At 40.6% G+C, this 288,358-nt stretch overlaps 5 protein-coding genes across 18 annotated transcripts; all 5 read left to right on the top strand.

The window, feature by feature from the left end:
- The first annotated feature begins 79,083 nt into the window (after positions 1–79,083).
- SULT1C4 (sulfotransferase family 1C member 4) lies at positions 79,084–87,210 on the top strand. Of its 2 annotated transcripts, none has more exons than XM_075057699.1 (8): positions 79,084–79,137; positions 80,120–80,297; positions 82,542–82,679; positions 83,979–84,076; positions 84,394–84,520; positions 85,758–85,852; positions 86,062–86,242; positions 86,402–87,210. In XM_075057699.1, the coding sequence occupies exons 2-8, from the start codon at positions 80,126–80,128 to the stop codon at positions 86,512–86,514; spliced, it is 924 nt and encodes a 307-aa protein (XP_074913800.1). In that variant the 5' UTR covers positions 79,084–79,137; positions 80,120–80,125; the 3' UTR covers positions 86,515–87,210. The 2 variants fall into 2 exon arrangements, with proteins under 2 accessions (XP_074913800.1, XP_074913802.1); XM_075057701.1 differs by lacking the exon at positions 79,084–79,137 and adding an exon at positions 79,558–79,638.
- Positions 87,211–93,926: 6,716 nt separating this feature from the next.
- Positions 93,927–130,939, top strand: GCC2 (GRIP and coiled-coil domain containing 2). Of its 4 annotated transcripts, none has more exons than XR_012654423.1 (25): positions 93,927–94,047; positions 96,933–96,995; positions 97,658–97,742; positions 98,810–98,877; positions 99,676–99,780; positions 100,567–103,056; positions 103,749–103,818; positions 104,509–104,609; positions 104,690–104,788; positions 106,992–107,111; positions 108,532–108,696; positions 109,082–109,186; positions 109,793–109,955; positions 110,512–110,612; positions 110,740–110,817; positions 111,515–111,652; positions 114,252–114,373; positions 115,906–116,082; positions 117,555–117,772; positions 119,199–119,393; positions 120,194–120,333; positions 121,311–121,512; positions 122,635–122,806; positions 128,438–128,563; positions 129,736–130,939. XR_012654423.1 is itself a non-coding variant. In XM_075057612.1 (23 exons), exons 1-23 carry the CDS (start codon positions 93,949–93,951, stop codon positions 122,703–122,705), a joined length of 5,175 nt encoding a protein of 1,724 aa, XP_074913713.1. In that variant the 5' UTR covers positions 93,927–93,948; the 3' UTR covers positions 122,706–128,424. The 4 variants fall into 4 exon arrangements, 2 of the variants coding, with proteins under 2 accessions (XP_074913713.1, XP_074913714.1); XR_012654422.1 differs by having other exon boundaries at positions 129,644–130,939; XM_075057612.1 differs by lacking the exons at positions 128,438–128,563; positions 129,736–130,939 and having other exon boundaries at positions 122,635–128,424.
- Positions 130,940–133,441: 2,502 nt separating this feature from the next.
- On the top strand, positions 133,442–207,405 carry LIMS1 (LIM zinc finger domain containing 1). Of its 8 annotated transcripts, XM_075057207.1 has the most exons (12): positions 133,453–133,566; positions 135,779–135,885; positions 190,476–190,635; positions 196,087–196,153; positions 198,234–198,354; positions 199,207–199,356; positions 200,307–200,457; positions 201,282–201,374; positions 202,753–202,801; positions 205,028–205,103; positions 205,353–205,544; positions 205,937–207,405. In XM_075057207.1, exons 3-11 carry the CDS (start codon positions 190,480–190,482, stop codon positions 205,498–205,500), a joined length of 1,011 nt encoding a protein of 336 aa, XP_074913308.1. In that variant the 5' UTR covers positions 133,453–133,566; positions 135,779–135,885; positions 190,476–190,479; the 3' UTR covers positions 205,501–205,544; positions 205,937–207,405. The 8 variants fall into 8 exon arrangements, with proteins under 8 accessions (XP_074913307.1, XP_074913308.1, XP_074913309.1 ...); XM_075057206.1 differs by lacking the exon at positions 135,779–135,885 and having other exon boundaries at positions 133,442–133,566; XM_075057208.1 differs by lacking the exons at positions 133,453–133,566; positions 135,779–135,885 and adding an exon at positions 153,300–153,359.
- Positions 207,406–210,510: 3,105 nt separating this feature from the next.
- RGPD4 (RANBP2 like and GRIP domain containing 4) lies at positions 210,511–244,675 on the top strand. 3 transcript variants are annotated; one of them, XM_075057459.1, is made up of 30 exons: positions 210,511–210,706; positions 213,027–213,094; positions 213,582–213,693; positions 214,619–214,771; positions 215,594–215,824; positions 216,255–216,400; positions 217,906–218,098; positions 218,824–218,914; positions 219,784–219,993; positions 220,509–220,687; positions 220,777–220,952; positions 221,266–221,389; positions 222,347–222,508; positions 222,836–222,973; positions 223,064–223,210; positions 223,692–223,874; positions 223,956–224,039; positions 224,538–224,676; positions 224,851–224,948; positions 225,497–230,105; positions 231,138–231,215; positions 235,510–235,677; positions 237,101–237,193; positions 238,099–238,292; positions 238,802–239,036; positions 239,569–239,667; positions 239,833–239,975; positions 241,584–241,857; positions 242,002–242,336; positions 244,097–244,675. In XM_075057459.1, the coding sequence occupies exons 1-30, from the start codon at positions 210,632–210,634 to the stop codon at positions 244,400–244,402; spliced, it is 9,243 nt and encodes a 3,080-aa protein (XP_074913560.1). In that variant the 5' UTR covers positions 210,511–210,631; the 3' UTR covers positions 244,403–244,675. The 3 variants fall into 3 exon arrangements, with proteins under 3 accessions (XP_074913560.1, XP_074913559.1, XP_074913561.1); XM_075057458.1 differs by having other exon boundaries at positions 238,096–238,292; XM_075057460.1 differs by lacking the exon at positions 231,138–231,215 and having other exon boundaries at positions 238,096–238,292.
- A 1,230-nt stretch (positions 244,676–245,905) lies between these two features.
- On the top strand, positions 245,906–287,977 carry CCDC138 (coiled-coil domain containing 138). Its single transcript, XM_075057427.1, has 15 exons — positions 245,906–245,974; positions 248,061–248,121; positions 248,773–248,911; positions 249,655–249,770; positions 252,245–252,429; positions 253,416–253,574; positions 257,008–257,127; positions 258,573–258,650; positions 258,730–258,840; positions 260,964–261,128; positions 261,899–262,015; positions 263,061–263,253; positions 268,489–268,665; positions 284,614–284,752; positions 285,869–287,977. Exons 1-15 carry the CDS (start codon positions 245,906–245,908, stop codon positions 286,038–286,040), a joined length of 2,001 nt encoding a protein of 666 aa, XP_074913528.1. The 3' UTR covers positions 286,041–287,977.
- Positions 287,978–288,358: the final 381 nt, after the last annotated feature.

Raw genomic sequence — 288,358 nt, 5'->3', positions numbered from 1 at the left:
TAAGATGTTCCTGTTTGTCCTCTACTAATGGAGTCACTAGGACCAGTGAAATCTCACCAGAGGGAGCACGCGATACCTCAACCTCTATTACTGTTCGTTGTGGAAACAGGAATAAAACTATGGATTCACCCTCTTCCATCATGCTCTCCTTTTGGAAAGCTGCCATTTTAGGCACAGAGGCCAGGATCTGGGGGTATTTTCATGTCCCAGAAGAATGCTGAGCAGCCATTGAGCAAGACCACAGAAGGAGGAGGTCCCAGCAGTACTTACCCTAAAACATAAGTGATGGATTTGCTAGAGCTGGCTTTCACTAAGGAATCCAATGGGACACTAGCAGTGGAGAGATCTTTCACATTCCCAAGTGCTGGAAGATCAAGCAAGCAGTAAGACTTTGTCTTAATTGGTGATTGTGTCTGAGTAAAAGGAGTTAGGTGCTGTCTGCTTTGACCTTTGGCTAACACTAGAGCATGAAAGAGGGAAAGCAGAGATAAACTGGGTCTGCAAGACCTTAGATACCTCTCTGATCTGTGGAGACAGGAGATTACCTCCTGATACATTTACAGTGTTTTGTGGCAGTAAATCACTTGAGTTTTTCCTTGTGCTACTGAGTTAAATAAAGGAGTTCTGATCTTATGCTTCATGGTCGGGATGGTTTTTTTCCATGACAGCAAAAACATTATTTCAGCAGTAAATTGCATGGGAGACAGTAGTTTTGATGACTTGCTTACTTGGAATAAAAATGCAAAAGCTGGCACCTACATTTTTACTGGCTCTCAATGCTAAGGTCAGACTGAAAGAGCCAAAGGAACAGCACTGGCTTTATTTGCAATCTTTATTACTCAAAGCACTACAAATTGGGAGGGGAGACAAGTAATAATCTGTATTTTCATTGGTTTAGAGGTTCCCCTGGGATGAAAGTATGCATGTGTATTTTCAATAAAAATCCAGCACTGAACTCACTGCTGTGCTTAGGGAGACAGCATCTGGATAGCATTATTCCACCGTATTCATTCCTCTTACTCATTTTTTCCCCCCTCTAAATAGTATTCACCATAAAAGGTTGTATCTTGCATTTGTCCTTTTGTTCTATGTTTTACTATGTATAACTAATAGTTTAATAAGCCATTAAAGCATATTATTCTTATTATGTACGCTTCTGGTCCCATTGTCTGTGTCTCACCCGATGGGTTTGGGAACGCTTCCAAGCATCTGCTCTCTGCTGCCTGTGTCCTTATCAATGCCTGTGTATCTGTAAGAGCAAGACTCCAGCACACAGCCTTCTTCCCCTCCACCTTGCACAGTTTCCATAGACAGAAAAGCAAAATGCTCAGGGTAGGCAGGTGCCATGGCATACTCTTGTCCGAGTCCCATTCCAGACAGCTGAGGACCCCATACCCTGGGATGTAAATCAGCGCATAGCCACCACTCAGCTGTGGTGAGAAAAAGGATGTGCTCGTTGGTTTTAACTCAAACTGCACGTCCTTAAACAAAACGTCCTTGAAAGGCTGGGGAATTTGGTTTCTGTAAGAACCTGTAGCCATTTTACAGCTGCCCAAAGCTTTTGGAGAGCCAGCTGGTGATACGCCAGGCCTTCCATCTTCTTGGGATCATTTCTTCTTACTGAACTGAAAGTGCCAAGTATCTCCAGTAACTCTTAGTCTCTTAGGTCTTAGCAAAATCCCTCTCAGCAAACTAAAGGATAAATGAACATTGCACTTGTTTGGCTTGTCCCCCCGCCAGCCATGGTTCCTTGACCATCATAGCCATGAGTTTCACTCCATACCAGAACAACTCCATAGCTTTCCAACTACTCAGGCAGTGTGGTGAGCAGCAGAGCACTGGCATATTGCTGTCCAAAATAGTGTGATACAGCTGCTCGGCAGTTGGAATCCAAAGTTACCCATACAAAATCTGTCTTCTACCCCCCAAAAAAGAGTAAAATACATTTTACTGTGTGTTCATTACTTGGTTTAACAGTTTATCTGTGCATTTCACACATAAATATATAAAATCTCATGCATCCGCTGGAGCAAATATCCTGCAAGATATCTGGAACCCTGCCCACTCACAAGTATTTTCCTGGAAATTTGCAGGTGTGATTTGGCCCTAGTGATGCTGAACCAGGGGCTCTGGTTTCTGTTAGGCATGTCAAACCTGACAGGGACAGCATTTAACCATAGTACAGGACCTGTCAGTAGAAGCTGACAGTTTCTCTACAAGCTGTCATGTATAATTTTTGCAATTAAATAGGCAGAAGGCTGTTTTAGAAGGGTATAGGGCTCTTCAAAGGCCACAAGTCTCTTGTCCGCTTTGCCTGTCCCGCAGAAGAGAAGACACCTGAGGGGAAGAGAGTGGTCGGAGATTTGGGTCTCCATGGTACAGAGCTCCAGAGGTGCTCTGTATGCCTGAAGAGAGCAGCTTAGAAAAGCTGTTATTTTCCATTGTGAAGGGGAAACAGTTAAAGAGGCAAGCCAGAGGCTTTTTCAATGTGAGAGAAACCAGCGTAACTTCTGTACCGTTATGATCTAAATGCTGCTCTAGGAGTCTTAGGGTGAGTGTGAGATCATGTGGAAGCAGAAGCAGCACCAGCAGAGAGAAGCATCCCAATAATTCACCCTAGACAACCAGAAAAAGTGATGGATGCTGCACTGACCACAACAGGCTTCCAAAGAACAGCAGTGTCATTACAGCAGGCACATGTTTTGCCTCAGCTCCCAAGGAGTAACACAATTAGCTCTGAGGAAAGCAGGCACCCCTCGGTGCAACTCCATTAGGTGAGATACCTGAGAATAATAAGGTACAGAAGTGTTGCTCTCTCTTTTACTTGCATTTCTATGGCTGGATTTATGTTTGTCAGGTAGTCACAAGCTGAGAGAGCCTTAAAGCTTTTTAATGTCTGTCTCAAATAAACAAACAGAATGACATGCTTGAGCAAAATTTTTCCATTCATCTACTTTCCAAACTGTTGGTATCACTCCCTAGGGGAAGTCTAGACATAGGTCTGGCAATAGCTTTTCATTTGTACTGTATTGTTGGGAACATGAGATCATCTTCATGCATTCAGAACTCTAACAAAGCTTCACCCACACCTGTTGCTCTGAGTAAGCTTATTTTGAACAATGTGACGATATGTAGAGATATTTCAGATAACCTAAACAAATGGGTATGGTGACAGAAGCAATCTAGGTGTACCCACACAGTTCAGTGCCCAAGCTAATGAAACCTGTTGCTGGGGTAAGGTTGCTTTTAGCAGTTATGCTACCTCTAAATTAAATGTCCCTCTCTTATCCCCAGAGCTAAAGCAAGGGCTGTTACCCAAGAAGCAAGACTGTAGTTAGGCAGGGGACAAGGACCCATGGGAGAAATAGTGAGATGGAGCAGCCCAGATGGTTGAGTGGAAGAGTAGACATTGCACATGTCCAGCAGGCAAAAAAAACCTCATGAGAGCTCCAAGTGTCTCTCTGCAATATTGAGTTGTAAGATGGAGACATAACAGTGAGGTCACAGAATCATAGAATCATAGAATAGTTTGCAATGAGCAGGGACATCTTCAACTCCGTCAGGTTGCTCAGAGCCCCGTCCAGCCTGACCTTGAATGTTTCCAGGGATGGGGCATCTACCACCTCTCGGGGCAACCTGTGCCAGAGTTTCACCTCCCTCGTTGAAAAAAATTTCTTCCGTATATCTAGTTCCTTGGGTCTCTTTCAAATCCAGTTGAGGGAGAGGCTGTTCCGATAAGGTGAGGGTTAACCTGAACTCACAAAAGCTCATCTGCCAAAGGCTGGAACTCTGAATGTTATTCTCTCTCTGATTCATTCTGTTGGACACAATACATTACTCATTATATAGACACAGTGCAACCTCCTCAGGATCATCAGCTCAGAGTAAAACCCTTGGAGGATGGAAAAGTTAAAGTGAAAAATCAGTCCTTACAAAGAGAACATTGGGATAAAAATGAGTGTTGAAATTATGGCAAACATATTTAAGAACATAGAAAGGTTCAACTGTGACCAGTCAGTCAGTAGGAATATTTATCCTGGAACAAGTGCACTTAGTTTAATGCATTATGGCTACTACCACCTTCACATGTGGTATCTGCAGTTCATAACACTAAATTCATTTACAGACCTAATGGGTAACACTATCGCCATAGACACACACGGCTGACTGAAAGGAATATGGATCTGAGAGGGTCCAACGAGTGCTTCAAGCAGATACTGCTCTTAAATGCATTAAATAGGGCACAGCAAGAGTCGAAATAATCTTTGATTTGTTGCTTCTTGGACTGATTTCCTTTTGCTGGGTCCTCTCTTGAATATGTATCAGAGGATGAAGGCAAGGCAAGGAAAAGGAGTTAGTTTATAAAGGCCATGTGTTAGTAATTCTTTTCCAGACTCCTTAATATAATGAGGTGCCAACTACCAGGCTTTCACTTCATCTTATCTTGTTACCCCCTAGTCTTAAATCCCTGAAGCATTAAGTAACGTGCTTGTACCATTCTCTTCAAAACGAGGAGATATTTCACAATTCCTCTTAGCATGTGTGCTCCTCAGAATACTAGGATTAACTTCATTTTCAGTGTTCAAAAGTCAAATGCTTTCCAAAAGCCTATCCTATGAGCCACCTTTACTGAAATGGGGTTTGGATGCATCCCATAGCTCTGCCAGACTGAGCAGAAGGTATTAGATACACTGATTTGATAGTATCCATCCAGCCAATATAATAATGCCATTTATCATGCTGTAACACAAAGCTCCTGAATTACTTCAGAATACACAGTCACAACTCACAAGGAAAAAAATGCATAAGAGCATTTTACCTTTTGCAATCTGGTTTCTATTTGTTTTACACAAAGGCTTATACCCACTTTTTTAGAGAACTATGTACAACATACCTCTGTAATAAATAGTCTAATCCAACACACGACATCAACATACGACACCATCATATTAGGGAGAATCAAATATTTCTCAAGCTTATCGTGGTAAAATTCAGGTTGCTAGGCAGTCATAATGGTGAAATTATTTCCTAAACAAATATGTGTCTCCTAAATAGTCATGAGGCTATTCTTCTGCCTTAGTACCAAACATATCTGAGAGATCCAGCTGGGAGCGTTCCTTGAAAATAAAGATGTCTAAGATTTCTTGCATTCATCTTACAGGGGTTTTTTTCATATTTAGTGATTTACCCCATTTCCTACTAGGAATTTGTCTCTCACATAAGTTTATCTGAAGGTCAAACCTTAAAAATAAGACTAATCCTTCATCCTGATTACATTCAAATATTTGTAGATAGTTATCATATTTCTCCAGGTCCTATTATTTTCTAAGGTACTGATACTTAACTCTCTGGCTTTCCCTCAAATTCAGTACTTTTTGTCCCCAATAACAAACTTCATTTCCTCTAAAATATTACTCTCTGCATTTCAATCCAAAATGGCACTGCTAACATTAATATTATCACTAGTCATAGAAATAAGGAATTTCTTCACATTCCGTTCATAAACAAAACACAGTTCTATATTATATCCTATTCTCACTTGTCATAAACCAGTGGGGCTTCATTGATTCATACCCAGCAAGGACTGCTATAGCTGTTCTATTTTTTTGCTAAAATAAATGTGGCAACTATTGGACATTCTACACTGGAAAAGTACACTTCAGTTCCATTTTCTGTGTCCAGTACCATTAACATGAGTGAATCTGATCATATGCAGAAAGTAAACAATTAAAGTTTATTTCTTACCAGTAAAAAAAAAAAAAAGCAAGCAATTATGTGGTTTCGTATACAGTTATGTATATATGCACACACATATATGTATGCACACACATATATATATGTATGATCCTAGTCCTGCAATTTTCTTCTGTGTGAATAATTCACTCAACACTGATCAGCAGGCTTTTGTGCTCCACTAACAGCTCCTGTCATTAAGATTTAGGGTGCATGGGGCACTTGTAATTGAATTATAAAATCTGTTTCTAAAAGAATGATTGATTCAATTCATTACCAGCTTTCAGTATAAAATAAAAACTTTCCGAACCCTAGGAAAAAAAAAAAAGACATGAGGCAAATCCAAGTGATAATAAATCCCCTGTATAAATGTTAACAAAATGGACTCAAGATGCAAAATTGACTCTGCATTGCCACGTTGAATAGTCTATAAATAAAACATATTTTCTTTTTCACTAAGTAACAATCCAATGAGTTAAAATAATTCAATGTAGCTGAAAATGCTTAAAAGCTGGCTGTAGCAGAGTGCGCAGTAAAGGTCCTTATTGACTGATTAGCAATTTGTTTCTACAAACACTGCACAGCAGTTGCCCTACTTTGCAGCAGGCTATTAGAGCCTAATGAAAAATGTGCATTTTCATTAGACTTAATGGTCTTGAACAGAAGCCCTGTGCTTCTATGAGGCCTTATTCTGTACTTAAATTCGGGATTCGTGTCTGCGATTATAGCTGTTGTCTCCTGCTTGTATAATATACGCACATTGCAGAATTTTGTATTACCGTGTGACTCCGGTGAACATGAGGAACAAAATCTGTCGCTCTCAGATGGTGAAGGCACTGTCCTGTGAGACGAGGCAGCAAGTCTCTGTCAGCAGATGGGCTGAGGCCTGAACGGGAAAAAGCCGAAATGCTTTTTCCTTTAGCTGGGTGTTTTCTGCTTTTGACATTTCGGGCTTTAGCTGGACTTTAAAAACTTCAGCACAGGGAGCGGTCTGCTGCACATGACAGCTGAAGTTAAGAAGTGAGACGATAAGGAATCGCAGGGTGGATGAAGGTCAGGATTAATTAGAGACCACGGCGTGGGCTGGGTTTTGAGCTGCCTGGGACAGCAGAGAGCCGTGCATGGTGCAGCACCGGGAGGGGAGAGCGGGGCTGTGCCGCAGGGCAACCTCGCTGCTCTCACCAGGCACCGAGCACTGGATGCCAGCACAGTTAACAGCAGCCCCTGTTGTACAAATCCACGGCAACAAAAAGCTAAGGATAATCTACATAGGCAAGTAAAACAAAAGAGGTACTATTTTACTGTTTAACAGGTGGTAACAGAGACCGCAGCTAAGCCATCTTCCCAAGTCTTATCTGAGCCATCCATAATACTTTCTTCTTCTATCCTAACACTACTACCCTATCTTAATACTGTCCTCATTTTTGTAATACTATAGAGCATGGTTTGCACACTACATCCATTTAAAGCTTGCAAATCAGCTAATTATTTTCACAATACAGTCTCATTTGCACTAGCAGCAAGATGCTTCTCACCGTCTTCGGTGTCTACATTTTTTGCATTAGTCATTGCCTGTTTCCAGGTATACCTTAGTAAACATACATTGGGCTGATTTTTGGGTGGAGCTGCATGTTTTCCCTCATATGTTATTTCATACCTAATTTGGGGTTACGTGCATCCAGACTAGACAAGTAAATCTTTGTGTTTACATGAGTATGTAAACACATATACATGTCTGTGTACACACACGTTATATGGTTTGTGTATATGACCAGTTGTTTAACTGATTTGGCTTCATGTGCATTGGAGCCAGTTTTCACAGACATCTTTGGTCTACATACTCATAACTTATGTAACACATATATATGCCTGACTTTGAGACTTGCCTTAATTTTCCTTCTGCTTTTCTTACATACCTGAGAACTGCAATGCCTAGTCCTTATCCAGTTCTGGTTCATAGTTAAAGTGGAATTTCCCAGAACCTACTATCCTAAATAGTACCAGAACTCTCCATTTTCCTCCATTTCTCCTTTCTCATTCCTTAGGGATGATTTCTGGATTGTTCTTTATTTTCCTGTTTTCTGTTTATTCTTCATTTTTCTTTCCACTTGCTCATCTGAAACAAAGCTTGTGATGATAATGACGATAACAACAGCAGAATTGAACATGGTGATTTTTTTGTGCTCTTAAGATTTTGCTTCCTGTAAAAAATTGCTATTGATTGTTCATCAAGGTGTCTGCAGCAACCCATTATTTATATCCACTTCAGTTCAGACTTTTGGGAGGGAATTACGTGGCTGATGATGTGAACAAGTGTTCTGTATCTGGAGTATTATTTTTTGATTGCTAAGCTTCCTATAAGAAACCCTTTTATTAACTTCTTAATTCTTGTGCTTTTTGCTACGAATCAAAAACTTCTGATATCTCAGTGAAATAAAAATCTGTTTTCTTAAAATTAGAAACATATAAAAAGGAAGGGCACGTTCCCACCCTGTCTGAAAGCAGTGAGCACCTCAGTAACTCAGCCAGTTTCATGACTACCATCAGGTAGTTACAAGCCCATAAATACAGTCCCTATACTCTAAGTTTGCAAATTACAGAGCAAATATGTGTAGCTGTTGATATCACATCTCCTTTAGCCCTTGGGTGTGTGGAAACATCATTTAACCTAAAATTTTCTCAAGCCTCCAACTGAAAGTGATGAGTAGTGGTGGCTAAACTGTGGTCAGAGGATGGTAAGGTATAATGTAGCAACCTGTCAGTTCTCCATCAGTGAGCCACAGGTGTTTTGGAGGGTTTATAATGACCCGTTGGCCTTGGAATTGAAGCTTCAGGGCAAGCTCATTCATACTGAACACAAAAATACCTGGACCAAACCACTGCCTGCTGAAAACACAAGCTCCTCAGACCTCTCCATAGGCACTGTTCACTTGCAGTACAGGAGGCTACTGATTTATTTACCATTCTAATTAACTTTGCATAATAATCAAAATACAGCGAATCTTCCTCTGATGCTAGAATCCCCAAATGTCTCAAAGCTCCGGTCTTCTCATCCTGCCACTCGGCATGTTCCCACTGCTTCAGCTTCCACTCGCAGCTTTAATGGCTGGGCATCTTTTTACAGCAAGAGCCTATGCAAACGACTTGTCTTAAAAACATACTATAGGCAGTTCACAGGCAATCACATTAACTGAGAATATAAATTACACTGAGAGAACTGATTTACTTATTCTGATTGCCAAAGTATCACCTCACCCAGTGCTTCTCGATCTCTTTTAATTAGAAGGACAACTGATCTTCATGAACATTGCACAGGCCACCTTATGCTGTGCTGTCTCTGTAGCTTTTATTTACAACCAAAGGGAAATTAGATTTAATTTTGAAAGTTCATATGTTGCCTACATTTGCTTGCTTCCTTGCATGTAAGTTTCCATGTATGGAAACGTGTAAAGCTTTTCACTATTACTGCTTCAGTCATGTTGCACACAGACTGACAATGTCTTACACAGTTTAATAAACACTAACCTATGGCCTTCAAATATATGAATAAAGAATTAGTCACTGGTTCAAATGTCTGACACATGCCAAGAGGACTACCAAAAAGAAGTAAGACATGGTTGAAAGGTAAGGCATGTTTATAGACAGGAGCATGAGTCAACACCTTAATTAGGTGCAGGCAGGAATTAGGAGGTGACTAAGTTTTGTCCATTCTCCCCACTTTTTAACATGAGCTGGGGAGATTCCTGATCAAATGTACAGTCTTTTCTTGTCCACTCGCACCACATAAGTTTTAATCTAGTCCCACCCCTGCAAAACAGGATCCTTTGGGTTGGTTTGGGAAGTGGTTTGTTTTGGTTCCACTCTAAAAAAAAGTGAAAATTCTGATTTTTTTACATAGTCCCTTTTGGGTTAAAGGGAGTGCATATCTTTCACTTCCAGGTAATGCCATTCAGTGTTAAAAAATGTATCTAAAGTCTTAAAGGGAAATTGGGGGTAGTCACCTTTGCTAGCTCTCTAACGTCTGTTCAGAGTTACTTCTAAAGCCGAGTTCGCCAAAGCCACAAGGCTTAACCTTCTATGCCTAGGGAATTCTGTATTTCAATAAATTTTATAACTTAAAAAATAATAGTAAAGTCATTTTTCCTTTTCTGCCTAATAATTCCCTCAAGAGAACATTTAAAAACACAATTTTACATTATTTTGAACTCAGCGTGTTTCTTATGTTTCTTGGAGGAGAAGCTCTTCAGCTCTACAATACCTGTTCTCTCAGGGTCACATCATGCTCCACACTGACAGCACATTAAATTTATTGGAAGCCGCAAATCTCAGACAAAACTGACATGATAAATATGACTCTGCTGCTGCCCTCTCTGAGAATGTAGATTTTTTCTTTGCTTATAAGCTCTATTGTTGTATAAAAAGTGAGAAGGAGAAAAGGCTGTTACTAAATTTTAACCCATTACATTTCTAGAAGCTGAGATCTGGTTTCATGCTTTCCTGAAAGAATGAGAGTCACAGAATAATCTTTGCAATGGCTAATAGCTGGGCTGGCTTTCTGCAATGAACTCGGCTGACCTTAGAAGAAAAAGAAAATTGCATTATGCTAGACAGAGTCCAGATGACCTGCCTTTTTCCACAATAACTCTTGCTTATATAGGAGCTTAAGTATATGAGGCTGTTAAAGGAAATCCTAGGGAGATTACAGGAGATATGATCCTATGTAAAACCTTAAAATATAGAGGAGGAATGAACCCATTGTAATTTTTTTTTACAAGCGTATGTGCTGCTTGATTGATGTTGCTATAATCCGTCTTAAATTACTACTATTAATTTAGTGCATTAGTCATTAATTATTTACAGTTAGACACAGAAGCATTTGTCATAAACATTAGAAGAGAAGAAAAATCGCTCTTGCTAATATTATTGTGTGTTTAATTTTGCCATATAATGTGACCTAAGTCATTAGTCACTGATGTATTTCTTTCTGGAAAGGGCAAAAGAACAGTTCTACAGTTGCCCAACAGAATTATAAAACATACTTATTTTCTGCTGCGTAACACATGCTGACAGTCGCAACAGGAGAGGCTTTCTCACACTCTGAATCTGTAACTTTTATCAGAAGACCAGAAAACCCTCCTTCCTCTAATGTGGTCCTTTTCCCTCTCCTCTGCTTCCCAAAAAGCACGTAACAACAATCTGCAAGGAGGTGTATGTTAAAGGGACTGTCACGCTAGCCTGATCACCTCCCTCAAGCTGCTGGCCATGCTCATGGTGATTGGCTTTCTTTGCACCAAGGGCATATTATTGTCTCATGGTCAACTTCATTGCCCTCTGGGACTCCCAGGTCCTTTTCTGCAAAGCGTCTTTCATGCTATTTTAGCTAAATGTACATGGCTGTCTACTGTGCACCTTTTTTCTCCACACACCCATGCGAAGCAACACAAAAATGAGAAAAAAATTGCTATGGGAAGCATAGGATTCTTACAATACTCACAGACCTAGCAGGTGCTTTATGTCACATACAGTTTTTACTCCCTTCACAGTGGAAAAAAAAGAAAGCAAATAAATGCTTTCTCATGAACATATTTTGTTAGGACCCAAGCTCAGTGCCCACCCTCCCCTGCTCTCCCTGTGGGCACAGCCAGATGGGGGTCTTTCATCTCTCAGCAAGCAGGTTATGATGAGGCATGAGTGGTAATTTGCTATCTTAAATAAACAAATAGGTGAGTGACGACTGTGGAAACAGGGTATGCAAGTTACAGTTTGCCTGGAGGGATTTAATTTCTCCACTGAACATTCTCACACAGCATCTGAGCTTTGTAGCCCAGTGATTAATCTTCCTGAACACCAGGCTGCTTGTAACAGGTTCTGGAGGTTCCTATCTGGAGCGTGCAGCACTGCTAATTAGCGAAGCCACAGAACGTCTGACATGCGTGATTCCTTAATGAACCTGATTTATTAAGTATGTTTATTGATGCCTTTTGCACTTGGATATGCAGAAATATTATGGGTAAAGCCATCGGCTGTACCCAGGATGAATAATTAATCTTGTAAATAAGCCAGCAGAGAGTGGGATATAAATCAAGGCATCTGCTACATGTCACCTTAAGTCTAAAGTAAATGTTTGTTGTCTTTGGTTGAATACTATGTGGTCCTTAATAAAGCTCATCATCATGTTTGCAGCAATGTCCAAATACTGTATGACATAGAAGGAATTAATCAACTCCCATGTATATGATGAAGTAAAAGTTGCAGTGATCAGATGACCGATTTTTACAGACAGATACCAAGAGAAATAATGTTTTCTACAATAATCTAGTACTAAACTTCTGTCTAAGTGCATGATGGATGTTCTATCTGCAGAATCTAGTATCTGGCCATCAATGGATTGGATTTACCCGTGTTTTTAATGCAAAGGACTACATAAGGACTCATCTATGCTAAAAGGTATTGGCATAATGCCCCAACTGCAAAAAAACCACAGAAACAAATAAGAGCATGATTTGATGCAACAGACAATTAAAATATTGTAAGCAGATTAGGCAGATAAACAGAGTAATAAAAGTGCCCAGAAACTGAAAGAAACCCTGAGTGCCTTGCTGATCACACTGATGGAATTCAGGTAGGAACCGAGGAGACACTTTGGGATTCTTCCTATACAAGTTTCTTCTTACTAAAAGAGTTCACTTGTCACAACACCTGGCCACTGGTTCTGTAATTATCCAGAAATATGAAGAGAGAACTGTACAGGAGAAGTGACTTGCTAAAGATGTACTTCTAATGTAGTAGCTCCAGTCCTTTAAAATTGTCTAGCAGTACAAAGCAACTCACAGCATTAAATAAATATTTTTACAAAGACCACTTCAGAGGCCTCTTTGGACAGTAAAGCATGGTGGTAGCAGCCCAGCTCTGCCAGCATCAGATGGATGGGGATAAAAGTGTGTACGTCACAGGTATAAAATTAGAAAAATTGGAAGTTACTCTGGAGTACAGTTCAGCACACAAAAGCCACAGACCTGGACAACATGAAGTATTCCAGCTCACAGCTAAAGTTAATACCCCAGGATAAAGACTGGGGTAAAGACTCCAGAATCAGCCCAAATGGAGCTACCACTTGCTTTTCTTTTGTTTTGAGAAAAAGCAGCCATCACCTCCTGGCTATTTAAGGCTGTAAAGGACCGAGCTTCCTGTCGTCACTGCATGATGGCTGCCAATGACAGTAAAGGACAGTGCTGATATTAAAACTATATAAAAAACTGTACTGTGATGATTTTCACAAACACTCTAAAGAGTGCCTGAAACCTCGCTGTCTCTCAGTGCAACCGTGAGCTTTGCTTTAAACCACAAAGGGCATTTGCTGTCTGCTGAAATGTGAGGACACAGCTTTCCAGCATGGAGGCTGCCAGTGCCACTCCTGTCCCTCGCAAGGAGATCATGCAGCCCATTCCATTGATAAAAAAGTAGTTGTTTACCTCGGCCGCTTTAAACCAGTAAGCTTTTCTTGCGCCCTGTGGGGGGAGAGAGTCTGAGGAGACCGCATGCTGGCCTGTGCTTCTTCTCAGAGCAGCATAACTCATGCTGTGGTCTTAAGCAGCTCATATCATCAGTTTACGTGCTTCATTATTTTTGGCACAGAGACAGAAGAACAGGAAAATTTTCAGGACAAAACCAGAAAGATTAACTTTGAGAGGCACTGGATCCCTGCCACTCTTCTGGTAAAAATGAGGAACATAAGTCCTCTCTACCCCCAGTCAGATCCATTAAGAACAAATTGCACTAACCTCCAGGCTGGTTTTAAGTGGGGATGTGAATAATCTGAGACTAACTAGAATTTCAAGTATGATTTAGGTATTGCTTTCTGGAAACTTTCTATTCACTCTTACTTATCTGTCAGACCTCATATAGTTCATAGTTTTCTTTGAATATAGTCTGCTGAAATGGATGGGATGCATTCATATATAATTTTATCTAGAAAATAAGACAGTAAGTGTTTATTATTACAGTCATGACCTACACTAGAATAATTGAATAGCATATATGCAGTTATTTTAAATTTTTGAAACAATGCTCCACAGAGTTAAAGTATTCTAAGAACTATTAGAGTAAATATATATTAAGAATAAATAGTCCAAAGATCACTCTATGCAGGCTCTAGAAGAAAGCAATGATTTGTTACTCCAGCTCAGCAGATGATTTCTAGAACTTTACAGTGGCAGGACGTACGTTCTCCTTCACAGTCTGGGCTGCAGCTTCTTAGTGAAACCAATGACAATTCATCTCTACTCAGTCTTCCCACAGCACACTATTCATATTGTCCACTACATCTTCCATCTGCAATTAAACAGCATCTGCAGTACCAACTACAAATGCACAGATTGGTAAATACAAACTCTTTAGTGATCTTTCGATAGGAACGATGGCACGAAGCCACCCACCTTCTCTCTATTAGCGCACAAGAACTCCTTTGTAAAACACTGCTACGTGACAGAAACACTGGCCAGGACTGCGTTTTGAGTCGACTGCATTTCCTCTCCATTGTCCTGGAGCAACACCTTCAGCTCAGATACAAAGCCTTTCTCATCCAGACCCCCCCCTAGGTCCAACTCCATCAAGCCACGCTGTCACATCAGCACCTTTCTGCTCCTACCACCCACTGGAGCTTCCCAGCACAGATGAGGGGTCTCAGGGAACTTCAGTGTGCCAAGCTCCTCTCAGCAGGGACTGATGTTACAGAACTCTGAGAGGCAGCAAAGATCTTGTCCCAGTAGCACCATGTAATGAGAAGTTTCCAGGAGTGCCTCCTCTTCGGGAGGTGGATTGCAGTGTGTCTCCAGGCTTGACTTTGCTCTCTCTGAGCACTCTTAAGCTACTCTGCATGTGGTCGATGTGATGCTAATCTGAACAAGAATTTCTTGAAGCAAGGACATATCACACAAGGTTCACTGTGGGACTTTCCTTGAACTCAGCATTGTTGATGTTTGCTTTAAAAAGTTAGCTTTCTACTTGTTTAATGGACCCTGTGTTACAAGTTGGAGATTAGATCCACAGTACAAGTTTGAGCACTTCTAACTTGTGCAGTGCAACTCAGAAGAACAAGGTCAGACATCCTGGCATCCTTACACAAATAATGGAGAGAATTAGGCACAGTTCCAAAGGGCAATCCAAAAATATTCCATGCATTGCAGAGAAAGCCAAGAAATTACAGTTAATTAAAATTTCCACCTCCTCCCTAGAGTTCAGACACAGAACATTTGTGATATCGAGTGAGGTGCCCTTTCCTAGTGGAAAGTACCTTGAGATGTTTTCGGGAAGAGGAAGCCTTAGATCCTGAACCGTGTCAAAAATACTTGTTTCTGAGGAGCAGGTCCTCACCATATGTCTATACAATGCTCTGACTGAAACATTCATGAAGCTTCTGCAGCTCAGCAGCCAGGAAGATAAGAACCTTCAAGGCTGAGAAGAGAAATGTAAATATCTTACTTCGTAACCTACTGATTATGCTATTAACCTGGAGGATGAAGGCCTGGGCTCTGGTTTACAGGGTGAACAAGTCCCAGTGGTCTTGCCAAGTCATCTCAGAGTGTCTGGACTACAGTCATCTTGTAAGGCAGAGTAAATTAAAAAGAAATGTTCTGTGGCTCTTCACAGCACTGGTAGGAAAGTTGTCTGCTGCTCTAAACCACATCTGATGCTCTGAAAATACCTTCCATTTCAATGATGTCTCACTGTGGAAAAGGAAACTTGATCATTACAGTGCAAATACTATGGTGGGTTGCTAGGGCAGCATAAAAATATTACCTCTACATCTCCTTTCTAAAGCAGTGTTGCAATAGTCTTTACAAACTGAAATATTTGCTTGAATTATGACAGAAAAATAAAATATCTATAGTACTCTCATCCTTACCAGATGTCAGGAGAAAGATGGATACTTGGACAGGATCAGTTTATTTTATTGCCAGTAAGAAAACCTGAAATTAGAAAGCAATAACTGATTTTCACAGCAGCTCCAAAACTCTGAGTTAGACAGTCCTTGAATATGTCTGTTGCATTCTTTCAGTAAACAGGATCGTTCTGCTTAAAAAAGAAAATCCTTATTTTATAAACTTTCAGCCAAAGCTCTTAAAAAAAAAAAAAAAAGCACAACACTGCTGAAAGAGCTGATGTTCTCTTTGTTTGCAAGTGCAGTGAACAACTAGTTCATGGGTAGGCTGCAGAACATATTTTAAATTACCCCTATAGAGGCTTGTAAAGCAGCATTTTTCAGAATAAATAAGTTTATATGAATTCAAAACCACAAAAATACTGGTGTTTGTTCCTTTCCTTTTCTCTGCAACTATCATTGATTTTTGATCTGTATATTAGGCGTATGTAAAGCTGTATCATGTAGGAGACTTTTTTACGTTTTTCTGTCTGGCTTTGCAAAAGCATCTGCCTTCCTTAAATCTCCTCTTCATTCCAGCTGCACTCTTCTCTAAGGCAAGAAAATGGCCTCTAAAATGTTTTGAAAGTTAATTTTGAACCAGTACCAGAATGGCTCTTAAAAGCAAGCTTGTACTATAAAACCCTGCTTCCAGCTACAATTTGCTGATGTCTAATGGCCACCTGACAATTAGACAGTCTGTACCCACATATGAAAGAAAGTGGCTATACAAAGAACTCCCAATATTTCCATACCCCAGCTAGCAATAGCTCCAATTCAAAACCTAGCTCTCCAAACATATGGCAAAGAACGGAGAGGACAGGTCAGGGGGGCAGTTGTTTGCGTCACCATAGGTTTTGCTAGACAGAATGCATTAAGAATATTTATGAGTTGGAGGAGCAGAGTCGCCTGTAATGCAATTGCAGCTCATTTAATTGAGAAAAGGGAATGAAAAACGCTTACCTCAACATGTCTGCTTAAGCCGCCTTCTGATTTACTCCATTTGTATCAATACAGGAAGTCAAAAAGGCAAATTGAATTTATGGACCAGTGGAAGATAAACCAATTTTCTCTGGAGAAACCCAAGAAACATAGCTCATACCTAAGCTGCCTCTTCTGTTTTCACATCAGTCACCGAACACAGCATTTCACAAAGTAGTAGACCAATTTAAATGATCCATACGTGTCAGCTATTGTACTGCTCGCGCACCGTCCCTACGGTGCAACTTTGCTCTTTGGACGACCGCTGCAGCGACGCAACTCCCCATCTCAGCCCCCTGCCCGGGGTGAGGGTCCTGGCACTGGCATCTGCACTCACCTCAGGTCTTGGGGGCTTCAGTAAGGACCTGGGCCCTCCTGATCCCCTCTTTTCCTATAAGCCTGTTCACTTGTGAATTGGTGCCCGGCTATCAGGACTAACAAGTGCTCCCGGCCATCGCCTAGTTACCAATTTAATGACAGTCTTGCGCCACCATCACCCCAAGTCTTTCTCTTATGGTTAACATAAACAACGTGTGCCTCTCAGGGCTGCTTGTTCTAAGTGGCTTTTTCAATTATCTCAATTAATTCCAACTGAAAAGCAACAGTGTGTCAAAGAAAAAGCTTTAACGTAAACAGGCATGTATTCAAAAATACAGCTGACATGGCAGAAGTTTTTCTAGACTTGGCATTTTTCTGACAGAAAATGCCAGACTTATCAGAACTGAAATGTTCTAGGGAATATGTTGACAAAATGTCCAACGGACTCAAGGACAATTCCCATAGAAATCTGGTTTGTCGCTGGCCCATTTGCCCTCTCCTCTTTCCTCCCCTCCTCTCTCCAATGGCCAACACAGTGGGGAGTCGGAAAGCCAGGAATGAAGCAGTAAGCAGCTCCAGAGTCAGGGAGTTATATTCCTAGGGAACCTGTGAAGTGCATTCTGCTTTTGAAACAGTTTTTGAAAGAATTTCTTTCACAGTGAGCTGTGATGGGAATCTAACCCAGGACCTTCACACCCACAGCACCTTTCTCCCTTTTGAGCGAGATGCAGGGCACTTTGGGGAGCTTTACTGAGTTGTCCCATATAGGCCAATGTGTAGGGCAAGTGAGAGTTAATCTCTGCCACTGCAGAAAATCCTAGTCCCCTCCACGATTAGTCAACTACGAATGCATAAGAGAAACTGAGCTTAGGTAGTGCACAAAGTTTACTTTTAAACAGACTAGTGAAAATGTCACACATGTAAGACTGTGTGATACATGACTGTATGTCCTGATAAGACTGGCTACACAGGGAATCATTTTTAAAAAATACCAGGTCAGACTTTCAGTTGGTATAAATCACCCCTAAAGTAAACAGCTATGCCGATTTATGCCAGCGAAAGGTCTCAGTGTACCTGCCAATAAAAATTTTGATTTGTTTTTCAATTAAGTTTCAATGCAACTATCTTTGACAGAAATCTTTTTTTCGAAGCTGCTCCATATCCTGGATATACCTGCTGTTATCCAAACCATAAATACAGTCCTGTAATATTAACTGGTGATTACCACCTAAACTTCTGGTAACAAACACTAGATAACCATTATTTTATACAAGATCTGACTGTCTGTTTTAATCAATGGCAAATATTTTAAGATGGCTCTGGAGCCATCTTTTTAGCTGCTTGACTGATGTCTTATTCCTATCATTAGTGGCATCCTTAATGCATATTGATGGCATAGTTATGCTTTGTGCCTCATGTCAATTAATCATAGAATCATTTAGGTTGGAAAAGACCCTTAAGATCATCGAATCCAACCACTAACCCAACACTGCCAAGACCACCACTAAACCATGTCCCTAAGCACCACATCTACACACCTTTTAAATACTTGTAGGGATGGTGACTGAACCATCTCCCTGGGCAGCCTGTGTCAATGCTCGATAACCCTTTTGGTGAAGAAATTTTTCCTAATATCCAATCTAAACCTCCCCTGGTGCAACTTGAGGTCACTTCCTCTCGTCCTATCACTTTTTACTTGGGAGAGGAGACCAACCCCCACCTCACTACAACCTCCTTTCAGGTAGTTGCAGCGAGCAATACAGTTTCCCCTCAGCCTCCTTTTCTCCAGACTAAACAGCCCCAGATCCCTCAGCCGCTCCTCATAGGACTCATGCTCTAGACCCTTCACCAACTTGGTTGCCCTTCTCTGGACACACTCCAGCACCTCAATGTCTTTCCTGTAGTCAGGGGCCCAAAACTGAACACAGGACTCGAGGTGCAGCCTCACCAGTGCCGAGTACAGGGGGACGATCCCTTCCCTAAGTCCTGCTGGCCACACCATTTCTGATACAGGCCAGGATGCCGTTGGCCTATCCATCGCCTACCTCCACCAAGACGGCAGACTGAAGAACCTTGCTAGAACACCATCCCTCAAACATTGGTGTGCCATCCCCAGGCTTATCTCTAGCAAGCCTGGTTTTATCTGTTTCCCCACTTCAAAGAGCTTCCCCTTAAGAAGAGCTGCAATCAGTTTGCGACTTAAAAGAAGGCTGTATTAGAAAGATGTTCAAAAAGATAGTATCAATTCAGTATGTGCAGGACATTGTCATAATAACTTTCATAGCTTAGAAAGTCCAGTTAAAGGTAGGGGTAGTAAATAAAGTTGTCCTAAAAGTTGCTTTCTCGAACATGGCTATGGCAGAATAATGTATTGCTTAGTAGCACTAGTACACCAATAACATCATTATCATCTTATTTTAAATCATTTATTTCCCAGAGTTTTTATTTAAAAAAAAAAAGGTAAATAAATTTAGCCTTGATGCTGAGCTAACGTGAATGTGCAGTGTCTGGCTGGGTCAAGATATGGCAGAGCTCACTCTCTTCTCCTTGAAGAAGGCCACATAAAAACACCATATGGCAGATATACTCTCAGTTCCTTCCTCAGAAGACAAAAATCACATCCACAGTAGGAAAACGAAGGCTCTATATACATCAAAGTACAGACTATTGGGGAATCTGTCTGATTTATAAAACATAGGAGAATTAGAAACTCTTTGTTTGGACTTTTCCCTAGCTGTCAAGTGTGTTTTGGATGTTCAATTTTTACCACTTTTACTGAAAGCATGGCCTTCTCTGGTGCATCTTCCCACGCACTATAGTATAAATTGTCTCATAGTAGGCTCTTGGCTGAAATCCTGCACTATTTAAAAATTATGGGCTCAGCCAACAAGCTACTTCCTTTGAAGTAAGTATTTTGCTGGCAGGGAAGGTCATCTTGATGACAAGGTCATCTAACAGGCGTCTGTTGTAACCAAAACAAAAGTAATCATGAAGTCGCTTCAGGGACTGGAAAACTTACAAGGTCCAGGCTCTTTCCCCTTGTTTTGGCCTTTTTTCACTAGAAAGGGAAATGAGACAGGAATAACAAGCAGATGAGTGCACTGGAACTCAGACGTTAGTGGGACATCAGTGGATCTGGGCCAGCCCGTTGCATTTTCACACTTGGAAGGGGATGCTAAATCAGTGCGTGGGCCAAGTTCTCTAAGAGCCACCTGGTGAGTTAAAAAAGGCTATTTTGCCAAGGTCACCACTAAGCAGACTGACCTCAGCTGCTTTGCAGATGCGATGTAGACTTCCTAACTGGGATTCAGCTGACCTTTGGACGTCAGATGGCATCCTGGTTTAGGATGCAGATTCCCATGCTGTCTATGCCTGAAGTCAGGCAGAGTGCCTCCCGCCCATAGCTCCAAGCACTTCAGTATGCATTTTCAAACACATCAAAACCCGTTTTTTCCACATGAACACAAGGCCTTTCTGTCCTTGGTATATCCTGGAAGAGGTCCACCAAATCATTAGAGAGAGATGCATACATGAAATTCTCACTGTGCTCATTCTCTACTTTTTTCCTTAGTCAAGATCAAGCATGCAGGATGATTACTTCCCTACTTGTTAGTGCCTTCAGATCATTCTAGGGGGAGAGCTAAATGCCATCTTCTCGCCCTGATGAAATTGTGTCTGCCTTCCCCGCGCCATAATGATACACAGGAGTCTTGAGCAGCACAAGTCTGATCTACAATGGCTACAGATTAGAAAATGTGTATTTGTACAATAGTTTCTAGTCCTTTTAATAAAGGATAACAAATTGCAAAGGGCACACAATTATTTTTAGTGTTTGGGGCTTAGTTCCAGGATAAGAAATTACTAAAACACTGAGTTTTACCACCACCAAAACATAAGCTCTTGAATAGCAAAAAGTGCTAATACACATGGCTTTCTTGAGTTCATGATTAATGTTGAAGCAGAAGGGCTCCAGGCTGATTTAAATTGGCCCTCATCTTGAAACACATTAAGAAAGAAGGGGGTCGATGATTTTTTTTTTTTTGAGGGGGTGGTAGTATAGTTATATAAAGTTTTAATTCAATAACTAGAACTGCCAAACTCAGCAAGAGAAATAAGACGTGACTTGTAGAAGTTAAAGAAGAAGGATGCAAAAACCATTAAGGCTGTAGCTGTATCATTTATAAGGACAACATAGCCTGAAGGAAGACTGTGTATGTTTTAGGAGGGTGACTCCAGAAGCTAGACTTACATAGAATTAACAAACAAGCAAGTGTAATCTATTGTTTGTGACAGGTAACAAACTGACAGCTTCGACAACAGAGTTATTTATCCCTGGACCATGGACAGCATGGAAATCACCACCAGCAATAAACCATTCCCCACTTCACACAAAGCTGTCCACAACCCTAATGTGAAAGGATCACATCTGAAAACAGAGAATGTGACTCACTCGCCATGGTTCTTCCTTGCTAACTGGATAGTCATCAACTGACGATCGAGCTTACTAAAACAAAACTATAATCTCTCTACACATTCTCCATTGTCACTGAAGTCCAAATCTGGACTTTGATTTTCTTAATCTTCTTTCCTTAAAGCTCTCCAATAAATGTTTGGACTCACCATTTGGGAAATTCAAAACTGGCAGGGACAAATACCAACACAACTTCTTTATCGTAAGCAGAGATACATACATTCCTCTTCTTCCATGACATAGTCATTTTCTTTTTGTAGATCCTGTAGCTATCCCACCTTCGAGGTCTCCTTCTCTTAGATCTGCCTTTGCATTAAACCTGGCAACATTTTGTCCTTCCCACACCCTTCTTTTTGAAATTCTTCTAGAAACCAGTGTCTTGGGGTTTCTTCTTATGCTTTGGAGTTTTACTTGCTTTTTAACAGTTCCACATACAACTTTTCACACACGTCTTTGTAAGAAGTCCTGGCCATGGCCAGCTAAGAGCTGGGATGTTCTGTACCAGGAAAACAGAGTGACAGTAGCTCTGTAAAGAGATATTCTGTTCCATAAAACAGCCCCTGAGGAAGAAAAGGAAGCTGCTGCTCCTCTTCCCCCCCAACCCAATGTCTCTCAAACATGCCAAAATAAGTGAGAAAGACATGCCTGCCTCATTCTGCAAAGTAATTAAGGTAGGACTCCTGGGCCTCTGAGAGGACACAGTCACAGAGCAGATATACATAGAAATGTCCACATTTCTAACCAACTTAAACCAATTGCAGCAACTTCTCAGTTTCTCTTGTGCCTCCTTCAAAGTAGCTGGAGTTGCTACAGGAAACTTTTGTCATTAAACTGATAGATGGCAAATTAGATCAAAACGCCACAACCTTCCACAAATGCCACCCTGCACTTGGTACCATCATGAAGTCCTTCCACTGACAACAAATTCTGATTTGTTAAAAGCCTCTGGCTTTTGTTCTTTTTTTGGGTCATACTTACAAGCAGTCTCAAGATATCTGAACAACTGCCAGTCCAAAATTTTCTTTTCCCTTCTATTTTGGTTTTATAAGAGGACCTCATGTGTTTGGCTCATTAACTTTATGCTGTCTGGGAAGTGAAGGCAAAAGCTCTGCTTCTGGACATAATTTGCATGTAGCTGACAGCAGCAATTCATCAGGTTCTTGGATCTTAACATATAACAATCTGGGCCTCAGTTTAATTTCTAAATTAAGTAAATCTCCAAAGCTACAATCAGGCAGCATTTTCTAAAAAAAAAAATCTTATTGGTTAAGGTATTATAATTGTCATGGTATCATTGCATTATGTAAACTTTAAGCGGGGCTATGTGCATCTAAAATCATAAAAGACTCATTGCTGTAAGGTAACCTATGACAGAATAATATGTTTGGTCACATATACACGTATTCATCCTTACATACACACATATTCATCCTTTGATATCAGGCCTCAAAGATTACCTGGGGGAAAGTCTGGGATTTGTCATTTGTAGGATATTTTTAGGAAGACAATTAAAAAATTGTATACATTACGAACATTTAAAATTACATTTGTTGGTTTATCAGTCTTGTAATACTACTTTGTATTTTAAATAAGCAATCTGTCTCTACAAACAAGTTTGAAATCACCTCAAAGAGATTTCAACCTTCCAGCCAGAACATTAAGCATAGGGAAAAAAAAAAACCTGAATTCCTCTCTCAGGTGAAGTTAGTGGGGGGGGTTGCCCTTGATTTTGATTGAGGTACATTTTAACTACACAGATCAACTTCTATAGTCCTTTCTCAGCTGAAATGCTCACTTCCTTTTTTGTTTGTTTGTTTTTCTGAAGAAAAGTTATGTTTGGTCTAACTACCATGTATTTGACTGAATTGCATTCACTTTTGGAGACTAAAATGTTAACTAATGCCTTAAACTCAGTAGCTGGTTCTGTCCTATGTTATTTGGTCGGGCCGCTCGGAGCCAAACGCAGCCAAGAGTTCTGGCTCGGAGCTACTGGAACAGGAGGAATTTGGTCACCAGCATCTAGAAACGCAGTCCAGAAACCTCTGCTTGGCAGCATTAGAAACTGCTTAATGCACAGCAGCGTATGTGCTTTCCTCCTGCCCCACAGAGGCCTGCATTTCCAAACTCCCGGCTCAGGCGTGACGCCATTTTGGCAGACCGATTCGGGCCTCAGACTAGGCCCTGCCAAGGCCCAGCTCTGAAGCGTTCCCTTACCTTCCTCCTGTCAGCCCTCCAGTTCAAAACATGCCTAATGCGCACTGGCAGGCTCAGAATTTTCTGGAAGTCAAGGGAGTTGAGGCCGCTTTTTCTTCAAGAATGGTCCTGGTTTCTCCAAAAACCACAGGCCAGACTCTGGCTCTGCAGGGTTGCCCTGTTCAGAAAGAGGGAAATCCTGAGGACCAACCACACCTCAACAACCTCATCAAGATTTTATATTACATAGCCATCTGCTAAAATACACCAACAACATCTGGAGCGAGGCCTGGACTCCAGCTTTTCTAACCAACCTGCAGCGCTAGTCTCCATACTACAGAGTAATTTGTTCCTCCTAACCTCGCTCTGCCCTCGGCTGATTACTGAAGTACAGCAGGTCCATTTCCACCAAGAGAGCGGAGAACATCTCCCCTCACCAGAATAACCTCCTAGCTGTGGGCACGACACTTCTGGAAAGCAGTTTTTCACTTGCAACCATGCTCAGCTGTTTTTGTAGGCAAGGGCTTTGGTCCTGGCCCACCTCTTAGAGTTGCACCACGTCCCAGAACATTTCTGGTATTTCACCATAAACCGAGGACTGTCGTGGCAAATGTTACTTTTGTATTGGGATGCAAGTTAGCTGAGGTTCAGGCTTGTGGTCTGAGCTGCACAGTGTACGTGGCAATGTCTGGACTGATTATGCTAGGTTTTAAGAAATCTGTAATCTTTTTTTCAAGTGTCGCAGTTAATCACACTTTCCCTTTAAAAACGTCTGGGTAGGAAAACAATGCTGTGATCAATACTCATTGACAATATTGTGTTTTATTCATTATCTGCTCACTGACAGATGCTAAAACAAAAATTAGGCTGTGTCTAAGTTACTTCAATCCTTGACTAAGTCTTGGGGGTTCTTTTCCCCCTATGGGGACATAAGCATACGATTTGGAATGGCCAGTTACAAAACCTATTGTTAAAATCATTAATACTTTCATGTTTCACCTGTTGCTTTATTTTATTTAAAGAAAACTATATAAATAACAAATGTGTTACTAATAAATTCAAATTTGAAAGAAGCTGGAACTAATATATGTAGAATGTTTATTTATGTTCTGCAAAGCCTTTGTACTAAGCAATTAGGAAGTCTGAAGCCACTGATTTAGAGATTTTTTTTAATCAACCACATATTTAGAAAAAGTTTGCAGCAATTTCTTACATCATTTATTTATTTTATGAAAACTGGAATAGGAATTTATCTGATCTTGCAGTTTATTCTTTACTTCAGGCTATAATCTGGAATTACATTCATTTATCCTCTTTGGAAACTTACTTGAAAGGAAACTGAACTTTCAGGAAATGGTATGACAGTTCTTTGTGAGGGCAAAAGTAAAAAGAATCTATTTTGGAGACGCAGCTTAAGGCACCGTAATTAGTTACTGGAATGGAATTAATGGCTTGTCACTAAAAAGCCAATTCTCTGGCTGGAACATCTGGCTGGGATATGACAATTGGCTGCTACAGACATTATGTTGGTGTCACATTATGCGATAAGTAATAGGAGAAGGCAAAATCTCTAAGAGAATGAAGATCTATTTTTATGGTCCTGTTCCTACCAACCAGACATATGGGAAGAAAACCACACAATGTATCTGTTGTCCAGTTTATAATTGTTTCTATCTCGGATGATATCTACATTTTCTTCTTACTGTTTTTATGAGACAATATAAACTCTTAAAACCAAATGTATTCTGCAGTCATGTTTTTGTTTTCCTTACACTTTCCTATGCACTTCCAATAACATGAATGCAATTCAAGTTTTACTTGCTGCTCAAATGAGCAGTCATAGAATGTGTTTTCAGTGTTTTGAAGTCTATGGTCTCGATTTGAAATAAAGTTGTAAAATCCAGTAATTGTTTTACTCAGTATATGCAGTTGCCCCACATTTCAGCCATCTTTCCAAGAGTTTCCCAAATTAAGCAAACCCCTATATTGCTATATTGTACGCTGTGCTAATTACTAGAAATAAAGCTACTGTTGTTGCACAAACTTAATTTGTTTAATAAATGAATGCCATATTGTTTTCCATGTCTCACTCTTTTGTGTTTTATTTGTGCGTTATGTGTGGTAATCCTCCAAGTGAGACTTTCCCTGTTAGTTAATACATTAACCTTTCAGAGAGCCAGACTCAGCAATGAAAAACAAAAGAAAAGAAAGCAATCCTGATGAAAGGAAGCTGTTAATCACAGGAGTACACATTTTTCTTTTCTGTTTTACTGAGCCAAATCAGTCCTTAAAACTATCCAGATGCTATAGTTTCAGAGGAGCACTAAAGCAGAAAACACAAAATTACTCTAATTGTACCAGAGCGATTAAATTTAGAAGAGGTGGTGTATGCATCAGTTGAGCTAATTATTTTTTTTTAAAACACAAACAGGTCAAACTCTGAAGCATACCAAGCTGTGCTTGTGTATTCTTGTTTTTCCTTAAGTGACTGCAGCACAGTTATAAATTCACTCTAGTTAAGCTTTCTGCTTGGTAGCATGCCAAAAGGTCTCCTCTTCATCCACCCTGCCACATTCCCATTTCCTTTTGTTCTGCCCCAGTAACTTCAGAACCTGCCGTCTAGGTACACGTGCAACAGCGGATGCATATAACTACACCCTTTACAGAAAAACTTCTGTCTCCAAGGTAAAAATAGAACAGATTGATGGGGTCACTATTAAACTGGCTCCCTCTAATGAGTTAAAGACTCCCATCTGTTCCATATACTAATGTGGTTGAAGCCTGCAAGGAGGAAAAAAAAAAGATCAATACAAATTTATGGGCTCTTCATAAGCATTAAATTAACAGCAAGAGAAATGCAGGGTTGTGTGGAAGGGATGCTCATGATCCTCCTCTGAGGCTTATAAAGCTAACTGAGCACAAAATGATATAATTATGGTGTTAAATAAGACTTCTAGGGTAAAGTTCCTAGAGGACAAGAAGAGTTGCTTGCTACAGCCTTGACAATTAAAGAAGCCTTTCCAAAAGGAAGTCTGCACCATCAGCTACCCCCTCACTCTTTCCCTCTTTCTGTCTTTCCAGTTCCTCATATTAATCCTCAGCATTTCCAACTCCCCCATCTAATTCCCTTCCTCTGTATGTTTCCCCAGATCTTTACTTCATCAAGATTCAGTGCTCCATCTGAAAGCTATTCACTGGAGTTGGCCTCCATGCAGCACTGCTGCTTCTCTAAATTCACTGTGGTTAAACTTCTCTTGGTCATCCCTTCAGCATCAGCCATTTGTTCCCTAATGATTCCCCATCAACTGGCAGAGCCAGCTCCCTTTTTTCCTCTGCCCTTTTTCCCTCTTTATATACTTCCCCCCCCTTTTTTTTATTCATATACTGTGTCTGATGATCTTCACGTTTCATTACCCTCCATTCTCAAACTTTTTGTCCCATTCCTTCCCTGTTAAGCCTTACCCATAAACCCAACAAACGTGTCTCCAGCATCTGCTTGTACATTACACCTTCTTGTAGAAATCCCAGTCCCCTGTTGCAAATACAGTTCTGCAATCTTCATAGCTAAATGAATCTATGCCACTGGTTTTGTTGAAGCGGACCAACACTTTCAGTGGTACAGTTCTGTACCTTTGGACAGATCCTCAGGTCCTTTCTTCTTCTTCCTGCCATTTCCCTCTCTGTATAGACAAGGTCCCAAATTTCTCCCATCTGACCCCCCTTGAACACACCCCTGTCTTACTCCTTACTAGTCTCTCTGATTTCTCAGTCATCTCTGGCTTCTTCTACCTACAGTGTAAACATATCTCAGTCCAACCCCTCCATTAAGCTATCAGCTTGTCCCTTTCTCATTCTCTTTCCCTTTTTCTCTTTGATTGCTAGACTCAGTGGGGACACAGTCTATAATAACCATCTTGGTGTTCCTCTCCTCTCTCCAGCCTGATTCCCCAGTGTCTTTCCACTGAGCTGACTATGACCGGTGCCTCTGGCAGTTCCCCTCCTGGCTTAGGATCCACCTCCATCCTCCCTCATCCCTTTAGATGCCTGCAATACGGTCTGCGAAGTGCTTCCCAATACCATGTGCTCTGCTCTTTCTCTCTCTCTCTTCACTCTCTTCCTTCAATCACCTTTCAGCATGTTCTTTAGAAGATGTTCCTCTTCCCTCTTCATCTTTTTACGAGGATCCCATAACCGTTGGCCAGGCACTTTTTCTCCCCCTCCAACGTTTTGCTCAATAACTTCATCCTCAGACACAAAATGAACTGCAGATGACCATTTATGCACAATAGCTTGTTCTGCTAAAATTTCTATGCAGACTGTCACGTCACTGATTACTGGAACAACTTTTTCTTCTGATCTTGACTGTTGCCCAGTTCAGCATCTGTACCATCCTCTGCAAATTTCCCCTTTTCTGTCACATGAGATAATAATAACAGCAGCCTTTCAAAGGTCATTGAGGTTGATATCACCCAGCCTTCACTCAAACACTTTGTTTTAGAGAATAAGCGAACTTTACAGTGTAATTCCAGTATTGCTTTACCAGTTGGCCCCAGTGCAGCGAACAGCATCAGGCACATCCCATTTCTTAGTACAGAGATAGCTAAGTACTTTGAAGCTGGAGGCCTGAACTCTCCTCTACACAACTCAAATCATTAGTCGAGTAAATATCTATGCTTTTTCATAATTATTTTTCTCATCACCAGTCAGAAGGAGAACTTCTGTAAACTCCTATGCCTTTGCGCAGTTGTTGGTTGCAGTGATTATTGGTATGCAGACTCAAAGGTCTGCATTTTCTTCTTTGGCTCTTTTGCCTTCTTTTGCAAAGATACTTGTAAAGTTCTAAAGATTTATTCTCTCCGTTAGCTGTTAAGTGAGACAGTTCCTTCTGTAATGCAAAGTGCAAATGTTATGTATTGAATCTATTGACATGTAAAAAATTATCAAGCAAACAAACTAAAAAAAGGTTTGGTTCCTGATGAATCAAACCAAAATACAGGCAAGCAGTGACCCTGGCCCAGACCCCCCCAAATTCAAGTCCTCGCTCTTTCCCATTTTATCCAAGCCTGGGAACTAAGCATCCATCCAGTCTGGTGGCTGGCCTAGACACCAGCCACAGACCCTCTTTCTGTTCACCCAGTGGATCTCACAGAGGGTTTTCAGCAAAGTGGCCTGTTTCCAACAGGTGAAGAGTTGATGATGCCATGACCTAGCTTAATCTTATAATTATAGCTTTTCCTAAGAGATGATAGGACACACAGGTCTGAACCTTCTCAGGTTTGAAGAGGAATTGCTCAAAAGGCAGAAAACCTCCCATTTCTTGGCAAATGGTCCAATCACTAGCAAGTTAATTAAAATGGAACACCATACCTACTTCTTGTCTATTTTAAAAAAATACATGGTTGTCATGGCTGCATTTTACAAAAAGCCTGTGGGAACGTGCTGTGAGTTTAAGAAAAAGGCTTATCAGATCAAGCCCTTTGGAGGAATATAGGCAGAAAAATGAATCTTTTCCAGCTCCCAGCTGGTCTCCTGTGAAGTCTCTGTCCTGCTGAGCCCATGCAGTCATGCAGATGTGCAGAAGGAGAACTGCAGGCAGTACACAGCCGTAGCAGCTCACAACAGCCCCATGCTAGGTAGTGGAGCAGGATTTTCAGGACCTAAATGCCTTCTCACTCTCGCTCTACTCAGCAAACAAGTATGCTGCACTGCAATAGCCTTCCTTGGCAATGAGTCAGGAGTACTTTTATAGATATAGCTTCAAGTGTTGCTCCTAGCTGTCAGGGGCATGAATAGAATTTTAGATGTTAATACATATAATTAGAATTTTCAGGAGTCAGTATTTTCCTTGTTTAACAGAACTCTACTGACATAATCTCAACACAGAGGACTACATTCCACATGGACTACATTCCACGTAAAGTCACAGCAACAAAATCTTGAAAAACACCATTGCTTTTTGAAGATTATGTAAGTTTAGAGAGGGATTTTATTTTCTGTTTCTTAGTAGATTGCTGATAATTAGTGTCAGTCTTTACTGCAGTCTAATAACATTTGATGCTGAAGAACAACATACAGATTAAAATCAGCTGTCTGAAAAGTGAGCATCTTCTGATTTAAGAAACCGAGAATGGTGAAGTACAAAACTAGTATAGATTACTATAATTCAGTAATGGGAATTTATCATGTTACTGACAATATATGGATTTATATTTTTAACACAGATAACTAGACTCAACTACACCTTGAAATCTGGCAATAAAAATAGAAAGAAGTAATTTTTTTAACTGTGTGTCTGCCAACTTGGAAGTGAAGGAAGACAGCTTCTCTAAATTTGGAACAAAACAATGTTTAGTTGCCATTTGTTGCAGTTTCATCTATTTTTAAGTTGGTGCTGCCTACAGAGGTAGTAGAATGTCTTTGGCTGAATTTGTAACAGGACCTTTTTTAAAGGCAGTTCTTGGGCTTTTCAATGGAATCCATTTCTTTTCCCCTTACCTGCTTTGCAAGAAGGTACTAGGAAGAGTTATCCATTCTTCCAGGTTTTCAGATTGCAGTGAAGAAAATATATATACAGCTCCAATGAGAGCCCTAGAGTCATCTCCAGAACCAGTCTGCATTAACTGTGTAGAAGTCAGAGAGGGAATTCACAGAGCAGGTGGAATAAGTTACACAAAAACTCTAAGGACATGAGAAAACCACCCCTGGTAAGCCTTTACTGTTCAGAAGTTTTTCATGCTGTCAAATGCTCCACATGTATGAGGTTCAGCCTGACTAAAAATCACCATCACTTATGTGAAAGAAGCTTTTTCAACATTCCCCAGGTGTACACAAATATGTTATGGTTATATGCAGCCTAATGTTTTTATGCTGCTAAAAGATGAGTGAATGAGTCCTGGTGACTAGAGGCAGAAGGAAGAGTAGAAAGTTTTGTACTGCTTTCCATATGCTGTTATAAGCCATTACATGTGTCAGTATTTCCACTACAAATAATGACTCAGAGCCAAAGGAGGTAACTGCAGAACATAACATCAAAACCAAATTACAAGGAGAACATAATTTGTTTCTGGATATGGACATAATTGCTATGTTCTGCTTTACTGGGAAGCTCTTTGAATCAAAGCAACTGGGCTCTATATTGAGATATATTTACAAACTTGAGAGAGTTTTGATGTTCACAGATCTTTGACTAAGTTCAGAAAAGCTTGTCCATGTGTTTACTGGACTCTATAAAAATTAGAAAAGAGCCCTTACAGGGTAACTGTGTAGTATGGAGGCAACCCTCCCCACTCACAGGCAATGGACACTGGCTTTCACTCTGAGATGAAATCCAATGCCAGGAACAAGAAGTTCCTGTAACTCTGCTAGTAGGTGCAATCAGAATGGGACATTGTTTTCTGAGGACAAATGAGCTTGAGACTACTGTCAGTCTCCTTACAATCCTTCCACATTAGTTCTGGTAAAGCTATTCCCATAGCTCAAATCCTGGTCCCCGGTCCAGCCCTTGGCTGCCTGGTCCCCTTGTGTTTCCACCTGTGCCTCCTCCCTATTCCCTCTCCCCAGAGCTGGACTAAGCTCCCTGCACGGTCTTTTCACTACAGTTTGCCCCTTTACCCCTTCCCAGCCTCAGGTGGCAGCAATCGTCCTTCTGCACACCAAGCCGTCAGAGCAGAGCTGGTGAACAAACAGGGTTTTATGGGGAATGTGTGGGTGAGTGAGGGGGACAGCTATGCTGACGCAGCAAGTTATGTACTTCAGGCCACTGATGGAGATGGACAGAGTCCTGCTGTCATCCTGCTCCACCATGGGGAGAAGTTGCTGTCAGGAGATTCCTATGGCTCCTCTCGCCTTTCAAATTAGATAGAGGGGCAGCTGGGAGTGAAAAAGGGGAGAGGTTCCTGTCCCCAGTCATGCATCTGAAACTGTACAGCTTCCTTGGCTAAAAGGTCTAATAATACTGAAATACTAACCAGAGTTGTGATAATACCACTTTCAACACAGTCAATGATGCTGACAGTATCCCTCTTGACTAATACAGGACTTTCTCAAAAGCTCATCAATCTTTGAGCCAGAAGGAACCATTGATCTTTTAGTCTAAGCCCTGGAACTAGAACTTCACCTAATGTTTTCCATATCAGCTCTGAACTTTGGCTAAATCTCAATCAAGTGTTTCAGAAACACATCCAGACAGGTTTCTTAAAATTCTAGCAACGGGAATATACCACATCTACTTTGAATTGCTCCAGGAGATAGGCCATATTCACCATTTAAAATACCTGCATCTTGTTTAAAATCTTCATTTGCCTAGCAAAGATCCCAGTCTTGAGTTCTCCTTATACTTTCTGTTGTTGCATTAAAGAGCTGTTGGTTTTCCAAAACTTTTCCTACGTGTAGGCATCTGTAGGCAACAAAGAAATCACATCTGCAACTTGCATAATTTAATTGCTTTCAGGTTTCTACCTGTTTTCCAGACTACAGTTTAGACTCTTAAAACCTTTTCAATTTTTCAGCAGAGCTCTCAAAATGGGGACCCCAGAGCTGAAGTGTTCCAGTGCCAGCCTTGCTAGCAGTTACACAGACAGCCCTGCCTCTCCTCCTACCTGTGCCTTTGCTTATACCTCCACAGGTCACATTAGCTCTTCAGCTAACTATCTCAACGGAAATGCCTATCCCGATAGTTGTATACCTTTCTCTTAAGATCTTTTCGATGTCACAACATTACAGTATCCTACCTCAAAAGTGGGACCCACATTCTTTGTTTCAAAATCCACAGTCCTGAATTCAGCTGTCTTCAAAACCCCACAACTCGGATCAACCCACTTTACAAAATAATCCAACTCACTCTGTATGACTAGCCTGTCCCTGTCTTTATTTACTTATCTAGTAGCTTGAGGTCATCTGCAAATTTTGCAACCAATGATTTTCTTTCTCCCAGTTGATTGCTACAGTTACTAAGTAAGAATGGCTTTAATTTATTCACAAGGTACATGTAGTCTCCTGTGTGATAAAGGTGCTGGATCTTATTCAAAGGAAAAACATAGAAGTAACTCTGCTGGTGGTTTTTCTTTCCTCATTAAGAATGTCTTTTCCAGTTATTCTTGCCAGACCTTTTATCTTGAGCCCAAATTGCAATAGAACTAATCTGCAAAATTTGGTAGTTTGGGAACAGTGTCTAAAATAAGATGGATTAACAAGGCTGTTCACCTCGCAGGCTAGTCAGGATATTTTTCTATCACTGGTGAGTTTTCATTTGATAAGAAAAAGCACATTTACAGAGGTGATTTGCAGGAAGACAGACTGAAATCTACCTATAATCCAAACCAGCATTGTGATATTCAGTGTGCAAGAGAGAGGAGCAACACATGAGAATGCACACCCTTTTGCTTTTATTCTGCACAGACTGTCCCATTCAGACACTTCTGACAACAGAACTCTTTACCCTCCACCTGTGTGTACTTAATTTCAAAGTTGGTTGTTCAAGCAGGGTTATTTTAATGTCTGTGGTCCCAAGCAGAGGTCCTGATAAGACTTTCACAAGCCTAAAGAGGGAATATACAGGCAAATTCAAGGTCAGCTAATCTGTCTTTGTCATTTTTACTGCTGTACTCAGGTAGTAGACAGGGAGCTTGAGAACCAGCTGAGGAGATCAAATAGTTCAGCTCTAGAGGAGACAAGTGATTGCCACCTTTCAGTCCCAGACTCACACACCTAACCCTGCTGCCCATCGAAGGTCCCCAAAAGCGGTCAGCCCTTGGAAAACTACTCTTTCAGTCTACCACTCTGCACATTTGTCCATGGGGCAAGCCAGCCTCTATTGGGTTATCCTGGAAGTAAAACAGGAGCATCTACAACCAGCATGGCAATGATTCAGCCATGCTGATGCAGAAACACACGGTTCTTTCCTGAAGGGAGAAAACAGACTCCAAGCTTGTAAAGGAAGCAAGCTGCTTCTCCCATGGGCTTGCAAAAAAAGAAATAGGGGGCAACAAAAGATGTTCAGTGCCATTAAGGGATAAATCATGAGACCCTTTTTTTCTGCTGGAAGAATATACTCTGTACTGTACAGTAGAATTACAGTACACTACTATTAACCATGGAATTAAAACTGCCAGTCCATCAAAAACTGGCATGGTTCTGTGTTTTATTCCCCTTCCCTGAGCTGAAACTATTCAAAACATTTTCTTCCCCCCCCCTGCTCCAGTTTTGCATAAAGATTCACAAATGACCTAAGAAAAAATAAGAAAAGTTATAGGAATGTTTTAAGTAAATAAAATAGCGAAATGAATACTTGCAGTGAGTGGCAGGGAGGTTAGAATGAAGATGGAACACAGAAATTATTAGAATACTGGCACATAGAAGGAAATATTTATGATTAAACAGTAAAAAGGACTCCCAGTAGCACACATAGTAATAAAACCATTTATAGATTTTAAGAAAACATTCCCTGACCTTAATTTAAGGCATCTATCATTTTGTGGGTGCAAAATTTGGAATCTCTGCAGCGAAACCTTAAGGGGGCAGAGTTCAATCTCTCTCTAGTTGAATGAGGTGTCAAAGTACCACATATTCTTGTAATAAGCTGCTGGGAAAGCAGAAAACACATCACAAGCTTTCTCTTTTCCAAGAGAAAGAATGATTCATTCATGGTTGGTAGCTCTCTATTTTTAATTCCTATATTTAAAGTAAATCATTAATATACCTTTTCTTTGTCTTGTATTTCCGCCATCCTGGCATTTATTATAGATTTATATTTGGAGTGAAAAGGGGGGTTGCATATTTTTATGATTATTTTGTCATTTTACACAGTCTTGCCTCTCTGATACGTGATAGCTCTGGTCTTTAGTAGTCTTATGTTGCTATCCCACCTCCATCCAGACAGTGCTAGAAAATTGCCACTTTGTATGTGAGAAAGAGGGTTAAATCTACGCACCACCTTATAGAACAGGATATAAAATTTATCATTTGGAGCACAGTCCAGTTACTAGGACCACTAGCTGTTCTAAAGGTAAAGCATATAGCTTCACCCTTGGCACACATCCCTCCATTTCTTCGAGACATCATTTTTTTTACAAATCAGAGTGGGAATTGTGGGAACCCCATTTGTACATCAAGCATAGGATTCAGCCAACCAACCTCACCTTCCTTGCTTAACTTTGAGAAATAACCACTGGTTAAGAGTACACTGCCTCATTTTTGCACAGAGATACGGCAGTAGCTGTTTAAGATCTCCCTCCAAAACGACTCAGTTTCCAGCATGAGTTTCTTTCTCAAAGGTGGTGTAGTAATTTCAAGTGTCAAAGGGTTGAGCTGACACAGAAATAATTCATTAAGTAATTTTTCCATTTATTAATCTGTCATAGATGAGAACAGCAGTAACCCATTTGCTGCATACTCTAAAGCTGAGACATTCTTCTCTCAACTACTTTGCTACAAAAAGGTTGAAAGCAAGGTAAAGAAAGAAATCCATACTAACAGAGAACTGTTTTAACCAGAGATTGTAAAACAAAATAAAACGCCAGATAAACCAAGCCTTATTCTTCTATAAGGGCCATAGTTATGCCATTAGCTTTTCCTCAGTACAATTTGTTCTGGACAATGGGGAGTTCCACATAAAAAATCGATGGTTCAATCCGGCCCTATAAACACCAGGTAGCGCAGCTGTCTACAGCATTCTGGCAGATTCAGGACAAGATGGATGAGGTTCTCTCCTTGAAATTTGCTCTCTGAAAGTGGAAAAATAACTGAGGGGTGGCATACTAAAAAGAGCGTAGTCTTAGAAAAAATAAAAATTCTCTAGGATGATCAGAGAAGTCAAGTAAATTGTTTACTTTTCCCTAGTGCAAACTGATAGCCACTTCCCAGTGCAATTTGTATCATCCAAGCCAAAAGAATTATCAAGTAAAGCAGCAACTGTGACGAACATAACCTCCACAGCGCAGATGTGCTGCCTCATAATAACACACCACTAAGGCAGCTCTTTGCAAGCAAATGTCAACCCTCTGGCTTCCATGCTTGGGGAGGTAACAGCGGCTTTTCCAAAGAAACCGAGGCAGATCGTCGTATGAGCAGGTATAGACTGCAGGGTGGAAAAGAGAGATGACGGCACTGATTTGAGTGTTTAAGCACCGACTATCACCCTGCTCTTACTGAAAGGTGGAAAACCCTGAAGAAGTCACTGAGCGCTCTAGGGGCACTGTGAGAGCTCTGGACATTGCATTGTCTCATGAGTTCCCTGTGTGACATCCTTCGATTTGGTAAATGTCATTATATTAATAACAAGATGCAGGAAGCGTTCAGTCTCAGTCAAACTCACATTTAGGTGGAAGAGAAGGTGATGACCCTAGCTCTTGCCTTAGTCAAGCAGATAACAAAGTGGTCACTACTGTGATTGACTTATCAAACCTTCCCAGAGAGAAGTGCTTTTTAAACTGTGATCCTTCCCTTACAGCATATAGGTGATAGGTGGTCCTCTGCCTGTTACATCCTCATTGTCTGAGATGTTCTATACAATTGCTTCTGACTGACATATATACAGGCAATGGATTACAACTCTCTAGACACTCTCGCCCTTCTATTTCTGTTTAATGGTTAAGCATTTAATACAGTACTTTTCCAATTTAATTTAGAAAAACAAAAAAAAGAGAAAGAAAAAAGTTACTGTTGTTCAAACTGTATAGCATATTACTGCATAATTTATGTGCTCACAGCAAACTGCAGATTCATCTATAAATGACATGCACAATGGCATCTTTCAGATAATACAAAACTTCAAGATATGACTCACCATAGAGTCATGGCTGGTAGACATAAGAGAAATGCTTAAATGCCTTCTCTTGTGCTCAGAAACCTGCTACAGTCACGGTGCACAGTGCACCAGCAATGTCATACAGTTTGCAGCCAAAGAGGAGGGCTGTAGAGTGCCTGAAACAGCAGCTGTGCTCCCTTCTCACTCTGAGTAACAGAAGGGGAGTCATCCAAAATTTGACCCTTTATGGAGTAATGGAGTAGCAGAGATGAGTCACCCTGTAAGGAATGGATAAAACTCCGCATTCAAGGTTACCATAATGAAATTACAGTGTACAGTTGAAAAGTAATCAGAAGGCCACTCCAATGTTCATTTGGCACAAGACACTCTCTTATCAAAAGAATCAAACTTTGAGAGCCCTAAATGGACTTCTCACATTTCTGTGCAGTTCCAGTTTAATCCTCTAAATTGCTCATGCTTGTCCCACAATGGCAAATGTAATCAAATAAATTAAGTTTATTCTCTAATGTAATTTACCAGAAGCCAAGTTCCGTAAAGGTTTCTGCGCTACAGGAGTATCCAAGTACACGGAGTATCTTCAGAACCCGCATGTGACTTTGAGCTACTGTCTTGATGTTAAAAAGGGATAAAGGAAATTCATACTGACTTGTAAATTAAATAAGAAATGGCACAAAATGCTTAATGCCTGCCTATATACGGAAGCCTTTTACTAGACAGTATGAATACATATGTAGGTGTACAGAGGCAGAAAATACACAGGTGGCTGGGAATTTTTTTACAAGAGGCAATTCAGTATTAAGTAAACTCAACCTCCTAAAAGTCCTCATTTCTCATGGTGCAAACATAGGAATTGCACTACCACAAATAATTATTGACCCATTATCACACAGGTTTTAGATTCAGGCTAAGCTATTTAGATGTACTTTCCTACCACCTGCTGATAAGCTGTATGCTATTCAAGGCACTGTCCGCAGCAGAAGACTACACTTGCAGCGGTTGAACACATTGCTTACGCTTCACATCCAGCCTAAACAAGCCACAGTGAGTTTTCAAGTTATCTGAAGACAGTATTATGGAGAGCGTGATCCATCTGCATAGGACCCTGATGTGATAAAAAAGAAATGCTCTCTATACTGGGGGACTAAGAAACTGCTCTGGCTTCTACTCTGCTCCTCAGTACCACAAACATATGTATGGAGCATCAATATCTACATCTAAGCTCCTCTCCCTCCACAGCCGGTGGAAAGAAACAGAAGCTCAGGACTCATCTCATCTTAGAGACATGTCCTCAGGCTTTTCTCAGAGGTGAGCAGTGCTCAGCAAGAGGTTGGATTAGCTGACTTCCAGAAGTCCCTTCCAACCCAAATTTTTCTATGATTCCATCTAAAACCCAAATGCCTATTTCTCACCACCAAGCATTTTGCTCCAGAAATGCATAGTGAACTACTGCAGCTCCACAGCCAGCACTAATGAAAGATGTCATGTCCTGATAAGAAAATGAGACAAAATCTTTTTTTTCCTGCTACTAGGAGGTAATATATCAGAAGGCATTAAGTCTCTCACAGTGGTCAAGAGTTTAATTGCTCCATCTATTGTGGGACACCACACACAAAAACACCTAGTTCTGCAGAAGGCTTTCTATATTGTGGCGCTACAGTAAGTGCCTTCATTGTGAAGGCTATTACAAAAAAGGCAAATTCCCTCTGCAAGTGAATATGAATTTAGTAACGTTTGACTTCTGGTTTAGGTAGTAGTTCTGCATCCAGCTATGAAAAGAATAAGATTACTGTTACTTTAAAAAGCCATACAATTTCTTTTCACTAGTGACTAGTTATCTGCGTGTTTATGCCTCAGCTTAGCATTGGTTATCAAGTTGTTCCCCAAAACTTTTTTATATAAAGAAATGGATTTTTTTTCAGTAATGCTGCTTTGACTTTCCATGCTGGCATTTTATTCCAGCAAAGTAATACTTCATTTTCACTGGTGTCTGTTTGTAAGGATGGCAATGAAACAAACAAACAATTTGGTGTTGGACTTGAGTCACAAATGTGTATTATGTTTCAAATGCAAATGCATTTTCCCCCTGTGACTTTCTTGTCTGGAGAAGAGAAGTCTTGGGGGAAACGTAATAGCAATCTTTCAATAGCTAAGTGAAGACAACTGAGAAGACAGAGTCAGGCTCTTTAACGAGGTGCGTGGTGGGAGAGCAATGGACAGTAGTCACAAATAGAAACAGGGAGGATTCAACTGGATATAAGGAAAAAAATATTTCATTACAAGGACAACTAGCATTGGGACAGGATGCTCAGCGAGACCATGGATTTTCCAGCTTTGGCGGCCTCTGAGATCCAACCTTAGACAAAGTTCTGAGCAACCCCATCCAAATTTACTGTTGATCCTGTTTTGAGCAGGAGGTTGACCTGGAGACTTCCTGAGACCTCCTCCAACCAGAATGACTCTATGACTCTACAGTCACACAACTTAGATCACATTTCAAAAAAAAATCCTCATTTATATGAAATCGCAACCAACTACAACATTTCTAGCTTTTGGTCTCCACAGAATACAATCTAAGAATGCCCTGATGACTAATAGGTCTTGAAATTCCCACACAGGTAGAAGTGTTTTTTGGCTGACCAAGAGGTAAACCCTATGTATTCCCTTTCTCTGTCAGCAGAATTGCTCTTATAAAGGATATAAAATGAGTCACAGGAATTTATTATTACATGTATAAACGTGTTATGTCTTTTTTCTGCTAAGAGGAAGAAGAAAACTATTGCTTCCACAATGAAATTGCTCTTCCTTGAAAGGGAAAATCCCGTATAAAGACTGCTCTGGAACCCAGTTAACTTGATGATACAAATGCCTTCACTCCATGAGTAAATGCCTAAAGGAGAGCAGCAGACTTTCTGCTACTTTTATTGATTTTGGGCTCTGCCGTGCACTGTCTGGCTTGCACAGAGGCAGCTTTTCACTTTATCTTTTCTCTGTGCTAATCTAGTGGAAGCCATTGTACAAATTAGAACTGAGGTCTTTAAGATTAAGATTCATAGTTATGGGCTTTGTCAGTGTCTTTAAGTAATTTAATAAAGCAGCGTATCTGTCAGATTGAACAGACACTGTTCAGATAAGGAAAGTTCAGCTTTTGAAGAGGCACCAGACTAATTTCTCCAGCAAGACCACATGTTGCGTAGAAAAAAAGAAAGTAAAATTCATAAATGTTTCAGGAAGTCAAAATTACAGAAGAGCTATGAGAAGGCGTTACTGTGAGGGAAGTTTATTTTCTATTCCATTTCTTTAAAAAGGAATCAGTCCTGGTAATTGAAAGATATATTTCCTTTTTTTTTTTTCTTTTCTTTTTTTCTATCTCTTCCACTTACCTGCAAGCACACAGTGTTTTCTTTGTATTGCTTTACTGGCAGCAGAGTGGAAAGGAGAATAGATGGAGCAACTGCACCAGCACTCAGCATAGTTCACGGGAAGCTTTGCTACACCAAGCCTGGTCCAAGGAAAGAGTCATACCTTGGAGGCCCAGAATTCCAATAGTGGGATTTTGACCTTTCCCACCTTCCACCCCTTTGGTAAGGAGCAATACAGAAAATTTTGTCAAAGGCCTATGGAAAGATGCCTGCTCACATGCACAGCTGCCTCCTGGTGAATCAAGATTCTGGTTTCATTATGTCAACCCCATTGATTCAGAAAACTAAACATTTACTCTAAAAAATGTCCATATTAACACAGTTATTATGGGCCCTGCAAAGAAAGCGTTTAAGTCAAAATAGGGGTTGGAAACAAAAGTAACCATAGCTTGTGGGCAAAGGCATTGTAAATACATAAGTAATCACTTAAACCCCTCACTCGGCACAACCATTTCAGTGTGTTCAGATGGCTGCCGCATTTAAAGCAATCAAAAGTTTTGACTGATTAGGCTGCTTATCCACAGTTATCTAAAGTATTCTGTAGATTAATGAAGGGGAAAAACAAATGACACTGTGTTAGACAACTAACTCCTTGTATTTTCGGTGCCAGGTGGTGAAGTTTGCAAATATTTTATACTTGCCTTTTGTTTTACACACTCTTCTGAACAACCACGCCTGTGCCTCTCCTCCCAGGGAGCCAGGATAGCTCATGGCTCAGAGTCCAGGAATTATCAGTCTTTTCCCTTGGTACCTCTAGTTTTATTCTTTATAAATCAGAAATAAAAATGCCACAATTTTTTCTGAAACTTTTTGAATATTATGGGTCTTATCTACAGGCAAGTAATTCTACAGGCCACATACTCTACTCTGGCCCTACTGAAGTCAACAGCCTATTTATTTCAGAGAGAGCAGATTTTTCACTTACTGACTTGAACAACAGATCAGGACCTGCTGTTAAGCCAAAATTTAACAATTATTACTATTTTAAACTTGGTATTTACTTCAAACACAAAACTTCTTGTCATGTTGGTCCTATTTCAGCAATGGATAAGCACAGGCCTAACACCTAATTTCGTTGGCAGAGTCTATTATTTCAGCTGGGTCTGCTCACAAGCTGTAGGTGAGTGTCTGTTGGTGCAGCACATCCATCACACTTATATCCTAGAGCAGCTGTAATGGGCAGCAGCCAGTGTTTTATTGAACGGACATATTAAAGTTGCATGCATTCAGTTGTTGCTTATGTTAAACCCTAAGAAAACAGCTTTTCTAGAAGGTTTTGCCAAATACATAATATCTTTCTAGACTATGATGTAGTTTCAGCACCAGTGCACGGCAAAACTCTTTCAGCAATTAAAAGGAACTTGCATAATCACTGAATAGGTATTATTATATTCTTTTATATCCACCAAGGTTCCATAAAGTTCTGTGTCACGCCACACAACTTTGTTTTAGACAAATGAAAGTTCACCGTTCTGATTTTAACAATGTATGGCATTTAGTGACTTGCTGTAAATGAAGATGAGTTTGCTCTGTCAGGCGAGAACAAATATAAAGAATGAGAGGGCCCAGCATTTATCACCATGAGAAATTTTATACTCTATAGAAACTATTTTGATAATGATACATTGTGCTAATTTCATTATTAATTATTCCCTCTTCCTTTTACAAGGAGGAAATATCAGCTTTCTGGCAATCAGCAGAGAAATAATAAATTGTGGCAATAATTCTAACAGGAAGAACACACTTAAAATCTTGGCCAGCATTTCTAAGCCCGGATATCTACAACTGGACAGACAAAGTCATATCAGACACCTCTGCAGAGATAAAAGAAGAACCTGCACTTCCTTTTTATTCCATTGGCTTTTGGTAACAAATCAGCATGCTTGAAAATTAGGCCTTTTGTATGCAAGTATCACCTCAGGACAGTTATAAATGATTTTAGGATTTTAGGAATATGGTCATACCAAGCTTTATCAGGTTTTTTCTTCTCCTGTCACTGGAAGACAAGCTCCTGTCTAGACAATCCCAAGGCTTCTGCAACAGCTATAGGCTGCAGGTCTTCGGAGTCTTGGATGACACGTTGGTTGTTCACCCTTGGGAGATGGGCTAGATATGCTACAATTCTTCAGACCAGAACATGGATCCCTGGGAGGAGGGAGTCAGATGGGACAAAAAGCCATGAAAAGCATGGAAAAAAGAATACCAAACAGTTATTTCCTATTTCTTGCAACAAAAGAACTATAAAATACTCACTAAATGTTCAAACACGAGGTTTTAAACCAAGAGATTGGTTACCTTTTGGCACAGTACATAAATGTATTTTGAATACCATAGAAGCTTAAATTGGGATCAAAAATGGTTGAATCAATTCAGGGAAAATTAATCCACTGGGACATTTTAAATATAAACAGCCTTCAGGCAAAGAAGTCCCACTACTACCTATGCTCAGAATCTGGAAGAGCATACTACAAGAAAGCTTGCTATTTCCCATCATATTTTCCTAAGCATTAGTGACTGAATATGATGGCGGAGATTGAATAATGGGTATTTAGTCTGACCCAATTCTTTTACACAATCTTGAGATCAAGAGAGGAAAAAAAGGAAAAACAACTAAACTGATAAAACTGGCGGTGGTCTCAGCTTCCAAGGCTCAGTGACCTTCTCACTGCCCTGAACTTTGTCCTGAGTTGTATGCACTATTTTTTCATCTGAAATTTTGCAAAATGTTTCAGAATTAAATGCAATTACTTTAAAAGGATCGATAATGTTGTAAGACATCTCAGAGTGCAGAGTGTGCCTAAAATAAATTCTTAACTTCTTTTTTTGGAGGGAAAGAGGTTAGGAATAGGGTTGTGTGTATGTTCAGAAAATATTAAAGATGTCCCTGAATCAGATTAAGTGCTAACTCTTTGGGTCCTAATATCTTGGCATCCTGCCAGATAGCAATCTTAGTGATTGAGTCATTCTGTATAGGAAGACTTTTCTTCAGATAATGCCCAAGTGAGTCATGAGATCTAATTCCGATAAAAAGAGTCATGAGGCCCAAAATCTTAATTACATTTATGCTACCAAGCAGAGGAATGCTTAATGGAAGAGGACAAGAATAACTCATTTTGAGCCCCTTCCAATGGAACCAGAATAGAAATAGCGTTGCCCATGCCCGAATGTATGAATTTGTCTCTGTGCAGCCTTCCAGTTACAAGCTCTGTAAGCGCTAGAATGGTCACGATACCATTAGTGAGATTAGAAACGTGGGGTGAGGGGTATGGAAAATGCTAGAAGTGACGGTATGGTGCTTTCCAGAGATTGTAACCTCTGCCTATCTCACTCTGAGTGAATTCTCTTAGATAAGTTCACATGACAAGATAAAACAATTTAATGACTACTAAGTCTAGATAAATATAGACTCAGGCACCCCTTCCATTAGTCATACAGACAGAATCCACATTTTCCTGTACTAATCACAGAGTGTCCTTGTTTTTTGTATTAGCTGGTGTCCTGGTTTCGGCTGGGATAGAGATAATTTTCTTCCCAGTAGCTGGTATAGTGTTATGTTTTGGGTTCAGTATGAGAATGATGTTGATAACACACTGATGTTTTCAGTTGTTGCTCAGTAGGGTTTAGACCAAGTCAAGGATTTTTCGGCTTCTCCTGCCCAGCCAGCAAGAAGGCTGGAAGGGCACAAGGAGTTGGGAGGGGACACAGCCAGGACAGCGGACCCAAACTGGCCAAAGGGGTATTCCATACTGTGTGACGTCATGCCCAGTATAGAAACTGGGGGGAGTTGGCCTCAGAGGAATCGCTGCTCGGGAACTAACTGGGCATTGGTCAGCGAGTTATGAGCAATTGTATCATGCATCACTTGTTTTGTATATTCCAATCCTTTTATTATTATTATTGTCATTTTATTATTGTTATTATTATCGTTATTAGTTTATACATTTCTTTTAAATTTAATTTTCTATTAAATTGTTCTTATCTCAACCCACTAGGTTTTGGGTGGGTTTTTTTTCCAATTCTCTCCCCCATCCCACTGGGAACGGGGGAAGTGAGTGAGCGGCTGCATAGTGCTTAGTTACCAGCTGGGGTTAAACCATGGCAGCTGGATGTAACAGAGACAGGGTTTTACTCACCCAATGTAAGCAAGGAAAGAATTGTATTCTACGCCCTGTTAAAATGCAATTATTTGGAAGAACTGCCTCATATTTTCATGGTTTCTCAAAGACTTTGTCTAAACAGGTGTTCAGAGATTGGTATTTTTTGAAGTCAAAATAAAAATACCTTTCCAAAGACTTTTGCAAGCTTTTCTGCTATGGCCCATGAGCTGCCAGAGCTCACCGGGTATTCTCATGGAGCACAGCTTTCGGTGACATGCCAGCCAAACGACTGCAGCATTAGTAGTTCCCTTGGAAAGTAATGACATGGGGACAAAGGTTCAGTTAGCACTTCCATTAGTCATGAAGGGACTGTTTTAATCTCTAAACTCAACTACAATGTTTAACATAATTTCTTTGCTGCTTGTTTCTGCAACTAATTAAAAAATAGTCATCATTAAAATTGGATAAAACATATTTAATTGACTACTTCGCACCTTGTCTTGACTGAAAAGGCAGTTTAATGCCTTGACATAACTAAACTGGTTGTAAGTTCCAGACTGCTGAAGCAAGCCTCCTATAACAAGATGATCTGTCTTCAAGTCATTTTTGTCTTGACAGTTGCAGACAATTATTTCATCAAGTCTAGCATAAAAATGCCCTATTTTCTTCCCAAACAAATCCTAATCTTGTAATCCAGGGAAAAAAATGAAGCGTGAAAAGGTAACACTTCAAACAGTGAATTTAAAAAGGCTTCAACATAGAGTGTCTAATTTGTTTCAAAGCAATTAAATTGTAAGAAAACACAACAAATAATGAAATAGACATTGTTACTTAAGTCATTGATGTCATCTCAAAAATCATCTTTAGCAACTAATTATTTACCAAAACTTTCTTCAAACCAGGTTTAAGTTTTACATACCACTCTGGAAAGCATGCACAGATCCATATTTTATTTTCATTGTGCCTTCTGCTATCGAGAAGACAATCACACCGAGCCACAGGCATCCCAAGTTGAGACCACGAACAGAGAGGGGCAGGAGGAATGACAGTCTTCAACGTGTTTGGTGTCCCATGTGCCTAAAAGATATATCTTGCAAGAGTCATGCAGGACGATTTGCCCACCTTGCCAAAGACAGCCTGCAACAGAGCCAGGTATGGAGCCTGTTTCCCTCAGTCTTGCTCCAGTATTTTAATAGCATCCTTCTGATCCAGTTTTTGCACAATCACAGTTTACTATTTCTGAAAAAACAACGGCATGTGGATGCAAAAATCAAACCAAATCACAGGTTATACTGATGTCAACAGAGGTGTCTGCCTTCGTTCCAGCAACGTGTTATAACCTCCTTTTCACTTGTTATCCAAAAGCACGCTTCCTGCATGCTTATAGAAATGAGAGCAACATAAAAGCAAATAGTAATTCAAACTACTGATGTAAAGAGCTCTCTCCATTTATTGGTACTTGATCACTTGATACTTATTTGTATATCTGACTGTAACCTAACAAGGATAAAAATAAACAAAAGAATATATTTGCCTGATGATGCCTAAAAGCATCTGTTACCTCATGTGCTTAATTACAGTCATTTGAAAAAATACAGAAATACTTAAGAATATTTCCACACTATTGTACTTCTCAAATAGCTGGACTAGATGGTCAGTTCTGTCTTTTCAGATGGATATTTTAGTGGCACAGAAAGGTCAGAAAGCAGGATCATTAATCCCTTTTTACACAACAAAACGATAGTAAATACAATCTAAAAACCTTAAGAACAGCACACCAATTCTACCCTCACTTGGGTTATCCACTGTGCTCCTACCAAAATGGTGAGCTCTGTTGCACTCTTCTAGCATGACTTTTTCAGGACGGCAGAGCAGTGACAGAATACCTGCCACAAACACAGCCCCAACGTGCTTAAAAAGCAAGGTAGGGCCAGCAGCTGAACATTTGGGTAAGCATCCTACAGAAATACAGTACTAAAGCTCCAGTGCTATTTTGTTCTTTCCTCCAATACAGTACTCACGGAACAGTAAATCATCTTAATGAATTCATCAGATAAATGGGCATTAGTTAATCAAAGTACGACCCAATCCTTGCGGCAGTTGACAGAAAAAAAAGTAAGAAGAATGCAAAGGGCTTAAAGATTAACAATAAAAAACTGAATTAAAAGGCTTGTAAGAAAAATCTCTCTAAGCAATCTTCACTTTGGTCTGCTCCAGCAAATTCATTTTTTAAAACTAGCTATTAAAATATAAAACACCCTGTGAAATATTTTCATTGTCTCCTCACAGCCCCTTTCTGAATTTGTGCCAGCAGAGCTATTAGCAGTGATTGAAGGTGAGACAGCCAAGATGAAATTCTCCAGAGAACAAGACGAGAGACACCTTTCTGCCCTCAACCCATCAACTATAATGAATGATAGGCACAGTGCATGACAGGGACTGAAATAAGAGACTGTGACAAAGACAGGCTCAGGAGTGCTTCAGAATAATTCATTCAGTTGCATTTGGCAGCAGCAGGTCATAATATTTTTTGTGTAGCTATGCTGTCAGTGCAAAAAAAATAAAATACAGAAAGGCATTTGCATGCTGATCCCATTTCAGTCAGAAGGAAAGGCATAGTGAGTTAATCAAATGTTTAAGTTAAATTCTGCTTCCCGTTGCCCGTAAGCACACAGAGCAGTATGAGACGGCCGCGTGAGGCTGAACAGGGAGCAAGGCCTAATTAGCAATGTATTGATTACAGTTACTTCTTCTCCTCTCTCCCTCACGTGATGGTTCATGCTAGAAAAACCCAAGGCTTTATTCATCGGCTGTGTTTGGGGTCTTTAATTGTCTCCCAGCTGAAAGTAGAGTTGGAAACACGGCATCACCCTTCAAGAGAGGAAAGGGAACGGGGAGAAACTCAGAGAGACATCAAGTCCCGAGGTGGAAATCAGACTCCTAGAAGCAAAATTGCAACCCCAGCTGCCATCCCATGGCAGAAAGTATCAGCATGTTCAAAAGAAATTAGATCCAGAAACGGACCCTGAAAGCAGGGGTGGGCTCTAACATCCCTAACACGGCTGCTCTGGAAGCCTGAGGAGAGGGGACTGGGGAGGACCGGGCTCCCAGCCCAAGATCTGGGTCCCATGGCCCTTGCCAAATCTAGCAGGACTTTTCCGATGTTCTTTGGGTTCCTCTCCCTCTGTCTCTGATGGATTTGAGCTAACAGGAATGAATCAAAAATTCCCATTTCATGATGCTCGGTGCAGATGCTACACAAAGTCCCTGCAGTTTAACTGCAGTAACCAAAGCATTCATCTAGGATATGGGGGGAAAAAATATAATTTATTCAATGATGTAAACGGGTTTGAACTTTCATTCCTCGCTCCTCGCTCATCACTAACACAGAAACCATTCCAGAAGACTGACAACTTTACCTGCTCCTCCTTTGGAAACACCAGCACAGAGAAATGAAGCAAGCATCATGCTGGAGTTGAACAGAGCACTCGCCCTACGCTGAGGCTTGCTTAGGCACATTTTGATATTATAACAAACAGCCTTTATGCAAGAGGTATAAAATGTTTTTGCAGCGGGGACTGGTACAGCCGGTGGGCTCTGCGGGGACTTTCCTTAAAGATGGAAAATGCGGCTTTGAATTCCCACCAGACAAGAGAAGGGATTGAACTTCTGTCCATCACGTCACAGATGACTGCACCGAACACTGAGCTTACCGCTGGGGAGGAGGAAAGACGCTTCCTCTGGTGGCACTATACAACCATGACCCCTTGCTCTACTTTTAGAATAAAAATGAGCACGGGCACTTACTTTCAGGAGTTTTTTTTTCGAGAAGTCCCCAGAGGAGAAAGACACTTTTTTGAGGCAGAGGGCGGGCTGCCTCGGCAGGCTGTTTGCCATTCTCCTCTCTCTGGGGTTGCTCAGGATCGCCGTCCTCTGCACGGAGGTCGTCACCATTCAAACCGATTGCTGGTCACCACTTTAGGAGCTCAGCACCTAGTGCTCTCCCAGGACATGGTCCCCAGTCCAAGCTGTGACCTCCTCATAGTGACAGCTCACAGCAAATCCTTCCTTCAGCACAGTAACACACTGACTGGGACAACCTGCAACCTCCTTGCATTGTCCTAGGTAAAAAAATAAATTATGATGAACTACAACAGGCAATTTGTTAGCTTTTTTAGCATGTTCAATTCTGTCTAGGAATTTGAACTGTATTTCCTACGCAGTCTGCTACCAAAAAGCACTAATGAATTTGAGCTAACAGAACAAAATCACATAAATACGAAAATATGGTAAGTTTGGCTTCACAATGTATGCACACAAAAAGATTTGGATATTTGCCAGGCAAAAATGTCAAAAAAAAAAAAAGCTAGTAGTAAATATGCTTCAAGAAAACTAATTTCAATATTTTAAATGAAGTTATTCAAGCCTGAAAAAAACCCAGCATGCCAGTGAGATACTTACCTTTGGCTTTCAATGTGCCTACATGGGATGACACATAGACCTTCTAACAAATGCATATTTATCTGTAAATGCCAGTGTTTACCTGTCAACTACAATTGCCAGATCTCACCACTGCCTTTAGCGGGAGACACAGTATGAATGTCAGTAGGAGTTTGTACTGAAGTACATCTGTAGAAACAGGATAGCTCTCTTCTTTTATTATTTGTTTCATATAATCCGCTGAGGAAAACTGAAAAGGCACAACAAAAATGTTACTGCTGATGGCCAATTAGCTTGGAAATGGTGTACAGAGACAGCATTTCTCCTTTGACATGGGGATACAATGAGGGGTTTGACTCATGGTTTTGATCTGGATGGGGAAGGTTTGGAATGTGCTTTCCCCATACTGAAAGCAATGAATGAGAAATGAGCTGTCACCAGACATTATGTGATCATTATTTGAACTTTCCAAGGCTCCTGCAAACCACAAATTCCTTAGGTTCACTCCTTAGTAAGAAAAAGTATTTCTCAGGCTTGTGACTTACTAGAAATTTGACACTTTAGACAGACTTGAAAAGGGAATTTGAAACCTTCTTATAATTACGCTTCAAACTAAGCATTGTGTAGGATATACAGCCCCATACACAAGCAGGTCTGCCTTCTTTAGATTGATTTGAAGTAAACGTATCCAAAAACTGAATACTGAGAAACTAAACAGCAACAGCATATGTTTAGTTTGGGATCAATGCATTATTCCTCCCAGGTTGCTCAGGTACTTGTTGAGCCTCTATCTCTGCTCTGTCCAGGAAACGGTGAAGAGCTGCAATGGATAATTAGGACAGTGGAAAATATTCGTAGCTGACAATTTTGCATTCTTACGATGACTGACTAAGAGTCAGTTCAGAAATGCACAGGTGTCTGAGATAAAATAAGGTTGTTCTACACAGTAGGAAGACGTTCTCCTACCACTGTACTATCAATTCTCACAACTGATTCATAGTCATTCATATTAACCGTTGTTTTTCACAGTAGCCATGAAAGCTGAAGCCTTGTGTCAGCCTGTAAATAAAGAGTAAAGACCTGGCGCCACTGAAGTCAGTAGCAAAATCTGTGTTTCTTTTATAAGGTTTCCCAGTAAAGAAATAAAGGCATCAAAATGAGACTATCGGTTAACTGGAATACAAATATTCCTGTTGGAAAACTGATTTGGTAAGTCCAGTGAGGATGGATTACAAAGCCTGATTTAAAAATAAATGTGGTCATCATTTGGTGACAGGAGGAAGCAGCTGATTTTTTTTTAGGTAACATTTTGCATCCATAACAGAAACCCAGTTAAGTCTGAATAATGCCAGTGTTTAAGAATTAGAAATTTGCCTGCAGTACATCCTGGGAGAAGGTACTGGCTCAATTCCATTCCCCCAGCTGAGCCAGGGTTTGGCATCCCGTGCAGCTGTGTGCAAGAGACAGTGCACAAACTACTCCAGACTGAAAGAAACCTCTAGGGATGCTCTAATTCATAAGTCATGGAAACAATAACCACCTGATTTTCCTCTCGGAGACAGATATTTACTTTCCAAAAGACAGATAGCTACTTCCATTTTACAAGGGATTACTAATCCAGCTCTTCTATGTTAGTGATTCTAACTAAAGAGCAGAGTATATGGCAACTCAGTGCCTACCTCCTTTCAGAAGTGGATAAACTCCTTACTGCTACATGTCTGGAAGCAAATACAAGGCTCTTTCAGGAGAAGCTAACTTCCATACAGTCTAAAGCACACCCTGGTTCAGTAGATGTAAAACCAGAAAGCACCAGTACTACCCAGTAGGTTAGGCTTTCTCCTACTTTTAATGAAATTATTAACATAGGAAACAACAGAAATAAAATGGCTGCAACCTCAGGAAGGAAAAAAGAATGCTTAATAGTCTCAGACTATTTCATGCCAGATTATTATCACCCAGTAATCAAATAGGGCATGTGAAATATCACAACTGTATTTTATGAGGTTGGAATCCAATGCCTTTCAAACTAAGGTTACCTTTTAATCAAATCATAAGTTTTCAGCAAACCAATAAACCTACTAATTTTATGTCATTCTGTTCTTAAACTTCAGTTCGGTGTAGATTGCCTCAAAACAGGGATGAGGGCTTTACGTGAAAAGCTCATCCTGAATCTGCTTATCAAACTTGTTTGAACTCATGCATAAGCTCAAAACTAGAGGAGTCCCTGCCTTGGCTGGGAACACGTGGCACAGGCTGCCTGGGCTCACAGGGGCTCCTAAATCATCAGTGAAGGTTGGTAGAACATGAATATGTAGAAATGCTTGGTAAATATTTACCTTTCTGTAGCAATTACTGCTCTTTCCAAACTAGCCTAATTCCCTCATACGGATGGTATTTCCCATGAAGCAGGTAAGAAACTTCTCTGGACCTGGAGGGGTAATTCATCCTACAAGAAGTCTTACTGATTTCAGGGGGAATATTTGCAGAGCAGGGAGCTGCCTAACACTAGGAAGAAAGTCAGACGTGATCCTGAACCAAATGAAGACGCGTGTTTCCAAGCATGTGTGTGTATCACTGACTGTAATGAGATACAGCAGTCGCTATGACTGGTTACCCAAACAGCTCGGTCAGGTTGGCTCACCTTGAGCCAGACCATGGGTACGGTTCAGTTTAAGATGAAGCCACTTAAATTTAGGCATTTGCATGTAAATGTATTTATACGAGCAAGGGTTTGAAGCAGCCATTTGAGTCGGTGGAGACCTGGAGCTTGGTTCAGCTGCCCAAGCACCATCCCTTTTGCAAAGCCTTGCTGTTGAGTTCTCCTTGGGGGGGCTGGTAAATACAGCAGGTACGGGACCTGCCAGAGACCCCCCGCCCCGGGCAGCCACTGGAGGCCAGCAGGATAACTAGGGCATCTCAACTAGGCTTAGGCAACTGAACCGTGCCCTTAGGTCATGTATAAAAAGCCATGCCTGTACCTAAATGTAGGTGATTTAGTCTGGAGCTGATTAAGACCGATCCAGACCTACCCGTGGTACCTCTGCACTGGAGGTACGCTCCTGCCGTTCCTTCTACTCTGTGTATGTGAGCCCCAAGAAATGAAAAGCAAAATTGTTTCTGTGATCCCAGGTACTGACATCTGTGCATGGAGCATGACACATCTCTGTCACTGTTTTAGCATTCGCAGGAATACTAACTTTGGGCAGAAGAAAAAACAGTCTTAATTCAGGAAACCTTACAATAATGACAGGCTCTTCTATGTATACATCCCTTTTTTCTCCCAGAAGATACATTAACAGGTATCCACAATGTGTATGCAAGGTACTCATCTCCTGATAAACACATCCTTTTATTTTTCAACACCTAGCATTTTAAAAGGTTTGACCAGCCTAACAGCATTTCTACAGGCAGAAAAAATACAAAGCTTTTTAATATACAAAATGGAAATAATTATCTCATTTTGCATATTGATTCCTCTCAGAATGCTTTGAGGTCTGTAGGGAGCTTGCATAAGAAAGTCTGATGAATGTATTTTGTCATTCTCCTCTCAGAAACAAAATGGCATAAATAAAATAAATAGCAAAGTAGTCTCTCTCTACTGCATGACACACAGGCAAAAATGGCATAAATCGTCTTTAAGATGTCCATGGGGAAAGTGCTTTCAGAGCTCTGTTTGCCTATCAGTTTACAAATGAGAGTTTAATTTTTGCATGTCAAAGAAAACAAGTAGGACACAGGAAAGGTTTATTAAAAGTCACGATTAGTTTGCTTCAGATTTGAACAGTAACCTGCTTCTCGGAAACCTGTCGAATGAAGGCCCAGCTGTTTCATTTCAAGCCTAAACGGAGGGTACCTGAACACAGCGTTATTAACTCCGCCATTTACACTCAATGCATTTGCAGCTTGTCGTTGCAGCAGGGCAGAGCCGACATTCCCGGTCTTAGCATGCCCGGATGTCTTTTACTTATAAACTGAAATCTGAATTTTATCAGTGTCTAATACTTGGGTTAGAGACAATTACACCATCTAATGTCTTTTTTTTTTTTCTAAATTACTCCTATGTAGTTTCAACCTTAACTGCATGCTGATATGATTTGTATCTTGTAAACTGTCAGAGGACTGAATTTTTATTGCGGATGTGATGACTGCAATGAATGTGTGACTCATTACCGCATCTTTTATTGATGGGGCTGGGGGTTACACTGCAGGACATCAGCAGAGGAGGAAAGATGATTTGCAAATTAAACTCTGTGCAAAGAATAGCATCTTGTGGGAGGCTACGGCCATGAATTAGTTGCCTCTCAGGATGGTCGGTCTTTTGCAATCATGCTCTCACTAGTTTAGCATTTTTCAATCTTCAACCTGATTTTCTTTCTTAGTCACAGATAATTCTCTTTCTCTTTGCCCAGTCATTGCTGTATGCCAAAATGAAACCACTTAAATACAAACCACACAGTAGTAGGCAGTTCCCTATTTGTGTCTCCTTGAGACCCTTCTCATGTACAGTCAATGCAGAAATAAATCACTGCCTCTGAATCTCTCTTCTCCAAACACCTACATATCCTGATTTTCTCACCTATTTTGTTTTTCTTCCCCAGCTTCCTAAACCAAACCAATACCCATGCACTAACCCTGGCCAAACTGTCATATAACATACATTACTTTCCTTCTGTGAAATAAAAATAAACAAACCCACAGCTTGACGAAGACCAAGGGTTTGACAAAGTCCATGCATTTCTCATGAAGTAACAAGATCTTTCTCAGCTCCCCAGAAAGCCACTCACCTTTAAATTTCCACACATCAAACAAGCAATAAATGAACAGAGCCATGTAGACCTACAGTTTAATTTGGCAACCTACGGTTATCTCAGGTGGGGCTTCATGCAGACTCTCTAAGAGGAGAAAGGGCTGCAGGTAACTTTAAACTATTCACGCTCCCTCCCAGCGCTGGTGCAGGGACTGTGGGATATTTGGGAGTCTATTAGAGAAGTTGCAATTCTGGGCTTTGGCTAAAAGGAGTTATTCATGAGAGATTTTGTCAGGAGCTGTCTCAGCAGTGCGTGAGAGACAAAGTGAATTGGGGGGGGATCAAGGATGGGACAGAAGAACTGGAGACTGCACTTATAACCAGTGTGTTTACTGAGCCGAGGGAAAAAGAAAATGGGAGTAACTGGAGAGCGTTACAAGCTTCTTTCCAGAAAAGAGATGAGTGAGGAATGAGAATTATCCAGGACAGCTGGGAAGGCACCTTCATCAAAGATAAACTGAAACATCATCTGCAACAAAAGAGATCTGCCCAGCTCCGTATTTTGAATCCAACAAGAAACTAACAAATATTTGACATCTGGCTCTCTTGCACAAGTAATCTATCACTTCAAAAGTTATTTTTCTGTTAAAAAAATAACAAGTATTTTTGCTCACAGTCACTAGAGCTATAATTTTTTCTTTAAAAAATACTTATGAAAGCAGGGCTTGTGCTTGATTCAAGTACATTTGTTCTGTACCACCCCTGACACTATTTAGGGGGAAAGTACTACTGAACTTGTGGCAAATTACTCTGGACTGAAACTTAAAAATAACATAAATCTACTTAATGCTTCTGACCATTTAAATTATATAGTAAATATTAAATTGCAATGTGATGAGTATTGTGAGACCAGGCAAGGATTCAGAGATCAAATATAGGCAAAAAAACCCTCCTGTAGAGCCAAAGGCTCAAATTGTCAGGACTCTTTGGAGTCACCATATATGCTACTGCTTTGGAAAGACCAGACAAACTTGACCCTGTCTAGGAAGAGTTTTCTTTTACTTAGAGAAAATGATGCCTAAGGTCCCATCTTGCAATCAATTTAACCGAAATAAATTATACTAGTTAAAACCAACCGCACTGTCCTCAGTTTCACTCAATGCTCACAAAACAATGAATACTCTGACTGGCTGCATCTTTTTCCTCCTCACAACTGTGACAAAGACACAGAGCTCTTTAAAAATGACAGTGTGGAATTTTGCCATTTCTCTATTGTTTATTGGTTATTTGAGCTTGGGGTTACTGATACACTTAATTTTTTATCAGCATACTTTTGAAAAGTTTTGAGGAACTTTGCATAGCTGACCTTTCATTGCATAGGTGGAGTCTAGATAAATTCATAAATACTTTGCCAGTATATCCTAGTGTCCAGAAAAGATCACAAACCACCTTGACTAAATAATACGCACACTGAATGTCTCCAGCAACTGAGTTGCTAGTGACCCAAAGGCTATATTTAAAAAGCAGAATGAGCAAGTTCTAAGCAGAGGTACTCAGAAAAAAAGAAGAAAAGGAAGAAGGAGAGGACGACAACATTATTTAGCATCAATTATTTTGGCTAAGCCCGAATGAGCACGCAGAGCTAACCACCCGAGGCCATCGCTAGTTTTAAGCATGTGCTGACATCACCGCTCAGTCCATTCAATCTGGTGCTACAATCGGCTTGATTTTGGAAAAAAAGGTTTGCAGGGTACCTTTTGCAGCTGTGGCCGAGTTAACAGCTCATCGAAGTAGTGGCAAAACAAAGACTCTCTTCCAGGACAATGAGATGCTATGCATGACTTCTGTAAAATTAAAAACAGAAGTGAAAAACGTAGCTCTGAGGAATATCTAAGGGATTTCCTGCTGAAACAGCTATTCTAATAAAGACTATCTTCCTATCAGTTGAGGGTATGTGGCAGATTAAACATATGTTTCAGAAACACACTGGGAGCCCCTGAAACCCAACCAGTCTATAAATGACATGCAACCTTCTATTTTTTTTCTGACGCTGCTAATGTACCTCTCTTTTAAAGCTTTCTAAAGAACTATTATTTTAACCTACAATGGGTTTTTACCGCTGTTAGCTTCCACAAACACTGCACAAAGAAAGAATAAACCCATTACCCTTATTTTTTGTGCTTTTGTCTTTTGATGAGCTTGGGGAGGGGAAAAAGAGAAAGAAATATCTCCCACAGGTAGCAAGTATACCTAATAAGCATGCTTGTGTGCCTCTAACAGGAACAATTCATTCTCAATTTTAATGATAGTTACTTCTAATGTGCCCTGTTATTCTCCCAATTTTAAAACAGATTTCAACACTTACAGCAATGTGACCATGAGTCCTTACCAGTGTACAAAACCCATGTGTGAGAAAATTTAAATTATTCCACAGCTTCCTTTGCTGAATGGCATCACATTGAGCAATGTTTTATTCATCAACCGCAAGCCTGACTCTAAAAAAAATTCTTCCCTGCTGTTTAAAACAGCAAAAAGCACCTTTATGTCAGTCATTTGCTCTGTAAACTGTAGCTCTGGAGCGGACTTTGGCCTGGAGTAAAACAAGAGCATCTTCGTGGAAGTCAATGCAGACACAGTACCAGGAGCTGTGCAAACCTGTATTCAGAAACAGGATGATAATGTCAAGTGCTTTCTGTCACAGAGGATGCAGTTTTTCTTACCAGAATAGAAATCTTTTCTGGAAAGCATGCTGTGATTTTTATGTTAGTGATCTCCACACCCACATTCATTTCATCTTCTACCCTACACTCTCATATGGCTGTATACACTTGGGTTTCCTCATCTTGTGAATGTGTCCAAAGGCTTCTGTGGCAAAGGCTTCGCTGCAAAAATCCTCCCTTTTGGCATCATCAGTACAAGTTATTTTGTTAAATGTACTGTAGTACATCAAATAACAAATACGGAATTTTGCAATAAAGCACTGAGAAATGCAACAGTGAGAGAAAACAGCTCGCCTCTACCAGGCTGACTGGCCGAGGATGGATCTCTGATCTGCGGATGCAGCTAAGCACCTAAGAAATGTGTCTTAAGCAGTCACAGTTCCATCCTGCTTGTGTCTCAAGGCTCACTGATGCCATAATTGTATTTAGATTACTGCTGTCCTATGTGTGCAATAAAATCATACCTTTGCAATTACGCCTGACGTACTTATGCAGTTGTATAGGCAAAGACTAAGGAAGACAGACCACGATGTGCTTCTCTTGCATCTTACAACAAATAACTGCGTCAAAGGGTAAGTAGATAGCGAAGGTGGGAAGACTTACTTTAATCCTTTGCCGCTTCTGTGTGCTTGTACTGTGAGCACATCACAATCTATCGATTAGAAACTATTGGAAGAACTGACATTTAAGGATGAAAAATTATTCTATGAAAATTTTCATATTCACCACTCAGGATGTATCTACGACAAAAATAAATTATGCCTAATTACTACCAGCAGAGCCATGGTTGTGCCTCTTATCTAAATTAATAGCAGCCACAGACAGACAGTCAAGAATAAAATTTGGCCAGCAGTCAGGATGAAAACCTGTGGAGAAGTTATGTTTACCACATCACAGGCAATACAGTAGCAACCTTCATCAATAATTTAGCCACCGGGCAAACTCGATTCTGCATCAGAAAGCTCCAGCAGGAAAAATAAAATTCATAGTCTTTATTCTGGCATTCAACGATGTTTACTGCTTTATTAGAAATGGCAATAGGAAAGTGTTTCCCCTCTTTCATCTCACAGTCATGAATGTGTCTTTCATAAGGAATAAATTGGAACAGCCACCAGCTGGGAACAAATTTCTGGTCATTAGTGCTGACTAGGGCTGAATTTTAAACCACAAATTTCCTCCTTCAGTTCCAAAATCATTTTGCAACATTCCCTGCATCATATCCAAGAAGCTGAGAGTATGTCGCTCTCTTGCTTTTAACGGTTAGGTTTTTAGTGTATTTTCTGGAGATGCTCTTCTACTGGCACTGTGAATAATCTGCCTCAGCAGGCTCTACTAACGAAGCTGCGAAGTGCTTTGGCCCACTGAGGAAAACCAAACTCCCTTACCAGCACTTTTTAGAGTTTCTCAGCCAAGTACCTGGTAAATTGCTGAAAGAAACACCAGTCACACAGCCACCAGCTGTTGGTGGACAACCCAGCGTGGCGATACACAGGGCTGGACGTGGTGGGATTCATGGAGACCCTATGAGCCTCCTGAACTTGGGTTTGGAGCAATATGGTCAGGCAGGCACCACGCTGTAGCACCGCACAAAGTTGGCATGGGTCTGGATATGTTAGAGAGGACAGACTAGAGACGCCAAGTTAGCTCCACTGCAGCAACGTTTCATTCATGTTCCAGCTTTTGCATTTGAGCTTTTTTTTTTTTTTTGCCTTCGTGCTGTTACATCTTCTGGCCTGCTTTTTTGAGTGACAAACAAAGAGCTAGGGTTTTGTGAGTGGTTCCAGTAAGGAGAAGCCAGTGAAGTAGTTAGCCATCATCGGTACAAGTTTTTATTTAGAAGAATGCCCAAATAGAAAGAAAAAAATTGTCTAGGTTTCTTGTTTCATCTTTTCTCGCTTACGTAAGTAACAGGGAGCTGACTATACTACACTTTAAATATTCTTCCCTTATAAATAATACTGCTACTTGCATCCTGTCCAGCTCACTTATTTTAACTTTCCCATTTCCAGGTCCAAAGCAGACGACACACAATGTCTCTGCTCTGCTGGCTACAAGAACCAGGAAAATAGTAACTAATTCAGCTTCTTCCTTCTGAGAATAGCCTACCAACAGTACATGATTCAAGGGCCTTATCCTTACAGAGGGGCAAAGTCAGGGGAAAGATTTCCATCGCACCTGATTAGAGCTCCTCTTGGGCTACTGAAAATTATTCACCAAAGAGCTTAGCAGTGAAGAACGTGTGACAGTCAGGCGGCTCATCAGCAGCTTCAGAGGAGCAGTCCGTCACCACGCAGCTTCCCTGACGCTGATTAGCCCTGATTAGGCACCTCCCGACGTTTCGGCGGCTTGCTGGCTCAGCCGCGGGACGGGGTCGCTCTCTGTCCTTCCCCACCCCTGCACTTCACAATGTTGTTGCCCGGGTGACTTGCTTCTACGGAGATTTTAGGTTCAAATTCCAACATTTACCTGTTCAGTGTTCATAACTCCTTGTTATTTTCCCTCCTCTCACTCCCCCTTCAGTACATCTTTCTCATCAAACCCGGCGGTAGATATTTACCAAACACCCAGGTGAAAGGGACGTGACCATGGGTGAGGAGACTGTTTTTCTAAAGCAGGGGAGAGCCGTGGAAAATAAGTTTAGTCAGCCACAAAGCTTCAGCCCCTTCCTCCCATGTCTGGTGCTCCGTACCCTCGAACTCCACCACTCCCACCCTTACGACTGGTCCCAGCCACAGTGGGTTATTTTGTGCTTTTTGTGACACCGGGACAGTTTGGACGCACCGTGGGTATTAACACAAACACGGGCATTACATGCATGAAAAACCGAACTACAAAAAGTATACAGGCTGCAAAAAGGCATTTGAGCCCTGGACAAAAAGGCTCAAGGCCACCAGGATCCTGCTGAACAGATGTGATGTTCTACTTCATGCAAAATTCAGTGATTGAATCAGGGAACTTTGGGGTAATTTTCTATGTTCACAGTGATGTACAATATCCTACTTTCCTGAAAGTCAGGTGGACTGAATACTGAAGGGGGTTTTCCCAGTCTTTTAATCCAGTACCTCAACACTGTACACTCTTGCCATGACCACGCACAGATGCTATACAATATGCATTGCGATTTTTTCCTTCATCGTTTAGTATTATTCTCTCATCCACATAACCTGTTCTGCCAAAATAATACACAGACCCAGCTCACCCACACGTAACACTTACATTTCCAAGCTGCCTTGCACTGCCTCTGCTTGAGGCAGAAATGTTTGCCCCTGTACTTCATAAAATTATCTTAAATGAAGGATCTACTCATTTCAACAAAATTTAATCCAACCCATAATGAGATAACATACTCTGTCAAGCAATTAACACATTTTAAATGGTCAAACTGCATCTGAAACCTGCTTATTCTAAAGGAGAATGGTTCCTGACCTTAACTAAATAATTCACTCCTGCTAACACAACTATAATTGCCGCCTAGTAGCTCTGAAAGTGCTTGTTCCAGAATGGGTATCTGAGGCTTATTCTCAAGCCCAGAGGCAATCACATTTGTTATGTTTTGCAACTGGCAATCACAGACACAAGAATTAAAATCTGCTTTGAAGAAAAACCCTTTCCAGCTTCACCTGTTTGTCTGGGAGATCAAATTTTTAAAGGGGAAGGAAGAGGAACGACAAAAGCCAAGCATCTGCGTTGGGCATATTTCAAACTCGGGAACCGCAGTGAAGGAGCAGTTCAAAATGTATCACGCTGTTCAATTAAGGAGTGGAAGAAAAGAAAGTGCCCATAGGTTTTAAAATGTCATGACATTCTTGTACAGAGAGAAAAGTAAGAACAGGATGTCCAGAAAGGTCTCTGTTTTCACTTTCAGGCAAAATTGCAGCAGACCTTACAAATTTAGACAACCAAATATTTAATTAAATTGCTGATCAAAGTTTCTATCAAAGGCTGAAAAGGACTGGAAGGTGGTTTTTGTCTTGTCCCTTTATGAAGCATAAATTTCAGCCCTGCATTAAATACATTTTAAAAAGAGCATTACATTGTGAACGGGGTCAATGGAGGCAATGTGTCTTGATTGGTAGAGTACTCTATTCCCCAGTGGCACTGGCTGCCTTTTTACATTGAATTTCTAAGCCATCCTTTATTGCAGCATGTATCTGTGAAAGCATTCAGTGGTGCAGACAATAACAAAGCACAAACAAAGGGTGTTTGTATTTTAAGCCATGCATTGTAAATACAGAAAAGATGACCTTAAACTACTTATCACAGTAGGAAACGGCAATGAACAATATTCAGGTTTACTTGTTTGAAATTTTGTGTCTAGGGAATTGTTTGCCTGGGGAAAGAGGTGAGGGAGAATCCAGTGTTTCCTGGTCTCTGGTCGCCTTAGTTTGGGGTTTTTGAAGGGTGACACACAGCACGGTGAGCCAGCCGTTGTACGCGCTCGGAAAACACCAACTCAAATTCCCACTGAAAGTTTTAAAAATAGAAATGTTGCAGGAGCTAAGACTGCTCAGTGAAGGCTATTTTTCTTGAGCCTTTAGAAAGCTCTAAGAAAAAAGTGCCTAAGTTATCATTTTCCTCTGCTAAAGCCCATGCTTTACCCAATTTAGGCCACATAGTTGCCCTGAGCACAGCTGGTGAAGGCAGCCTTCCCCCATCTCCATGTCTGGCCAGCACCATCAAGATGGGGCAAAATTCACAAATAACTAAGTAAAGCTGTATCAAAGAAATAACAGACAGGGTTACCAGGTTTCTCCTGTTATGGGTATAATCCCCAGGACCTCACAGTCAGGGGATGAGTCCTTCAAAGAGTATTTTTCCTTTGGGTTTCTGTAAGAGAGGAATTATTTCACTCCATTTTGGTTTCCTTAGCACCCAAACTGATGAGGAGAAGAAATGCTGTTTCTTTCCAGAGCCTGCCCACTTGCACAGCACATTGCTGGCAAGTTGCCCCTGGGGTTCACCAAGAGAAGAAGTCAAAAAGGGAAAAAATGGGGAAACAGGGATTTCCGAAGGCAGATGGTGTCTCTGTGTCTTCCACCCAAGAAAAGAAACAAAACCGGATAGTGGTGAGGAAAAAAAAAAAAAAAAAGAAGAGGCAAAATCAGTGGTTGGAGGGAAAAGGATATGATGAAGGCTGGGACCTGCAGAAGGAAAGAGGGAAATTTACCTTATTAGATGTTGCCCCAAGTGTTGGAGAGAGTGACCTGTGCAATAGGCTAGTGGTTACACCAGTCACCCAGCTCCAGTTTCTAGCCCACGGGTCAATGAGTACCTCAGAAAAAAAACACTTTAAAACAGCACTTGTTTCTCAGCTGAGGAGGGTCCAAAAGAAAGGACCAAAACCAAGAATTCCTCATGCTGTTCCCAGAGTAGAGAGAGCAGTCTACCCTATAGAAAGAGCCTGTCCCAGATGATTGTGGCAACTTGCAGAAAAGTTGCAGGTTCTTCCAGCACAAGCATCCAGAAACTTTGTGGTTTGTTATACCCCAGGGAAAGGATCTATTTTCAGAGTTCCCATCTGCTCGATAAGAAGCATAAACTAAAAGATAGGTCCCCCAAATCCCAGAATCTTCTTTCCCTACAGCTCAGAGGTAGGGAGGGCATCCACATTTCCCTGTCCAGGAATCAGAGTAAGGCCAGGTCAATACTCAAAGCCAGCGGCCAAAAAGTGCTCCCAGATCCAAAAAATATCCCTGTTTTTTCACCAGAAAAGAGTGGCATGATTTAAGCACCAGACTTCAGAAGAGAATTCCCAAATACAAATAGCAAATAAAAACTGAAAGGGAGCTTTGTCTACCCCAAACATGAACACCAAGTCCAGTTTGCCACACAACTCCTCCCATTCAAGGAAGCCTGAGCTTCTAAATCAGGACAGAGATTTTTACTAGGCTACAGGGTACCTGAAAGTTAAATTTTCCAGTCCCTGAGTTCCTTTGTAGATCGAGCATTTAGGTCTCTGCTTCCCTCTGCGGACCCATACACAGAGGGGGCGAATTCACCCTGCAGCAGAGACACAGGCTCTCCAAAGCACCTCACAGGGTATTGGGAAGGGTTATTTCTCATCACCGGCACCAGCAGCAGATTTTTCTGTGACTTTGTAAATGAACAGTGAATTTGCTGAAAACCATAATGGGGAGGGGGGGAAGATCTATGAAGTGAAAGGGGGAGGGAGAGTTATTATGAAGTGAAGCAACAGGTACAAGCATCAGACAGAAAAATCATAATTACAGCAGTGGGGTACCAATTATTTTTCCTCTCTAGCCACAAACTCTTGATTAACAAAACATAGCAAAAATATCATGACTAACTCACGTCTAACTTGGGAAACGCCTTTTCCCCACCCGGCGTGAGGATGGCTGAAGATCGGTACGGTACTGGTACGGTACCAGTATGGTACCAGTACGGCACCGGTATGGTTCCCGACGGTGCTGGAGGGCATTGGGGGGGAGCAGCCTGGCTCTGGCTCCAATAACTCAGAGCAGTACCATCTACTGGGGCCAGCTGGGGGATGGAGGTCTGTTAATTGGGTTTTGTTCCTGTTCGTAATTAATTTTGGTGTTTTGATAGGCGAGGCGATGGCTGATGAATGCTAAAGATTTTAGAAGTACCCTGTGCGTTTCATTAAAATGCCTTACAAAATGTTTTCTAAAGGTCAAACTGCTCCGTACGGTGCTCAGTTTCTTTAGATTTTTTGAATCACGAGGGAGACAAGGGATTTTTTTTTTTTAATTGATACTCTCCAGTGCAATAAAACCTCAATCAGTAAGGCACTTAAGCAAATGCTCACCTTTAAGCATTTAAGTGGCTTCTCTGATGGTGGCAGAAATAATTGCATTTGCTCAAAGTCCTGTAGAGCAAGATGTGAAATCAGGGTAAAAAAGAAAAAGAACATGCTTATAAAAGTATCTGTCTCTTATTTACCAAGGAATCATACAGACACAGTCTAGATTCAGAATCACGCATGAAAAAGAAAGCAATGAGTATGTGAAGCAAAAATTTAGTCTTATGTGAAGAAAATATATATTGTAAAATCACTCCACTGCTTGAATTAGAACTCATAGAAAATGGATCATTTAGGTCATTAGCAAGTTAATATTCAGCAGTTCAAAAATTCTTATATTATCTGTTTAAATTATTTATGGGCTTTACAGAACTGATGCTTATAACCTCAAACCCTTCCTGGACTGTTTAATATACTAAAAATCTTTCCCCACTTGTGTGTTTAAGAGCATCAAGACCAATAATAATGCTAATTGTACAACCTTTATACCAGCTCTAGTTTTACACTTGAGAAACTCAGACACAGAGAGTGTCTAAAGCTAGAATTTAAGCTGTGCTTATCAATCTTGGGTGACCAACCTGAGCTACCTATGGAGTCTGTCTCAGACATAAAAGATGTTTGCCTTCTTATCACTTTATGGACTGTACAAAGAAGCTGAAGAGGGAATAATTTTCAAAAGAAAAATAAAGGACCTGTAGTGAAATTATCATGCTGAGGGTTTTTTTAAGAAATATACTTTTAGAACAACTTGTAATTAAATTATAGACTTCAGTGCTACATTTTGTTAGGGATGTCAAAAGTATAAAAATATGTTCCAAAACTATTTTCTAAATTCATGGATGATAACTCCATCAAAGAGCTATAGTGCTATATTCCCGGTTTTCAGAACTGCCTTTTTATAGGCTTATGAATATTCAAAGCACATTTTCAATCAGCTCCTGCATCAGTTGTGAGTGTGCTCAGCACCACCACAAATCTATCCCTAGGTCTTTCATACTGTTCTCCAGGCAATGTGATACACATCATTAGTGGCCAACTGTGATCATTTTGTCTTGCAGCTTGCTGCCACGTCTACAGAAAGGTTCTGAGCACCCATGTGCGGTGTGATCGCCTCTGGAGGCAGCCGGGGAATCTCAGAAGAGCCAGTCAGCTCCTTCAGAGTGGTGAAAGTTGTTTAAATCCCTGGTATCCAATTTTTGCCAGCACATTTGCCTAAGCCCCACTAGGATGGGATTTCCTTGAATGCCGGTGATCCCTCAAACAACTACTCCAACAGAGAGCATCAGAGCACGCTTCTAGGAGAAGCTTCATGCTTCAAAGGGAAACTATTGCTTTAGAAGGGAAAAAAAAATCTGCTAAAATTAAACATCCTTAGGTTGGGTGATTCAGGACCTGATGAGTGGTTACAGCTGTCACGGGAAACTGTACAAAGTGAGAGAGATAAGGAGCATCTAATATTCTCCCTGGCAGTGAGCAGCACCACAAACACCTATTTCCAGCCACACAAGAAGAGCCACCCAACAACGCTTGTAATCTGTACCAGATCCAGCGGGTCCTGGTGTCGCATTGCCGATTCCGGGATCGGAAGCTTTCATTCCATAATCAGGTTCCTACATCAATTCTCCCAGCATCCCATGTCAGTGATTTAAGAGCTTGTTAGGGAGGAAAGCAGTGGGGATGTAAACACAAAAGGTTGACTTTAATGAAGAAATAATAGGGCGTGAAAAGCAGCTCCCCAGTTATGAAGGTATCTGTACTGATCTTCTAAGAGCGGAGCAGGAGCGCAAGCAGGAGAAGGCTCTGGCAGGAAAGCAGATAGAGACAGACAAGCTTTGGAGACCAGCCAGTCTTTCTTATTGGAAAAAAAACCCCAACTCGTTTCAGCCTTGGAGAATGTGATTGCTCCTGTGGTTTGCTACCACTGTTGTGTGACAATAAGAGAGCTGGAGGAGTGACCGGCTGACGTGGGAGGTAATAAAAAATTAGGTTTTACAGTGAGAATAAGTGAACATGCAGTGAGAATAGTGGCCCACTAACTGGAAGATCACTGAGTGCTCACTGGATGCTACTCAGAGGACCTTTCTGCTGCTTGTTCCCCAAGCAAACTGCACAGCTTCGAATCCTTTAGTTAGTGAAACACAGTGTCTTTTTCCCTAGGAAGGGAAAACTGAGTCCATCTGAGAAAGTAGCAAGAAATAAGTTGAATTTAGAGGAAAAAATGGGATTATGATTCATTTAATTTTATTTTGTATTTTACATGTAAAGTGCATGATATTGTACTTTATCTCATTCTGAACAAAAACACAGAACTGATAGGAATACCTTTTTCTGGAAAGCAAGCATGACAGGGAGTCCTGAGGCATCCTTCAGTCATGTATATGCCTATACACATACATGTATATGCCTATATTTTGAGCCCCAAAAGTACATCTGACAGTACCTCATAGCATTAATGGATTGTCTCTGGAGCAAAGGGACAAGTTTTTAATTTGTTTGTGGGATTAGTTCTTGCAATGTGCAACACAGCTGCAACTGAGTTTTTAACATGAGGAAAATCACACTACTGTGCACTTACGCTTTCCCTGTTAAATTTAATCCCACGTGTTTTTATGCCAGTCACAAATAGATAGGATTATTACTGGGAGTCTCCCACAAGTGGGAATCAAATGTATTATTATGTCTTTAAAGACGAGTGGGTCTGTCACTGATGCCCTGAAGCTTTTTGCAGAACGCGATGCCTGGTTAGCTCCCTACCAGCCCTCAGCCGCTCCACTCCCAAGGCAGAAAACTGATGCTAATGATCATTTTTAGACCCCTGGGCTCAAGAGAACACCGAACACTCTCCAGTCCGATGCTGCGGGACGGTCAGGCTGAACGGATCAGGCGAGAGCTGGAGCCCTTCTATTTGATGAAGCCAGAACGTTTCCTCCTGGGTCAGCCCTCCTGAGAGTTCTCCAACCCACTGCTACCTGCTTGCCGATGTGGGGTAGATGCTAGAGACCCACTGGCAATCTTCACAACGCAGCGCTGGCTGCTTTTACGTGCTGAAAAAGGGAACAAGTAGTATAGAGTACGCAACCCTGCTGTACGGCAACTAATTCCAAGGATTCCTCCCTATGAAAATGCTGGTGGAAGCCCTGCCAACGCCCGTCACTTAAATAAAGGCTATCATTTGCTTCGAATTTTGAGAGAGTGTTAACATAGAAAAAAAAAAATCGTCATTTCTGACACACTTCTGCGCTTGTATCACAAAGTGCTCACACTTCTGGCAAGTGTGAGAAGGCTCCTCATATGAGTGTTTCCTGACCTTACTTTCTGAGTTAGATTTGCTAAGTGTTGGCTGCCGGCTGGTAAATGAGAAGTGGAACCAGCCATCAGTCCTGCATACGCTGTTCTGGGACAGCAGCTCCGGGTGCTAAGTCTTGAGATCACTTCCCTGCAGTTCTTGACGACGAGGGAGGGTTTTAAACACATTTTATAACTATCACACCTAATTGCATTCAGTTGTCAGAGCTGTTGCCTGCATGCGTTGGGATGTATCCGCTGTCTTCGCACACTAAGGGATGGCTGAGTAACATACAGAGAGTCCTTCCAGCGCGTTAGATGTAATTTAGCATATTTCCAAGATGTTTGCCCGTGGCTGACAGATATGACCTACAGGAGATTTCTGTCCTTCTGGAGAGGCAACTGGGGGCCACTTTGGGGTGCCCAAGCTGATCAGACGCCTATGCTTAGGCGACTAGATCCACACAACCCTTATGCCATGCTGGTCCCAGTTTAGCCCATCCCTACACCCCAGGAATAGCTGGGTGTTGTACAGCCCCTCCACAGCTTCACCACCACCGACAAAACTCCCTGGAGCCAGCAGAATCTGCCGCCTTCGAACAGCCGCGCCACCTTAGCGAGCCACTGGAAATCCCTGTAAATTAGTCCCAGGATTTTCCAGTTTGTTACGAGGTTTACAGCAGAGCCAGGACTAGGAGAGCACAACGAGCACAGCTAAAGGATCATTCAAGTGATGACAGACAAGCAGTTATGTAGACGTATGTCTTTGTGGTTTAAAAATATGAATACTTTTTAATAGAAAGGTGTGCTTATTGGTCATTTTCAGCAGGCTACTTGCAACAAAAGATTAATTAAAGCTCACAGTTGGGCTATGCATGAAAGGAAAAAAGGAATAGCTTCTTTAGAGAAAAAAATGAGTTTTATCCTCAGACTTTTGGCCCCAAAACAACAAAGCACGCACTTACACAAATGCTTCACTTCAACCATATGCTGAAGTTTCCAGAACCAGTGAAATAAAAAATAATGGGATTTCAAAGTGTTTTGAATCAGCCACATACTTAATTTCTTGGCTGAATCCTATTTCAATTGTATTTCATCATAAAATATGAAGGCCATGGGGGGAGAGTTTTTAACTGCTTTTGGTATTCCTGAACGAATTTCTGGAATCAGCCATCTTATAAAATATGTATGTGCAGAATTCCTTAAACTGAGCGGTCACTAAAATTCACAGACTTTCTGGTATGATAAAATCACAATTCAGTATGTATGTTGGCAAAGTCCAGGCCCACTTTTTGGAGTAGAACAGCATTACCTGTATTGTTTAGGTTAGGGGGTTTTAGTGGTTTGTTTGAGCAAAGAGACTCTGTTTTCCTTCAATTAACATAGAAAATCTGTGTAGCTAACTGTATGGGAAGGATGCAAAAGACAAAGTCAGTCTTATGTAAAACCTGGAAACGAGCACAGATACATGTAAAGAGCAAGCAGATTATACCACTCTTTTAATTTGCCAGATTTTAAAATTGGCATGTAAACCAGTACTCACCCTGTAACTACTAGCTAGTACTACAGTAGAAAGAATAAAATTAATTTTGAGCCTGAAGAAAATCACCTTAAGAGTGGGGCCATTTAGCCACCAAACGCCAGGAATGCTCATGACTCATTGTTTGAATGCCATGTCATTCAAGTACAACTCAAAAACCTTTAGAAGCATTCTTACACCACGCCTGAAGAAAGAATGCTGTCAGGTAGGTCACCCAGCAGTTAAATGTTCAGAACCTGGAGATGTGGGCAGGAACTCCAGTCTCAGAGCTCCACTATCACATAAAAATGATTGATATTCCACAAGTTGCACTCTGAACAACATGTGCAAAGATAGCCTCAAGAATTCAAAGCTTAGACAAGAGTCATCGCGTGTTGATTGATGGCCCTGTGTCACTCTGGTTTATGGGTTATGACCACTGGAGACTTCAGAATGAACTAAGCCAAACATAACAGCATCCTTTGCTCAGTGAAGCAAGGATGCAGGACTCAGAAACCAAACTGTTCTGTCAAAAAATAAAATACTTAGCTCAAAAAATCTGTCAGACTTTCAACAATTTTGACAGCTTCCATATTCAATGCATGCAAAAGTGAGTCTGATGAATGCAGACAAAGCATCCAGAATGTTTCTTTGACATTAAAAATCCCTAATCTGGTACATTATCCTTAAATAATTTACACATCTCTTTTATGTAGGTCTCCCTCTCTTGCATGTTCTATAGACGAAATATCTTCATTAAAGCAAACAAAAGTAAACTACTCTTCTTATATTGGGTAGCATTAGAAGCTGTCCTTACATACAGTACAGAAGTATTCTAGTACTTTAATGACACTGATGAACAGCATATATTAACTGAAAAATAGCTATCTTCTAAGCATACAAATATCAAGTGTGTTCATCCTGTATTAGGACTGTCATTTATTATAAGAGGAATTTTTCTCAGCATGTAAAATGAAACGTATTATATTAATGGTCATAATTACCCAATCCTTCAAATTCAGCCATAGTTGTTATAAGGACATCACTTTGTAAGATATTTGCTTTTAATTTGCAATCTTCTGTTCTTTAATTTCATTAGGAATCCTTATGTTTCACATCATTCTTGTTGAAAAAGAAAAATAACACAAATCTGGATTATTAATATGTTGCTGAACTTTTCACCATTTGGAAAGCTGCAAATAGCATAGAGTTTATGAACTCCCACCAAATTCAACAGAAGAGTTTTAGATCAGACGTAAGCAACCTAAGGAAAGACACCCATCCAAAATGATAAAAGAATAAGTGACCATAATTTACTTAATTTTGTGCTGAAGGCACACATAAAAGGTTTTGACTGAGATTTAATGGTCAGTAATGACTTTCCAAGAGACTTTTTTCGAGACAATTAGGAGAGTAAAGAATGAACATTGTTAAGGTAAGAAATTTCTACTAACTCAGAAATCACGCTGTCACACTTTTGTCATTCATACAGTTTAGGTCAAAGCACAAACACCTGACTGGTCATTTTTTATTCCTATAGCTTCCTCACTTCATATCTGTTTTGACTTTAAACTCTACTTTTCTTGTTGGGAAAAGCTGACAGCAGGATCCTGTCCTTCTGTCTTGCAGACGACATGTACAATCGTGCACCTCAGCATCCCAAGGAACAAGGCTGGAGCTGAAGGAACAGAAAGTATGACACAAAGTACACAGACACCCAGAACCTCATGTGCCTCCTTTACAATCTCTGGACAAGATGATTGTCCTCTACGAGATATGCTGTGAAGTAGAGTGGAAAAAGTAACTGTTTAGTGCAGAATTTTCAGATGTTTTTAAGATTTTTTAAAGCCTTACACATCCACCATCACAACTTAGTTCTTCTCCCATTAAATTAATAGATACATTGACCTACGTTTTTATGGAAGCAGGATTAGCCACACACTTCATAAATGAGGCTATTTATGCAGGGTTTTTTCAGACATTTGGTTGGACAACAAAGATTTCAACTAAAGACTTTTTTTTTGTTTCTACATATACATATGTTTCTTTATATATAGGTTACTATTCCTCATGTATGGACTTGTGGGTGAGATTACTTAAAATGTACGGTTCTGAACCCATTTTATGGGTAGGCATAGTAGAGTCTGGATATAGCTTGCCTAACTTCAGGAACCTGAAAAGGTGCCTACATTAGCAGTCTAGTTGCTTTAGCTGCCCCAGTTGTGAATGAAGAGGTAGACAACCACCGAGGCAATTCAGCTGCATCTAAGACTGCTGACAACATGCAAATGCAGTTTTACACACGCAAAGGGGAGACCTCACATCTGGCAAAGCAACCAGTTGCTACTAAAATATGGAGAAAGTCCTGGCTGACATGTCTCGATCCTTTAATACAAACTTTAACTGTGTGATACTCAATCGTACTCGTCCCTGATATGTGTCTCACATCGGTAGTACCCTGGTGTGAGAAGTTTGTCAGACTTGACCGACACAAATTGGCTGTTCAGAAAAGGTTTTTCTAATCATCTTTCCACTATACAAGGATTACACAAGAACAGAAGAAATGCACTCACAGGCTGGATAAATACAGCCTTGGACACCTCAGTATTTGGTTTTGTTGCCATTGTATCTTGAGGGAAAGGTAACAGATATTGAAGCCCAAAAGTTATGTCTTAAAGCATGAGAGCGTCTTCCCCTTTAAAGCTGCCGCAAGGAATGGCACAGTCCCCAGCCTGCCGTGTAACACCGAAACACAGGTCATTTGTTTCAGAACGGCGTTAATTCTTCAGAAAATGTGAACACTGCTATTTGTTTTACTGCCAGTGGCCTGAAGGAAACAGGTTAACTGATTCGTTGACCTACGGGAATTAAAATACACAGCAACATCAACAGACTTTATGAATCCTAGATCGACTCCTCTCCTCCTAGTTCTATACTGGTGCAATCCTGTTGATGTGGTTCCCAAAAGAGTGCCCAAATGAGAGGAGAAACACATCCCCTAAACTCTGAGTAGATTTTTATCAATAAGAGGAAAAAATCTAAAAGACTATTTAAAAAGGGAGAGGACGAATTTCCCACTCAAATATTCCCACCTGCATCAGTTCCACTAATGTCACAACAGACAAGGTCGGTAGCACAGCGAGGCGTCTGGACGCCAGCTGTTGCAAACACCAGGTAACCTCAGCCTGGTACTCGTCCAGCTGTTAAAGTGCTTTTTTCTTATAGGGCTGGGAAGGGGTGCAGGTTTCAATCTGTTTCAACCGAAGCTCTGGGAATTTTCAACCACTCAAAATGTCTTTGTGATTGAAAATGTGAACAGAGTTTTCAAAATAAATACATAAAATACCTTAAAAATGTCTACTGTTACAGATTGACCATTGTAAATTAAAGCTGGTTTTCTGTGTCAGAACACACAGGCAAGTGAAACACATAGACTTCTTTACTTCTGAAGAGTATCAGATTTTATGCTGTTAATGAATGTTCCTGATAAAATGTTGGTGGTAATAATTTAATTTTTATACTCACAAGAAAACCTACTAATAATTTTTACAGCTTTGCTTTCCCTCACTGCACTGTGTTTAACTGAGTAAGGTCTTTTTACAACCATGCATAAAAACAGCCACTGCCAAGAGAGAAATGTTTATAAGCCTTATTAGTAGGAGTTTCTTATTGCTCACATATTTCACACATAATGTTCTTTCTCCTAGCTAATAAGAATTGTGACACACAGACCTATTGTAATGAAAAAAAATTACAGCATATATGTTCAAATTTTGCTTGTTTGTAGCATCTGGATTCCTTTCTTTAAGTTATGAAATAGTCATATAAGGATTTCCCAGAACCAAGCAGCAATAGACTGAAAAAGTAATATTGTTGGGCTTGCAGAATTTCAGAAAGGAATTTGGCTAATGATCACAAGTTCAACACTGCATGAAAATTTCTGAAGCTGCTTTCTGAAGCTTCACATCCAGGGAGATTTTCCTGTCTCCAAACAGATGTTTGTAAAAAGGAAACTGGAGTTATAATTTGGTTGGATAAGCAAATGTCTTCTGAACTGGGAATGGCAGTCTTCATGCAACGAAGTCCCAGCTTGAACAGCAGATGTGCCACTTAAGCAGAACTCCATTTATTTGTTCCAGATGAAAGGTCAAGATGTTTTAGTGCCTAAAGTAGCACAGGGTAGCACTTGAGCATCCTGCTATACCACCAGTAGAGCCAAGAATTAAATTCTCAATCTCCAGTCTTCAGCTGGAGATGTGCATGTGCAACATGAAGAAGTGCATGTTTCTTCTCAGGAAATGTAAAAATAATTGCACAAGTCTGGTCGTGTTTTGCTCTGACCTGACTTCCTAGTTTCACGTAGCCTCAGGGGGAGGCTGCAGTTGCCAGTAGCCCCAGGGGATCCATAATATGACAGTAGCGAATCCAAAGCAGTGAAGTTATTTGGCTCGACCACATCCTGTATAAAGGGGTATAGAAGATAGATAGATATAGATATAGATATATATTTAAGTGTATAAAGGGGTTTAAGAGCAAATGCATTTTCCCTGGCTCGCAGGCTGGTTTGTTTTGCTGCTGTGGTACAAACACTCAATAAATGGTCAAACTGAGGCCTCAGAGAGAAATGCCAGTTGAAAGAGGACAGATAGGAAATTACTTCAGTTCACAAAGTCCCTCTCAAGAGGGTTTGCTTACATCCATAAGGAAGGCTCGATAAAGTGATCGCGCAAACAGTCTGTTGAATAACTTCACCTAACGCAAGTAGAGATGTTGACAAGAAGCTGTGCTACGAAGCAGATGTTTGGCTCGAATGCAAATGTTTTCACATCAGTTCATCAAGACAGTCACTAAAAGAACCCCTGCTATTACTGTGGCATGAAGCTTATATTTGGACCCATAAACGCAATACATGACAACTTACTCTGTTTAGGAGAACTAGAATCCTGGATCCAGCTTTAAGAATGATATTCATCTATTGATACGAAGGAATTAACAGAGCGCCGTGGACAGCTTACATTATTTTTTGGAGTGCATATTTTAAAAAGCATTTCTTTCCTACTATAATTTGGCAGTTGCAGGACAGGTCAACAGAAAAGGCTGGAGAAAGCAAATTCCTTTTCCACTCACCACAGCTCCAAGGAAAAGGACCATAGCTGCTCAGTTAGCACCTGCTCACTGATACATGCGTGCCTGCTGCCGGGAAGCTTGGACACATACTCTTTGCCTGTGATCCACAGGCTTTTCGGTCACATTTGCTCTTGGGATGTATCCGTCTTCACCGCTGCTTTCTCATCATGGTACGAACTGGTCTCTTGGCATACCAGTCCCCCATAGCATCTGGCACAAATTCTGAGGCATCCTCTGGGAAGAAACAAGGATACAGCTGTGTCAGGCACCTAAAATTAAGCAGTGCTCCCGTTCTCTAATGTAGACTTTTGCTACACCCATGTTTAAGTTTCAGCCTCAGATATGTGAACGGCTTCTATCCCATCTATATCAAGCAATGCTGCCTGCATTAATATTGTCCACATTGAGCTTGCTAGCAAAGTGGAATCTGCAGACGACTGGGAATCATGTATTAACATGCAAAATAATGTTTGTAAGTAAATTCCATCATTTCATATATATATAAAGGGCACCAAACTCTGTAACTGTTTATTACAAGTTTCTCTGTTCCCCCTGTGGCTCGAAACCAAATCTCATTTACAAGTGGGAAGGTGTTATTCTGCACAGTGAATACCTGACCTTTTATTTCTACAAAGTAATTTCCAGAAACAATGCCAAAAAACATGTATTGCCACTGACAGGGTGACACTGCAGCATTTCATATGCATATTTTCTTGGGAAAAGTATTTGGAAAAAGCTGTAGGAGTCCAATTAAACTTTATCACCTGACTGCATGCTCACAATAACAAGATTGTATATTAATATGACTGTGACCCCAACACACGCAGAGCTGGTCAGAGTTATACAAACTGTGGGCTCCAACGCTTCCTCTAGCAGGAAACTGCTGGAGAGAGAAGACTTAAAGCAATTTCTGAGGTGTGATGGTAATGGAACATAAGTGCTTTACTGATAGGAACTGCACTTGGCTATTGTGCTCTAAATGTGTTGCTGAATTAAAGCCATAGGACCTGTCATTCCATGTTTACACTTCACATCTCCCTTAGTGTTTATTTTGCTATGACATAAATATATCTGTGATGATTATCTCAACTGTATCTGGCTGCAACCCAGACGTTCGTTAAATAACCATCACAAGCTTGGTAGTACTGTTCCTATTTTACAGATACCTGCAGGATTGTTCTTGACAACATATGGGCTGTGACAGCCAGAAGTCTATGACAGGACACATTTGTGATTAAAACTCTAGATGCTTTCCACAATACCAAAAGCTTTAATTGCCTAAGGTTGCTCACCGACTGATAGTCAGGTCAGTTTAATTCAGTCACCAAGAGACGAATGCAGACAAACAGCTCTAAAATTCAAGAAGCCTAAAGTGAAACCTTGGCTTGTCCAGAGTGCTCTTCTGTTTCTCCAGAGCATGCATTTTTCCAAATGAGGAATACAGGTTAGTATCTAAGGATCTCAATAGCTTTCAAATGTAACATTAAATTTAAAAGATTTTCACATCTTTTGGAATAAAGACTGTGTTTTGTCCAGCAGAGGGAGACGAGAGTTTTAGAGAAATGTACAAACCCCAAGCAGAACAGGGAAAACAATTCTTTAACTCAAATTTATCAGCTATAGATTTTAATATAGATTTTAATTTATAAGACATAGTACCCTAGATCATATAGACAGCTAAATCTGATTAAAATCAGACTTAAAAGCATATTATAGTCCTTGATACTGATGTAGAAATTGTAGCCTTCATCCCACTTCAAGTCTGATCCTGTACAAATAACAAGAAAACACACTTTCTCTAACATGATTTGAAAGTCCTACTGTGATTCTTGATTAAATTTTAAATGCAAAAATATTCAAATTCAACATAAAAATTAGAACAAAAGCAGCCTTCTCTGCCTTTAAATTGAGTATTATTCACATCCACTAGCCTGAGACGGATTTCTTGTCCACAATACATTTCTGTCAGATGTTTTTAAAATCTGATGTAATACATTCAGTGAGTTTTTTAGTTACTTGCATTCTTTCAAATGTTCTTTCTCTGTATACAAGTGATCCCTGAAATACTCATTGCGAAGAGAGTAAAAAGAGCTGATATAGAAATGTTAGACCTTTCCATTAGTTAATAAAACAGAACCTTTTGTCAGAGATCTCATCGCAGAATTATTTTCAATAAGAAATGCTCTACTAATGATTTAAAAAAAAATAAAAGCTTCAGATAGTAATTGGAAACGTATTTTATTTCTTAGATAATCTCTTTGCATTTTTTTTTCAAGCTGGAAAACCTAAAACTGGTATATTTAATAGGAGTGAAAAAGAGATTTTAAATGAGGTCTCACTTGAAGAACAGCAAAAAACAACATAGACCTGACTCCAGAGTCTGGAGGGCTAACAGAAGAAAACTGTCTTTATTCATCTGCTTTCTTCTAGTTTTGACTCCTCTGTAGTGCTGTTTATCTTTGCTTAACTCCCTTCAGATGTTCTAGTCAGTAATATTTGAATATCTCTGCTCATACAAGCAGTCATATTCATGTAAAGAACAGCATGGTGGGGTACGGATAGCCCCGACGCATAGCGGCAGCACATATTAATGGGGTCCTGAATCCACCAAATACCCGAGGGTGCCCAGAACACACACTTCTGCTTTTCAGCCCACGCCAAGGAAAAATTAGAAGAAACGGTAATACATCTGTGCCACTGAATAAAAGTATGTAAGTAAATAGTGCAAACATGCCATTATCGCCCAAACAACTCCGGTGACGCCGTGCCAAAGGGAAGCTGTATCCTGACAGGGAGCAGAAGAGGCGGCAGTCCAGTCCAGCCCAGTGCAGACCGGCAGCCAGCGCTCTGAGCAGCCACCCCAGCAACTTGGTTACCTCGCGCGATAATATTCCTGAACCTCCCTGTCACTGTTATAAACTGCTGTGTGCTGAAAAGAGAATTTCACCTGGAACTAAATGAGAGACTCGTGGGCGATTATCACACTGTGATAAATGAAAATTTGTTGGCTTACCATGTGTAAGAGACTGTAAGAGACTGTGCTGGACTATATTTGTCGACTTTGCTGACCGTTTGCTAGCCTCAGCATCCTGTTGCTGTGGGGAGCATGTGCTGAAGAAATCACCGCATCCGCCTGAAGCCAGCAGTCTCTATGGAAATGCCTGGGCTCTTCGGAAAAACTGCCTCGAAAAAGGAACTGCAAGGGACTGGAAAAAAGGAACTGAAAGGAACTGCACGGGATTGATAATCAGCACTTGAAACTGGGACTTGGTCATCGTCTGTCTGCTACAACCTGGAACTTGGACCCCCATCACCTGCACCGAGACCGAGTCAACGGGACGTTGCTGGCTTCGTGGTGGTGGAAACTAGTCTTGATGCGTCTCTCCTGTTTTCTTGTTTAGGCCTGCCTCTTTTTCCTTTCTTCTTCCTTCTGTCCTGTCACTATTATCAGTTGTTATAGGAAATAAAACTTGGAATGTTGTACGGCATCTGACCTCGTTTGTGTCTTAATCTCGCTCTTGGGATCATTTAAGAACCCTCCCTGATATTGGATCGGGACACCATGTGTAGATTTAAGGATGTGAGGCGAGGACAAAAGTAAGATAAAGGTACCTCTACTCTCCCTTTGTACTTCCTTTGCTGATCAAACGCAAATTTCACAAGGCCCAGTGACTATGAAACCTAACACTAACTACCCCGACTCACAACGCTATACAGCAAGGATACTTCCAAGGACAGAGAAACATACTGCTGATTCGCAGTCTCTTCCCATTATTATTTCTGTTGAGTGGCCTGTAGCTTTCCATTCCAGTAAAGATCTAAGTGTTTTCAGCCAAGCTACAATAAAACATAAAATAAAATATATAATATAATAAAGTAAAATCAAATAATAAAGTAAAATAAAATAAACCCAGTGTGTTTTACATGAGGAAACACTTGCCAGCAGTTTGCACTCAGGAAAAGGTCAATGGAAATCTGGAGGAAGCTCTTTGCAGAGCGTGCCTGGTCTTTTTTTACAGTGGCCCAGTAAACCATGGTCCCAGCTCAGAAACCCAGTCCCTGGGCTGACCAGTTCACCTCTCACCTCCATGTTTCACAACCGGAGAAATCCATCACCCGTTGCCTACTTCGAAAGCAGTTTTAAAGCTGCAAGCAGTGGGGTTTTACCTCACTCCAGCTTATCTGGCACAGTGCATTGTTCACAGGCTACTCAGATTCACAGCTGCAATAAAAGAGAACCCCTCGATAAGCAGCTCTCGGGTTTGTTATTGTTCAGACCGCCAGCTGATGTGCTTCGGGATTTACTGAATTATCAGGGTGGTTGCGTAACTGAAAGGGGGATGAATACCATTTCAAACCAGAAAATGAACTGCCAGGTGCAGGTGTGAGACGGACAAACAGAATCAGCACCAGCTTCACACAGACAGCAAAATGGCAAATCCTCCCGCGACAGAACTTGGAAGTAATGGTCACGTTAAAAAAAACCACAAACAGAAATATTCTACCTTAGCCACATATTCTCTGCTTGTTCTGTGTTATTTGTTAGTTCTGGTGTTGCCAGCCTTCAGAAGAAAAACCTGGTGTCAGAGCCAGAAAAAGATCAAGTGGTTGGCTTAAAGCCAATCAAGCATTCCTCTCGGTTTCTTGGTTCGTTTCCCAATTCTCTGGAAACTTTTCCCGAAATCGTACAGGGAACACTGAACCCGTTCACTGAGTCCCACAGCCCCTCAGCGGGGACCCACTACCTCTGTGCTGTGAGCGGCGTGAGGAAAGTCCTCGCCCGTATGTGGATCAAGGGGCGGAAGGTGGCAATCCTGAGCGGGAGACCACCGTACATGGAGGAGTCAGAGACCCACCTCACAGTTAACCTGTGCTGTGCTGCACAGATCCATCAACCGCACAGTTTATCCCGTGCTTGGCCGCAGGATAACTCAGCCAGCTCACTGCAACAGGAGCCTGCGGGCAGCTCCCTCTTGGTACCAGTGATCACGCCTCCTGCCTGGCCTTGCCTTTGTCTAAAAGGGCAACAAGAAGTTCTCCTGCGAACGGCCTTCGTGAATAGAGTTGTTTTCTTGTGAGAAAATTGTATCCTAGCTTGAATGGCCAAAAAGGAGCTTCTCTCCACAGACAGGACCCGCTCAGCGTGCCCTGGGAAAAATCCACTTGGGCTCCACCTGATGCTGCACAAACACAAGGTTCCCAGCATCTGAAGGGACATAAGATTTACTCACTACCTATATTCCTCCTCTTACTCTGTCTTATTAAAACAACTATTTCATTAAGCCATTTGTCATCAGGCCTTTCTTACAGAGATCCAGAAGATTCCTGCATCAGATCACTCTCACTTCACCCCCCACCCCTGGGGCAGAATATCCTCACTTCCCACCCGTGCCTTAAAATATAAGTGTGTCTCTGAAAGCCAGGTATCTGTGCGGAGAGCCAATCCATACAGTTCGTGGACTCTGCAGAGCAAGGCAGCGCACGTTTGGTCGGCTGAATCACTTTCTAGACTCCACTGGTCATGCAGACCAGCCCTCCATATGAGGGTAGGATTACTGCAGGGATGGCCACATCCTCATTTGATTAGGATATATGAAATGTCTGTAAAAAAATGACATAACAGAAAGCCATTTCAGATACAAATGTTGCCAGACCATCCAAAGGATGACCAAAAAGGACCTTGAGTACTCACAGTGCTTGCATGCCTGCAGCAGAAGACAGAAGCAATACCTGATCACAACGCTGTTTCAAAATCATTTTTCTTTATGAACACAATCCATTCAAAGTTGCTTGAGTTCAGCTGCAGTGGCCTACCTTTTGCCCAAGAACAGCTTTCCCTGATGCAATCAAACATTTCAGGATGACTGCAACAGCTGGGAACTAGATATAAAAGTGTCACTGGCATGCTTTTGGCAGCCAATGCTACTGTGCTGTTTGTGGCTAGCTAGTCTGGGGTATCTCATTAACTCTCCCAGTATCTCATACAGACTTAAAGATAGGCAGGGGCTTAAATCTTACAAAAGAACATTACCAAATATGTAGTGATCCCTAACCCCGTAATGCCAAGCTAGTTAAGAAGGGAATCTGTCTAAAAAGTGCTATAAAACATAAATGGCTGGCCCCAGCAATGAAACAGACCCTAAGACATCTATTAAATAAGCATGATGCAGCACATGGTGAAAATGGAACCAAGTTATTTTTAATTCATTCATTCTCATTGATCTTAGGTTATTGACAAATAATAAACTATTTTGCAATTTAGATTAGATATTGGGAAGAAAATGAATTATTCCAAGACTGTTGACAGTGACAGAGATGAGTTAAAATAATCTTGCTGCAGCTACTGACCGACATTTAATGTTGTTGCCAGTAAAGAATTATGCTTTAGATGAGAATTCAAAGTATTTTTCTTTCACAGGATTAAAAAGGAGTTCACAAACCAAGCCAGAAAAACTGTTCAGCTCTTGGCTGCCGCTGTACCTCCTCCTTTGCTCTCCTCACACTCATAGGAGGAACAGAAACTCCACCCAAGCTTTCATCCTACTTCTGCCTGAAGATCTACGTTGGTGCACAGTCATCAATACAGCCAAGGACTGAAGACACTCAAGTGGGAAAAATTCTCTGGCAAGTTTCTTTTTCCTTCTTTTTTTAAAATTTCTTGGGTCACTGCCCAGCCACAAACCCAACCTCTCGTTCTGCTCGATTGAATTTGTGGGAAATTGGGTGTGAGTAAACAAGGAAACGAAAGAAAATGCTTTGGCAATGTTTGCTGTTGGGATTGAAATGTCTTTTCTCTTTTCTGGCTTATATATTTAATCGAGATGATTTCTGTAGCCTCCCCTTAAGCAGAACTTTCCTCTGACCAGATTCTGGAGCTCTGAAGGTTATAGCTAAGAAAAGGCCTCCTTGAGACAAATCCAGAAATCAATAACTAGTTACTGTAACACTATACAATAGGCAGTCGTCTTAACAAGGTCAATTTAAATAATTAAAGTCTAACAACCTTTAGTTAATGATTTATCTAGTTCAGGTTATTTATCTGCAACAAATTTCAATATACAGCAAAGAGCTCTAAGAGCGAAAAGCTCCCGGAACAAAACACAGAAAAACTCTGCAAATATTTTTGTGAGTATGACGCCTAAAGGGTGTTAGCAGGTGTTTCTGTTTATTTTCTTTTAAAAGAAAGCTTTGGGTCCTGTATGCTGACTTCAGTGGGACCTGTTATGCTCCACCTTCTTTTGAATCACACCTCTGATTATTTTTTCTTGCCTTTCAAAGGCCACATACTTACAGTCAGAACTTTATAGAAATATGTTTGATAAAATGTTTAAGATGGGAATAATGGCTTTTTTTCTCTTTTTGTATCTGAATAAACAGAGTGATTTTTAGAGATGCTGAGAACCACCAACAGCAATATACCAAGCATTTCTGAAAATTAGATCCAGCTTTAAGAAGCCTATATATGGATCCAGATAGGCCAAATCATAGCAAAAAAATCAGAGGACATGGAATTTGGTCAATGAGAGACCTCAAGAATGGATGAGTAAATTTAGATTTTTTTTTTAGAGCAACCATGTTAATTCCAAGCCTTTCTTTCTTCATGCAGTGCTCAATGGCCCTGGATAAAATGGAAGATTTGAGTCTGAAAGAGCCACTGCGCCAAGTTGAGATAGGTGAAGTGGAAGGTATTCCCTTGACAAAAACAATGTGCACCACATGGGACCAAGTGTGGAAGTTCAAAGCCAGACCTGACGATCTGCTGATCGCAACCTATGCAAAAGCAGGTTGGTGTGGGTAGGAAACAGAATAGAAAAGTTGGGATGGTGCTTATTGTTGGAATTGAAAATTATATTGTTCTATTGTGACTGATATTTGTTTAATCCCAAACCAGACATATTTCAAAGACATGAAGCTCTGTCAGCTGTGACTAGTAACTTCAAACTCCTTTGGTAGAAGTAACAACCATCTATTAATATTGAAGTTCAAATGGCCAAAATCTAATTACCTATACTTAAATGTTTCCTTTGATTTAGATTATATACATATGTATTAATGGAACAATAGAAGTTTTCCACCAATAGGTAATGATTTAACAAAGCCTAGTAAAAAGTCAGCATTACTAAGAAATAATAGAAACTGACTGAACAGCTATGAATTGTATTATGTATTTGGGGAATGACCTGGTGTGTAAACCGGTACTTATTTCCGGAAATGGGTTAATTATTTTAAGAAAATAACCAAATTCACCTAATAATTTCAGGCAATAAAATAAAATACCCACCATTAATACTAGCTATCTGCTGTTTTATTCAGTGATTGGCCACTTAGCTCATTACTATTTCTCCTCTTCATCAGACCCTTTATACTTACTACATGGGAAAACAATGAATAACAAGCATCAATATTAATCCTGGATGAATACAAACATGTACAGTTTAGGGGATTCAGGAACAGATTCAGGAACATTTGATGATCACAGAAAAACAGTGACTTGAATTAGCAAGAATTTTTAAGTATTTTTTTCAGTAGGGAAAAAAATAACATTATTACAAAAAAACCCAAAACATTATTTTTTTAAAACCTAAAAGCTTTTAATTTATTTTGTCCTGGTTTCAGCTGGGATAGAGTTAACTGTCTTCCTAGTAGCTGGTACAGTGCTCTGTTTTGAGTTCAGTATGCGAAGAATGTTGATAACACTGATGTTTTCAGTTGTTGCTCAGTAGTGTTTAGACTATAGTCAAGGATTTTTCAGCTTCTCATGCCCAGCCAGGGCACAAGAAGTTGGCACAGGACACAGCCAGGGCACCTGACCCAAACTGGCCAACGGGGTATTCCATACCATGGGACATCCCATCTAGTTTAGGAACTGGGGAGTGGGGGGGGAATCGCCGCTCGGGGACTGGCTGGGTGTTGGTCGGAGGGTGGTGAGCAATTGCCCTGCCCATCATTTGTACATTCCAATCCTTTTATTACTATTGTTGCCATTTTATTAGTGTTATCGTTATCATTATTAGTTTCTTCTTTTCTGTTCTATTAAACCGTTCTTATCTCAACCCACAAGTTTTACTTCTATTTCCCGATTTTCTCCCCCATCCTACTGGATGGGGGGGAGTGAGTGAGCGGCTGCATGGTGCTTAGTTGCTGGCTGGGGTTAAACCACGACAATTTCCTGTATACTGAAAGCAAAACCACATTACTTTATCCAGCCTGGATTAAAACCTCTCAGCCATTGAACCCAAAAGAAATAGTTAGGAGTCTGTTTGACATTATGTTCTATCTGCCAGAGATGCACAATTCAAGCATCTTAAGAAGGGCTGAGTTTCCTGCCCACATTGCTTTTCAAGTTATCCATTAGCCTGTTCTCTAGCTGATCTGTCACAGTACCTCGGAGGAGATGTGGTTAACCCAGTGATCACGGCTATAAGGGAAAAGAGGAGCATGAGAGACACAATACTGTAACTCTTATAAGATGTTGCAGTAGCTCAGGCAGATGAAATGTTGTACTGAACTTCATTAAAGCATTTCAACTGGGAACATTGAAAATACTGCAACTTTTTTATATTTTCAAAGTGTAAGAATATTTTTACTCACTCAAAGTTCAGGTATTTCATTTTTTCATTCAAATTCAGGATGAAAAGAAATGTTGAAATACCTGAATTTTTGTGAGGTATGAAAATTGGGAGGAGGGGATTTCATTTCTCTCTGCAAATAATACAATATCCAAATAACAATGAGTTTATCCCAGAGCTTTTTTATTACTGGCAGGGGGGCTGGTGGGTGGGGTATTTCTGTTGGCAAGAAGAAGTCTGTCTAAAATGGAATCCCTGAAACTGTGCTTTGGGAATTACCTTTGTATTCCTAATTATGCATTTTTTTCCTCCATTTTCCTCTCTTTCCACTTTGTCCATCAACTTCTGGGCTGTTCCTTCCTCCTTTAATATGGAGTCCATCCTTCTGGCTTTCACTTCCCTAGCAGAAGAGACTCTTGGCTATCCCTGAGGGAAATATCTAAATACTGACATTTTCAGGTACCACATGGACACAGGAGATAGTGGATATGATTCAACAAAATGGAGATGTTGAGAAGTGTAGACGTGCCACTACTTACAGACGCCACCCTTTCCTTGAGTGGTCTATCCAAGAGTCTTCAGCCGCGAGTTACTCAGGTGAATATTACACAAATAGGTTTATATTTTAGACAAAATGAAACAAAACAAGTGCCCAGTGCTGATGCCACAGGTTTCCTGGGAAAGGTCCTGCTTGCTTTGTCACTGAATTATGCACCGTGTTGGGTATTAGGGATCAGTTCAGTTGCTTTAACATAAACATCTAGTGCTACTAAAGCCGATGCAAGGCTGGCAGATGTGATTTAGGCGCTACTAAGACCATGGTGTTTTGGAGTGGCATCTGAAAGCTGTGTGTGATACTCCACAGTTCCTAAAACAGCAGCAGGTATGCGTAAAATGGCAACGGGGGCGCAATTGAAACCCATTCTCTCATTAGGGGCTATATGGAAGATAAACCTATATCATGGATGCATTCCCAAAAGGTGGATAACTTTTTCAGTGGTTTTGCTACTGTTTTGAGTAACTGCTTTTAAGTTTTAGGGTCTAGTGACCTAAACAAGCTATGGGGCATTCAGGCAACCAGCAGGTCTGACTGTTTTGCAAAGACAGTTTCCTACAAGAGTCTTCCCCCTGCAAGGGCTCCTGTTCCACACAAATCTTTAACCCAGACTCTCTTCACATTTGAAGCTAAAAAAGCTTGACTAACTCTACAGCAGAAGTGCTATTTTTTCTGTTCTAAGCTAGACTGTGTTGACACAGAGAGAGAGAGAAAAAAATGATAGAGGATAACAGAGGATGATAGATAATGATAGGAAAAAAATGATAGAGGTCATGATAGATGTTTAAAAAGGAGGGGGGGAGGGGAAAACACATCTCCACATATCACCAGATATTCCCAAGTATTCCCATATATCCATAGCTACTCAAAATCCACTGTCCATCATTCTCCTAGCTTCTCTTTACATGCTATCCAGAAAGTCTAGTCAGCCAGCCTACCCTTCTCATATCCTAGAAAGAAACAAAAATTTCTTACCTGCAAAGTGAAAGGAGATCACTAAATATTGCGAAGGAAAAACTTTGGTTGTGTAAATATAAATTAGTATTCAACATTATGCCTTGGAATGCAGGGATTAGACATGGGCCCAAGAAAGCAAGAAGATATGAAACAGCGTTCACCCTTTCCTCCTTGAATACGTAGGTAAAAATTTCCTAGAAACACCGGAGGTGCTTATGCAATGTTGTATATGTTACACTGCTACGTAATTGCTTTGGAGATGAAAGATCGTTGCAAGGTGAACTGCTGAAAAGTCACAGTCAAAATCAGGCATATCTCAACAGCAAAGAAGTGCTAGTGCAATTTAGAGAACAAGCCACATCTCATAATGAAACATCCCACAGGCCTGGAGTTAGCTGAAGCTATGCCTTCTCCACGAACAATAAAAACTCATCTCCCTGTGCAGCTGGTGCCTCCCTCCTTCTGGGAACAAAACTGTAAGGTAAGGCTGAAGAGGTAAGACTCAATTCTACTTCACCTGCAAAGAAAGTGACATAAAACAGGACTGAATACGGTTTCCAGAATCTTTGTGAAACCTAAGGTCTCCCCAGATATATTCCCTTCAATGTGCAAAGCCTGTGTGAAACTAAAGAAGTCATGACCAAGCTACCTAAGTGTTAGATTTCAGAAAATGGCAGCTTCAAAGCAAAATCTCTTAAGCCTCTTTCATCAGGCTCCAAGAGAAAACTCCAGGAGATGCTCAATACCTATATAAGTGCGTGTAAGTTAATTTTTCTCTCTCTTTTCATATCAACAAAGATAATCTATGTGGCGAGAAATGCAAAAGACAACCTGGTGTCGTACTACCATTTCCACAGAATGAATAAAGGAATGCCTGACCCAGGAACCTGGGAGGAGTTCATAGAGAAATTCATGACTGGAAAAGGTGATGAACTCCAACTAGTTGTATAAGAGATTTTGTTCATTTAAAAAATGCATGACATCATTTATTTATTTTTTTCAGCTATAGTTTGAAATCCAGTGCTGACACTGTGCAGAAGGATATCTACTGAAGGTGTTTCAGTAGTAATTTATCTTCATCCATGGGTTTTTATTAGTACCTAAAGGATTAATTCTATCTTTACATTCCCATTTTGGGGAAAAAAAAAGAAAAGAGGTGATCTTTATTCTATTATCATTCAGAAACATATGTGACAATTTTTAGGCTTAATTTTTCCTCTCTGAGGTTAAAAGAAACCTGCTTGGAAGGCAGCTGGGAAGGAACAGTGGTTTAATTGGTTTTACTCTAGCCTGATACACAAGAAACCAAGGTTTAATTTTGCGTAGAAATGTACGGTGTGAATTTGAGTTAAGGGAGTCTTTTTACCTAAATTCATCTGTATAAAAATTAGGCATCTGAACAAAGGCAGTTATCTAGCTAAAGATGGGCAACACCAGAAGCTGATTCTTCCCTTTCTAAAAAAGGTGCTTATATCCCAGAAAGAAAACCTGCTCAGGTGGGTGGCAGTCTGCAATTTTGGTCAGTAAAGCTTCCATAGGTCCTTAATGTTTTTGCTACCATGTTGGCCTAGCAACAGCACTCTCTGGACCAGCATGACAGTCTAAAGGAGACCTTGTGTCTTGTGTTTGACCAGCTCAGCTTGGGAGCCATCTGTCCCAGTGCAGACACCTAGAACATAGCTACCTCTGTCCAAGCTAGTCATCTTGATAACTGCTGGAGAGAAACAGGCACTTCTGACAGCATACCACGTATTTTAACCAGTTAGAATCACAGAATATTGCAAGTTGGAAGGGACCTTTGGTGTCCATCTGGTCCAACCCCCTGTCCAAACAAAGCAGAGCTGATTAAGACTGGTCTTGTCCAGCTGATCAGATGAATCACTCTAGAAACATCTGTTTCTCTCCATCGACTGTAAAGGCAGCCTGGATTTTTCATTCAGGGGTAAGCATCTGCATTTGTTGCCCATGAATCCTGCTCTGAGCATCCATACGCCTGAGGGATTAATAGCACAAATGCTGTGATAAGCACAGAGCACAGCAGTCATGATTCAAAACCAGCTGGGAAATGCCCAGACACTGGTTATGGGGGAAACATGAGTGCCACAGATACCTAAAGACAGTTTACCCATTTAAACCTGCTGCTGATGGTACTCCTTTTTCAGTGCTGTGGGGTTCCTGGTATGACCATGTGAAAGGATGGTGGAAGGCAAAAGATAAGCATCGTATTCTCTACCTCTTCTATGAAGACATGAAGGAGGTAAAAGGCTGAATGTATGTTTACAGAGCTCTGAAATCTGTAAGTCCAGTAGATACTACCTATGATCAACAGTTTTCTATTATAATGCCAGCTGTATCAGTAAATCTTCTGATAACCTGATTGTCTCACCCTAACAACTGCAACTTTAACACTATAATTTCTTTGCTTTTCCTGGCTCTGTATCTTATCCCATGTTATTCTCTCTGCAGAATCCAAAGCGAGAAATTCAGAAGATTCTGAAGTTCCTGGAGAGGGATGTGAATCAGGAGGTTCTAAACAAGATACTCCATTACACCTCGTTTGACATAATGAAGGGAAATCCCATGACAAACTACACTAAAGAGTTTCAGGGAATAATGGATCACTCTGTTTCCCCATTCATGAGAAAAGGTACTGAGGTTTGTTATTGGCATCAGCTCTGTCTTCCTGGTTGTCATTCTGTTTTGAAATAAGCCTTGAAGTACAAGTATCTAGTGAGTCATGGCTAATGGGCTTCAGGAAAAACTGGTAAATTAATCTTTTTTCTTTTTTTGCTTTGCTGTTTCTTAGGGGTTGTCGGGGACTGGAAGAATCATTTCACTGTGGCACAGGATAAGAAATTTGATGAAGATTATAAGAAGAAAATGGCTGATAGCTCTCTTGTTTTTCGCACAGAATTGTGATTATTAGCAATGGGAATTATTCTTTATGATATTTAGCTTTTTCCATTTTATATATTTTGCTTTTCCTTCACAAAACATCTGGCCCCCTAACATTTCAATATCTCTCTTTCACACGCCACTGATTTTTCATTATCATGGGAGTGCCCAAATTATGGGGAAGTTTAGGTTGGTCTCTCTGAAGAAAATAATCCCACTGGATACTTCTCATTCATCCCTCCCACAGTAACTTTCAGCATTATCAAAAATATTTCAGATGTGCTTTGAGGTTTTGTCTTTGTAAAACCGCAGTTGATATTGCTGGCATTTTCAAATCAACCTCTAACAGAAATTAGGAACCAATAGGAAAAAAGGTGTTAAAAGAGTGCAACAGGTGTGGGCATTATATGTTAGTCACATGGTGTACGAACATCAATCAATAAACAACAATAAACAAATTTAAAGGTGGTCAAGTATAAACAGAGCAACAGGAGTGCACAAAGTAGAATAATTTTCTTTTTCTCTCACTTTAAGCTGGACATCATAGATGCCATTGAGATGAAAGCAACATTTCCAAAAACACCAGACACCCATTACTTCCTTTCATAAAACTTGCTAAAGGGCTACATAGAGGCATTTATCTACAATCCAGCTGCGGAGGCAGCAGTCCCTACTGCATTAAGACAAGAAGCTTTTCTCACTGTTGCCCTTTAAAACTGACAGCATAATCTTCTATTAACATTTGGAGAATTCTGAAAGTTGGTATGACCCAGGTGAATAGTCAGTGCTGCATATACCACCTCCCTCTTCTCCACCGTTGTAAAAGTGTTCATCAGATGCATCACGTTATTACCTCCTCCATTTCTTCACTCTTCTCTTGTTATCTAAACATACAACCGCCTCATTGAGGGCTCTTAGTTGCAATTGGGCCTGGCTGACATTATCAAATACAGACAAGTTCTGCTTTAGCATTAGTACCAGCACTATAGCCACGCTTTGAGCTTGAAGGAAATTAACTAAAGCAATTCATAGCCCATTTAATTACAGACAACCACTACCAACTTGCTTTTGGTTTTAAAGTGCCACCATTGAGCTTGGCACACAAAAAAGGCCCCCAAAAGTTCCTGCTTAACTGGGTTTGCACTCTGAATGCCAGAGGGAAAGCAACAGCAGCTGGAGGAAGATACTGTCTTAGTCTCATTTAGTCTAGTTTAGTCTAGTTTAACTCAGAAAATGTTTGCTGGGGCTATTTTCCCTTTGGCCTGTGGAGAGTTCCAAGGATTTAGTAATAGGAGCAGCTATCAACAAGCACAGTCCATTTCAGGCTACCAATTTAATCCAAATATCTAAAACGAATGCAGTTCTCTAAAGGGCAGAAATATCTTGCATCAAGATTGAAAACAAACAAAAAGCTTCCTGCTAAATGTAGAAGTTACACTGTCAGTTCCTGGCCTGCTGAGTTTCCGCCCAAGATGCAGAAAACACTGAAACCAGAAATACACATTTTCTACATTAGTGCAAACGTAGGCAATTGAAGGGCTTTAGGTCAACAGAGATTCCTGCCCACAAATAAAGGATGACTCAGCAAATTGGCTACTTGAGAAAAAAAATCATCTGGCAGAGGTGCTGCTGTTCATCGCAGCAAGGCTAAATACCAGCCTCTGGGGCTTTCTGCTACTTGTTTGGTTTTGGTTTATGATTAACTTGATTTGCTATCTTACTATTGCCAGTATGAGGAAAAAGCATTGCCTGCTCTCTGACGTATTTCCATCCTCTTGGGTTGCTCCATGAAACCACAGGAGTCAGCTCAGTTTGTCAATCTAATCCTCATTCGGTGTCATAAGAGCCATCAGTAAATGGAAAACATGCTTAACTCAGTAGCTTGGTGACATTTTATGAGCAGTGCTGTACAAAAGGTTGCACAGATGACCTAATTGTTCCTCCTTTGAAATCTATGAACCTATCAGAAGTGCAAAATGCTGATGGTGGCTGAAGCCTGGTCTGAAAGGCAGCTGCACAGACACTGCGAGGATAGAAGCATATAATAAGGGGCTCCTATCACTTTGGGAAAGTCACCTTTGCTCTCATTTCCTTGGGTTAACTCCTCACTCAGCTGCAATTCAGCTGCTCTGAAAAAGATAAAAAGTAACACAGGTCAGAGTACAGTCCTAGAAAAAAAAGGGGGAAACAAACATTGGATGTGTGGTTACATAAAAACTGGCTTTTCTTATCCTATTGATATTATCCTCATATACATTCAAAGACAGAAATGTTAACCTTTATGACAAAACATAGCTGGCAGGGGGATTGAAAAGTGGGATGTTTCTTCTTTTTATGCCCTCTCAAGCCACCACAGCTGAGAGAGACCAACCTGTGGATTCAGCTGTAATTTGCAAAATGTTATTAATTATACCAGTGTAAAACTACAGGGAGCAGTGAATTGTTACCAGTGAAAATGATTGGATCTGTGGTTATCAGTAGAGTTTGGGAAAGGGGTCAATATGCATCCCCCAGTGGGCCTGGAGACTACCATGCTTTGGTGTCTATTATCACAGTATGTCAATAGAGATGTCCGTATATATGCTTCTGGGTGGATGACTGGAGGGTGCCTACATCTAGAGAACCTTTAACTTATGTATCTTTAGGTTTGTCAGTTGTTATGTACAGAAGAGCTTTAAATTATGTGTTTGTATACAGAGACTCTTTACTAGTACCAACATAAGTTGCTAAGAGGTTAATGCAGAAGGAGATTGTACATGTTCAGCTAAATTATTTCAAATTAATTTAAACTATTGTCAAGCTTCTGGTGCAAACAAGTGAGTCTGTTTACTATGGTGAAAGAGCTCCGTGCAAAGCTCTATTAGACCTGTGCCTGGAATATACACCTATACTTTATTTTCATCCAGTTATCTAGATGCATATTAACCTTCTTAAACAGGTGCAACTTCTTCTATGTCAGTTTAAAAAGGACTTAAGTCAGTTTAGCTAATGCAATCCTACAGCAAGTTCTTCAGTGCTGCTTGTCTCTTATAAGAAAGTGCACTTGCAGAGTTTTGATAGCTGAGAAACTTTGTTATTAATCTCTAACAAATGTTTGAAAATCAGTGTTAATACACATTAACTGTTCACATGGTTCTGTTCTGTAGCTCTCCATTAACAGCTACCAAAACAAATCCTCCCACCAGAATGACTGAAGATTCCTGCTTCAATATAGACTTTTTAATGGGAACTGCTGTATTAATTCTAGGGTAGTCACGATCAACCTTTAGCTTGACTGACGATAGCAACTAGGGGAGCCATTTTACTTTCAGGTGGAATGCAACCATTTACGAGATAGAATGGAAGAAGCCCCAAGCTTCAAAAAATTAAAGAAAGAGACAGCGAAGGGAGCTGTTCTATCTTCTTAGCTAGCATTCAAAGACAGAGGGACACTGCTTTTCTTTCCACTAATTTTACTGTAGATGATCTGCTTCATGCTTGGATTGAAAGTCACTGTTTCTCCAGTTAGGAAACAGACTGCAGACAGGAAGTAGTTTTTGTTTAATTTGTCCTATCCATATAGGATATGGATATCCTACCCCATAACATATACTTTTTTTTTTTAAATAATGATTTATGCCAACATGTTCACATAGAGCCTTATCTTTGCAACAGGGTTAATTATTAATTCTGGAATTTTCCAGGGGTGCATTAACATTATATTTTAACCCTGAAGCTTTCACTTCCCTGATGTCCTCAATGAGTGGTGCAAGGCCTGTCTCAGTGGAGGCTGTAGGCGAGCCTAGGGGCACACTGGGAGAGAAAGTTAAGCCCTTCATACTCACAGGATGCCACCAAACCGTGCTGCCAGACCTAAAGCCATGGGCTTAGGCTGGATAACAAAGCTCTGCCTGCTCTCCAGACCAAGCACACACTTAGGCACTGTGTAGGTGGACCAGGAATGTTGTCATGCAGCAATGTCCCAAGGTTAATGCTGAAGAGGCAAATTACTCATGGATTATTTTGCAGAAGGTCTTCGGCATAGCCCGCTGCAAGAGCAGTTGGTATTTATCAGCAGTGTGAGCTCAGACTGCCTTTAGGACTGTGTGAAGGCTCACAGTTGAATTATAGCCATCTACCATGACCACGGAGACAAAAGAATTATGTCAAAACCAAGCCACACTGGGTCCTGCTGTAGTACAGGCAAGGCAATATAGGTAGAGATAGCCTTAGGTTAGACACCTAATAATGCAGGTAGCTAATTTTTTTTTTTAATTGTTAAAATTGGGCCTCTCGATTCACAGTAACATGCTATTGTACTAATAACTCTCACTCATCTGTATCTGCTACTATCTCTGCGTGCAGTTAAAAGAGCTTTCATGTTCTGTTAACAATGGAACAGTCTTTTATAGCCAGACCCAACCCTAAGTGCTCAAACAAAATGTTAGTTTCCTCGTTTCAGTTTCACATTAATCTTTCAACAGGCTTGGTGGGCTTTGCAGACGAGTAATAGAACACCAAACTTCTTACCTTTCAGTTTCCTATTGCAATTTCAGACCAGAATGAAGGAGTACATATAGAATTTCTTTTTTTTAATACCCAACCAAATCCTTCACACGCAAAGTAGTTTTGAGATGAATACAAAGGACAGTATTGTCCTTGCATCTCATTTACTCATACAAACATTGAGATTAGCATCCCTTTCTACACTTCCTTAACTTTTTAATTGTACCTGTAGCCTCTACCATTCCACTTCAGTGGGAACGTACTGAACCTGAACCCAAACCAACAAAATGGCCATAGTCAGCCAAAGAATTTATGGTTCATTTGCATGGAGCAGGGAGAATACTTTAAGTTTCCAAAGAAGAATAGCTAACATACTCTAAATTCATACCCTGCCTTTATACTAATTTGGCATGTAGAAGAGCCCTAAGAGTAGCTTAAAGCAAGAATGCTGACCAGCCTGGCATGGTTCACAAGCAAAAGAGTTTGTGATCTTCAGAACCTGTTGGAAAGGCACATTCTACAGTGGCAAGTATTTAAAGCATCAGCTCTTGTATGCTGGAAACACATTCCTCAGTTGCAAAATTACAGTAATTTTCTCATTCTGTGCTCTTCAGAAAATTCTTGCAGGTCTACTAATTCCAATGATAGCGAACAAGCATTTGTACCTTGCCTTGATGTAAGGGCTAATCACAGCCCCTGTGCGACTTGGCTTCTCAACGAAAGCAGGATTTAAAGTTTTTCATGCTCCATCCCAACACATCTCATAAATGTCTTGGCAATCTTGTTTTACATAAACAATGCTATTTAAAAAGATGAATTAACTTTTACAAAGAATAAAATCATAGAATACATGGAGCATATAAATTATTCCTGTTTTCCTTGCTTATCTTGTCTCAAATTAACTGCATGCAATATGTACCAACTTACTGGCTCCTTCTGGATAGGCAAGACGTAAAATTCATAAACTGTTTAAGAAAATTATGTCACACTATTGCAGATACGAATCAACATTTTTTCCCACAAAATATGAAGCAACTTGTACTTTATTGTAACAAACTGAAACAATCAACACTCAAAATCCTCAGTCTTTTTTCTTCTAGTTATTCTAGAAACTTTTTTAATTCTTTGACCATTCCCTAACCAGGATGCTTTGCAATTGCTGTTGCAATTCAGGACCAGAATGAAAGACTGTCAAGACAATCTCATCTGTAAAATATACCTAAATTCTGTCGCACAAAATGGAGGAGGGTGGGAGGGGAGAATTGGCCTGTCTCTGTCAAATACCTATTTAACAGGAGGAGGGAGCTCCATGGGGGGCTGAGCGCTCCCTAGCCAGAATCAGTTTCAGAAAGCTTGCAATGAGTGAGGAATGTGTGAAATTCCCATGTTAGACCACGGCAGCACAGGCCTAGGTATCCAGTTCAGAGTCTCCCAAAGTGGATGGGGAAAGAAAGCTTTAATTTGTTTAGTGGTCTGTGGGGCTTCTAAGAAGTTTAAGAATAGCAGTAATGGAAAAACAGCTTCTTGCACTTTGGTTAAGGAGATCTGTTCCTTGCCAGCAACCTCTGTGAGAGCATGGAACCATATGCTCCTGCTGCAGTGGTTTACTTGCATATATTACAATATACAATAAATATATATATATTGTACAGTGAACGCATTGGAGGAAAAAAAAAAGACAAGGAAATAATTTCTGAGGTATATGTGAAGAACCTTTCTGCCTTTTGTCACTATTCATCATTTGAATTTAAAAGAATGACAATAAGCAGTTGGAAAAATGCAAATTATTCTTCCTACAGCAGCATTTTGACTAACATGACTCTCTTTTTTTATTACAGTAATAGATATTCTCTCATGACACCATATTTAATTCAGTGATACTCAATATTTATCCGGTGAACTGTAAATAGAATAATGTGCCTAAATTGTTTCTCGTGGGCAACTTCTCGTTAAAAATCAATTACTTATTACAAAATGTCAAAAATAATTCAGGCATTATCATAGAATCATAGAATTATAGAATTATAGAATCATTTAGGTTGGGAAAGACCTTTAAGATAGTCGAGTCCAACCGTCACCCCAACACCACCATGCCCAATAAATCATGTCCTGAAGTGCCACGTCTACGCGTTTTTTGAACACCTCCAGCGATGGTGACACCACCACTTCCCTGGGCAGCCTGTTCCAATGCCAAAAATGCATCAAAGTGCATGTTTGATTACAATAAAAAACGTGCGTGCTTTAAAGTAGGTATTGCTCCCTTCAACCACCTAGCCAAATGGCCATAAAATAAATGGCTTTTAATCAAAAAAAAACCCAAACAAAACCAGAAATATAAGCCCTAAAACCTGGCTTCTGGTATTTGCTCCAGCACAGTCCTTCGTATCTGACATTTGATAAATAACTTAATCACTCTGTGCTTCCATTGAGATATTAAAAATAGGATCCTAAGTCCTTAAGTCCCTGTCGGAGGACATAGCTGTTCACCTCATGCTCTCCTTATAGTGACAGAGAGAGACAGACTTGCCTAATAAAAAGCTCCCTGTACTGTAAGGTGCCCTCGCAACACCGCGTACCCCTCAGGAGCCCTTCGGGAATAGGAAACGGTGGGGTGCAGTCGTGTACTAGCCATACCCCTTCCCCCGTGCCCTTCTTATTAGACGGAGAGCGGGCGGCTGGCAGGGTTACCGGCACCTCCTGCCTTAAACCAACGTTCAGGTCGGTTTTGCCGCCGAAGCGGCCTGGCCACGGGCAGAAATCCTGTCAGGAGACGTTCGCCCCGCAGGTTCCCTCACGGCCGCCGCTGAGGCGCTCAACCGCCGCCGCCAACGCGTGCAAGGGGGGCGGGGCCGGACCCGGCGAGGGGGCGTGGCCGGGCCCTGAGTGGGGCGGGGCTCAGGTGACTGACGTTCTCTAAACCCGGCTCGGGGCGGGGTGGGGGGAAGGGAGGTGTTGCGTTCCCGGCGTGCGGGGATGACGGAGGCGGAAGTGGCTCGGGGAGGATGTAGCGGCGCTGACAGCGGCTGCGGAGCCGCTGCCGCGATCTCCCCGCCCCTGCAGCCCGCCATGGAGGTAACGGGGCCGCTGGAGAGGCTGGGGGAGAGGGAGCGCGGAGCCGGCGGCGGCGGGGGAGGGGGGTGTCCGTTATCGGGGGGGGGGGGGAGCGGGGCGCGTGACCTTGGGCTGGGGCGGGGGGAAGCGCGCGCCAGCCTGCCCCCCCCCCCCGCGGGTCGCGCGCCGGCAGCGGCCGTTGAGCGGGCGGGTGTCAGCGCGCGGGAGAGGCGGGAAGCGCCGATGGCCTCAGGCCGATCGCCCGTCGCCTCAGGCCCCGCCGCCGGGGCTGCTGCCCCGGGGCTGGTGTGGCGGCCGGGGTAGCCCGAGAACCGCTGCTTTCTCCCCCCCCGCGCCCTCGCCTCCTCCCCGCCTGTCCCCCCCCCTCAACCCCCTGCGGCGGTGCGAGCTTCAGTGCCGGCTACTAGAAGGTGGGGATGTCCTTCTGGTTGGGGGGGGGATGTCAGCCGGTGCTGACTCAAGAAACGCTCAGATGACATACAGCGAATGTCTTGGGTGGCTACTCTTTAAAAATACCCACGAGTGAACAAGCGTTCCTTTTCCGCTGAGGTGACCTGATGCGTTAACAGCACGCCAACTACAAAACGCCTGCCAACGCGAGCAAACGAAGTCACTGAAGTATACGCATCCCGCGTGGCTTTCGTAACCGCCGCAGCAAATCCAGAGGCAGCGTCGAAGCGTTTAAAATTCATACGTGAAATTAACTCTCCTGGTAGCTTCTGAGCTGCGTGTGTTCTAACTATGCCTCTCTTTGCTGGAGCAATCGCAACTCAGAAGGTGTTTTGGCGTGACTGGGTGTGATTAGAGTTGGTGATGTCTAAAAGTTGCACACTGCTCAGAAAGTTGCTGTTGGTAACGGTCATTACTGCCACAGTTCACATCAAAGTTTAATATACTGCGTTTATGCATCAGTTAGGCTTTCTCAGAGTATAGTTGGCTATTGCAAAAGTAAGGCATAGATAGCAATTAAAACACACAGAACATGCTAAACTGTAGCTTGGAAACACCTTAATATAGATAAAGTAGGCTTTAAATTAAAAAAAAAATAAATTACCTATCTATCTGTGTATTTCAGTAAAGTATGAAAGCATACCCTGATTTCAGAACAGTGCAATGGAAACTTGAGAATCCTTGCAGGATTCAGTGTTGTGCTTAGAAGTGTACTTATTATCTGCTGGCTCACGGCTCAGCTGCACCTAATCAATGAAAAGTTTAGTAGTAACTCATCTTCCTCGTTCTTGTAATTCAAATGGGTGAAGCCCTCTACAGGAGCTGCTTTCAGTTTTTGTTACCAGAACAGCAAAACTGGATGCATTGTCTTAGATGATACATAGTTCTGCTTCTCTGCGTGTTAGCTTAAAGGAGAGTAAAAGTAATGTGTAGATTCATCTGACCTTACTGTAGTATGGAGACACATGTGCTATCATTTTCTAAACAGTACATGCAATTTGTTGTACTTAATTATACTGTGTAAGCATACTGCTTGTAGTGGCAGTGTTTCACTAATTGCAGTGCTGAAATATTAAGAATGTAAATGTTGACAAAGTTTTGCATACCAAGAAGATCTGAAACTTTAGCTTTGTAGTTTGGGGGTTGGTTTATGCTGTATTTATGTTTATCGGGCACATTATTTTCTAATAAGTTTGCTTTTGCCATCTCAAAAAAACCCAAACTCTAGCCCATGTGATACAGAGAGAGATAACAGTAACTGCCTTTGTCCTTGGTCTGTGCTTGAACTCATATTTCTGATGATGGCCTTTCTTATTATATGTATCAGCTGTTCTCTCTACATTGTTAGTGATTCTCCATTCTAGTAGTGTTTAGATCCAGTTTGGTTTTTCTTTAGTTTCTATTATAAGGGTTTTTTTGTCAGAATAAAGAGAGTAGCAAAATAAAAGTGAAGGTATGTGTGTATAAATATATGCGTGTGCACACACAAACATGTAGATACATTAAAATACAAATATTTATATATACACCGCTTCACTTTTATACACATATGATGGTATGAAGTAAAAAGCAGGGTAAAGGTCAAAGCTTGGAAATGCTACCCGTAATATATTGGAAGTGCATGTTCCCTTTTCCTTTGCCCCATCTTATGTGTGTTTCTTCATGTTCCCAAGTGTAGGTAAGCATATCTCATATAAACCACTGTGAAGTAAGATAAAGTCTCCCAGATTAGATCTGTGGAACCTTCCAGCAGAAGGTATTATGCATGTATGTTAGAAACAGGTAGCCCAGAATCTGCAGAGCCTTTTCAAATATGTTGGTCAGGCCAGCACTTCTAGTGCTAACCAGTGTGTTCAGGAAAAAAAAAAAAAAAAAAAAAAAAAAGCAGGGCGGGAGGGAGGGTTATATTTTGTTCAAAAGAGCCCTGGCTTTGCAGAGTCTTTTCAAATATATTTGTTAGACCAACTTTTTTAGTGACAATCAGTGTGTTTAAGAAAGAAAGAAAGAAAGTTGAGGGGTATATGTGGTTCACAAGTTCCCAAAGTTTGAGTTAATTGCTACTCCTCTACAAGTTTCTTTCGTTCATGCCTTTTTTAACGAGTCTTTTAAAAACAAGGTAGTGAATCACGCCTTTGTAACCTTTGTAACTTTGTAAGTAAAATGATTTTTCAGTAGTCTGTCAACCCTAGATGTCAGTTCAGTAATGGAATCATAAGATCATACTGGTTTGGAAATCAGGAGTTTTCTATTCTGCTGTTGTACTAATCACGATAGATCTCTATTGAATTTTTTTCCATTCTCCTTCTGACTAGTCCTACTAGTGAGCTCTCACTATATTCAGTTATTCTGAGTGTTTGCAGACTTTCAGTTAGTTCCTTCGCTAGTCTTATGTTAAAAAGTTCAGTTACCACAGATTGTGCATTATTTTGTTGTAGGTTCAAGATGCTGGGCAAGAGATGGTGGCGTCTTCTGTCACACCAGGATCAGGCAAATCAAAGGTAATCAGTTGTCACAAATCTATTTGGATAGCAGTAGTTGAAAGGGTTACAGCTTAGCATGCAAGCCATGACTAATAGGACGAAATAAAGATAATTTTAAACAGTTTCCTGTCTTCTAGACTGCTTGACAAACTGATTTATTAACACTAGGCAAAGGTGGTTTGGAAAACACGGGGAAAAATAGATCTCGTATTGATATGTTCACTTCCTGTTACAATATTTGATAAAAGATTAGTAGCATCCAGTTTTGGCAGTAGTGTGTTCCTAATGTACACAGCCTTCTTCGCATATGTTACAAGTAAATTTAAACAGTGTCAATGTTAGGTCAACATGCTATATTCAAAGCACTGTTCAAATTGTATTACTGAACCGTAACCCTTCCCAACTCAGTTTTCCTGTCTAACTGATGCTGCCCAGTTGTGTGCTCTAGAATGATTTCAGAAAAGTACAGAAGTAGGAGTAGTTTCTGTTATTGCACTTGAAATAACAGATTTGGATAACAGAATGGCAGTAACTTGGACTGTTATTCTTCTTGCAAATGTGTGGTAAGACAGTTTCTTGCCCTAAAATTTAACTTCTTGGAAGTCAGATGCCAAAATGCTGTTTTCTGTTTACCTCTGGGTCAGAGGAAGCTGGTTTCTCTAATATGTACTTTTTTACAGCTGGACACATTGCCCAAAGAAGATCTCATCAAGTTTGCAAAAAAGCAAGTGATGCTTATACAGAAAGTGAAGTCAAGATGTACAGGTACCTTACTGGAAGGAGAACAATTTTTGCCTTAATGCTTGGTACTATCTGACCTTTCCTAATATCACTGCATATTTTTGCTAGGTAGATTTCAATTCTAGGCAAATATCCTAGACTTTTTTTCTGCAATTTCACTATTTTTTGTGGGAGGATAAGGACTGAAGTCCTTAGAGCAAGGAAGGGAAGAAAAAAAAGCATTGCTTTTGTCAGGTGTTAAATTAATTTTGATCTGGCAGTATGGTGTGATGGAACACTGTAGCTTGTGCAAGAGTTGAAGTGGGATTTGTCATTGTCTGTTCCCCATATTGGTTGCAGGGATGCCTATTGCTTTTCAGGAAGCAGATGGGAGGGAGAATGTCTCTGATAGATTTTTGCATAATTAGTACCATTGTAGAGTACAATGGCTTCTTTAAAATAGTTAGCTACTTTGTATTTGATCATTTGCTTCTTTAACAAGAAATTGTAAAATATACCAAACAAAATTTTGTGTTAACCCCCTAAAAGTGTAAATCTGTGCTCTCATGTGCTGTCCCTCTCCTCTCTGCTGTCCCTTTTCCTCCAGTGGCCCACTACTTGGACTGGTGTCACTTTCCCTTGTTTGGAGTTACAGTTAATGCTGACTGCTGGTAGCTCCCCAGCAAAACAATAAGGATAGGGATGGTCTTTACTAGGCTTTTCCTCAGTGGGGTTTTTCATAAGATCTTGTTCTTCTACCTGCTGCCTATTTTTAGAGAACCAGCAGGAACTGAATGTCTTTCCTCTGGCTTAAATTGATCATGAAATAGAAGGTAAGACAACCATCAAAAGAATTTCTGTCTGTTGTCCCTCTACCCAAACAAGGAAGCTTTGCTTCCTCAGGAAACCATGCTTAATGTCAGGACTGGAGAAGTAGTACTGAATGTTCTCTTTCGATTAGCCCTTTCTATCACTCAGTAACAAACAAAAATTGATGAAGTAAAAGACATCTCTGATTTGGCTAGGAGTGTTGTTAGGCACTGGATTTACGAGTAATTTGCTACTGTGATGGAGCATCAATTCATGCTGTGAAATTTCTATACTTTTTTAAGAACTAGAGAAAGAGATTGAAGAGCTCAGATCTAAAGCAGCTACTGGAGGAGCTGATGATATTATTCAGGTAGGAATAATGGGTTTCTAATGTATTACATAATTTTAGCTGAAATAAATCTCCAGAAATAATTTGGTAAATAACTTTAAAACTGTTATTCAAATTGAAGGTAATAAATTTTCAGGAATTAAAGACACTTCCTAAATGATCTCTTTTTCTTCCTCCCCCCACATCCTTATTCCAAGTCTCAGAAGACACTATCAGTTCTGTGATGAGGAGTACAGAATAGTACCATTTCCTCAGGAAGCCTTTTTCCTTGTGTAGCTGGTGAGACAGGCTTTTGTTTATTTTAGAATGACCACTGCAGAAAGACTTCAGCCATGTAGAAAATTTCTGAGACAGTCATTTGATGAGATCAGAAACACATAATTAAAGTTGCATGTCTCAAGAAATACTTTAGGAAAGTAACTGCAATTTTTTTTTAAGTGGCAAGAACATCTGCCTTTCTCAAAGTAAGGGCATATGAAAGTGAAAATTGTAGTGAGGAGGAGTTTATCAACTGGAAAATTGTTTTTAATCAATTGGATGGAGATTTCTTTCTATGGAAGGGGAGGGCCCCTGGTGATAAAAATTAGCTGATCAGAAATACAATTTTGAACAGGACCTATTACTCAGGATCATTGTTTTAGTCTATGTATTCCATATCTGTCATATTTGGGCTGAAAGTAACTTTTCAAATCAGACTGATCTGTTTAATTGACAAAAAAAGTCATGAACAATATGTGAGTTCCTATAGTGTGCGAAAATCGTTCAGGCTTCCATTGTTAAGAAACCCTTCTTTCAGTGATCTTTCTCCTTTAAAATTAGGCTCTCACAGAAAGACTGGATGTTGTACTTCTGGAAAAAGCTGAAAGTCAGCAGCAGTGCGTGGCTCTGAAAAAAGAAAATATTCAAAGAAAGCAAGAAGCAGAGGTACTGAAATGAGCAATAGAACATTACTAAAATATTTCAGAATTATGTTTATTTTCTAGTTTTGCTTGTTGAATATTTCACTTTTATTTTAATATTTTTCTTCACTTACCTGGGTTCTGTTTTACTTTAAAAAAATAATCTAAAGGCTTCATATGTTAAAGCATATTTTCTCTGTACCCCCTAATTCATAATTTTTATACGACTGACAATAAATATAAAGTTCTTATATGCACCGGCTAGATCCACAGCTGTTCAAAAAGAATTCAGTCTGTGCATTAGTAACCTACGTATGTGATGGCTTCAATCAGCTCTGTCTTTCCATGGGAAATATGAGGTTTACATTCAGATATTCATAGGAGGGAGCCTGTCAGCCCAGGCATCTATATTATGTCAGTAATCTCAATTAATAATAAAGTGAAGAGTGAATTGCTTGCAATTGATGAACACTGTTATTTTCCAGATACTTGAATTTGATGCACTAAAAGTAATTTGGTCTTTAATGCATTATCAGAATGGTTGCTAAAGCCAAATTGTATCATAACCATTTTGTGAAATTATGCTGGTAAACATGATTTGAGACTTTGTTTTTCTTTCTCATCCTACAAACTTCTTTGTACTTTGTAGTGTCTTCTGAATTGAGTTGTCCTAATATAGTTAGCTATTTAAAAACTAAGCAATTCTTAAAACTAAGGACTCCGAAATCTTCTAAGTCATTATTGTAAACAGTTTATTTGGAAATTCTGTGTGCTAAATTACCAGTATTTAATAACTTGCATGTTTGTTTAGGCTGCAGTGGCCAAGACGGAAGAATTGCAGAAGCAACTGGAGCAATCAAGTATTGACTCTCTGAAAGAAATAAAAGCTCTGAAGAGTGAATTAGCAAATGCACAATGCAAACACAACGAGGACTTAACAAAGCTGAAAATGGAATTAGAGGAACAAGTGAAGAAACAAATGGGTCTGGTGGAACAGTTTGAACGTCATAGCGATAGTCAAAAAGAAGTTAAAAGATTACAAGATGATGTCCAAAGAATGAAATCTACTTATGAGGAGCAAATTTTGTGTCTGAGCAAGCAGTTGGAAGCAGTGAATGAAGACAAAAACAGAGAAGTGACAAATCTGCAAGAAACTATTAAAAGCAACTCTCAGTGTTACCACAATGAAATAAAAAATCTGAATGAAGAGCTTAAAAAATTAAAAATTGCCCATCAGGAGGAGGTGTCAGAGTTGATGCATCAGATAGAAATATCATCTAAAGAAAATGAAGAAAAGCAAAATCAGATAAATCAGTTACAGCACAGTGTGGCAGAGGAGAGCTTAATGAAAGAGAAAAATGCAAAGGATGAAATGTGTGCTCGTACTGACCAGCGTGAATATGACAGGGAGCAACTGAGAGAAGTCTTAAATAAAAATGTAGAAAACAAGATGGATGTTGTAGATATACAAGAAGTACCTTGTGTGGAAGTGAAAATGGAAGAAAAGATTAGGCACCTGGAGCGTAGTTTAGAGGAGCTTCAGTCCCAACATAGTATATTAAAAGATGAGTTAACTTATATGAGTAATGTTAAACTAAAACTGGAGGAGGAAATCCATCGCATAAAGGATGAGTACTTCCATGAGCGGGAAGACTTGGACTTTAAGATAAATGAATTGCAGCTTACTAAAGAAGATTACTGTTGTGTAATTGAAAAACTAAAACTGGAGCTTCAAGCAGCAAGACAGCACTGTGAAACCACCGTAAAAGAGCATAAGTTAGAGACTCAAACTCTGAAAGAGCAACATAAGAGAGAAATTTCTGAACTAAATGTAACTTTATTATCTGGTTCTGAAAAAGAAAAGATGGGATTAGTTTTTGAAATGCAGGAACTTAGAGAACAACTTGAAAAGCTAACTCAGGAGAAGGAAGAAGCCGTGTCCAATTACAACAGCCTGAGAGAAACGATGGAAACCCTACAGACTGAGCTAGGAGAATCTGCTGGAAAGATCAGCCAGGAGTTTGAATCAATGAAACAGCAGCAAGCTTCTGATGTCAGTGAACTGCAACAGAAACTCCGAGCTGCTTTCAATGAAAAGGATGTTCTTCTTGAAACTGTGAATCGCCTCCGGGAAGAAACAGAAAAATTGTCATCTAATCAGCTAGAGATAGAAGAACTTAAATGTAAAATTGTTAGTCTTCAGGAGGAGAATAACACAATAACAAGCTCCATCAACCAAAAAGAGACTGCTGTGAAAGAACTGGAAGAGAAGATCATTGCTCTTACCGATCAAAACAAGAGTATTTTAAATGAAGTAAAATGCTTGGGTGAAGAGAGAGAAACCCTTCAGGAAAGGTACAAGCAAGAACAAGGAAAAGTTCAGGAACTTCAGCAAGAAGTAGATGTTGCTAACCACTACAATAGCGACCTGAAGAAAAAGGTGGAGCAATTAATGGAGAAACTGAATGAAGCTTTAACTAGGAAGAGTGAAAATGCTCAAATGCTAGAGCAACTGGAAAACCAGATTGAATCTCTAGTGCGTGAAAGAGAGAACCTTTCATCTGAAGCATATACTCTTCATGAGGAAAATAGGAAAATCATTCAGGAAAAAGACAAATTAAGTGAAGAGCTGGAAAAGATTACATCCGAAAAAGATGGTTGGCTAGTGTTGAAAGAGCAGTCTGAAAACTTAGAAAAAAAATTACAAATGATGACTGCGGAAAAAGACCATATATCAACATTACTTGAAAGTGAACAAGCACACAGATCCCTTGTAAGAACTCAGCTGTACCACTTAGTTGAGCAAGTGGAGTCCAGCATTTCAGATTCTAATGAGGAATATGATTCTCTTAACTTGTTACAAATTGCAAATGAATGCCTGGCAAAAATGAAAGAAGAGCAGTGCGTTGCTCTACAGAATGAGGAGAAAGTTCTTCATTTGCAGCGGGAAGTTGAGAGACTAGAGGAAGAAAATGCAGCTCAATATACAGAACATAGATCCCTGATTCAGGATTTTGAAAAAGAAAAGGATCTCTTGAGAGAAGAATTGGAAGGAGTGTTGTCTGAAAAAGAAGCGCTTCAACATGACATCCAGGAGCTGAAGAATGCCAGTGAAAAAACAAGGATTGAAAATCAAGATCTTTTAGCTAATATTGAAGAGATCACTCAAAAACTTGCTTTTTATGAAAGTCAAATACAGGAACAGCAAAAAGGATCAGAAAAACAAGACGACTTAAAATTCATTCTGGAACAAAAGGAAACTGAACTTAGAAATGAGAAAGGCGAACTGAGTTCTCTAAAGGTTATATTTTGTTATTGAAGTATACAGACTAAACCTCTAAAGTCTTCAGAATTAAGGTTCAAAAAATACTTTCAATTCTTTTTTTTTTCCTTGGCCTCAAAGTGAGTTTCCCTTCTAGAAAGCACATGTTCCTGAGTTTCCTAGCACCTCAGAATCCCCTCCCTCCCCCCAGGAAAAAAAAAAACCACAAACAAACACAAAACCAACCAAACAAAACCAGTCATAGTGCTATTTTGAGAAAAGTTGCTTGTACTTGAACCTCTCTTCCTATTGATATCCCTCAAAGTGATCATTTAACTAGATGGACTAACTGACCTCATAATCTTTCACCTCTAACTTTCTATGATCTCCATCTCAAACAAAACTCCTGCTTGATCTGCATTAGCTACTCCTAACTTCAGGTCCTGGGAATTGATGGTTATGTAAAACTGACAGCTGCAGAATTAATGGTCTCCCATTTTTTGTCCTCGGACAGGATGGAAAGCAGCTGTTAAAAGGTTGGAATGTTTTCCTTTCAACATAAGTATGCTTTTGAGTTACCAAACTGATACGAAATTGCACATAAAGACTATCTTGGTACTAAGAATATAGACACAGTCCAGCTGTAGCTGAAACTTCTGGTGGCTTGTTAGGGGAAAAACAGATATCACAAAGAAACTTTTGTAATACTTATATCTTTGTTTATAATACAGAATTTAATGGAGACATTGACTGAGAAAACTGATGAACAGTCTTCAGTAGCAGAGCTTCAAGAAAAAATTGGTATCTTTCTCACTGTTCTCTTTTATGTAAACAGTTTGGGGGTTTTGGATTGTTAGTTTTTCTTTCTACACATGATTGTCCTGTATTTCCTACAGGCCAAGGAAAGTGGGGAAGTAGATACCAGTGCAACTTCCTACAATATTCTTTCCATTAAGGATTTAAAAATATTGTTAGCAATCTTAAGTTGGTTATCATTTGATATTTCTTAAGATGTTTTCTTCCTGTGAACATTTGACTGTAAACAGTGTAGTGGATTTCATCTTTATTTTTTTAAATACGGGAAATAATCCTGTCAATAAGAAGGCTGCCAAGGGGGGAGGAAAGCAACACTTGGCCAAAACTACTGTTGCTTCATTGCAGTTATCCCAGCACATTAGAAAGTGAATGGTTCTGAGTTGTTACAACTGTATGTAGAAGTATACAGGAATACGGCTTTTAATGTTAACTGTAATGGAAGCCTCTAAAAAAGAGAAAGATTGTCCCTAAGTTGTGTGTGCAGCTGGGTGTTCTAGCTTCAAATTAAATTTAAATGCTTAACTGAATTAAACATTTGAACATCTCCCCCTGCTTTATATTTTATTTTGTTTCAGACTCATGCTGGTATTTGTGTTCTAATTGAATTTCATTTAATTTCATTTCTTGGGGGAGAGGGGAGGTGTATTTTTTCACTTTCTTATTTATTTATTTCAGGAAGACTGGAAAAAGAATCTGCAGAAAAAGGAGAGAAGCTAAATAAAATTAAGGTGGTTGCTGTGAAAGCAAAGAAAGAATTAGATGCCAGCAGAAAAGAGGTATCCTGACTGCTTCTTAATATGAAGAACATTCTGTATGTGGGGTTCTGTTTTAATGACACACTCTTCTTTGTAATAAGACGCAGACTCTGAGGGAGGAATTGGAGTTGGTTCGATCAGAAAAAGATCAGTTGTCTGCTTCAATGAAAGATGTCATTCAAGGAGCTGAAAGCTATAAGGTAAGAATAGTATTATATTTACAAAAGACAGTTAACTGTCAGAAAATACTTGCTTTTGAAGCCTAGCCTGGATGTATATTGCTATTTACTTGCACAAGTATGTTTGGTAAAAGAAATTACGTCAGTGCAGTTGAGTAACCAAATCAAGAAATGTAAGGTTCTAGTAACAGAACTGTGTGGCTGCTGTCAGAAGAAAATAATACACTTCCTTTCTACTGGATGGTATTTTTAAACCTTTTAAATCTAGCATCATATGTATCAAACAATGTGTTGCTTAGGCAGAACATGAATCCTTGTGAATTCTTCAAAGTACATTAAATTACGGACCAGTTAGAAAGTCCTGAAGTGATAAAGACATAAACTAACAATTCCCTGGGACCGAGTCCTTTTGGAGCACATCTCTGGGCACACGAAGCAGAAGCAGGTGACTGGGGATTCACCAGAGTAAATTATGTCCAATTAATCTGATTGCCTGCCATGATAAAATGGTTGGAGTTGTGGATGAGAAGAGAACAGTGGATGTCACTTATCTTGACTTTAGGAAGGTTTTTGATGCTCTCTCACAGTACTCTTGTACCTGTGCTAGGACATTATGATCTAAATGGGTAAACAACTGAATGGGTGCTTAAAAAATAAAAAAAAGTTGCATGGTTTGGCTCAGAGAGTAGCAATTAATAGCTTGTACTAGATGCCAGTAACAAATGGGGTACCAAAGGGGTCTATGCTGGGACCTGTCCTGTTTAACAGTGACCTGGAGAAGGTGGTGGAGTACACATTCATCAAGTTCTCAGATTATCCCTAACTGGGAGCAGTCAACACACTTGAGGGCTGGACTTTCATTCAGAGAGGCCTAGACAGGTATGAGGAATGGGCTGACAGAAACCTTTTGAAGTTCAGCAAAGACAGATGCAAAGCTCTTCATATGGGAGAGAGGAACTCCTTGATACAAGCTGGGGACCATGTGGCTGCTGAAAAGAATTTCAGGATTTTGGTAGGCAGTGCACTGAGAATGAGAAAACTGTGTTCTAGTACCAAAGGTGGCCGCAGCGTCCTGGGCTGCAAGAACAGGAGTACAGCTAGTAGGTCAAGGGAAGTCATTATCTCTCTTTGGTCAGCACTCCCTTGAAGGTGAAGGGTCTAGAGCACAAGACTTACGAGGAGCAGCTGAGGGAACTGGGGTTGTTTTGCCTGGAGAAAAGGAGGCTGAGGGGAGACTGTATCGCTCTCCTCAACTACCTGAAAGGAGGTTGTAGTGAGGTGGATGTCGCTCTTTTCCCAAGTAACAGGTGGTAGGACGAGAGGAAACAGCTTCAAGTTTCACCAGGGGAGGTTTAGGTTGGATATTAGGAAAAACTTCTTCACCAAAAGGGTTGTCAGGCATTGGAACAGGCTGTCCAGGGAAGTGGTCGAGTCCACCATCCCTGGAGATATTTGAAAGACATGTAGATGTGGTACTTAGGACATGGTTTAGTGGTGGACTTGGCAGTGTTAGATTTACAGTTGGACTCAATGATCTTAAGGGTCTTTTCCAAACTAAATGATTCTGTAACATCATTGAGAGTATTGCAACCAGTCTTGTCCCTTCCCCTCCCCCCAAATACAAGACAGACATTGATAACTTGAAGTGATTTCAGTGGAGGGTGACCAGGATGGTCAAGGGACTTGAATAAGTGATGTACAAGGCTGAGAAATTGCTCAGCCTGGAGAAGACTTCAAAGGGACCTAATAGCAGCCTTCCAGTACCTACAAAGACATTATCAGGGAAATACAGTCAGGTTATTAGTAGCGGTGCAAGATAAGAGATAGTAGTCCTAAACTGAAAGGAGAGATTCCAACTGGATACATGGATAAGCTTTTTTACCTATGAGGATGGTCGAGCTTTGGAACAGGTTGCCCAGAGGTGTAGTGCCATCTCCATCCTTGGAGGCAGGTCCTTGGAAAGACCTGATTGGAGAAAGCTCTGAGTAACCTGATCTGGTCAGATCTATAACCTGAATTATTCAGAATTTCATGAACTCAAAAGGGTTTCTCCCAGAGCCTGTAATGGAACAATAGCTTTAATTTCATTCTGATATTTCTGATGTTGCAGTAAGACAACTCATATGCTGAAATATTAGGAAGATAAGTAAGTGTGTGAGGTATAGAATGTGCTTATGCAATGTATATGGTAAAAACTTATGGTTTTGTGTTTGTATGTGTTAAGAATCTTTTGATGGAATATGATAAGCAAGGAGAACAGCTGGATTCTGAAAAAAGCAGAGCAAATAATCTTGAACGTCAGATAGATGACCTCACAAGACAGCTACAGGTGTCATCCCAGCAGGTTAGTTCTGTATGTGCATCTGATCTATTGATAATTACAGTAAAAATTATTTTACCTATTGAGCGTAAGTTTTATTCATGTGCTTGTTTACTATATATAGTTTCATAACCTAAGTGCATTTTGGATAGTGACTTGAAATTCAGGTGTGGGGTTTTTTTTCAACATCTGATATCTTATCTGGGCCGTAACAAAGGTAAATATATCTAGAATGTCTGGCTTTTTCAATAAAAAGAGTTTAATTTGCACCAGGTCAATTCACAGAAAAGAGTAGGTGATCACCTCTGGCTTGATTTGGAGGTACAACTCTGCTGCATGTACTAGATACAAAACCAAAGTAGCAAAGTTGCATTATTTGTCTGATTTCACACCTATGCTTCTCATGAAGTACAGTAACCTTCAACTGTTACATTTTTTTCTTCTGGTTCTTAGAACGTGGTTTTGTTATTTGATCAACAGTGCTTAAACGTACTGAATTAATTATGGTTTTTTGCATCTTTCACAAGGATGAGACTCTAGGATGCATTGTAGAGTACTATAGTAGCATTCAGAAGAGTTTAAAATGGCATTAAGCAGCTGTGAGACACATTTTTGCAAAGCTAACTGCAATGGGTTTGGGATTTAGGATTAAAGTCCCAGGCCCTTTTACTTAATTACACTGAAGATCCACCTAGGCCACTGTTTCCTTATAAACAGAAGCTACAAGTGAATAGTGTAGGAAGAATGACAAATAGTAGCATATATTCTGCTGATTATGCAGACGTTGAATTTTTCAACGTCTTTTGTTATGAAGTATTTTGTAAATAAAAATGCTGTTTAGGTAATTGGCAGCTTCTTTCACTTATACTTTGCTCTTAATCTGCATAATAGAGACTGAGATAAAACATTGAAGATGTCAAAATTAAATCTTTTAAAATAATCGCAAAAATAGCCCAGATACAGGAGGAGTTCTTACTATGTACTGATACAGTCTCATTGAAGGTTTGGTGGTGCTGCAGTTAAATCTTTTCTAGGAATTAATAGTATGATCGTTTATTTGTAAATACAGCAGCTGTTTTTGTCGTGGGGCAATATGTACTTGAACATTGCATATCATTGTGGGAGGAAGGTGATTCTTTCAGAAAGCATAAATGTTGGGGTATTTTTTTCAGATTTCTTGTAATTCTAGCCATCTTACAGAAAGCAGGACAAATGAACTCTGAACAAAATAATCAAATTGTGCTAGTGACTTTAATTTAGCCTATTTCTTAATCTGGTTTAAAACAATTAAGATGAACAAGATTCATCTGTAGGAGTGCTGTTTGTAAGGGAGCTGGATAGAAATCAGTGTTTGTTTTTTTTTTTAATATAGACAATATCTTATCTGTCAAAGTCATACACAAATTCATCTTATATTTTTATCTTTCCACTATGATCATTTCAGCATGATCAGTTACACTCTGCTAATGAAGACCTCCTGGCTCGTGTTGAAACACTGCAACATAATGCTAAGCTGCTGGAAGCTCAGATACTGGAGATACAAAGAGCCAAGGCAAAGGTTGACAAAGAACTAGAAGCTGAAAAGCTTCTGAAAGAACAGAAAACAAAGGTAGTACTCTGTAGAGATGGTGAATGGGCTGAAGCATTACTTTCACTGGATGTGACTTGTGTCAGACCTTTGTAAACTGTGTTTTTATAGAACAAGTTCCATTCTTTCTCTTATTATTACTTGACTCGATCTTTTTTGAAGGCTTGGTCTGTTCATTGAAAGAACTTTGCAAGACTGCCACTTAGAGTAGATTGGGGATTGTTACAGAATGTGAAAAAACACTTCATTATCTTCTGGGTTTTTCTTTGGTTCCCAGTGATTTCCTAAAAAAAAAAAAAAAAAAAAAATCTTTGTACAACCCAAGTGTGTGTGTGTGTAAGTGTAAATAGATGCTGACATCTATTTTGAAATTGGAATGCATAATTGACAAGTATATAAATTTCAGGAACACAGTGGTGCTCTCCAAGAAATGGAGGAGCTTCAGATGCAACTTCAAAAGGAAAAGAAACATCTGCAGAAAACTATGCAAGAGCTAGAGCTGGCCAGAAAGGTAGAGTTGCTGTTCATGTTAGTGCTTAATGGACTACCAAAGATTTTGGCTCATCTTTCTCTGTTGAATGCCTCCCTGTCTGTTATGAGGAGTCTTAAGCCCAAGGTTGGCAAAAGAGAAAACATGAGGGCTTTTACCCCTGGTTTTGTGTTTGGAGAGCTGATGTATGCTTTTGGGTTTGTTTGTTGGTTTTTTTTTTTTATTTTATTTTTTGTTTGGTTGGTTGGTTTAGCTTGGGTTATGTGGCCTGTCATGAGTAGAAATAGGAATAGAATTGAGATGTCTGGAGTACTCATATGGTGCACTATCCAGAAGCTGCCCTTGTAAGGACTGAAGATGATGGAAACTAATATCTGCAAAATACCTACTGGTAAAACCTAAAACTAGTAACAGGTTTTTCAATGCTTCTGGTTCTTGTTTTAAAACAGTTTATTTACTGAGGATGTGGAAACCTGATGGATGGGTGTTGCTTGTGGATATGGATAGTTGTAAAGTTTTTTTGTTAGATAGGCAATATAGTTTTTTAACTCTATTTAAAAAAAAAAAAAAAGTTCTTAGCAGCCAAGGCAGATTGTAAGCTATAACTTCATTGTGTGTACCTTGCAGGATGCTCAAAAGAGTACACTGATGGATATGGAAATAGCTGATTATGAAAGGCTAGTAAAAGAACTTAATCAGAAGATTAGTGATAAAGACAGCAGAATAGAGGATCTCGAGCAAGAGACTGGGATTCAGAAACAGAAGCAAGAGACACTACAGGAAGAAATAAGTGAGTAAACTATAAACAGCAAGAGTCACTATGGTGTGGTTAGTAATGGTAAAAAAATACAATTCGGAAACAACTTCTCAAGTCGATGAGTGAGAGTAAGGTTTGCAGGAAATACTAAACAGTTACATAGTCAAAATTACTTTTCCATAATGGAAACTTTACTAGGTTATCAGTCACTTGATCTAGTATTCAGCAAATAAGAGCCAATTGCTTACCTGATAAACTGTGTTTCTTACCTGATTAAGTTAATAATAAGTTCTGAAAGTCAGTGACTGACAGGGGTTTTCTTTCTGACATACGACACTCATAAAACTTCACCAGTTAGCATGTGGTTAAAAATTTCGTTTCTTTCTATCCTTAAGTATAAGTCTTAAACCAGTTTCATTTATTCAAAGATCTTTGTGATACTTGGGAATAGGATACTAAACTTACTGTAAGCTACTTGTTTGCAGCTCTTAAGAAATCTGTCAGAATTTGCTTAAATATTTTCCAATATTTTTAAGGAAATGTAGGAGGGGAAGTTTCCTTTGCCTATAACTGCTGTTTTCTGCATTAGAGTCACTTCAGTCAACTATGCAACAGGATGAGGAAAGAAATGCCAAGATAAAACAACTCCTGGTGAAAACCAAAAAAGAACTGGCTGATTCAAAACAAGCTGTAAGTCCAGATGTTAATGACTGTGTATTCCATTTTTAAACTAACTTTTAAAAAATGGGCTGGTAACTGAATTGTTAAGTTGCTGAGGTTTGCGGTGCTTTAATAACCAGATAATTTTATCATGCAGGAGAATGACCATCTAATGTTGCAGGCTTCATTAAAAGGGGAACTGGAAGCCAGTCAACAACAAGTGGAAGCCTATAAGGCAAGAAACTTCACTTCTTTGTTAGTATAAGGTTTCTTATATACTTATTAAGGGTGTGATTTGTACTGGGCAGATGGACTATAGGCTGAAGAATGAAAAGGTGTTATTTTTATCACTTGGGTACTTGTTTTTTTTCTTGAATGCGTTTTGGCTCTTTGCTGCTTTCCCCAAATAGTTCCCTTGTGATGTTGTTTAAACAGCTTTACCCTTTCTTCCTCTTTCCTTTTCCATCAAAAGAGAGGACTCCATAATTTGAAGCTTGTAACTGGGATATGTTTTAGAATAATTTCTTTAAAAATGGAAATTGCTCAGTTTAAAAAACAAAAGAATGCAACATCATCAGAAACCTCAGGTGTTGTCCATCTGTATAAATTTTGTTGGTTGGACAGAATAGGAATTGAAGGTAATGAAAGGTAGCAGGGAGGGGAAGGGAGAGGCATTGGCTTTCTTAAATGCTGCCACCCCACCACTGTAATTTTCTCTTCAATTCTCTCTTCAAAAAAAAGATATTTTTTTTTTAAATGTACGTTGTAGCCCATGTCTATTTTTTTCTTCTATTTTTGTTGGATTTTTATTTTATATTCACCAGTTCTGTGCAGGAATTACTATAGTAGAATCTTATGTGCTCTGTGGCATGCCCTCTTGGAGAGGGAAGAAAAAATTCTGTCACAGTGAAGTTTTCAACTGACTTTTTCAGATTCAAGTGGCTGTACTAACATCAGAAAAGCATAAAGTTCAGGAACACCTGCGAACTTCTTCAGAGCAACACCAGCGTACGTTGAGTGCTTACCAGCAAAAAATTGCGACCTTGCAAGAAGAGTGCAGAGCAGCCCAGGTACTCTAGTGGAAGAAGTAATGTTAGAGACTTTAGACGAGAGATTTACTGCACTCACTGTCTGCTTCTCTAAAAATATTTTGAGGATCTCACTTTTGTCTTTTTGTCTGTCAAGTATTGGGAGTTATCTCAGTGCTTAATGTATTTGAGTGGTATAGCGGAGAGGCCAGACTGTCCCAGTTGTCATGTATCACTTGTGGTGGAACATCTGAACTGCACTCTTATATTTCCAGTAGGAAAAACCTTGCAGTGGTAGCAGGGTGTTGGAGTTCATTCAAGATGATCAGCAAGTATACACTGAGGGGGGTGGGGAAAGAAGTCTTTAAAGAAAAGGGGGGAACAACAAAGAGAAAAGGAGTGTAACTTGCTCCATATAAAAATAGTTAACACAGATACCACTTTAAAAAAAAAAAAAAAACTGTGAAAAATGTATTTGGAAGCACCTTTTTAATATGCTGCTGTAAGACCAGCTTCTTAATTGGTAGCTGAGCTACAGGTGAAACTGATGCTACTGCTGAGGTTTTTATTATTTCTGGGTTTTTGACCATATGACACTGTTAGATGTTCCTGGAACCTAGTGTGTGCATTGGAGATGGACAGATTCAGAATATACTAGGACTGTTATGTTCAAACTATCTTTATGGAGATTACTGCATCCCACTGTGGCCCCTCTTGTATGATAGGTGTGCATCCTGCAGATAAGTAACAGTTGAACACAGCCTCTCAAAAAAAATTCTGCGTTTTAAAAAGGTGAACCAAAATGGACAAACTTTGTGGTTGCTGCTACAGGAGGCTTGACCGCGTTGTACTGGTAGATACAGATCATGGTTTTACGAATGCATTCTTCATAACTGGGGACTTGCGGTACCTATCCATGGTAGCTTGCTCCTTGATGTTGTGAAACCAGTCAGGGTGTAGATCTTCCATGATGGCATGGCTTGAAGCTGTTGGAAGATTAGCCTTCCTCTTTACGTGTGTCCCCTACATCCAGAAAACAGATATTATTACAAGGTTATTAAAGAAGGAAAATTCTGTCTAAAGGAAAGGTGGACACTGTTGTGGTTTAACCCCAGCTGGCAACTAAGCACCACGCAGCTGCTTGCTCACTTCCCCCCCACACCCAGTGGGATGGGGGAGAGGATCAGGGAAAAAAAAGTAAAAGTTGTGGGTTGAGATAAAGACAGTTTAATAGGACAGAAAGGAAAATAATATGACAATAATAATAATAAAAGAACTAGAATATACAAAACAAGTGATGCACAATGCAATTGCTCACCACTTGCCAACAGATACCCAGTTAGTTCCCGAGCAGTGATCCCCCCAGGCCAAGTCCCCCCAGTTTATATACTGGGTATGATGCCACATGGTATGAAATATTCCTTTGGCTAGTTTGGGTCTGCTGTCCTGGCTGTGTCCCCTCCCAACTTTTTGTGCCCCTCCAGCCTTCTTGCTGGCTGGGCAGGAGAAGCTGAAAAATCCTTGACTTGGTCTAAACACTGCTTAGCAACAACTGAAAACATCAGTGTGTTATCAACATTCTTCTCATACTAAATCCAAAACATAAAGCTATACCAGGTAGTAGAAGGAAAATTATCTCTATCCCAGCTGAAACCAGGACAGACATGAAAGCAGATAGTAGGTTAGAAGGCAAAATTCATGCTGGCATTTAAGGCTGTCTACCTGAGGACTTAAGACTATTCTAGCTCACATAGTTTGACTGGAAGAAAAGAGAATGATTAATTTAAAGAAATTCCCACAAATCTTACAGACTCCAGAAAAGCTGGAGCAGTGCCTAATTGGGGTCAGCACCATGGAATTTCACTCAGCAGTTCAGCACGAGAGAAGCTTTCCAAAATCCTCCTCTTGGACATGAGAGCATCTTAGCTATCTCAAAGATGACTAATGAATCCATGACCTTCTGAGATCCAAGAATGAAAATCTGCATCTGTGTTTTATTAGAAAAATATACAACTTGAGTACTTGAAGGATGGGAATAATTTGTGCTATATAGTGTACAGTCAAGGATGAAGCTATGTTGTGAGGTAATTTTCTGTATGTCCGCAGAAAGTCATGTATCAGCTGAATTTAGAAGAGAAGACAGACCAAGCACACTTACATTCAACTAGAATATTATGTCTTGTGCTGTGTATTACCATTACAAGACTGACTTAACTCCTCAAAATTATGCATAACTTTAAGGCATATTAGATTTTTGTCACCTGGGTAGTATAGAAGGAAAACAGAATTATCCCTTTTTTTTTTTCCTTCACCTTTGCCTTCATTTAAAGCTGTTTGATAGAACCCCTTGCTCGTGAATATCTGCTGAAAGTAATTTCTTTAATTTGCAAGTATTTTTTCTTTAATACTGTATGGTAAAATCAGTGTCTCAAGTTTCACATTTTATGATATTTAATTAAAGTCTAAAGAAACATGATCTGTTATAGTAGTCACAATTTTAATTATCCATTTAAAAGCAGAAAATGCAACAAGTGGTTCTTAATGTTTTTTTTTTTAATATAAGATGTGTTTCATTTTAGAGAAATAAGGGAGCAGTAGTCAACAGCATAACTTATTAAGCGTTTTGTTTTCTATGTGATAGGCTGAACAAGCATCTGTTACATCTGAATTTGAGAGCTACAAAGTCCGTGTTCATAATGTTCTAAAACAGCAAAAGAATAAATCTGCTTCTCAGACAGAATCTGAGGGAGCCAAACAAGAAAGGTAAAACTAAAATTTTTATATGCATACAGAAAAATACTGATACTCAAGTTATTGTGCTTGTCTTTCTAATTCCTGACCAATAAGTGAGTTCCACTATTTAACTCTTTGCTTGAGTTAGGAAAGTATCAGAAGGGAGGCAGTTTGCTTCCCCAGTTCCTTTGGTAAAGGCAAAGCACCATTTCCAACTAAGAAGAAAAAAGCAGGTGGGTACTGTTCAGCTGAGCTCACTTTTAACTTTTTCAGGAAGGAATGGTTTAGTGTAGGTAAAGCTCTGGCTGCCTATTTAGCCATCAGTTCCAGCAGATTTACGAAATACTGTTGTCTTATTAGCTGTTATATGAGGAAAGACTTGGAACTTTTGGCAGTCTAATTTTTTTTTTTCCCTGAAAATCATTTAAGTATAGTCGTAAATTCAGATTTGCTTCAGAAAATGCCTGAACCCACTGTAAAAGTAGATCAGTTTCTGTAAGTTATTTTTATAAGTTATTGATACCTGACCTTGGTGACAGACTGGGCATTTATGCACGAGGTGTCAAAAGTAATTTCTGACAACAGATCTTAAACCAGTACTTGCAATTGCTGCTAAAAATCCACCAGAGGGAGACTTGTGCTTTGTTAGAGGACTTTGGTTTTATGGTTGGTTTGGGGTTTTTTCATGCATCTACCTCTTCTTTTCTTTGAAGCAAGCAAACTACAAGAGCTGCATTTCTTTCTCTTGTTTTTGAAGGATTTTGAGAAGTTCTGGTATTGTTAAGCTTTTGTGAAAGAGGGTCACCATGGAAACCAAGTGGACAAGTAATCAAGCAATAAACAGAGGAGAAACAGTTTTCAAAGAAATTATTTACAAGTATCAACTCCAAGGGTTAATGAGATATACAGTTCATGAGATAATGAAGATGTCCGCATATATAAATACAGAAAGCATAAAAGGAGAATGTGTGTGACTTAAGGCTTTTTCCTCCTGGTGTATCTGATTCAGATTTATTTCTGACCAACACAGTTCATCTGTTTTTACGGATTGATGTTGCTTTCTAGTCCTTTGCTCAAAATCACCTCCAACCATTTGTCTCCTGTATTCAGTCTCATTGAACTGATGTGCATTTACTAAACAAACAAAAAACCCTCCACCACCTTTAAGAAGCAATTGTTTCTCCCATCTGCTTCGCACATATTATTCTCCTTGTATCTTGTTCCTCCAAACCAACTTGAAGTAGAAAGTGCACACTTTTGCAACAGACTGTTGCAAAAGAGGCAGGCACACTTTCTACCCACTAGTTATGTTCCCAACAGTTCAGACAGGATGTAATAAATCTATTTGTACCTGTATTGAAACATGATCAGAGCTTTCCTAATTGTTTCTGCTGCAGTCACATTCTAAGATTATTTTGGTCAGAGTGCTGTATTGTTTTAATTACTAAATAAGCAATTTGGATCAGCTATCCAAAATGTTGCAGATATAATATAGGTTCTGAAATAATATAATTCTTTTTAAATGTGTGTTGTTTATTTCTTTTTTTTTTTTCCCCTTGCAGAGAACAGTTGGAAATGGTGATAGATCAACTTAAAGTTAAGCTGCAAGATGCTCAGCATAATTCACAGATGAATGCATCTGAACTCCAGGCATTGCAGTCTGAACACGACACCCTGCTGGAAAGACACAATAAGATGCTGCAAGAGACTGTTGCAAAAGAGGCAGAACTCCGTGAAAAGTATGGTCTGCTGTTGAATAGATATAGATGTTTTATTCTGCGTGAACTTAAGGGCTGGGCATGTAGTGGCCTATAACTGTACTCAAAGAAAGGGCAAAATTGTTGAGAAAGTAAAAGGAATTTTCAAAAGGATTGTTTGCTATTTTTCATGAGCCTTCAGAAGTTTCAGCAATGAAAATGAAGTAGTAGCTGATCAGGGAATTTGAGATTTCTGCAAGCTTTCTACCTGATAACTATCCGAGTTTAAAATTAACATTTTTTTTTAAGCACATTGGCTATTTTTAAGTCCAATGCTCAGCACTACGTTTGTGTTGGACTGCTCAGCTAAATTTTAGGGGTGTTTCCTGTTGGAGAAATAAGGTAGTTAAATGCAGAGCAAATGATTTCACTGACAAAATATCCAGTCCTGTGTTCACCAAGTGCCTTTTTTACAGAAGGTAGTGGGTTTTAAGTCTATGCTTGCCACAATCTTAATTTGCTATTTCTTTCAGAATGAAAAGAGTCTGTTTAATCTGTATCACTTTTTGAAAAATCACATGAGTACCTAATACTTGACCCCTTCAAAAAGGGTCTTTCCTCGTCTTTTTTCTCTAGGGTACAAAGAAGTTCGCATGAAATACACATTCGAAATTACAGCTGACTATTAGGAACTGTTGACGTCTTGTCACTATCTTTGTACTGGTTTATCTGTTCCTGATAGCTACACGATGATTCATTGTAATCAACTAAATTACGTCCTCTTGAATTTTTCTGGAAAGAACCCATATCACAGTAGGTTCCCTTTGTAGCCAGAGAGACTAGCTCTTTGCTGCTCTGGTTATATTTAAGTTTGTATGCTTATAAGGGCAAGTCCTATGCTTAGTCTTTCTGTACATGCACTTGTTTAATTGCTTGTGACAACTTTGTCGTGCTTCTGGAGTACCTCCAAACAAAGTACAATTGATATGTTACTGACATTTTTCTTGCTAACAACTACACTCTTCTACCATCTTTTGCACTGTAAAGTTGAAGCTTAAAAAAATTAAATTTAGCTTCTTAGAAACTTGCTTTCAGAAGTCCTGCATAAGTGTTTGGTAAAGAAATGTTAAAGGAAGTGGAGTATAAGGTAGGTGACATGCCCTGTATGACACTATAAACAGTCATGTTGCAGTTTTAGAATTTAAGAATGTTTGGACTGCAGTGTCTCTATCTTAATTTTTTCCCAAAGGTGTGTGAATTTTGTGTTCTGAAATAGAAATCAAGAGTTTATATAGCACAGTGCATTCATATGATAGGCAATAAGTGTAACTTTTTCAGTCTTAGATTTTCCCTATCAAAAGAGGAATTTAAATGGAAAAGAAGTTGCACTGTCATTCTAAGATAACTATGCATATGAAAATTGAAAACTACTTTAAACTCTAAAAATTTTGAAATATAAAAATGACAGTCTTTTGCTGTTCATTTCTTATGGTTTGTGTATATGCTGTTTTCAGGCTCTGCACAATACAGTCTGATAACATGGTCATGAAAACAGAGCATGCCCAGACTTTGAGTCAGCTGACAGCCCAGAATGAAGCTCTCCGGAACAATTTCAGAGATCAAGTCAGGAACCTGCAAGAAGAGCACAGGAAGACAGTAGAGACACTTCAGCAGCAACTGTCCAGAGTAGAAGCTCAGCTCTTCCAACTCAAGAGTGAAACAAGCACTAGAGGTAACTTTCAGTCACGATACCGGGTTTTCTTGGGTTAGGTACAAATTTGTGTACCTGAGTCTGAATCTAAAACATGCTTATAGTGTGTGGTTCCATAATACACCAGAAACCTTATCTGGAGAATCTGCAGCATGTGCTATCAATCCACTGATACCAAGTAAGGAACGTGTCTTTGTTATTACTGTCCCTTTGGAATCTTAAGGTACTTGAATGCATCCAGAGGAGGGCAACAAGGCTGGTGAAAGGGCTGGAAGGCATGTCCTGCGAGGAGTGGCTGAGGACTCTGGGCTTGTCTAGTTTGGAGAAAAGGAAGCTGACTTCATTGCTCTTTTAAATCTTTGTGAGGAGGGGAAGTGGAGAAGGAGGTGCTGATCTGTTCTCCCTGGTACCCAGTGACAGGACATGTGGGAACAGTTCAAAGCTGCACCAGGGGAGGTTCAGACTGGACATTAGGAGGCATTTCTTTACCGAGAAGGTGGTCAAACACTGGAACAGGCTTCCTCGAGAGGTGGTTGATGCCCCAAGCCTGTCAGTGTTGAAGAGGTGTTTGGACGATGCCGTTAATAACATGCTTTAAGTTTTTGGTCAGCCCTGAAGTGGTCAGGCAGTTGGACTAGATGATTGGTCCCTTCCAACTAGAACTATTCTGTTCTGTTCTAGAATCTGCATCACTGTTATCTCTTCTGCAGTATCTGCATTGTCAGACAGATAGAGGGAAATTACTTTGTAAATATTTGGTGCTCTTCTTGTCAAGTTTGTCTCAGATTTTGGAGCATACTGAACCTCTGCCTCCAGTATGAAGGGTAAAACTAAAGAAAAGTGTATTGAAAGCTGTTTCAACAATGTTTGTTATTGGTATATCTGCTGTTTGATCCCTCTTCTAATTTAAGGTTTTACTGTGTTGAAGCTCAAGTGCTGTTTTTATATCTGTGAAGTTACTGATTAGAATGTAGTTGGACATTTGCCAAGCAGCAGTAACAGTTTAAGAAGTTGCTCTTTCCATATGTTACTGCAGCAGCGGGATAGTGTGCACAGTATTAAAACAGAACAATTTACACCTCCCACAGGACTGGTTGAAAGAAAAGCTAATTCTGTTTTGCTTTGAAAACATTTGACACTTGTATCATAACTACAACACATCTTTAGGGAGAGTTGCATGGAGGTTTCATAGTCACTGAAATAAAAATTGCCAATCAAGTTTGGATTTAGAAACTGGCTTTGATTGTTATGGTCATTTGGAGTGAAAGGCTATATTTTCTATTATTAACGTTATGTGTGTGTCTGGCTTTCTCCCTTTTCTTCACCTTTCCTCCCCCTGCTTTTTGAAGACTATTTAATATACTGCTCTCCAATCTGAGACAGTCACACCTATGAAATAGCCCTATCAATTTCATTCTGATGGCAGACATCAGTAAATATCTTTCAGGTCCAGCTGTTTCAAATCCAGCAACGAAGAACTTAAGAGAACGGCGGAACACTGACCTTCCTGTTCTCGATGTGCACTCTGTAGCTAGGGAAGAGGGAGAAGGTATGGAAACAACAGACACAGAGTCTGTCTCTTCAGCAAGCACCTATGTACCATCCTTGGAACAACTTCTGAACTCCCCAGAAGCAAAACTTGGTAGGTAGAACATGTGGCTTTTTGAAGCACTTGCCTACATAAGTTGCAGAAGTTTGTGCCCTCAAAATATCTAAGAACGTTGTGTTTTCATGCTTTTAGGTGCAAGACACAAGTCTACTTAAGTGCTACTGAGTTGACACTATCCTGAATTTCTGTAGGAGTTTTGTCCTTGAGTAAGGACTAACAATAAAACATTGCTACAGGTTTTAGTGATTTAAAGATGTCATATTGGAAAAGACTGGATAAGCAAGTTAGTGAATAGTTATGGAACTTTTTATATTCTGGATGTGTCTCCACTAGAGACAATTAAGTGCTGATTTAACTCTTGTTAATGAAAGGATAAAATGTCTGGTCATCTTAATGTGGCTTATTAGAACAGGATTTTATTCATAGTTTTTTTCTAGGAAACTGAAAGCCAGCATGAAGAACCATGTTCTAACAGTCCCCCCAAAAGCAGAAAAATATATCGTAACATCTAATCATGTTTTAAAAGTCTACTGAACACTTAGTGGAGAACTCTTGAAAATCTCCATCTATGGGTAGGAAACAAGGGGTAAAGTAAAACCATGTATCATGACATACTTAGAACTGATTTGCCAATCCCCTTCTAATATACTTTTACATACAAAAATAGATCACAAAACATACATGTGGAAGCAACAATGATGCCTGTTAATTTTGCAGTCTGACTCTGCATGGATTTTGTTTCTAAGAAACTACATTAATCAAGTCTTAAGTTAGTACAAAGTAGATGCAAGTGCTTTTTCCTTCTCTCAGTTTTCTTTTCCAATTAATTGCAGAACCACCTCCATGGCAAACAGAACTCACCAAGGATGAACTGATTCAGAAACTAAACACAACAGCGAAGAGTGCTGATCACTTGAATGAATTACTTCGTGAATCAGAAGCAACCAATGCAATCCTAATGGAACAAATAAAGGTTAGCAGGCATGCAGGAAATGTGGGGACAGCTGTAATTTCTGTTGTCTGTTTCTTAGACCAAATGTTTAACGCCAGATGTTTCAGAAAATCCCAGTTCATAAAAATTTGGTGATACAAAACTTAATTTTGGAAGGGCTTTTATTCCACAGGACTAATTAGCACTTCCAGAGTTGACTTCAGTTTTTGGGTTTTTTCCCCACAATTTCTAGTCAGGGGTGTGGGGGGAAGTGGAGTAAAAGCTGCTACAAAAAAACAAAAAACAAAACAAAACAAAAAACAAAAACAACAAAAAACAAAAACAAACAAACAAAACAAAAAAAACAACAAACAAAAAAACACCAACAAAACACAAAAAAACCCAAACCTCAAGATTTTGGAAGTTTAATGTTTAGTGAAGTGCCTTTACTGTTGTCACTTAGATAAAAGCAGTAAATTCCAAGGGAAGCATCATCTGTTTTCTCTTCCTGTAACCCCTTTTAGCTGTCTTAAGTTAAAAGAAGATACATGTGTAGAGATACATGTACTAATAGAGTTTGGTTTGGTTTGATTTGATTGTACCTCCTTGAGTTTTCTGAAAACATTTTTGAAGTTAACATTCTTTAAACATGCTAAGCTTTCTTTTATAAAATGTTTCTTAATGAATGATAATATTGTTAAATCTTTGATCCACATTGCTTATTTAGCTGTCACTTATTTAGTTTTGTCACTGAAATTGAATAGTTAGTACCATGTATCATAACTACTGCACAGATTTTCTCAAAAAATGTTATTTGTGATCAATAACAAGTTATTTCTGGACAACATTATCACATGTTCAATTTTTACTGGATTTTTGTCCAGAATATGTTGCTATGCACACATTATTCTTTTTGAAGCAAGCTGCATAATTCACTTTCTAGGTCTTCCAAAGACCTTTGTTCAATTGCTCATTATATGAAGCAAACAATATTGCATATTTTTTTCCCTCATCTGCAGCTTCTTAAGAATGAAATAAGAAGATTGGAAAGAAATCAAGAGAGAGAAAAGTCTGTGGCTAATCTAGAATACTTGAAGAATGTTCTATTGCAGTTCATATTTCTGAAATCGGGAAGTGAGAGAGAAAGGCTGCTCCCTGTAATAGACACCATGTTGCAGCTCAGCCCTGAAGAGAAGGGGAAGCTAGTTGCAATTGCCCAAGGTAGGTGGTGTTCAGAACATTGTCACAAGAAAGGAGAAGTGGAAATAAAGGCAACTGAAGTTCTGTGCTTTCTTTTATGTAGACCTTTGAGGAAAAACAAAGCTTAGCAGCATAATGCCAGTGAGCTAGCAATAAAACCATTTTGCTCTGTTGGGAAGTTACTACTCAGTTTTCAGAAAAGAGAACAAATACCCCAAAATATAAATAAAATTAAGGTAAAATAGAATTTCTTCTGAAACATACACATTTTAGGAAGACGATAGTAAGTTGTAAAAATATAATAAGTTCATGTTTTGAGTAGAGTTAAAGATTTCTGTTAAAGTGACCATAAAATAGAGGTTAATATAAATTAATTACTTTCTTGGCAGATGTTCTAAGAAGATAATTAAAGTGGTCCTCTCAAGGCAGTACAGCAGATCTAATATTAGTTTCAATATATTAACTTTAAAAATCTCTTCAAGCAAGTATGGTTTTTGTTTAAGAAATAAAGGAACTAGGGAAGGGAAGAAAAAGAGTTAAGCCTTTGCAAGAAATTAACCCAAGCGCTGACCATCCATTTCAAATACTCTGAGCATTTGTCCCCTTAACACTTTGTAAGGTATTGTTCGTCACATCTCAGTAACAACCTGTAGCTTCTTGTACTTCATTAGCAACTGACCCATACTTTATTTTAAAATTAATATAAAGAGTAAGTACCATGTCTGTATATATAAGCACTTAAAACTTGTGAACAAAATCACATAAATAAGGGAAGTGGCAAAGTAGTGCATTCCATGATAGGCCTTGCATTTGAAAGGATGAGATGTAAATTAAGTGCATAGCATTTTGACATCGTTCTGGCACTCTAATGAACACTGATTAGATTTTTCCGGAGAAAAGTGATAAATGGCCTCTTTAAAACATCCTTAAGTACCCAAAGCAAAGTGGGCTTGGTGATAAAATCCATGAACATATATCTATGGCAGCCCAAGAGTGGGTATTGAGTGTTACCTCCTCAACAAGTTTATGAGGACAGCATTTGAAAAAGGACAGAGGCAGGGGGGAAGCAAGGTCATATAACCAAATGATGCAATGTCTAACATAATAAACTTAGTTTAAAGCATGTTCTTCTTCCTCCTTCAGGTGAGGAAGAGAGTACCTCACGGCCCTCTGGGTGGGCTTCATACCTCCACAGCTGGTCGGGACTTCGATGAGACAGTGGAAACGCTGAATCTTTAAACACATTCCACAGTTGCAAAAAGAGAAATCTTAATGTAGAAGAACAATCTGTTGGTGGTGTACCATTGAACTACAGGTTTTTATTTCTGTTTGTTATTTTCAGCTTTTTAGGCTCTTCTAAGAAAGAAGCCCTCAGTAGCTCTGAAAGACTGTCCTATATTATGCTCTGACAGCAGTGAACTATTCCTCTTGTAAATGTTAAAGCTGGTGATCAGAAGTATAATGAGAAGTGACAAATCAATTGCAAATTGCTCGGAAACAGAATTTGACAAACCTGTGATGGCTTTTTTGATAGTGATTTAAAAACTTGATCTAATATAGTAACTGGAATAACTAGACTTTATACTTAAAGCATTTTAAAGTGTTTACAGTTTCTTTCACATATTTTTGTCAGTTTGCTAATCTACATGGTTAGTGTTACTCTCTGCACATTGAAGAAATTAAAGTTGAGTTATTTCCTCTCTGGTCATGCTTACAAAATGTAAAATCATTAAGATACAGAAGAAATGGCATTTTCTGCTTTGACTTGACTAAATTTTTAGTCTTGGGGTTTGGGGTTTTTTTTCGGTTGGGTTTTGTTTGTTTGGGGTTGTTGGTTGTTTTTTTTTTTTCTTTTTTTTGCAAAAGCTGGATTGAAAATATGAAGGCAACGGTCCACAAAATGTAGAGGGTGCCTAAAACTATATGAAGTACAATGCTTGGCACATCTGTGGCATGGTATTGTAGTAGAGGTTAATGGGGTTAATGGCACCTATGGAAATCTTGGGATAGTACTCCAAGAATCAGAGGTCATAAGTGTGCTGCAGTTTTGGGAGAAAGGGCTTAAGCTATGTCTCTTTACCCTGAGGCTGGAAGTTTGTGTTCAAGACGAGGAAGAAATAAATGTTTCATTACTGTAGTGATGTCTGTACTTAAGTGAAAAGACTACTCATACTGACTTAGTCATATTGAAGACACTAAAGGAAGAATCTGAGTGCATAGGTCAGACTCCGAACAAAAACTTCTGAAAGAAAAGGACAGAGCTTTTGTCAATAGATGCGTCTTTTAAATGTTCTGATTGAAGATGTTATACCCTTCTCTCACTTCTCTGCGTTTGCTCACATCATTTGCACAAACCTTTTGCACAGATGAGATAATCTCTGTTCCAGGTTATTCAACAGAACATTTGGTTTTCTTCAAGAAAATTAAATCTCTGCCATAGAATTACTACTTCTATTATCAACACAGCACGTTTTTTTAGCTTCAGTCTTCTTTTCCTCTTTATAGTCCATGCTGCCTTTCACCATCTTAATTTATTTGTAAATTATTAAAATGCATACATGTTTTTAAACCCTGCTTACCTTTCAACCAGAGTCTTTCCATCTTTTTCACTCCTATTTTCATGCTTTCTGTGCTGTTTTACAGAGAATCATTCACTGGTATAGATACCAATGCTAAGTAGTATTCCTCCTTTTCTGTCTTAGTTGAGGCCCTGAGGAAGTGACGTTCATTCCTTTAATATTGCCCTATTCGGGGCTGAGATTAATCTGGACGTAAGAACAGCAGAAAGGCAGGACACGTCGAGAGAATAAACTGTTCAGTAACTGTGCTTTTGGTTTAATTTTCTGCTTCTTGTATATGTTTCAGTACACAATCAACAAAGCCAACAGGCTTGCTTTAGATATTTTAATTCCTTTCCACAGTCTTAAACACCTTCTCCCCTCCCCCTCTTCCCTTCCCCCTCCAATATGTGTTTTAACTGGAATCTTTATGGTTTGTGCTAACCAGTGAAAACGTTCTCTGTTTTCAGAACTTTCAGATCACAGAACTGATAAATAGTAGTGTGGGGATGAGTCTTTTAGGCATCTGTAACTTGGAAATGTAGATGGCAAACCTGAGGCTACGTTTAGGCTTTCTTGCATTTGCTTTTGAAGCAATTACCGTATCTTCAACATTCACGATTTGCTCCAGATCTCGGATGTTGAATTCTAACTCCTTATTCACAGCTGGATTTGGTTAATGTCACTCAAAAGAATGCCAAAACAGAGTGACAGGAGAGATTTGAAATATACATAAAAATAAGTGCAAGTCATTCTCCTGCTGTGATCTTCACAATGGAAGCACATGAGTGGAAGGGTACGACTTTGTCTTGAGTATGTAGTTTGAACTGAGTCGTTCAAACTCGTTTTGCAGCTGACCTGATTTAGTCTCTTCTGCAGCATGTCTGCTCAGCTATCGCTAAAGAGCTGTGACGAGTTCCTTTTCAAATGCACATGTTTCAGAACTGTAGATTATTTAACATTGTAAGCTGTGAATAAATGTATGCAAGTAACATATATCACTGGCTGTATTAAATACCAGTTGCTTATTGACTTCTTTCAAGTCTGAGTTGCATGCTCACTGTTTTTAGTAAAGCTCACATGTTGCACTTATGAATGTAGTGGACAACTTGCATTACTATATATTTTTTTTTACAATGGAAAATTAAGATCATAATTAATGTAAAAATATTTTAATAACTGCTACTAAACTGTGTTCTGTTGCCAAGATTGCCAGAACTTACCTTTGTGGCAATAAACTGTCTGTAAGCAAATATATCAAAGTTTAATATACACTTGTAGTAAATGGCATAGAAGAATGTGGACTGGAAGCAGGATTATTTTGCATAGAAAACTTTTTATATGTCATATATTTGTATTTGTAATGTACAGCATTGTAGCTGTGATTTGCTTTCAAAAAGCAATTTAAAGTTTTAACTAATACTGCTGCTTCTTGATATACTGTGGTGTTCTTTTTCGGAAGAGCACTGTGCTGACTTTGCTTTCTGGTTCTTTTGTTTGTTTGTTTTCTTTACAGTACCATATCTGTTAGGATGTTTCCCAAAAAATATAACCTCTGCCTGGAGTTTAAAAGCTTAAGATGAATTTTTACTCTTCTATCAGCCTGCATTCAGCCGAAGCCTAAGGAGGGCATAATTTGGAAAAAAAAAAAAAAAAAAAAAAAAAAAAGTGACTCTACTATCACTATGCAGAGTATATATTAATTAAAAACCAAAAATGGGAATGATTCAGAGTTCCCAGGCCTGTGTGTGCACTGTGGCTGACCTTTTAACTACGTATGCTGACTTAGAAACGGGTTACATGCCTTTCACGTTCCCTTTACCCAGAAGGGAGATGCATCGGTGCAAGCGAAGTGTGCTCCAGCTGAAAGACGGGAAGACCAGAGCTGCTCAGGGTGTAGTGTAGGTGTGGACAGTTGGATTTGAGGTTCAGGGTGGCCAAAGAGAACCCCTGTTAGAAGTGATACATGTGAGAGTAGAGTTGCTTTTTTCTTTTGTGACCTTCCTTCCTCAAAGTATACTTGAGAGAATACATGGTTATTTTCTAAATTTAAATCTTCCTTTGGCTGTTGTCCTCCATCCTTTTGCTTTGATAACAGACAATATATCCTGAAATTGTGGAGGAATACTTCAGAACTCTCCTTAGTTTGTACGAAGTGGCTCTGAAGGCAGCTTAACCACCTATGCTTCATCTGGCTTATGCCTTGGCTTCACCCAGTGCACCAATACTTCCTCAACTACCTGCTAGTTCTACTATTACTGGTACTGTGAAAATATCTTCCTTAGGAGCCTTGCAAATAGCAGTTACCACCCACAAGCTGAGAAACCAAATAAATGTATGAAGAGGTAAAAGTATATTTATTGTAGTAATTTCAGAATTGCTAGTCTGAATAGATAAGTGTTTTGGTTGGAAATATGTCTTTGATGGCCTTTTCATGTGGCCATCACTTCAATAAAATTCACCTTTACCCAACAGCGTGCCTTTCTTTTTCCCTGAATGTCTGTTCTTACCTGAGAAAATGCTACTTGGGTGCAAGGTAGAAAACAAGGGGATGTTTACTGTAGTGTTAAAGAGAAAGATTTTATGGATCTGGTACAGTAGCCGCAGTCTTGTCTTTAGAGCACTTCTGGATGAATGGAAGAGGAAAACAAATTGGTTGGCTGTGGGCTTTTTAGAAAAAACAATCAAGTTTTAAAAAAAACAGCTCATTTAAATTACTTCAAATGTGTTACCAGATTGTCACCAACAATCTGACAATATCTGACATGAAGGAGAGGAGGGATCCAGAAGGTATTAATGTGCTTGTTAGAAGGACTGCGCTTAGTATTTTTATTTTGGGTACTAGCTACCTTATAAATCAGCACTCCTTCCTAATATCACTCAACTTTGAAGTGGACATAATGACCTCTTCCCTAATTCCCTGTGATAATTTTTCTGTATCTGTACAGTTGTCCTAGTGCAAGATTAGATGCTTTATGGATTAAGAGGTTGGTTGGTTGTTTGCTTGATTGAAGTGAAAGCTTAGTATGTTTATCTTCTTGCCATCCATTTTGTGTTAGGCTATGCTAATTATACAAATAGGTGGTCAGAGAGGGGATCATAAGGTGCAAAAAGGAGTTGACGTAATGAACGGATATAAAACAGTCAAAAAAGAAAGCCTGATATTTCAAGTCAACTTCTAACGGCTTTCACATAAATGTATACATGCTTAGGGGAAGGGAAATAATAACCTGACTACTTGTCAAACTGAGTTTGATCTAAAATATATCCTATTGTCTTGCAAGGATGAGGAGGTACATTGTAGGTTCAAGAGGTTCCTTCCTGTCCTGAGTTCCTCAGGCTTATCCTGAGGATCGAAGCTGGACCAAGTAATGAAGACTGAGGATAGTAAAACAAAGTGGAGAAATGTGCATCAGTTACTGCTCCAACAATTCAATCCACTTTGGTATTAGCGAATCATTTATTCTTTTTGCTGTCAGTTGAATGCCCATAGGCTTCTTAAGAATCCAAGGTAAAGGTAATCGGTGTGAAAACCAGTGTGCTATTTTGGGTGTGGGCACAGTCCCAGTCCTCTTATAATGGCCTTTGAAAGTGTTTTAAATTGATAGATGTTGGATAGGAGCTGTGTATGAGTACAGGATTTAAGGGCTTTTTATTGTTTCATTGCTTGAAAATCAAAGCTTGTTCTGAGAACACTCAGACCATTTCCGGAGCGGAGGTACATGTTAGTTCTTGGATCTCTTGCCCTTTGCAGCATGCAGAACATCTCAAAAGTAAAAACCGTGGAAACAGTTACGGACTCCAGAAAAAGGCTTTTACCTAAGTACTGTTTACTGTCATTATTCCCCTTTGCAGAGTCAAGTTCTGATGCTCAGCATTACTTTTGCCAAGGGAGAAGGCCAGTTGTATCATTTTGGCTTTTAGCATCTAAATATTTATACAGACTAGTTAATGTTCCTCTTGCGCATAGTCACACTGTTTACTTCAACCTGCAGCTGCAGCAATCTAGGTGAAGCTGCCAGCCGCTGCAAGGGGACAGACGGGTGGTCACTGCTCCACGGGCAGGGGGCTGCAGCCTTGGGAAGAGTGGAGAGAGCAGCAGCGGGAGGCAATAAAAACGTCTGTTGTTGATGTGGGGGCTCTCTGTCCCTGCCCTAATGTTCCCCACCAGCCTTTCTCTGGGAAGCTGGTTATACCGGTTGTTTGCACAGCGGTGGGGGATAGTGGATATATCATAGTTTTCTTGCAGGAGGAGGATTTTCAGAAAATGCAGAAAAGCTAACAATAGGTTCTGTGAAGGATGGAAATTGCAGTGAGGAAAAAGCTTAAAATAGAAAAATGACAGACTGAAATTACTTTGACTTGGAACCTGTTTGTTTTCCCTCTAGTTATCCCAAGGTATTTGACCAACTTTTGTGCTGCTTGACTCTTGAGCTACATCTCCTCTCTTTGGAAGACCTCAGAATACTGGCATTAGTAAAACCATCCAAATAACCATCCAAAATAATAAACAGGTAATTCTAACTGGTTGCATCAAATTGCTGACATTGAGCAATGACTTCCCCCCCCCGCCCCCGGACTAATACCACTGATCTTGCAATAGCTAGAAATACAGTCCCTGTGCAGTAGAGAAGGACAGGGTTTGTCGGCAGGATTTGCCATCAGATTTGTTCCCTACCTTCTGCACTTGAACAGTGATGACTTTGAAAAACTATTTCTGATGGGTGGGTTAGGAATTTGGGGTGGCTCAGGGAGCAGTTCTTTTTTATGATAGGTGGAGCATAATGAGAATATCCTGATAAACAGAAAGGATGACTGTGTATTAAATTAACTCTTTTTATAGCTTTATCTATCTACGTAGACTAAGCTTTCAGTTTGGAATAGGTGCCCTGAACTTTTTTTAAAGCATCACTAACAATAAACATTGCTGTGGACAAATTTCCATATTCTTCTCTTTATATGCAAGTGGTATACAAGCTTAAATAAAAATGTGAGAATAATACCATGATTGCCAAAAGTCATTAAGTTACTTTTTAAAGTACCTGTTTTGTGGTGCTGCCATAAGTTTTTTCTTCAGCTGTTAGTGTGTCCGTCCAATTACCGACCTTGTCATGAAGCAGAAATTTATGCTGCTAAATATGGAATTTTAATGATCAGTTTTGCAGGGTTTTGAGATTGATCTATAAAAGTTACATCCTTGTTCTTGCACAATCTCCTTCCATCTTCCAAGAAAATGTGAAGCCAAATATACTAGGCATGTCTAAAATGCACGAAGCAGAAATTTAACTTTGCTTTTATAAGGATGTCAGAATGATCACTAAAATAAGCCTGTTTGTTAGTATTCTGAGTAAACTATATACTCTTTTTAAAAATAGCAAAGATTTTGATGGAGATCAAATAGTGGTCAAAATTTTTTTGTTTCTATAACTGAGTTGTGAAAAGTTATTAATGCTGAGCAAGAAGGTGAAACCTAAATAATTTGTTACTTGGGAATTAACAGTTTTGCTAGGAAAGCTTAGCTGGACACCCTGTGTTCAAAAATTATTCATCCTTAAATAGTCAAAATTTCTTTTGCTGTTGCTTTAACTTCATAGCTTTGGAGGTATGACATGAAGAACACTGACATGGTTTACAGTTGAAATCCATTATATTAAGGTAAACAACCACGGGGCTGCTGTGTTAACAGGTACTCGGAGTCAGTAACAACATGAAGAGGAATATACCATCTGCGGTTGTGTGAAGTTTTGGGAAAAGTCGAAAGCTAGAGAAATACCACAGCTGGAAGTTACTTACTCAAGTCTCTTCATATCACTGTGGCAAAACTGTAAAACACTTTTTCTGGAAATGAAAAAGAACTTGGTGTAAAGATGCTGATATTTGCGATGAGAGACTGGCAGTCAAACTCTTTCACCGAGCAGCTGCCTTCTCGTCTGTCTCCCCAATAACCCTTCCCTTCTCACTTCTTCCCCAGGCCTACAGTAATGGTCTTGTTTGGTGTCAGCAGCAAAGCTGCGAATGTGTATAGCTCTGAATAAGTAAAGGTTCTGTGCTGTCACTTCTACCACTGCCAGCCGTGGTACTATATGTTGGCTTTTCAACAGCAACGGAAGACTTAAAAGTGCTCTGGAAATGGAACATCAAAAGCATATGTCCACTTAAAACTGCTCTTTAACAGGGAGATATGGGAAGGGGGAAAAAAAAAAGGATATTAATTTTGTGATTAATATGGTGGTCTGGAGACACAGAGTCCAAAGTCCCTGCTCTGTCACATGCTGCCTTTGTGAATTTAATTTCAATTTATCTGTCTCTGTTTCCTCACTTGTCTGCTGGGCATAATGGCACTTTTCGTCCTGATGCCAAGTACATTAGCAGTAGAATATTTCACTTTGTGATGGGTTTGTAAGCAGAAATAAGTAGGCAGATTACCATATTTTTTAAAAACTGCATAGGAAGAAAATGGATGTAGTCTTTCGTTATATTGGACCTAAAGGAGTGACCTTATTTTTCTTTTGAGTTTGTGGTGTGTGTTCATGAATCCTATTAAATTATTTGCCTAAGTATTCTGGACTGATTTTTTACAAATTAATTCGAATGCCAGCATGCTCTAATACTATGTAATGGAGAATTAATAACAATTAAGAATTGTTACTTCTGTTGTACAGCAAGACACAACAAAAATTTAAATCAGACCCCAAAGCCAAGGCGCAAACTTGCTGCAAAGTGCACAGAGCCTAGGGAGGTGATCTGTGAAACTGAGTTCCTGGCTTTTCTTGGTACGGCGTTTCCAAAAGCTGCAAGTACTTAGTGTTTGGCATACGTACACGTTTAGGGGAGGCTCTCCCGCGCTCTGTGAATGCCTTTGCTACTTTGAGATTATATTGCTAGCGGACTGGGCTCTAGGGATGTCATCTTTAAAAGCACGGGAAAACTGCACATGGTGCAATTCACTTGCCATTAAATCTGTTAATGTGCTCTCTAAAGGAAGGACCGTAACGGCTGCGCTTGTTGGCTAGCGCTGCTTGTTAATTATTTCCAGAATTTACTGTTTTGGAGTTTCCTGCCCTGGTAGTCGCATGTCTGCCCAGCCACCTCCCCCCCCTGTTTCAGGCTGTGCTGGTCAGAGCTGCTGCTCTTCAGCTGGGCTTAGCAGCCAGGAGCAGCTGCCTTGTACAGCTCCCCAGGAGGATGGGGAAAGCCCCCAAACTCCTTGCAGATCAACTGAGGTTAATTAAAGACATTTATGAAGCTGCCTACAATCAATGGCAGACTGCCCAAAGTTGATCAGAAAAAACCAGGAGGATACTATTACCTTCAAGTAGGACAGAATGATACAAGGAAGCTCTGCTGACAGACTCATTAAAATGAGTGGGTGTTTTGCCTTTTGAGGGTTGTGGGCAGGGGGGAAGGGGGTGTCTGTTTTGTTTTGGTTTTTAACAGAATCACAGACTGGTTGAGGTTGGCAGGCACCTCTGGAGGTCATCTGGTCCAACCCCCCAGCTCAAGCAGGGCCACTGAGAGCCTGTTGTCCAGACACCTGTGGAATATCTCCAAGGTTGGAGATTCCACAACCTCCCTGGACAACCTGTGCCAGTGCTTGGTTACCCTCACAGTGAAAAAGTGTTCCCTGATGTTCAGAGGGATCCTCCTGCGTTTCAGGTTGTGCCCGTTGCCCCTGGTCCTGTCCCTGGGCACCACTAAAGAGCCTGTCTCTGTCCTCTTTGTACCCTCCCTTTTCAGGTATTAATATACACAGGTGAGATCCCCCCGAGCTTTCTCTTGTCCAGGCTGAACAGTCCCAGCTCACTCAGCCTGCCCTTACAAGAAAGATGCTGCAATCCCTTAATCACCTTAGTGGCCCTTTGCTGGACTCTCTCCAGTATGTCCACGTCTCTCATGTGCTGGGGAGCCCAGAACTGGACCCAGCCCTCCAGGAGTGGCCTCAGCAGTGCTGAGTAGAGCAGAAGGATCACCTCCCCCTCTTCTGGCATACCGTCCCTTCCCTTTTCCAGGCATATCCTTTATTTCCCTCTTTGTACAGAAACGTGTTCCCTGTGATGCTGGAATTTTGCTATGTTTGGATTCCTAAATTTGTGAAGCAAAACCACACTGTGCCGAGGAGCAAATAAACAAACAAAAAAAAGCCAACAGTCTGATGTCTCTGTGTTTTTACAGTTGTAGCTCTGTCCAGAACCATGCTTCGGGCACAGCCATCAAATATCTTTTGTGAATTATAGTCCCAAAAGTTTGTATTCTTTTCCTGGTCCTAATGGATACCGAAGTAGATGTACTCCACGTGCATGTAGTTCGAATTTCTTTCTGATGTCTATTCACTTGTACCTGCCTACGCTGATTTTCACCGGCTTAACGTATTCCCTGAGTGTATTGTCTTCTGGGAGCCATACAGAGACCTCCTTAATCCCGGCAGTTAAATATTTGCATTTTTTTTTCATTTCACCACGCCACTTCCTTGTTCTGATACTAGGGATGGCGATGGGTGGTGATACAGATAGCTTAATAATCCTGCATTTTCTGTAACACTCTTTTCATTTGTCTGTCAGTCGCTGAAACTCCTATGGTTTGGAACGAGATTGCTTCTCTCCAAGTAAAGCAGGGCCTTCAGGTTTGGCAGCTCTGGTGTTGAAGGTCGCTTATTTGTATTTACTTTCTAAAAAAAGGCAGCTGAACCTGAGCGAGGTGCTGGCCTTTTCCCACGTGATTGCTTATTAGCACGGTTCCATTTTTAAATAATCCTGACTGAAAATGGAATCTTGCTCCGGCAGATACTCACCTGAACCTATTTGGTGCCTTAAGGTGAGGGGACAGCTCTCTTGCTAGAAATAATACAATGCCACGCAACCACATGTAAGAAATAGTAAAAATACTTGGAATTGTTTTGACAGCAATTTTCTGTTCTGCAAAAAAACCAGCAACAGACGCTCTCCAGCACCTGCTCCTCTGTTTTTTACAATACTCTCTGTTTTATCTACACCTCTGGGTGCATCGCCCTCCGATTTGTCATCACTACCTTGGTGACGTTAAAAAAAATAATTATCGCAAAGTATTTTTAGGGGGAAAAACCCCAGCCAACCAAACAGTAACTTCGCAGGGCTCCTCCGGGATTTCCTTCCCCAAGCACTGACAGGAGCCGCGCGTACCCCGTTTCACTTCTTCCATCCCCTTAGACCCCACGGGAATTAACCGAGAAGCCACCCCCGGGACCTAAATCCCTCACATTTAGCGGAGATTTCACATTTAGGGGAGATTTTCCTCTTTTTTTACCAGAGGGGAGGTGTGTGAGGCGGAGGCGGGAACCGAGAGAGAGAGAGAGAAAAGGGAGGGGGGGGTGGAGCCCGCCTGCGGCACGCGGCGGCCGAGCGCGCCCCCTGGCGGCGGCCGTGGCGGCTGTGGCGGCGGCCGCCCAGCGCCATTACCGTGGCCCGGCGTGGCTCCTCACAGCGGGAGCGGCGGGAACCGGCGGGATGTTGGGGATAGCGGCGGCGGGGATGACCTGTAACAGGTAGGAGAGACGTGAGGGCCGCCCGTCCCGTCTCGTCCCGTCCCGCCTCCCGCGGCGGGCGGCGCTTTGTCTCAGAGCGGCCCGGCTGCTGTCACCCCCCCCCCCGCTTCGCCTCAGCTCCCCCGGTACCCCGGGGAAGGCGCTTCGCCCCCTTCCCCACACACAAACTCCCCTCCCCGGGCACCGCGGCCGTGCAGAACCGGGGACGGTGGGCAGGAGCACGGCAGAATTCCGTTCTCTCTTCCACCGCCCACTCGGGGCTCCGTTCCTCGCCGGGGAGCCTTGCTGCGGCAAGTCGGAGGTAACGCACAAAACTCAAAATAAAAAAAAAAAAAAAAAAAAGAGTTTGGAAGGGTTTCGTGCCCTTTGCGTTAAAAGGCGTCCTTTCCCGAGGGAGGGGGGGTGTTTTAAATTCGGGGTGCTAAACCGCCTCGGGTGTTTTTGCGGTGAGATTTCGTGTAGTTTTGTGCCTGTCCCGCGGTTACGGAGTAGTCGTTATCTTAGGGAAAGGTTAACAGGGATGGGATACGGAAAGCAAAAGCCCAGCGTTTCAAAGCCTCACCCGCTGTCACCGTTTCTTGGGGAAGAAACGTCCCTAATGAACGCGCTTGGCAAATGTTGCACTAGTATGTCGAAACCTGGGGGCGAGGGAAGGGAAAAGGAGCGACTTCGTAGCTGCCTTGGGCCGCAGGTTCAGGATGACCGCTGGCGCGCAGACTTTAGCCCCGCTAAAAACCGCCTTATCTTTCCCGCACCTGATTTCCACCGCAAACTCCTCCAGCTCTGCACCACGCCTTCGGAGAAAAGCCGTGGCACCAGCAAAGTCAAACCCAGTCGGGGATACCGCGGTGGCACCCTGGGCTGGCACACGGCGGGGTGGGCTGCTGAGCCAGCTCCGCTCCCGGGGTCAGCGTCCCGATGGCCCTGAGGCAAGGGGGGGGGGAAGGCGGCAGGATCTCACCAGCCTTGACCAGCTTCAGCAGCCCTGTGCTGAGAAAAAGATGATAACATGATTGGGATGTCCATGTGTATTAAGGTAACTGTTTTTTCTTCAGCCATTCCAAAAGCCGCTTGCTTTCTCAGCGGGTGATGATGGGTGTTTCCAGGCCAGGCTTCTTTCTGCATTCCCAAAAGTGGCCAAGTTGTCAGTATTTGTGCTGTGAGTGTCGGTCTCTCGCGACTGCGAGGGGGTGCGTGTTGTTCGGCCCCGCACAGGTGCTTCGGCTCCGGTGCAGAGCCTACCTCTCCGGGTAAATAGAGCAGTTACATATTTGACATCTCTTCTGCTGAAGTTTTCGGGGAGCAGGCCAGCTGCGCTGCTGGTACACGCTTCCCAGGATGCGAACTAGGCTACACCCCTGGCACAGCGAGAAATTTTGGGACAAAGTCAGGCTAGATCCTACGCTTGCAGAAACTTGCTGAGATGAAGTAGCAGAGCGCTCTGGTGGGAGCCCACCTCCCTCAAAGCTGTCTGGGGGGCAGCTCCTTCAGCAGAAAATGCACGCAGTGCATCCCGCAGCAGGTGAGGGGGTGGCCGGCACGTCCAGGGAGGCATCCCGGGGGTAAGGCCAGTGGCTCGAGCATCCTTCCCTGGCAGTGGGGACGAGCCCTGCTGCCTCCTGGCAGAGCAAATCCTCCCGCAGCTGAGAGAGTCAGCCTGGTGTCCAGCCACTGCTGCTGACCTCTGAATATGAATTGCTCACCCAGCAAGGGCTGGACGTGGGGTCCCTCTGTGCCTCTCTTCTCACCGCTTTTTTTGGGGTGAATAGTCGTATCGAGGACAAGGGACGGTGGTGAAGGATGTGAAGGTGCTGTGCAGTTGATTTCTTGCAGAAGCGTGGCTGGGGGGACCAGAGGGAGCTGCTGGCCAGGGCAGGGAGGGTGGCTTGCCTGGCTGCGGGGTCGGGTCCTTCACAGGAACCAGTTGCAGGACTTCTGGCTGAGGGGGTTTTTCTTTAGACGATTCCAGTCCGTTGAGGTCAGAAGAAAATGAAAGGGCAAGGTTTGTGTAAGATACGTTACCATTTGGTGAAATGCAAGGAGAGGAAATTAAAAATCGGTGTGTTTTCTTGTTTTGATTCTTTGGAACACTAAAAATGCAAATGTTCCGTTCGAGCCCACTTTTTAACAAAATACAAGGTGATCTCAAAGGCTTCCGCAGGCTGAAAATCCTGAGGGATTTCAGATATTGACTTTTTGCTCTGATTTACAGAGTTTAAATTATCTGAGTTTTGGGGAAGAAAACAAAAAAGGAAAGAATGACTTGAGGTCTCTCTCCAGATTCAGTACACGGAGGAGCAGCAGACATCTGGTCAGCAGGTACGCACATGGGGTTTGTTTTCATCCTAGGAAATACTCTTCTTTTTAACTTTGGTGGTTTTTTTTTTCCCCTCCACTTTATAGAGGCTTTTTAAACTCGAGTCACTGCTGTGGCTTTTGTTTTGCAATTCAAGGAACTTGCAGGCTGGGGCTGTAACCTGAACGCCTGTTACCCAAGGCACAGCCATCTCGCTCATCATCACGCTGGGAGATCAGACTCTGCCCTGGAGGAGAGGGGTTTGGGCAGGGAGGGTTGTGCAGCCTGCCCTGTAGCTGGGTCGGTGCTGGGTAGTGGTCTGTCATTCAGGATTGCTGGACGTGCTGCTTGGGGCTGCAATGCCCGCTTGGTTCGTAAGTGTCCTCTGAGTTTTGTGGGCAGCTTTTCCAGCTGGTTGTGCTGAACTCATCTTGTGTTATCGTTGGAATAAGTTTCTTATGTGGTTCAGAGAAAACATTAGCTTGCAATTCAGAACCGTTATTATCTTAAGCCTTTGTAGTTTCCTAGCACAAACTTAAGTTTTTCTTTGTAGCAATAAATACAGGCTAGCATGCAGTAAAATACTGAACCAAGCAAGCTCCTCTTTATACAAAGCATAACTACATTTGAAAAACTAGCAGAGACTTATTGAATTTTCAGCTCTTGTTCTGCTGTGGACTGCGAAGCTTAAAAATGTGGGCAATTCGTAGTGTTACTGGCTTTGATAGGCGACTCCATAAATAAGAAGCTGAATGTGATGCTGCAGTTCGATCTGAGTTGTAATGCACGGGTCTTTTTCTTAGAACTGGCTCCATACAGTCACTGCAGGGGAACCGTTAATGGCCCACAATATACAGAGGATGGTTTGCATAGTTAACAAATTCTTTTTGAAGTTGCAATAAAATATTTATTGTTGAAGCACTTAAGGCAGGCTTTTCAGCTCCTGCAATTGTGGCTTCGTGCTAAGTGTGTTAGGTTAGACATCCTGATTCCTCTGTGTGGTGTTCTCCTCCAAAGCCCTGTTTAAAGGTTTTTCACTCCATCGCATAATGCAGTCTCTTACTACTTTTCAATGTAGGGAGGCTTTAACTACTAGCTGTGCTAAAAGCAGCTTGTTAGTTGGTGGGGAAATGACTCACGTCAGGTCCTTCCATGATGGCGGGTGCTGATGACAAGGAAAATCAAACTGACAGTCACGTTTTGATAGCCAAAGCCTTCCCTTGTATAAGCTATCCATAGCATGAATCAAGCAGCCATGTACGTGGTCTGCTGTCCTCGTTGTTTTAGCGATGTGTAACAGTGCACGTCACCCTTACAGCTTGTGTGAAAGTGCTGGTGTGGAGGCAGAAAGGGTGAAAGGACGGGAAGGCCCTAATTCAATCTGACAATTAGAGACGACGTAGCAGGGGACTGTGCCCTGGGGTTAATACTTTTCTTCAAATTAGGACACTCCTTTGCAATTACTTCAGCATTTCCCTTCCTGCAGTGTCTGAGTCTTTATGAAAATGCTTACTTATGCTTTTTAAGCAGATGGAAGGGAAAAAGAAGTCAAGATACTGTAATTTCCTTGGTTGGTTTTCTGTACCCTAGTAACCCTTTATGCAAAACAGTTTGGTGAATTTGTCTGAGAGCCTGGAGACTGTTGGCAAGGTGCAGGGGGCAGAAGCTGATGGTGTGCCCAGTGACAAACTATTTATGGGCAAAGCAGACCTCTTGTCTGCAGTCTGAAACCACGTTCCTGTGCAAAAATGGCATAGTCTGGAGTATCTTAGGATGCATGAAAAATAGCGTTACAGCAAGGCCAGCACCCAGGATGAGATTTTATGCTCTGTATTTTTCATATTAATTGCTTTTCCTTATACTTTAAATAAGAAGTCCTTGAATTCCAGCTCTGATCATCTTTTTTTTTCATCACTTTTAACTCATTAAAAAACCCCACCAGCCCCTTGTACAGAATTTGGTAAGAAGGTGACTCCTAAGTCACTTGTTGCATTTAGGGTTGTTTCAATTGCTGCTTGCATTAAATAGTTTCAAGAACTGAGAACACACTGGTGATGGGCTTTTGATTGAGTAAAACCTAAACTGGTGGAAACAGTAGAGTTAAAACCTTGGGGTTTATTGCTCACATCATGAATGGGGAGTCAGTGTGGATAATCTGAGAAACTAAGGCAACGTAAGGATTTTATGAATGTTTCCTGGGTGGCCCAGAGAAGCTGCTGTGCTCAGACTTATGAGGGTTTTCTGTATTAATATATTGTTTTAGTGTAGTTGGGGGCACTGGGAAAGACCACAGCAAAGCAATGCAGCAACGCCAGCAAATATTTGGGAGGCAACAACATGGCAGAGTGGCTCCAGTCCAGACCCCACACTGATGTGCAACAGCTGTGGGATTGATGTGGGGAGAGAAAACCACACAGAGAAATAGTTTCAAATCCAGCTTGAGGGGGAAAGGGGACCTCGACGTTTTGCAAGGACTCTTTACGGGGGGCTTGGCCATCCCCGCTGGGGCTGGGTGCTGCCTGGAGGGGGCGAGGGACTGGCTGCCAGCCTCTCACCTTTTGGAGCCGCAGCATCCCCAAGTCGTCCCTCGGTGTCTCCTGGCACGCTCCACCTCTGATCTGGGAATGAAAAATACAGCTTGGCAGGCGGGGTGGCATGGCCTGCCAGCGGGTGTTGTCGGGGAGGGGGGAAGGCAGCCCCTGCAGATTCAGGGCTGAATCAGCACGGCAGCCTCTGCTTGCAAAACCCCCTGGTTTTGGTGAATCCTCCGTTGTGATGAAACGCTTGCAGATGGGCACATATTTTGGTTTGTAGCTTTGCAGATGAACAGCGTGTGCTTCTGAACTGCTTTGGTAGCAGGACAGACTTGTGTTTCGTGGCAGAGAGACCAACGTTTGTGCTGGATTAAGTGATTTATTTTTGCCAGGGTCTGCTGGTAAGTGGGCCGAGATTCACTCGGCAGCGATCATCTCCCAGACCCAGCTTTGGCCAGTGTCACAAAGCAGGACAGACCATCTCTGGGCCATGCCAAGGCAGCTGCTCTTCCCACAAGCGGCAATTACAGAGACATTTTAATTAAGCATGCGGTTGCGCTACAGCTGACCGGGGTGACCCGCACGTTCCTGTCTCCCAACTTCTCTCGTGCCAGCACCGGGGACCTGAGCCAGCTGAAAACCCATGGTAAGAGAGATTGGTAGATATATAGATTTAAAACTGAATTTGTCTCCATCTGGATCAGTTCCTTGATCTTGTGAGTGGCGGTGATGTCGGGGAGTGGGGTGGGAAGGGAAGTGGGAAAGGTGGAAATACCCGTTTTGGCAGAAGCATGGATTTGTGCCTGGGTCATGTACCTGTGGCCTTGGAGACTGGTGTTAAAGGTGGGGGGTCCTGTGAGGAGGTGCTGGGGATGTAAAGAAGGAGGGAGCCCTGTCTGGTGGTGGTCTGGGTTGGGGCTGGGGACCGCTTGCGGCCATCCCGGGTGGGATGTCGGGAAGGGGCATGTCCACGCTCCGTTGCGCTGGAATAGGCATCACCTTCCTGGAGGTTGTTGAAGGAGAATTGCCTGGGCAATTTTGTTTGCTGCTGTTGAAAGCACACTTGAGTATGTTCTCGCTGCAGCTTGTTGTCCCCTCCCACAGCCCTGCCTGAAGGGAAACCAGCCCAGCAGTGGTTTTGTCATGGTTGTCACAGAAGTAGCTTGCAGAAATTCACCTTCAGAGGATTCGGAGGAAGGAGACCCTGTGTCCCATCCCCGTGACACGTAGGGTGTAGTTAGAAGGGGCAACACATGTATAGAGAATGTAGAGAATAGCTACACATCGATGCCTGTTTAAGTCTACCTAACGTTTGTTGGCACGACACTACTTCATGATCTGAAGGTGCCCAGGGGCTCACTTCACCCATTGCTTCCAGGTCCCCAGAGGAACTGGATGCTGTTTATACCCGCTTGTACTGTTGAGTTAAAAAAAAAAAGAGTGAGAGCTTTGCCTGTGAGCTCTTGCAGGCTGAGTCCCGCCATGCAGAGATGCAGCTGCGGGAGAGCCAAGGCGCGCGTGGCTGCTCGCTTTTCTTCTCAAGCGCTGTACAGTGGAGACGAGGCAAGCTGCTGTGGGAAGGGGCTTGATGGGAGCTGTCGGTGAGCTTCCCCGGGACTGAAAGGAGAAGGGCAGGAACCTCCTGAGTGCGATGTTCCTGTAGTACTTTAAACATCCCAGAAAAAAAACGGTTTTTTTCTGCCTCCTGTGTTTCCTTTTCTGAGTATTTGCAGTTGCAAGAGAGGACGTATTCTGATTAGATGAAAAAGGAATTGAAGCAGATCATTTTAAAGCTGCTGCTGTGAAGAAAAAGCTGACTTCCGAAATCTTTGTTCCTTCATTCACATTTTTTTCCTTTTTGTTAGCCAGCCTCAGGAAATGAGAACATTCTTTTGGCTTTCCGTGCCTGAGTCACATCTTTTATATATATCTATATATATAAAAATATGTTAAAACATCTGGAGATGTTTGTTTCGGAGAGGTGCTTGTTTTGTATTTATTAGGGTATCTGAGCTTTAAATGTTTGTACACAGTTGGATGTTTCCAGAGTTTCCCATACTTCTCTGGTTACAAGGATATATATATATATGTTTCTGTCAGAAAAGCTGAGGGAAATGTGCTGATAAGCTAGGGAATATACAAAGAAGTAAAAGTAGAGCCTTTAAAGAAAGTGAGAATTTGCTATTTCTTTCAAAAATTAAACTATTGAAGAGGTTGTTTAATGTGAGTTCCGTCCAAATATGTAGCTCTTTAATGTTTACCAAGTATTTATTTAAAAAAAAAAGTGTGAGGAGGAAAATCCCAGTAGCTCTTCTCTTGTTCTTTTTTTTTTAAAAAAAAAAAAAAAGGAAAAGGAAGTCATTAAAAGCTCATTATACCCGTCTCTGCCGTTCAGTGAGCTGACACCGGGCTCTGGCAGTGCTCTGGGTGTCGCGGCAGGGTCTCACTGCCTCCCTCCATCCTCCCACTGGGGTCACACGGGGATCGTGAGACTTTGCTTTAAAAGGAAAAAAAAAAATAAATCCATTTAGTTTAACCGAAGGCCAAATATTGAACTTTGGCGGGGGAGGTGGTGGGATTTAGGAGAACGAATAAAATTTCTGCCCTTGGTTGTTTAACGTAGCTGCACCGAAAATGATGGGAGACGGGGGACGGCAGGCGCTGGGGAGGTCCCATGCAAGGAGGAATGGTGACATGGCGACGGGGCACGAGGGGAAGGTTCTCCCAAGGGTCTCCATCCGCCACGGCCATGTGGCATCTGGGTGTTCACGCCAGCTTCTGCTCCCACAGCTCCCACTGAAATGCCCTTGAGTTTATGGCTCAGATAAGAAACCTCTTGCTGATCAAATATTTTGATTGCGCCCTGGCCTTCCTGTTAGGTGCTTTGATCTTTTCTTGTCAGTGGATTATAGTGGACTTTAAAAAAAGTCTTGCGTGTTGAAATAGTTGTATAAATACAGTGCTCGGGGTGGGTGTTATTTAGAAAAGTACTTATCTCCCGGAAGAAAATCTACCTCCTTTTGCCCCTTCAGCATGCTTGTTTGTCATCATGCATCAAAGAAGTGTGATTTCTGTAATTATGTCAAAGAATAGCAGCTTATTGTTAATTGTTTGAAATAATCTAAAGGCCGGTGGGGCTTATTCTTTTGGCCGATTTCCTGCTTGTTCAAACACTGAAGAACTGTTTCAGGTTCACATTAAAAAAAAAAAAAAGAAATATAAAAGAAACCTGTAGAACCAGGACAGTCTCTGGGGGAAACCGATGGGCTCGCAGCCCTGGGATGAATCCCCCTCTGTTGAAATCTCCAGCAGTCACAATTTCTCTTTTTGCAAAGAGAAAAGGCTGCCCTTTTCCCCGGGCATCCCGTTCGCGTGACGTCCCTCTTGAAATGGCATTGCGCAGCCCTCCTCGATGCCAGCACGCTGGGAGCTGGATGTCTTCAGGCGGTGGCACAAAGGCAGAGTTTAGCTTTGGGGAGGCAAGGGGATGAGCTGTGCCATAGCTTTGCAGTCAAACAAAGCAAGGGAGGAGGGATAAAATATTGCCGGTGGCTACGTACAGTGTAAGCCCAAAGGTCAGAGTTTCCAGCCTCCGTCTGAAAGCCAAGTTTTCTTTATTGTCGCATGTAGGATGGGAACGATCACCGTGAGCTCTCCAGTGGGACCTGGAGAGGGTCCGAGGGTTTTCAGCGTTGGGGCTGTGTTTGATGCCCCCGGTTCTGGCTGGGTCAGTGCAGATCCCAGCACTGTTCTCAAGGGAGGGTGGGAGGCTCCTCAGTGTCGGCTCACATCCGAGGCAAACCTCACCCAGCAGACACGGCTCTTCAGACCCATCCCTTCCCCAGCCTGCATTTAAATTTACTACTGGACCAGGGCGTCGTTTTGAAAAGTACAGGTAAAATGAAGTGTCGGGTGTTAACGACGCTGCTTCATTTTGACGCGGGTGAAGCTCTTTGTGCTTGCGATTGCTTAGCTGATAACGCTGCAAGGGGGAAATAATTTGGATTTCTTGTGTCGAACTGAATCTGAGTCACAAATGTGAAAATCAATATTTTTATTATTACCATGCAGAGACGGGTTAACAGTGCAGTTAAGAGGAACCTTGACATTACCCTTGGGAAAATTACTAGAACATGATAAAATGGCAGAGGATCCAGGAAGAGTAATATTGCGTTATTGCTTAGGTTTCATGAGAAAGCTTTCTGCTCACCTTGAGCTATTTATTCATTTATAAATAGGTTTGTGAACCTGTATTTAAGAGAGACATTCAAGGAGTTTAATGCTGTTGCATGGTATCGATGTCTTTTCAGAGCAGTTTCAGCATGGACAGATTCCCAAGGTAGGCAGAATTACAAAATGAGCATTTGTGTCATTTGAGGTAAAATTGGTTTAGCCATTTTTACCTGATGGCTTTTGATAATGTGTGGCTGAGTAGCTGTGTAGTGGTTTGACTGACTTAATGGATTTTCTGTTAGGTCCATAAATGCACAGTTTAAAATGTGTAGCAGTTACTTCCATGCACGTACAAAAATAAGCGCTGGAGTCCGCAGAAGGGAAGTGATGGGGACTATGCTGGGTTGTAAGTCTCTAGGTGCCCAGCAAAGCCACCACGGCCATCGCAGCCATCACTTGGACAAGTTGGGTGGTGGCAACGTGGCGTTGGGAGGTCTTCTGGGGGGAGAAAGGCTCTGTCCTGCCAGAGGAGGAACCACACCACTGCGAGCTGTCTTCTGGCATCCCACCTGTGTAGGCATGAAGGATGTTGATGGTACTAATGTCAAGCTGAGGATTTTTCTTTCCTATGTTGAGTAATACTCCTTGTTCGGTTTGCATTACAGGTATTTACCAGTTCCCCCTGCCACAGTGGGGGGAGAATATAATTAAAAACTGCTGAGTCCAGATTTTCTAACTCATCATTAATTCCTTTTCATGAAAGCATGTGCAGAATGAGCAGGGCCTTAATTCCAGTTCAGAAGGTTTTTCACCAATCTTGGAAAAACTAAGTTGTCCACTCTGCCTTCATGGTTTAAATAATAAAGTTCTTGTAGCTTGTCTTGGGGATGCAAGAGAGAGGCGGGGTCTACCTGAAATAGTTAGAAGGAAAATCTTTGTTCATCACACTAAAAATACTTTGCTCTGCATTCTACGGAAATATCTAAAGTTCATCTAAAGTTCATGTTGATCTAAAGTTCAATAAGCCAAAGATAAAGTGTTTGTGTCATCAATATCTAGTATTTCAGATTGTAGTGCTGAATGTTTCGTTAATGCTTGAGTGGAAATGTTGCAAGGATGTTAACGGAATTGCATTTACTGAAAACTTTGTTTCATTTGCTTTTTTCCTTATGATATTAATAGAAGTCAGGAAAGACAAGGAGCTCATAGTATTTGTCTCAAATATTCTTATCTTAAAGAGAACATTAAAAATTTACAGAAAGGACATACTTGTTTTTCAGAAATTCATAAACAGTGAAATGTATCTAAGTAAAAATAATTGGATTAATTTATTTAGTCTGAAGACAATATAGTCCCAATTACGCAGAGCACTTGAGTTAAATTCCTGAGTTCACTCGGGTCACGTTACAAGTTTAAATTTACATTTCCTTGGAGCCAAGAGCTCAAGTGCATGGAGCTGGCAGGACTCACGTCCCCAGTAACAGCGCCTGGGTTCACCCTCGTCGTCTGGGGCTCACGTGAGGGTTAAACTGCATCTGTGCTACTGTATTCTCTTTATAAGCTTTCTTGAGAGATAGAATCATAGAATCATTTAGGTTGGAAAAGACCCTTAAGATCATCAAGTCCAACCGTTGACCTAACACTGCCAAGTCCACCACTAAACCATGTCCCTAAGCGCCATGTCTATACGTCTTTTAAATACCTCCAGGGATGGTGACTCCAATGCTTCCCTGGGCAACCTGTTCCAATGCTTGAGATACCTATGTCATGGCATGTGAAGCATTTAAACCAAACAAACAGGTAAAAGAATGGCAGGAGAAAATGTAGTTTGGTTTTTTGTTTTGTTTGTTTTTTTTTTTTTAAAGTGATTCTGCCATAAATTATTCCACAACTTTGTTCATTGTGTACAAGCAGGTGTTGCAATAGGATGTTGTCTCCAAAACATTACTAGCAATTGCCTGGTCAGGTGTATAAACAAACGCAGGATGCCCCTACTGAAGTCTTTCTTCCGAAGCAAGAAATGCATCAACAAGAATTGCTAATGTTTTAAAACCTCAGTGGATGATGGCACGGCATCAAAAGCACTGTGGTAAAGGACACTCTGTTTCTGCACAAATTGTCATGGCTGGCATTTTTCTCCCTGGATGCTGGAAAGTTGTAACTGCCCCTCAGCAGGATGATGCTGCCTGTACCCGAAGAGAAGCTGGTGGTGTGGCACGGCGCAGCTAGGTGAGGCTCGCAAAACAGCTGCTCAGTGAGTGATAAAAGTTACGGCCATCATCTGCAGACCCTCCTGCCAGGCCTATCCCGATGGGCTTCATGCACTGAAATGCAAAATTTGCTCCTTATATGTAAGAAAGGAGTTGAGGGAAATAGTGGCAGCGTCTGGGGTGTCCAAACGTAAAGCAGCGGTCGGCAGCCCGCACAGTGCTGCGGGTGTGGGAACCCTCCTGGCAACCTCCCCAGGTGGTGATGCCACCTCCTGTCTTTTCTCAGCACTGCAAGAATTGTTTTTTAGAATCATAGAACATCTCCAGTTGGAAGAGATGGTAAGGATCATTGAGGCCAACTGGGATTCAGCTGGGAAGTTCCTCCTGGCCCTGATCCTTATGTATGTACCTCATCATCTTAAATTACCTTACTGTGGCACACTAGGATGTTTAATTTTCTAACCGCTCTGGCGTATCCTGTTGCTTTGCTTCTGTAAATATGCATTTTCTGTGCTAACAAATCTCTGCGTTTGCAGAGGACGTCTTCAATGCTTCATCAACCCAAACCACAGCAGCAGCTTTCTTTTCCTCTTTAGCACCCAGGCACGAGGCCGCGCTTTGAACCGATTGCACTAATAACTTGTGTACGGCAGGGAGAAGAGAGCAAACTGCAGCTGAAGTCAGGAATTGTTTGCTCATTCATTAGTTATGAGGAGCCAAACTGAGGTCATTTCTAGCTAGCTGGCCAACGTGCTACTGCTTGCTTCTCTTGAGCTCTCCCTGCAGAGTCGCTGTCTGCATCGCCCTTTTGGCTCTATCTTTTGGGAGCTGAGGCCAGCAACCCAGGGAGGATGAAGATTAAATTGCCCCACAATTTTTTTTTTCCGGGAATACAGGAGTGTTTTCTAAGAATACAGAAGTGTCTTCTATAGGGGAAGAAATGTGTCCACCTCTCAAAGTTGGAGGAGTGTGATTCAAAAAGGGGGGTTTCTGCATTTCCATGTCAAGAGGGAAATTAAATGGGCCACCAGCTGCATTTAGCATTTTTTTAAAATAGAGCAGCTTTTGCAGAGGTATTTTAAAATGTGGGGGTTACTTCCTTTTTTGTTGCTTGACAGCGATATGAAAATACCTGAGGAACACGTTTTAAGAGTACCCTCCCCTTCCCCCCCCCCCATTTTATTTCTTATTTATTTTTAACTCTAAAAATGTCAGTGTTGTCTTCCCTGACTCCTGTATCTGCAACATTTGGGGCATGCTTGTTGGGAACGGCTATCAATTTGTCCCGGTACAAAACCATCTGTGAACAAGCTCTAAAGTTTTCCTGTGACATCCCACTTGCTGTTGTCATGTTAACAGCTTTTCAGTCAGATCAGAGTTTTGTAGCTTAGACAGGAACTGAACTTCTAATGGAGAAAATAAAACTCCCCAAAAAGAAAAAAAAAAAGAAAAAAGTTTTGATTTAAAAATGGTTGTCCTGATTTATCTTTTTGCCCGCTTCTATAATAAAGCTTGAAATGATTATCCATCAGAAATACAGGTGATTTTTCCTTACTCAGAATCAAGTTCCTTTCAGATCTGCAGGGGGTGTATCATCAACTTCAATAAAAATAGATTAGTGGAGCTTTGTGACAATTCCCCCAGACTGCATGTATATAAATAGAAAATTCTGCACCAGTTTAAGGTAATATTTGATTATCTTCTGCATGTCATTAGGAATGCAGAAATACCTCAAGCCGTGTGCTTGATCACTCGTTTAACGTTTCTGATAACGTGCAAATGCTAGAGGTTAGCATGATTAACTGATTCGGTGCCAATGGGTTACAGCAAGTCCTTCCCAATTCTCCTCGAAGCCAACTGAAATTCTGTTGTTCTGTTTAATGGGGCTTGGTTTAGACTCAGGGGTCTGTAAGTGGAACATTTAGGGCCAAATAAGACAAAATACCTGCTAATACTTGGAAAATAATTCGGTCGGCTTTAAGACCTTGCTTCTGTGTCTGAGGTATAGGGATGAAACTATTGCTGTTTTGAGTTAGTTTTGTCTGGATGGTACAGTAAGGTCAGTCTTGTAACAGTTACAGCTTGGGAGGATATTTTCCTAATCTATCGTTTCTCATATTTAAGGAAGAGCAGCTGCTTGTTTGATAAATGAGTATGGCATGCCTACCCAGGGTCACATCCCTGTGCCTTCAGTTGAAGTTGTTGTAGGTTGGATTTTACACCTAGCAAAGCACACTTTGTGTAATTTATGTCTTGCTTAGGAGTAGTGACTAAGGCTTTCAGCTTTTATTTCATACAAAAGACCTAATTTAATTAAAGAGTGATCATTGTACTATATGACCCTGTAGTTTTACTTACAGTGTTTTTCAACAGATCTTGGCAACGCCCTTTCGTTGCCGTAATTGGGTTCGCATAGTTGGCAAACCGTCATGCAAATGTAAATGCGAGGAAGAAAATGAAAGTCCGGATCCGCAGGCTATGAAAAGCGAGTCAGCGCAGGTCTGCTTGCTCAGAAGGTCGGCACCCAAATGACAGTTCGGTTTCAGTCTTATGCAGCAGAGTGTTAAGAAGTTGTGCATTAACCCAGCGTACTGCTAACTGGTATGCTTTAATTTACATTTTTAGCCCAGTAGCCACTTGGCTGATGACCTGCACGTCGTTGTCTTGGCTTTGGTGCAAACAAAACAGTTACAGATGGGTAAGCAAGAAGGAGGTTCCTGTTCACAGGAGCCTTCACGGATCCTCGGACGAGCTCGGGGCGGGGGTGAATTTTACAGGTTTGGGTTGGCAGCAGAGTTACTACTGTGAGTGAGTGGGAGTGAGGAGGGGTTGCAGCTGGTGGGACTGCGAGCTGTGGGGCTCCTGGTGACCTTCCTGTGAGCCAGACCCTGCCTCCGGCAGAGGTGAGGTCCAGGTGATCTCCTGGGCACGCGTGGGTCTGGTTTGAGGAGCGGTGTTTTGTGTTAGTTAAATTTTGACAAAGCCAGAACTCCCCTTCAAGAAAGGGAGAGCAGAGGAGAGGTGCTGCGCCTTGTAGCAGTGATTAGTGAATGATGTGCGCGAATAAAACAGCAGCAGGGAAGATGGCATTTATACATCAGCTTGTTCAAGGGGATTTTTATCACTTACGGTGCACCCCGCAAGCAGCAGGGCTCTGAAATACCTGTGGCCAGGCACTTCGGTACTGGAGATGGCAAAGAAGGATGGAGGGTGAAGATAACACTTACAGTGTCTAAGTCACTGTGGTTTCTAAGGTGCCTGGGGTTATCTGTACCACTTGCTCAATGTTTCTTGTCTTACATGGCATTAAACCAGTACTTTTCAGTGACATTAGGAGCAGCACATTGGGATTTAATGGTAAAAACAGGATTTCTGTTCATTTGGTATCATCCCCCACTCCCTCATGAAACAGATTTGATTCTGGATGACTGTAATGATTTATCCATTAAGTTGCTGAAACCATAATCAGTGTGTGTGTGTGTGTGTGTGTGTGTGTGTGTGTTGCATTGCATTTGTGTTCCTGATTAATTTATGCTGCTGATTTCTGCCGAATGCAGAGCACCAGGTCGGGCTGCTCAGAGCTACCTGTTATCATCTCCTTTATAAATACATGTGGAAAAGCCAATTTCTGAAGGGGATCGTTGCAAGGCAATGTTAGAAGATTTGCCATCCTGGCAGCAACAGTGGCACCTAAATGTGGTATTAAACAGATGCTTGGACTACTTTTGCTTCCTCTCTGCAGTATTCCCATCGTAGCATCCCCAAAGGTGAGGGGGTGGGAGAGGAAGCACTTTGATTACAAGGATTGCTAAAAGCCAACAAAATGAGGGAGGTGTCTCTTCTGCAAGGGGATTTTTAGAAAGGTCTCCTTCCCCCAGGCTTGTTTTGTGGCCATGTGGTCTTCAGCAGGAGCAGGGCAAGGCAGTGCCTTGGTCTGTCCTGGTCTCTGCTCTCAGCTCAGGGTCCTGCTGCCTCAAACGGGGCAGTGGTGGGTCCAGCCTCGCAGGTGCAGTGATGGCAGCGGCAGGAAGATTTAGCTGTGGGAGCAGAGGAGGAAAGGATCTTCCAAAAATTGACTTGACCAGCTTTGAGTCCATATGCTGGTCAGTGTTTCAGCTGCATCGCTGGGCAGAGGGTTGGGTGGAAATCCAGGAGCTCCTCGCTATTCTGCGGGAGGGATGCCAGATCTCACTCAGCCTCTCTCCAGGCACTCCTGAAGAGTGGCAGACGACTGACTACAAAAAAGTGGTGTCTATTTGAGAGGTTTAAAAACTTGGGTTTTGCCCAGTAATTGGAAAAAACTGCCTAGCTTTGTACTTATTACAAGTTATCTGTCCTCTAAATCCTTTTCTGAGGGAGGGTTATAATGGTGGTGCTCTCTGATGGGTCATCCAGGTGGGAATCCAGACTTCTAAATTTCTAGAGCATGTTGTGCATGGCCTCGACTTTTGAAATGTTGCCATAATGGTACAGGCTGGCATTTCTACGTATGTTTTATTCCAGTTAACAGTATTGGCAGATTTCACTTATGCTATAAGCAACTCGATTCCTATCCCAGTTTCTGAAACAAAAAATTGTGGGTGATGTTCAGGGACACACATTATGGGTAAGATAAGTGTAGCTTAGTGCTGGGCTCACAGCCATGTACGATGCTGCTCAGTGGGACAAACATGGTCAGGCACAGGTGCTAACAGGTATCTGCATAGAATTGGGCAGAGCACACAGCGCAGAGTTACTGGAGTTTATGCCAGCTGTGGGAAGTCTGGTGATAACTTCATGTTAGTAGGTTTTATACCAGGAGAGGTCACCTGCCAATGTTTTTAAAAATATCTGATCTGGGTAGGAGGGTTCATGGTGGATTGGTACTCAGCACCATGCTGCTGCAGCACGTTTGATCCCACCTGAGAAGCTGTGAAGCGAGCTATGCATAAATTGTGTTTCTGAACTGCGATTTCAAGGAGATGGCAGCTTGCTGAAGGTCAGAGAGCAGGGCCAGGAATGGTATACAGATTTTTTTTTTTTTAATTCTTGTTGTTTGTTTGGGAAAAAGAGAGCTTAAAAGCAAACGAACACAAGCAGCAAACAAAGGAAGCCTTTGCTTTGCCAAATGTCTTGCTCGTAAGAACATCAGCAATGAGATGCTCTTGAACTGGCAACTATCTCCTGCCTTGAGGGGGAAAAACAGTCTCTGTTGTTCCTTAGTGGTGTCTGTTTTACAAATCCTTTGTTTTTATACCCTCAGTTATAGGTTGATTGGACCGATTATTCTGTATTTGGGAAGGTGCCTTTGAGCAGCCTAAGCATACATTAATAATGATTGGCCTGAGGGTAAAGCAACCTCCTCCCCCCCGAGTAGAGGATGCTGCTCTGCACCCAGAAGCACGGTGTTCTCCTCCAGCTCCTGTCCTGAGGGTGACAGTGGCATAGCACAGGCCCTGCAGTAACATTCAGCCCTCCCTTTGGGTAGGTGTGTGCTATTTGGCATGGTTGGCCTATATACATTCCTTAAGATTTTATTAAAAATATGCATTTCTGTTGTACTTCATTCAAGTACAAATGATGTATTAATGAAGGTCTCCGTAGCTGAAAGGAATTCAGTGGGAAATCCTGTGGCTGATCTGACCCCAAGGAAAGTTTTCGCTCTTCATTTGTCTTTCTTCTCTTTTGCCTCTTCCTTTCAGTATCTAATTGCTGTTCCGTGGTTCCTGGCACTGGTGGTTAAAGCTGAGGGCCGATTTCATTTTTGTTTTTAATTTCTTTTGGCATCTGTAGGCTGAATGTCAGGACATAGAAAGACCAGAATTAAAAGGAACTTTCGGCCACTTCTAGCGTGTTCTTCGTGGAAATCAGATTTAATTTCAAGTTTTAGGTACAGCATAGTTTAAGATAATTTAAATCTGGATAATTTAAAAGCTGCTTTTCTGTAATAATTCCAGGAAGAGAAGGCACTGGGTGACGAGTCCCATTTTGGGGACGGCTGAGCATCTGAAGCCATTCTCATTCATTTCAGCAGAAGTGCAGATACATTTCCCTAACCAGCTTTTTGAAGGTGCTCGCTCCCCTTGGTCTCACGTCCATTTCACATAAAGTATTTCATATAATACCAGTGTATATCATCTTCTCTGGCTGTATGACTGTCTTGAATCCATTTACTGGAATTCCTGTGCTTTTTTTTCAAGCATTTACTGCTAACCACTAATAAATCTGGAACATATTGGGGCTTGGTGGGATGTTGGACTTTCCAGCATGAAACTTCATTGTTTCCCGTTAGAGGCTGCGGCTGGCAATTGCCTTCTCCTCCCTCCCACCCTCAGTCATCTGAAGTCCTCTCTTACTGCACCAGCTTTTTCCACCCGACCTGTCCCTGCTCATTGCCACCTCCGTCCCCCCATTCCCACGGGTGTCTCTTCCCAGGGTGGTCCTGCTGGAAAATGTGCCCGCAGTTGCTCCTGTGCAGCGAGGCAGAAGGCTCCTGGCACAGGCTCCTGCAAATCCCATCTGAACTGCTTCGTCTGCAATGACTGCAAGAAGTTTTAAGTAACTTGAAATGGCTCAGAAGAACAGCCGGGGGCCCAGCCTGAAAGATAAGATTTGAAATGAATTAGAGTACATGCCTGACATCACATCTTTTACTGAATTCTCATTTTCACCCGTCTTTTTTTTTTTGTCCCCTTTTGTCCCCATGGGATCATCCTTAAATGTTAAGCATTTAGGATGAGAAGTGTCTTTTCGCATTTCTGTAACTGCCTGGGATATTTTGAAGCTCTTACATAAACAAAAAGTAGTCAAAAATGTGTCTCTTAAATCTCTAGCTGTCACAGACGCCAGCATTAAGTAGCGGGTTTCATCGGCCGCAGTCTGGCCGACTGTCTCTTCCCGAGTTTTATGCCCACAGTCACATGGGAAGGAAAAATGACAAAAAGCGTCTGCTTTTCTCCCGACTGTCCCTGCTCACAGGTCGCAGCGTGGCAGAGCTGTAACCCCCCCAGCAATGGGGTGGTACCCGGGACAAGATGGGAGCCGGGTGCGTGGGAGATGCTGCGGGGAGCTGGACTCGTCACAGCCAAGCTGCCAAGCGCCGTTTAGTCTTGGGTTGTTGGTTTTTTTTATAAATAAAAACTTCCTCTGTGGGTTTTTTTCCCCGAAGTTGAGGGAACCCAAAGCGTTTTTCCATGTGTGGTTTCAGATGAAAATGCTTTTCTTCCTCTTTTTTTCTGTCTGTCAAAAGAACTAGTGGAAAAATTTTTTAGTATTATTCAAAAAGACCTTTATTTTTTTTCCTCTAGGCTTACTCTTTACTTTGGACTGATGCCTTGTTTTTCAGTAGCAGATCAGAGCTACCAAAAAAGATGTCTGCTAGACAAGCAAAGTAACTTTTTAAAGATTAACTTGGTACTCTTTTCATACATCAAGATTGATAATTGTATGTTATTGGCATTGCCATGATCTAAAAATGGTAGTAAATTAAAAATGCTTTGAGCTGGCAGTTTTTTGCTGCCCTGAATGAATTCTGTTATGGGCTGTGTTCAAAATAACTTCGCATCCTTGCAGCTCTGTATTACTTAGAAAGCAAGAAAGTAAATTTTGGAAGTAACTTCTTTCTGGTATTGGAATATCTAGTACACAAAATTAGTGTTTACTTTTTTGTTAGGCACAATATCTGGGGATTTCAGTTTCTTCTGCTAAATCTTATGTTCAAATTAGGGTGGTGATGGTTATTCTGAAAGAAGCACATCAGCGTTTTTTGGAGCTGTATGGCAGCAGTAGTTTCAAATGAGTTCCAGGTTAAAGCACATTTCCTTCTAGTGCTTATGTTTTCCTCATCTATTCCTGTCATTATTATAAATGTGTAACTTACTGTAAGAGAATGAATTAAGGGAAAAAATAAGCATATAATTCTAATACAAGTTCTGGTACTGCCCTCATTCTTCTACATTTGCCCTATTTTCCACACAAGTAAGAGAGACCTGTGACCTGTACCTTACCTCACACCTGATATTAATGTTTATATTTATTTATATGCTGCGTACTTGATGTGCTACTGAACTTCATGACTTGCTATTTTTATAGCAGTTAGAAGTAATTGGAAGTAGAAATGGGAATGCCTGTTGTCAAAGGAAGCAGAAATGATGTGCCAAAAAACCACTGCAGATTAGTACTGACTTTAGACCTCTGTTTTTAACTGTTTGTTAAGGGTACGCCGTGAGAGTAATTCTTCATCTGAACATAATTATTTATATGTATAACACACTTCATATGCAATCCATATTTAGATTGCTTTTAGGATCCCTGTGAATGTTACTTCTTCACATTCTTTCATGAAGGGTGTGTGTCCACAGAGCCTTTAAAAATTACTTTTAAGGGAAAAAATTCCTGAGAAATACCACACCCTCTTGCTCCAAAGAAGCCTTCCACTGTTTTTCTTTTGGTTATGTTTCTTTTTGTTTTCTTTTTCCTTCCTGAGATGCATGCTACCTGAAAGTTGCCGTGGAGTATTTGATGGTGGTACTGGCCTGCATGATGGGCCGATACCAGGAAGCAGACAACAGACGATGTATCCGTGTCTCTCTTGAATCAGGGGTGAGTTGTGCATGGGATCATCCTTAAAGCTAAACCTAAAAACTTGTCTTTAAATCCAAACAAGGATGGTTATCCCAGTTTATCCAAGTCAAACTGAAATGGCTTTTCAACCACTGCAGTCTTCATGTGTGAACAAATGCACTTTTTCTCTGGCTGTTCCCTCACCCTTTGTTTTTGCAGAGCCCACAAGCAGCATTTTTGCTTGTGGTGGCTTCCTGAGCAGGTATAACTGCAGAAGGGTAGAACTTGATGTGATCCTTATTTTAGTCCCCACCATGGAGAGCAGGCTGTGGCGGGGCTGTCTGGGGACAACTTTCCTTGGATGAGCATTTTGGAGAAGACTAGGTGAAATAAAAAAGGGAATAGGGAGCATGTGAAGATATGACCCCCTGCTACCCCTCTCTGGTCTTCCTTTCCTGTCTCCTTTACCACTTGTTTGTAAATCTCTTTAGCTGGCATCAGACTGAGCGCTTGGGTTTCAGCCGTTATCAGCTAGTTGTTGATAAGCGTCCTGCTTCTGGCACCAAGCGGCCACTGTCACCATGTTTTCTGGCACAGTGGTCTCCAAAGGGGGTGTGTGTGCACCGGATGATGCATCGGGGTGCGGAAAGAAAATGGTAGGACTTCAGTAGCAGGTGCACAGAATTTATAAATAAATAAATGTACATATATTGGGAATGTGCACTTAAACTTTCTTTACTGGTAGAGGTACGCAATCAAAATAGTTTGGAGACCACAGCTCTAGCAGATGGAAAATCCCCTTATTTGCCACCTGATGATGGCTCTGCTAAATTCAGCCCTCTGCAAATACAGCCTCCTCCCAGCTTTTAGACGCTGTGTAATGAAATGAATCCCCCAGGTAATTTGGCTGAATACCACCCCTTCTCCAACAGAAGACGTATATGAAAGGGGCTGGCTGAAAGGGAAGCGTGCTTGCAGCCTGCCTCTCCAATGCAATTAACTGAAATGCACCCACATGGTCTCTTCTTTTTTATTTGAATGGGAGCTGGTTGGTTTCCCAGTGCAGAGGAAAGAGCTGTTTTCTTCTAAAGTGAAATACCTGGTATCTGATGCTCAGTTTACCGAGGCTAGTTAAGGGAAGGAAAGGCGAAGGGGCACAGCCTGGCAGCGGGGTGACTTAAAGCGGGGGGAGCGAGCGTGGTGCCGAAATTTGCAGGGCTGGCAGGGTGCAGCAAACACGGAGGTGAGGTGACTCAGGCAGCATCCCTACCCGTCCACCCCGCTGTGCCTCCAGGCCCTGATTCCTCCCATCCCGCCACTCCTTTTCTTTTGGAGCAGTTCTTCCCCACCCTCTCCAAAAATGAAAAAAGCAGGAGCCTGCCAAGGCGCTTTGGAGGATGGTCTCCGGCGGGGCACAGTAGCAGGAGTGGGATCTTGCTGCCGGTGGCAGCTGGATGAGCTTCGGGTGAACCTCCAGCTTCACCCCGTTTGGAGTTACGACCGTGGGTTCGTGCTTATGGCCACCGCGCGGGTGCCTGAGGGGGTGGCTGGCAGAAGGAAAACGATTTGCTTCTCTTCGCACCGCCTGGTGTAAAAAATCAGGCAAAGGAGTAGGGAAAAGGAGCGCGACAGATGGACATCCCCTCTCTAGCTGCGTCCCCAGCCAGCGCTTTCAGAGCCGCCTCTTAAATGCCAGAGCCCGCCAGCCTGGCTGGCAGACAAGCTGCAAATCCGACTGCATGGCTAATGAGTGCTTTGCTCACGAGCTTGAGAGCCCTGAAATCCTTCCCTTTTGCTCAAGTTAAACTAATCTGGTGGGTTTTTTTTTTTTTCCTTTCTTTTTAACTAAACAACCTTTCTGCTGGAGTGTATGTCCAGGCTCCAAGTGGTCTGAGGTGAGGATGCAAACCCAGAGTGGGATTTGGTCCCCTGCGCTGCACTATCTCCCACTCCTGGACCTTTGATAAGCGGTGTTGCCTCTGTCCCATCTCCACCACTGAGCCCTGCACACCCTTCTGTGTTACAGGAGTGCTTGAGGGCAAATAGTTTAAGGACCATGAGATGCTCAAACACTAGAGTCAGATCTGTACACAGTGGAGGGAAGCAGCCAGTGGAGGACTGATGTGTAAAGAAGTTAGTCATCTGGGGAATGGGTCCCTGCCTTGACACGCCCTTCTTCCTACCGAAAATAAGCAAAATCAGGCAAAACTGCAAGAGGAATACAATTTTGGGATTACAGTGTGTTTAATATTCCACGGGTGGAATTGCAAAAACAAAAAAAGCGTTGATGCTAAATTAATTCATTATAATTTATTATTCAGTATGCAGCAGTAGGGTGATTGAACTCGATTTATAATGAAGGTATTTTTGTTTCCCCTTAATGATTGCTTTTGTTACAGCCAGCAGAATGGAGTAGTGCCTCAGCTTCTCCTGCAGATATGACTGCCCTGCTTTGCTGGGGAAAAAAACCCAAAAGAATCAAATGATGGTGCCAGCTTGGAAAGTTATTGCATAGCTACTGTCACATAAAGCAGAATTAATCGCAAGAGCTTTAAAATATGTGCAGTATGTCTACTGACTTTCTACAGACTGGCACTCTCAGCAATTGCTGTTAGTAATTACGCCAAAGCTTTATGCTTCTAGGGTCAAACACAAGACTTTAATGGTGAATAATTACAGGTCAGTTTTTTTGGTTTTATCTTCTGAAGGGTATTGTTTTGCTCCTTACATGCTTAAACATCCAGCACATGCTTCTGCCTCTCTGTTGCTGCACATAATGCTGCACCTTCTGGCTGTGCTACTGTGAAAGCACTGATAGGGAAAGCAAGTCCCTGGGGAAGCCAGTGGGTGGGAGGAGGAGGGTGCTGAGCATGGAGGGGAGGGTGGGCAGGGACCAGCAATCTGCCTGGCTGCCGGAAGGGGAGCTGGATGCGATGCTGTGATAATTTCTGCAGATGCATGACCCCAGTGCTGTTGACCTGAAGGGGTGGAGGAGTTCTTGAGGGTTACTGCACTGACATGCAAGACAGACATGCGGACTAAGAAAGGGCTGTCCTGTGAATAAAAGTACTTCAGGCTATTATGGCCTTCAGAATGCAATGTTGCATGTATTTCCAGATGCTTAGAAAGTCTCTCTGCCTGGAGGAGATTAATTCTTATATAAGTCTTTGTGCTCTTCATTTTCTCTGCCTCCCAAAATAGGGTGGGAGAAGGGCAGGAGAGGAAAGCAGCATGGTGGGTGAGGTGGGAGGGCACAGAAGTCGTCATATGTGGTAATAATTTCTGTTGCTTGTGCAGTATGCAAATATGCCAGCCGGTATGTCATAAAAAACTTCCGGGTAGTTTCATGTTGAGACACAGAAACCGGGGACCCAGCTGATAATGTGAAGGAAGTCCAATAATCAAAACAGTTATTCGTAGGTAGGATATTTGAATCAGAGAGCCCGCAGTCTCTTTCTGAGTCTTCAAAGTACTCTGCAGTCTTGTGAGAGATTGTATTGAGAACACTTGAAATTTTAAAGGGTGACTCACTGTATTTTCCCCTCCAAACAATTAAGCCATTTCACTGATCTCATCTTCACTGGTCTGATATGTAATAACTTGTTTTCCCTTCTGCTGCTGCCTAAATTTATTCCTCTAGTAGTGTTGTTAAATGTGAACTTTTTTAATGCTACAGTCGATCAGTAACCCAGAAGCTTATAGCTGCATGGAGGATTGCCACAGGTAACATAATTCCGTGCAGCTTCTTAATCTGGGCTTCAAGCAAATTGCTCTTGAAAGAAATCCATTCTTTGCAGCGGGTAGGTTTTTCTGAGTTTTCACTCAGGTTGGGGCAAGCATTTATGCCCCAATTCTCTCTTCTGCTCTGTGGTCCAGCCCTGACCGGGTGGGCAAGTCCAGACAGGCATTATCTTGGCTGATCCTTCAGCCAGAGAAACCTGAGGTGGCTCTGAGATTCCAAGACAAAGTAAACGTCCCCTGATGCCGTGGGTGCGTGGGCTTTCTCCACAAACCAAGCTGCTGCCGTCATCTTGCAGAGGCTGGGGAGGGGGGCAAGCCCTTGCAGTGCCCTGCTGAGACACCGGCAAGCAAAAGTTAATTTGGTATCACCAGGAGGAGAGGGGGAAAGGACTGATTTATATCCCTGACTCCCAATGGGTGAGACAGCAGGGAGCGAAAGGGAGGGAGGTGAGATGGGAGGAAGGCAGGGCGGCCAGTGGCGGCCAGCTGGCCCCGGGTCTGCGGCAGCGTGCCCGGGAGGGAGATCCCTGGTCCATCGCCAGCGAGTTTGGGAGGAAAGCGGCTACCGATGGTGTTAGTCAGAGCGCGGCTGCGGAGTGCTGCTCAAAGGGCTGGCGTGCTGTAAGAATGACGGGTTGGGCGTTATCTCATTTCCCCTTTCACATAACCCCGGGGACGGGGGAGATCATTAATGAAACCCTGGCGGTGAACGGAGCCAGAACCAGGCTGAAATGTGTAAGTAATTTCTCACAGGAGATTTGTCTTTTGGTCCTTTTGTACTATTGCACAGGCATAGCCTTCCAGTTTGCATGTTGTTTATCTTCCCCTGGCTGTTGGAGACTGCTGTAATGCTCATTAGGGATGCTTTTTCAGAGCTCGTGTAAGAGGCACCAGAAGACGTGCAGAAGAGTGAACACCGTATTTCTATTTGAAAATGGTGGCAAAAATAGGCTGCTGGAGAATTAAAGCTCAGTCAGCCTAACTTTGATCCCTAGCAAGGCATGAATGCAACTAACAGTCAATACATAAGCACTTACTGAGTAGTGCAGCATTAAAAAGGCCATGTGGAATGCTGAGAACAGATCGTTTCAAAGCAGCCAGTTTTCCAGCTCTGACAGATGAGCATGCCTCATAAACAGACAGGAGGGAATAAACGAGGTGTATCTGCTGATGCTGTCTCAAACAAAATTTCATAAGCAAACAAGAGGAAAAGGCTCTAGAATTAGAGCCATGGTGATTAACTTTGTTGGAGCACAAGCCTTGCAGCTTCTCTTCCTCCGTGTATCCACCCCTCCTCTCTTGCTGCTGGTTTGTTGCTGTCCTAGACCATTCACAGAAGTGCTGCCGCTACCTCCTCCCATTCCTTCGTCACCCCCTTGCAAGACATATTAGTTTGGACTCAGTGCTAACTTTTACTGCTGTTAGCTTTGTTCAAGAGAAGCACGTAGCAGTTTGGAAATAATAGTCTGGGTGAAATTGCCAGAAAGGAGGTGTGCAGCTGTTTGAAAAGAAGCATTTGGGCAGGAATTCTTGTTTTGATACAGAGCCACCATACAGGACCCCCCCCAGGACCTTCCTGACAGCACTTTGCAGGAGTTCCCCCTTTCCCACTTGCATTCAATAACTTAGTCAGTGACTTGGATGCTGGAGGAAAGTTGGCTTATGAAGTTGGCAGCTGTCCTTGACTTGGAGGAGCCTTGGAGGGCACAGGAGATGAATTCAAAATGATCTTGGCAGGCCGGAGAGAGGGTCCAGGATGAAGAAGTTGAAATTTCACAAAGAGAAGTGCTAAGAGTTGTACTTATGAAGGAGAATTCAAACAGCCGTGGGCTGGCCCACTTGGAGGATGTATTGAAAAGACTTAGCATGTCTTATGATGTGCTTGCACAGAAAAACAGATCTTATTTTGGAAGCATTGTGTGTAAAATATAAAGAAGGGTCGACTTAGATTTTTTTGAAGAGACTGTGTATTCATTACTGAAAAAGCCTGAGAGCAGTTGTCATGCCAGAGGAGGGTAACAGAGAGGCCTTGTTAAAGCCAAACTACTTGAAGAAGATTGGAAAGAGTGCAGCAGCCGCGAGCTGGTGTGTGCTGCTTTACTGAAACCTAGGAACAGGGCTACATCCATGGATGGCAAATCTATTTTGGTTGTGAGTTAATGTGTCTGCAGTCTCTGTAAGTGAAACGGGAGGAATATAATAGCCCTGCCTGGGTCTTTGAATTGCTTTTCTCTCTGAAACAGCATTTCCTCCTTCCGAGTGCTCTTTTGCCAGAAAGGAGATGGGTACAGCGGGGTAGGTAGGTGAAGTCAGAGGTCCCAAAACGGGACCCACACCCTGACATATCCTTGATGAGTGTGTGTCAGTTTGGGATGAGAAGTGCCCACGGCTGTGCTCTCTGCATGTGAGAGGGTATGCGCGTCTCCCCGCATGTCAGGATGCAAGGAACACGCTGGGCAATATGTAGCCCTCCTCTTTGTCTTCCCCTGTCACAGGAACTGCAGAGGAGGCGGCTGGGGAGAATGGCAGGCATGGGGTCTTCCCTTTTTGGCCATGAAGATCCTGGGGTTAGGATCTGGTCAATGCAGCTTTGGACTCTGCAGATGAGATGCTAACACTAACCAGGACCATGGGCAAACTCAAAGCAGATGAACATTAATGCCTTTGGGATTCAAAAAGTAGCCGGCGAGTAGTCTTTATTGTTTTTGGAGCAAATTCCATTGCTTAACTGCTAAAGAAGAGAAATGCTGCTTTCACTTCTTCCAGCAGTATGCGAGCAGAAAGGTCAAGCCTTTCTGCTGTTATTCCTAAGCATGTTAGAGGAGAGGAAGCTTTTGACAGCTCCCAACATCAAATCCTTCCTCCAATCAGCTGCTGTGGCTCCAGTCCCACAGCGCGGTAGGTGTGCAGTCTGCTTGTGCCTGGCATTCGAGTCCCTGGGTCTGCTCCTGCCCACTCGGCGAGGAGAGTGGGTCTAGCAGTGGGGCTGGTGTTTCCCATCATTTCTTGGCAAGGGACCCTCAGCCAAGCAATGCAGTTCATCCTGGAGCATCACTTCAGGCCAGTCTCAGGTGTAGCGGTAGCACTTTCTCAAAAGCTGAGTTTAAATATTGCAGTGAGTTCCAGAGGAAAGAAGTGACTTTCTGTGCTCTTGTTGGTTGAGAGCAGATTTTTTTTATTGGTGCCATTTCATAGAATCATAGAATGGTTTGGGTCGGAAGGGACCTTAAGGGTCATCTAGTCCAACCCCCCTGCAATGAGCAACTCTATCAGGTTGCTCAGAGCCCCGTCCAGCCTGACCTGGAATGTTTCCAGGGATGGGGCATCTACCACCTCTCGGGGCAACCTGTGCCAGGGTTTCACCACCATCATCATGAAAATAATCTTCCTTAATTGAATGGCTGCAATTTTGACTTCTTGCCTGAACCTGAGTCAGGCTGTTTCAGGGGTCCAGCTTTGATTTAAGTGAATTTGCTGTTACCCTTTGATGACCTGGGGTTAGCTGCTTTGAACAGCAGCTCTGATGACACTGAAAGGAGGGAGTGCAAGGGAAGCCCCAGGGGCTTTTTGGATTGGTTTGTTTGGTTTTGTTTGGTTTTTTTATTCCCCTTTCCTTCTTTTGAACAGGTTGTACCTTTACAACTTGTAGGGATGTGTGGGGAGAGCAGCGGGCAGGGCTTGGCCAGGCAGGAGCAGCGGCACGTTTTTGGAGGGGGTATTGTGAAACGGGAGCTTGCTGGAGGGGGATCCCAGCTCTCTGGCTCCTGCCGATGAGAGTGGCGTGGGTCCCGGCTCCCCGGCGTGGGTCCCTGGCTGCAGGCTGATGCTGTCAGACTGTCGGGCAGGGATCGCTTTGAAGACAGCAGCTGCAAAAGCTGTTGGGAGTGTTTGGTGTGAAGAAGGAAAGAGGGGGGTGAGAAATGGTCGTTCAGGTCTGTGGCCAATCTCTCTGCACGGCAGCACGAGTCAAGGGTTTTAATTAACTTTGGAAGCACGCAGTTCATGTGCAGATGAATTCTGAAATGTACAAAAGCCATCTTCTAATTATCTTTGGTGATACCAGTGAATTGGGAGAGATGATTGCAAGCCTTGAGAGGGCTGGGATCACAAGGTCCTGAAAAGACACTAAATAAATACTGTTTTCACAAAGTTTCACAAAGCAGGATGCCTACGCTGAGGGAACATCTCACTTCTGCTGAAATGGAGAGATGCTGCTTGCATCTTGCTCCCGTGTGCTGGCTATGGCACTCACTGCTCCTTTGCTCTGCAGTATCTGCATTTACTAACCCAGCTCCCCAAACCCAGCTTTCTGCTGGTTTGGCAGGCTGCGTCGGCTGGGAGAAGGCTCTCATGAGAGCAAGAGATGGTCTGAAATGAGGGTGCTGCTCCTTGCGGCTGGAGAGGAGGTGAGGGGAGGAAGGAGTGTGGTGGAGGGGAAGGACGAGCAGCGGAAGGAGAGAAAAGGAACCAGACTTCGCCCTTGCGGTGGTGGGGAGCTGCTAGATCAGCTCGGTCGCCTCTTGTGTACACCCTCAGCAAACGGGAACAGCTGAGGCATGAGTATGTGTTTCCTTCTGCTTATTTTGCTCGGTGAGTGGTGATCTCACGGGGTGGTGAGGCAGACAGCTGCAGGGTGTGACTGTCTGGCTGCTCTGCCAGCTCCTGGCAATGCGGGCACCTCAAAAATCTCCTTGCGGAGGGTAACCCAAGCTGCCTGAAGCAGGGAGGAAGGATACAGACGTGGCCAGGAGCTGGAGAGCGTTGAGCAACCTGGAGCAGTCCTGGAGGTCTGTCTGTACCCATGTGCTGCTATTCTGGTTCATGGTGGCCTGCTACAGGAGCAAAGAAAAATACCATGGGAAATGGGGTTCTGAAGCAACGGTTCCCTCCTGTAGTCAACCTTTGCTTGACAACGCTGGTCTAATTTCATGCCTAGACAGGTCCAGCCCCTCTCCTCTACCTTGGGAGCTTCATCATCACCGCAGACCCACAGCTGCTACTCCCGTCTTCTGCTGATGCTGGAAGCCCTGTCACCAGGACCAAGCTGATGGGCTCGGCTGGACCGTGTGGCTTTGTCTAGAGCTGTTCCTGTGGCTCTGTGCTGCATTTCCCCTAGTGGCCGGTCCGGGCGACCGCAGACCACAGTGATCTGGCAGTGCTTATCAGCATGGTCTCTGTGGGGCTGGCCTTGTCCTGCCCTCCTCGGCCGTCATTTTGTTCACCAGTTTTCTTCTAGCACAGCTCTTTTGGAAAATGGGTTGGTGTTACAATAGGGCCAACTACTAGGAAGTGAACAAAACTGAAAAATGTAGCCTAGCCAGGCCAAACTGGTTAAGAAGTGACTCAAATGTGCTTTAAAAAGTGTTAATGGAAGAGTTAATGCTTGTTTTCCTGGTTCCCTTTTAACAGATGCTTAGTGGCATTCTCCTTGAAGCCTTGCAACTTTTACAGTCATCATGAATCAACAAACTGTCCTTGCCTCCCTATCAAAGTGGAACTGCTGGCATATGAGCAATATATGCATTGCAATACCAGGCCTCTCTTCATTCTGTATGGCAACAGGTTTATTGTGATTTTCTTCGTCCTGGAGAACAAATGGCTCTTACCTTGACATCTGCCACGTTATTTTGAGAGACAAAGCTGTAGTGCCTTCTTTCTCCTAGGTTAGTAACTGTCCAGTGATAAGTTTAATACAGCTTTGTTGCTGGTTTTGTACTTGAAGGGCCTTTGCAGGAAGAGATAAGAAGTTCAAATGAGGAAGCACTATGCAGCAGTATGGGAAACAGCAGCTTGGAAAGATAATGTACATTGTTAATTTGTCCACAGAAAAGGGTTAGCGATAATGTTAAGTGGCCTGACGACAGAAATAGAAGGAGCAAGAAGCAGGATGTGGAGAGACGTGGTGGAGAAGGGAGAGCAAAATAAGGCTCTGTTGGTACGGCTTAGTATTATTTGGTGCCTATGGTGAAAGCGGGTAAAAAGGATTACTGAGATGCATGTGCATTGTCTGCCAAAAATCTTGTAAGAAGGCAAGGTATTGTGCACCAAACTTCACCAAAATGCATTGAATATTGCAGATAAATACAGTACAGTGCACCAAGTACAGTTTTAAATATCTGAATAGAGATTTCTGCGTTGCCTTTAGGTCAAATGCCAGCACAAACGCCATGTCTGAAAGTAGCACATCAATTTCTCTGTTAAACGCTGCTGTAGATCTGGGGCTGGCCCTGCTCGGTTGCGCAGCTTGGGAGCATGGAGGACAACTAGTCATGTTTTCACAGGATGTATTTGTTTTTAAGTTATGTCTGTCCGTAAGCAGAAAAATTAGTAAATACCCTTCTGAGTGACCAAGAAAAAAAATATCCATTTTCTTGAATTCCTTTATAAACTCTACAAGCATACTTCATAACCATTATTGTCAATAAGCGGTAAAATAGTGTTATGAGGGTTAGATATTTGTCATTAAAAATATTAAACCTTTAAAAATGGCTTGCTCTGTCCAGGCCAATACTTACATGGCAGAAAGCTGCCTTTAAAGGGATTGCATGATATATGAAAACTGTACCTTTTTAATTCTTTCTCTGTAACCAGTAGCAGGCCAAAAGGCACGTTACTAAGAGCGTGCAGTGGAAAACGCCGGTGAGTAGATTTGCACTTGTAGTTGTCCTGGAGCTGTACTGCTGTACAAGCAGAGCTGGGGACAAGTTCTGCCTGGAGGCATGTCCTACGTGTCCCCTGCAGAAGTCAGGTTGTGGCCTTGTTTCTCCATCCCCATCACTAGCAGTGAGCAAGGTTTTAGGGTTTTAGGCTCTGCTTGATACAGCTCTGATTGTGTAGCAAGTGGCGGGGGACCGTTGTCCATCTTGAGGAGCTTGCTGCTTGAACCTGCAAAGGATTGCCGGGGGCCTTTGGAGAGGTGCACAAGGGATTCAGATTGCTTCAGGAGAACGGAGTTTGAGCCTCTGTCCGTGCAAGAGAGACGTGGCTCAGCTCTTGTTCGGTTGTCCAGGTCGATCGCCCTGACCTGCTGCTGTAGGAGGTGGTGGGTATTTTCTGTTCCCAGTTAGTCCCTGCCCTGTGCTGAGGTTGCCAGGGATGGCGGAGGTCTTCCAGGAGATGGGGAGTGAAACTGGCTGCCTTCGTCTCGGGAAAGAAGAAAATCAGAGGGTATTCCTCCTTTCTCAGCAGGTGGGTAGGTGGGGAGATAGGGCCATCCCCCTCCCCTTGGCATTGACAGAGGTGCTCGCGGGGGGGTCGGGTGGCCCTGCGCGGCTGTCCACGGCCCACCGGTGACTCCAGGGCTTGCTTTTCCCAGGTAAGTACCTGGGACCCTGTCACACTCGTCGAGATGTCTGGCGTTGTGCACACAGAGTTGTTGCTTGTTCCTTCTCTCTTTGTCCCCAGAATAATGCTGTAAAAAGCCCCAAATTAAGGTATACCTCCGGAGGGACTGAAATTGTCAGGAAATTCGTAAGGTGAAAACACCCCAGTGATCCCTCTTGGCTCTGGTCTCTCCAGGTTTTTGTACTTTTGTCATTTAAAAAATACTGATGGTATAACTAAAGCTATACCCCTTCTTGTGTAGTGCAGAATTTGCTTCCTTCTCTCTCCCTGGTGATTTTGGGATAGAGGATTGGCGTGACACAATTTGTGGAGCCGAACTGTGAACTTTGATGAATTTGTCCTCCTCTTTGATGAATTTGTCCTCCTCTTTGATGAATTTGTCCTCCTCAGTTTTTTACAGAGTGAAAGAAGGAAGTGGTTTGCTAAGTCACTTTTGAAAAAAAAAAATTATCACAACTACCAGTAATAACCACGAGGAAAACATGCAAAGAGTGACTATTCAATGTAAAGCTATATATGGGAAGGGCTGTTCATTGTGAACCTGCTGCCAGCGAGGCTGCACCCTACCAGTAAGTGTCCACCCGCTCGCTTGGGCTGAGGGTCTGGCTGTCGTGTCTGCCCCAGGACACGTTGTGCTGCTTTCCAAGCTGACAGCCTGGCAACAAATTGTGCTGTCTTTTAGTCCTTTGCGGGGAAAATCTTGCAAGCGGGAGCCATGCGTGGGAACGGTGATCAATGGAATTAGGAAAAGGATGGGTAATAGTTTTGCTTGCTGGGTTTTATTACTACTAAAAGCGAGCGGCACCAGTAACAGAGCTTTGAGCGAAGTCCTTTGTCATTCTGGAAATGCATAGAGGTGTCCTGGTATTCCCGGTAGTTTTTTATCCGTTGCTCATCTGGAGTGTTTTTAGGGACACTGTTTAGTCTCCACCCAGATCAGAGGATTCGTGGTCGGTTTGAAGATATCCCGTTGCTGACGGGGTTTTTTGGGCAATGGGATAATTGGCAGTGGCTGAGGAAAAGGACACTGTGATGGAATAATTGAACCTGCAAGTATAATTCCAGTGGAAGGAATAGTTTTGCCAACCTGTTACAGAAATTGTATCACTTCTGGTATGATTTAAGGGAGTCTTTATGTTCAGAAGTCAGTCACTTTTCCAGTGAAGCAAACCTTTTACTGTAGGGCAGCTGTGCTTTTCTGGTTTAAGAACTTTGCTCTAATTTAAGACTCTTAAGTGTGTTTTTCATGTGCTTTAAAATATAATGAAAAATCCATATGAGAAAGTATTTTTATTTTTTGTGCTGAATACAAAAGTAATTTTCACAGCGTTAAGGGGAGCGTGGTGGTGTTTCCATTTTACAGTATTCTGAATTTTGGGGGTGAATTAGTTTTGTTTCCTTTGCACTGTGAATTTCTTTTTCAGTATGGATTTTTCTGCATGGATATGGATTAATAACTTTGAAACCAAAATGTATATACTTAAAAATTAAGATTTTTTTTTTGAGTGGCTGAAAACTGTACCTTGCCTGTGTTTCTTAAGTCTTTACATGTATTCAGCTTTATTTTTCTAGACACATGAGCTACTTTGTATGTTCTGCACTAGAGAGTACATTAGTTTTTACACAAGAAACCGTCATACTATTAGTCTCTGACTTTTAAAGGTGACATGGCTGGTTCGTTACTAAAGTGATCACCTCTACGGAACTGCTGCTTTCTACCTTTCTTGGAAATGCTAGTCAGACTATAGGTGGCTGTGTGATATGTTCACAGACATACAGCCAAGATCCTTCTTCTTCTGGGCTGCTAAAGTGACCATCCCTTGCCATTCAGCTCATCCTTCTTACACCAGCACCGTTCAAGGGCTCCAAGACCCTCTTAGGAGCTGAGGGTTGGGTTGTCCTTCTAAAAGCCCAGCACTTGCAGCTGTAAATTAGCATCACCTACTGCTTGGCGGTCACATTTGGTTGTGTGCCATGAGGTGGTGCTGCCTTCAAGCACCTGCACGTTGTTGGGATCACCAGGACCTCTTCCAGCCTTTGCAAGGGGAACGTGCCATCTTCTGTCCTTGGCAGTTTGATTTCATTTTGGTGTAAAGAACACTAAACCTTGAGAAAAGGCTTTTTTTTCTCTACTAGTCATGTAGCATTAGTCATTTGAAAATTATTGGTGAGATGGAAATCAAACAAGCCAGGAGAATAATTGTTGGGCAGTCAACAGAGGAAGCAGTTTATAGGCTGCTGTGGTTTTGTTTGCATTTATTTAACCCCAATGAGTGGTGTTTTGGAGAAAAATGAAGACTTCCTAATACTCACATTCCTTCAGTGAAAGGGCAAAGTCAGCTGGGGCCTGTTTCGAGATTTCCCACTAGCTCTCCAGCAAAACCAGGTCTCAGCGGCTACCCATCTGGGTCGGCTCAGTCGGCTTTTCGGTAGCTCTGGAAGGGCTCGCTGGCTTTCAGGGCACAAACCTGGCCGTCAGAGCAGGCAATTCCCTGCGTTATCTGGAGCAGCAGCTTTCTGGGCAGTTTCGTTCATTTGCCACCCATTTTCAGGTTCTGCTTTTGCCCCCCCCCCTTTTTTTTCCCTTGGAGTCTTCCTCAGCATTTTGTGGCATCTACTGGGGAACTTCTCATCACCCAGTAAGCCAGCTGTTACCAGGGGCTTTTTAGCCCCATTTCAATGGCATTTTATCCCATTACAAAAGAGTAAAGTAAACATTCTGGATATTATCTATCTACAGTAGTAGGGTGCAAGTAGAAGACAACTTGTTTAAAAATAAGACTTTTCAGTCTTCTTTTTCAGACTTAGTCTTCATGCATCATTAACAAAGTGCTTGAATGTAGAAAACATATTTCTGGCTGGGGTTGAAAATCTCTTTTGGGAAGAGGCTTTTAATTCCAAGAGAGTGAAAATTATTCTGAAGGGAAGGTCCCGTATCTAGAAATGCAGTTTGGGAGTTGGTTGTGTGCCTTAGCTGTGTTCTTCCACATCTTCTAGGCTATGAAGATTAATCTAAATTCTGAATTTCCTGGCTTTAAACCTTCCCTTCCTCCATCTTTTTGGTATGTTGTTTTTTTTTCCTCTTTTTTTTTTTTTTTTAAGATGTCCCATGGAGTTCCGTAATGAGTATTTGTACCCATATGAGTAATTGTACCCATCTTCAAATTTTCAACTGCTTGCCAGCTTGTTTATCACTCTTTTTTTGAAAAGGCATATTTACAAATGGAGGGACAAAACTGATTCATGCTGTGTCACATGCTTTCTTCTTTGCACACCTACTCATGCATTGATCATCCATTTGATTAACAGCATGATTAACAGCATAAATTTCTAGTTATAATGCTAACATGGATCTTCAGCTGCTGGTCTGTCACTCCTTTCTGCTCTCCACTTGGGCCCAGTCTGAATTATTAAAGCATATGTGGGTTAATCCATACCTCCCTCTGTCTGTAGAGAGAAATACTGGCACTGAGAAATAAGGCATCATTTTCCCAGTAGAGGGAGGCATTGTAAAGCTCAGCCAAAGCAGGATTCCAGGTGCTGGAGAAAAATGTGCCTTTTGCCGGGTTTTTTAGGCTGAATTTTAGGAATTCGGGGGCAGCGTGTGCAGAGAGCTTGGAGGAGGCAGCCAAAAGACCTCGCTCCACGTTCGGGTAGACAGAAGATTCTCCCATGCTTGCTTTTATATTTTTTTTTATTATTATTGCAATAGAATAGTTGGAGGGAGAGCAGGGACCTGTGCCTTGCCTCACCGAAGCCTCACGGGCGACCTGTGGTGGAGGTGGCGATGCCTTTGGTACCACCAAGGCAAGGAGGGACCCCCATGCCCACGGCGGCAGCCCCCCTCACTTCCCTCTGCCCCCTCAAATCCCAAAGGACTTTGGTGGGTTGAGTGCGTCGCTGCTCCGAAGGGTGTTGAGCACACCGTCATGTATTTTTTTTCACTTTACATTGTATGGAACGGACGTGCATCTATAGAAGAGGTTTTATAAAACCCAGCAACTACCGTTAGAATTGCAGCAAACGCGCTTGGTCTGCTGGAGCATGGACATAAATCCATAGCGCTGCTTTGCAGTGTCCACTTAGTTCAAGTGCCTCGTACTTAGCCTAATCCACAGATTAAATATGCATGTTTCAGGACTGATTGATCGCTAAGTGGAACAGGGCAAGAAACATCAAAACAGATGTTGGAGTCACATTAGACAAGGAAGGAAACGTGTAATTAGTTAATTATTTAACTCCTTGAATCAACAGCTTAGGCTCCTGTGAAGCTTTGATTTAATTTTTTTTTTCCCCAAGGCTTGCATCCTTAGATTTGTGGTGTGATTTCTCTCCGCTCATTTCCTTTTATCTCCGCCTGCCCTAGCAGGGACCCAAGGTGCGGTGTGCTTTTCCTTGACACCCAAACCCATCTGTGGGGACCTGCCTCAGCAGCCTAATTCAGAGAGGTGTAAAGCTTCATTTGCCGTCAGCGCATCACTTGGGCGCTTCGGGGCTTCTTGTAAAATTGCCGGAAGGGTTATTGCCACCTTCCTTTGCTTGCTCCAGCGAGTCCCCTGCATTCCCGCTGACGTACAAGGCTTTTCCTTGGCTTTAAACAGTTTTTTTCTTCCAGACCTTGCGAGAAATAATAGAAAGCCAGCGCTCTTGGACACATTCCTCTGGAGACTCATCCCAGTGATAAGCTGGGTGAGCGATGGGGGATGGAGAACAACTGTTCTTATAATGCTCTTGTGATTTTTTTTTTTGTTTGTTTTGACTGCTTATGCTGCCCTGAAAACAGCTTTTTCTATTGCTTTAAAAATCTTCAGCTATATTTGATTGAAATTTGGTGGTAGTTCAAGGTTTAAAAAAAACCAAAGACAAGAATGTGTCACTGGAGTGGAAAAAAGATCAATCACATCGATAAAGGCTTCTCTGTGTAGAATGACAGAGCTAGAATTTGTCTTTTCTGGTTTTTATAGTTAACGTGCATTCTCTGTAAATACAGACTCATGAAGAAATGTACTGAATTTGAAGTCCTTGGCATTTGTTGTTATTCCTAAATTCAGTGACATGGTTTCTAACATCATGGATTACTGTTCACATCCCTTTGAGCACAGTGAAAAATAACCAGACATAACCTGTCTGTCTGAAAAGTTTTTTAAATTGCAAAGTTCTGCTGAATACCTACAGTCACCAGAACAACAGTACTTTAACACAAATTTAAGAGAGAGCACATCAGGCCTGGTATATCGAGATAAATGTTTTGTAGAACTGCAGTGAAAACTTAAGCATGAGCCTTCTCCCACGTGACAAAAAGTTATTTATTGCTTGGGATGAATGAAGGACTGCATAGTTTCTGTCTAGGTTCTACCTTTTGCTGCTTAGACATAGGTGAATATTTTCCTTGAATAAAAAAACTGATAATACCGTGCTTATCCATCAGATTGCAGTAGCAACATTAGCTTTCTCTGGGGGTGGAAGGAAGGTTGGTTGCATGAGTGAAGAGGCATACACTGGAAAATGAAGAGTGAACCTTCCAAGTAAAGGACATAAAAGAAGACTACGTGTTACCAGTAATAAGAAAAGCCATGGTAACTTGGCCGGTTCTCAAAAATCCTGACGGAATGTGAAAGGTCCAAGTGGCCCCGTCCCACGCGAGAAGAACGTAATCTCTCAAAAAAGGAATTATAAACAGCAGATAGGGGCTGGAAGGTAAAAGGGGGTGTGGGGAGCAGGAGGCACTCGCTGGGGAAGTTCTTCTTGCAGAGCGAGGTCCATCCGAGTTGCTTTCTGGCAACCTTTAAGCGAGTTAGTGGTGAAATATCATTTGCATTCTCCAACATCTCTCCAAAAAATGCCCTTACAACATGTATTTGATACTCAGAACTTAAGGTTTGGCTGTTTTGAGTAATTTCAGATTTGAAACCTTGTCTCTCATGAGCATTGGTGGAGGATCCCACAGAGCAGAAAAGGAGTCCAGTTTGGATTTCTCCTTGTAGAAAGCTTTTAGGTTGTTCTCAGTCCTCCATGAAAGTCTTTTCTACATCAGCTTAGACCCCTGTTGGAGTTTGCTGAAGAAGCCTGTGAAATAGTGATGCTGTGGAGCCGATTCCCAGGTCTATTTAAAAAAATTAACCATCTTGTGCTCCTGTAGATTGAGGTGGATTTGATCTCTGTAACAAATAACTCATTTTTGTGTCTGGACTCCTTGTATTCCTTCAATTTATGTGCTCTGTCTGGTGGCGTTCATTTTAAATTTTAATAATACCGGTATGGTGCAGCTCTGGTTTCAAAGTATATTTTAGTAAAAGCCGTTGTCCCACAGACTCTCCAAGCACAGCAGCTGTTCATGCAGATAAACGTGAACTTTAATGCTGTGTACTTCACACCAACGCAACTTGCAGCAGAGTGGGTGAAGAGTTGTCCTTTAATTTTTGATAGACTTGAGTCATGATTAACACAAAAGTATTCAGTATACACTGAAGAGACTGCTACTGTAGTGAGTAAAAATTTATGTACAACTTTGTAGGTAATAGTTCGATTTCATTAGTTTACAAAGAGCTTTTTCGCAGCAAAAAATCTATTCTGTCTTCACTTTTTAGATTATTATTATCTAAAATTGATTGTTTGGACAAAGATAAATCATTGGTACACTGATATTTAAAGCACAGTAAAAATTGTTGGTAATGTATAAAAGCTGCTCTGCCATGGGCATCTGTCATCTGCCGTCCTTAACTTTTCATTTAATCGCTGACTGACTGACTGCAGGGAACTGGCATTTAATTAGGTTTAACCTTATCCTACTGCAGATTGAGAAACAATTTTAAATACTTCATTTGAAACTGGAATGCAGCGTGTTTAGGCAAATATCATGACCATTCTCTTTTATTTTCTGAGGACAGGAGCTCAGATGTCTTGTTGACGTTTCAGTGTGTGCAGCCTTCTAACATCATATAAATCCCTTTGAATATCTCCAACCATTATCTATTTGGCATGTTATGTGATTCCTTTCCAAAAGAATTTCTGTTATTTTTCCACTGTGTGATGTTTTATATTATATTTTGATGACATTCCAGAGGGAAGCACATTGATAGTATTATATAAAATTACTGTGCTTGTGTTCAGTCTGGTGATCCTGACAAAATTGGTGTCGTGATGTACCCAGTATTATGTATGTTATGCTTTTCTCTGTGACAAGGATTCAAAAGTACTCTTATATGTATTCTACTACAAAATAAACACTTTAATAATGAACTATGAAATTCATACTACATGGAACTTGTTTCCTATCCTTGTCAAAACAGTCCTTGAATTCTTAGATTTCTTGGCTTTTATTAAATGCAAGTTCATTTAAAAAACACACCCTCCCCCACTCTCAACATAGAAGTAAAAACTCTGAATTAAGTTTTTGTTCATGTGTGCCAAGGATAACGTCAAAGAAATTGTAAAAATTTTTCAAGAAGTGATAAGCTTTTCTGAAGCCTCCTTTTAAGTTGAAGCAAAGAGTTTTATTACTAAAAAAATTACTGAGATGAGACGCAGAGCTTGCAAATCCCTGCTAGTCACCTTCCTGTCTTACAGGAAACCTTAAGCACTTTCATTCCTGTTTTACAATTACACAGGACACTCCATCACTACAAAATGTGACAAATAGTTACGGCAGTTATGTTTTGATAGCTGAGAGTAGGAAGAAAAATACATTGCGGTTTTCTTCTGCTTTTCAAGATGCGTGGAAAAGAGCGATTTCTGACAAGCGCAGGGCTATTGTGTTTCCAAAAGAGTACTTTAACGCTGGTTACTGAAGTTGCTTCACTGCATTAATCTCCCTATCGGAGTTTGCTCACGTGCCTGAGTAACTCCGACTTTCCATAGCGCTGATGACTTTCTTTTTTGTCCTAAATTATAGCGGCAAAGAGTTAACAGCTCATGGCAGCCCTGGAGATTTTCAGCTCCTCGCAGGAGGTGCTGGGCGAGCGTCAGGCTTTGCACCCCACGGCGGGGTCGATCCCGTCGGGGCAGCGGGAGTTCGAAGTGAAGCTGGAGGGCAGGCGGTGAGTTTGCGGCAGACATCCCTGAGGTGCGATCGGGCGATAAAGGAAACGTGGTGCCCTTCGGGAGGGTGTGTACCTATGAGAAACAGGAAACCCAGCAGCGTCGGCCGCCTGCCTGCCCTGCCTGCCCTGCCTGCGGAGGTTGGTCGCTCCGGCGGGCGCAGGTGTGCCGACACGCCGACGAACCTCTTCTCTCCAGGCATCTTGGCTGGCGCGTTCCTCGGCAGCAACATCTGGAAGAGGCTGGAAGAGAAAAGGGGGGGGGACGACCCAACTCAAAAGCCAAAACACGCACGCGAGCGCAACCCCCCCCTTTAAAAAAAAAAAAAAATTCCAACCCTCCAGGTAGAGAAATATGACGGCCTTGCAGCTGAAAGAGTTGTCACATTCAGGTCTGTACAGGAGGAGACGGGATCGCCCGGATAGCGTGGGACTGCCGGGGTCACACGAAGAGAAGTTGAGGTGAGTGCGAATTGACGGGCACCGCCGAGCCCTTCTCGGCAGCCTGCTCTCTTCGTTCGGCGGTTTTAGGAAACGAAATGCAAACACAGCTCGGGAAAGTCACTGCAAAACACATGCGTCGAGAAGCAGTCCCCAAAGCGCTACAGCAAAAAAACTCCAAAGGAGGGATCACAGGAGCCATACGGTGACCTTGTGGGTTTTGGCGATGGTGTGACTCCCTTCCCTGGCTCTGGGAAGGGCAAATATTAGCTGGTGGTTGCTTCTGGATCCTTTCTGACAGCCAGCACTTGCAAGTAGATAACTTTCCGCAGCCCGACAACTTTGCTCACTCTGGTTTGAAGTCGGTTTTGGGTCACCCAGGCACTGGGGGTTGTGCTGCTTGTCGGGGGTCTTGGCACAGCCCCTCCGAGGGGCTGGGGGTCCTGGGCTCTGACTTTCTTCATGGGGGGTTCTTTGTTGTGGAAAGGACTTTAGACAAAAGAATGCAGCAGGACCACTTAGCCTGACCTTAGCCGGGAAGGGTGACCAAAAATCGGAAAGCCATTTAATGTCCAGGGTTATCTTCCTGATGCTACGTGCCTTTTGAAAGAGTAACAGAGAATTTTCAAAATGCCTCTGTTTGGAGCAGGGAGGTTAGAGGATTGTTTGTAACCTGAGTAAGCGCAGACACCAAAAAAAAAGTAAAAATGCAAAGTTTTTTTCTAAGTGTGCTCGGTGTGAAAGCAATCTGTTCCCACTTCAGGCTCCTCAGAAAAGGATCCTTGTGTAAACACTAACAAAAGCCTCGGTGGAGAGGAAGCACTTCCTATCTCTTAATGCCTGTTCTCTGGTTGTATTTTTAGATTATTTTTCGTTGTTGGTGGTTGTGCATCGGATTGGAGTGCTGTGTAATTTAGAGGGATTTTGTTACTGTGCTTTCATTACCTGAGTTAGCAATTTCAGAAGGATGAGTATTCAGATTTGGGGGATTTACCCTTTTGTTATAACTAAGCACCTTAAATAAAAATTAGTGTGGCAAAATGTATCATCATAATGAGATTATTTGCCATGAGATATCAGAAATAGCGCATCAGTTCTAGGAATGTGTTAACTTGTGGGTCTGATACGTGTGCTTGGTATCTATTTATAGTATTCATTCTGAATTGATTTCCTAGGTGGATTTCTAATAGCATTAGCAATATATTTATATGACTATAGATGGAAGAATAAGCAATTAGTAGAGTAAGAGATGTGCAGAGATTCTGGACTTTTTTATGTTTGGTTTCTTTTATAAAAAACTAGCAATGAGGAAGAATAGATCTTTTGAGGGAAAAGAAAGCTGCTTTTTAAAGCATATACATAAAAATGAGTGCTAGCTCTCTATGGTTGTGTTGCTGTTTCTCTTATTTATATGCACATCCAAGATAGGAATGAGACCCTTTGGGGCTGGGTGGGGGGAAGGGGTTGTCTGTACCAGTATAAGTCCAGGTGTTTTGATCCTTTCCTGAGCCTCTACTGGTTAAAGATAAGAAATATGTGAAACAGGGATTGGTCTTGAGAAATAAAATCCAAGTTGGAGGAAATAGCAGATCAGGGGACTTATGAATCAGCTCAGGGCAGGGTATAGGAGATACGAGAAGGTGAACAGAGCATGGTCAGATGATGCTCCTAGAGCAGGGGAAGAACTCATACCTAAAGACAGAGCTTCTCTTGTATTTGCTAACAGCTTAAGCTGGTTCTTATTCAAACTAAACCTTGCTCCTTCCTTACCCATTTTGGTGGTATTTCAGTGTGTTGCCAGGCAGCCTTATTTGTCATTTTTACCGCATTCTCCATGACAAAAGGCTATGGCATTGTAAATACAAAATAATGGCATAACAGCAGGGCAAAGAGCAATCAGGAACAAAGAGGAAAAAAGTTCTTTAGTTTTCTAAAACTGGAAACTTCTAGCTTTTTTCATGTGCTCTACCCAGTGACACTTAGATGCCTGTCCTTAGCAAATACTTTCAGAGTATCTGGAGTCCACAAGAAAGACGGGGTTTCTTTCATGTCTGCTAAATATAGCTTGCCATCCTCCCTGGCTTTGCAATGCCCTCCTGTAGTTTCTCTCTCCATTTCTTTGTTCTAGTGCCTTTGTATTTCGTTTTACATACATATTAATCCACATGTGTTAAATAATATCAGCCCTCGAGGAACAGTTCGCTGAAAGCTGCTCTCTCGGTTCAGGTACTGTATTTTTCTAATCCTGGGCCAAAATGTACTCGAGGTGCCAATGTCCTCAGGATACTCTGTGAGAATCTCTGTATTTAAAAAAAAAAAAAAACAACGGGGGGGGGGGGGGGAAAGAAAATCGCTCTTTGTTAAAGTCATGCATGCTATCTACCTGTTCTCATTTTACAGCCTTTTACACCTTACCCCAGTATTAGACTTCTCCCTCCTGCCCTTGTTGAGGTCTCTGTCTCCTTTGGGAGCGGTTTCCTGGGATCCAGGCTGGGGTGGTCCTCTGGTAAGGCACAAACCAGCAGCAAGTAACCCGGTGGACAGCCGTTCGTACCCCTTCGCCTTGGCTGCGGGGTGTCTTGGGCTGCCCCCGCTCTGCTGCTGCGAGCACTGCTGTAATTGCAGCTCCTGGGTCCGGCCATCGCAGCAGGAGCTGGATGCTGCTCGGCAGGACGGGGACTTAACGCGCCCGCGAACTGCAGCTGAGACCTCGCCGAGTGTTGGAAGTGTCAGCGCTGCAAAGCAGCTCGGGGGGGCTTGGTGCCGAAATTCTGCCTTTGCTCTTTCCTGGGAACGTCAGTGTCATTTGTACTTAAAAAACCTGAGATTACTAATAATTAGGCCACTGTGAAGCAACATACTGGAACTCCTAAATGTGTACAGAGCGTATGTTTGTCATATAACGTAGCACATACATTTTATTTTCCAGGAACCAAAATTGCTTGAAACAATTCTCTTTACAGTATAAAAATAATTTCCTATGTTGACACAGCTTCACGATAGGTCGTGTGCCATGGCACTCTGAGCTCCGCAACAGGAAGGCGAGCTTTAGCTTCTGCATCTGTGTCCACTGATCTCACTTCACCCAGAGGTTTGACCCCCATCATTGTCTTCCAGATCTGCTATTCAGTTTATGATGAGTCAGTCTCTACGCTCATTTCCCTCAGTCTTCTGCAGGAAAGACCGTAGGAATATATTTTGGCTCTTAGCATTAAGTGTCGTAGCTTGTCAGATTTCTGTTTACAGTAGAAGCTCCTAAATGAATGTTTGAATTTAACAGAGTCTCTCCAAACACCTCTTGCTCTAGCAAGTAGGTGCCAGGTTGTCTTGAGGGGAACTCATCTCACACAGCTGTGGCTACCTGCTTTGCTTCGCAAGCAGCAAAACTTACTTTAGTGCACGGTTTTGCTCATTTTGCCCACCCAATTGCTGTGATTCCTCGTCCTGCTGCGGACGGAGCTCAGCGCCTTGCATTGCACCCCTGCCTAGCTGCAGTTTACAGGCTGGGGCTCGGTGCTAGTTCAAAATCTGCCCCAGCTCCCTCAGTGTTGCTGGTGGTACGGTGTGATGGCTGAGTGGTCCCGCCGGCAGCGGTGAGGACCTGAGGGGGCTGGGAAGGACCGCCGGAGCCCATCCAGTTGAGGAGAGTGAGGGCATTTCAAGGGAAAGCTGTAAATAGCAAGCCCTAAACTCAACTGACATCGGGACCGGGGTGGGAGGGTAGGACTCATCCCCCTCCTTTAGAAACCTATCCTAGGATGGAGTGAGTTTCCCTCCCAGGGAGCCTCTCTCGTCCCCTCCGTCCCAGCTCTTCCTGGCATAACCCATGCCCAGGCTGTCCCATCACCTGCGGTGAGCTGAAAGGAATGCCAGCCTGTGTCCTGACAGCACAGCACATTGATAGGGGTGGGAAATTCGGCTTCTCTTTCCACCTCTCCCACTCCATCTATCACTTAACAAACCCCATAACCGCTCTGGAAGCGTTTTAATGTGCTGCTGTAGATGTTACGGGTGCATTACTGACTTTATAGGGAGCCTGCCTGCCCCAAATGAAAGGTGGTCTGGATAGCTCATCCTTTTCTTGATCTTGCACAGTACAAAAATGTGCTCGGTTTAGACCTCCGCTGGGGCAGGGATGCTGAACGCAGTCCTCCCTTCTCCTGCTTGAGCTGGGCTCACCGGTGCGTAGACCTTAAATACACAGGATGGTCCCCAGCTGCAGAGCTCAGAGCGCAGGCAGCTGCCTGGCACCTTCATCTCTCCCCTGTCCGCAGCAGATGCAAAAGTCATTGAACTAAATGCAACCTGAGAAATCCGCTTTTCAGAACGGAGGGGAAGACTTGTTCTTTTCCGGCTATATTGATTTGGTGGGAAAAAAATGACATCTCTGATAAATCTTGTCTTGCCTTGTCTTTAGAAATGGCATGTAAAAACTCTGTATGCTGAGCTATTCTTTCTTGCTTTCCTCAGCAAACAGGATGCAAAGGAAATTGTACGCATACATTTATGATTAATCATTAGGAGTCACTTAACAGTAGTGGTATGCTTGCTATTTTTGCTCTTTCCCCCTCTGATCCTGTGGCCTTTGTAAAAATAGAATGATTCCTCTAAAAATTTTGATACTATTAATTTCCAAAGCTCAATACAAGCTACTGGGAAAAGCAGGGGCAATTATATATTTTTTTTTTTTTTGGACAGTTACACTGAAAGTGAATTTGATGATTGTTGTCCATAGCTCTCTTTTCTAAGTTCATATAGGTTCAAATGCAATTAAAAATGCAAACAACTTTTGAAGAGGATAGTCTCAACTTTTTACCAAACAGTACATTTCAGCATTTACAACAAATAATCATTGGCAAGCTTCAGTCGGTGGCTGTCAGTTACTGGGGTAGTTCACTGCTCTGTTCTCTCGTGCAGAAAGCACTGTGGATGTTTTCCACAATAACAGCTTTAAAGTATCTGCCTTCCCTTTGCTCTCTGCTGCTGAAGCTGATGGGTACATCTGCGTGAGTAGGTGCAGGCAATCTTCTGCTGGGTCCGTTCAGGCTCCCGCCTGCCTCTGCACACTGACTCCAGACTGGAAGGCATGTGGATGTGCCCCAAAATTTCATGCACAAAGACTCCCTCGCAGATGAAATAGGAGACATAAGCACATTCTTACGTCCCACTGAGCCTTAGGGGGATAGGCTCTGCACGGCAAAGCTCGTAGGTGAGTGTAAAAAGAAACAAATGAATAAAATCCCCCAAACATCAGCAATGCGGTAGGGCTGAGTGCCTCCCTCTCTTTATGAGATACAGCATTTGGGAGCTGCGCGAGGTCACAGATCTCCTAAGCCCCATGCGTAGCAGCCAGCCAAGGTGTGCAGCTGTTTCCAGCTGCATGTCCCCCCTGAAGACCTCCTGCTCTTCCTAGGAAGGAGAGGAGAAGATGCTGGTTGGGGACTGTCTGGGGAACCAGGGATGCTGTTGAATTTTCAGACACCTTAGGGTACTGAGGGCAGGGGAAGGCAGAAAGAAAAGATCTGTCTGCACCTGGAAGCGTTCTTAAAGTTGATTTCCACTGGTGACGTTTCTTAACGGCATCCCAAATGTTAATATATAGCCACTTTCTGTAAGTAGATGTTTCACTTGCTCACAGCGCCAGTGTCAGCAGGTAAAGCAGTAATTAGTCAATACATTGGTAAAAAGAGACTAATTTATTAAACTAGGAAGAGCTTGAAAATAAATGTTAAGCCACAAAAAATTACGCTGCTTCTTTTGTTGTGGTTAGAAACTGTTGGAATAGTAGAGTGTTGGGACCTAGAAATACTCATTTGAATCAGATGCTTGTGATCTCTTGATTAAAAAATAATTTGGCTCATCTGCTAGCTGCTCTAATTGAAGAGAGGATTTGCCCATGTAAATGTAACACTGAATTATTATTCTTAATTCTAGTAACTTCCAGCCAGCAAAAATATGCTTCATAGTTATATTTTAACATTGCGATACTTAGAATTTGCATTGAGCCTTAGTGTGAGGTATCCAAATGACTAGAGGCTTTACTTCTCATTTGTGCTATACTTTTCATTGCTCTAGGGGTTAAAATAACTCACGAGGAACACACCCGTTTTTTTTATGCCTTCTCTCTCACCCTTTCTCTCCTGCATTGCATAACAACTCCAAGCGATTTTGTTTGACTTGCTCACCCTGTCACGTCCCCTGACTCCAAATGACCGGAGGTAGCTGCTTGTGTAACAGAAACCCCAGCAATTACTGCTGTTCCTCTTACGCTTGCCTCATTGTAATAATCTGTGATTTCAGTAAATTGTTAAAGTGCAGTAATTATAGCAATTAGGATTTTCATTGCTCTTTCTTACAGGCTTAGCTGGCTAAAGATAAGTCATAGGTTTCTTTTTTTTGCTTTGCTTTCATGTGTTTTGATAACACCTAATCAGAGGTGTTCTCTACAGAAAATGTACTGTGATTGCTCATTATTCTTCATTATAATTAAGCTCTCCTTTGAACGCAGTCTGTCACACTGAAGTGAATTTACACACAGAAGTATTCTGCAGAGGAGAGAAAAACTAAATTATGTCAATGTCACCACTTAATAAAAATTACCAACTTGCAGGCATCGGGGAGAACAAGCTTAAAGCTGTAAGTTTGGGTTCCCTTTCCATTTATTTTATTTTCCTGTGGTCTCTGAGCTGTTGGAGGAAATGCAAAGCTAACAGACACTGTGTCCTCGAGAGGACCGTGAGCCTTTTTTACATGATGCTCTCCAGACATGGGAACAGCTCCAGCTTGCCGAGTGTGTTGCCTCTGACGGTGGCCAAAAGCTGATGCCTGTGGAGGGAGGTAGAAGGAAAGAGCGGGCCTTTTATGGGATTTCCCTTGGTAGTAATCCCAGCTTGCTGCCAGGTGTGGCTTGGCGACTTCCTGCAGAGTTTGTGACATTCGGTGTTTTTCCCTTCGGTTAACTCCTCCGGTCTCGCCTCGCACCCAGGAATCTCGGGACATTTCCCAAACATGAGTGATGCTCTGAGTTTTCCTGTGTATTATCTGATGCTGTAGTGCACGTGGTTGCGTGTTCATTTTTTCTCTGCTTGATTTGTCATAGCAGCTTTAGACATTGTTCAGTTTTCATCTTTGTAGAAACTTCTGATTTTAGGTAGTTCCTGGTAGCATTTTGAAATAATGGTTTCATATACAGAGCTCTGTGAGCAGTGTTTTTGGATGATACTGCTCAGCTTTGCCAGCAGATTGTGATGTGTCTTTATATATCAAGGAGATGAAGTTCGTGATTTTTTGGAGCCTTTCGTCCAACAAGAGAAATTTGGTTTATGACTTTTGTGACATATTTCCCTGTAGCTTTTCTGCTTTTTCTATCTGGTCTAATGGCCATTATAGAGGTAGAAGAAAATTAATTAAAAACTATTAGCTATTAGCCTCAAAGGAAATAACATATTGGCAGACACAGCGAGCAATACCTGGCAACATTTCTCAGCTGTGCCTTTTTCAGTGAAAGATTCAAAAGGTTCAGGCAGTTCCAGCAAGGAATGGATGGACAAAGGTGAAGTGGATGTGAAATGGCGTTTGTCTTTTCCAGCACATTAAATCCATGCATGCCACGCTCTTCATAGATCATAAAGTTCTTGATCCTGAGTTGAGTCTACCTTTTGAACTCTGTTTCTGTGCAGCTATTGGAAAAATGTTACCCACTCGGAGTCATGACTCAAAACTGCCCTGGCTGGTCCCTTTCTTGTTCCGGTATGGAAAGTTTGCATTGAAAGCTGTTTCTCTTGCTTGATGTTTGGCTTTTTAGTTATTGTTTTGCACGTTTCTCCTCACTAACTCCAGAAACTGAAGCATATACTATATTTCTGATATATTAAAAAAAGCTGCTCCTTACATTTTTTTATTTTTTTAAGGGACACGGTAGCAGTGCAGCTTCAGAATAGGATAGCTCCATGAGTTACCAGGTTGCAGGTCATGAGTTTTGCCCAAAGTGTACAAGTAATAGCTTAGTTTTAAACTACATTCCTTTCTAAAGCTAATCCTCACATTACACCTACCCACTTCTCCATGGTACATAGCAAAGGGGAAGGAGGTTTGGCAGGGCTGGAACCCTTCTGATTCAAAGCACAAAACCCTGTTGTCTTCTCTTTTCCTTTCACTTCTGTTCTGCCAAGCAAATAACCTGTGCCACTCCTCCAGATAATCCCAGCAATACACTGTTGCAAGGGGTAACTTCTATGTCTTCCTTCACAAGTCTTGTAATACATATTATAACCATTCACTCCTACTTTACTATTCAGGGTGAGTCAGTTGTTGGGGTGGAAACTGTTACTTTCAAAAAACCTTGCAATAGTTACCAAAGCTTTCTGTTTGGAACATGCTTGGAAGTCTTGCTTTGCACTAACTGCTGTTGAAATTCATTTGGGCATACTTGACAGGTCTGCTACTAGTATTGGAGAGCTAATAAATATAAAGTACAAGATTAAGACCTTCAGTTTGTATTACCCAAAATGTTAAAGCTGTCATAATGAAGTATGAAAGCAATGCTATTTTGTATTAGCTTTATTTGTCTATACATTACTCATGCTTGACTCTTAGGAGCATAAATCACTTCTGGTTATTCTCTTTCAGCTGTTGAATATTAGGGCCATTATTTAATTCTGCAATGTTAACTGCAGATGGCTCAGCTGTCTGCCATCCTCTGCTGGTTTTAAAGCTTGGTGATGCTGCAGTGAATGTGGGAAGAGAAAAATGTGAAACCGAAACCTAGAACGACTAATAATTACTATTTACTATGTGTGTGAGAGAAGAGCAACAGCTGAGGAGATGTTTTCTTTACCACTTTCTGTTTCTGCCCAAAACAAATCAATTCAGGCTATGAAAAACTTTGCACTTCCTCATCTAGAACAGAAAAACAAACTTAATGAAGGTGAAAAATGGTTCGAGAGGTTATGTTGCTGGAGGTGTAGATCAATAGTAATATTTGAGGGGAGACGTGTGTGGGAGTGACGTGCCGGTTAGTAAAGCTGAAGGTCAGTCCTCAGCTGGTGACTCCAGTGGAGACGTCACTGTAATAAGGATGTCCCTGGGAGCTGGGAAGCCTGGTGATACAGTTATCTCTGCCCTACAAGGAACTGCGTGAACGTACTGGAAGCCTCTCCTGGTAGCTGGGGTGTTATGTTGAGTCATGGTATTAATTATAGTTCCTGGACGAACTGCTCGGGTCACAGTGTTCGGCTTGTGAAAACATCGGTTCCAGCGACCGCGGGCAGTTGGCTAAGGCAGAAGCAAAGGCTGGTGTTTGCCTTTAGACTAAGGATTCGGTGACGGATTTTTGGTGGATTTCAGTGACACATGACATGAACTGAATATTAGTGCTAGGAAACCGTTTCTCTGAAGAGAAATATGGTAGTGCAGCATTTTAGAATCACAGAATCATTTAGGTTGGAAAAGACCCTTAAGATCATTGAATCCAACTGTTAACCTAACACTGCCAAGGCCACCACTAAACCATGTCCCTAAGCACCACATCTGCACGTCTTTTAAATACCTCCAGGGATGGTGACTCCAATGCTTCCCTGGGCAGCCTGTGCCAATGCTTGATAACCCTTTTGGTGAAAAAATTTTTCTTAATATCCAACCTAAACCTCCCCTGCTGCAACTTGAGGCTGTTACCTCTTGTCCTGTCCCTTGTTACTTGGGAGAAGAGACAGACCTCCACCTTACTACAAGCCCCCTTCAGGTAGTTGTAGAGAGCGATAAGGTCTCCCCTCAGCCTCCTTTTCTCCAGGCTAAACAACCCCAGTTCCCTCAGCCTCTCCTCATCAGACTTGTGCTCTAGACCCTTCACCAACTTGGTTGCCCTTCTCTGGACACGCTCCAGCACCTCAATGTCTTTCTTGCAGTGAGGGGCCCAAAACCGAACACAGTATTCGAGGTGCAGCCTCACCAGTGCCCAGTACAGGGGGACGATCCCTTCCCTAGTCCTGCTGGCCACATGATTTCTGATACAGGCCAGGATGCTATTTTCCTGAAATGTCAGAAAATGCAAAGATCAACCTCATACATTTTTACATATTTGAACTTTAAATCTGTTCCTTAAGCAATGGAGGAGGACCACACATACACTGAGTTGTAAGTTGCTTGCAATTGCCTGATCACACTCTATTGTGCATCCCTTGACTTTCCAGTGGTTTGATTTCCACCAGTATAAATATTATTCTGCCCAAACACTTTCAAATTTTAGAACTGAATGGCCTCGGTGTTGTGAAGTTCACTGTGTGTACGTCTAGACAGAAGGACTTTTGAGCTTGGTGGGCCTGATGTTGTCTCATCAGTCTTGAAAAGATGGTTCTTTTCAGAGAGAGTGACTCAGAGACATTTGTTGTGTAGCCTCTAGCATTGAGTAGCTGACTTTTTTTATTATTCTTAAATTGAAAATGGGGATATAAATGTTGTTACATGAAATGCATTAGTGCAAATGCATCTTTAAAATGTTTGGGTTGGAAGAGTTTGGATACAGTATATTTACCATAGTGAAGTATACATGCAGTGAACTACACAGGGTGCAGATTTTGAGAATAACCGAGAGTATGCTGCATCTCATGCAACACAAATTTATTAGAGCTCCCATGAGCTTCTCATATGTGATACTGCATCTTTTTGATGTTCTGTTTTTCCTGTCTGCATAGGGTTCAAAAAATAGTAGTGGGAAGGGAGAGGTGGCTGTTTCAAAGAGTATCAATTATCTGTACACAGAAGAAGTCATTTCTGGTTTTACAGGAAGCATGGCTTCATTTGGTAATGTTTGTAACCAGCAGGAAGAAAATACAATATTTTTTTGAAATACTACTTACAACAGGAAAATGCTATAGTTAAATATTGCTCTCCCTTTCTACGACTTCTGTCAGAGACTGATTTTTCACTGTGCTTGTATGGCTGATAAAACATTGTGTGGGAAGGTGCTGCTTACCTGTTTATTCCAGTTATATTCATTTCCTTATGGAGAGATGGAATGTGAACCTTCTCTGTTTGCAGAGACCAAAGCATTTTTTGGACATGTTTATACTAGAATAAATTTATGTTGAAGTATATGAAACAGCTAGAGTTGCCTTCTTGTTTGCCCTGTTTAAACTCCCACCACATAAGCTTAATCATGCTTTTTGTGGCAAAGACTAAATGATGAAACTTTTAGGAGTGCTCAGAATTCACCTGGTTTTTATTGCAGTGGTTTCAAGATGGTTTTCCATCCTTTTTAATAGAAACAGGAGTTAGAGCAGTGCTAGGCACATGTGAAAACCCTAACTGTAATGTGCATTTTTATTATAGAAAAGATTTATACCTTCTTTCAAATTGCCTTAGGAGACCGGCTTAACACAGAAAGTATTTTATTGCTTAAGAGGTAAACAATTGCAGCAACCAGAACCCAAGAGTGTTTTTAATTTCAATAAAAAAAGACGCCAAAGGTCAATTAGTGCTTTGAAAGGTTGGCGCAGAAATCAGCGCAGGGCACTGCAAGTCCACACATATTTTGCAGCAAAACTTCTGTTCTAGTTGTTCCATATTTTGCATGTGAGGGGCACTGCATGGCATCTGTGTTAAATATCGTCAAAACGAAATGACCCTTACCTATGCAGGAAGGAGAGGGATGCGCTATGATTACTTTTCCCCCCACCCTGCATAACCCAATGGAGCACGTGGCCTCCCGACAGCGCCGGCGACGCAGTGATATTTCACGGTGGCACGAGTAAGTTGCCAAGCAGCAGCTGCTTTTGCCAAGCACCTTGTTTGGAGCCGTGACTGCTCAGCACGTCTATTTGTGGCGTGGAGCGAAATGCTCAGCGGGGCTGGCCGGCCACCAAGCCTTCTCTGTAAAAGTCCCCATCTACCTCTTGCAGCCATCAGCTCGGGCAGCCGGATTTTAAAGCTCTCCAGAGAAGGCAGTGTGCGAGCAGGGCTGCAGTCGTCCATCGGCGATGATGATAAAGCAGCGTGGCTATTTTTGCTGTGGTTTTCTGAAGCCCTTCTCTGTAGCCACAGTGGGACGCTTCCCCTCCCCTCTTCTGCCGTTTCCTTTAGCACCTTCCCCACCATCAGCTCTGACTTCTGATAAGATCCTCAGTGTACCAGGAGGAGCCTGTCTGTCTCCTTCCTCCCTATGTACCTTTTCCAGTTAAATACTTAACTTCTCCCTTTTCTCTTCTCCTTATCACTGCTTACTTAACAGCAGGCTGGTACATTTTGTCCCAGATGCCAGGGAATGCCCTTGGGAAGCTGCTGCTGCTGCTGCAAATCAACAACCCCCTCCACGCTTCTCGCTCCCCATGGATGGCTTCACCTCGGAGTAACCTAGAATTTCCTAATGAAAATGCTGTGTATTTTTAACAGGGTATTTCAGATCTTGGCAGCATGCCTCCAGCAAAATGACAGAACAGAGAAAGATGGCCAGCTGCTCTGGATTTGTGGATTACCAAACCTTCACAGTAGAAACTATGTTTTCCTGCAGTAGCGGAAAGGCCCTTTTTAAACTCCTGGCAGGCTCCCTTCTTGCTTAATGGAAAACAAATTGGGAGTATTTCCACCACCGGCAATGGCAATAGGCCTTGAGAACTGCACATATAGAGTCCTGTTACCTTGTAGCACTGCTTCTTGAAAAAAAGCTAGGAAGATTAAAACAGGCTTTTTGGATGGATATCTTATTGCACTGACTTTCTGTACTCCTTGCTTTGCTACAGCCATGCAGAAGACTGTACAGTAGCAGGCTGAAGAAGCAAGCAAATGTTTTCCTGTTGACCACAGAAGACACAAGGCAGCAGAAGTGGCTTCCAGCCACCTTGGTAGCCTGTGGATTTTGGGTTACTGCAAGGACCGAGGTAGTCCACCGGGAGAAGGAAACTCTTCAGGGCTCTCCGATTTGCAGCAGCAGCCTCCCAGGAGAATTGCCTGCCCTCTGGGACAAAAGACAAGAAAAAAATTAAGGAGATGGTCAGTGATAAGGGGAAGAGACAGACTGACTTGCTGTTTCTTATCTTAGTGGGTTGGTGCACCTGCACTAATCCTGGATGAATCAGCATGATTAGTCCATTGCAATCAGCCTCCCTGGAGTTTTTCATACCCACAGAAGCTCAGCATTGACCTGTGCAGGACATGTTGGGAAGAAGAATGGAGAAGAAGAGCCGGCATCACTACACCTGCATCTCTGTTGGCAGACAGTGCTCGTTTTCATCATCGGTGCTGCAGCAGACACAGAAACCTTTTCTTCCAGCTCCGTTTCCTGCAAACGGTGCTCTGGCAAGATCATCATGGCTTAGGGCTACAACCTGAGCATTGCTTGATCTGGAGCTTGCTCCATGACAGATAAAAATAGGGCTTGAGCTCCAGCCAAGCCATGTCAGTGGTGAGGGTGCAGCCTCCTTAGCCTGTTAGAGCTTGTGAATCCCCGTACCTCTGGTGCAAGACGGATAATCACACCTACGGATGGGTAAATAAGCAGGGTCATGCTGCCTGGGTCCCACCTACCATGATGTCCTGTGGCACAGGAGAATAACTTGCCCAGGGGTTGATTGCTACCGAGGGGAGGCGAAGGAAAGACTCCTGACCAAACCCATCCCACAAATTTGGCAGCAGCAGAAGCGTAGTGCTGGGTTGGCCAGGCTGCTGGAAGACGGCTGCGTGCGAGCCCAGGCCTGCGTGGAGAGTGGTGTGTGTGCTGCTGTACGCTTACGAGCGAGCTATCCCAACTAGCGGTGAGAGATACGGCCCCAAACCATCATAAATCAGACCCTCTGCAGTAGGTCCAATGAAGGTGAAGGTGTATTAGGAAGTAGTAGCCTTGACTGGACCTTCTGTCATAGGCTTTGTCATCTTCTAGTCCTAATTTCTCTACTTGTTGCCTCTGTTCATCTCCTTCCTGCCCTCCTCTGCTTTCTCGTGCCCCCTTGCAGACCAGCAGATTCTTCCAATACCAAGGTGCTGTGTGTCACGAGCACAAAGTGCATGTGGTTCGGCAGTTCAGTGGATTGCTAACGAGGCTGAGTCAGTTCAACGCGAGAGAGAGTTTCTCGGGACAGCTTCCCAAAAGCCTGCTTTGTCTGCAGTTGCTGGAAGCTGAGTATCCCACGTCTGCCGCAAGCGCTGCGTTTCGAGCAGGGAAAGCTTGCAGGAGGGTAATTATTAGCTGCTGATCTGCAGCTAATCGACCCAGCCTTCCCTAGTAAGCGGTGCACAACAGGTTTTTTAAATAGAATATAACCATGAAGTGCTTGCAACATTAGGAGGGCATTCTGTGGTGAAGGAGTGATTAATTTTTCATTCTTTCTTCCCGGTCTTGCTTTCTCAGTTCACTAATATCCACACTAAATTACTTCAGTAAGTGTTCTTACGTTAGATAATTGTTCTAAATGCAGCACATCACTGGAAATCGAGCTTCTTTTTTCCTTCTTCATATATTCCCCATTATAGCATACCTGGCAGTTTGGTTAATGGCCTGTGAAGCACAACAGAAACCAAACTATCCATCTGTACCTACCCCTTCTCTGAAGTACTGACAAGAAGAAAGATGCCTGTAGATAAATTCAGCACACATGGCTTCTAAGACACAAGTTGAACCTTAAAGGCCATTTTTACAATGTAATTAATATACCGTAGCATTAAAGCAATGTTTACCTAATGACAGAAGTCTTCTCTTCGTGCTTTCCACTGCTGGTTTGCGCACGATAAAATATTGTTGGAATCTGCCTCCACCCTGCCTCAGCAGAAAGTAGCTGCGGAGAAGTTTGGTGGTGAATATTTGCAAACATATTTGCTCACATAGGTTACTCACACCACCACTCTCCTGGGCGGCTTCTATCAGCAGCCGGCCGGCAGCGAAGCCGCTTTCCAGCATCCGAGTTTGCATGAGGGCCTGGCAGGGGAATGCGCTCCTCCGCTCGCAGCCAGCATCAGTAAATCACAGCGTGACGGGCTCACCGCCCCGCTGCTGAACTTTTAACTTGAAGCTCTAGCAGGGTGCTGAGTCGCTCCGGCTACATGACACGGAGCTGTGAAAGTAAATCACTTCGCTGGGAGCAAGGGGAAGTCCAGCATATTGTTTTGCAGACTTTGCCTACAGTTTCTCTGCGGTATAAGCGTAGAATATATACACCCAGGAAAGCAATTAGAGAGTGATGGACTTCCAGCGCAGAGCTCACCCTTACCCCATCCCGGAGGATGAAGAGGTCGCACACAATGTCGCTCCTGATGCTCACAACTCTGCAGGAAATGAAGGCGAGAAACCGGTGTCAAAATTGCAACGTAGGCACAGTGACATAAAACTCTACAAAGAGTTTTGTGACTTTTATGCAAGATTGTAAGTTCATTCTCTTCAGCTTTGGGGTGTAACTACAGTGACATTATTACTGTATTGCACATACGTATTTTATTTGAGCTCCGGGCAGGCTGTGCAAGCCGTTCTCTAATGTAACCTTTGCCACTGTTCTGCTTGATACATTGCCAGTTGTAATCGTCAACTAAAATTTGAGCTGTTGCTTTAAACTTCATCATTAATTGCATCAGAAATTTTTATCGGCAGTTGAAACGGGGTTGGAATTTGTCAAGTAGTCTTTCTGACTTTAGGTTGTTTGCATATTGTTTTGGGCAAACAGATAAACTGCTTCCCTAATGCAGAAGGATTACATACATCGCTGTTGTTACATATATGATGCATTTCAAAGTGAAGTACTTTTGCATACTGAGGAGGAAAGCTTTATGTTTTCATTTGGTTTTGAACTTTGTTTCATGTTTTTGCTTGGATTGTACTTTATGTCTGGCAGCACTTAAGATCCTTAGTGCTCGAGAACTGTTGAGGTGATGATGAAAGATCCCAGTTTCTTTTGTGATTATTCTTCATTTAGGTTGATAAGGAGAACGGGTGAAATGACTGAGGTTTTCCCCGACAGAAAGCATACACAATCCATGGAGTCTGTTGGCGAGCTTTATACTTAATCACAGTTTATACGTATAATCACTGTAGTTTGTCTGTAGGCTTGTCTGTTATGTATGGGATAGACCATCCTCCATCTGATCTCCTTGTGAAATTTGCCCACTTGTTTCACTGGGAGGGCAGCGAATATTTGGATAGCAGTTACTGTTTTCCTCTTCCGCAAAGATCTCTAGAGAGAGGGGGGGGGGAAACCAACCCAGCTAATAATGACTGGTCAGATGTGACCTTGCGAAGGGCTTTTCTGTGAGACAGCATAAGAAATAGATAAAGCACATTCCTTTTTGAACCATGTGCCAGGTGTTTGCTTGCTCCCTTGGGTGCTGTGCAAGGAATGAATTCAATTCCTATTGAACCTGGTGGGAGCCAAGAAATCTTAGTCCCTTGGGGGGGGAAAGGCTTGGCATCTTACAGAGGACTGAGGGCTCTGCACTTACAGGCGCAGCATGATAGCTGTATCAAAATGTATGCGTGTGTGCACATGTGTTTGAAATACTGTCAGTTGTTTAATAATCTTCTAGGTAGATGTTTGAGTCGGTGGTTTTGTCAGCTCTGGTCAGATTGTAATGAAACCAGACCGCTGCCCTGTATCTGCTCTCAAATGGTAATAGGGCAGAGAGGTGATCCTGAAAGGCATAGCTTTGAGAGTCTAGATATGAGTAAGAAAATGTTTGCAAAGGAAAAATCAAGTGAGCCTTTTTCTGGCCTTAATTAACTGAAACACAGCTGTACTGTCTTCTGCAGTTGGGGACACAATCCTAGTGAAGTAGCTAATTCCTCTGATATTTTGCAGCTAACTACACTGTCATTTTATGGTCACGTGCCTTTGAGAAGCAACCAGGGCCGCTATTTGAGTAATTTTTTGCATCCCCGGCATGGGTTTGCCAGCTTGTGCTGGCCTGCGTGAGGGTCGCAGTGGGGCAGCCAGAGCATTTCCATTCTACCCCTTGGCCCTGGACCAACACCAGCACGCCGTGAGCTGAGCTCCCTGACATGAACCCTAACAAACCAACAAAAAATCCCATGACTTCAAACTAAATTTGTAAAATTACTTCAATCTATGCAAAGCTTATATAAGGAATAATTGTTTACCTGCTCTGGTTTTCAGTAATATCTGCCACACTGGATACCGTACACTCTTTCACATTGCTTATTTAGAGCTTTTCAACCAATGCTGCTATATATATTTTAGAATAAGGAATTGTTTTCCTGCGTGATGCCAGTCCTCGATTATTGTTAATATTTGCCCTTGATTTCTCTAATTCTAATGTATTTTGTCATTTTTATAGTACTTCTTTGAATTGCCTGCCTTTTCTTATCATAAAAATCCTGTAAATGTATCTGTAGTAATGATGTTTCTGTTTGGTTATTTGAATTAGTAGTTATTACAGTGCGTTGCGGGGGTTTTGTTTCTAAAGAGTTTGGGGGCAGGGGGGAAATGGCAGTTTTATTTCTGAGGGGGTGCCACAAGTCATTAAGTCCATTGAAAAATTTGTGTTGAGCAGCCTAGCGTTAGGCTGATGCAGTTGGCTTTGGGAAAAAAAAAGAGACCCACAACCAGCAGTGTTGCCTATTTGGGCTAATTTCCTTTCTGTTTCTTTTTTTTTTTTTTAATGACAGCAACATGGCGAATGCACTTGCAAATGCCATCTGTGAGCGCTGCAGGGGCGGTTTTGCTCCTGCTGAGAAAATTGTCAACAGCAACGGTGAGCTGTACCACGAGCAGTGCTTCGTCTGCGCCCAGTGCTTTCAGCAGTTTCCCGAAGGGCTCTTCTACGAGGTAAGCAGGGCAGGGTGCCCCTCTCGCCCCCAGCTTTTGCCTTGTGCCTTCATTCCCATACCAGAAGTAGCTATGGGCAGATCAATAGCTTAAAAAGCCCTGTGGCAAGAACTGGGCTCTGAAAGGATATGCCCAGTAGTGGGAGAAAAAAGCAGAAGCATTTCTGTGCTAATTTGGAGGACATCAGTGTATATAACTTTATTTAAATGTGTAGCCTAATGTTATCAGAGCTGAGAAAAAAACTGCTGGACATTTCTTTCTTGGTGCAGATTTTTTTCCCCTGAAATATGTGAATCTGATATATCATACCAGAAATACAGAGAAAACATAATTCTTAGAAGCAGACAGTCATATAGAGGGAGACCCCAGCATCCTGTGGTCCATAGGAGGTTTATCACTGAGTTGGGTGAGGCCAGCATGGCATGTGAAAAGTTCCTCGTGGTGATGACCTGTAAGTCAGCATGCTGAGATCAGGGTGTGCAGAGAGCCCAGACCAGACAGGGCCTGTGTAGGTAGGGTCAACTCTAGGTTTAACAAACTGGAGCATTCAGAGTTAGCAGTACTTACATGCTTTCAAGGGTTAAAACCTGCTCTCAGTCATATTTCTCAGATCCGGGTAGATTGCCCTCACCTCAGATGGGTATTCTGATATCTGTGTCATTTTATTTTGCCTTCCGCTATCGTGGGGATTCAGGCTGTGGCTCAGCTATCTCAAGCATAAAGTGGTTTTAGTGAAAGCTTTTGACTACTTCATAAAATATGAAGTGATTGGTATAAGGAAGGGTAGATGATGAAAGACAGGGAATTACTGTCAGAGAGATAAGGTCCTGCTGAAGTAGCTTGTAGTCCAACTTACAGTAGTGGTTACAGCATTTTTGTCATCCTGTGATCTGAAAAGGAAGGTGAGCAGCGTGTTAAAAGCACGATGCTGTGCTCTCACGTACAGTGTGCCATCGTTGTAGCAAGAGCAAAACAGTTTATCTTCCACAATAGTGTTTCTAATTTTATAGAGCCACATTATGTGATGATGAGGAGAAGCTGAGGAAGGCATGTAGATTGGAAAAGAGACTGGCAAAGGGGATTCCTGGGGTTTGCTTTCTCTCTCCTTGTTTGAGGATCAAAAGACTTTTCAGTGCTGTAGGGATAGTGTGGCACAAATTGCGGTAAATGCACCACTTGTGTTCCATAAGACATCAAAAGGTGAGCTGCAAGGCAGTAGCAATTAAATAAAAACAAAACAAAACACCCCCTAGATACTTACACGTTGCATTACAATTGTTAATATATACCGAGCTGCTGCCTGCCTGCAGGCATGGTAAGGAGTCCATCCTGACATGTTAAGACCTGAGGCAAACGTAAAGTGATATAAATGTTTTAAAACTAAAATATTTGTAATTGTGTTAATGAAATTGTCTTAAAACAATAAAATGTATTTTCTCTAAATGATGAGTACTTTATTAATCCTTTTTCTGACTCAAAAAACAGTGAGACATTCCAGGGACCTCCTTTAGAAAGTTGAATGGTCCTTTCTTAAAAATAAAAGTTTGAGAAATCCTGCTGTAGGCAGCCTGTATCTCCTACGGTGATGGACAAGGACCACAGTGGAAAGAAAGTCTTACTTTTGCACCTGGTCCAGGAATATTGCAACCTCTCTGTTGCTCATGGGTGGCCATACCTGAATCTTCTTGGCAGGGGCAAGTATCCTGGTGGTGTTTAGATATATTGGACGTAGGCATTTTGCTTCCTACTGCTACCTTGTTAACATTCGTATTCATTATGGCTGGTCTTAGAGCACTCTCTTACTGCAAAGTGAGGCTCCCTGTTAAAGACAGTAAGTCAGAAGTGAGTGTCGATAGATTGTCCTGGGAATGAAAATAGCCCCGTGTACTAAATATGTTTTGGTTAACTTTGCTAGGGTTTTTTTCAGGCTAGGTAGAGACTTTGTTCTTGAGAAATGTTACATAGAAAGTGGAAGGTTTCAGTTAAGAATAGACCCTTTTTGCCACAGCTATTAAAGAGATAAAATAATTGTGATGAGGATTAAATGAATACGTAAAGACTTGCGTGTGGCTTGAACTTCACATCACCCTTCTGCCTCTAGCCCTTCTCATGTTCACCACAAGATCTTGCAGTTTCTCTGTGCACTAGCAAGTTTGCTGCCATTGAAGACAGGGACTTTTGGGTCTGTTTAAGCCCTCTGACAGCCTTCAGATGATGGCTCACAGATCTTACCCAGCCTTCCTATACTGGCCTGGGCATCATCTAGAGAGTGGAGAGGTCAGTGGATATCTGTGCTGTCCCAGTCCTCGTGCCTTTGGGGCTGTTTCAGCCGGGAAATCTTCGGCAGGTCCTTCTCCTCTGTCTCTGCACCCTTTAGGGTGTCCACACAGGTCCTGTGCTGCCAGAAGGACTCTCACTTAGCACTGAAGTGTCCACTGAGATGATTGCAGTGGAAACCCCAACATGTTTCCCGGTGGTGCTGCTCAGGAGAAGGGCGGACAAGGGCACAGCTTGCTCTTCTTTCATTTGGTCCCTCAGTATTAGAGGTGAGAACGTACTGGGTGACAGTGTTTGGGGGAGAGAGCCCTAACGAGGCAGGTGGAGGGTGAGCTTAGGTTGGCCAACGCTCAGGAGTTGGCTGACAGTGCTCTGAGGACTCTGTATCGCTGTCGAGAAAAAGTGACTGGAGAAGACAGGCAGAAAGGGTGTCTTCCTCTGACTGGCTTAATGCACTCTTTGAGAAGATGGATGTGTTTGGAGGTGTCACCAGGTAACGTGTTTTTCTGAGCAGGTTCCCCGTGGGTAAACACAGGCGTGAGTTTGTGTTTATTCTGTGCCTGGTTTAGCTAAGCTAGTGTTTCCTGGAAATTATTTCCAGCTCTTAGCAATGGGGAAGTCAAATATTCTTCCCCTGCCTATCGCAAGCCTTGCAGTGTTCCCCCAGTTAGTCATTAAACCGCTTATCACATCAGCTGTCAAACACTGCCGTCATAAGCTTTCACGCTGTTTTCCATGGGTGGGAGCTGAACTGGTCAGGCCGATGCCGGTCTCCTGCGCCGTGGGACGTGTCCCCGGGCTTCTTGCAGGGACCCCGATCGGCACAGCTCGCCGTGGGCTGGCACTGGAGCCAAGCTGCTTGCAGGCATAAGCGGTGCCGCACCGGAGCGGTGCCCATCCGCAGCTTGGAGTTTGCACAGCATAGCAGGAATTTTGTTGTTGTCCTCCCAAGCCTATGTTAGAAATGACGATATGGATTCGTAACCAGCCAGCGTTGGCCTTGTTGCATAAGGGTGTAAGCGAGAGCTGTGTGCCTAGTGTTGCAGGGGAACTGAGGGTTTAGGACCTGCTAGGGTATATTTGTGTTTCGGTGTGCTCAGTATCATCAGTTTAGCATGTTTTCTTACACACTCAGCCTAAACAGAACTTAGCATAAGCACATGCCAGCAGAGTTTCCAAATGGGGAGATCGAAGGACTTAGAGAGCTGCATCCCACCACAGAAGAAATACAGCAAAATCCTTATGGACTACTCACAACAGCTATAATTGGGGAATCTGTATCACTATTTTTTTTTTTAATAAAATAAAATGGGATGGCACGTGACTTTTGTCTCCTAAATGAGAGGGAGTTCCTTTCAGTTCGGGGTTTTTTCTAATATGTTTGTGATAACCTATAAGAAGATTAAAGGAAGGTGCAGCTGCAATGCACTTGTCAGATTTGTTTCTATTCCAGTTGCACCTCGAGTGTTTTCTTAAAATGGGCTTTGCCAGAAACTACCTTAGAGAAAGGGTCTTTCAAGACTCGGGTTTTGTGCATGTCTTTCCACTTAGTTAGCTAAAAACATGGAGATCAGCTGGAGGTTATGTCACGGTGAGTTGTTCTAAGCAGAGCCATTTAACTCGTGGACCTCCAGCATACAACAGTCAAATGACCTTGCTTTTAAAATATGTGCTGTGGGATTTGTTATAGAAGTTCAAGGCTTTCTCTGATGGATGAACTGCTGGGTCATCCAGAAAAGGCAGCACAAATGAGCCAAGAAGATTGAAAATATAAACAAGACTGAATGGTAACCAACATGCCTGACACAAACCAGAGGGGAAAAAAACCTGTTTGGTCTGCCCGGATCAACATGCAGTGGCTCTGAAGTCCAAGCAAACCTAAGCATCTCCCACTGGACCACCTGTTTACACAAAACAGGAAGCTTTGGGATTTTTTTCAGTTTAAAAAGGATTTTATCCAGCAGGAAGCAAGCATAATTCACAATGAACCAATAATATCCATTACTCTTTGAGAAAGTAAGAGCTCTCTGTCTCTCAGTTTTTATCTTGTATTTGATCCTTGGAATTTCATAGTATGAAACAGGTAATCTTGAAGGACTTTGCTGTATTTTCTGTCTGTGCACCAAAACTTAATCTGTGGGTAGTATTTTATGCTATTTGCTTTGTTTTGTCTTAGACCCACTAAAAAGAAAGGAGTGGGGTTTCCTGCTATCCCCTTTTTTTACACTGTTTTAAACCAAGACATTCAAATCCAAACACTTTATAGCATACCTCATGTTGTCTATCTGGTTTTGACATGCTACTTGGCATTTGTGTCTATTAATGATGTGCCTGAAGGTATCTAAACATTTCCCTTCATTTCAGGACATACTCGCCTACATGTTTTTACATATTCTTTGGCTAAGTTGCTAATGCAGTGCTGTATAACTTTTTTTTTTTTCATATGTTTTTTTTCTATGCAAGCTTGAACTGCAGCTGAACTTCTCCAAGCTGTGAGAAAATTCAGATCCAAATCCAAATCCCTTAAGATTGGTTCCCTATTTCATCTGTCAATGTAGTGAACTTTGTTCCTTAAAATTTGGACTTGATGATCTTAAGGGTCTTTTCCAACCTAAATGATTCTATGATGCTATGAAATAAGCATCATGAAGGAAAAGCCTTATTTCTCTTCATGTTCTGGCTGTACTGCTCCATAACTTGCAAAGATTTCTGTCCTGGGTGTTTTCCCTCCCCCGTACTTACTTCCTCCGGTATGCTCGGTCGTTCTTGTAGGAAATGTAGAGTGGGGAAGAGATCAAATGGGTTCAGGGAAAATGTTCCCCCCCTGGAAAGGTTTTCGTTAGCTAATTTCCTGCCCAGAATTCACTCAGTTGCATCAGAGTTTCAGCAGTCTTGTCAAAATTCAGATGTTTCTTGTGATGTAAATGGGTGATGGAAAATGCCTTACACTCTCAGCAGTATTAGAGGAATGGTGAGCTACTAATGCTACATGCTAACTAGTACCTGAAGTAAGGTGGGTGGATTTAATGCCTAGCACATGGTCTGGTTTTTTTTGTGCAGCCCCTCATGTTTTACTACCTAATTGCATCTGGAAACAAAGTGGTGTGTTACAGCATTTATGTTAAGGGCATGCTCCTCATCCCTTTAACGCTCTGATTTTTTTTCCATTTGCAGTTTGAAGGGAGGAAGTACTGTGAACATGATTTTCAAATGCTTTTTGCCCCTTGCTGCCATCAATGTGGTAAGTTTTACATCGAGGTGAAACACTTCACACTGATCACAAACGGGAACGGGAACATCACTGGGGGAAGATGTGCAACCCTTGTGTATGTTCTCTGGGAGATGACCCTGTGCGGCTGAGCATCTGAACTCCCAGAATGAAATAGACTTCAGAGAATTCAGGGAGCTGCTTTTCCTAAAGGTCATCAAACAATAGGATTTAAAAAAAAAAAAAAAAAAAAGTTTGCATTATTTGAGTGAGTAGTTGAGCTGTTGATCCAGTGATCCGCTGAATAGACCGTTCATGAACTCCTGATTATATATATGTATACATCGGCATGTGTTCATATTTGGCCCTTCTCATGCAGCTGAAACCCTGCAACAAGTCTTTATCATCTGCTTTGACTGTTGTAACCCCCCTGTGCTGTCCTACTCCACAGAAGCATGGACAGTCTTTGTCATCTAGTGTTATAATCAAATGATGCTCAGCTGGTCCCGTTGCATTTTTGAAACAAATACCTTTAAGGCTTCAGCATCTCATGTCCACCCTACATAACACTGAGGGCTGCTTTTTATTTGCTACTGTTGATGTAAATGCTTGTGTGTATGCTGCGTGGTCATCATTTGCACGTGTTTTTTCTCCCCTGTGTGTGACACATCGTGCTCAGGCAGGGCTGGGAAGTCATTAATTTTTTTACTATTGCTTAAACTGGTCTGGAAGTTCTTGGTTTCTGTGGCTCCTTGGCAAGGCGCTAGGGCTTTCACTTATCTCAGTGAGGCCTTTCCCCATGTGGAGGAGGGAATTGAACACCGAGGAAGAGGGAAGCAGATGTTATGGACCTTTGAATTCAAAGTTGCAGATGTGAATGAGCAGGGGAAGAGGAAGAAATGGGTTGGTGGTGATTTCTGAGGAGCTATGCTGCCTGTCTCCAGGATTTCTCCTGCCCACCTGGCACAGCTTCCACTTCTCCTGCTCTGGCTCCTTGTAGCGCCAGCTCCCTTAAAACCTCATCACGGTCCTGCACAGGGCTGGGCTTTGCCACTGCTTGGATTTAGTAAGCGCAGCCAAAATTGACAGGGCTGTTGTCAGCGATGAGGCCTCGAGCATTCCTGATGTTTCTGGAGTCCATTGGGTTTTGTTCTTGAAAAGCCATGACTTCATGGGAACGCCACGGAGTCGCATGCTGGATGTTATCGCCCACATCGGTTACCTGCCCGATTGCTCCCCTTTGGCAGCCATTTGAGCTGTATGTTCTCCAAAGCCAGCACTCAGCCTCCCACGACACTGGGAAGCTGAGCTCCCAACACATTTTAGGCAGAGCCTTTGCACAGCTCAGGGGCCTTGGCTACAACGTCCACATAGAGAATGAGTAAATCATGTGTATGGTGGACATGGCTCCACTGCCTGTGCAGTACAGTCACACTGTGCATGCAGAACAGTAGTTCTCATGCTATTTTTTTTAATGCCTCGCAGGACCTGACTCCTTGTGGTAGGTCAGAAGTTGTCTGTGTTGGATTGACTGTTCTGCAGCATCCCTGCGGCTTTGCGTTTTGACTCCATGGGAGGATTTTTGCAGGAGGTCCACAGCCACCCAAGCTCAGTTCTGTTGTGCTTTGAGTATAGAGCCCCTTCAAGGCTTGGTCCTAGTGGAGTAGAAACCACTACTATGTACCTGACAAGTTAAAACTGTTGTCTTCTTAAAGAAAAGGAGAAAGATGATGAGCACACAAGAAAGCTGTATTATATAAAGAACTCCATATATTTCTTAACAGCTTGAGAACAGATAAGTAAAAACAGGGAAGGGACTGGAAAAGGATGATTCCAGACAGAAGGTGGAGTTTGCATGTAGAAGGGCTTGTATGTGAAGAACAGAAGGTCCTCCATCAGCAAGGACGCTTTCTTCTGGCCCATAGCAAAAAAACCGAAACAAACCCAAATTCCAGAGTTTAGAACCAGAACTGTGACACCAAAAGCAATATGTCCTACCAGATTTAGGGGGGGAGGAAGAGGAGGATGATGTCATTGTAGTGATGCTGTTGTGGGTTGCTTTTAACTTTGTCTAGCGTGGGTATTTTACAACCTGGTGTTGTGTTTCTTACAGGTGAGTTCATTATTGGTCGTGTTATTAAAGCTATGAACAACAGCTGGCATCCAGAGTGCTTCTGCTGTGATATCTGCCAACAAGTGTTAGCCGATATCGGATTTGTCAAGAATGCTGGCAGGTAGATCTTCACCCTTCCTTCTGTTAACTGATCATGAATAAAATGAACTAAGAGTGGGGACTACGAGCTTTTGGTTCCTGAAGCTTTCCAGTTGAGGTGGAGCAACTGAAGTGTCTTTTGTGGGGAGAAGGTCTAAGAGTGCATCACAAAACTAAGAATGGGTATCTTAAAATACACACTTAAAATATTTACTTCAGCGCCAGGTTTCTTGGCAAACATGTTCTCTACCCGGTAACATTTTGGGGCCATTGTTATACATAATAAGAGAGAAAACATTCAGATACAGAAGCATTGTCTTTATTTTTTTCATAGAAATTTTTACTTTCTTTTTCCAACTTGGGTTTCCACTTTTGGTCTAATTTAGCACCTTATTTATTAATAATTGCTTTAAATTCATTGGGATCCTTCACAGAGTAGGATATTTTTACCAGCTGTGATCAGAAGAATGTTTTACAAGTGGATTCTATGGCCATTGTCTTCATATGTACAATATGATATACAGAGTTACCTACAGAATTAGGACCTGTGTGCTCCTCCAGCTTCCAGTCTAAATTTTTAAGATTTTGAGAGTAAAACATTCAGCAATGAGAATCTATAGCAAACTTTGTTTTCTGTGTTTCAACACAGCTTAAACTCAAATGAGCTGAAGAAATTATACTCCTATGGTGGCAGAAAATAAAATCATCACCCTGCCTTTTCTGAGCTTGGTTTGCCTAGCAAGGAAGTTGTTTTAAAGGCTGTTTTCCCTCCAAAAAGGGCTGACTGAAATGAGGTTCTAATAGATTTTTGGTTTATATTTTCCACTGTAGTACCTGGTACCAGTACTTACCTCTTTTTTTTATGCTGTTTCAGACATCTCTGCCGTCCTTGCCATAACAGGGAAAAAGCCAGAGGCCTGGGAAAGTACATTTGCCAGAAGTGTCATGCCATAATTGATGAACAGCCTCTCATATTTAAAAATGATCCTTATCATCCTGATCATTTCAACTGTGCAAACTGCGGGTAACTTGAGTTCTGCAAAGGAAAACAGGAAAATGCTGGGTTTATTTGCTTCATCGATTTACATCTTAAAGTGAAAACCTGTCCTATACAACTGGCAAGAGGGGTGGGGTCTGGGTGCTTTGCAGCCAGATGTGTGTTACTCCTTTTGGGATGGTGGAGTTGGACCTTGAGTTCAAACAACAGCTGACCTGTCGGGGAGTAAAGAAAGGTTGGACTATGCAGGACAAGGTGGTACCTTACAGAATATGAAGCATGGACACAGATAACAGTTCTTGTAGCAGCGAAATGATAGCTTGTTATTCTGCTATGAGTGGAAGAAAAAAGGAAACTACCATTTCAGTGCCAACACAAAGGTTGATTTGAATAACAACATTTAGTGTTGTGTCAGTGGCAACCAGTTGAGAGCATTAGTGAGTACAGTCACATTTAAAGTGTAGCTGTTCTCAGTATCATAACCATTCAAATTACTAAAAAGTAGAGTATATGAGATTCTGCAGTTGGCAATCAATAAACATAGCCAGCTCATGTGGGTCCGTAGTTTTCTTTCTCTGATACAACAAGGAAAACGTACCTAGATGTAGAGGACTACATTATACTTTCAGTTACAGTTATGCAAATCTAAAATAAACTGGTGATAAGAGTGCCAGAATATAAACCAACCGTGTACAGCTCGCACACACGCGCGCTTGTGCTACATCACCAGAGTGCAGGATGACAATAGCTCAGTAGCTGTTTTCAGAGAGAGTTAGTGCATTTCCCTTAGCAGCCTGTTCTCACTTTACTGTGATCAGTCTTGAGCTATGTCACATCTGATGCTGCTGCATTACTGTAGTACAAATACAACTTCTAAAACACATGCTAAAAATTTTCTTTTTCTTTTCAGAAACTCTCAAGAGTTGACATTGGTCAGTGCCTTTATTCATGCTCTCAATTCATTAACTTTTGAACAGGAAGGAACTTACTGCTGATGCTCGTGAGTTGAAGGGAGAATTATACTGCTTACCCTGCCATGACAAAATGGGTGTCCCCATCTGTGGGGCATGTAGAAGACCAATTGAAGGCCGTGTGGTGAATGCTATGGGCAAACAATGGCACGTGGAGGTAAATGTCAGATGATATATATTGTCTTTTACAACCGTAAACATTAACATACTTATCTGTGATTTTGCTGATCAATTTCAATGAAAGGATTAGCAAAGTAGGAAGCAATGATTAGTAAATGCCTTCTCCTAATCCTGTCTTCAGCCTTCTTGTGGCTGGTCTTCCACTGTGAAATAGAGTTATTTCCCACCTTACAGAGAGCTTTGACTGTGAAACTAAAATCAGTAATCAAAGGAAGCACTGTGAGGTTCTTACAAAAGAAAATTTCAGAGTGCAAAGCAGTACATGTGGCAAGGCAGTAAAATTCTGTGGGAACCATAATGTTACTGAGCATCATAACACCCTTACGCCTTCCATAGTCACCTGCCATGTAAATATCTCTAAAGCACTTTACCTGAGAGTTCATATGTCAAGGCCATGTACAAGATTTAGTCCCACATCTTCCATTTAAATTAGAAAGATAAACAGTTTATTCCTTCTATTGTTTTCAAAATCTCCTCCAGCAAATGCTTTCTGCACAAGGGTGTAATGATGGTGCAAATTATTTAATATCTCTTCATTGTGTTCATTGATAACATAGGAGAATCCCTTTGATTTTTTTTTTTTTGTAACTTTTGGATTGAAATGTTGAAGATACTGAAAGGAACATTATATTAGTGGTCTAAATGTAGAAACAAAAAAGTTTTAACTCTCCTTTTTGAGATGACACAGCTAGCTCAGTGGACTTCAGTCATGTTCAGTACTGGGCTTGGTTGGTTTGCTTTCCAGAAAAAATACCATTACTTCCAAATAATCCAGAAAAATGTCTGTAATTTTCTTTGTAGCATTTTGTTTGTGCAAAATGTGAAAAGCCGTTCCTCGGTCATCGTCATTATGAGAGAAAAGGCTTGGCATATTGTGAAACCCACTACAATCAGGTAAGGTTGCATATTTAAAAATGGTGTTAAGTGGTAAACTCATGAATTGGTTTCATTAGCTAGAAATGGAAAACCATGGACATTCTTCTGTTTTCTTATGGGCACCTGTGGGTGTAATGCCAATTAGCAGATGTTCTGTTGCAGTTAATTTATATGGGTTTCTCTATACATGGGTCTGGTAGTGAGAAAGAAAACTGCAGGTATTTCACAAAGGCTAGCCAGGACAATCAGTATTGAGTTGTTCTTCAAGCTTAGTGGTACTTAAGTAGAGCTGTTACCGACTTTTACATGTCTGTGAGATCACAGCACCTAATGACACGCAATCTTTCCCAAGAAGCTAAAGAAGATTTGCCACTCGGTAGCTGCAGTTAAAGACAAGGCCCTAGTGAGTAGCGTGGTTTTCCCTGCAGCTGCTGCTCTGAGGTTACTGTGCGTTAACATATGCTGCATCACCCAGCTCATTCATTAGTTTGCTGAAGACTTTGAAGACTAAATTTGTTCAGAGGACACCACCTAGTGAGCACTTGCATTTATATAGGAGTTCTATACCATGATACCGTCTCTCTCCAGGCTCCCGATTGTGTAGTCCAGCACCACAATTTATAGACCTTTTTTTATTTGGAAGCCATCTGCATTGTGTCACGTCTACCTCTTTGCTTATATAAATACAAGAGTAGGGGTTACGTTTGGGAGTTGTAAGGCATCTGCTAATTACAGATGGATTCTTAATTTGTCAGTGATGAAGGGCAGATGATTGAAATGTTGCTGGCATACTTGTAGACAAGAAGTGCCATGACATTAGTAGTAATAGTGTTGCAGCTGTGATGGGGCAAGTACATATACTAGACGAGCTGTATGTAGAGTGAATGTCTTTTACTGTGTTAACTACTACAGTTAGAAAAAAAATATATGAAACTTTGAGCACTTCTTAGTTGTTATATTGTGGACAAATGTTAAGCCTTTTTTTTTTTTTTTAAATAAAAATAACATTTCCTTACAGTTTTTGCCAGAAACAGCAATATGTTGTTTTAGTCATGCATGTAAATCCAAATGTTAAATTGGCTGATTAGTAACGATGTGTATGTCACACCAACTGCTGTATTTCAAATGTTCAGGATTAGAGAAATCATGTTTACAGGGGATCAAACAGATGTCAACAAATGTTTTCATCTTTAATATTATAAAGACTTTTTGTGATGAAGTGATGCAAAATGTAATTGGAAAATAAAACCAGACTTGTCAGCATTCTCTTTATTTTACTGAAATAAATAGGAAAGCTGTTGTGCCATCAGCTGAAATATAGTTTTTTGTTAGTTCGAGAAGTTACCCTCGATAAATTCATTACATTAAAAATTTTTTACTTCTCTTTCCTCTTCAGCTATTTGGTGATGTTTGTTTCCATTGCAACCGTGTGATTGAAGGAGATGGTAAGCACTTTTCTGTTTCCTTAATGTTCCTTTCTGATGGAAGTTCTCCGTAATAGTGGAAGTAAGGGGAAAGCAGCCCCCTGTTGAATCCTTGATTGTTCTCACTAAAACAAAACCAGCCATGCTCTTGATCAGAAATAAGGTTCGAGCTGATTAATCAGAGACCAAATGGTAAGAAAACCTTAAAGCAAGCATTGCATGACAGTAGAAGACCACCCAGTGGCTGAAGAGAATCATGGTCAACCGGAAACCCCTTAGTGAAGGCCAGGGATTCTAGGAGATGCACAGAAGTGACTTCCTGCCCCACCACCTTCAAAAAAGAACACATGCAAGGGTGAGAATGACCACACAGGCATCTCCTCAAATGAATTTAGGGATCATGAACCAAATTTGAAAAAGTATTTGGGTATTGAAAGACATGGGTGGGCACTCTTAGGGATTTTTTAAAAGTGCCTAGTTCCCATTATGTCAGTTTGGTTCCTGCAGATATTTACCTATCCATCACAGGCACCTGTCTTTTGAACATCTAGGCTGATGCTAATGTCACAAAACCAGAGAAGATCATACTTGGAAAGATGCGTGCTGTAAAGGCAGAACTGGAAGCACACGGTTTAAGTTTTTGGGGGGTTTTGTTTTTTGGGGGTTGGTTTGGGGTTTTTGGGGGGGAGAGAGTGATGGTTTTGAGGGTTTTTTTGGACAACCAGCTGTAATAAAATGCCAAAAGCAAATTATTGTACCTGAAATAATGCAACATTATGTGCCTATTTACCCCTGCCTGAAGGAAATACTATAATACCAATGTTAGCCTCACCTAAGCCAAAGCCATTAGCAAAGTAGGAGGAAGCCTCTAGCATGTAAAAAGGGCCATAAACTAGTTTATAGTCATGTAACTATAGGATGAGACTTACATTCCAGAGGTGTGCTTTCCCCACATTTTCTGGACTGGACTATACCTGCAGAACAACAATCCAAAACGCTTTAGAGGCAACAGTGTCCTCCTTTTCAGTAAAATCCTACTAGAATGAGCAGAACTGGAACTTGAGGTGAATGAATAAATTCAGCCTGGTCTGATAACTACATCTCTGTATGATTCTGACCTTTCATCATACAATCTGACACCCATATTGTATGTTTTGGTCTCTGAACTGAACAGAATATAGTGTAATGCAGTAATTTCTTTAATTTCAATGTATGTCTTCAATTACATTTCTTCTTTGATTTCTGCACACAAATTTGACACTGCTGTCACAAATTACGAGTAACCAATATTGTTCTCTCTCTGTCTCTGTGTGGTGAAACAAATATCTGTGGCAGCAGTTTTTCAGGAGGGTGTCTATGACTGTATTACAGAGGTTGCTTGGGAGCAAAGACTTTCATCTGACTAGTATTATTTTGGCAAGCAGTGGAATAACTATGCATCTGTGGATGTGCTTGCCCCATAGTGCAGGAAAAAAACTCTGCATGACAATGCTCTGGTTCTGTTTGTTGTTGACAAAATATTGTATTTTATGAGAACACCATTGTCCTGCATCCTCTAACTTAGATTTCGAAGAGAGGCAGATTTTGGCAGGGAAAACTGGGAAGGTATGTTGAAAGACAGGAATAACAGAAAACAGATTGAGATACAGAACAAAGAGAATATAGTTACTTTCTCTCCAAAGCCAAGAATAAAAATATATTCAAGTTTTTCTTGATCAGGTAATTTATCCCATGAGTCCATAAATTTGTTCACCTTGACAGTGCTGCGTCCTGACTGCTGGCTTCACATTATTTTCTTCAGCTGGGCAAGTGCTACTCTTGATGGCACTGCAGTCTGAACTGGATCTGAGAAATGAAACTAAATGAAAACATAAACACAATTTTGCTGGATTGCTCTTCAGCTGAAAAAGTTTCCTGATTAAGTTGCAAACACGGCCTCGTAGAAGAGTTGCCCGAGGTCAGCATGCTATGAAGTGAGGTGGAAGCGAAGAAACAGGAGGCAGAAATAGGTTAAACTGGTCTTGCCTCAGAGACAGCTTTATCAGTGCTTCACAGTCCTGCTACACTACACACACCTCTGCCTTGAACTAGGCAGTCTTGCCATATTATTGTTATGCTCCTTAATACTTGATACAAGAATCAAATGACTGTTCTTCATGCCTCATGAACATGTGAGCTTAAAATTTTGGTAATAACTTCTTGGTTTTTTGTAATGCTAATGATTTCTTATTTTTCCCATCACCCTAGTTGTGTCTGCTCTGAATAAGGCATGGTGTGTGAACTGTTTCGCTTGTTCAACTTGCAACACTAAGTTAACACTCAAGTAAGTTTATCAATAAGTGTGATGCCTTCAAAACATATCAGTGCTTACCTTCAGAGTGTAGATGTTGCTACAGTGTAACTGTTACAGTATGAAAAACATATAAGCAGCATTGAGAAAATATGTGCATCTTTCTTCCTCTTGCTCCACTTACTGATTTACAACTTTCAGCTGTCTGTTCGGGTCTTCCTTCAGTTAGTCTTAACTCTTCTCCTTTTCTGTCCTTTATTTTTTCTGTGTTTAACTCTAAAGGGATAAGTTTGTTGAAATTGATCTAAAACCTGTCTGCAAACACTGTTATGAGAAAATGCCAGATGAATTTAAGCGACGACTTGCCAAACGGGAACGTGAAGCAAAGGATAAAGAGAAGCAGAAAAAGAAAAAGCCAATCTGTTTGTAAACTTTTTTCCCTTCTCACCACCACCTCTGCTCCTTTCTTCTTTGGTCAGTGCTAAGGATGCTTTTATTTTAAGTTTTTGCATGAACTTACGGCATTCAAAACCAAAATATTTTTCACACAACTGCAGCTTGAAATATTAACTTGTTATTCCATTATCTTATGTTTAGTCTGTTTAGCTCTACAACTAGGTTTGAAAGGCTTTTTAAATGACACGGTTAATAAATATGGACATTTGGGTAAAAACTGTGTAACTTACTCAACAGGGTACTGTAATTACTGTCTACTGTGTATAACCTTGTAAAAGTAACTTCATATATATGTATAAATTGCAGTTGTAATTTTTGCCTGTGCACATTTGATAGGATACTTTTTAAAATTTTTTTTCCCACTATTCCTGCTGCTAAAACTTTGTCTGTTTTTTGCTTTGTTGTTTTAGGAATAAATTTGTTGAGTTTGATATGAAGCCTGTCTGCAAAAAGTGTTATGAGAAGTTTCCTCTAGAGCTGAAGAAAAGACTGAAGAAACTCGCTGAAACTTTGGGAAGGAAGTAAAGACTTCCTCTGCTCTCCCTCTCCTTTGTGAAAATCTTACATCTATTACTTGCAGGGGGGGCTGCTTTGAGGCTTCAATCAGACAACAAATGATGATGTACATCTTCTATCAAATCAAAATGTCTTAAGATTCTCTGTTCTCTATACATGTATGCTTATTTGTTGATAGACAGACCATACTTCCAAACTAAATTAAATACCAGCTCACCTGAAAGGTTTCTGACCCTGATAATGCAGTTGAACTGATGCAGGTGGCCCATCCTGTGCAGTAATCTCTGCGGAATTTTACAGAGAGAGAAAATTTGCTTGTGAATATCTGCCAAAACAAACTGCAAATGTGTCCAACTTCAGGGCCATGCATTGTTATTTATATTAATGCAAATATTAATCTTTATATTAAGCATGCACACAAAACTTGCCTGCCTGGTGGAAAAATTCACGCTTGGATTTCAGGCCAAGTCATCTCATTAAGGAGCCTTGTTTCAGACAGTTTGAAAAGTATCAGATTTCTAAATACAGTCACTGTACAAATGACCTACTTCCGATAGATTATGCTTACATGATGAATCTTTGTACATCAGGCTTAGCATGAAATACCTATATAAAATATATATTCCTATTGCAAGAAATGAGCATACTCAGAACTACTTGAATTTTGCTATATTCCACTCAAAATAACTCATTAACTTTTATATATGCTTTTGCATTCTATTTACTTTTTGTGCCTTATTCTGCTGGACCATACATAACAGTGTTCCGTTAAATATATATATAGTTTTATTTTTTATTTCGTATTTTTATGCAGAAACTATATACAAGGTATTTTCAAAAGATAACATACTTTGCCTTAATTATACAGGATGCAAGAAGTATTTTATTTCAAATGTGAACACCTGAGCTTAAAATTTAGCTTCTAGACTTTGTTAATCTTCTGAACAATACTGAAAATGCGTATTTCAGTTAACTGGCAATATTACTTTTACACCTATGAGTGTAAATGTACAAGGGTTGATCCTGCTAGGATCTATTTCTTTAGCCATCTGCCAGAACTGAGCTCACAAATCATCAGAATTCCTTATAACATACATTTAATTGTTTTATACTATTGACTTCTGTCCATGCAAATCTGTTTTATTTTTCCCTTTTTTATAGAAAATACAGTTACTTAGGACTTCTTGATGGTACTACATTACGAAGTACGCAAACATTTTTTTATTCTTTTTATATTAGTGACTTAAACAGATTTTATGTAATTACATCATAGGAAGTAAAATTTTCTTTCCAGTTTATGAAAAACTAGTTGCTTTAAAACATCTGCTTTCAAGCATCATCAATAAAGGCTTATGTTATTAAACCTTGTATCACCTCTCTTAAATGAGTGCTTGAGAAGGGTGGGAAAGCAACTGGAAAGCAATTGGTTCCCTATGCTTTTACCTGTGACTGTATGTAAATATTTCCTAATTATCCTGATTTAAAGGAGAGATATGCCTTTCCTAAATGTCCTGCTGTAGTTAGTTCTTAGGTTCATGAAAGAAATGCAGTTTGTTTCATAAAGAACAGCTTGATTCTTCTGGATATTTTCTGCATTGGCACAGTCACTAGTTTTTCCTAAAGAAATTATCTTGTCTGAGTGTAAAACATTCACCTTCTATCAGTTTTTTCTCTCCGCCTCTCACTGTAATGAAACAGTCACCACAAACTTCCAGTTTACTGCTAGGTAGGGTATTTTTTTACGATGTTATCCTACGTAGTTATTGAATGCTGTAACAGTTCAGTAACTGAATGCAGTCCTGACTGTGCTCCAAGACTAGAAAAGCTTAAAATGTCCCCTGAAAAAGTTTACATAACTAGCATGGTAGCCCTGTTTGGATTTTGGACTGTGCCATGGATTCAGTAGACCATACTCAGCAATGCTTCCTTTAAATTGTACTTCACCTCTTGTTCTAGGTTTTTTGCATTACACTGACTGTACATCTTTTCCTTCAGCCTACGTATGCACAGCCTTACTGCTCAAAGAGTCGGGAAGGGTCGCTAACCCTGAGGCTGAACGGCAAGACCTGGCTCACATCCACATTGCTTGGGGTGACATCCATCTCCAACACAGTGGCCTTGTTGGCGCTGCGCAGCCACGGGTCTCCTCTCGGCTCTGTGGTAGCCCTGTGGCTATAACATGGGCTGGTTGTTTTTTTTTTGTTTCCAAGTTCCTGGTGGTGAACGCTGTGCTACAGTTCACCAAGGCAGCGGTTCGTATTTCATGAACACGAGCATGTGTATCTCAGACCCCACGATGTAGTGCTGAGAGCATCTGGGGGTACTGGAGGGTTCAAAGCCTGATGAATCGTGGAAAAAATGTTGCTTGGAAGGGACTGCTAGAGGCCAGCTAGCCCAGCCATCCGCTCAAAGCAGGTCTAACTTCAAAGCTGGATCAGTACTGAAGGTCTTGCTCAGCCAGGCTTGAGTATCTCTGCGGAAGGAGATTTCACAGACCTTTGTGGGCAGTATGTTCCAGTGCTTAATCGCCCTCATGGTGAAATTTTTTTACTATTATTGGAATCCTATCTCAGGTGGAGGGTTCTCCAAATCCACACTGCTCTCTTGGGAGCTGTCTTTGGAGTGAACTGTCATTGAAATAAAATCCCTGGACACCGTCATGAAGAGGATTAATTAAAAGCAGTTGCAAAACAGAGCCAGGGACCAAGCTAGCAATTAGGCAGCCTGGACAATTACAAGTCTGGTGTTGAAGCTCACTTCCTGGCCTGTCAGTATTATAAATATTTTGCATAGCTGCACATACTTTCCTGAAAGAGACAGACTTTATTATTGTTTTTCTACCCATGACCCCTACTAGGTCTCTCAAAAAGGCTGTGAGCCTGGGATTTGGGAACGAATGCCTCGGAAGCTTTGCCCCTTTCTGCTGCCTGGGATCAATCATGCATGGGCAAGAGAGGTTCCTTCAGAAGCCCCTGGTTAGACTAACTGTAGGGAGCACTTCAGAAAACCCAATGGACATAGCTGCAGGGGGAAGAAGCGGAGCCTAAAGCCTTTCTGCTGCTGGCAGTGGCAAGCCCTGCGCTCTGTTCCAGCAGATAAGTAGTGACCCAAGCTGAGCACAGCCGGGTTGCAGGGACAGCACTAGAGTGGACTGCTGTCCCGCCTGGTGAGCTGCCTTCCCGGGACAACACAGGGGGGGTCCCACTTCCACAGGGATGGGCGCGAAACAGTGACCAGTGTCACTGGACCTTGTCTGTACGAAGGCAGTTTCCCATACCTCCCCGTCAGCCGAAGAGCAGTAACGTCCTCCAGTGAGCCGACCCCAGCGTTCTCCTCTGCACCAGCACCAAGCCCGGCAGGCGTTGATAAATTGTTTGGTAACCTCAGCTGTAGACACACCATTAAAAAGTAGAGAAAAAATATTCTCTTTTTTCTTAGGGAATTAAATCCAATGTCTAAATAAATCACCATTAATAGAAGAAATTATAAAAGAGAGGGTCAGGGTGTTACATGGATGCTGCTGGTCTCCTTACGGGAACAAGTTAGCTATGTTTTCTTATTTTTCCTGCAAAGATGTTAAGAGCTGTGGGGATGTCAGTATTTTTTAGGTGTAGCAGGAATCATATGGCTGTCAATGGGTTGCCCGAGATTGAGAATTAGACAAATTTTTAATGATGCTCCTTCAGAGACAGAGCCCAGCGGCCTCATTTTGACCAAAGCATCTGAACTGGCAGAAGAGACGGGTAATTCCAGCGAGCAGAATCGGAGGCTGCCTGCTGGGAATGACACCACGTCACCAGCACCCCAGAACCGCCAGACTCTTACAGCTGCCCCTTGCAAGCTTCTCCTGTCTCGAGGGTTGCTGATGTCCCCATCTCTTGATCCATGTTCCCAAGTATAGCTTAGGATGATACCACAGGGTGCAATTATGCTGTTCACAGTGCCTGGAAAATAAAGTTTTGCACCACAGCTGCTACAGTATTTGGAAACTCATTTTCTGGAGCGTTGGATCTCAGTGGTAAGGCCCATGCTTATGGATTAAATTTATAGTTGCTGTGATCCACAAGATGCAGTTTTAGGTGAGAAAACGCTAAAGCTTGGTTCCACACGCACAAGGATTTCCCGTGGCGGCGCAAGGCCCACGCAGGAAGGGAAGCCGGTTTAATAACAACGGAGCCAAGATCAGCTGCCCCTTAAAATTCAGCGGGACACAAAATCGAGGCAGGAGGCGAGGACCTACCACCCCCTCACCGACCCAAACCCCTCAGCCGACACCATCCCCTCAGCGACGGCCGCTCTCCCCCCTCACCCCCTCACCCCCCCCCCCCCCCGCCTCCCCCTGAGGCGGCTGCGCGTTCCCGCTCTTTCCTCCCCGCCCGCCCCTCAAAGGGCGCATGCGCGGTGCTGGCGGAGGCCCCGCCCTCCCCCGAGTACGGTTGCGCGGGAACTTGCGTCAGCCGCCGCCGCCGCCGCCGCGTCCCGCTTCGTCGCTTCCTCCTTCTCCTCCCGAGGCGCCGCGGCGTCAGGCCGGCGGCGAACGGGCGGCGTTCCTCCTAGAGGGAGGCCGGCCGTTGCCGCCGCCGTCCGCCATGATGAGGCGCACGAAGCCCGAAGTGGAGCGGTACGTCGCCTCCGTGCAGGCCGCCGCGCCTTCCTCCCGAGAGGTGAGGACCTCCCCTTCCCTCCTTGCGCCGGTACCGGGGGTGGTCGCGGCGGCCGACCGACCTCCCCCCCCCCCGCACCCTCCTTCCCCTGGCTCGGTGGGGTCCCCTTCCCCGCCTCGCGTGGCGCCGGGCCTGTGAGGGGGGAGGCTCGGCCTCGGTTTCCTGAGGGGAACGGCCGCCTCCCGCGCGGCCGGGAGGCCTCGCTGCTCCTGCCGTGCCGTTGAGGGGGGGGGGGGCGGTTGTGGTGTTTCTGGGAGTATTTCCGAAGTGTGTATCTAGTCGGGGTTTCTTTAAGTCGAGGGAGGGAGGGGAAGCTGCTGTGAGGGAGGGGGGGTTCCCCTGCTGGAGGTGTTTTCCCTGACCGGGAGCGGTGGTTTAGCAGAGCCGTGTGCTCGCCTTTTACACCTGGTGAGCCCTGGTGTGGCGTTACAGAGCCCGCCAGCTCCCTAAGTACAGAATTCTTCAGTTTGGTGAGAGTGTAGTTCCTAAGTTTCCTGAGTTTTTCTTTTTTTAGAGAAAGAACTGAGATGGGGAACATGTGAGACACTTTCAGTTTTCTTTTATGTGCAGTGTGATTACTATTCTTGTCTGTATGACTGCTTTGTGAAATAACAGTATCAAGAGAGGCAGAACTGGGAGAAAATAATTTTCCTGCTCCATTTTAGTAAGTGGAGAGAGGGATGAGGAACTGCATGGTTGGTTACCATTTTCCATTATATCTGGAAATTGTTATACGGGTCACAGTAAGCAGTCTGATGCAATTCATGGGAGCTATTTAATCCTGAAAGATCCTGTTCTCCTGTTCTGAATTGATTTTATTGCGGAGGTAGAATATTCAGCAGTGTGTGTTGCATAGCATGAATGCATCCATGTTCATCATTATGCAGTGGGGTCTTTAGGCAGGGCCTGTGTACATCATCATTTGTACCTTTCCCAAGGGCAACAAAGTTCCTTTAGTTGACTTGGGTGCTGTTTAGACCAGAAGTACCTCACTGCCAGAATCAGAGATGCTGTTTAATTGTTTCAATATTCCTATTGAACTCAACAACAAAAAACCTTCCTCTCTTTCTGTTGTGCTTCAGGCCACCTGGTGCATATTTAGGTGGGGTTTTTTTGTTGTTGTGTTTAAGTAATGCTTACAACTAATTGTATAGCATAGTCAATGGTGGAAATAGTTACTGGTTTTCTTGTTGTGTTGATTTAAGGGGGGTTGCTTATAAGGCTGCAAAGCATTTATTTTGAGGTTTCTTTTCATCTGTGTTTAAAAGGAGATGCCAAGTGTGACTCCACTCTGACATATTTCAGTGTTTCCTTTTTACAATGTACTTCAAGTTTTCAGTCTGTATTTTTGAAGTGTCTTAGGAGGTGTGCTTTCATTCTAAACCACTTAAAATTTTGAACAAATAGGGGTGAGAGAGGGAGGGAGACTAGTAATTCAAGTGTATTCAAAATGTACACACTTGTTTGGAATCATAGATGTAACTGGTTTCAGTAATTCTTGGTTCACAAACAAAATCTGCTTTTGAACTGATACTAGGAGCTCAAGCTTTAAATTTCTGTCTGGTTTACTTCTACCTTGGGGTTTTTGATTGTGACTTAGTTCTTTAGCTCATTCCTTTCACACTCCTCCTCCTGTCCATGCTCCTGCCATCTTGCCCTCTGTCTGCTCTCTGTGTTTCTTTTTGTTTTCCTTTTGTTTCTTCCTTGTTCTCTCCCCCCCCCCCCCCCCCCCCAAAACCTTTGGAGATGTTTCACCTTTCACCTATAGGGTGTGTATGTTCAAGTTATCTTAGGCTGACAACATCAGAAATAAACTACTAGAGAAATGCACTTCTTACCCAAACTGAGAATGACTTAGGTAGAAATTGCTTTTTCCTCAAGTATATTTGAACAGTAGTGTCTGATGACAGTATACTACAGCAGGGCTAAATGACAGATCTCTTGGTTTGTAGGATTTTTTTTTTCCTTTGCTACATTGCAACAAAAGAGAGGAAATGTAGCTGACCCCATTCTTCCACTCTCTTTAATCAGAAGTGTTTATGAAATGTCACGTGTATACGGGCTTGTTGCTTGCTTCACTTGTAATCTCTATTTTGCCTTGTAGCCTTATAGGAAAAACTCTTGCTCTTTTCATTCTTAATGCTGCATCTTTCAAAAACAAACCTTCAAATATGAAGAGTGAATTTGAGCTGATAAATAGTTGTCAAATTCAGTCATTTAAAAGTATTATGCACTGCTGAAAAGAAGGGTCACCCTGTTTGAATTATTTTAAAAGTACCGTATGTCTAAAGGACGTCTCATGTTTTTTTTCCTCCTTCAGAAATCGATGAAAGGATTCCTCTTTGCTAAGCTTTATTTTGAAATAAAAGAATATGAACTGGCTAAAAGGTAACATGCATTGATGTATGTTTGTTTTTCTGTTCTCTAAAGCATAAGAGAAAAGGTAAATTAATATGAAGTAGACCAGAGAAACTAAGATGAATATCATGCTGTTTTAAGGTAGTAGTGAATGTCGGTATTGAGTGCCATTTAAATCTTTATAAAGCAACAACTTAAAAGAAGATTGGTTATGTGGTATTGAAAAACTTACCTGGTTGAAATGGCTTTTTTTCTCATTGTATTCTGTAGTTCGTACTATTTCTATGACCTACAGCTTTTTTTTTTTTTAAATAAACAGAAATACTTGCTGGCAAGTAAGTAGCATCTGTACATGTAAAACAATGTTGCTTCTTACTTTAAGGGTGAGCCAAAGTATCTAGAACAAAATACCTGTATAATTCCTGTATGGGAGATTAAGTTGTTATTATAGCTCGTGGGGGTTGGATTATTATTGAAAAATATTGGTCAAGTAACTGACTTTTTTTCCCCTCCATAGGTATATATCTACATACCTCAACGTACAAGAGAGAGATCCCAAAGCACACAGATTTCTTGGACAAATTTATGAGGCTGAGGATAACATAGAAAAAGCTTTTGGGTGTTACAAGGTAAGTACTACACTGACCCCTAATGTCCTGCTTTATTCCTTTGTAAGTGGACTTTTAAAATCCTGTGCTGAACATTCTCAAACCCATAGAAGAAAACATGTTCCTGGAAAAACTGTATTATTTATACACATTTGACAATAGAAGACATTACGAAGCATTGCAGAGGAGATTCTTCACTTGGTATCACTTGCTTCAGTAGTATATTTTTAAGTTGATTCTTTGTTTTGTTTTGTTTTTTCTGGACTTGATCTTTGTGCTACCTGCTGTTAAATTCTTCCCGTGGCATACATTGCCTTTTGGACTAAGGATCTGTGACTGTGGTAGAATTCCTTAATGTCGACTGTGATGACAACACGGATCTAGTTCCCACTACAAGACTGTAGGCCTAGTGTGGTTTTTGCTTGGTTGGTTTTAGAGGAGGCAGGGGCAAAAGGGAGGGGCAAATTAATTTTGATTAGGCAAGCATATAAATGTCAAATTCCCAATCAGAATGTCTTTGTTCTGGTTTTGGGGAGGGAGATGATGTGCTCAGAAGTCTGGTTGCCAACACAACTCCATGAAGTGCTATCACACTTCTTAAACTGTGTGTCTTAACTAGTTCTTTTTAAAAGTGTCCACATCTGGCTAGATTAGAGCTCCTTATAGTCTGCTGCCTGTGTATGGCAGTGGCTAGTGGTAGGTGCAGAGGAGCTGGCTTTTGCGTTGTTTTTCTTATGCTCTTCTGAAATCCAGCAGTTGTATCTGGGTGCTGTAAACTAGTGATAGCATTTAGAAAGGCTTTTCTTAATATATTCTATATTGATAGATCTAACTAATTTGAATAGCTGTGTCTGTCTGTAGGGGGATAACTCTTTCCTGTTCTATATAAATTGTAAAATCGAGTTACCCTTTTTTTTTTTTTCCTCCTGTGCATGGGGAAAACTAGCGTTCTGTGGAATTGAACCCAACACAGAAAGACCTTGTATTGAAGATTGCAGAGTTACTATGCAATAACGACATTACGGATGGAAGAGCAAAATACTGGGTTGAGAGAGCTGCTAAGCTCTTTCCTGGGAGTCCTGCTGTTTACAGGTTGAAGGTAAATTCCAAATTACCTCTGTTCTATGGCTTAAAGAAGCTTTCAGCATCTGACTGGAGTGCTTTTTGCATGTCAGCTCACACAAAACTCTCCCTGGCTAAGTTATCGTAGAATTTTTGCTATTAAATCTAATAGATGTTACTTTCTTTGCAGTCTGACATTTTTGTCTAGCTTTCAAGAAAGCTGCAGCTACAGGCTTTCACACCCTTTTTAATGTTTCAAGGTTAATCCTCTTCAAAAATGCTGAGAAACTGTGTTAGTTATCACATCTAAGAAGTTAAGACTAGGTAGGCACTACTTGATCTTTCTGTTGTGTCACTTGCAGGAAGGTAGCAGGCCTGTGATCTCAGACTTTCTTGCTCTACGCTGCTTTTTTGTTTTTAAATCTATATTATGATTAACTGCAGAATGTGAGAAATGCTGTCATTCTCAAATATTGTGTGAATGCTTTCAGTTATGCGACCTCACTTTTGCACAGGTATATTAATTTTGTTTAGCTAGGCAGCAACCACATTGAAGTCTTAAGATGTCTGGGGTTTAAGCAAGGCAGGGTATGCTGTCATTGAACCAAATGGTTTAACAAGCATTACTTACCGTTGGTAAGAGGCAAATTCTTCTAAGGATTTTCTTCTATGATAGTTATCTCCATTTTAAAATATGTATTTCATCAAACTTTATGTAATACTTGAAAGCTATTAAAAGTAGCGTAGTTTGAGTCATGTAGTCTACAGAGTGGAGCAAAGAAAACTCTCTGGTACTGTAGTTGCTGAAAAGACTCACATGGGAAATGAAATACTAACATGTTGCCTTCATGTTTAACAGGAGCAGTTACTGGATTGTAAAGGTGAAGATGGATGGAATCAGCTTTTTGACTTGATTCAAGCAGAACTTTATGCAAGACCCGATGATGTCTACATAAACATCAGACTAGTTGCACTCTACCGTTCAAATAACAGATTAAGAGATGCTGTGCTCCATTGTCAGGAAGCAGAGAAGAAAATACCTTTGCAGTCAAGCCTGGAATGGTGTTCCTGTGTTGTAGAGACATTTGAGGTGTTTAATCATGTTTTGATCCTGTGATAGTCTTCCATATCTTTTTTAACTGGTCTATTTCTCTTAGTGTCATTACTCTGACAGCTATTTCTCAAGTGATTTAACTCCTTCAAATGCAAGTCTGCTGAAACCAATGGAATTACAAAATACTTCTTGGTTTTTTTTAATTGGAATTTTCTCCCTAAAATTATGCCTTATAGAGCTATTGAGTTTCTAACTTCAAAAGCTGAGTTAGACAGAGCAGTTCCATTAGCGATAAAATTGCTCAGGCAAATAGTTCCCTGGAACTTCGCTGCTGAAGAATATGTTAAGGTCTCACCTGTGAAACTGGATTATGCAGTAAATGCTACTATTATGTTTTGGAGAAGTACTGCCTTGCCTTCATGGAAGGATGACTGTTCCTTATCCTGTGATGAACTTTCTTCTTTAGGAATATCTGGAATCTTTACAAGACTTGGAGTCCGATAAAAATAACTGGAGAGCTATCAAGAAAGATCATCTGCTGGCCTATTCCAGCTTTGTCAAAATGACACTTTCTTCTAGAGATGTTCAGGAATGCAGAGAGGCACTTGAAAGGTACTGTTTTAACTTTTCCTGTAGTTAAAAAAAAAAAAATCTCTAAGAATTGGGGGCTTGAGGGTTTTTTTTGGTTGTTTTTTTTTTTTTTCCTCCTGGGTCACAGAACAACTACCAAGCTTCTATTTCACTGCTTAACTTGTTTGTGGATGTGAGAGGAGCTTCTCTGTACTAGCCACTAAGGACTGTTCTTACTGGCTTTGAATCCCAAGCTATCTTTTGACAGAGACGCAAGCCTTGTTTGCATAGTCAACATGCAGCCATGCAGAAGACTTATTGATATCCTGGGTCAATTAACTTTGTACCTTCTTTCCCTTTAGTAAGAGAATGTTGTTCTGTACTTCAGCAATTGACTAATCCAGATTTCCCAGGCAATTAAAAAAAAACCAAACAACCAAACCCAACAAAAAAAACCCCAAAACCACACAAGAGGTAGTTTTGGGTGTTTATCAGCTTTGTCCTCATCATTTTGTTCTAAATTAACACAACGTATACTGGAATAATTAGGAACTTTAGGTATATAGTATAATTGGGAGGGAGGAAGCCACTTGCAGTAAGAACACTCTCCTTCAGGGAAAACTGGTGGTGTTACAGGGCCAGCTAAGTCAGCTGACTTCAAGACATATAGTCTGTGGCACACTTGGAGTAGTATGAAACAATGTTTCTAGTTAGTATATTAAGATCTGTGTTCCTTCCTTTCTGTTATCTTCCCTTTCTTACTGGCTTTTATTGACTTACCTTTGTTCTTCAATTATGCAATGGCTGTTATATTGTCTTTTGTAAAATAATAGTCTTCAATCTGTTAATCTTGAATGAGTATTTGAAGTAATACAGACAATGGATGAGGAATACTTAATGCCCAAGTATGTTTTATATTCTTTTTCTCCTCTAACATTGACCAAAACCATCTGGGGTTTTCTGTTGCCATTTTATTAGAGCCTTTCAAGGTGATAACATCTGAAGCACTTCCAGATCATGGCAATGCTAACAGCCATTATAGTTTTGTCATGTAATTGAAAGAGCATTTTAACTGTTTTCTGGAAAGCCTCTCCTGAATGGGGGTTGTATACTAGTCTCCAACTACTCAGATTTCTACAGTACTTTCTATTTCTGAAGAGCCTGTCTAGCTGTATTTTGGGCCTTTCTGATAAATGAAGGGAAGTAACAGTGCTTCCTGCACGTCTCTAAATCTGCAGTAGGGAGCAAGTTTATCCATGTGGTTTGGGAGAGTAGTTTTGAAAGCAGCTGTGCAAAGATGTGCTGAAAAAGACTGTAAATGTCTAGATAATATTGAATATGTTTACTTCAATAAACTATGTTGAGAGCTTTGGGAGTTTGAGACCATTATTGTACTTTCTGGTGCAACTCAGGTTTCGTGCAACAGAGACGGTACTAACCATTGACTCATCAGGTTACTTGATTCACAGTTAAATAACATCAACCAAAACCATCTGTTATAGCTTTTACCAGGACTCTGTTTAGAATGAGTCTTCTCTACATTTTAGTTTTGATCGTGTGCTTCAGTCAGTGAAACCATATGTGAACGGGCCGGATGAGTTGTCTCGTACCTTTGTGGAAATGAAAGGACAGCTGTACATGCATGCTGGAACTTTGCTACTGAAAATGGCCCAACACAATGAGGCACAGTGGAGAGTTGTGTGTGAACTAGCAGCATTGTGTTATCTGATAAGTTTCCAGGTAAGTCATTTTTCAGTTTATGCCTTTAGTTGATGCAGTTCTTGAAATGTTTTTGCTGTACATGTGTTGAACTCCTGTATTCCTGAAATGAACTAGTGTTTTTGTGCCAAGGAAAGACTCCCTTTTCACTCACCAAACCCTACTCTTTCACAATTCTTTAAAAGGTTTCAAATAACATGAATGGGGTAAAAGTGTCTTCAGCTGTTTCCCTCGTCAGAGTAACCTGATTCTTAAAGGCTAGTGAGTTTATTTCCTACAGTATATTCCCTTTTCTGTAATACAGCTGAACACATATGTTAAGTATTAGGTGTATTGCTATAGGGAGGGAAGGGTATGAACTTAATAGTTCCCATACACTTGTGTAGACAGCAGCTAAAAAATCAAGCGTAATTCTTTTCCTTATGAAGTAAAATTGATTGTCCTTTTTATGCCACTGCTTGCATTCCGGGTATTACTTTGCTCTTGTGTGCACTTAATGTTACTTGCAATAGCTGTAATTGCCCACCTTGGGGGTTTGTGTGTTTTGAGTGGGTTTCCCACTCACTTCCCCTCACCCCCCAGGCATCTGTGATACCGTACCTTCAGAATGAATTATGGGGGGGGGGGGGGGGGTTCTGTAGTTTTCTAATGCTAAAAAGAAGCTTGTTTCCTAATTCTTAAGACTAATCTAAATGATCCGCTCTTATTGTGAAAAAGTTGTAACAATTTTCTCCTCACTTTACCAGGTTCCTAAACCAAAGTCAAAACTAATAAAAGGGGATCAAGCTGGACAAGATGTGCTTGAAATGTTGGCCTGTGATCGAAAAAGCCAGTCTGGTAATAAAAATAGCTACATAGTTCCATTTTAGTGTTATGGATAGTTACTTCAAAGGCTAAGCGGTTTGTTAAAGAATAGATTTGTTATCCTGAAATGTTAGCAGTTCAACATGCAATAAAATATTCTAGATTCTGACAACATGTGTAAAACAAAACAGTAGTTTGATCCTGACACCTAAAGGTTTGGTTTTTTTTTCTCCTCTTTAGCATGCTGGTAGAGCGTGTTCTCTTTTTTCAAGTGTGGGTTTTTTCCCCTCCTTTTTGCCTCTCCAGCACACTACGATAGAACTTAACTTTTACAGTCTCTTAATCTATTGGACATGGCTTCTGTCTGCTGATGCTATTGTGCAAGTATTGTTAGCTCCAAGAAGAAAAGAAAATATTACTGTTGCCCTGTCCTTTCTATCCTCTTACTTGTTCATCAGCTTTGCTCTTTCTGCTGCTAAGTATAGGCAGTTTTTCAGTCTACAAACTCTTGCAGTGCCTAGATAAAACAAACGAACCCACTAGATGTCAGATTCAGTTGTTTCAGAATGGATTTTGATAAGACAGACTTCTACTTGTATTACAGCTACTTATTTTAAGGACAGTTGCAATGCCCCTTGAATAGTAATGATAAGAAGACGGCTTTGTTTTCCCAAAGAACTGGATTTACAAATGCCTTGGGATTGTTGTCACTAAAAGCTTGGAAAGCCTATGTGCTGAAACACTGACCTAATTACAGGGAGAACAAAACTTAATAGTCTGTAGGTTTCATAAGGGGAAATCCTGATTTCTGCCTAGCCTCCGGTAGCAAGAGCAGTGTATCAAATATTATTTTCCTTATGTTCACTGCTTTATTTATGTGAAGTGATATTTTTGTTTTTTAGGTCATATGCTGCTGAACTTAAGCCGTGGAAAGCAGGATTTCTTTAAAGAGATTGTGGAATCATTTGCAAACAAGAGTGGTTTGTTTACATTGTTTGATAGCCTGTTTGAGAGTGGAGCTTCTAAAGAGAGATCTTTTATTGGCACAGATGATATTGGAAATGTCAATACACAAGCACCAGTGCAAGTGGAACTTAATAAGTATGATATTGGTAAGAGGTGTTACTTTCTGAAACTCAACACAACTTTCTGTAGCAGAAGCTCTTCTACAAATACTTCATATTGCAACAAAAGACAAATACCTGGAATAGCTGTCAAAAGTTGCCCTCCTGTCCTAGGCAAGACTTGCACTTCTTGACTTTGCAATAAAGTCTTACTTGAATAATTCCTTAAAGATTTTGGAGAAGTTAATAGGATTGCTAAAAATAGTTGCCTGTTGGACTGAATATGGTGAGGATGGAAGTGAAAGGAAATCTGAGAGTTCCCCCCTCAGAAGCTCAGGGGGTTGATGGCTTGAGCACTCAAATGAACTGTCTACTTGATATATTTGGCTGATTTGAAGTTTGTAATCTTTCATAAGTGAAAGTTGGAATCTTGATGCTCATTAGTCTGCAAAGTATCTTTGGCTGCTCTGACAGAGTGAAATGTGAAACCCAGCTTTGATCAGATTCAGGTTTTGCTGTCTTGTAGGAAGTTGACATCTGCATCCAACTTTGTTTTTGCATAGGTGCTGTTCGAATGCACAGTGGCAGTCTCCAGCACCTCGTGTGGCTTGGCTTGCAGTGGAACTCTATGTCAGTCTTACCCCCAATGCGCAAATGGTTAAAACAGCTTTTTCACTTGCCCCAAGAAACATCAAGACTTGAGACAGATGCTCCTGAATCCATTTGCCTACTGGACCTTGAAGTAAGTAAACTTCCCAAGTTCTTAAAAGTACTATAATTCAAGCTTTTTGGTATTTAATACCTCTTATTTATTTATTTTTACAAAAACAGGTATTCCTACTTGGGGTGGTATTCACTAGCAACTTACAATTGCAAGAGAAGTTTAATTCTCACTACGATGCACATCAGCCTCAATTCTTACCATTGCCAGTGTACAAACAGCTCTATACCGAAAACCAAAGATCCTGGTGGGATGCCGTTCGTACTCTTATTCAGAGAAAAACAACGTAAGCTTTTTCAGTTTGGAAATGTTTGATCAAGCCTTTAGGCTGCTCCTGCTACAGCAGCTTGGATTGGTCCCAATAGATTCTTGTAAAGTTAAATTTGTTTTTTGATGTATTTTGGACACTGAAGCTTTGTAGTAGGGACTTGATACACTTGAAATATTTCTAAAAATGGATTTTTTCATTTCTAACAATGCATTTCTAAACTAGAGGCAGGTTAGGACTAAAACTGTGGGCTATATTCATCAAGCAAATGACATGTGAACAGATGAAAAATAGAGAATACTAATCAAGCAATGTTTCTTCTGATATTCAGACCAGGAACAGCAGCAAAACTGAGGCTTAATGTGCAGCATGGAATAAGTACTCTGCGAACACTGGAGAAGCATGGCCTTCAACCTGCCTTAATTATACACTGGGCAAAAAGCCTGCAAAAAACAGTAAGCTGAGATTATTTTTAAATATGTAGAAGCTGAGGTGTTTTTCTCTCTTATTTTCCATACAATAAACAGAGAGGGGAGGGAAAAAAAACCCAGATGAGGATGTGTTATTGAGAACTGCTGTTTATTTTGTCAGTGTCCTGGTTTCAGTTGGAATAGAGTTGATTGTCTTCCTAGTAGCTGGTACAGTGCTATGTTTTGAGTTCAGTATGAGAAGAATATTGATAACACACTGATGTTTTCAGTTCTTGCTAAGTAATGTTTAGTCTCAAGTCAGGGATTTTTCAGCTTCTCATGCCCAGCCAGCAAGAAAGCTGGAGGGGCACAAGAAGTTGGCACAGGACACAGCCAGGGCAGTGGACCCGAAGTGGCCAGTGGGGTATTCCATACCATGTGACGTCCCATCTAGTGTATATACTGGGGGGAGTGGGGGCAGGGGAATTGCTGCTTGGGGACTAACTGGGCATCAGTTGGCGGGGTGAGCAATTGCACTGTGCATCATTTGTATATTCCAGTCCTTTTATTATTACTGTTGTCATTTTATTAGTGTTATCATTATCGTTATTAGTTTCTTCTTTTCTGTTCTATTAAACCGTTCTTATCTCAACCCACGAGTTTTACTACTTTTACCGATTTTCTCCTCCATCTCACTGGTCGGGGGGGAGTGACCGAGCAGCTGCGTGGTGCTTAGTTGCTGGCTGGGGTTAAACCACAGCAGTCAGGCAAATTAGTTGCTTTAGTCACCCTATAGTGTACTTGTGTCTTAAACTGTAGTGTTATTTTCTACATGTATGTTGTTTTACATAGCTCTTGAGATAACCCTTCTGAGGTTTATCTCAAGTGTGAGAGAAGCACTCTTGGAACTTTTCAAGAAAACAGGAGAAGGATATGCATGAACAGCATTTTGACTTGAATTTGTTGAAATAACAAGTGCTTCTATTCCATTTTCTTCACCAGGGCATTAGCCTTAACTCTTTCTATGACCAGAAGGAATACATTGGACGAAGTGTCTATTACTGGAAGAAAGTTTTGCCTATGCTGGAAACTATCAAAAAGAAGAGGAGTATTCCTGAACCTACTGATCCTCTCTTCAAACACTTCCATAGTGTAGACATTCAGGTACAGATTGATTAAGCCAAGGCTGAAGTGAGAGGGTCTATGTCAGAAACTTACATAGTTGTGGGATTTTTATCTGCATTGTGCAACTCATGTTATTACTATAAAACTGTTACTGATGCTATCAAATTTTATCATTATCTGATAAAGGAGGGAAAAAATCTCTCCTTACAACTTCATTCTTACCTTTAAAACTGTGTATATGATTGGAAGGCATTGAACATCCTTAATACCAACTTTCTTTAAAAAGTATTTTCCCTGTATTCTAGGAAAACAAATAATTATCTCATTCCATTGTTAGGAACGAGTTGTCTTTCACTTTCTTTGTAGGTGTTTCAGGTTGCAGCATATGAAGAAGAGGCACGTATAGCATTTGCAATGTTGGATGCAGTTGATGGCAAAACTGATGATGCTTTATTAGCATTTGAAGCTATTAAGAATGTGGTTTCATACTGGAATCTTGCCATGGTAAGTTTATAAATTGCATCACCCCAAAATGCTTTGCTTTTTTCAGTTGCCTTCTGACTGCTCTTAATTAATCTGCGTCCTTTTCTTTAGATCTTCCAAAGAAAGGCTGAAGAAATTGAAAATGATGCCATGCTGCCAGAAGAACAAGAAGAACACAAAACCTATCTTCTTAAAAGCAAGCATTATTTGATGAAAATCATTGAGGAAAGCTCCTCAGATATGTCAGTAACTGAGAAAGTAAGTAATTCTTGCTTTAAAAACTTGGAACAAGAGATGCAGTGGCTTTGGTTATTGTTTCAAAGTGAAACCATTTGCATTTGTTAGCTTTTTTTAGACCAGGCTTTGTATTAAGGCAAGTTAAACTTCTCCACTCAAGACAAATAACCTGCTTAACACCAGTGGATTGATAAACTCTGGGTAACTTCTGTAACCTACCAGATGATGCAGTATTCAGACTACCATGTGGATGAAAGCTTTAATGTAAAAAAAAAACTTTTGCCACTATCTTTTTATAGAGGTTGATAGTTAAAAAAAAATATAACTAATGATTGTGTGAATTGTTTTCTTACGTAAATCTTAACAGATTTGGAACGTTGCTGAAAAAACAGTATTTGTGTAATGAAAGCCTTGTGAATTGTTCAGCCAGAATTCTGAATGTAGTCTGTCTTGTTCTGAGGGAGAATTGCAATCATGACTCATGTTTCAAATAACTTTCTAGCTGCCGGTGTCTATTGAAACTGTGAGGGAAATGCTAGATACAGTGATCCAGGAACTTGGTGAGAATGGTGAAGATGGAAGTCCTGCCTTCAGAAATGGTCTGTCACGAGCTGTAGATTCAGAGATGAAACATTCCACTCCATCACCAACTAAGTTCTCTCTTTCACCAACTAAGAGCTACAAGGTATATTAGCCAGCTATTATTTCAGGGAATTGTTACGTTTGAAGAAAAATTCACTAGATTCAATTAACTTTTTTTTCCTAGTTTTCTCCTAAAACTCCTCCTCAGTGGGCAGAAGATCACAGATCTATACTTCAGATGATCTGTCAGCAAGTGGAAGCTTTAAAGGTAAACAATTTTGTCACCATATTCAGTGAAGAACAGTTGGCGTTGTAGCTACGGTAAGGATTTTGTAAAAATAGCATGGGCTAACTTATAGTTCCTAGACTACTACTTCAATCAGTGGAATTATCTTTTACAAACATCTGCCTAAATTGAGTGCAAGACTAAATCTTTTTGCTTAAAAACTCTTACTTGGGATTTTGGCAGGGGTGTAGAGGCAACTTGTCTAAGGGCTGTATACAGAAAGAGTTGTGCTTTCATCAGCTTGGTTCTCATCCACTTGGCTCTGGCTTTGTTTTTCTTCTGGCTCTAGAACACAATTGTAGTACTTTGTACTGCATGGGCAGATCTTGGATGATTCCAGCAGGTACCTCTTGATTTAATTTTTTTTTCCCCAAGCTTGAACATGCTTTTAAATAGCAAAAGGGTAGGGATTGTTCCTTATGTTTTCTTCTACAAATACCTATGTAGTATATACTTTTGATTGGCTTGCTGTCTTGACAGAATGAAATGCAAGAAATGAAACTTAATAATTCCAACTCAAATGCATCGTCTCATCGGTGGCCTGCTGAAAGCTATGGAACAGATACGATGTCAGAGGGCTATCAGAGAGCACAAAATCTTCACGAGGCTCCACTAACAGGTAAGTTGCTGCTGAATTTTTATCTGAATGCTTAAGTAAAAGTAAGACTTTTGAAAATAATGCAGAAGTGTTTTAATGAATTACAATTAAAAACTGATTGCTGGGGAGAGTCTATTCAAAACAACAACAACAAAAAAATCAAGTATAAACTGTTTTCCTGTTGTTCCTTTTTAGTTGCTACCACTGGCCCATCTGTTTACTACAGCCAGTCCCCTGCCTATAACTCTCAGTATCTTCTCAGAACTGCCGCAACCAATGTAACACCAACGAAGGTGAGAACAAATCTATCTACTTAAGCTACTTCCAGTGATCTAGTGAAAATGACTGATTTTGGTTCTATATGTATTTGGATGTCATTGCAGTTCCTTATATAGTATTTGGTAAATGTGGACTTCTTGTGATAAACTGATAACTTATCTTTCTGCCTAATTTGGGGGATGTGGAGTTTGGGAGGAAAAGTCAGCAAAATATGTGTAATATGTTAGTACATGTACCCTACAGGGTATGTGTGTGATAGCACTTAATTTATTCTTCCCCCTACCCCCTCCAAGTAGTATGGCAAAAGAGAATGGGGTTTTCAAGGTTTTTTTCCATAAAAAAACAATCCACTCATCTTGTGCTTTTTCAATGCTTATTTTCAGATGCCCTTTTAAGATTTAAACTAATCAGTTTAAACTAAGTTAAAATTAGTTTAGACTTAAACTCGTATGAAAATATGCCCTGCTTTTGAGAGTACATGTTATGTGTGCTTCAGCACAGTAAGACTTTGTCCTCTTTTACCATAATAAGCAAAGCAATTGTTTTCTGCTTTTTTCTTTAGGCTCCTGTCTATGGCATGAACCGACTTACACCTCAGCAACATATATATGCTTATCAACAGCCAATGCATACACCACCTCTGCAAAACACTTCTGCTTGTATGTTTTCCCAAGAAATATATGGCACACCTCTGCGTTTTGATTCTCCTGCTACTGGACTCATTTCCCCTCGTGGGGGTGATGATTATTACAATTACGGTGTTCCGCAGGCAAGCACAAATCCACCATTGCCTGAACCAGGCTATTTCACAAAGCCTTCAGTTGCGCCACCAGCTTTAAAGCCTGCAGAATCAAAAGTGATAGAGTTTCCAAAATCTAAATTTGGACAGCCAGGAACAGCAGAAGGATCAAAAACATCTCTGCCAACACCAGCACAGTCGAGTCAACCAACAACTTTTAAATTCAACACTAACTTCAAGTCTAATGATGGAGACTTTACCTTTTCTTCTCTTCAAGCTACAACACAGCCTGCTAATGCAGCTTTTAATAGCAGTGAAAGCCTCTTGGGTCTTCTGACATCTGATAGACCTTTACAGGATGATAGACATATTGAACAAAAACCAGTTAATGATCACACAAATAGTCAAAGAAACATCTTCAATTTTGGCAATAAACATATTTCAGGCATCTCTTTTAGAGAAAGCATGGGACAAAATGCACACAAAAACCTGGGTTTTGAGAAGAGCGATATGTTTGGTGTCCAAGAACCAAGCAAGCTTGTATTTATGACTTCAAATTCAGATTTGGCCAATAGAAGTCATGAAACAGAGGGAGGAAGCACCCATGGTGGAGACGAGGACGACGATGGTCCTCATTTTGATCCTGTGGTGCCACTCCCTGACAAGATTGAAGTAAAGACAGGTGAGGAAGATGAAGAAGAATTCTTCTGCAACAGAGCCAAGCTCTTTCGTTTTGATGCAGAATCTAAAGAATGGAAAGAAAGGGGTATTGGAAATGTGAAAATACTGAAACATAAAGTGTCTGGCAAATTTCGTCTTCTAATGAGACGGGACCAAGTGCTGAAAATCTGTGCAAATCACTACATAAATACTGATATGAAATTAACTCCCAATGCTGGATCAGATAAGTCTTTTGTATGGCATGCTTTAGATTATGCAGATGAGTTGCCAAAACCAGAACAGCTTGCAATTAGATTTAAAACGCCTGAGGAAGCAATGCTTTTCAAAAGTAAGTTTGAGGAGTCACAGAATATTTTAAAAACCTTGGGATCAAATGTTGACACATCTGTGACTCAGAGTAGTGGGACTGCAAGAGAAACAACAAATCAGGACATCAAGGAGCCTAGCAGATCCATTTCTGGGACCCTGAACTTTGGCTTTCAGTTCCCAAAAGATGGGGTGAGCAGTGAATCTGATAGCAAAGGCAGTCTTACAGCTACATCAACTGCATCTGGCCCTACCACTTTTTCATTTGGAAAGGAAGCCCCGCAAACCTATTCTGGTGGTTTTGGGCAGCATCTCGTGAAGAAGGATCAATGGGAGTGTAAAGTATGTTTAGTTCTAAATGAAGCAGCTGCAAAGAATTGTGTGGCATGTCAAAGTCCAAATCCAGATATGTGGGAAACACATGGCACCTCATTAAATGACTCTGCTGGAAGTTTCAAAGCCAGTGCTAGTACTGTGCAGGACAAATTTGGATCTGCTTTTGCTAAAAAGGAAGGTCAATGGGATTGCAGTGTCTGTTTAGTAAGAAACGAACCCACTGCCTCCAAGTGTGTTGCATGCCAGAATCCAAACAAAACTAATACAGCAGTATCTGGTCAACAAACTTCTAAATTTGGCCAAGCAATTGCTCCAAAGGCTACTCAAAATGACTTGGGAACTGCATTTTCTAAAAAAGAAGGTCAGTGGGACTGCTCTGTATGCCTAGTCCAAAATGAAGCAAAAGATGTGAACTGTCGTGCTTGTCAGAATCCTAACTCACAAAGTCAGAATCCTAACTCTCAAAGTCAACCAAATGTGCCTATACCTAATGTTCAGGCATCCCCTGCTCCCAGGTTTGGTTCCATTGCTGATGCAAGTAAGCCACAGAAAAATGGATTTGAAGGGCTTTTTGCTAAGAAGGAAGGGCAGTGGGATTGTAGTACTTGTCTTGTGAGGAATGAAGGTTCTTCACCAGCCTGTGCAGCCTGCCAAACACCAAATCCATCTGGTAAGCCTGCTGGTGATGCTTCATCAACTCCTACTTTTGGCTTGAAAAGTAAGTTATCTGAACCTGCTGGAGGACAGTTGGGAACAGGCTTCAAGTGTGATTTCTTAGAAAAGGGCTTTAAGTTTGGTCATGGTGAGCAAGGCAAGACACCATCATTTACGTTTCAGATTCCTTCTGATACTGAAGCTAAGTCTACAAAGGAAGGATTTAGCTTTTCAATGCCAGTGCCTGCAGACGGATTTAAATTTGGGATACAGGAGCCTAGTAAAAATACCACTAAGAAAGATGAGCCATCCAAAGAGTGTACAACTGGCTTCTTAAAAAGCACTGATGAAAAAGACAAAAAGGAACCGCCTTCAGATAGTGGAATTACGTTCCAATTTCAAGAATCGGCAAACAAGGAGAAAGGCGACTTTGTTTTTGGGCAAAACAGCAGCACTTTTACTTTTGCCGAGCTTGCGAAAAGTACTCCTGGGGAAGGCTTTCAATTTGGCAAAAAAGACCCTAACTTCAAAGGCTTTTCAGGTGCAGGTGAAAAACTGTTTTCTTCACAGGATGCTAAAACAGATAAATCAAATACATCTGCTGACCTTGGTGAGAAGGATGATGATGTGTATAAGACAGAGGACAGTGATGATATCCATTTTGAACCTATAGTTCAGATGCCTGAAAAAGTAGAACCATTTACAGGAGAGGAAGATGAGAAAGTATTATACTCCCAAAGAGTAAAGCTGTTCAGGTTTGATCCAGAAACAAGCCAGTGGAAAGAACGTGGGGTGGGTAACCTGAAGATTCTTAAAAATGAAGTTAATGGCAAAGTAAGAATATTAATGCGGCGTGAGCAGGTACTGAAGGTGTGTGCAAATCACTGGATAACAACAACAATGAACTTGAAACAGCTGTCTGGCTCAGACAAAGCATGGATGTGGATGGCCAATGACTACTCTGATGGTGATGCTAAGTTGGAACATCTGGCAGCAAAATTCAAGACGCCAGAGCAGGCTGAGGAGTTCAAACAGAAGTTTGAAGAATGTCAGAGGCTACTACTAGATATACCGCTGCAGACACCCCATAAACTTGTTGATACAGGTAGGACAGCTCAGCTTATACAGAAAGCAGAAGAAATGAAGTGTGACTTAAAAGATCTCAAAACGTTTCTGACAGATGACAAAACTAAACTGTCAGAAGAGGAAAATGGAAACTCTGTTTGTGCCAGCAGTACTTCTGATCTGGTTATAAAGCCGCATGCTGAAAGTACTGGGCCTACTCTGGAATGGGATAACTATGATTTGCGTGAAGAAGCATTGGATGATAGTGTAAGTAGTTCTGTGTATGCATCACCTCTTGCAAGTAGCCCTGTAAGGAAAAATCTGTTTAGATTTGGAGAGTCTACCACAGGTTTTAGTTTCAGCTTTAAATCTGCCTTGAGCCCATCCAAATCTCCTGCCAAACAGAACCAGAGTAGAACATCAGTAGGCACAGATGAAGATTCTGATGTTACTCAGGAAGAGGAGAGAGATGGGCAGTACTTTGAACCTGTGGTACCTCTGCCTGATCTCGTGGAAGTGACCAGTGGTGAGGAAAATGAGCAAGTTGTCTTCAGTCACAGAGCTAAGCTCTACAGATATGACAAAGATGCTAATCAGTGGAAAGAGAGAGGTATTGGGGACATCAAGATATTACAGAACTACGACAACAAACAAGTACGTATAGTAATGAGAAGGGACCAGGTACTAAAGCTCTGTGCTAATCATAGAATAACACCAGACATGAATATGCAACAAATGAAAGGATCTGATAGAGCATGGGTATGGACTGCATGTGACTTTGCAGATGGAGAAAGGAAAGTAGAACTTCTAGCTGTGCGATTCAAGCTGCAAGATGTTGCAGACTCATTTAAGCAAATTTTTGATGAAGCAAAGCATGCCCAAGAGAGAGAGACATTGATAACACCTCTTTCTTCTCGTGCCAATACACCGAAGGAATCTCCGTGTGGTAAAAACGCTGTAGCTGTACTGGAAGAAACTACCAGAGAAAGAACTGACCTTAGTCATGGTGACGATACTTCTGGTGTAACTGTAGAGGTTACAGAGGTGTCAAACGCTTCTGAAACACCAACAAAAACAGTGGTTTCTCCTCCAAAGTTTGTATTTGGATCTGAATCTGTAAAGAGCATTTTCAGTAATGAAAAGTCAAAGACTTTCACGTTTGGAAATACTTCAGCCACTGGTTCTCTCTTTGGCTTCAGCTTTAATCCTCCAAGAAAGAGCGAAGACCACATTCCAGTGTCTCAGAACACAGCTCAAAAAGAACTGGAAGTCTCTGAACCAACAAAAAGTTCTAGTACTCCTCAGAAGCCTCCAGACAGCAAGGTAGACAACTTGCCTACTTCAACACAAGATGGACCCTCCAACTTCTCATTTAGAATTCTGGAAAAAGGTGAGTGTCAATTGAACTAGTACTTCATTCAACTAAGCAACTTATTAAGCAGTCATCTCTATGCTATTCATTACTCTTTGTTGTCTCGATAATGTGTAGTTTCATTCCATTCTAATGCGGGTACCTATGTCTTCACAAGTTCTCAAGAGTTTCAACTAAAGGAGTCAGTTTTAAGTCATAATTATTTTCATAGAAAAATGAAAGTGTGTGATGCAGGATGGAGTTTTGCTGATTAGTGAGAGAGGGGATTTCAGGTAGGAGCTATAACTCTGTGAAGTGCTGTACCTGAATCTCAGGCTTAAGTACTTAAAGAAGGAGCTGGGGATTCACTTTTTTTTAAACTTAAGTAGTTGAATTGGTAGTGTGTGTACCTGGACCTTTGCTCTGAGTGGTAATGTGTGAGAACAGCAAATGTGTGCTTCAGCTAAAATTTGAATTATCCCCATGATTGAAGAGATGGGTATTTTAAAACTGCTCTCTATATACTTGTTTCAAGTCTTAATGATTGCTCTGTAATTTCATATGTATAGCTTAAATAACACAAGATGTTAGCCTCTTTCCTTAGCCTGAAAAGAAATCACGTGATTACATCCTCAGTTACAGAGTTTCTGACACTGTCTGAAAAAGACACGCTTGCAGAAGTTGTGGCTGTGACCACTATAATATACTGAAGTGTCTCTGTGAAAAGAATGGGATTTACTAGCATTTTAATGGTGGAGTACTTCTCTTTGAAGGCTTCGTGTGCTGCTTCCCATCAGTGCAAGACTGTTTAATCACATGATAGTTTTTAATTTACACACTAGTCTTAATATTATGAAGATATACTGTCTGTTTATTAACTGTAGTAAAGTGATGTGGTGGAAGATGATAGCTGCAGTCTTCACATGGGTTGGATACGCTTGTGTAGAATTAACAGATGAAATTTCCTACTGTGAAATACAACTACAGAATGCTTCCAGATCATAGATAAGTCTGCTTTACCCTTTTAAAATTCCAGGTAAACACTTATATCCAAACAATTTATTTTTTTAGGATTTAATTTTAGCCTTTTTAAATCTAATCCAATGGCCTTTTGGACAAGCACATCTTCCTTGCAACCTGATAGTAAAGGTATTTACATACTGCACTGAATGTGTGATAAAAACACTTTAGCGGGCATGGACAGTAACCCAACTGCGGCAAAGCAGTTGGCTCAGTAATCCCTATAATTAACATGCATGCTGAAGAAGAGTACGTAAAATTGTGTGTCTGACTGCTGTATTTGTCCTGGTGGAGAATGTCTGTAGCCCTTAGTATGTTAATATGAGCTAGCACAATGGATGGCGCTGTTTAAGCTTTTGGCTTCTGTTTGCCTTATTTTTGGAGGGTATCTGCCTTGCACTTCTCCATCACAGTTTTGCTGAACATGCACACTGGATCTCTGAAACTCCCCTTTTCTAAAGAAGTTAAATTTTCCTGTTATTTACGGAGAATACATCTCTTAGTGCCTGAGGTCTTCCACTTCAATGAAATATGCTTGAAGATCTCAAGACAGGTTATCCAGTAAAACTGGATATATTTAGCCTCTCTGTTGGAAATGTTTAATTCAGTTTCCTGATTATCATTATGCAATAGTTAACACTTTTAAAAGCAAGGAGCATGCAGAAATGAGAAAGCCAACTCCTTAACTACTGCCTATATGTATATACTTCATGTATAATATGAAGTCCACCTTGGCTGGTCAGAAAACTTTTGCTAACTGATTTGTTTACATTCAGAACCTATAACCAAAACTGGTACAGCTTACAGTTTGATTATGTGTCATTATAAGATGTTACTAACAGTGCTTCTTGCAAGTATGCTTGCTGTAAGCATACTCAACTTACACAGTTCAACAGCATCTTACTTTTAAAAAGCAAATTTTTATTCTAGTCTGCACAAGACAGTCTTTTCACATGACTAGTGTCTTACATTGTTTAAAAATCTCTAAATGTCATTCCAAACACCATTTTCCCAAAATTGTATTTCTAGAGAAGCTGTTCATATTTAAACACTGAACTCCTGTATATATGATCTGAAGTCAACTATTCTGTGTTTTTAGGCATCCCTGTGCATGGAGTTTTATTAACAATTCAGTTTTATTTTGATCATTCAATGTCCATAATGTGGAGTGATCAAGCATTCTGCACCAATGCATACATGCAAGGACTTTTGCTACCTCAAATTGATCCTCTCTTTATATTGCGGATGTGTGAGGGTGGATGTGTGTGTGTGTAGTTAAAACAAAATATGCCTTTCTGGTACTTCAGACTGTTCTTCACTTCTGTTTTTCTGATAACTAGGATATGATTATGTACTTAGTGATTTATTTACAGTTGATAATTATCTTCAGTGGCTTTGTCTTCAGTGGCTTTGCTTTGAGCTCTGACTTAATAGCAAATGACTTTGAGAAGTTATTTCAAAATTAGGTTTTCAAGCCTACCCAATGCAACTATAATCTGAGGCTTTCTCATGGGAAACATCTTTTGAGGAGCGGTTTCTGAGTTATGCTAAAGCAATGTTCAAAAGAAATTTAACTTCACAGTAGTTCTGCAGCTTAATGCAATTTCTCGGGTCAGGTCATGAGCTTTTTTTAAGTGCTTTACAAGTTTCAATCAAAGTTCTGTCAATTGCATGTTACTATATCAGTTACATGCATTAAGGTTTAAACTCTGGTGCTTTTCTCTTATATCCAGAAGATATTCACTGATATATGCATGAGAAAAAAATACCAGTATTGTGACTAGCTAGATATTTAGGCCTACCTGGTCTTAATGTCAGTTAAAAAGCAAAAATATAATATACCAGTGAAAAGAACTGTTGTGCATGGTATTGTTCTTTAATTTGTTCCTTCCATATACTAACAATGTTTTGTGTGGATTTTTCCCCCCTGAGTATAAAGTTCTATTATCACAAAACCAACAGCCTTTTAAGAATATGTTGTACGTATGCATGGCTCTTTGCTTTCATGGCTGCCTGTGAAGATATATTTAAGCTGTTTGCAGCATTTTTTTAATCAGAAAAGTTAACTTTCTTGTGGGGAGGGTGAGAAGAAACTGACTTAACTGAACCAATGAACATCTTGCTCAGTCTTAGTGTTCTGAGGGCAAATACATGTTATAATCTTAATCTTTATCGTTGAACCGTTTTGTCACTTTGAGTGGATGTTTGGAACACTAGAATCTTATCCCAGTGTTTGATAGATTAGCTTCATGGAGAACTTTACCTGTGAATTTTTCTGAAGTGACTTTTTAATGTATTTCTCTTATTCAGCTACTTTGTACAAAGGCTACTGAAAGAGACAGTGTGATAATTCTTTGGGAATGCTGTCTGTCAAGGATGATGGATTATATCATCTGTTGCCAGGGTCTTCTAGCTAGCTTTATACTGCTCAGATTAAAGGAAGCTCATGCTTTTACCATCTACCTGACTGACTTTGGAAGAAATTCTTTGTTGTTGAAGATGCATTTTTGACATTTCTCTAATCCTAAGGAAAGCTGTTCTTTTGCTGTAATTTTTAATGGCTTTAAGACTAAATACTCCACACTTAAACCTCTGTGGGGAACTTGGTGCAAACTTACTGAGTCTGAGACACTTGCTTAACTAATATGAGAGAATAAAACACATGCTAATATGCAGGATACCTGCATATCTTCATAACATGATACTAGATGTACTTCTAATTCTTAAATTAGCTAGGGTTAGTGAGTTTTTTGCATAAGATTCTGAGAAAATATATCAAAACATCTATAGCCTGTTGTTATGATATGAACTTAGAAATTTTCTGTTCAAGAATTTTATCCTGCATTTACTTTATACAGGCTCAGAAGAGCTATTAAGATCTAAAAAAAGTGAGCAAACCCAATTACTCTACAAGACTGTATGTGCTGGTCATGGGTTTGAGCTACACTGGTATATAAATGCTTGAAAGGATTAATTTGTAATCAAAGGGAGAGTCCATTAGAGCAAAGGTTGGGGAGGGAACACTTGGGAAAAAAACTTAAATTTGAACTAGTACTTTGGATTTTGCTTTTACTCTATTATTCTTTATATTGCTATTAATCTACTGAAAGATACTAGTCAGAAAACTACTTTTAAAAAGCAATATATTTTAGTGTGTCAGTTGTGTCAGAAGATCAAGGGACATGTCTATAAACATTACACTTCTCTTCTGTCCTTGTCTCCTCTTGCAGTGATGAATATCAAACTGCATGAGCAGGAGAATCGGTGTTCCTCAGGAAATGGGTAGTGGTCTGGTTCCCAGCTGAAGATTTAGGTTCTCATTGACTACATTGTGCCACAAACTTATCAAATATTTTCTAATGAAAAGAATAGTGAGCTTTTGAGAGTACCCTTCAAATTCTGCTGACTAGTTTAACTCAAACCTAGAGAATGTTAACAAATAGGTTGACTTACTAAAGCAATCAAATTGTTCTTAGAAACAGCCGGTGCATGGACACTGCTGTGCTTATGGGGTAGGTCTTATTAATAGTTAAAAATTTTTTCTCACACCTTTACCCCCAAACTCACCGTCTCAAAACAAACACTAGAACTCAACCCAAACAAAGCCCCAACCAAACAATACAGTTTGCTCTAGGCTGTGCTTTCAGCTTTGACCTTTGATTATGTATTGAAAAAACAGTGCAAGTGGAATGGACAACTTAATGTTGAAGGAGACGGGAGAAAATGCTATGTAATAAAACTGATAGTGGTATTTGTCCCTGTTGGAAAAGCTAGTTAAATAGACTGAAAGCAATATTTTTTGTTGTTTAACAAAGTGGAACTAAAAATTACTTCTGTAACAATAAAAGTTTCAGCAACAGCTATTATGCTAAATTGAGATTAGCTAATAAAAAGATCATTTTTCCTATAGGTAATCTGAAATAAGTTCTATTCGGTTGCTGTTTAAAATTTTGTAGAATTTAAAGCACTTTTAAGCAATGCAGTAGGACATGTTGCTGTAGACAACTTCATTTTTTCTTTTTTTCAGGCCTGAAGTTTGCCTCTCTCTCTCTCTAGATAACACCTATATACCTCTACTCCATAGGTGTATTTTGTTTGACATGAAGGCTTAGTTAAATAGTCCTTGTAACAATATAAAGATGCAGGTTTGTTTCTGTTCTGATGCTTGAATTCAAAGGCAATAGAACAGGATGTAGTTGGGCATGCAGGTTAGAATTCCTTAAGTTTTAACAGGATGCTCTGTCCTAGCATCCTGTAACTTTGATTTGTTTCCTGTGGATCAACAGAAAATATGTAGGCTCCAAATGTGTTTCGAACCGCCTTAGACTTAATTCAGTTCTGTAATAACAGCAGTATGGGGTTACTGTTATTCCCTGTTATGAAATTATTCTGTTTTAATGGTTTGTTCAATTTCTGTAAAAAGCTGAGAAGACGACAGTGGCAGAAGATGATCTTCCATCTGATGAAGTTATAATAGTTTACGAGTTAACACCTACCCCTGAACAGAGAGCTCTTGCTGGTTTTCTCAAGCTACCTTCAACCTTCTTCTGTTACAAGAATAAGCCTGGATATGTGAGTGACGAGGATGATGGTAAGGAGTGCCAAAGTTGATCTTTGTGTTGCCTTTTTGTGGGGAAAGGGTGTAATACACTGCACTGGTGTGGCCTCACCTCAAGCACTGTGTGCCGTCTTGGGCATCTGAATACAAGAAGGACATCAGACTACTAGAGTGTATCCAGAGGAGAGTGACCAAGATGGTGAAAGACCTTGATGGCCGGACTTACAAGGGGTAGCTGAGGTCACTTGGTTTGTTCAGCTTGGAGAAGAGGAGGCTGAGGGGTGACCTCATTGTGGTCTACAAGTTCCTCAAGGTGGGCAGCAGAGGAGGGGTGCTGATCTCCTCTCCCTGGTGATCAGTGATCAGGAGGAAATGGAATGAAGCTGTGTCAGGGCAAGTTCAGACTGGACATTAGGAAAAGGTTCCTCACAGAGAGGGTGGTTGGTCACTGGAACAGGCTCCCCAGGGCAGTGGTCACAGCACCAAGCCTGTCAGAGTTCAAGGAGCATCTGGACGATGCTCTTAGTCATATGGTTCAGCTTTAGGTAGTCTGCGAGGAACAGGGATCTGGACTCGGTGATCCTTATGGGTCCCTTCCAACTTGAGATATTCTGTGAATACTATCAGAACCATTAGACACTTGAGTATTTTTGTTTGGACTGATGGGAAATAATCCTACCATCTTCTTTATGGCTAAAGATGTACACTCAGTTCTTCAAGACAATATTACAGTGGAGGCCCAGGAATGACTAAAGCAAAGTTGTACCGGTGTCTTTTGGGTGTTCACACTCATATTACCAATGCAGTTGGTTAGGTAAGACTAAACAATCGGATATTTGAGCAAGAGGCTTACTTCTGTAACTATTTTTAGAGACAAATACAAGGCAGTCTTTATCAAAAAGGAACATGCTCAGGTTCCGTAAAGGCTAGACTAATGGTTTATTTTTCTTCTAAAGCAAATTCCTAACACTGAAACTGGACATATTTTGTATCAAAACTTACTGCAATGCAACTAAATGACTCTTAATTTATTGAGCAGCAAATATGTTAACTGGAAGTTCTGAAGCATTGTATTCAACAGAAAATGGGAGAAGACAAGCCCCCCCCCCCCCCCCCCCAAATATCTGAGCTTGCTAGTTTTTATATAAAAGATTTTCAGTATTCCTTCCTAATTCTGTTTAGTGGTACTCTTAATAACATCACTCAGTAAGAAACATGTTTTCTAAAAACACGTGCCATGCGTCTGTAACAATCCAGGCTGAGAAAAGTGTTAGTAGCACACCGAGGCACATGTATGCAAAATAAGAAGTGAAAGCTTACCTACTGACCTGTGGAACTCTTAAAACATAAGCAAAAATTATGTGTGCTTGCTAGGCTTGTGAGTCGGAAGGGCTTAGCAGACTTCTCTGTACTTAGAGGATGCCTGAGAGCTTAACACTTGTTTCCTGTATTTAAGATGAAGACTATGAAACAGCTGTTAAGAAACTTAATGGAAGACTGTATCCCAGTGATTCAGAAGAGAAGAAGAAATTGCAAGAACCTGTAAAAGGTATGTCTTAAAACCCAGTACTTAAAACTTCTTATATACTGAAACATAAGCTCTGAATCTGAAGGACACGTGGGCACTGAGATAGTTTTTAGAAGCACTGATGCTGGGAGCAGAAAAGCTGCATCTCAAAATACAGCTTTAAGCTCAATATGTTGAACTGTTAGTTAGCAGTAAAGTGGTACCTGAATGAGAAATGTACATTTCAGTTGGCCTCTAAACAAGAACATGAAAGTGTTGTCCTCCCTTGAGCCTCCTCTTCTGAATATGAAGAATTCAGCTTGGCATGATAACTATACAAGAGGAGAATTGTCTACATCTGTGAATACTTGCTATTTCTGCAGATAGTCAATTTAAGTTAAACTTATGAGTTAATATTGTTCAACTAAAAAAAAGATATTTCATCTTTATACTAAAAATACAGGTGTCGAAGATTGAATTTGCTGCTTGTATTTATGTCTACTTTGGTTGTGCCTTAGACTATAATGTTGCATAACTGAAAATCTGGGTAGATACTTCTGGAAGTGAAGTTTGGGGTTTTTTTTGAGGATGTGTGCTAGCAAGGGGTAGTATATGTTTAGCCATCTGAAATATGAGCAAATGTTGGAGGAATTTATTAGTAGCAGCAGCTGCAAGACTGAACTCTTCATCATTGCATGGAAATTCCCTGATAGCAGTAGAAAACTATGTATGATGAATTTCCGAGTCTAGTCACCCTGAGTGGGATTAAGTTAGTTAGTCTTTACTTCCACTGTTTAAACAGTAATGCTATTTGAAAAACTCTTGAAGTCTTACTTCAGGTTGCTCTGGCTATCATGAGGTTATTTTATAATGTAGATGCCAAAAATTACTTCAGTATTTAGCTGCCTTCCCTGCTGTTTTACATTAACTTTTGTTCTTTGCAGTAGGCATCGCAGGAAAAAGTGAATTCAACAGTGAAAGAGAATGTGCTACTACTTGGGAAAAGAAACCAACTCCTGAGGAGAAAGCTAAAGCAGAAACTCTGCAGGTTCCTTCTACATCTGTCTGTGGTGTCAGCAGTGATACTGAGGATGACAGTCCAGAAGACTTTCAGACAGAAGTTAAAATTCAAGAAACAAAAGTAAGAACTAAATCTTTACGGAACTTTTTGTGATTAAACTTGGACAATTACTTCATATGTGTGTGAGACTACATAGTTTTCACCTTGTGAGACCTAAAACATCCAGTGGGAAAAAACTACTTGACTCTTGTGGCTGTGACTCAAGTCTTTGCCAACACTGAAACGGAAGCTTAGACCTTAAGTTCCTTGGGAAGAGAAAGGAGGTGCAGCTGTTCTCATAAAGCATAAAATGCTTTGGCTAGTAAAATCACTCCTAACATGTATATAAGGACTAATTGATTTCAGGAAGTAATAGTATTTTTTTGAAAGCGTACTACTTCAAAGATACTTAAGTCTTTCGTCAAGTTAATGTCCTTGTGTGTTAAGTGTAATGTAAAACTTCAGAAAGCTTACAACAGCAATTTTTCTTGATGGTCTTTTTTTTCTAAAATGACTGTTCTTAATCTCCTGAGGAGGTGGTTTGAATACTAGGCTCTTCTAGCTTATTTTCTTATTACTTTTTGTATTAGTCCCAGGAGAATGAAGTTACAAGTTCAGCTGACTTAGTCTGTACCAGTAAGGAAGAAGGACCTACTCCATCAACTGGTGAGGTGACAGTATCTGTCCAGTCAGCTACCAACAGTGAAGAACCAGATTCCACCACGGAGACTGTGCTTGTATCACAGACTTTATCAGGAGCTGATGACAAACCTGTAGACCTGTCAACTAAAAAAAGTGATTCGGACTGTCCAGAGTCAACACAAGGTAGGGTCAGGGGTGCATTCTGTTTTGGGGGGCGGAATGTAAGTATGCTTTTCTGTAGATTAGTTTGTCTCATAGTTGCTGCCTTGGAGACAAGTAGTACCAATATGGAATTAGGAGCATGAGTTCCAATCTAGTAAAAATGTGACTGGGGATTAAAATAATTATATACGTCAAATTCCGTTGTGTTCAAATGGCACTACTACAGAGCAATGCTAGTGTCTGTTGAACTAGTTACATATGATGTATTTTCTCTCATTAGTTTATGGTTAAATGCCATATGAATACTTATTAGACCTCTGTAGATCTGCATAATAACGGTGTGCTGAAACTGTCTCACACAGTCTTGAGCCCTTCTTTTAAACCATAATAAAGGACTGTCATTATGACAAGTGTCGTGCAAACTTTAAATTTATTGGAAGATAAAAATACTGTAAAGACTTCTCCAGTTTATGCTTTTGATTATATAACATGAAATGCATTTTCTTTAAGAAAGGCAGAGAAAAACCTTTGACTTTTCCTTCTTATTTGATAGAAAACAGAATCATCTCATTTGGTTTCGGCAGTACTGCAGGCTTGTCATTTGCAGATCTGGCTTCCAAAGGCTCTGGAGACTTTGCTTTTGGCTCAAAAGGTGAGTTAAACTAGTCTCCAAGACAGACACTCAGCTGGACTTCTGCTTCATACAATATACATTTTGTGCACCAAATTTCTACTGATCAATCAGTTAAGTTTTTTGCAAGTTTTTGTCAAGAGGAAAAGAACTACACAAAGTTTAAAATGTAACTCTTAATTGTAGATAAAAACTTCAAATGGGCGAATACGGGAGCAGCTGTGTTTGGGGAGACAGCCCGTAAAGCAGATGAAGATGAAGGTGGTAGTGATGATGAGGTGGTACATAGTGATGACATCCACTTTGAGCCAATTGTGTCTTTACCAGAGGTAAGGTGACTTCTGGAATATAAAACAACATTAAGATAAGCATGTCTGCTAACACAGCAATTTTTTAAAAAATGCTTTGCTTGACTAACTTTGTCTTCCGTGTTGTGTGCCTTGTTCTGTATTTCTTGCCCTAACTATGTAGAAACACCTGCTGTTTTAAATCCTAGTACAGCTTAGCACTGGGGAAGGGTCTGGTGCATAAGTCAAAATCTTCAACGTTTATTTTATTGTACCTTGTCTGAGTGGTGATCAGTATGCAAATTTGTACACAACTTGTAAAAGCTAAAGCTGATTCATTATAGCACAGTTGAAAACCAAGGGGGGGAACCGAATAACTTAGTGGTAATACAATTCAGCTGTGGCTCTGTATCAATGACTTGTAGATTCAGTTCTGTGAAAGTCACGCCAACTTAAAATTTTTACTTTAAGCTAGGCAAGAGATTTCTAGAATCACTAAGCAATAAAGATGTAGTACACTTAACCTCACCTGAGGGCTAAGGGAACAAACTTTGTTAGTTTGAAAATAAGTTTTTTTCAAGAAGTAGGAGAACCTTCAACTTTGAAGGTAGCTTTATAACTTGCTGAGTGAGCCTTCACACAGTTTTTTATGTCTTGATTTGGTATTTAGCTGCAGTGTGCCTAATAACCATTTCAAACTTTTCTGGTGTTACAGTCATATTGTCTGGCTTTCCTATAAATAAAATAATTTAATTACAGATTAGTATAATTATTAAGCAAGACAAATAGAGCACAAATAAATAGTATGCAGTGTCCTTTAATTTGGACAGCAAATCTGATGTAGTTCTTAACAGGTCTTCGATCACCTTCAAAATGTGGTATACCTTTGCTCAGCTGTGTGTCATATTATGGATTCTATTACTTTCTCCCCTTACTTGCTTCTTCTCCAGTCTCATTTCTCCCTCCACAAATAGTTGTTTGTCATGTATTCCTCCAGTTCTCTCTCAAGTGTTCCGTTATCTTCAGATGTGTTAACTAAAGGAGGTTAGAGGGCAGTGATATGCATACATAAAGTGAGGAGGAGATACAGCTGTCAGGCCTAAGTTTGTTATGCTCAGTTGGTGTTTATTCTGTTCAAATGCAAATAATCAAGTTCTTTAACAATGTTCAAAAGGCAACACCTGCCATGGTAATAGTACTGTATCTTCACTTCTCAGTGTGCACATCATTCAGCAAACCTGAAACTTTGCAGGCAAACTTGCCAGAACACTTGATAGTGGGGTTTTTTTTAAAAGGAAAAAAACAAATACACACACACAACCCCCCCCCCCCAAAACCAAACGAACCAACCACACTCAAAGCAAAAACCAACAAACACCCACCAAAACCATATGCAGCATGGCCAAATAGTATTGCAGTGCTATAATTAATCTCAAACAGTGGAATTTCTTGGGCTCTTAAATTCTGAAAAGGCTAGATGTTTTACTTGTTTTGGGGTATGATGGATATGGTGTTGGAGAATGGAACACATTGAATAATTTTCCATTGTAATATGTCAGAATCATCATAAGTGTATGCAATACTATTTATTTATGTTGGTGACAGCAGCTCTCTGGGAAATCACAGGTACTCTACTGTGCTGTTTTTTAGGTGGAGGTAAAATCTGGAGAAGAAGATGAAGAAATTCTCTTCAAAGAGAGGGCAAAACTTTACAGGTGGGACAGGGATGCTACTCAGTGGAAGGAGCGTGGTGTTGGAGAGATAAAGATCCTCTTCCATACACAGAAGAAATACTATAGAGTCCTAATGAGAAGAGACCAAGTTCTTAAAGTTTGTGCAAACCATGTCATCACCAAAGAAATGAACTTAGTGCCCTCTGATACATCAAACAATGCTTTAATTTGGACAGCCACAGATTATGCTGGTGAGTTTTTCAGGTGGTTTTTTTTTTAAGTCATCTGAGTTTCTGTGGCTTTGGTTTTCCCTGGCAACTATATAAGATGAAAGTTATTTGTTTCTGACTATACTGAATAGAACTAAAGAAACCTGTTCTCGGATTTATTTTCAGATGGTGAAGTAAAAGTAGAACAACTTGCAGTCAGATTTAAAAGCCAAGAAATGGCTAATTCTTTCAAGAGGAGGTTTGAAGAATGCCAGCTAAGCTTGTCAGAACTTCAGAAAGGACACTTATCTCTGGCAGCAGGACTGTCAAAGGACACCAACCCTGTTGTGTATTTTGAAGTTTCTGCTGATGATGAACCTTTAGGACACATAACCATGGAGCTGTTTTCAAATATTGTCCCTCGAACTGCTGAAAATTTCAGGGCCCTGTGCACAGGAGAGAAAGGATTTGGATTCAAGAACTCCAGGTTTCACAGAATAGTCACTGACTTTGTGTGTCAGGTAAGCATAACAGGAAGACTCTTCATTGAGAGAATGAGATGCATCTTGACTAACAATGGCACTTCAAAAATCGCTTTTATGGGATAGCACGTTCCTGTTGGCAGCATGAATCCAGTGTGCAAGATATTCTCATCTGCCCTTTCCCTACAAGGAGATGAGAAATGATGCAAGCTGCATGTGGCTGCCCTAAGCCAAATGCTTTTTACCTGTGTCTGCCAGCTGCCTGATCCTTCAGTGTTACCTAGTGCTGCCGTGTTAGTGTGGAAGGAAAATAGGAGATAGAGATCTCCCCTTACAATAGGCAAGGGGCCTGTTGTTGAACAGGAACACCAAGGGAAGTAGGGTTTCCCAAACTACCATTCAGCCTTCTCTCTCTACAGAGAAGAACTTCTGTATGCTCACCTGCTAAGAACATTTACTTTCCAGGCTTCCTTTACATTTTAAAGTGCACTTTGTGTTTCAGATTATGTGCACTTAAAACTGATATTCCGAGTATTTTAGATGCTCAAGTTCCCATCGAAAAGAAGTCTTCTAGATTTCATTATCATGCAGTGGCCTCTTCCTTTAAAATACTCAAATTTTTCACCAGGAGCATCAGCCTGAAGTGCATCTGAACCCACCATGTAGGCAGTGTTGGTTTTAAATCTCTGTCTGTGTTAGGTAGCACTAGCAAGTTCTTCATAAATGGTGAAGGCTTAGGAGATTGATCATAGCTCAGATAGACCTTTCCTTCCCTAAAATTCTCATTGATTCAGTGAGTTTCAGTGACTTGTAACAGGCAGAATGAACCAGCTTCCTTACTAAACTGATGTTCCTGCATGTCACTACATCCCTGAAGATGAGGTGCGACCTTCTACAAACTCAGCAGTAGTCAGTAATATATGAATGGTTTGTCACCAGAATAAAACATAATCCAGTCTCTTGATTAGGTATCACCTGTGTCTGAAGTATGCCCTTTATGGCTCTTTCCTTAAAAGTTGGTGCCTTTCTGATAAGGAAAGCAGCATTGCTCATTTAGTGTTTAAGCTTGTTTCAGGGTATTCCACATCCTGTAAGGAGCAGGCTTGCTTTTAAAACAGTTAACTGCACCATGCATATCCTGACAAAAAGTGAGCTTTTACCACATGAAATTAGTATAATCTAAGTTTGCTCTGCTTTGCCTAAACTTTCTCCAGGTACAGTGAGAAGCTTTTCAAAGAGAAGTCTTTCCTTCAAAGATATGATAACCTATACTGTCACTTTTATAATAGTGAGCCAGAAGCTTGCTGCCTTGCAGAAAGACAAAATACGCTGCTCACTAGCAGTAGCTGCTCTCCTGAACAAGCAGTAACATGGCAAAAGCTGCTGCCTGCACAGAAGCAAGAAATTACTGGTCACTGGTACCTTAACCTTTTTCAGGTGATCCATTCTGTGCCCGCAGGGACTAAGCAAGGACAGGCCTTCAGTGAGATAACACAAGTCCCAGCTGTCAGGGCCAAGTGATGCAGGAAGCAGGCGGTGGGAAAGACAGGCCTAGAGGAGCGGTCCCCATGTGGAGCAGGAAGATAAAATGCTGTGTTCAGAATAAACAAGGGATAAACTTCCCAGTACTGCTTCCATTAAAATGAACAAAGCTGCTGAAGCTGGGAAGCCTTATATCTAAATGTGAAAACTAAGAATGAGTTCTTCCAAAGCAAAGTCTTTACTGTTGAAAGATATAATTGTGCTGTTGGTGTATGTTTTGGGCACTTGTAAGTTAATGCCCTTTTTTTTTTTTTAAGGGAGGCGATATAACTAACCATGATGGAACAGGTGGACGGTCAATTTATGGAACAGCATTTGAAGACGAGAATTTTGAAGTGAAACACACTGGTCCTGGATTGTTGTCAATGGCAAATAAGGGCAGGGATACGAATAATTCTCAGTTCTTCATAACACTTAAAAAAGCAGAACACTTGGACTTCAAGCATGTGGTATTTGGGTTTGTGAAAGATGGAATGGATGTTGTGAAAAAGATTGAATCCTTTGGTTCTCCTAAAGGGCTAGTAAATGGAAGAATTGTCATTACAGACTGTGGGCAAATATAGAATTATTGCTTTGAGTATACAGATGTTCTAGCAGTATAAATCAGTATTTAGATGTTATTGACTAATTATTTCAACTTCTTAAAATGGACACTTCTGATGTATAAATGTAAAATTACAGCTTATAGGTGGGGTTTTTATGTGTTCCAATTGATTTTTTGCATGTTAAATAAAAAGTTCAGACACTGGCATATTTCAGGTGTATTTGTGTTATCCTGACATATTTGTATTAAATGTCAAATTTTAAAAATTAAATCTTAGTCTTGTTAAAATAAATGTCTTGTCTTCCCTTTTGGTTTGTTTAAAAAAAGGAAAGCTTGCCTAATTTGTCTTCCTGCTCTCTTAGATCTCTATTTTGAATATGCAAATTGTAAGTGCTAATTGCTGGTCAGTAAACTGAAGGCCTTTGGAACTTCATGTGTTTAATCTGTGGAAAGTAAGCTGAGGCAGCCAGCAGGTCTGAAGTCCCTCAAGAGCACTTCAGTATTTGAAAGCTGAAAATGGTTCTTAAATGTTTTGATCGGTATTTTGCTAGAAAACTGTACCAACTTTTTTGTTGTACATAGAATATTTCTAAATGACTTAGCTGAGTGAAAAGCATGTACTTAACATCTGGATTTTGCCTGAAATATGCTGCAGTATAACCCACTGCTTGTGCTATGATGTGGCTCTCCTGGCTATCTTAAATGTTTATATTGGCTCCGATTCCTGAGGCAGACTGCGCTGACCTTGCTGCAGAACCGAGTAACTGGAGGGTGCGTCGGCCAGGGTCGGTTTATCTTTTTAAAGCTTTGTCTCTTGATAGTGAATATGCATAAGTGTGGGTTTGTTGGGGTTTTTTTATTTTTAAACTTTTAATCTACAGTTCAGTGCTGGCATTATCAAGGGTTTCTTTTCCTCAGTGTCACGGATCTGACGTTACGGTCTGCAAGTTGGAAATATGCAGCCTCAAGCTGTTTTTTGGGTTGTTTTCGGTTTGTTTTTTTTGTTCTGCTTTGTTTTTTTCCACAGGATAGCAGTACTTCTTCCCCAAAGCTCCTCCCCAAGCATTAGACTGCAGAACACTACCCCCAACCACCTTCGGCTGTGTGAGGCTGGAGCCTACCCCCCCTCCCCACCGCGGGAAGGGCTGGCTGTCCCGCCGGGGCCACCGAACCGCCCGTTGCTGTGGTGGGCCTGTCCCGAGGGCGGCGGGAAGCACCGGCCGCCGCTTCTCCTCAGGAGCCGCCGCTTCTCCTCAGGAGCCGCCGCTTCTCCTCAGGAGCCGCCGCTTCTCCTCAGGAGCCGCCGCTTCTCCTCAGGAGCCGCCGCTTCTCCTCAGGAGCCGCCGCTTCTCCTCAGGAGCCGCCGCTTCTCCTCAGGAGCCGCCGCTTCTCCTCAGGAGCCGCCGCTTCCCGCCTCCACGGGGCAACCGGCTCTGCGCCTGCGCGCCGCCGCCTTCCCGCCCTCCCTCTGCGCCCGCCGCCCGCCGGTGGTGGCGGTTGGTTCGAGCCCGGGCGGTGCGGAATGGCGGGCCCCGGCCTCAGCCGTTCCCCTCGGCCTCTGCAGCGGCGCTACCTGCGAGGGCCGGCGGGGGTGAGACGGGAGGGCTTGGGGAGGGAGGTGGGAGGAAGGAGGAGGAGGAGGAAAGCCGTTCCTCCGCGCCTCATCCCTGAGGCGCTTGGAGGCCGGGGAGTTTCTTCTGTGGGGTTCCTTGTAAGCGCTGTGGTATTACGTACACGTGTCGGCGGTGAGAGCCAAAAAACGGGATTTAAACAGACTTTGGGAGCTTACGTGGAAAGCGTCTTCTTTCTAGTCCTACCCCTGTCCCTCTGCTCTGGTTGCATTGCAGTGGAAGGGCTGGAGTCATCCTTCTCTGAACTTGAAATTTCCCTGGAAATCGCAATTCGAAGTTTTGTGTGTTTTCAAAACACGATCTGAGCAGCTTGGCACTTAGTTTTTGCCTAAAACCTTCTGGTGCCTGCCAGTTGGGCAAGATAGTGTGTGAATCCGCTTAGGAACAGTATACTAGGCATTGTATAAAACATATATAATAGGATAACTCATTTCTTTCGTATCTTCTTTTGCCACAGCAGTTGCCAGCCTTACTTAGAATGCGTTAGGAGTGTTTGTGATTGTAAAGCTAGCGATTAGCTCTGTTTTCAGGGAGCAGGAAATTGTTCCATGTCTGGTCAACCAGAGGAGAATCAAACCCATAGCTCGTGAGAGACTGCCGTAATGACCAGACAGTAAATTACGATGGGTATCATTCCCTTGCAGAGGTAAAGCAATGATATCTTACACCAGAGAATGCCAGGTTCTTTGCACCCATATGAACGAAGGAACAGCATTGTGATTCCTCCGTTTCCATTACTTGTGCTGACATAAGCATTTATGGGTCTGCACAGTAGAACAGGCAACTGATCTGCCTAAAAACCCAGCAGCAAAGACCTCTCCCAGATGGTGGTGTTTCAAAAGTCTTTGACACTTTGTGGAAGGAATACTCACTGGCGAGGCACTTGCTTTTATTTTGTCTGAAGTCTGTTTTCTTTCACTGAGACAAGTTTTTGCAGTTTCTTGCATCTGTATTCCATGGGTCAAATGGTTCCACTGTGTCCAACACCTTAAGTGTTCAGACTCATGCTGCAAGGGATGTAATATGTTGTAAAAATACCCATGAGCAGCCAAGATTGGGAGGGATTGAAAGCTGGATTTGAGCTAGACACATAGTTGGACTGGGAGATCAAGCTGGTCCTGGGAATCATCAAATGAATACAGAAATCAGCCTTTTTTCCTGAGGAAGTGTGACTTGCCATTTTAGGATCAGGAACCATCCGAAATATGAGGTGAGGATTTGAGTTCTTTAGCAGCTAAAATCTGGACGTATCTGCCCCTTAGTTCCTCCAGAAGGATTCGCAACTTGGGTAGCATTTTGTGGTGCTCTAGATGCTGTGTTTTCCTTGGGAATATTCTGCTTGAATTACAGAACTGTTCTTTAAGGAAAAAACAATTTTCAGAAGTTATCTTTAAAAAACTGCCACTGAGACTTTAAAGCATAATGCTTGCAAGGAAAGGAATTCTAGATTTGTTTGTGTGTTTTGTTATTTCATTAAAAAGCAGTATTTAAGTACAAGAAAATGCAGCAGTTGATCATTTAGAGCGTAGCATAGAGATGCAGTGAAACACTGCTAAGATCACGAGACCTGCTTTGAGTCTGATCTTTTTTAATGTACATTGAATTGATTTGATTGTAGCCTGATACTTGTGTCATTTGTTTTCTTAGTATGTAGTTACGAGTTAGGAAAAAGCAGAGCAGGAAACTTTGACATGAAAAGCCTAGATATAAAGATAGATGGCACTGTTTCCGTGACTACCTGATCCTACTTTTATGCCTTTATTTTATGTTACTGTCTTCATAGTGTCTTGTAGCCTCTCAAATATTTTAACATGTAACACTATGAATATTTTATTGCCAGACTGTGGGGAATACATTTGCCTCTTTGTATTAATGAGGGCCATTTACATTTATATATTGAAAAAAAACCCAATTCCCTTTTCAAAGTCAGAAGTTTGTAGAAAGAGTTCTGTCACAAGGTGTTGTAACTGTTAAATGAGTAAGTTGTAACATTCGCTGTCCCTGAAAATTCTGACTGTATTACAGTGGGTTTGTGCTTTCTTGTAGGATTGCCTTTCAGGAGCATTACACACCAAATATAAGAGCAGAAACTTCCTAGCATACAAAGGTAATAGCAAACAATGGTGCTTTGATGTCTTTTTCAGGGAAAATATATACTAAAAAGTGTATCATTCCTAAATTTATTTTAAGTAGTTTTGTATTTTCTCATTTTAAATAGGTAGATATTCTCGATCAGGGGTTTGTGATATCTGGGAGTCAGCCTGGGAATGTTAATATTCACATAAAGAGCACAAAGGGTGCTTTAAAACGATGGTTCCCAACCTGTTTGTGTTTAAGTCCTGCTTGAAGTAGTTGGTAGCAGTCCACCTCATAATGCATACATTTGGCTTTAATTTAAAGATGCATATATGTTTAATATTTAGAATGTCTTTGGGCTTCTCGAGATTACACACATTGCTGGTGCATGTGGACAGCAGGGTAACACAATGTATTTATCAGACTTTGGTTATAGAAAAACTAGTTTATGAAGGCAAGCTATAAAACTTCAGAAAGACAAATCTGGTTTGAAAACTAAATAATTCGTCCTATAGTTTTAAGCTGTTATAATTCTTCATTCGTTTGTTAGACTGCATCAGTGGTTTTTTGGTTCTTAAACCTATATGATTACACGGCAAGCACTTGCAATAAGCGCTTGTCGATTTCTTAATATCAGTTTCTCAAATGCAAAATAAAATTGTTACTATTATATATATTCCAGGTGATATGGACAGCTCACTGGAAAATACCACTATTTCTTTATCCAAATGTTCTTTAGAGTCAGAATTTGTTGAAAGTGGAAAAGAGAACATCATCAGATCTTCTAGTGATTTCCTGCAAAGTTTTGAAGACTGGGATTGGTAAGAGGTGTTTTCTCTGCAGCTCTCCTTTATCATCTCTCATAATCCAGATAAACCATGAATAAACAATATGTTCAGATTACACAGATCCAGAAGTTGTTTTAAGATTCTTGTTTTCTTGTTAAGTAAAGAACTATTTGTGGCTGATCTATGAAATAATGTGAATGCTGATTTTGATAAGGAGCATTGTCTCGCTCACTTTCTAATCTAATCTGTGTATGTTGGAATTGCTAATGGGATACAGCGATGTTATAAACTGAACTAGGTGATATAAACTGAACTAAGAGGAAAGCAAATAATTCAGACTGATGAACAGCTTTAAGTATATTTAGAGATAATTGTATTCCAAATCCAAGAAATCTCTTTTCAGGGCTACTTTACACCAGATACTAAAAAATAATTTAAAAAGGGGGGGTTGTATTTTTAACTTTCCTCGAATTTGGTGGTTGGTGGTGAGAGAAGAGTGTTGGTTTTACCTACTGCATACATGTGCTTACAGCATGAAAATTCTAGTTATTGTTACTTTTAAGTCAGCAACATTACTAATTGTTGTGCTTAAAACCTTGTGAGTAATAATACTTTCCATCCAAATGATTTAACTCTGCTATTTGTTATCAAATATCAAAATCTTAGATTGAGCAATGTTTACATTTTTATACAGACTTCTCTCAGTGCTCTATGTGTAGCATGTTAGAAAGGGTCTGAGTAATTTGAGATTATTGCATTTTTGTGGTTTTTTTTAGTTTTGGTGATGAGCAAGATTTTTTTTGTGATTCAAGTGGTCTAGAAATAGAAGAAAAGTCCATGAATTGCTCTGAAACTGATGCAGTTCAAAATCCAGCTATATATGTGGAAACAGGTAATAAATACTGAATTTTAAATATTCTTGCAACTCTGTGAAGTACAACATGTAATTTAAAAAACTTTCTAGTAAATGTATTTCCATTCAGTTCAGAAATACCATAGCCAGCTCAAGTGTATTTTAATTTGAGGATTTAACCTTTCATGTAAGTATGAGTAACTCCTTTAGAATTAGTTTAGGAGGTCCACACATACTTTATGTAATACTAGCATGCATTTTAAAAAGAAAGATTAACCTTTTATGAAACTGGCTGCCAGGTAACTTTATAAAATAAAAGAAGAAACAGGGTGAGTTTGGGGGGTTTTGTTTGTTTGTTTTGTTTTATTTTGTTTTAAGTAGCTAGCTGCATTAACAAATACTACAACTCTGTTAAGTCAGATGTCTTTAGTCAGTTTAAGGATGAAAAACTAGTAATGGGTAGAGGGAGAGTATTATGTTATTGAGTTAACTCAGGAAATTCTAACTAGAAGATTGTAGCAGGGACCAGCTGGCATTCATTCACTGCAAATGTTTGAAAATGCTGCAGCAATCGGAGGAGTTGTGAATCGGTGTAGCTCTGTCTCTTGTGGGGAGTTTTAGGTTTAGACGAACATTGATGTATTCTTTTGAAGGTGTGGAGACAGATAGCTAGCTAACCAGCCCCAAAGGGGTTAAAAGGAATCTCAAAGCCAGGCAGAACAGATCAATGCAACTGTAATAGACTCTCACCCAGAGTTGTATTAAATGGGTGGGGAGAGACAGCTTTCTGAAAACACATTCTTTCTGAAAAGAAAAAAAGAAAGAATTTAATTGCACCAGGAAAAATGCATAGTTTACAGTGTTTGGGATCAAAGGCAAAATAAACACAAAACTCTGATAAATATCACACACATTTCTTTCAGCTATGACTACATTTTTTCTGGTTTCTTTTCCCTTTTTGTCTGTTTCTGTTAGGATTTGTGTGGCATTGTACTAGTTATGCTCTCCTTCCTCACCCCTGAAGCAGACGCACTGTGGCAGAGCAACAGGTTTAGTTTCTTGTCTAGCTCCAGCTGTGATGGATGATCAACCACAGGGCTGCCTAATGCTTACCACCAATTAGCCCTGATTGCATCATTTGCTTATCCAGTAACCTTTTTGCTGTTTCTTGATGCTCCTTCTCATTGTTGTTCTTTTCTCTTCTGTAGTTGTCTGCCAAATAAACAACCTATCCCTAATTACTTTTTCCTCATCAGCCTGAGTTTTGCTACATCTGTACCTGTTGTGGTTTAACTCCTGCAGGCACCTCAGCCCCACGCACTGCTTGCTCACTCCCCACCTCCCTCCCAGTAGGAAGGGAGAGAATCAGAAAGGCAAAAGTGAAGAAACTCAAGGGTTGAGGTAAAGACACTTTAATAGGTAAAGCAAAAGCCGCACGCACAAGCAAAGCAAAACAAGGAATTCATTCACCATTTCCCATGGGCAGGCAGGTGTTCAGCCATCTCCATCACAAGTAACAGTGACTTGGGAAGACAAACTCTGAATCTCCTCCCTTCCTCCTTCTTCCCTCAGCTTTTATTGCTGAGCATGACATGATATGGTCTGGAATATCCCTCTGGTCAGCTGGGGTCAGCTGTCCCAGTTGTGTCCCCTCCCAAATTCTTGTGCACTCCCAGCCTGCTCGCTGGTGGGCTGAGAAACAGAAAAGGCCTTGACACTGTGCAAGGACTGCTCAGCAATAACTATAACATCCCTGTGTTGTCAACACCATTTTGGTCACAAATCCAAAATGTAGCCCCATATCAGCTACTATGAAGAAAATTAACACTATCCCACCCAAAACCAGCACAGGATCAAATTTGTATTTCTGATACTGTCACCTAGGTAATCTTGGTCTGATGTGGCACCTAGGTGCAGTTGGCCTCGCAAGACATCGCTCACCAAAAGATCCCAATGCTTCCCTTCAGTTATCTGTGAATTTTGGCCATTTGACTGTTTGTGAAATGCAGCCGTTCCTCACTGTACTATCTGCAACTTTCATCAGCTTCTTATGCTGTAATCTGTCATGTCTAGCAGTTTCTCATGTTGTGTCCAGTAGTTTCTTAAGTCTTGTTCTGTTAACTTAGATGTCGGGCCACGGTCTAGTCAGCAGTGAATCACTTGCCTGAAGCCCTTACAAAAGTAATAGAAGATTTTGGCTACATTATGATTCAGTCTGAGCATAGATTTCACACAGATATCTGTGGGATTTCTGTATTGAGTGGAGGGCATAGTTTTACTTATAAAACTCCATTGATCATTGATCCCTGATCAATTCAAACAAGTCATGGAACACAGCTTTGAGCAATCTCCATAATTCTATAAGAGATTATTGTCTCATTTTGGTACCTCTTGCTCTATACTTGTCACTCTAAATGCCTAAAATAAATTTTCACTGTTCTGGAGCAACAATCATGTCATCATTTATCTAGGACTAATTTTTTAATGTAAAATGTTTTTTTTTCTTTCCATAGGCAGCAACTTACCATCCCATTTGGCGGCAAATATGCAAGAAAATAGAGACCAAAATATTACCGGTGGTTTGGTAAGGAAAATTGTGAGTGGAACTGATGCTCAAGCATGCTATAGTCAAGGCTTAATACCACCTCACATCAGTCAAATTTATGATGAATTATTTCTTATACATCAGAAGCTCCAGGTAGGAACTGGAATCACCTTAAAAATTTTGTTGAGTAATGTTATGAAGATTCTCACTTTTGACAGGGAATTCGGAAATTACTTATATACTAAATCACTATTACTTATTACTATTACTTATACTAATGACAATGACTTACACACTAAATCTCTGTCATCATCTGCCTTTTCCCCTAAATTAATTCACTGATTCAGTAGTGGTGCTTTGACTTGCATAGTGGGTAGATCAGATAAAATTCAGCTTGAGGGAGGTGTTGTGATGCACTGTGGACATGGAAGGAAGCACCTGCAACCGTTGCTTCTCCTGAGAGCATCTGAAGCTATTCTCCTGGCTCTAGGCATTCGAGAGTGCCTGCCTTCACGGCCTCCTGCAAAACCCCTCCATTCCGCCTTATCTCGACTTTTGTGCTGCTGGGGAATCCCAACAGTTCATCCCCTAGCAGGCCTAGGCCACTAGCAGAGAACCTCCTGTATTGTTTTATCCAGAAGCTCCCATGCTTCTGCTAGATTCCCTGCCAGGACTGTCTCTTGCACCATATGAGATAAAAATAATTTTTTATCTCTTTCTCCTCACCACTTTTTCAGGGATGCTTCCCACTATTTGAAAAAACAATATAGTAATCTAGTGTGCAGTGTAGACAGTCACATCAGACTCTGTTTTGTCTTACAGTTAATCCAAAACTTTTGGAAGCAAAAGCCTAAGTTTAATTCTCTAGGTTTATACTTGAACAACCGTATAGGGTTGAATTTTGTATTTTGGGAGGCCAAGCCATCCTGACACACATCAAAGTCATTTGGGTTAACATGTGGGGAAGCTGAACATAGATGGCCATCAGGATACTTTTAATTAGTAAGCTATTGTGTAAGACTCTATGATTTTACAAAAAGTTTAGCGTATCTCTGGGAGAAAAAATTCAAATTCAGTATAAATTGTGACAATTTCATGGGTTTTAAAGCCATTTCACCTTTTTTTTTTTCTTGATCCAGAAAGAAAGTTCAGCACAGCAGGAGTATGCTCTGCAACTGCAGAAACGAGAGCATTTACTAACAGAGCGAGAAGCATTGCTTTTTAGACATGAAGCAGCTTTGGCTAAAATAAGAGGTGTTGAGGAAGAAGTTCACACAAAATTTGGCATTATAAAAGAGGTGCAGTAACATATTTAATGATGTTTATTGCTCTACAAGCCATTTAACTCGTTTGTACTTATCTTCAGCCATCATATGTTTGCTGGATATAATGCTTATTTCTTTAAAGTGCTTGAAATCCCCAAATGAAAGGTTTACGTAAAAAGTACCAAAAAATATTGTTAGGGGTTTTGTGTGGCTTCTGTTTCAGGGTGGTGCATTTAGTTGTCTGATGCGTACGTACATTTTACTGTTACAATTTAGAAAAGAAGGTGACTTGTTTCTAAAATAGCAAAAACTGTATGACCAGTATTAGAGAAAAATTATGATCTGTAATTGTATGTAACTTCAATGAGTATCTTTGCATTAGCTGTAGTTGAAGTAGATTTCCTTGGGAAGGCTTTAAGACACAATGAGATCTTAAGACATAACAGCTATTGCAGAGAGAGTGTTAGCAAAAAAAAACATTCAAAAAGTTCAAAGGAAGAAAAGATCAACCTAACTTTGGGGGGGTGGGAAGAAATGAAATTGTATGATTTTGCTATAAGAAAAGGTAGTAATTAACAACACTGTTCTTGTGAGCGTTTGCTATTGAATTTACATCTTGTGGAAAGTTTTGGTTATTATCCGGAAGGTCATCAAGAGAAGTCCTTAAGTATACATACATTGTATCAAAACCATAAGCTGAGAAATTACACTTCTTTGAAATGTGCAGATAAACCTTTCCCACAAGCTGTTGAGGGAGAGTAGACTACATGTTAAAAAGGGGAAAAGGGCATCAGAGGAGTAGGACCTCAACTTTTGAATGGGGAAGGAATAGGTTAAGGTCTTAATTTAGATGTTTCAAATCTTATAAGCTTATAAGAACGTTACACCAGTTAGAGAACTGGCTGATGAAAACCCAGGAAGAATTAGTGGTTTATCTGTGAAAATTTGTGGAGGTCAAATGGAGTATTAGAAGACTTAAAAAATGTGGTGCCTTTCTTTTCAAAAGGGAAAGTGTTGTACAGCCATCAACTTCCTGTCAGTTCTCTAAATAAATAAATCCTGAAACAAGCTATGACCAAACCATGGGAGGCACAATGCAGAAAACAATGCAATAAATAACTACTAGTGTATGTTAATCATAAATTGTCAGATCAGTCTCATTTCCACTACAGCAAGGTAACAGGCATTGCTAATAGAGGAGTAGTAGTTATATATATGTCTGGACTTAAACAGAAATTGTTTATATGTTTTTGCATGGCATTTTCATAATCATATTAGGAAAGTATAATATATATATATATATATAATTGCAGCTGGTGTAAAGCTGTAGTGAGACAGTAGTTCATGGTAGAGTTGAAGGAATGCACATAGATTCTGGAATATCTTTTCAGTCCGGTATTATTTGCTATTTTCAATAAGAAGTTTGACAGTGAGAAAGAGCACATTTATTAAATTTGAAGAAAATAGCAAGTGAGGGGGAATTTCAAGCATGCTGAAATAGAATATTAGGATTAAAATTGATCTTGACAAATTGAAGATGTGGCAGGTCTGAAAAAAACAGTATACTATTCAGAAGGTGTACGTGTACAGTATTGCATTTGAATGGACATATCAGCTACAGAAATAGAGGCTGATGAGTGGATGCATGGGTTAAACATACAGGATGAATTGAGGGTGAATGTGCCAATCTTCAGCTACATAAAAGGCTGCCACAAAGAGGAAGAAACTAGTATTTTTTTCATGTCTAGAATGACTAGACTAGAATGACTTCTACATGGTAGAAGTAGTAGTAGTAAGGGAAAATTAGATTAAGTATTAGGAAAAACTAGATCTAACAAAAATAGTTAGGCACACAAACAGGTAGATTCGTAAGACTGCGGTGTTTCCAGTATTGGGGGACTTAAGAAGAGACTAGGCAAACATCTGGCAGGAGTGAAATGGTATAGCTGGTTATGATATGGATGACACCACCCGATTTGATTATGGAAGTGGATGGCTTAGACATCCTGGCATCACTTACAACCCTATGGCTTAACAATTGAATTGGTTTTTCTTACCTTTTTTTCTCTACTGATTCTTCCTAGAGGAGCTATCTAACTTTATTTAAAGCTCTTAACTGTGTATATAGAAAACGAAAGTGAAACATTCCATGTGATGTTGGCAGCGTCTGCCTATTTATTGGTATGAAAAGGGGATCTGTCATTTCATACAGATGAGAGGATGAGAGTAAACAGTTTCAAGTTGCGCCAGGGGAGAGATATTAGGAAAAATTTCTTCACCGAAAGGGTGGTCAGGCATTGGAACAGGCTGCCCAGGGAAGTGGTGGAGTCATCATCCCTGGAGGTATTTAAAAGACATGCAGACGTGGTGCTTAGGACATGGTTTAGTGGTGGACTTGGCAGTGTTAGGTCAACGGTTGGAGTGATGACCTTAAAGGGCTTTTCCAACCTAAATGATTCTATTATTCTCTGTCTTCTTAGGCAAGTGTGGGTAGGTGCTTTAGACAAGAACGTCCTGCCTGCAGCTGTTCTGATCCTATTGGCTGCAGAAGAGCGGCATTTGAGGAAAAGAGGAATTGTAGATGGTTTTCTTGTACAGCTGGAATGGAAGTTACTGAGCTTCCAAGCAGAAATATAGAGAAGGGCGTCTTCAAGGCTTGCATCCTTTAAACTTCTACTGTGCTTTATTTTTGTCATTTGCACATGTAAGAAGAGAGGTTATGACTGGAAATGGAAAAGTAGAGAATGAGTGGGTGAATGAGTGAAGAGTAGCGAATTCATGGAAGGGGAGAAATGAAAGATAGTAAGTACATATAGCTGCAATATTTTCAGTAAAGTAAAATTTTGCCATTTTATCAAATCTGAGGTACTTAGAGAGCACTGGTGTCCAGAGAAGACTCAATCTAAAATAAGATTCAGGGAAAAGAGAAGTGGATATGAAGGTTGTAGTTAACAATTCATATGCTTGTGCTGTAAACCAGAGCGCTAGTCTATGAGGCATAGGATTAGTTTCTTGTTCTGCGTGATTCAGAGTGAGCTAAGCCAGAAAAACTAGTTGAAACCTCAAAATTTGCTGCAAAACAGAATCACAATTTTTTGTAATTATATGGAAGAATAAGCTGTAAATAAAAGCTTTGTCATTTATTCTAGTTCACAAACACTACCCACATCTGACTTGTTTGGGAAATCTACATATTGATATAATCTGTTTTGGGTAGAATCTGGAAAGAATAAGAGCAATAGGCTGTGCACCTTCCTATCAGTTTCTTTATAGACTCTTCTTAATATGCAGTGTGGATGTTGTTTTTCTCACTACTGGTTGAATGTGCAAATTTGGCCGTGCAGAATTACAAACTCGATCTTCAAAAGTTTGTTCTATTATTTTAACACTAAAATGGAACTTAGCTTAGAATTGTTTCTAAAATAGTCTCTTGTAAATCAAGTTTTTAAATTCGATATTTCTATAGCAACACGAGGCAGAAGTTAAGCAGCTGACAGAAGCCTTGAGAGAAATAACTAAAGAAAATAGGAGGCTGAAGTCATCATTTGACACCTTGAAGGAAATGAATGACTCTTTAAGAAAACAGGTAAAATTAGTTATTTCCTGTTATCAATTATTTTATAAGTTACAGTCAACAATTTTAAATATTTGAACAGCTTAAGTTTGCAAAATTGCTGATTTTTTGTTTCTGTAAGACAAGAATTGTATGAGTGACTGAAAGTACTTTCTGCACTTTTTTCTAGTACTTGAAACTTAGCCTTTCTAATCTTTTAAAGTATAAAAAAAGGTTGGACTTACTCCTCTGACCCAATAGCAACAACTAATTGTTAGGAAGGACAAATCCATGTCCTCTGAAGCAAATTGAGAGTGGATGGAGAGGAAGTCTTTTATAACATAATAGAATCCACCCTGTGCTGAATTGCTGCGCTGATTCTATTAAATAAAAAGTAGCATGTGTACTTCTAACTTCAAGTTTGCTCAATATTTTTTTTATTTTTACAAATGTTAATTAAAGCAGTATTTTCTCAGTTCTTAAACTGGAACAGTGGTTCATAGGAATACAGAGAGTAAGAATTTTCATCTCACTTGACTGTTAAATCTGACCTAAAATGCTGACACTCAAAATGCTATCTAAACTATTTGACCATTTTTTATTCATTGAATTAATTACAGTTCTGATAGTCTGAGTACAATAAAAATCTACAGCAGAGCCTTATTCTTTCTCTTAGAGAAGGTCAGACCTAACTCCTGGAATGTTGATGGTTCTGGTGCAACCCATCTGTCTCTCTGTTTTTCACTCACTATAAAAACTTTGCATTTCTGTGCGAACTGAGGGCTTCTGTGATAAACGTGCTGTTCATGGTTGTATGCATAGAGGATGTTTCTTATATTTAAATGGAGGTTGCAGTTTCCCTCATCTTCTCTCACAGAGCAAACTGCTTTTGTAGCATGCTCAGTAACTGTTCCATTCTGCAGAGAAGAAAACTTTCACCCTCCCCATTAACAAGGCTATTGGACCATTCTTGAAATGTGCACTCCATTTTTATGTCACTTCTTCATGAAAAGTAATCAAATGTGTAGTGCCTTTATATCTAGATGGGCATTGTAGTGCTTATCCTTCCCCTGCAAACTGAAAGGTTGGGCTGCAGGTCAATAAAGAGCTACTGCTGTCTTATTTATCCTGGAAAAGGTTGCCCAGAGAGGTGGTGGAGTCTCCCACCTTGGAGATAGTCCACAGCTGTCTGGGCATGGTCCTGGGCAGCTGGTTCTCAGTGGCCCTGCTTGAGCTGGGGGCTTGGACCAGATGACCTCCAGAAGTGCCTGCCAACCTCAGCCAGTCTGTGGTTACTGAGATTTGTTGAGGAGGTGGATGATGATTTTGTTTCTGTCGCTTTACGTACTCAGAAGAAAAAACTTGAACTTAAACACTTTAGCCGCTCAGCAACAACATCAAATTATTTCAGTGTGATAATTAAGTCAAGAAGTGAGTTTTGAATTTACAGATACTTTAATATTTTCTGATTCTTTCAGTTAAGTGATGTAACTGAGCTGAACAAGAAGTTGGAAGGTCAAGCAAGAAAAGTACAAGCTCGTTTAGAGAATCTACAAGTAAGGTTTGTTCTTACAGGTACCTGCTTCCTTTATAGGTAACAAGTGAAATATAATCCATTGTTACATTTTGTTGTAGAGGAAGCACGAATTTTTAATGGTACGGAAGTCTAAGGACATATGTCAAGTGGTGCAACAAAGTAAACCTGTCAAGCAGGAAAAAGTGATGGTAACATCAAAAATTGCTAAGGTAAGAACTGGGCAATATGAAAGAAGCATTTGAGACAAATTAGGCAGTGGAACATTCTCTGTGTATCTGCTACAAATTACAATATGTAACTTCCAATTTTATTTTATGAGTGAATTAGTTACAGTAAGAAAAGATACAGGTTATATTGGGGGAAAATGAGCAGTTAACAAAGAGTTAAGCTTCTTGCTAAAAATAAGTCTGTTGGATTTCATATTGTGTATGTATATAGTATATGTGTATATTTTTATTTACATGGTATATTTTCCTGTCATGTCATCTTTCATCTGTGAATTTAAATAATATCCTGCTTACACTGTAACTGGTTTCTTTCACTGTGTCAGAGCAAATCTTAAACTCATTCTGGTTACTGCTACAGTACAGCACTGTTCTTATGAATAACACCAGCTAAAAACTAGTCAGTCCAAAGTATCAGATAAAGAATTTTAATTTTCTGAGCCAAAAGTGATTGTACTACTGTTATTTTTTTGAGAAATAGTTTTTAATGAGGGAAAGAGAATAAATGCGGTGTTCATACACAGTTCCAAAATGATCACCTTGTTTTCCTTAAAATATCTTCTTACATCACTTAATGAAATGCTTTCTGTCTCCATCTTGTTCCATTTAGCAGCAAGTCCTCTGGTAATACTCTACCAACATCTCCCAACTGGTAATGATTTTCCCCAGCTAGAGGCTAAACTGTGAAATGGTCATACGTAGGTTTTAGTGTACTTTGGTTGCAAGTGAAATATAAACAGTATCAGTAGTTATAGTTCTGAATGAAGAGGAAAACAGTTATCTGAAGGTAAATACAAGAAAACTTTTGAAATCTTTAGAGAACTGTTCATGCAGCCTGTCTTCAGGCCTCTGGATATCATTTGTAGAGTGTTTCATTGCAGTGTAGTAAAGGGAGAGAATGACAAATTCATGAAGTCTTTGTTCTTTTTCTAACAATGCTAATTACCCAATTAAATTTTAACAACAGTGGATTGTATGAAATAAAGCAAAGGAGGTCTAGCGCATTGAAATAAGAACTTCCACATGCAAAGGACACAAAAGGTTTTCCTGTGATTCATTTGACCAGAATTATAAATCATAAAATGGAGTGGCTCTGTATATGAAAATCTTTTCCCAGGCCTTTTATAACCATTTGTCTAAGTAGAAAATAAATTACGTGCATATTTTTTCACACCCAGAAACCATCACAAATAGTACCTGATCTGCGGGGGGGGGGGAGGTGAGAGAGAGAGAGAGATGATGTAGGGGTCTTTCTGGATCTCTGTAAGAAAGGCCTGACGACAAATGGCTTAATGAAATAGTTGTTTTAATAAGACAGAGTAAGAGGAGGAATATAGGTAGTGAGTAAATCTTATGTCCCTTCAGATGCTGGGAACCTTGTGTTTGTGCAGCATCAGGTGGAGCCCAAGTGGATTTTTCCCAGGGCACGCTGAGCGGGTCCTGTCTGTGGAGAGAAGCTCCTTTTTGGCCATTCAAGCTAGGATACAATTTTCTCACAAGAAAACAACTCTATTCACGAAGGCCGTTCGCAGGAGAACTTCTTGTTGCCCTTTTAGACAAAGGCAAGGCCAGGCAGGAGGCGTGATCACTGGTACCAAGAGGGAGCTGCCCGCAGGCTCCTGTTGCAGTGAGCTGGCTGAGTTATCCTGCGGCCAAGCACGGGATAAACTGTGCGGTTGATGGATCTGTGCAGCACAGCACAGGTTAACTGTGAGGTGGGTCTCTGACTCCTCCATGTACGGTGGTCTCCCGCTCAGGATTGCCACCTTCCGCCCCTTGATCCACATACAGTTTACCTTTCCCAGAAATATTATAAGTTACAGGTGATATTAATAATATACAGGCTTCTCAAACCCTAGGTACAAGGCCCAACAAAGCACACATGGCCTGTTCAAGATCACTGTTTCCTTGAATATAACATTTTCTGCAGGCTCCCAATACAGTAACTTACCTCCCAGATTTTATCAGGCATATACTTATCATCCTTTAAATTATGCATAATATTTCAGAACTAATGTACTCTCATATATTTCAGTCTGTTACTATTTTGGCTTAGAAAAATCATTAACTTGAAAGCTGAAGTATCTGATGTTGTGGATGTATTACAGCTACCACTGAATTCACAAGTTTATGAGCTCTTAACTCTTCTTATGGATTGGATCTCAGACCAACACCTTAGCAAAATAAAAATACAAGAAGAAAGAGAGGACACTCATAAATTTATGGCTACCCAGACCTCAAAAAAATCCTGCACCCAGGAAAGGTGTATGAAGGTAAAGGGGTTTGGATTGTTTGCATGTGTTAATACGTTTTTAGATTTATGGGGGGTTTTTAAATGATTTTGAGACTATAACAGATCAGCCTGTTTTATATATGCTTTGGATGCAGTCATTAAAACAAAATCACTGTTAATAAGTCAGTATTCATTCCAGCAGTGAGATATAATAGATAATTTATCATTTGTAAAGCATACAGATACTTTTCAAGGAAAGGTGTGGTGTTCTGTCTCAACTTGAGAGTTTCAGCATTTTATTTCAAGTCATTTCTGTCAGTTGATAATTTGTGTTGTGTTTTATGTGTAATACTGTACATAATTCCTTTTTTCTAAGGAGATGAACATGTCTAATTTAAAATATTTTTGTCCCTAAATTAGATATTAAAGTTTCAATTTATGACTGATAAAAGGTGGTACTATGCTATACTTTTATTGTTTTCTTTCTGGGGATACCAAGGTTTGGAAATTGGTAAGGTGTTCAGAAAATCTTTTACTGTTCTTCTTCATTATAGAATATGTAGATTTATAGTAATTGGGATTGGATTTACTGAGATTGAGCTCACATGATCTATCTCCACTTTTGCATGTAAACCTGTAAAATGTAAAATCTGTTACCTGCACTGGATCTGGCCAGTGAGTATTTGCATATGTAATCTCTTAAACTCCAGGAGAAAGTTGGGAGTTTTGGTTGGTTGGTTTTCACTTGTGGTTAGCTTATACAGTAGTTTCATATACTGCATGTAATTTTACTTTTGTATATTTTTACAGCTTTTGCCTATAGCTACTGAGCAACTCCAGTGGATGCCATTTGTGAATCCTAAACTACACATGCCTGTGATTAAATTTATTTACTGGTCTATAAGACAGCTAGACACTGGTATTCAGGTAAAACAAGTAGTCCTCCTGCAGTATGGTTTTTTAAAAACTAAATTCACAGAAGATATTAATAAATTTTGGGGTTTAACTACATAGGAAAAGTGGGTGTTTTAGGTAGTAGACATAAAAGAAACTCTGCTGTCTTTGCAAAGCATAAATTCATAGTGTTTACCACAGATAGATGGCAAATGAAAAAAATAAATTCATTTTCAAGTTAATTTTAAACTTTACATTGTGTATCTAAACACAGTTGTTCTAAGTATGTGTGAACTCTGTTGTGGTGTCTAAGCATCTCAGAAATTATATTTTTATATATGTATTTACAAAACTTTTGCACTAGAAAAGGCAATATTTTTAGGTTCACTTTATGCATGAGATTTGTTGAAATTGGTGGAAGTGCTATTAGAAAATATTTAGCAGTATAATAAAGAAAATTACAGTAGCGATACTGTAAAGACTCAGTATAGTGTCTAGTGCCGTCAAGAGTGCTTTTGCTAAAGCAAAAGATAGGAAACTTTGTAAATATGTTGAGTTTGAATTCAGTAGAATAGTATGCTGTTCTTTTTAGTGCTAATAAGAAACTATATTTTAAATGAGCATATTGTGAAGTTTGATGCTGAAGTAATATTTCTGTATAGTTTATGATGAAAAGTCTAGTAGATCTTACCCGTATGGTGTTCTTAAGCTTCATGTTTAGACCTTGATTCTGTAAATGCTTTTACAGGATATAACTTCGGGCAACCTTACAAAGTAGAGTTGACTGAAGCTGAGCTTGTTCTGGAACCAGAGGAAACTTAAATAATGTCACCATATCAGGGGCCCTCACTAACTAGTCTCTTTGTGAAGTATGTCTTGACAAGGCATCGTGATAATGTTTTTTAACTGCTTTTGGGACACAAAGTAGTATCTCTTATACAGATTATATTCCAATACATGGTCAAATGATTTGCTGTTTAATGTTCAGTTGCTAGGGGAACATAAGTATCTCTATATAGTACACTGGGTTTCAGTGTGTTTTAATGTTTACACTATCTGTGTGCATTGTTTGAAACAGCATGCAACAATGACATCAACAATGAGGAGACTTGGCGAAGATATTTTCAAAGGCATAGTAAGTAAGGGAAACCCACATAGTTATTCCGAACAGTCTACAGAGAGTAAATCAAAATCGGCAGCTTTCTTTAAGAGTTCCTGTATGCCTTTGAGGTTTCTGTCAACTTTAATTGTGCTTAAAACAGTGACACAAGGTAAGTTCTGATTTTTTTATATTTATTTCTTTATTTCAGTCATATGCCTGGGAAAAAAAAACATTTCAGTGATACCGTAGAGTCTATTATGCTTTATTAGCGAAAAGTGTTTTTAATTGAGTTTTAATAACTTGTGAAATAAAATACACTGGAAGCAAGTATGAATCTTGCTATTACTCATTTAATGTTGGAATTGGTGTTCCTTTTAATATGATGACTTCTTGTCAGACAAGTCAACATTTCTGAAGAAGGGGTAAAGAGTTGTTGGTAATTCTGTCAAACTATCACTACAGCAGTCATTGGATTGCCAAGATCTTTACTGCATAGAATGGCACAGGTAGTTGCTCTTTATTGTGGTTTAACCCCAGCCAGCAACTAAGCGCCACGCAGCTGCTCACTCACTTACCCCCCATACAGTGCGATGGGGGAGAGGATTGGGCAAAAAAGTAAAACTTGTGGGTTGACATGAGAACAGTTTAATAGAATGAAAAGGAAGAAAATAATAATGATAATAATACAATTTAAAAATTACAAGAATAAAAGAATTGAAATATACAAAACAAGTGATGCACAATGCAATTGCTCACCACTTGCCAACCGATGCCCAGTTAGTTCCCGAGCAGCGATCCCCCCAGGCCAACTCCCCCCTGTTTATATACTGGGCACGATGTCACATGGTATGGAATACTCCTTTGGCCAGTTTGGGTCCACTGTCCTGGCTGTATCCCCTCCCAAATTCTTGTGCCCCTCCAGCCTTCTTGCTGGCTGGGCAGGAGAAGCTGAACAATCCTTGACTTGGTATAAACACTACTTAACAGCAACTGAAAACATCCATGTATTATCAACATTCTTTTCATACTGAACCCAAAACATAACACTATACCAGCTACTAGAAAGAAAATTGTCTCTATCCCAGCCAAAACCAGGACACTCTTTGGAAACTGAATTAAGTAGCAGATTTTGCACAGTTCTAGTATTTCACTGTCCTTTTTAAGCTAGTAGGTTGTTTACCTATCCCTTCAAAGGCTGATCAGCTGCAGTGTCAAGTGTTTCTTTTCTGACATAGTTACAACTTTACTGCATTTATCTTTATAGGTAAATCTGGTGTTCATAGGTATTTCTGATGTATCTGTAGTCACATAAAGAAAGCCGCTTGTGTAGTTGTCGTGGTTTAACCCTAGCTGGCAACTAAGCACCATGCAGCTGCTCGCTCACTCCTCCCTGCCCCTCCTTAGTGGGATGAGGAGGAGAATAGGAAAAAAAGAAAAGTAAAACTTGTGGGTTGGGATAAGAACAGTTTAATAATTGAAATAAAATATTATAATAATAATAGTAATGAAAAAGAAGATAACAAAAAGAGAAAAATAAAACCCAAGAAAGAGAAGCGGTGCACAATGCAGTTGCTCACCACCTGACCAATGCCCAGCCAGTCCCCAAGCAGCAATCAGCCCCTCCCAGCCAACTCCACCTAGTTTATATACTGAACATGATGTCCTATGGTATGGAATATCCCTTTGGCTAGTTTGCATGAGCTGTCCTGGCTATGCCCCCTCACAGCTTCTTGTGCACCTCTTCACTCGCAGACCATGGGAAACTGAAAAATCCTTGACTTGGAATAAGCAACAACCAAAACATCAGTTATCAGCATTATTCTCATACTAAATCCAAACCACAGCACTGTACCAGCTACTAGGAAGAAAATTAACTCTAGCCCAGCCAAAACCAGGACAGTAGTGGATTATAATTGTTAGATTGAATTGTGATACAATATATGTCCTGAAATTGTTTTGTCCATTGGTCTAAGTTTAGTATACAGTTCATACTCCAGCCCTTACCTGTCTGCTGCTCCTCTCTTCTCCTACCAAGTCTGACACTGCAAATGGCTATCCATAAAACATTATCAACATTGAAAAATGCTACTTTATGAAATTGTCAGTTCTTGATATGATTGTCCATTCGGATTTCACTGTTAAATGGATTAATTTACAAAGGCACCATGTTCTGTCTGCGTAAAAATGTTTTAGACTTCAAAGCCATCTGTCTAGCATGAAAAGTGGCCATTTTATCCAAAATCTTCAGAATTCCTATGTTGATGTAGTATAGTAATGTACTTTGTTAACTAGGCAAAAGCAAAGAAGGTCAAATCAGGAGATAACACAGCTGTGAAAATAGTGACTTCAGCTTCAGATCATGACAGGTTACTCCACTTGTTCAGTTTTCAAGATACTGTGGCAAATCTCAGTAGAGCCTTCTTTGAAAACTGATATAATCTTAAAAGACTTAAAAGAAATTTTCTTCAAAGTGATGACAAAAACGGACTGTTTCCTATGAGCTCTGAGTGTTGAGCACACTATGAGAAGAGGCACAAATTCAGATTTTTTGACATGGAGATCGGTGTACACTTTTCTGTCAGAACCCAGAGAAGAAAAACCTTCATTCAATGTGATTTATAGAGATATTTAAAATTAACTTACAGATTAACTTTGATCATTTAAACAAATTCTTACCTACTTGTAATATATATATGACTTCTTTGAACACTTCAACAGTAGTATGTAATCTGAATTATGCTTGAAGGTTCTTAACTCGTAAATCGGCAGATTTGATGAGTAATCCAAAAGAATGTCTTATTTTGACTTCTATTATTAGCTTTCTCTTCTGACTTAATTCTTTTAATTCAATAATGGCTTCAATGATTGTTATGAAGCAGTTTTGTTCACCTATGCAAAAAGAGTCCATCAGCATAAAAGCAGCAGAGTTGATAGGTCCCCTCTGAATCCTAAATGCAATATAATTGCCACATATCAAGTTGAGCTTCTGATGATATAAAGACTTGATTTTTTTGTGTATTTCTTTCTTGGGGGGTGGCAGGGGGTGGAAATTCAAATATCCTCTTAAATAATATAGTCCAGACAGCCTTCAATGCCTGTTAGGGGATTATTGTATCTAAAACAGCTACATCATTTTCAGCTCACGCTTCTGCCTTTTGTTAACCAAAAAGAATCGGGGGGTTGTGTAGGGGGGCATCAGAGGGTGAGTGACTCTTTCACTGTGATTATTTTCTATTTCCACTTTGTTCCCAGGATCCTCCCACTTTTCATACTAGCAGATATGTATAATAGTAGTGTAAAGTAGAATTCTCTACTTAAAACCTATATAATTTTGTGTTGGAAAAGAAATAGAGGAAACTGGGTCTTCCCTGCCTCATGGGAGAGGGAGAAGGTAAAAGTTTCAAAGTAGACACTACAAGTTAACAAGAATCAGATTGTGTCTGGACAGAGTGAGAAAAAACTGTGGAAAATATATCTCTCAAGAGTAGAGTAACTGTTCTCTCAGCTGATTTGTTAACTGCTGCCTTCAGTTATGAAGCCTTTTCTCTCTTCAAGAGAAATAGGGAACAAGAGGTGTTGCAGATCCTTTTTATGGCAGTCAGACATTATATATATGTATAATATATATATTATATAGACACAAATTATATACCATTAAGAGCAGGTGCTACCTGCAGCAACTTGTGTACTGTGATGCTGCATAACCGGGATTTTCTGCAAGAATAAGTTTTACAAGGATAGCATAAGAATGAACATATCTATAATCCTTTTTCAACACTTTGTGATAACGACTTATTTTTCCCTTTTCAAAGACATTTTAAAAACTTTTGATAGCAAATAATAGTTCAGTGGGGTTACAACTGAGCAATGTAACCTAACTTCAGAGATGGTCCTGCTTTGGGCAGGAGGGTTCGACTGGATTCCAACCTAAATTATTCCATGATTCTATTTTTGCTATGGTTTGTTCTCATGATGGTTTGTATTTTACAATGTCTTTACTAGTAAAAAAGCATCCCTTCTGCTAGTAACACAAAGAGATGGAGACCAGGTTACAGAGATGTTAATTTTCAAGGTAATCCTGAAAGAACATGCCAGAATGTCAGAATCAGATGCCGCCTTTGCCATCTGATTTTTTTCAGCCCTTGCATGAAATATGTTATGAATTTTGGGCCATTTCTTAGACAGCAGAGATCCACATTACAAAATTGCTGCGATCTCTGGTACCCTGATTGACACTAAACGGGGATGCCAAAGATTTTAAATCCATAGATAATGAACAATGTTCTTGTTCATGGAAGTCATCATTCTGGATTAGATGGCTAAGTAGATTAGTATGTCTTTATGCTTAACTGACCTGTGCAGTATTTATACTGTGAGTATTTACAGTAAACACAGGATTTAAACATGGTGGAAGACCACCCTGACATCATTAATGAGCAAACCCAGTATTTCAACTGTTGGAGGGAACTATTTCAGTCAAGATATTTTGGTGAAGCGTGATAATTGAGACCTACATTTCTAGAAATGTTTGATAAAAATGATGCAAAAAGAATTGCAATACAAAGAAATTATTGCAGAGACTTACCCTAAGCAGATGAGCGCTCTTGATTAGAATGAATCAGTTCAGTTTCCCATGGTTGCTTTTTACTGCTGGCTTCTATAACATGGAAAATATGATCTGTTGTTAACATATGTCAAATATCACTGTGTATGAATTTTTATCACTCTGACCACATGGCACTAATGATCTAGTGATGAAGTAGCACATTGGTTTGAACATATATCCCATTGCCTTCAAAATGTCAGTATCCAGCAGATGGCACCGCAGTTAAACTTTTGCTACAGGATAAATCGTTTCCTTGTACTTAATTTTCTGCACTCCAGATAATCAATGCTATTCCAAGATACTGAGAAAGATTTAACATCAAGAAATTAAGAAAATTAGATTGGTTCACTTAATCTACATTTTTCGTATAATTTAGTGCACTCCACAATGGATGAGTATATAAAATGTATGCACTGAAATTTAAACTACACCTTTTTATAGAAAGGAATGGGAGTAGTTGCTCTCATGAAAGTAATTGCTCTTATTCAGACAAATCAGCCCTTGACTTCTTTAACAGAGGTTTCCCAGATGTTGAAACCAACATTGTATCAAACTACGCAAGCTTGTAATTTCTTTCCTCTTAAGCAAAATATTAGAAGGGCTGTATATTTTTCTTCAACGTATGAGTTGTACTTAGTCTTTTTCTCCACTCACAACAAATTGATAAGGAATAAAACCACAGGATGTCTTTAAATAAAAATAAAATTTAATATTTTAAGCCATTTAACTTTTAAGTATATATCTGCAACAGTAACTTTCAGGACAGGTGTTCACATATTGCTTTCTGATATCTTTCAGTGGATTACCTGGCTCAGGCGTTTGATTCCCTTCGCATAGACTTGAAGACGGATGAAGGGAAGGCCTTATTTTTGGAATACCAATGTGTACCTGTCATATTAAGTCACTTAAAAGTATCCAGCAGAGGTCTGCTTTCCAGTGCTCTTGATGGATTACTTCAGATGACCACAGAATCTGGTAAATTTGGGTTATTAAAAAAATAAATATAAAATCATTATGAAAACAGGTGAGACAAGCATAAGTACAATGTAAAAATAGCATGACTCTTGTGTGTAAATAATCTAATCTAGTATTAGCATTCATCTGTATCATGTAAATTCATTAGGGACATAAAACGTATTTCTGAATTGTCTGGCTCTTTCTGAGTTTTGTCTTTTCTTCTCCCTCTCAGCACCTATGCTTTATATTTTGTCCTGGTTGCTTGCTTACTTATTGATACGAATTTTTTTATTGCTCTTTTGGGTTTGGCTTTTCAGTTTATTCCAGTGTTGTAGCTTGCTGATGTTTTTCTTTGAAGTCAAGCTGTGCTAGGGAAGCCTTATCATGAAAACCTGCCAGCAGGTGGAGATAAGAAATAGGCTTTATTTAAGTTCTTTTTCTAGTTTGAATGAACAGCTCATCCCCAATAATTTTCAGTTTCTAATAATTGGAAATGGCATTTCTAGAAAAGATGGTTATGTTTTGCTGAGTTTTAAGGTGCTATGGCCCTATAGAAAGCTTAATAATCTCATTTGTTACAGTGCTTTTCCAAGTGATACAAGCGAAGAATCAGTTGATAACCAACTGGATGAACATGAAGGTAGTGAGGCATTCCAGTGCCGTGTTGAATAAATCTTGTGACTGGTTTTTTTTTTTAAAGATAAAAATCACTCACTGCCTTTTAGAACAGAAAAGTTCAGGAAGGGGCTGCTGCTATTTTTGAAATGTGTATTGTTATTTTGGAGGTATTTTGTTACTATGCATTGTAGTGGTAAAAATTGAAATTGTGTTTGACTTGGGATGGAACAGCATTGAGTTAAAAGCCATTTTGTAGCGACGTAAGTGGCAGAAATATTTAACTGAAGTTTTATTCTTCCTTGCAGAATCTTTTTCTGACCATGTAGTTAGTACAGTCTTACACTAAAGTATTCTTCCTAATAGTCATAACTATGATTGGTAAAGTGATTGGGAAAGAAATAGTTGTATGCACAAAAGTAACCTAAGCAAGGTGGATGGTGTCTGGTATTACTTTGGGTAATGCCAATAACGGTACATGTTCTGCTACCTAGCAGTAGTCTTTCTGATACACTAGATGCCTGCAGTTTGAAGAATAATGGCGATATATTGTGAGACACTCACAGTTTGCCGTGTTGCTTCTCAGAGAAGATGTATATACGGGTGAAATCAGGGAAGGAGGAGTAACATTTAATTGAATTGACATCGAATTTATTTCTTGGCAACTGGATATAAAGCCTTATGCAGAGCTTTTCTCTTTGGTAGAATGAAGTGCCAATACACAAGTTATAGGCATGTTCTGCTCTTTTCCAATACATAGTGTTTTGCAAGAAATTGTTAACAATGTGAAGTAGTATTGTTGATGGGAAATCGTATTCTCATTCCTTTGTAAGTTTCCTATTAAAAAGTCATTGAAAGACAAACTAGAAGGCGGCAGTGAATATTCAGAGGGCTCTCTGTGTTAGATTAAAACACGAGTTTATGCTCAATTTAAAGTTGTATTGGTGTGCAGCCTTAAATATGAAGTCATAGGTAGCTGGCCATATACTAAAATATGGAATCATAGTACCCAAAAAGACAGCATCTGACCAACAAGAAGCAAAGTCTAGACTTTTTTTTTTCCTGTAAGATATGCAATCCTAGGTATTCTTTCAACATGCTGCAATAATCTTCTGACTCTATAGGAGTATTCCAATATTTTTTGTTCAAAAATACTACCTTTAGAGCTGAAGTGATTAGAAATTAAGTTGGAAAAAAAGTCAGTGGTTTATTTTTTTCTAGATATTCTTTTCTATAACATATTTTTTTAAGTTTTAATTTTTTTGTGAAATATTTTTACAGATTCAGATTTTAGTTGTCCAGGCTGAAAGATGTGAATCAGATGTGAAATAACTACTATGTTGCACTACTCCTCCCTGTAACTGTATGTACCTTTTGTTATAGTAAGCAATGAATGCTAATGGTTCTGTACAGTCCAGTCCTGTCTGAGGTCCTCATGTGGGTTCTCTTCCCTGTAAGAAATTATCTTCCTCGTGTTCCAGAAATGAAACCTAGATTTCCCTCATATGTTAAGGAAAATTACTTAAGCTGCATATGAAGTAAGTACCTACTAGTCTAAGATGGATATTTCTGTTCATAGAAATTATAATGAGAGAGTCTGCAGTACTGCTTAAGCCCATTGACTGATTTGGTTTTGGTATGCTCATTTTCAGATTTTAGATCAGTAGCATTGCTTTTGGCTTCATAGTATATCTGGTACAACAGGTCCAGGATCCAAGTTTCCATTGCATATTCATACAACATTGACAGTGCTGGTAAGGCATTCAGTTACTGAAAACATGATGTCAAATGCAACAGTTGAGGCACTGGTATCATCTGTTTTCTATCTATGTACAAGACCTTAATGGCAAATTAAAATTAATAGTCTTATTGCAGTGCATCTTACTGGCACACAGCCTTTCATGCACTCCCTCTCCATTCCTGTTCAGGAGTTTCACATCAGGAATCTGGGAGAATCCTGACACCACCATTTCAGTGGGAGGTGGTGGAGGACTGAAAGGTAACATTCCTCAGTACTTTTTTTCTCTGTCTATCTGTGACCTCATGATTATATGTTCGTCAGTTCTGGCCAACTCAGGATGTGCATTCATACACAATATTTTCTACTGTTCTGATTGTTGCCTTCTGCTACATCTTTTTTTCACACGGAGGAGAATGATCAGCAGGCAGAGGTGGAGGAATAATTAATTCTAGAGTGATTCAGTTGTCTGAGAAAGCTTGCTAGATCATAAGGTGGTCCAGAGGATGGCTTCAGGGCATTTCAAAACTTGAAAAAAATGCATGAAGTTGAGTTTCTTCAGTTCCTCCTGGAAACCGTGGCCAGAAAGCCAAATAGTGTGTTAAATGTTCTGTACTCTTTTTTGCCTGGTAGGCTGGGAATAACGTTTAACACAGAATTTTTTCACAATAAAACTGCAGCATCATTTTTTGGCACTTCAGAGATGCCATCATTCTTTCTAGGGCTTTCTTTGCACTAGTCAGCATCTCATGGCTATTATTTGGGAAAGATTAAAGCAATAAGGATCACTTAAAATAAGTCTAGTTAAAAAAAAGAAAAGAAAAAGGACAGTAAACCAGGATTTGTTTGGCAAGATCTCCTTTTCTGTCATTCTTTAAATGTGTGTTGACACTCACCATTTGCTTCTGTCAAGGTAAGGCTAACTTTAATAAAAAAAGACTCTCCTCTCACAGAGCAGTGGGAAGAAGTAAAATCTATATGGTGAGAGGCAGCTGATAGGCAAAATCTCTGTGTATCATGCCGCCTGGTATGCAGTATGCCCACACATGTTTTTGAATGTTTGGGCACATCCATGCCCTTAAGACTGTGGCTCATGAAGAGAACTGTCAGGGTTGGAGTTCAAGCCATAAAAAATACTTTGTTTAAAGATCAGTACCCCTTCAATTCAAAGGCTAATGAAACTCTTTGCTCATTGATAATTTGGAGCTCCTCTGTGTTTTCAGTGAGCTTATGCATTCCAGTCTGAAGGAAGAAGCAGATATCAGTTTTTTGCACTGCACAGCTCAGTTGTGTGAAGTACAAAGGAAAAAGCATAGGTTACTACACCAAAGACCCTACATGACTTCTAGTGACAGACTTTCTTTCAGGAAACCTCACTTGGAATCCCCAGGTCTAATGAGAGCAAGAAAGTGTGAGCAGTGAATATTACAGATAGTTGCAGTGAATAACCTTCTCTGATAGTATTGTCACAGAAAGTAGATACAGTTTCTTGATAAACTCTGAATGAGCTCCGTGATGGATTTCCACTCTTGCATTACTTTTCCCATCCATGCCTTCAGGACATGGTAGTGTTGAAGCAATATCTGAATGTGTACTTAGAACAGTGGAAAATGTAACTGTAGAAATCAGGGATTAGGCATTTCATTCCTACTCCAAAGACAAAAGGGGAGTATCAGCTTATTTTGACCCCCTTTGTGTCACCAGGTTTATCCATTTGCATTCTTAGTGGTAAAACCATTTTTCATAATTTCCTCATTAGAGCCATAGGATTGGGTTATCAGCCTTCAAGGTGCTCTTTTTGGTTTATCTCTTAATAATACTTCAGATTCCAGGTTGGAACATTTTTGGTCACTACTAGGATCAAGGTTTACTCTTTAATCTTTTTGATTCCAAATTAGTGAAAGCTTACCATATTCCACAGGAATGATGCCAGTCTAGTAGATCTCTTAAACCAGCTGCAAGCTCATTTAAAACTATATAAAAAAAAAAATAAAAAAAAAATGCTTGAGGTCCACAGCTTCATGAAAAATTTGTCTGAGTTGACATGTATTCTGTACAAGAGTGGGCAATACCAGTGTACCTGTCCAGCTAGGCCATAGAAACACGGTGGTCTTAACACCACAGGAATTCTGTGAAAAAAAATTATTAAGAATTTTGGTACCCTTAGGAAGCTTATTTGTGTACGTTTCTTGAAACTTAGTTGCATCATCATACCATACAAAACTCCAGAGCCCACCTTGTAGTATGCAATACAGTCACATTATTTCTTGGAAGGATTCAAGTTATGCGTGTTTATCAAATTGGGATCTCAAATCACATACATGTCACCAGACTACATTATGTTTTAGGTATCAGAACTTGGATAGTATTCCAGCTGCACTGGCATTTCCCAGATATCAGTGAGTTTTCATGCCATTGTATAATTCTGCAGTATGCTGCCAGCCAAAAATCATCTCACCATTTTGTCCCAGTCATTAATGTTTTTGGAACTGTAACAGTATGTCTCGGATACAGAATATATCTATATATGCCAATCTTGTTTGCCTCACCTCTTTTACAAAGATGTTGAAGCCTAAAGAGGAGGGTAAAATGTTATACTGATTACTGTTCTTTTAATATACAAAAACATTCCTAGTGGGAACAAAGGCTGACTTTTAATGTCAGGGGTGAAAAAAGTTGAGGTTAGTTTTGGCCAGCTCCTTAGGGCCTAAGTGAGAGGAGCTGCTAGAGATGTTATGCAGTAGTTTCAGGGAGTTTTCTTTGTGTCACAAGAACTTCAGTTTCAGCTTACTCTCATGCTGTAATAGTCTTTTTTTTTTTTCTTTCCCCATCTTCCAGTAATTCTGTGGATTCTGTTCACTACTTTTACTGTTGCTACATTTGAGGAAAGAAACTTTGCTGCTGAGTGAGTCCTTACCTAACAGTTTGCTTTCTGTTAGCAAATACTTGCTTCATTTAACCTACTCCAGAAACTTAATAAGTAGCTGAAATTAAGTTGTAGGTAATTGTTAGGATAAACAATATAAGTTTAAATAATTTATGTTCTATTTCATGTTGTTTGCATGCTGGAGTGATTCTTTTCCTTTGGATGAGCTCAGTGGCCTAAGCTGAAGTCTAGTCAGTTTAGTCTGCTATCTTCAGTGGGAGTAATAGATTGCTCCTAAATTCCACAGTTGGGAGAGTTAACAGCTTGTTATGAACCTGACAGTAGAAAATCAACTCAACAAAGATATTTTATCCCTTTTCTCTTACTACATTTTGCTAATATTTTTGTCTAAAAATGTCCGCAATAGTGCATAAATTGGTACATTTCAGCCTGTTAATTCTTCTGTTTTAAATGTGCTTTCCAATAGCTGATACATGTGAACACAGCACCGAAGTAGCAGTTTAGCTTTATTTGCACTGTAGCTATCTCATCAGTGCTGGGTTTGTTTCATGGTCAGATGGGATGACTGCCAGTTCAGGTTTATCCTTTTCAATCTCTTATTTGTCTCTCCATATCCATTACCAGGATTTCAATCCATGTTTGTTTTCTGGAGAATATCCATCTTTCCTTTGCTGCAAAGGTTGACTGATAAAAGCAGAATCATGGGACCAAGTCCTGCAGTCTTTTTTTAATGGTGGTGTTATTTTGCTTGAATCTGGGGCTTCAGATGAGTGGTATAAAATTCAGCTTGATCCTTCTTTTGGTCTTTGAAACTAATGAGTGGTCTATAAAGACATCCTTCTTGCTTCCCATTGAGTAAAAGGGGAAGAGATATATTTCTGGTCATTTGAGAGGGTTGAAAGATGTCAGTACCAAGGCTTTTGAAGGTTTCCTTACCTTAGTTAAGGAAAGCAGGCTACCAAGCCATGATGTTTGGTTTTTAGTCCCATCTGTAAGCTATGAACCTGTCTGAAGACAGAAGTAAGAACAAAACCTTCTCTGATGGTATTGTCACAGAAAGTAGATTTAGTTTCTTGATAAACTCTGAATGTGCTCGCCAGTAGATTTCCACAAATGCAGTGCTCTGACTGCCTTTGAAATTTTGGGAGCAAATTGTATTAACTGCTAAACAGTGATATGTTTCAGGTTAGGTGAATGGCTTATAATGTATTTATTGCTTAACAAAGCTCTTACCATTTCTCCATTTAAATTACTATTAAAATTAATGTTTAATAGTTAAAGTAAGAGTTACTTTTAATCATTCAGGTTGTTATAGTATGACACCAGTAGCTTCCAGGGCATCTTCATACCCCAAAGTTCTCTCCCTAAGACTACAATTTTCTTTTCTCAACAGATCTTGTTTCTGGGACAGTAGTTGCAACACACTGTTCAGGAGAATTCCTGGATGCCAGACATGAAACATTTTCCAGAAACAATCTAGTAATAAGTAGCATGACCTCAGCATGAAAATTTGTTCTGTGGGTGTTAAAGAACATCACACCATTAGTATTAAATCACCCTGTAGTTGAAAACGTGTCATATGCAATTTTGTTGAATACTGTTGTTCCTGTCTTCTCACGCAGCTTACTGTGGTTTTTTTACCTGTGAAGCAGTTAAAGGAGTTTGAAGGGATGTAGTGAGTTTATAGTGGCCTATCAAAAATACCATTGTTGAACTGTAGTCTGATTCATGCTTCATTTGAGATTTGCTATTAGCAGAGAGCTGCCTGCCTCAGTTTCACCCTTGCACTTTTACACAAAGACAGCATGTCTTAAATTCCTCCTGCAGTGATAGCTGACTTCTGTCAAGTAGATTAGTAGGTTCCCCTTTCCCAACCTTATGTTCTTTCAAGGAAATCAAAACTTACTTGCACATTAGACATTACAAAGCACTGGCCTTTGCTTTAAATAAAGCTTGCTTTTACTTTGTCTTCAAGCTTACTTCTGTTTTACAGAGAGAAGATTTTGCATTAGTATGTGCTTATTCACAAAGTGAGATGAGTCCATATTGAAAAAAAATCTCTAAATTACTCTCTTATGATTACTGTAAGTTAAGGCACATTCTGGTAGGGCTTAAGTATGATTTCTTAACCATGTTAACATCACTTAAGATTTTTAGTAACTGCAAAAGTGAGCTGTATTTACACATTCACTGAACCTTACTTCTAATTGGTTTTTGTAAGAAAATATTACGGTCATGGTTAACCAAGTCTGTGTTCAGATTTACTCATCTCATAGGGAAGTTAATCAAGCCAGTGGAGATAAAAAGATCTTCTCCATAGTTGTTGTGATTATTTACTTGTAAAACTGAATCTTTTTATGTGTACTGCCTATATGGACACTCCCTCTCTTCCTTCGAGTTGGAATGCTTCCATAACTAACGCTAGGTATTCCACAATTCACAGTGTTACACAGGTACTTCTAAAAAGTTGATGGTCAGAATCTGACAAAGAAACCCAAACCCCGCTCCTGTATTTTTTTCTTGAGTCAGCATTTTGAGACTTTAAAGACTACAAGCAGTGAAGGTATGGTGTAAAAAATGCCTGTATGCTTAAACAGATTAAAATTTAACTGTATTTTTCAGCATATTATCTTTACTGGTAGCTTTGCAGGATTGAACTTTTCAAATGAGCTTATTCTGCATTACTCAAAGGGTAAAAATGTCAAGTCTGTGAATACCATACTAAGGTAGGATTCCCCCTCACCTGTGTGAAAGGCAGATGTGAAATTATCCTGAGGAGCTCTGTTTGAAGCTATAGCGAAAGCAGTGATTTACAGCTTATGTGGGATAAACATTGAAATACAAAACATTTAAAAGGAAATCCTTCCTCTATTATCCTGTCTTACCTTTGTAATTTTTTTATTCATTCTTCTGAAAACAGTGAATAATTATGTTGCATTAATAGATGTTTTAGTTTAATATTTTAACCACAGATAAATATCTCTAACTCTGTTAAATGCAGCCTATGATAATGTTAGGACCAACCTATATATTTGCTGAAAGCAAGCAGGTACACCTAAAGTTTGCACACATTTTTGTTAATTAATTGCAAGCTTAGTTTGAATACTTTGATTTTGATGAAATACGCATTTACAGGTTTTAAAAATGAATGCAGTAAATGAAATAATGTCATTTGATTTCTACTGAAGTAATAGTATCCTCTCTAACAAAAAAAAATGTTTCTTGTCATTATTTCTTTCTTGTTCTAGTAACAGTTGCGTAACGCTTAGCCATTCTGAATTTTGGACCCTTGTCTTGTCCACTTCAAAGTAAGAAATAAAAGGGACAATTAAATATAAACTTATGTAGAGCCAAGTAGCCACTTTGTAAGGAAAGCTTCATTGTTTATTCAGGGTAATACTGTACTTCGTAAGCAGCATACCATTTGGAAGGTAGATGTGAATCCTAACTGTTTAAAAGTATTTGATGTAAAAAGGAGTTGTTTATACCACTACTTGGATATACACATGCCTTTTCAAGTCAATTTAACTTATGAAATCTTTGGGACAGTAAAGTTTATTCAAGTAGGATCTTGTTTGCTCATATTTACTAAACTTGCATTTTTTTATAAACAGTTTACAGTTTTATAGCTTTCTGTAAAATGGTTTAATTTAAAACAAAGTATGATTTAATTGGGAAAAAATGGGTTTTAATACACATTTTTTTAATTTTGTATTTGACTAGCAGAGCTACTGTACTTATTAGGCAACTTTTCTCTGTAACTTTCAAGGCAAATTTAAAGCAATGTCATAATTGAAATAATTTCATAAAGAAAGGCTTTTTTGGAAGTAGACAGTACAATTTGTGCAGTTTGAGTAATATCTATGCATTGTCAGAGTTCAGCCTTTTTTTACCTGCTGACTTTCAATCTGACATTACAGAATTAAAGGTCATGCCAGGTTACGTTTATTTATGTAAAGTCTTCCTTATTTGAGTTTGTCACTGTGTTTGAAACATTGTGCTTAGTTCTGAGCTGGTTATTACAGGAGTGGAGATAGGGGAGCAGGGGAAACAAGGCAGGTGAGCTCTGACAGAAAAAGTGTTGGAGCAAAGCTCCTGTAGGTGTTCACTGTAAGAGAGAGTTGTGATTCCTTCAGTAATTCTGGTAGTTCATTAGGCTTTCTCTGGTTTCTTGAACAAAGTAACACATAACAGTGCATAGTTTCAATTCATAATGCTATCTAGGTTATTTGCAAAATGGTGTTTTTCTCTCTCAGAAAAAGTGTTGGAGCAAAGCTCCTTTAGGTGTTCACTGTAAGAGAGTTGTGATTCCTTCAGTAATTCTGGTAGTTCATTAGGCTTTCTCTGGTTTCTTGAACAAAGTAACACATAACAGTGCATAGTTCAATTCATAATGCTATCTAGGTTATTTGTAAAATGGTGTTTTTCTCTCTCAGGCCTCATTAGAATCAGTCTTTAATGGTTAGACCATGTTGGTTACTCAGAGACATACTGAGTTCAATCAGCACACCAAAAGTTTTCATCCTCTGATGCTTCTCATCATTGATTTTCCAGGAAAAATGTTTGTTATCTCTTAGCGTATTGTCTTTACACTTCTGCTATTCTAGCAAGTAAGATAATTCTGGTTTTCATGTATTTTATACCTGTTGCCTTCTAAATGGGCAGTTCCAGCATGGAATTTCATTAGACTACTCCTGTTTTCATGCCACAGTCTTTAATTAATACACTAAATAAGCACAATTGCAAAAATCAGTATTTAAAACTAAAGTTCACTTTTCAAGGTAAAATGTTTTGCTTTGCTTTTAGCCAATTCCTTACACTATACACCTTCCAGTCCTACTAACCTCCATCTTCTCCAATGTAATATCATGTTGCTTTATCAAATGGAATTGAACTCTAGCTGAGTTATAACTGCTGTAGCATTTATTTACCAAACAAAACTATCTGACTGCTCTGACACAACATACCCATAGTTCCTATACACATACTTATAGATAAACCTATAGTACACTTTATTTCGTTTTTTGTCTCCTTTAGTTCCTGAAAATATCTTTAGAGTCTTACTGAAGGCTGCATGTGTTCAGATTGCCTTTTTTTGTCCAAATCCAATATATGTGTATTGCATTGGCTTTTCTTTCTTCACAAAGTGCTGCTTCCTGACTTGTTAGCAACAATTGTTTAACTCTTGTCATAAATTTGAGGCAAGGTTTCTTTCAGAATCCTGAAGTCTGTTTTGGTGTCCCTGACTCAAGGACTCTGGGAATTACGAGTTTGGGGGACTTTTTTTTGTCCCTGTTATCAAGATAGAGCACTCTCCTGAAAACCAGCATATTAGCCAAAGTGTGCACCCAAAAGACTAAAATACTATTAGCTTCTATCCCATCTTTCTTGTGCTGACAACAGATGACCTCACTACCTCTTTTTTGTTCTATTTTTCCTTAAATGGCTGGGAGAACTTTTTTTTTTCTTAATGAGGTCTGACTTAGCTTGACTTTTCATACTATCCTTTTTTTTATTATAAAGATAGTTTCTGACCTCCAAGGCATAGCTTTCTTTTCTGATCTTTTTTGTTTTCCTTGTAGGTTTCTTTTCACTCCAAGCATCTCTTGTGACATAAGTATTCATGCTAATTTTTTGACCTTTTCTATTACAATTTTTTCGTGTGAGTGTAACCTCCAGTTGCCATTTGAGAAAGACATTGGTCTCCCATACGTCCTGTCTCATGTCTGCATGAATGTCTTGCACATCCTAGGAAACTGAAGAGCAATTCAGATCATACTGAGGCCAGCACATATTGGGTGACCAGCTGAAATTGCCACGTGGGCTTTCTTAACTCGGCGTCACCCATGTGGGCATCTACACTTGTGGTGCCTTATGCTGACTGGAACCTCACCCTACCTCCACTGTGCTTTAACCACTGGTGCTCAAGAGTCCTGGCTCCTGATTACAAGAGAAAAAGTTAAATTCAGCAAATGGTTCAAATCTTACAGGTGACTGTATTATAGACAATTGGTTATTAGCAACGTGTAAGTGATATTACTGTTTTCTTTTAAGTGTTTCTGCTGTGGTGCATAGTTAACTTTTGTGTTAGTTAACTTTTCCACGCTACTAGACAGTGCTGCGCTACTCACTTGTATCGCTGTCACATGTTCTTCATTCTCCTGGCAGATCCTCATGCAATTACAAATGAGGCAAAACTGTAATCGTTAATTTGTTAAAACATGAACTTGAAGTTGGCATTCCTGACAGTCTTCATTTTCTGAGGTGGCATAGCTTTAGGTATAAAACAGAATTTTCTGGGTAACTATAGCTGGTGAGATTTTATGCTGTGAGTGACTGACTACTTTGAGGGTAAATTTCAGATGAATTCTGTCAACAGTGATAAATTGCTCATTGTTCATTGCAGTCTACCAATCAAGTTAAGCTAATGCAACTACAACGTGCTGCAATTTCTAAGGATACCAGTGGAGGCTTTTGCAGATTATTTTAAATTGTGCCAAAGTCCTGTCAGGATGTATTCCAATTTAGTTTTTCTAAAATAGTTAATAAAAACAAAATCTGTCCAGATCTAAACCACCAAAATATTTAAAAATGTGAAGCTTATATTCTTTTAGTTCATCAGCTAGACATGCATTTAAATTATGTGCTTGTTTTGTACAATCTCTGATTACTTAGAATATATTCTGCAAAAGCTTCTCTGAAGTGAATATATAAGCAGTGTACAGAAAGTCCATTTAAACGTGTGCCTTTATCAGTTTACTTTCACATAATTGAACTTTGTGAAATTTTAGAAATTATTTCCACTTTGGATTTTCTGTTTTATAGTAAAAATCCTTCTGTCTTAAAAGTAATGGCTATCTTTTATGTTGGTTTGTAAACTTCACAGTCGAAACATTCTTACAGCATACATATTTATGTGTTTGTGTATATATATAATTTTTTTTAAATGAAATATTTTTAAGGAACCAGTAAGAGCAAGGTAGCAAAGAAATGTCCAGGTCAGCTGAATATAGTATTTGTTAATCCCTGCAGAAAAGGAATGTAAAGCATTTTATGGCTATTTAAGGATAGTTATAGGAATAAATTGTAGGTCCGCCCTCTTCATCCCAACAGTCTTATTACCTTCAGATCTCTCCTGAATCAGAGTCCAGCTGAGTCAGAAGTCATGTTAAATGAGAGGTTTCTAAAGCCATTTGTTGTTTTAACAGGCAATAGACAGAAGAAAAACCTTCTCAATTTACTTCTTGAATGTCAGTGTTCTCACACATTTATTTACGCTTTTCTCTTACCTTTCTGATAAACATCTTTGGTAAGTAAGATATACTGTTTCAAGTTTTTGTCATTAAAACAGACTTCATCAGTGGTGCAGCGCAGATTAATAGGACCGTTTCTGTTTCTTGGGAATAGGCAGTCATTTGTAGGAATAAATTGTAGAATAATTTTTATAAAGTTGTAGTTCTATAGAATTTCTTTAAAGTTATGATAACATAATTTGTAATCCTAGATTTTTCTTGCTTTAGAGAAGGTTATCTCTTATTGCTATCTGCATAGAAATTTTTACTTCAAACGCTCTTAAATGATAGAAATATTTTGATATGAAGTACTCCTAAGATGGTAGGATTGTGTTCATTGGGCTTTGCTTATTTGCTCTTTCTGTTTGTAGTTTTGTCGCCTCTTCTCATGGATTTTAACAAGTAAGGCTCACTAGGGCATGATACCATCATATTAGAAATGAATTCTGTGTTAATTATTTTTCCAAGTTTAAGACACTGCTGTATGTACTTAATAACTTCAAAGTTCTGTCATAGAGAGCAGTGGCTCAATAAAGAGCACTGAATCTTGAGAGTATGTCAGTCATGTATCACTAAATTTAGCACATATGGTGAACCCATCAAAGGATTTTCTGCTTGCAGTAATTGACAGATAGCCCAGAGGTTTTGATGTCACAATTTCTGAAAAATAATACCTTCTGCAGCGAAAGTAGAGAAATATTAAATATTAAAAGTAATATGCCCTGAGTAACTATATCCTGGGGACTGTGTTTGTACACGCCAAGGGCAGAATGCAGTGACTTCTGTTGTTGGATTCCTGAGAAATTTGTTCAGCTCTGTTACCTATTGAGTTGTGCATTAGAATAATCCCCCATTCCCAAGCTAAATTTTCCTTAGAGAATACATTCTCCCCACCCCCTCCCCCTTTTTTGTGTGTGTGTGAAATCAGCGTTCTACTTGTCCCTTGTGATATTTGATAAAGAGGCGTTTTCTGGTCAATTCAAACATATCTGGCAAATGGTTTCTTTATATGTAGCTATTTTATTTATAGAAGTATTTATGCTCATGTATAAAATATAGTTCTTCAGCGTGAACCTTATTGTTCATCTTAAGGAAGCTGTGCCCTTTGTTCCTTTTAGGAATGCTCCTGTAACTTCCAATCTTCAATTCATTTGCTTTTAATGTATTGTGGTATCTGCAGGTTTATAGAAATGCAGTTGTAGTTCATTATTCCAGTATCCATGATGTTTTTCTTGTCTTAGAAGCTGCCAGTGGTACTTAATACCACTTCAGTCATAGCATTCTATCCTTAGTTGAAGACTGTAAGCTAAAATAAAATGAGAAATAGTATCTTTGCTGAGGGGGAATTAAAAAAATATGTACTTACCATTTTTTCAGTATGTTTTTTACTAATTACTGCTTACATTTCTACTTTACTTTCATTCTGATTTTATATTTATTACTGTTACAACTTTTAGATGAGAAATTGTAACTGGAAAGAGTACTAAAAGTGAAAAGTCAGTATGCATAAAACCATAGGTGGATTGAACATGGTAGAAAGAATGCAAGAAACATGGAAGTAGAAGTAAACAGAAAAATAAATTAATTTATAACCATTTATTGCCTTGATAATGTATGTCTCTCAGAATAATTATTGTTTTGTGTTGCTTTGGGTAAAGAACAGAGGACACTTCAGCTGTGCAAACCACAAAACATCTGCCTGCCTTTTCCAAACTTCATAGTACATCAGTTGTCATCTTGCTTTTTATCGCTGTAAGGTTGGCCCCTTGCTACCAAAGTCTATTATCCTGCATCTGTATAGTTTCCATCCACACATTCCATTATGTATTTTGTAGATTCTGCTTGCTGAATCCAGCATTTTAAGTCAGTTATGCCAAAAAGCACCTCCACTGAAAAGGGAGGAAAGATTACATGTAGCCATAGCTTCTCTGGTCTGTGCTAAAGGCATTTGCTGTTTCTTGGTCTCTTCACTGACGGTGTAAACCAGCAAAGGCCCACAAATCTTGCCGACTTCACTGTATAGTACAAGGCGTGATAAGGTGTACTCAGCATTGCGGGGGCCGCACTGGGTCATTTGTTGGTGTAGCCAAATGACATGCCATTGTTTTGCAAAAAATACAGGTTTTGAAAGATCTTCTTCCTAACAATAAGGTCTAGAAATTACTGGGTCCTTGTTGAATATTCAGCATAAATGCCCAGCTCTGAGAAAATTAGTTGTTTATGCTCTCAGGCTGATTTTAATTGCCAAGTTGATTTTTTTTTTTTTAAGCCCTATTCCAAAAAGTTTTCTGTAGCATTTCTTCTAATTTTGTATCAGTAAGCCTCCTGAAATAAATTAAAACCTTGAATTCCCTCCAAGGCTACTTGTTATATTTAATAAGTTGTATGTCCTTGGACAAGGAAAGGGAAAATTTTGACCAAAAGATACATCCAGTCCACTTTGTGCTGATAAAAGCATCTTGACATCCTATTTATAAATTACAGTATTCAGCATATGTGCAAAGAATTTTTTTAATGTCTGTTTATTGGTTTATGCTGTAATTTGCATATTGCAGTTTCTTATTAAGTATAAAAAATTAGGTATTTTTAACATTATGTAAACGTTAAAACATTCCCCTCACATCTGTATTCTTCTAATGCAAATGCCCTATGCTATATGAAAGACTATTCATTTTAACAAAAGCAAATCATTGTTACTTATTTTCTTTATGGTTTTGCTATAAATTAATCTGTAATATTAGAACCAAGAATGAGATAACAAGGGAAAAGATTTAACCTTATTCTGAAGTGATTCAGTTTTGGGGAACAGGGTAGAAGGAAATGTTATATAATGGGACTTAAAAACTCATCCACTATTTTAAGGGAGTTTTGTTGGTATTTAAGTGTTCTTATCCAGCTCGTACTTTTACCTTTGAATTATTATGTTGCCTGTCTTGAAAGAGTACAGTGACAGTATTTTGATAATGAAAGGCTGTCAGTTATCACATTAGCTTCTACATGTACTGTCTCTGTCCATGTGATTTGCAGCAGCTTGAAATATTTCCTTGTGAGTCTTTTTGCACAGCTTAATGTTCCCCTCACATGATCAAAAGGAAAGAACCATGATAAACGAGCATTGAATAAACATGTTCAAGATAAGAATTTTTATTTGAGTTTAAAATCGTTCTGTTTCCTGTTTTCCTTTGTTCTCAAGGGAATAGGCCTTGTTTTAATGCAAGGCTCGGTAATGTCAGAGGTCTTAGAAACTTGCATTTTTTCAGTTCCTAGTTTTACCTGAGTTTCGCATCACATGCTCAGCGTAAACTGAATTATTTCATTGTTCTAGTAGTTGCACAACATGAGGCATTTAAAGCCCTCTAAAGGTATCAATAGCTGTTTTACTTTTTCCTGCACCGAGTTCTGTGATACAGTTTTTTAATTGTTTTCTTTTACAGGTTCCTTACAGCCTTTCCTGGAAGCCTGCAGTAACGAATCCTTCTTCCGTGCTTGTTCTATATTGCTTCGAAGTTCTAAGCTAGATGTTCAGATATTGGAAAAGCTCTGTGTTATACTGCAAAAACTCTCCAGAATAAAGTAATCCTTTATTGCCATTATTCTGTTAGTTAGTATTAGATCAGCAAACTTGGGGACCTTTATCCTTCTCCTTTTTCAAAAACTCATCTGTTTTGCTGTTTATTTGCTCCACCATAGACAATGCGGGACTTTCTCTGTTAGCAGTTAAATTGAAACTGTTTGTGTCATAGATGTGTAAGACAAGACTCTCAATTTGAGTATAAGTCTAGTTCAGTTTACAGAGTACAAACTAAAAAAACCCAACAACCTAGCCTAAAGAGGGAATACTCCTTATGTATGCAGATGACAAGAATGCTTAGAAGAGAACCCTTCTTTTCTTTCCCTCAACCTTCAGTTTTATTTGTGTACCCAGTGCTAATCTCCTTTGAAAATTTAGCCTCATCTGTGACTTGCATTCAAGTTTCACCAGTTTTTGTTTCCTTCAAAAACAAAATTTAAAGTCTTGAGCCATTTAAGCCCTTTTGGGAATGTTAATCTTTATAAAATGTTTCCCATTGCTTACTGGTTATTAGTTTATTGTAACAAAGGTCTTCATCATATCAGTAGTAAAGTGCTGCTGAGCTCCATTGGTGCATTACTTAATGGGATTGTTTCATTTATAAAAGCAGGTATCTAAACTGAGCCATTTTTTACATTAGACTTAAAGCTGTTGACAAAACTGAGGTTTTCATTTGACTTTATTAGGAACAAAATTGAACTGTAGGGGAAAAACATGTTTTCCTGTAAAATAATCTAACATAAATTGAAAATATACTAAAAGTAAAATTTACTCAGAAATCCTAATTATTTAAAATTTTTTATTTATTGTTTCTGGAATCTTATTTCACATGAGTGAAACCCTGTTGAAACCTTTCCTTGAGCTTTCATTATACTGCATGTAAATACCACTTACTCAAGTGAAATGATCATTTTTGGTGATTTTTTCCAAGATTTTTCTCACCATGCATTGATAACCTTCTGCTTAGAGACATTATATGCAACGTAGAAGAATTATATGAAACTCCCAGTATAATACACATTTTTCATCATTAAAAAAATAATTTTCTGTAGAATCTTTAGTGTTTAGATGAAACCTCTCAATTTTAAATTGACAATTTTATGTAAAATCTTTTGCAGAAGCAATAAGAAGATGTTTGAATTGTTTAAGCTTCACCAAATGATCCAAGAACTGCATAGGACTACAAATCCAGATCATGCTTTCCTCTGTATAAACCTCAATTCAATTCTGTTGAATTTGGGATTGTCAAGGAGTACCTCTCTTACCTCAAGTCTGAGCACAAGTCAGTAGCACTATCTTTCAATCTAATTATTGTTCTGTATCATTTATACCAACTGCGTATGTTACTTGAAATTTTGATTATTTTTTTTTACTGTTTTATATAAATAAATTAAGCAGGACCTCAGTACTCTATACGTTACTCTATCATGTGGAATCTCATTGATATTTTCCTCATTCATAAAAAGGAAAATGAAAAATTGTGTAATGTGCTAAATGGCTTTTTTCAATACTTTTTAAAAGAAGGGAAATAATGCTGCTGTTCTGAATGGCTCATGCAATCTAAGGAATTGGATACCTTGAGTAAGTAGATCAGAAATAGCAACCTTTCCTTACAGGTATGAATCTTAGTTACCTTTGACTCTTCAGAGAGTTTCACAAATTCATTTATTTATTTTATGGTTGATAAGTATCAGACAGGTATCTTACCAAATTATCTTTTGAGATAATTACAACTGTAATGATTAAAACCAGATTTTGATTTAACATAACTAGATGTGTTGAATGAGAAATTTTGTTGTTGTTTTGATTTCAGAATATCTTAGTGTTGTTTGATCTTTTCCTGTATTTATGTAACATTTAGTATTTTATCCTGCTTTGTATGAATTTCTTTTGTAACTTTGGGTTGTAATATCTCTGCAAATGTGAAAAACTCCATTTCTTAAAATGCCTGGCAATAGTAATCCCTAATGTAAAATTATTGTATTTTATTCTTTCTGCTATATTTTGTATTAATTTACAATACAATACAATCTTCACAGTAACCACATTTCTGAGTGTGATGAATGCATTTTTTGTCTGCCACAGTTCAGTGTTCAGAAGTTCCTACACATAGGAAATAGGATCCTTTTTAAAAATTCAACTTAGTCTTCCATTTCTGATTTCTGATTTGTACTGTAATTACTGAAAAACTTTAATTGTAAAATTGAAACTGCAGTTAAAATTTAAAGATCTGCTGTATGTTAGTCTTTGACTAATGCTGGCAGTCAGTATAAAACTTCAGAGAGATTTACTTCTCATTTTCATACATTTTTTTTTTCTTGGTTTCCCTTTGTATTTTTTACCAGAAGTCTTTGAAGTTGAATTCTAACTGCAAATATTTTTCTAGCAATTTGTCTTACACTTCTGACAAGCTTTCCTATGAAAGGAGTCCACCAGATTTGGCATATCCAGAAGTATGTCCAGAAGAGACAGCAAGCAGTGTGTACTCTTTGGGCAGGAAACCAATTCTAGGTAATTTTTAAATAACACTAATCATAGCTAAAAGCTTTTGCTAACAATGGATTATGTTTTGGAATAAGTATTTCATCAGTAGTTTCGGTTTTCTGTCAGATTTACCAGCAGTGCAAAAGCTTTGCATATACCCTTGGCTAGAGACAAAATCCTCTTATTTAGGAAGTGTGTTCCCAGTCCTTATGTGCTTCTCCATCTGCTTAGTCATTAAAAATACTAGAAAATTAATAACCAAAAAAAGCTATGGAAAGTTTTTAGGTTTCCTGTATCCACAGGAATGTTGATTGTGCTCTTGGCTTTCAGCCTTCATCACTGTTGTTTCTTAATCTGCTAATCTTCCTTGTGGTACCCGTTTAACACAATGCGTTCATCTAATAATGGCAAAGGTAATGCAGTAAAAGAGGTGCATAGAGTATGGGGTAGCTTTTCCTATTGGTCCCTTGTGTTTTATATGCAATAGTGTTTACAGTCTGAAAAGATGAATCACTGTTAATTTCAAGTTTTTATGATCTAGAATGTTTCTGTTAAAATGCAAAAAAAGAGAGGGTTTTAATTTGTTAAATATTTATGCAATTAAATTGATGATCAACTAAGGATGAGACTAATGATTTTGATCTTAAGTAAATTTTAACTGAGCTGTGAAGAAAATACAAGTTCTTGATTTCATATTCATATTGCAGTAAACATAAGACGTATCAGAAATAAAGAAATAAGTGATTTATGCAAATGAATATGAAGTGTCTTGCGAAGGATAGATACTTCTATAAATAAAAAAGCTATAGTAAAGTTCCAAAATGTGCATGTGATTTTTGACTTGGTAATCATTCTTGGGTGAAAAATGAAAGTCACAAATACACTCTAGTAGAGTCATATGGAGGGAGTCATATGGAGGCTAGACTTGCGATGGTAGAATTGAATTTTTTTGAAGCTAGTTGTTGATGGACAACTTATAGTAGTTCCCTAGTACATTGTCATAAAACTTTTCAATGAAGATCTTTAAAGTATATAAACCATGCCATGTTTTTTCCCAAATTTATTACTAATCAGTCCTCTTAATGGAGAAGTATTTATGAAGCCTTCTATTATCTAGAAAGGTA

Source organism: Buteo buteo, chromosome 25 (assembly GCF_964188355.1).
Source record: "Buteo buteo chromosome 25, bButBut1.hap1.1, whole genome shotgun sequence".
NCBI classification, from domain to species: domain Eukaryota; kingdom Metazoa; phylum Chordata; class Aves; order Accipitriformes; family Accipitridae; genus Buteo; species Buteo buteo.
The sequence above is the reverse complement of the archived record's forward strand: the minus strand, read 5'-3'. Positions and strand labels throughout refer to the sequence as shown.

What these genes read in the sequence shown, in the direction of transcription:
- SULT1C4 (XM_075057699.1), top strand. Translation starts at nt 80,126, where the DNA reads ATGGCCCTGGATAAAATGGAAGATTTGAGTCTGAAAGAGCCACTGCGC. An exon ending in CGCAACCTATGCAAAAGCAG is followed by an intron (nt 80,298 to 82,541) that starts GTTGGTGTGGGT and finishes TGACATTTTCAG; the next exon opens with GTACCACATGGACACAGGAG. An exon ending in TCTGGGAACAAAACTGTAAG is followed by an intron (nt 84,077 to 84,393) that starts GTAAGGCTGAAG and finishes ATATCAACAAAG; the next exon opens with ATAATCTATGTGGCGAGAAA.
- LIMS1 (XM_075057200.1), top strand. Translation starts at nt 188,044, where the DNA reads ATGGACTTCCAGCGCAGAGCTCACCCTTACCCCATCCCGGAGGATGAA. An exon ending in TTCAACTGTGCAAACTGCGG is followed by an intron (nt 199,357 to 200,306) that starts GTAACTTGAGTT and finishes ACTTTTGAACAG; the next exon opens with GAAGGAACTTACTGCTGATG. An exon ending in AACACTAAGTTAACACTCAA is followed by an intron (nt 205,104 to 205,352) that starts GTAAGTTTATCA and finishes TTAACTCTAAAG; the next exon opens with GGATAAGTTTGTTGAAATTG.
- CCDC138 (XM_075057427.1), top strand. Translation starts at nt 245,906, where the DNA reads ATGGCGGGCCCCGGCCTCAGCCGTTCCCCTCGGCCTCTGCAGCGGCGC. An exon ending in AGCTATATATGTGGAAACAG is followed by an intron (nt 249,771 to 252,244) that starts GTAATAAATACT and finishes TTCTTTCCATAG; the next exon opens with GCAGCAACTTACCATCCCAT. An exon ending in TTATACATCAGAAGCTCCAG is followed by an intron (nt 252,430 to 253,415) that starts GTAGGAACTGGA and finishes TTCTTGATCCAG; the next exon opens with AAAGAAAGTTCAGCACAGCA.
- RGPD4 (XM_075057458.1), top strand. Translation starts at nt 210,632, where the DNA reads ATGATGAGGCGCACGAAGCCCGAAGTGGAGCGGTACGTCGCCTCCGTG. An exon ending in CAAAAAGCCTGCAAAAAACA is followed by an intron (nt 221,390 to 222,346) that starts GTAAGCTGAGAT and finishes TTTCTTCACCAG; the next exon opens with GGCATTAGCCTTAACTCTTT. An exon ending in CTTGCAACCTGATAGTAAAG is followed by an intron (nt 231,216 to 235,509) that starts GTATTTACATAC and finishes TTCTGTAAAAAG; the next exon opens with CTGAGAAGACGACAGTGGCA.
- GCC2 (XM_075057612.1), top strand. Translation starts at nt 93,949, where the DNA reads ATGACGGAGGCGGAAGTGGCTCGGGGAGGATGTAGCGGCGCTGACAGC. An exon ending in GCGAACTGAGTTCTCTAAAG is followed by an intron (nt 103,057 to 103,748) that starts GTTATATTTTGT and finishes TTTATAATACAG; the next exon opens with AATTTAATGGAGACATTGAC. An exon ending in AAGAGTGCAGAGCAGCCCAG is followed by an intron (nt 111,653 to 114,251) that starts GTACTCTAGTGG and finishes TCTATGTGATAG; the next exon opens with GCTGAACAAGCATCTGTTAC.